This window comes from Juglans microcarpa x Juglans regia, chromosome 2D (assembly GCF_004785595.1).
Source record: "Juglans microcarpa x Juglans regia isolate MS1-56 chromosome 2D, Jm3101_v1.0, whole genome shotgun sequence".
NCBI lineage: Eukaryota > Viridiplantae > Streptophyta > Magnoliopsida > Fagales > Juglandaceae > Juglans > Juglans microcarpa x Juglans regia.
The window spans coordinates 41,577,269-41,817,213 of NC_054596.1; the positions used below are offsets into that span (position 1 = coordinate 41,577,269).

Below are 239,945 nucleotides of genomic sequence, written 5' to 3' on the forward strand. Positions count from 1 at the left end.
ATTAATAATATGGGATGAGGCTCCAATGACAAGAAAACAACACATAGAAGCATTAGATAAAATGCTACGAGACATCAATGATTCGGATGTAACATTCGGTGGAAAGGTTGTTGTTTTCGGCGGAGATTTTCGGTAGGTTTTACCGGCGGTTCATAAAGGAACGAGACATGAACAGGTTAATTCCAGTTTGGTTTATTCTTATTTGTGGCCTACATTGACCAAGTTCCGCTTAACTGAAAATATGCAAGCAAGATTGGATCCAGTTTTTTCAAATTATGTGTTAGAAGTAGGCAACGGAATGCCACCAAACACAATTGATGAAACCATAAAAATTTTGAATGGGATACTTGTTTCCTATGATGATGACAATACTTCTTTAGATCATTTAATAGAAGATATTTTTCACAATATTTAAGAATATTCAGCAAATATTTTAACTATGATGAATCGAGCTATATTAACACCAAATAATAGTTCTGTTGATGAAATAAATGCATTGTTAATTCATAGGTTCTCAAGTGAAGTTTAGCGATATTACAGTTTTGATAAGACAATAGATGCATCTGAACAATCAGTTATGGAAGATTTCTTGAATACTCTAACCCCAAATGGACTTCTGCCTTATGAATTATTACTCAAGAAAAATTGTCTCATTATGCTGCTTAGAAACATTAATCCTTCAGAATGGCTATGCAATGGAACCAGTTTAATTTGTAGGGCTTTTGATCGAAATATCATAAATGCAGAAATTGCAGTTGGACACCATATCGGAAAAGGGTGTTCATTCCAAAAATACCATTCTTATCAAATGTTGATGAAAATAGTAGTTTTCTATTTAAATGAACTCAATTCCCTATAAGATGAAGTTTCGCAATGACTATAAATAAGTCACAAAGGCAGACATTGGATTATGTTGGGATTTATTTACCTCAACCAGTTTTTTCACATGGTCAATTATATGTGGATTTATCAAGGGCGAAGACAACATCTACAGTGAGGATTCTAATACGACCAGTGTCCACTGAACAACATGAAAATAACTGCACAAAAAATATTGTGTTTACGGAATTATTAACATTATCATGTTCAAATTAATGTTATACAGGTAACTAGATTTAATTGTATAGTTTCGATTTACTGTCTATTATAATATTAATCTCTATATGACTAATATTCAATCATTTAATTAAATGTCTTCGTCAATTGTTTTGGTAGGTCATGAATTTAAATCAACACTTGTTATACTTATGCATCTGAAATTTTTGTATCTAAAAAAGGAAAAAAATGCTGACGGTGTATACATCAATAAAGAATATCACTCTAAATACAAAAAACTGAAAAATTAAAATGATCGTTGCGGAGAAGTCACCTAAGCGAATAAGCCAAGGCACAACTGTGAAGTATCAAAATTTGACATTATTTGATGAAGAGGTATAATATTTGTTAGCATATATTACGTTTCAAATTTTTAATATTCTTTGAAATTGGAGGTTCTTAAATTCTATCATATTATATAAAAATATTAATGATGTTGCATTTATTTATTTATCTTTTTACAACATATTTTGTTTAAAAGAAATAAAAAATACAAAAATTATTAAAAAAATATTTTAGTAAAATAATCCTCGTAATTTTATATAATATATAATACACTATTAATCACAATTATTTTTGTTGTTGTTCTAAGGAAATCGAGTGCAAGCAGTAATGTTTGGAATTGATACTGACCACAGGGACGAGACTTTAAATATTTTTCAGTCATACTATATCAGTAATGCACATATCAAACCAGTAGATCCAAAGTATAAAATTGGAGAATATCAATATCAATGGATACTGAACTCAAGAACAATAATAGAAGATGTTCCACAAAATGAAGAGCAAATAGAGACACCAAAATATGAGATCATCCCATTTAAAGACGTAGAGGCCTACAAAGAGTCGATTGGAAAAATAGGTAATTTAATTTTAATTTAATTATAAATTATTAATCAATAAATTAACATTTCTATCTGAATATTTAGATATTTTAGCTGTTGCAATCAAAATTAAGCCAACTAAAGAGGTAGCGACAACATTTGGACCAACAACAATCCAAGAGATATATGTTATTGATGAAAGGTAAAAAATTCTTATAACTTCTCATTTCTTTTAAAATTGAATTCCAATATTAATTTTGGAAAGTTCTATTAATTCTTTTAATTATTTCAATTTTGTAGCTTGAACCCCATATATTTGACTATGTGGAGTCGATTTGTCCAAGATGAATGTCAGAACTTATCAGAAATTATTGAAAATAAACCAATAATACTTGGAACAAAAATATCTGTTCGATCAAATAACGATATTTATAATAATTAAGCAGCTTAGTTATTTTTCCGTATTATATATGCTTGCATTAATATTGATCTCAATTTCAACAAAGGATTGTCTTTGTCATCACGTCCGTCAAGTACCTTTACAATCAATCATCTTCTTCCTGAGACAGCTACAATGAATAAATGGTAATTCTCAAAAATTAAAAATTACATATTAATGCATTTATATTAGAGTTAATTATGCGTTTTATGTAATTTATCTACATATTTCATTTTCTTATATTATTCTTCATTTCTAAATTTAAAGGGCGGATAATAATGATTTGATAATTAAAAGTATCATTGCAAGAAACGTGACATACCCATCTGCCCCTCTATCATCTGTTGGTATTCGAGAAATTGTGAAGAATTGCGATATTATAGAGTTGGTGAAGGGTTTGCAACCCATGGCAGTAAATATTATTTCATTAGTAATAAATTAAAATATTTACACAAACATTCATTCTAAAAAATGATTATGATTTAATGTAAAAAATAAAATTCTAGATAGAGGCGAAGATATATGTGATTGACTTGGATCAAGTATTTTATTATATATCATGTGTTGGATGTAATAAAGGAACTGGATATAAGTATAATAAAAGCTTCATTTGTATATATTGCAAAAGCCAAGGGGTCTGCAAACCACGGTATGTATCTTACAATTTTAATTTACAATCGATATCTAATTTAGTTTAGAATTTAACAATATTCAAATTTAAAATAATATATTCAATGCATTTAAAGTGCTAGGGCATATGTTGAACTGGAAGATAATACTGGAAAGATAGCTACTATTATGTTTGGTGAAGTAGCAGAAGAGGCATTTGGTTGTTCAGCAGTTGAGTTGATGGAACATTCTGGAGAGGTATCTTTTAAAATTTTTATTCAAAAATTGAGTTTGGTCATAATGAGTTAATTAAAAACGAAATTGGGTTTTAATTAATTATGTAAAGCTATTAATTTTTTTTTTTTGTAGGAACATCAACCATATATTAAAAGTGTTGTCGATAAATTATCAACAAAAATCTAGAAGATTCAAGTTTATGCAGATCCAGAGAAAGTGAAGGAGAAAAAACATAAGCATTATAATGTCTTCTCTATTGAGGCAATGCAAGATGAGAAAAATGCTGGATCCTCATCCTAGAATCAAAATTATCTCAAATAACTTTCATAAGACTATGGACGACGTTTATTTATAAAACCATGTTATAGTTTCTATTAATGCTCTTCTTTTACTTGTGATGTTAATTTATACGACATAAACATTACGTCGTTATTTAATTAAGTCAAAAAATTATGTCTTTATTAATAAAAAATTAATTCTTAAAAAAAATATATATATATATATATATATATTCTACAATGGAATAAACCAAAAATGGAAAAAATGAAATAGCAACGATGACTCTAATTAGTAATTACTATCTCGCACGTTTTCCAGTCCTTTCGTGTACTGATAAATTGTTTCGATAACGTCCATACATATAAACCAACCGACTCTGCCCCCATCGATGATCACTACAGCTTCACTTGGAAGCTGAAATCTTTTGGAAGTTAATTACATTACATGCATGCATGCTGCGCGCATGCATGCACGTGAAAGAAATTGCTTTATCAAATTATATATAAAGAATTAAGCACGTTATAAAGATGCATGTGAGCTAATTATTAGCTTAATATATAATATGGTAAAATACGTGAGAATTAATTTCCATTAAAAGCGAGCTGTGGAAAAAGATTGTAATTAAGAAATTATATTAATTACTAAAAATTAATCTTGAGTGCTTGTGATCTTTTCGTCAAAAGGGAATTTGCTTAATTACATATTGATCTATATATATATATATTAATATATATACGTGGCGGGTATAAACGAAAATAATCTACTTTTGGTAGTGAGGTTTGTAATTAATTAACTGAAAGTGGGCTTACTTTTGAATTGTTAAATATTGTTACGATACGATAGATATTGAATCAATGGCATGAGGGGACATCATGTCATGGGATACAAATGTTGACCAGGGAGCCTTAATTTATAACATGGCCAGCTATATAGCTAGATTTACGTGTGAAAATGAAACCGCGTCATGAGTATATGGTACCATTAATCTTAATTAGGATTGACAATTTTATCATGATCATGATCACTAGCAAAGAATCTTTACGATTGAGAATTTTATACATATCCCAATGTTGTATACAAAAAGAGAGAAGAAAATATAAACCTAACAGTACATCATCATCATGACTAAGCAACAAACCTTCTAAAACATATATATCTATTAATCCAGCTAGCTAGCTAGCATGCATGGATATTGCAAGTCCCTCAAAGCCAAACACCACGTATACATTAATGCAAACCAACAAATTAATTAATTATGTGTTTAATATCTAATATAATATATAAACACTATATATATATATATATATATATATATATATTTCATAGGAAAACCATGCTGTTGTGATCAATCTCAAATCTCATATCCTCCAAGTTTGAAGGTGCTGCCCCATTTGCCAAGCTATTTTCTTCCAAATTCATGTCCCATAGGAACCCATATTCATCATGATCACCTTTGGAGGTAGTTTCTTTGTTGATGTTATTTGTAGTTTCCTCAGAGAACTGAAGAAGATTGAGCAGGGAATTGCTTTGGCTTTGGTTTTGGTGAGAAGGGGTACTTGAGTCAAAGGAGGTCATGATTTGGTTATAATACCCACAAGGCATGGTTTGGTTAGAGGGAGGAGATGGAGCTAAAGATAACTGCCGAGGGGCACAAGCTGTAGTAGTACTACTGGTCTCAAACATATGTTGTGGGCTGAATTTGGTGCAATCCTCCGAGTCTGGCGTCAAACCCTTGCTTTTGTGAAATACTCTGCACAAAACCCAGTCCTCCTGTCATAAAGAAAATGTAGAATCTCATTAGCCATACATGTAAAACCAAAAAATAAAAAATAAAAGCATGCACCATGGACATGTGAGTGCGTAACAAAGTCAATGGACAACTTGCACATCTGCTTTCCTTTCAGTTTCCTTTGAGAGAAGCACGAAACTTTTCTATACATAAGGATTCTCTCTGATCTCTCTCTCTCTCTCTCTCTGTGAGTTGATTGTGTGTGTTGTTGTGCTTCATGCGTAACTGCGTACGTGTAATTTGATACAGTAAGTATATATCTTTTGGAAAAAGCAGCATGTATGAATCAGACCTTAGGAGGCATATGTGGGGTCTCCAAGCGAAATTCATGCATGATCCATCCGGTTTTGATCCCATTTGGAGCTCTGTTCCGATAGAACACCAAAGTCTTTCTCATCCCTACGATCTCGCGCGTCATTGGATCTTGGACCGTCCGATCCTTCCCCGTGGCTTTCCAGTATCCAGTTGTCGTTGCCCGATTGGTCCGGAAGCCAGTGGCATACTTGCGGTCCCGGAAGCTGAAGAAGTACCACTCGTTTGCATTGAGCTTAGCCATCTCTGAAACCCATATATAATTAAATAATATTATTATTACATGCTAGCTCATGTAAGAGCTTAGCATTTTAATGAACATATATAAACCTTCATCAAAGTATAAGCAGAATGGCCGGAAAAGTCATGTATATATATATAAGGCGGCGGCGGCGGCGGCCTGCATGGTACATAAATATTATACACACAATATCAGACAATATATATCACTGATTCATACATATCATGATCATGTGATATTAATATTATTCATCAGATAATAATTACTATATATATAAAAGCCTCTGAATGAGTTGTTTTGTCCATTAGACCGGACTTGAGCCCTCAATGCTTGTATCAGACTTCATTACATATGATCTATGTTTTTTAGATCGATATATATAAACTTACCTTATCCCAAAAAATAAAAAAAATAAAAAGGTAAAAGCTAGCCTAGTGAAAATTGAATGAAGTTGAAGCTTGCCATGTACTTTAATTTGCTGATATCACTCTTTTTTTGGCAGACCTAGAGATCATCTAGTAGCATAAATGGAAAAGATTCGATAGATGGCATGTCTATGTCACCTTATTATTAATGAGTTAGGTCTAAGGAAGATCAGCAAATTGTGGTGTCAAATTTAAGGAAGAATTAATGATTTTTTTTTATCGGGACTTGATCTAGCTAGCTAGGGTTTTATATATAATATAGTCAATTTCATGTGTGAACATGAGTACTGTATTTTTTCTTCATTTGCCTAAACTATTTATGGTGCTCAAATACTGATGCTTGATAAGTGTGGAAATTAAGCATCTCTTCTTAATAATTATTATTATAAGTAGCTATATATATATATATATATGTATATATTCTTAGTACGTAATAATTATATCAATGGTTGAAACAAATATATATATATATATATATGGTTGGCTGATGTTCGAAGATGTACTGCCACCTTAATTAGCTTATGAAAGAAGTCTTATTTAGGTAAATCAACTTACTTGAATCGTAAGGCAAGTAGGTTCAATTCATGTAAAAAAAGACCACTAACGTAGCTAAGGTACTTTTTTGCTTTAATATTTCACAAGTACTCATTTTTCCTATATATTGTATGATCTAGAGAGAGATCTTATCCTTTCAACCTACCATATATCTATCCCATCTAATTTAATTAGCATGTAATTAAATCAATTACAGATCATAAGGAAAAAAGCCGTAGGAAAAATAAAGATCGGCAAACAGTAGTACTGATGATCATGAGTTAAGTTTTCTACAGTAATCACCCAACATTAATTTTGTTAGAGAGATGTTTGGGTGTCTGGCATGCACTTAATTAGCAACGACAAGCTAGCTAAAAGATCATTTTCAGTGTACTTATACTGTGCTAGAAGTCTGGACCATCTTTGACGTTGGTCCCTACCGGTTGTGAACAGATTATAATAAGATGCAAGATGCAGGTGCATGCGCCGGAACTTCCAGTGTTCTAGATTACTGTACGTGTTTGCATGTATATCATGAATACAACTATATCTGAGAGAGAGAGAGAGAGAGAGAGATATGGCTTACATATAGCTACTAATTTTATAATGGATTCCAGTAATTCTTTGGATCTTTCTTTGAAATTAAGGAGATAACGTACGTATTCTATATATAAATTATGTCTGCGTGGCTTTCTAGTTATGAAGAAAATCTACCGCATCAATCAGTGGCTTAAAATTAATTTCTTGTCAGTTCTTTGTTGCAATGATAGCAAAAGTTAGCATTATCAAATAAATGATTGAGTATAGCTCTCTCTCTCTCTCTAGACTTAAAAAGGGTCATGTTTGTCCACTCTTTGCCGTAATTACTATGCCTCGTAAAAAGCTACTCATCAATAATTTGGTATTATTTGTATATGTCTTCCCTGATCATCATCATGCTCAGTACAGCAAGCCAGCCGGAAAAACTACAGACTAATACCCAGCAGCTTGTTCCTCATGATCAAACTCTTATGATCATCGAATAAAATCTTGTTTGATCATATGAGTTTATTTAAACAAAAATAAAACCAAACAAGAAGTATATATCTTAATTTTGGTGGAAAGACATAAACATGGAGATCAAATAAAAGACTTCAAAAAAGAAATGAAGGAAGATAAAAAAACAAAAAGTACTTGGCAACCATGGATGTAATTCAGAGAACCTACCAGGAAGCTGCCATGGCTCACAAGTATGCAAGTCAATTTCCATCAAAGAAGTACCCTTCAAAACCTCCTCATTTGTAATCTTTTTGTAAAGATAATGGCAGACCAACTCCTCATCACTAGGATAAAACCTAAACCCTGGAGGGAGTGCTGCCCCTATATCTCTCAGCCCCATGCTTACAATATCGTCGTAATTTCAAAAGGAAGAAAAGAATGATATTGATCAGTTTGGCAGCCAAGAAAATGGGATAAAATGGGATAATCTTTGTTTTACGGTTGGAATTTCGAAGCAAATTCTAGTCTCGATCGGGGTATATATGTATATATATGGTAGGAGATGGCCAGAGGGGGGGATCCGAATGTGGAAGTAGTACGATTCAAAAAGATCGAGCTAGCTTTTGGTGGTTTCTTTGTTTGGGAACTTGAAATATAGAATAGAAGAAGAAGAGAGAGGCTTGGTATTATTTATATACAGTTAAGGAGGATGACGATGACGATGAAGTATGCCTTCGCCAGTTAGAACTAATTAATTTCTTACAGTATTTTATAAATTCTGGCATGAGGCCATGCTAGCTAGCTAGCTTTTCATGTGTGCGTGTGTGTGAAACTAGCCAGTCGGTTATAAAATGGTAGGAAGTTTCAAGAAAAACCAAAGTTACAAGAAATGTTGGAGGATCAGTAGAAGCTATACGTACTGCAAGATATATACATACGTGATCAACGGATATGTATGGACAAAAGCCAAGCCATTTTATGATGATGATGATCAGAGAAACCCTCCAAAATACTCCTTTTTTTATATAATCTTGGTATAATATACTTTACGAACATTATTATTTTCTGATCATCATCATGTACATTAATAATTCAAAGACAATTAAGAATCTTTATGGATACAAAAACAAAAAAGCTAGCTTACGTACGTGGAGAATCACGTGCCATACACGTAGTAGGACGACTAACGTGTTGCCATATATCATGTACTCATGTAATATTCAGAAGAAATATTCATTGATCAATTAAACAGTAAGTATATCCATCTGATGATCAACCGTCGATATTGATCGATCAATATTGTTTAAATTTTACGATAATCATTGCCGTACGTACGTATATATATAATTCAATATATATATATATATATATATATATATATATATATATAAGTTTTTGAGATAATCAACAGCGCGCATATTAATTTACCATTATCAAATTATGTTTTGGATTAATATTGTCTCGTACTCATGATCATCATGACGTGATTCATATTAATATATATTGATCGACGTGGAAAATTTGTGAAAACTCCAATAATTATGAGATTTTTGGACGGTACGTATTATCACCAAATGGAACTTTAAATAGTACGTACCCAATAATTAAAAGTTCATGATGATCATATATAGACATACATTATACATATATATATATATACACGTAAATATATATATATATATATATATAATATAAAGAAGATCATCGAATCTCTGTATTGTATATATTTTGCTAAATTAATGATGCTAGCAGCTTGCTTATATATATATATATATATATATATACACACACACACACACACAAATTAATTGAGAATCATATTAATTGTAGATTAAATAATTAATTGGTTCAGCTATTCTATCAGCACGCCATGACCCTCTTCGAGAAAATAGACAAATCCACTTGTTGAAAGCACGTGAACCCTTTGATATTCGGCCTGGGCTACAACGTTGACAGCTCTAAATAATTAAGGAAAAGAACAAATTAATAGCTGGAAAAATTAAAGAGAAAAAGAAATTAAATCATTAATCAATGAACTGATCATCGATCATCACTTCAGAAGAGTCCCATCTGTTCCGTTTTCGATCACACAGCTAGCTAGAAGAGTTACTTTCGGATTGATGCAAATCGTGGGGCATATTAGAGATTGTCTTAATGCAGGTCCTTGCAGGGACCACTAATGATGAAGGACATCCAGGCCCCCGCCATCCTACACATATATTGTTCACTTATGATGATCTGTATATAATAATATGATTTCTTTATTCTTTCTTTTCTTTTTTGGGTGAGTAATGTTGGAAAGGCAATAATAAAGAAGATACGGACAAAGGGATGTTGGTCGCAGCATGTATATTCATATATATATATATATATATATATATAATATTTATAGTTTTAATATGTGTAAGTACTTTGTGTATTTTTTTTAACAAAATCAGTAAATCTGAGATCTATATAAAATTAATTAATTATTTTTTTTAAAATATTTAAAATTTATAATTATATCTAATATTATAATATATGTATTATAATATGTAAAATCTGGATTATGCACGGGATCAGTAGTACTACCTTGGCCAGCAGCTAGCACAGGGAGATTGAAATTATTAATGGAGCTAAAATCTCACTATTCATGAGTGTGACAGAAAAAGCTTTAATTAGGATCTAACATTTTATGTGACCTAAGGGACAATTCAATCGTAGTACCCTTTCTTCTCCAACTAGGGTTTCTTGTGCAACAGGTCATGAGGGCCCCCGGCCCCACCCTTTGGGATAACAGGTCATTTTCGCCCTAATACGATAAATATATACATATCCCTCCATCCCTATGTGGCATATGTAGCATATAGCGACGACTGTCGGTGACTCGGTTACTAATTAGTTTTAATGATCTTGTCGGGAAAAAACTAGTACTAGTAGTAGTACTAGTTCTTAAACAAGATCCTAGTCATTTAAATTAAATTAAATTAATGGTTTATACCTTAATTAATTTGCTGCAATTTATATATCATGGAATTAATGATTGAAAAATTAAGAGCATTTTAAAAAATAGTGATTAATTAAGAACCTAATTAATGTATATCTTAATTATTATATATTCTTCTTGATGATCATGATGATATAATTATATATTATATATAAAGAAAATAAAAGTTAAAAATGAAAGAAAGAAAATCAATATATAATATATGTGTGTTAATGGGTTTATTTATTTGTAATTAATTTCATGAAGAGTACCCAAAGTCAAGATTTGTCATTGAGTTTTCTTGAACAAATTGTAAACTATGAAACTTTCGTGTGGTGACAGCGCGCGAGTGGATGAGATCGATGATGAGTACTCAGGTGTGTTACCACAGCAAATTATGGCCGTTTATTTACTTTTTATTTTTATTGGAAATTAAATAATTATGAACCCTAAATTCACGGGACCCAAAAACACGCCGGAAGACATGTGATACATACCGCAGACTAAGCTACACGTCATAACTTTGTTGACGTGTGAGATTATACATTATGAACAACTAAATATATATATATATATATATAAAATACCGTGCTGGCCTAGCTCATGTGACCTGTCCCCACCAAACATATTTAGATTATACCACAATGATTGTGCATTCTAGGGTTAGGGTTCTTAATTTCCAAGTAGGGAATTTTTGTTAGGTGCAATACATGTACATATATATATATATATATATATATATTGTGTATATATAATATTTAATCTGTGCATGTATGTAGATGATGGTGATGTTAAAGAGAATGAGTGACGGTTTGATATTCCTCTATTTGGAACCAATAATTAGTTTCTTTCCTTCTTCTTCCAGAACTCTTCCTTTGGAAAATGTCCTTTCACTACTGCTGATCATGAAATTCATTTCCATAAGTTATGGGCTCCCTTTTGGGTATATTTGTTTGGGGATCTCAATTCATTAATTACATGAGCATCGATCGACCCACCTCATGCATACAATCACCACGGCCTTCTTTATTAACAACAAACAAAATAATTTAATTGAGAAATGATATTTATAGTTATAGAGTATGTAAATATTGTATATTTTTTTTAAAAAATAAATAAATATGAGATTCACATGAAAAAATTAATATTTTAATAATAAATTTTATTTTTTTTAAAATATACGATATTTATATAATAAATAATTGTATCTAATATTAGTGTAATTAATTTTCGTATATGTATGGTCTATGCAATTAATGCAAGTACGTGCATGCATGGGTCCATTTATTGGACTGTGTCCAATCAGAACCCATCAACCAATTAGCATGGGAATATATATACGTGGCATCCATCCCTTGTTGATTTTGTTGTACGTGGGGTATATACCATCAAAATCATCAATTGGAAGGCCTACATGAATATTGTCTAATTGTTATATAAATTAAATTGATTCTCAAACAAAAATCTTTATGTACGTCCTAAGATTTACACCCTGAGTTGACATGCAAGCCAGCAAATCTTTCTAGCTACTATTTTTATTTTTGTTATGATATTAATTATATATCATGACATGTGAATAATTAAGGGAATTAATTTTAAGGAGTTCATATATATATATATATATCATATATAAAAGATAAATAAACGAGGAAGAAAAATATTCCAATGTGAAGGGAATTGAAGAATTTGTGGGCAGAGAGACAGATCATCAGAGAGAGAGATTCCTCTGCCTTGGAAATCAATGTTTCTACAGTTGCAGCATGAAAAGCACCTGTACGTCTAGCTAGCACTGAGAAGATATTAACTTGTTTGTACTGGACGTTATCTATACGTTAATTAATGCCTGTAAAGTTGATATTCTTATACCTGGATGATAAATTTAAGCCAACTTTTGCCCGTATATTCAACATGATCGAGCAGCTAGCAGATTGCTTTTGGAAAGATAGGTACCCATTTGTGGCTTTTTAAAGATCACTTTTGAAATTGCAGGGATGGATGGATGGATGGATGACTGCTACTATTTACGAATCTTTATCACGAAAAGCAAGATAGCATTTGCTTTTGAAAGACATAACTTGTCATGATCTATATCCACTTGAAATATTTAATAATGGAAAATACACGTGTCATCTCCCAGCTCGCTCGCAAATAGTAATTTTGATCAATCAATGCAAAATTCGTTCTAATTGCAGGTTAAATTAGTTAGCGATGCATTAAATTAATATATAATTTGCATGTACTCATGAAATCTTCATTACTGAAAAGCCATGCATATTTTCCTCATGATGCATGCACGCACGCACGTACATCAATAATAATAATATTAAAGTAATTAATAAAGCTAAATTCAGCAGCGCAATATGTATATTAAACGATCGAATTAAACAAATCTCGGAGGTTTTACTATTGTTGCAAGAGTAATTACTAGCTAGGTAGCTAGAAACCTCTTAATTTGTCAACAAAGCTAGGCCTATATACATAAGTACTATGCCCATAGTTTAATGTTTTTGTAGGGTAATCCACCATCAAAAGGAATTTCTCACAGTATTAATGGAATAAAATGGCGCTCTCAATAGATATTCCATGCTTAGTCATGCACATTGCACATCCATAATTTAAGACTTTACGTCCTTTTCATATTCTACAAAATTACAAAATAAAAAACTTGAAAATAATGTAACCCACATCAAATCATTCGGTTGATAGCTTGAAAACGTGGGAAATTGATTTCTACAAGTATAAGCATCTTGGATCACGCATAGCCTTGATGTGATTGCATGGGAATCACAGATATATATGTATATATATATATATATATATATTTATATATGGACAATTAATTAATTAATCGATTTCAAATAATAAAACGTCAAGTATGGTTAAACTCACCCTCTATGATTGTTTTTTGTTTTGAAAAACAATACAGTACCAATGGAGCAAGCTGATCTTGATCATTATCAGGGCTTGCAACAGCGCGCTAGCTGCATGCCATGCAACTGCATGCGTATATATATCAATCTAACAAGTTAAAAACAAGGAGGACATACATGATATAAAAATGGTGCTCTTGTCAATTATTAGAGTTTTGGTAAATATATGCTAGCTATAGCTATATAAGGCATGCAACAATTTTTGTTTTAAAGTCACGGTAAGATTATGATCTATTGAAATCATTATAAAAGGCGCGCAAGCTGAACGTACTTGTCATTCTCAGACAATATAGAATTTCGTAATTCATCAATTAATATATCATTCTACGTACACTCAATTTGAAGATGTTACATGCACAATCGATGATATTGCAATCGTCACGGAGCGGGACAGGTACTGGCTGAATTATATTATATAATTATATGATCGACATGGGGTCGATCGATTTATATACGATCTGATTATAGAGAGAAAACGTGTGTGGGGAGGTTGAGCTAATAATGTAGTAGACTTCGGATTATTGATTTGCGCCGCAAACGTGAACGTACGATCTCACACGTACACAGACATGCACACAGGCAAATTAAGAGAAAGAGATCGATCGAGCAATAAAACACAGATAATCAGAGTTTAGGCAGACGAAATTATATTTGCATGCATGCATAACAATCATGCAAGCACATGATGATGATTTATGGATTTTGAACTAGCTAGGCAAAATTAATTATTTGAGACCCTGCATGTCGTGTCAACGTCATAAAAAATAAAACACATCCATACAGCTTGGCATTTTATATATGTGGATGCAGATTGCTCCATGCATGCATTATTTGCTCTCTAAACCCTAGCCTTCTGTCCTTGTAAATATAGCTGTAAACTTAGTACGTACTAGCTCAAGATAGGTATGTTTCAACATCCATATAATAATATATACATATATATATATATACATATTATATGTATGTATGTATGTATGTATATGTTCGTTCTGATCTCACTATCGCTCGAGCTGTTTTTTTCCCTTCGTGTTTTGAATCTTTGTCAACCTAGCTATCTAATTATGTGGGATCATTACCGTTCGATCGGGCAATATATTCTTTGAACTTGCTCATGATCATGATCTCTGACTCCTGTTGTGTTATTTTCTGATCTTTTTTCAAGTTTTCCCCCCATTTTTCCATGCACCTTCCCAATAATAGAGAGATGATCAAAACATGAGTTGCTGTCAGAGTACTGATGACTAGAATCCATGAACCATAAGCTAAAAGCAATTGGTAGATGTCCGAGACAGATGTCTCATATCAGTTTTTGTGTTTGAGAGTGCATAAATTAATAAATGATGAAATTGAAAGGAACAATTGAGACGCCGTACGTGATCATGGAGTAGTAGATCATGATCAATAAACTGAATCATGAACATATTATTATTTTCCTTTGGATCTTTTGTTTGGATGTCTAAGATAGAAAGAAAAAAAAAAAGGAATGGAAATGAAAGTATACTTTTATTTAATTAGTATATATTAATATGATTCTTTTACTTTATCTTTTGTACGTCTTGATTCGGTCCAATTAATTATGAGCGCTGTAACTCTGCCGTCTGGGTAGTACCGCTCGTTTATACTGCTTCTTATTTTTTAGTTTTTTTTTTCATATTTTTTAATATATTTAAATATTTTTTAAAAAATAATACATCAAAACATTTAAAATCATTTCGTTAATCACTAAATAAAAATATATATAAAAAATAATTCTTCAACGACACACTAGAGCGGTACATTTTAGACAGCATACAAGTTTTTCTTATTAATTATATATGTGGAACAAATGCGAAAGAAGGTAATTAATGCAACTTATAATATAATTCAATTCCAAGTAGTAGTACTTTTTCTTTCCTTTCCTATAAAAACACTCCGAAACAAGAAAATGGTGGTTTTCATCATTCCTTTTTTGGATAAGTAGGTAAGTAGTATTGGATCGAGAAAAATATAAAGTAAAGATAATAAGTAGTACTGTTGGATATTACTGGTAATTTTAATGCTGCTGCATGCTCAAAGCGGCCAACTTCTCTGATTGAGGAGACACGCAAACATGTTCCCGGCCCCTAAAAGTGGAGCATACTAGTTTTAAGAGATTTTGCTTTTAGAGGACATTATTTGTATGCTTTCTTATTTGAAAAGAAACTAGTATTAATCGTTCCAATACAAGGAACTTATAAGCACCTTTCCTTTGAATATATAAGGCAAAACGGCCGGCGCGTGAGCGAGGCTAGCTCATCATCATCATCATCATGTGCGTCGACCTAGTTTGCACATGAACTTTACATGCATGCCTCAGACGAGTCTCTAGTATATCTATATATACACACTGCAGTAATAATATATAGAATCGTTGCCTTAAAATTTGTCAGATCTAACCCACCCTGGCCTATCCCCACAGTTCTAGAGCATGGCCCCCGCGTGCCGACATAATTATCATACATCATGAGGAATTCTAGCCATTGTCGATCGACTCAGGTGGGATGATGCTTCCTATTCAACTACATTATTATTATTATTATTATTCTTGTTGTTGTTCTCGGCCGGCCCTAACCAAATATTTAACTGAATTAAAATAATTAAAAATTAAAAATTAAATAAATTATTATTAAAATATTATTTTTTAATATTATTATTATTTTAAAATTTAAAAAAAATAAATTATTTATTATATTTAATATTAAAATTTAAAATAATTCTAATAATTAAATAAAATAGATTTTGATGAACTTAGATCCAAACCGACGAGTTGGAAGACTAGAAAACAAGTCTCTACATCAAACAGTTCAGATCTAGTAATTAATGAATTGCAACGCAATACTGCAACCAATCAATCACCGCTGTTTCCAATAGAGGCACCATATATAGTCCACCTCACATGAGACAGACTGTAAAAAACGACAATGCCATGCACCTTTGAATCTTCTAAAACTCATATATAGGGATTGGATCGATCTTCTTTTAATTAATGAGTTGTTATCTAATTGCTTAAAAAATATATATATCTAATTGCTTAAAAAAAATGTCTCCTAATGAATTATGATGTATTAATCAAAGTCAAAGGAAAATTTTACTTGAACCACATGATGACCCCACAATTAGAAACTTGAATAACAACAGCTAGCTGCCTAGAGCTAGCTAGGATCTAAGATGCAATTCAAGTGATCTCTTGAGTACTCTATGAAAGATCCACGCTTAATTAGCGCATACTCGATCGATCACATAAATTCATGTCATGTGACATTTATATATGCATGAGTACTACTCCACCAACCACATGAAATTATGAATTGGGTCCGACCCAAGGGTACTTCAACATGTGCGTGCTACGTGCTACGTACACTATTTTGTCATGAAACCCTAGAACTTCAAACACCAACCAATCCACAGTGATCCAGTACGTGCTCCTACTCATGCAGATTTTATATATAGTGAAATTCCAATTTCCATGCATGCACAACAACAACACATGAGTTATACATGAATATTAATGGTTATTATTATAAACTCGAGCCACCTCAGTACTAGATCTAGCTAATACCTAAATTTGGCCAGCCCCACATACATGCATGATGCCCCAACATGGGCACCATTTAATTAATTAATTAATTAATTAATTACAAAATTAAATAAATAATAATACATGATGGCGGCCATGGCACATAATAATACATCATGTGTGACCAATCAATCACGAAGCTAGCTAGCTTATATATAGCTAGGGAAGCTGCCAACTACTCAAGGCAGGCAATCAAAGATGTGGCCAAAATATATGTACCAATTATTAATTGGATGCCCATTAATTCATGTTAACTCAAAATTCCACTACTACCAAAAAAGGCCTAGCTAGCTTTTGGTGCAACAACAAGACAAATACGGTTTAAGTTTTACGCGGTTGAAGAGACAATTGTGAGACATGAGAGACACGCGTTGGGTGATGTTTGGTCGTCAACAAACGTTGAGAGAACAAATTATTATTAATTGAATTGCCATGTTTGGCCGGGGGTGCAATCAATCATATATATATATATATATATATATATATATATATATATATGTATAGATTCTTTTTCGTGTTATCGATAAATGTTTGTAATCTTCTGTGGCCTATCCATCTCCATATATATATAATCCCCATCATCTTATACTAATTTCGAGGTAAATGATGATCTGAGATCATGATTTGGACAATGATCCATCATTATAATTTATATATGATAATAATTCAATTAAATTAAATTGAAAGTATTAATTAATTTAACTGCGTTGTTATTAATTAAAATCGCTCGATCGAGCTGCATGCATTAATTCATTGGCCGCCGCCGGCCCTACCGATGATCATATGTATTATATATACACTAAGCCAACCATAGCTAGCTAATGATATTTATAATTATTCGTTTTCTAACATCTTTCCAAAAACCTGTTTGTCATGTGGTGGGTAGCATCAGACATACCTGTGTACGTACAACTGACTTGAATTTGATGGTCCCCGACTCCCGATCGACCCATTTTTTGTCAGCAGCGCGAAAGCTTCACTTTATCTAAACTTTACATCGGATTCTAGTTATTATTAAACCATCTTATATTCGAAATGATCAGTATATTTCATCCAAAGTTTGGTGGGTCCAACGTACTGATCAACTCTTTATATTAAATAATCTAATTCTTTTCTTTAATATATATTATATAGGATGATTTGGTTATCATTTTGGTCCGACGAACATGTAGAAATAAATCATAAACAAGCTGTACGCGTGTGGGTGTTTTTGTTCTATTTTTGGATGTTTTTGTTCTATTTTTGGGTGTTTTTGTGTAGGCAGTATTTGATCAACGCTTCAAAGTCCAAAGGTACTTAATTGCAGTAACTGTGAGAATGGGCTAGGTGGGCTTAGTTTTTGGTACGTAGTGGTGGTACTAGGTTGGTAGCATGAGATCACGTTAATGTTAAGAACAACGAGGGCATGATATTAAACCTAAACCCCACGCCATAAACGAAATCGAACAGCTAAAGTCAAGAGTGAACACAACCATTGTCTAAATAAAGTTCATTTGGCAAATTTTTTTTTTTATTTCTTTTTTGTTCAGGCCTACGGTATTATGCTTAACGTTTACGGTAAGGTAATCTTTACCCCCCAACTTTACTTCAATTTGAAAAGGGCGTCTATCTTTATTTATTTTTTAACCCTCTTTTTGCGGTAAATTAATATATATATATATATATTTACATTGGAGGTGGGTTTTAACTCCTTCATTAAGTAAGAAAGTACCTATTATTTGGTATTTTACTTTTGGATTTCTGTTATTGTCAATTTTGAACATTAATTTAAAGCCGCTCATTAACAAAAACTCCAAATGATTCATAATTCACAACAAAAGAACCAAAGATTTGAACAATTTGAGATTTTACAACTTGTTTAATAGAATAGCATTTCGGTTTGAACTTTACACTACTACATAACATAAGAGTAATGTTAGATACAATCTTAGAGCGTGTAAGTCTTGCGTACTCCTTTTAAAAAAAAGTAAAGTTCACAATTAAAAAAATTACAAAAAAATATATAAGACTTGCATACCCAATAAATGCAAATATCATTTCTCATAACATAATAAACATGTCGGTAAGGGAAAATTTGCAAAACTTCAGTTATAAAGAAAATTGCCCAGAGTTGTGACTGATGCTGACAAGTTTGGAATCGGTTTTTAGCTTCATAGAGAAGTTCAATTTAGCATCAAGCATAGAAGATAAAGGAAGACAGCGATGATGCTAAGGCGTTTGCTTTGATTTATATAAATATATATAGCTTTATTTCAATTTTTTTTTTTTTTTCTTATCTAATATGAGGGTATCAAGTCTTGTCATCCCGATAGAGAGGCATATTCTTGTCTATGCTTTTATTAATATTCAACGCAAAGATTCCCCCTACCCATCTGGTTTAGCAATCTTCAGATTCACGTTTCCATTTGATGTAAATTGCCATCAATTTGCTTGCGGCGCAAACAAAAAAATAGGCTTGGAAAACAATTTTATATATATATATTTAACAGTGGCACATAATGCCGTCAGAAGCTTCCCTTTTTTAATAGGATCAAATAGGGTTTGGTCCCTTGAGTTTGGTCCCCACAACGCAGACCTTAAACGTAGGCCGACTCAAATGAACCCACAAGCCCATGGGCAAATGTTGTATTTCCATTTTTTTTTTTTTTGTTTTTACAAGTAAGGCCTTTCCTTCTATTTCAAATCTACAGTTGTTCAACTTTTGTCCCTAGATATATATGCCTCGGATTTTAATATGCACCGCATGTTCTTGAATATTATCAATTTATATTTTCTGAACAGTGGAAGAATCATTTCCGGCGGTAATGTCCTAACCTCTGATTCCATTTCAATTGCGGCATTTAATTTGGGATTGCTCCACCTCCTAGAACACTAGAAGAATATATATAGCACAACAATTTGTTTTTATATATTTATTTTCCTTCAACACAATAGTATATAAACTTGGGTTGACTTGTATTGACCTTTTACTTTCTAATAGCCACCGAACTTGTTAATGACAATACTTAGGGCAGCGCTTTTTTTTTCTTCTTAATAATAGAACAGGGATGAACTGATTAGGTTCACAAATAGATTTCACAAAAGTAATCTCATAAATCGATGTGGCTAGATGTGATTTATTAGATCTGCTTTATAATAAAAATAGCTTTACAATCTAATGCACCGCAACTAGCCATATCAGTTTGTAAGTTTATTTTGTGAGATCTCTTTGTGAACCAAACATTCCCCAATGGGTGTATCTTAGTCACTTTAATCATCACATGTAAATCTATGGATAGCATCAGTAGCTTATCATTCCAGAGCATAAGAAACTTTACCTCTTCTCTAGATTGAAAACCAAGAGAAGTTTTGTCATCATCAGATGGACCCAAGAGGAGAGATGGTGTCTTCCTGGGGTTTTAATCTTTAGACACTTGAACAACTAAGCCAGTTGATGTCTGGATTGTTTTGAGGTGACCCGAGCCAATCAGATCACGAAGATGAAATCTCATATCGAGTGGAGACAACCGGAGACGCTTCTTCTCCATAGAAGTTGACATCATCTCTTTGTATCTCCTGCGGTTTAGGAAAGAAAGCACTTCCTTTCTTCCCTGTAACGAAAAGAATTGATTAAACACATCTTATCCAGTTGTTGGGAAGATGATTCATTTGATATAATCTGGTTAAGAAACTCAAATCCACATTACAGTCGGAGATTATTTCCATTTCACAAAGGCTATGGACAACTATTATGTAATTTGCAGACATTGTTTCCTATTGCCCACCAGAACGGTATGCAAAAAAATAAACAAAGCATTTGCATACCTGAGAGAGACCCTTTAGCACTGAACCAATATTTGGAATTGCAAACCAGTACATGTTCGGATCAATAAGCTGACGAGTCTAAAAAGAAGACAGCAGTTGTTAGTAAGAAGACGGGGCTGAATACCATCAAACCTTTCTAGAAAGAACCAAAAAGAAAAATAATAAACAATAAACTAAAATCATCCACACAGATATTCCAGGAGGTCATGATCCTTGCCATGAATTAAAAAAGGAATTCACAAACTATCTTATAAGTAATACATAACTATTCAGATTGATTCGTGCAATTGTGACTCATTAAAGATGATGAAGTTTCCACGTTCACATCAATACCTTGCAATATCCTAAATACCTTTCTTTTTATGTGTTTGAGAGTAGAAACTTCAATACCTTACAATAATCTAAATACATTACTTTTATTTGTTGAGTATAAATCTCATTCAAACATTAAGAATATTCCTCTCCCATGAAAACAAGCACAAACCCAGTCTATGGCAAGAGAACATAACTTCTGTTTTTTTTTTTTTTTTTTTTTTTTTTTTTTTTTTTTTTTTTTTTTTTTTTGATCGGTAAGGGAACGCAACTTCTGTTAATATCACTATCGTATTATATGTTTTTAACTTGCCATGTTGAAACACCATGTACAACCTCTCCAAAGCTTAATCTTCCTAATCAGAATATCAGTTCAAGTTCCAATTCCAAATACACATGCACACAGCAAAATAAGTACAAAATACAACTATAACTAATCATAGAATTCAAAAAAGAACAACATTAAAAATATATCACTGAAGATTCCAGTTTACTTACAAAAAGGCCAGCATTGATTAAAAGGGAGATGTGTCCATCCTTAACCTTTCCCCCAAGTGATAAGAGTGTATGCTGCAGCAAAAGCATTGTTCTTTTGAGTTGTGTCGTATCTAATACAGCAAATAGTTCAAGCGGTTTTACCATTTATAGACAAACTCCCTTATACAGGAAAAAAAAAAAAATGCTTCACAAAAAAATCAAAATTAAGCAGCCTTCACATTCATTATATAGAAAAATAGTCAAAAATAGGTAACCAAAAGGACAATTTTTAGGTGAAAGTACCAAGCTTTTTCAATATAGATATGTCCATACATACCTCAGAAACAGTTTTTTTTTTGGTCCATTGTTATACAAATTCAAAAGCCCAACCAGTTAAAAAATAATTAAAATTATAAATATTTAATGTATGAAAAACCCAATATTCAGACCAAGAAGGTAAAGAAATTCATCAATTAATAACCATCGTCTCTACAAAAATGTCAGATGTTTTTTTCTCAATTAAAAAAAGACAAACATGAATAATCACAAAATTATTGAAAAACTGTTTCTTTCTAGCATTCAGAAATAAGTCTATCGGTCCCAATGATATTAAATATTTACCATACATCTCAATGTTCTTAATGTACCATTGTACCTACTAGAGAAATGCATAAAGGCTTGATCTATGGAACTTGGGATATATTTATTTATTTCAGAGTTGTTCTGGTAAACAACCAGTATACTCAAGCTTTTTCCTCTTATTAATAAATAGCTAAAAAATGCCTATCTTCGAAGTGCTTCACAAATTTCCAAGCGCAAAAATTACATGGTAGGTAGTAGAATTCTCAGGCAGATACCCAAAAATCTCACTTCTGTCCAAAACTTTTTTTGATAAGTAATTCTGTCCAAAAATAATTCACAACATATATACCTTTCTTGATGAAAAAACAGTACAAATCAAGATTTATCTAGAGCATCAATATAAGGCAAAATGTTCTGGCATATTTAAATTTTAAATATTGACATAGAGAGAGGTATTATTCTAAGAGATAATGCACCACACAAAATAATGCACATCTACTATTACAGTATTACTTTATTTTTCCTTGGAAAGAGATTCTAAGTAGAAGCTCAATACATGTGGAAAACTATTGCTTAGGATGCATCAATTTGGTTAAACATGCATGGATGAGAACATATGTACTCATGCACATAAGCACACACGTAGTAAATAAGACCATAACAGAAGTCACCAAAAGAACTAGGTAATAGCATAGAAGTTTATGTTTGACTAGTCATAGAAAAGTTTCTTATAGGAGGAGAATAAATAGTGTTTAAAAAAAGATAGAAAGTGGATTGATATTTGTAACACTCACAAGCTCTTGATGTTCTATACTAGATTCCAGCTTAGCATCCACAACATGTGTTCTAAACCATTTAAAAACTTCAAGATCACCCTGCTTCTTTTCTCCCAGTCTTTTCACAACACGTTCTATCTAGACACAAAAAATAGACGAGAAAATTATTAAGAGTGTTATAGCCACAAAGGAATTATACAAAAGTAATCCCAAAAACTTTGTAGAGTACTGATCAAAAAAATAAATAACTTTGTGGCTGGAGTATTTCTCAATTATTAATAGGCTCCCAATCCCTCAAAAGGGTTGCATTTTATATATGGCTGGTGCACAGAAAACCAAGCACACCCTAGTCACCAAAACCACTGTGTCCATTCACCACCAAGCACAAACCCAGATTATGCATGGGAGAACCTCTGTTTTAAGTTTTTCACATTAAACCCCACCCTTGTATGTGCTTCCATGAAAAATATGACCCTTTATCCTTCTAGACAACGTGAAATTACTCAAATGCAACCAACCTGGTTTAGATAGTCGTCTTGAAACATTACAGCATGATCATCCTGTCCAGTATTTAATTTGAATATGCGCACTACTTTCTCTCTTCTTAAACACTGCACAAAAAAAAAACATCACACCCTATATCAATCATAGACAACTTTGAAATAGAATTAAAACAACCAAAATTTCAGACACAAGAAACATAAAAAAATCAAAGAAACTACGTACTATTTAAAATTTCACATTGTTAAATTTATTTTGAGAAGTAATATTCAATGTTAAGTTAAACTTGAAAATTTATTTTTCTATCAGATAGGATATATAGCATGCGTTTATAAATTATCACTTTAGTATGCTTTTTTTTTTCTTTTCTTCCTTCATTTTTCTTCTTTGTTTTTTCTTTACTATTGCAAGACAAAAATTTAAGAATATGGCACAAAACAAATGAATTAAGAGTATGCATAGGAGTTGCTTCACATATAAACAGAAAAAATCACCTCCAATTGTACCTAATTTAAGGCCTGAATTAAGAAATTAATGTTTGTTTAGTACCGTGAAAAAAAAAATTAACAGATTAGAAACCCTTTCCCCTGTTTAAATTACCCACCTCTAGAAAGGGAAATGATAATAAATAACTGAAATAATCACCAGATGTATCCCATTCTGGACTCAACAAAATTCTTCAAAATTTTAAGGCCAAAAACCAGACCTCCAATTCTCTATCCACTTGCGTTCTGTCCTTTACGCTGCTGTATAATTGTGACCTTAAAACAAAGGGCTGAATTGCGACCTGAGAACATACATTAATTTAACAAAATTCAAGGACTATAATGGAATAAATAAATATTACCTTGTACAATATTAAATATTAAAAAATTCTACAATGTGTAGAGTGAAAACTTCATTCAGCGAATTAGAAACTTGCTCAGACTTGTTGACTAATTAATTAGGCCAAACTTAAACTTATGTCACAAATTCATTCCTTTAGGTTGATTTGAGTGGTATGACATGAGTAATTTTTACAAATGACAAGTATAACAGGCAAACAATCTCGTCGTGTCCAGATAAGTTGTTAAGAGTTTTATTGGCCAAACTTAACAAGTATAACAGGCATTAAACTTTTAGGACCTATAAGCCAAAAGCTAAACTGCAAGACAAACAAGAGTAATGAACAATTAGGTAGTAAATAGTAAAATCCTTAGCCTAATTTTCAAATTACGCGTAACTGAATTTTCATATTACCAATGAAGCACATTATGCAAGCGTGTTAAACATTATCCTGAATTTTCTGGAGAAAATGATGAACCCTAACCTTCTCAATGTGAGGGAACTGAGCTCGCATCATGCGAAGCGCCACCAGTGTATCGCTAAATGTAAGATTTTCCTCTGCATTAATGAAACAAAAATAATAGTAATCGCTTGAACAAAATGAAAATATTTCAAATTCAAGATTTAAAATATATATATATATATATTTATATAGCATTTACCTAGGGATAGAGTTTGATCAAGATCGCTGCATTGGGGCTCGGTATCTTCTTGGTCCCGGAGGCGTTTTCTGCCTCTGGATGAAGGTTCTGGAATCTCGTCCATGTTGCCTCCAAGACTGCAATTCGCCGCGAGATTCCGGAACCAATTGGAGTATATTCTTAGATCCTCGAGAGCACCGACTTTGCCCAGAATCGAAGGACGAGTGAAGACCGTTTACCTGCATTTGCATCCCTAATCCTATTAAGAGCAAGATCGTATTTTATCTTTTATGAGGAATAATTTTTAAGTTAAAAAATACGAGAAATGATAATTAGAGTCGTGATTCGCAAGCGTCGTGCAATCATTTTTAAAACGTAAATAAATATAGAATTTATATGAAAAATTAATTAATTTTTTAATAGTAGATTTCATTCTTTTTCAAAACGACTGCATAACATTTACATACTTCATGACTGTATGTAACATTACTCTTTTTTTTTTAAAGTATACCTCCATTCTCATTAAGGCTGCGTTTGATTGTAAGATTCAATTGAGCTCAGTTGAGCTCAATTTAATTTTAAACTGAATCTAACATCCAAATACTCAACTTTCAAATTATTAAACTCATCTCAACTCAAAACCTTTTTATACGTGGGATCCACAATCTTTTTCAACTTAACACATCTTTATACGTGAAAGTTACAACCTTTTTTAACTTCTCATAAAAAGTATTAAACTCATCTTAACATCTAAACACTTTAAACTCAGTTTAGATAAGCTCCATATAACTCATTACACTACTGAACTCACTATTATTCATAAAGAACTGAATTCAGCTCAGCTCAGCTCAGCTCAACATCCAAACGCAGTGTAAAACAACTCAAGTCATCCATTACAGTATAGTTCTCTTTGTATATCAGTAAGTATTTCTATAAGACTTTCCTCTATCCAAACCCTTTTCTCAGAGAAATTAAAAGCTAATCTAGAAAGTTTATGAGCTATATTATTTGCTTCCCTGTATACAAATCTAATCTCCCAGTCCTTTTTGTCCACAAGCAGCACTCGCACCTCATCAACAATATTCTCATAGTATGCCCATAATTCATCCAAGCTGTTAGTAGCTTTTGACAGTTCATTGTGAATCACCGTCCAGAATTACCTTTGAGAGTCCAAGTTCTACACACAAATGACCAGTTCTCTTAAGCGCCATAGTTTCGACAGCATTTGGTTTCTGCAGAGAGTCCACCACAGAACACATACAAGCCAATACTTCTCCATCAGCATCTCTTATAATCACACCAAGCCCCACTTTTTTGAGTTGAACATTCATAACTGTATCCCAATTAGCTTTAACCCATGACTCAGCTGGTTTTCTCCATTTATCAACCCTACTATTGTTGGCCACTGACCACTGAAGTTGTTGCTGATATGCTTGTGCATTCGCAAACTCATAGAGATCCTCTTTTGCAGATTTCATCAACCCCCCCCCCCCCCCCCTCTTTTGGATTTGTAAACTTCTCTTCTAAAAGCCATAAATTTCTTCTCAACCATATTTTCCTCAGTGTACAAGCTACCAGCCCCACCTCTTCCTTCTACAACTGCATAATACTTCTTCTACAGAGATCCATGAAGCACGGTTTACTGATGTTTCATTTCTGAACTGGACTATTGGGTTCAGCCCAAACATCTGAGGAAACATGACAACCCCATAGAGCATGCATGGTAGACTCATTTCTCAATTCATAAATTGGATACAAGCTAGATCTTACTACTTACTTCTTCAACAAGTTCTCCCTTGTAGGCAATAAATCTAGACATGCTTTCCATACAAAGTGCTTAACTATCTCTTGCACCTTTAGACCCCAAATACCCTTCCACACAACATCTTCACACTCCCCCTTTGAAGTTTCCTCATTTATTCTTCTTATTCTTTTATGCTCCAGATGGTATGCATTTTTCACAGAGAATTTACCATCACTAGAGTGACCCCACACCATTTTATCCTCATCTTCCATTCGATAGATTGGTATACTACTAATAAGCTCCATTTCCTCTTCTTAAAAAATCTCATTAAGCAAGCCCTTCTTCCACGTCCCTTCCTCACCATTGATCAATTGGCAAAACTTAAAGTCATTGGACAACTTGTTAACATGAGAGGTAATGCAAGGACAGACCTGACTTGGTAGCCATTTGTCTCTCCATATGTACACCTTTCTATCATTCTCCACCCTCCACACTGTGTCATCCCTTACTAGGTCTAAAGCAGACCATAGACTCCTCCATGCATATGATGGGCCTCTACCCAGTTTTGCTTCCAAAAACCCCACATTCTTAAAATACTTTTCTTTCATGATAGTAGCCACCAAGGAAATGGTTTATCCAAAAAATCCCAACACTGTTTTGCGAGTATGGAAGTGTTGAAGCACTCAAGATCTCGAAATCTCAATTCACTATTTCTTTTACTTTCACTGCTTCTATACCAGTTCCTCCATTGGATCCACCAGAAAAGAGCCATGAGGGATGTGATTTCAAAACATAGTCTTTTTGGAAGTCTAAGACACCCATTGCAAATGTGGGGATAGCTTGAATTATAGCCTTAAGGAGGACTTCTTTGCCAGCCTAAGAAATGAATATATTTTTCCAATTACTAATTTTGGACCACACCCTCTCTTTTAGGACTCTGAAGGTATTGTATCTTGACCTGTCCACAATGGCTGGCAAACCAAGATACTTCTCGTAGCTCCCACACACTGACATCCCAGCCACATTCTTTATCAATATTTTGGTCATCATGTTAATATTTGAGCTGAAAAACATGGTGGTCTTCTGGATATTCAAGCACTGACTCGAGGCCTCTTCATACATCTTCAACAGGCCTTGAATATGCTACCATTCAGACAATTTAGCTCTCTCAAAGATCAAACAGTCATCATCAAATAAAAGATGACTTATCCTCAAACCCCCTATAGCCACAACAACACCTTTAATTAACCCTCTTAAATCAGCAACATTAATCAACAAGGAAATCCCTTCTGCACAAAGGATAAAAAGGTAGGGAGAGATGGGATTCCCTTGCCTTAACCCCCTCTCAGGCCTAATCAACTTCTTAGCTTCACCATTAACAAAAGTTGAGTAGGTCATAGAAGATACACATTTCATAATCCAGGAAATCCATCTATGGCCAAACCTCATCCTTCTCATTACAGCCTCAAGATAAACCCACTATATCCTATCATAGGCCTTAGACATGTCCAGCTGAAGGGTCATCCTCCCCTTATGTCTTGTTTTCATGGTATGTAGTGTTTCATAGGCCACCACTACATTATGAGTAATGAGCCTACCCGAAATGAATGCACTCTGATTATAAGAGATTATATCAGGGAGCAATTTTTTGAGTCTATTGGCAAGGACTTTAGAAATCAGTTTATAAAGGACATTACAAAGACTGATGGGTTTGAATTCATTGGCTACTGAGGGGTTAGAAACTTTAGGGATGAGGGCTATAAAAGTTCTATTGACATTGCTATCCAAATCACCATTACATTTTAAGAACTTTAAGATGGCTTTAGAAACTTCCTGCCCCACAGTACCCCAATAAGCCTTGTAGAAACAGGCCCTATAACCATCAGGCCCAGGAGATTTCAATGGGGCCATCTGATTCAAGGCAACTTCCATCTCTTCCCTCGTGAATTCCTTCTCTAACTCCACATTCATCTCATTACTAACACACAGATTAAGGTCTTTAAGACATACCTCAATAGCCTCTCTCGAGGGGTGAGAAGAGCTAAAGATACTATTGAAGTACTCATTGAAAACAATTTCAATTCCTTCTTGATCTATCACTTTTCTGCCCAGGGAATCAGTAAGCTCCTCAATCTAGTTCTTCCTCCTCCTTTGACTGGCAGAAGAATGAAAGAACTTAGTATTTTTATCACTTGAATAATAACAATTTCTCTTAGCTCTTTGCCTCCACTTCAAGTTTTCTTGTTCTAGTAATAGCTCCACCTCACCCTGTAGCTGTTTAATCAATATTATGAAAACCTTCATTTTCTTGCTCCTGCTGAAGCAAATTAAGTTCCTGCCTCATGACTGCCTTAGACCCATTCCCTTTTAATTTACTCCATCTGACTAGGCCATCCTTACATTCCATCAATTTATCTTGGATACACTTCGAAGACTCTATATCCCTCCCCCTTCTTTCGCTTGCCTCTTCTATCACTGGTCTGCCTTCCTCATCCAAGATCCATTTTGCTTCAAATCTAAATATTCTCTTCTTTATTCTTCTGCTTGTGGACATCATAGCTAGGTCTAACAATAGAGCCTTGTGGTCAGATTGGTTAGCAGGCAAGACCTTCGCCACTCTATCTTGAAACAGATATGCCCACTTCATGTTAGCCACAACCCTGTCAAGTCTTTCTTTGGTGAAAGTGCTGTCAGAGTGCTTATTACTCCACGTGAACAAGTTTCCTTTCTAGCCTATATCATAAATTTTGTTACCTTCCAAAGCTTGTTTGAACTCCTCCATTTGAGCCTCAGCCCTTGGTTTCCCACCCACTTTTTCCTCTTGATAAGCAACCTCATTGAAGTCACCCATGATACACCATGAAATTTCTGTAGAAGCTTTTAGCACAGATAACAACCTCCATGAGTCTCTTCTTTTGCAAGCCTCTGGTTGGCTATAAAACCCAATGAACATCCAAGAGACCTTCCTCTTATTGCACTAACATGATAGTGAGAGAAAGTCACTATCTCCAAGTCAACCTCACTACTCCATCAGACAACCAACCCACCTTTTCTTCCTCTTGAATTGATAGAAAAACACCAATCCCAACCCAACTTTCTCTTGATCCCCTTGTATCTCCCAACAATCATCTTGGTCTCCATAAGAAAGATCACATTGGATTTCTTATCCTTCACCATTAGGTAAAGGCTCTGAATTGTCCATGGGTTCCTAAACCCCTGGCAGTTTCAACTCAATATTTTTATAATGACTAATTTATGATTTCCTACATTGCGAATGTACCATTTTAAGAGAGTAGCACCACTTTCCTTCTATGTTGTGTAGGATGAGGGAGGGTGTACTGTCTTCTCAATCCATGCATCATTATAACATAAAAGAGTTTTGTTACATATAAGTCGAAATGCTAACAAACTATTTATAGTGAGATCCATAATAATTTAAAAAAATTAAAATACTAATAGTTTTTAATATAATTGATGTAAAAAGCTTTTACATTAACAATATAGAAAACTTTCAGGTCAGCGATGTATTGAACATGTTAAAAATAAGATTTATAAATAGATTTTTTTTAAGATAAAGGCTCCGTTTGGATACAGAAATAGTCTTATCTCATCATTATTATTTTTTCAAATTTTTACAAAAAATATAATAAATAATTTAATTTTTTTAAATTTTTAAATAATAATAATATTAAAAAATAATATTCTAACGATATTTTATTTAACTTTTAATTATCTTATCTCATTTTACTGTACAACGGGACCAAAATCTAATTGCCCATCCGTGCCCTAAAAATGGGCTAAATCCAAAAGATCAGCCCATTTCGAAGTCTGAACAAGGATACTCGTAATTCAATTATGATCTAGAGAATTATGAAAAATAAAAATTAATCCAATAAATTAATAATCGTTAGTAAAAAAACTCAGCGCCACTGCTCGTCCTCTTCGTTCGCAGCTCTCTCAAGTCAATAGTCGTCGCGTGCGTAGACTCACTCGACCCTCTCACACGCACAGCACTCCCGGCCTCTCTAGTACGATCACGCTTCCTCGATCTAAAACCCTATGGTTTCGCTAATAAACCACACAGTTACACGCACATAAGTTTATATAACACGTATATATGCCTTTGTGCTTGTATTTTGCAAATGTGTATATGTATAGCTAAAGTGGTTGCTTGATTTGTTTGTTTGTTTGTTGTTGTTATTGCAGGAATGGCCAGAAACCTAGTCGGATCTCTGGTGCTGGTCTTGGCAATTTCGATTTGCGAGGCTGCATCGATCTTTCAGCCAATCTCAGAATCGCATCGATCTGCGGCCTTGGAGCTCTTCACGCCCGCCGATGGGTCTTTCGGAAGGTTAGCGGAACCCTAATTAGCGCCCTCATTATGATGTCTTATTAGTCTGTGTTATTCGTTTCGATCATTCTCTGTTTGAGTGACGAGGAAGCTGTAGAAATGTATCGAAAATGGAATTTGAATATTCTGTGAGGTGAACTGAATTAGTGCTGTTTTTGGATTTTAGTCCCGTAAATGTAAGATTTGGAGGTCAATAAAGCATAACTGAACCCTCACTGAATCTCTGTGTAAGTAATTTTCTGTTTAGTTCATGTGGAGCGAGCGAAGTAATGAGGAGGAATTTGGACTTGAATCTCCTGGGGAGGTCAAAGGGAGATAAAGGTGTCTGGGTAGTGTATTAGTAAGATTTAAAATTTGATTCTGGTGTCAACGCGAGAACGTGTCTTCTAGAAAATAGCCGTGTATTTGAATGCTTTCTCGTTTAGGATCATTTGGCCTTCTAGCAAGGCTTGTGCTTCAGTTAGAAGCTGGAGGATTTTCATCTAAGTTCCATAAAGCCCTAACAAATCCCTTAGTTTGGTAGCTTTGTCCCCTAAGTGAAAAAATGGGAATAACTGGATCTTGAATAATCGCCTTTGTTGTGCAATCTTTGGTATATTATGCATGTTAATGTTGCTAAATCTTTTGCATGGGCTTTGAGGTTTGGTCATTTGTGTTTGATGGAAATTAACTATTCAGCGTGATATTTTATGTTACCAGCTTAGAAGAGACATACGAGGCCTTGAGAACATTTGGGATACTTGGAATCCAAAAAAAGCCTGACATAGGCACTGGTTCTTGCCAATCTGTTTCTGAAACTCTTGGGTCATCATCTTCTACTACAAAAGATTTATTCTTCGCACTAAAAGTTAATAGCATATTGGAATGCAAGATTGATGAGGCAATCTTCCAGGTATCCTGTGGCCCTTGCATTGATGTGTTGTTCGCAACTTGCCTTGCAAGTCGTTGCTTTTGATAAATGTGGCAATAAGTCACACCTGATTCTTAATTATATTTTTCTTTTAAAGGACATCACTTCAAGGCTTAAAGCTGTTGTCAATGATGGAAATTCATTGCCCGACTTCTACTACTCAATAAGTAGTTTGGTACTTATTAAGGTAACAATCGCACAATTTGTCAGGATGTATTCTCTAATTTTGATATTTTTATTCCAACTTAAAAGTTTGGACCAAAATTTCAATTAGGTCATAAAAAATTTCTCTAATCCTTCTTTATAGTTCCTCATTTGTCTAGCTTTCATTAAATTTGGTGGTTGTAAAGTTGTTTTGCTTTATTGATTTTGAAAGGATTTGTTTCTCTTTTGAGGTTTTTAACTTGTATATACTTAGCATAGCAGTTCACACGTTATTGATTCTAAAACAATTTGTTTAATTAATTATTGGTGCAGGATCAAAATTCTAAAGTTGATGTACTTCTTGGTGATGCTGATGGAATTTTCCGTTCAATCAAGGTAGGTTTCTGTAGCACCTATTACCACCTTGCAGTGTTTCTAAGGTGGTACTAGCTACCATTGTGAACTTGCCATTCAGACAGCCGACAGGGCATCACATCTGCTTCCAATAGGATGTTAACACAGTTGGATTTGGCTGGGGATGGGAGGATCATACCAGAGCTGATCTTAGTCTCTTTTAAATTTTCATCTGTGAAGTCCCCTTTTTGTATCCCTTTTCTAATAAAAGGTTTATCTTTTGAATGTTTGACCATATGCCACTCATCATTGGCAGGCTTTGAGTCAGAGTGATGGAAGGTGGCGCTACAGTTCAAATAATCCTGAATCTAGTACCTATGCCGCTGGTAATGATTTATCAGGAGTCATTATACTGTATGATGTCATTGTGTATAGCATTTGTAACATTTGTTGTATCAGCTTTGGTTTTATTCCTGAAAAGTGGTTATATACTTAAGTCATAGGAATGAAAAGTTCCTACTCATGTTCATATTTGGTGTATTTTTTGATCATTTAGGATTCTCTGAGTTGGGTTATGATCATGACCTGGAATAATTGTGCTTCTTTCAGGATTAGCCCTTGAAGCACTTGCTGGAGTTATATCTTTAGCATCTTCTGAAATTGATCACTCCTTGGTAATTTACATTCTTTCAATTCTTTGTTTTGAGAGAAACTTTTGAATGTTTTATGAACCTAAAACATTGGTTTAGTATTGTTATATTAATGTTGATCAAGACATCTTTAGTTCACTTACCTTCTAGAGTTAGAGGGTTTGCATTTATTAAGTGTGAAGACCCCTATTCCTTGAGCAAGTTTACTTGCTAAAGCTTTTGTATCAAACATGATTGCGATCTATGGTATTTCACTAAATCACAAATACAGGCTTTGATGATTGCTGTCTAGGTCAGGTAGTTATATGGCCATTCTCCACATGCTCTTAGCAAAATTTTACTATGGTTAGAAGTCAAGCTTGATAAATTATTTATTTGGAGTGTTACTTTAGCGGGACTGTAATTGGTTAATGATCCTAATCCCAAATGACTCTGATGAGCTTCGACTAATTTGATACACATCCCATTTCTCATTTGTTGTTAGTTTCACCATCCTTTTAACTAATAATGTGCCTTTGATTTATTTTTTGGTGCTTGGGTCTTGAGTTATAAATTATTAAGTTTGATATATGTTTCTTTTTTTCATTTCTTAATTTTGTATAAAGGTGATGTTGAGGTCGATCTAATGGCCCCTTTTTGGATGAATTGTGTGAGAGGTGGTGTTACCAACACCGGTAGTGGCGAGTCTTTAACTTGTTTCCCATTACCTTCTAACCCATCCTGAGTTTGAATTACTGAATTACTTAGTCTAGTGACTAAGGCTGGAAGAATACTTGTAAAATAAACTCTACTTTTCCAATAATCTGCACCTATTTTTTTTTTCTTGCTATTGGTATCCTGGTGCACTTGCATGTAAATACATATGTATCAAATCATACTTTATCTAGTGTTGTCATTGCTAGTTTGTTGCATCTAATATGGGTTTGCCTTCTAGACATTGTTTATACTTGCATATTCCGTACCTTATATGTGGTTACAATTAGCAGATTGTTACATTAAAGAATGATATAGTGAAGCTCTTTGACAGCATTGAGAAATATGGTATGTGTAGCTCTGTCTTTCCCCTTAAAAAAGCTCCTTTGGATTTTGATAATTCTACCCTTCTACCTTCCAAGTATGTGATTTCTACTTCTTTTCTGTCATTGCTTGCTTTACTGCTAGAAATTACTCGTAATATTCTTGGCTACAAGTTCTCAAAAGAATGATGGAATAAAAGGTGGGTCTACAGATTTCTAGCTCTTTCTGCACATACAACATTAAACACCCACATGAACCTGCTCTTCTGTAGCCCAACCCAATTCATTTCCAACCTAGAAACTGCTTCAAAGCATAACAAAATAGTTTTGAAGCAGCACTATTGTTATTGCTAGTTACATGTGCATGCAGTGAGTTTTTGTGGGGGAAGAAGTGCATTAGTAGTTTTAGTAAGGTTCAGATGATATTGGACTTGGAACTCCCGTGGTTGGGTCCATCTGTATTTAGAAAGCAGTTGCATTGGGTGGTGATTGATGGTCATATTTTATTTGAATCTTCTTGTGGACTGAAAGTATTAATTCCTAAAGCTTTAATTAATGCTTTATTTTAGGCTGCAAATGTAAGACTAAAGGGACGCCTTGCCATTATGCAATTCAACTTATCTACTGAATAAGGTATCATAGGAAATACAGATAAAAAAAGGGTGACTGTAGGAAACAAATTTGGTTTGTTCATGTGGAGCATACAAGCGAATGAATGTACCAAAATGGGGCCTTATGGTTCAACAATGCTGAAAATAGCACTGGTTGAGGCAGTTAGAGAAGATAGGTCAATGACTATCGGGAGAGGTCCTCATCAAACTCCTACAAATGGGTGAAGGGTGGTAGCAGGACCTGGTCTTTAGCAGCACCATTTTGTTTAACTAATAATTAGGGTTATATTAAAGTTATGTTTGAACACGAATTCCTTTCTTGCTTAGTTTAAATTAGAATGTCTCAATTCAGTATTTTCTTGCTTGTATTCTTGATCTGTCCCTTTGATTTCTGTCTGTATATCTTCCACTTATTGTACATCATTACTCATATTAATAGAATTATGTTCTGTGTGTGCATTTACTATTTGTTCCAGTTTTTAAAACGACTTATAACCAAGCTGATAATCTATAAATTAGTAGGATCTTGATGTTTTATAAATTCATAAATTCATCTTCTGTCTTCAGTCTTATTGATACCTCATTTAATTGTTTACTTATATGACTATATCACCTGTCTGTAGATGATGGATCCTTTTACTTTGATGAGAAACTTGTTGATGCACGTGAGCATCATGGTCCTCTTTCGACTACATCCGCAGTTATTAGAGGGTTGACAGCATTTGCATCTGTGACTTCTGGAACTATCAATGTCAGTGATAATATACTTGTTTTTGCTGGCGTTATTGTTCTGAAGTTCTGTTGGACTATCTGGTGATGCTTCGCTTTTGTGTTTTGCAGCTTTCAGGCAACAAGATATTGGGTTTGGCAAAATTCTTCCTTGGAATTGGAATTCCTGGAAATTCCAAAGACTTCTTCAACCAAATAGACTCGTTGGCTTGCTTGGAAAGCAATAGGCAAGAGCTTGCTTGAAAAACACCGATGGTGTTTTATTCCTTGCACTTTTTACTAATCATATTCTATGAATTGGTTTTTACCTTAACTACTACTGATCTTAGATTTAATTTGTATGTCTAAACATGTATATGCGTATTGTATTTTATAATCTTTTAATGGTTCTTTTTTTTTTCAGTTCATATTTTTCCTTCATTACGTACTGTTTGGAAAATGAAAACATTTGGATATGGATGGCTTTTGATTGTTACTGGAGCTTCACAACATAGTTTGAATCTTTATTCTATTCCAATCTTTTAATCTTTCCTTTGGTGGTGCAGGGTTTCTGTCCCACTGATTTTGTCACTTCCAGCTACGGTGCTTTCATTAACCAAGAAAGACCAGTTAAAGGCGTGTCAACTTCTCTAAATCTCTTAAAAAATCTAGCCCTTGAAAAATTGGTTTTTCATTTTGTACGTATGATTTTCAAGTAGTTGGTGGATTTTTAGGTATCATGCTCTTAATTCTGTCTTATTTGAAAATTATAAGTATGGTGGTACCCTCTAAGCAAGATGGTAGCACACTGAACTGCATGAAAAGAGATCAATTATATATAAATTCAGTTCCAAACTTTGTTGGATTTTAAATGACAGATCTGCACATATGAATCAGTGTAAAATTTACATAGATTTTAATCATATTTTTCTCATGTCATACTTAGATGTAATTAGGCATGTTTGTTGTATACTACTGGTGTACTTCTGCGATGCCTTTTTATATCAATAAAATTTACTTTTACTTATAACAAAATTATTTTTCTCATGTCATATTTTATTCGACCTGCATCTATCAGCAATTGTAAAAATTGATGCAGTTGCATGCATCTCTCATCACCTCTGCATCCAACTTTTCAACCGTGGTCCTCTTTACCATTACAGCAATAAGTGGCTACTGTTTGTTCTTTTGGTTGATAGAGGTTTTATATTAAACTCAAAATTAAGCTGTTTTGTGATTTATAAAATTTGATCAGGTTAAAGTGGATACTGTGCTTGGATCTAGCGCGCCACCTTTAACAGTGAAGCTCATGCAAGCCTTCATTTCTGGTTCAAAGGATTCTTCCGTAATTGAGACCCAGGTACGAAAGGGCTTATTTATTTTGGGCTTTTTGTTGGGTGAGATTTGTTCATTTATGTTCATTTGAGTCATTAGATATCATCTGAGATGTTGACTGTGATTACCTAACTTGGTTTGATGCTTTGTTGTGTGTAATTATAACATAGGAACTCAGGTTTGACCCAGAAAATGCGGTACACATATTAGATGTTTTGCCCAAGAGTGTTGATGTTGGAAATTACATCTTTGTTTTTGAGGTAACCTTTTTGTTTTTGGGTTCCAAATAAATCAAGATTTAAACTACAACTGGTGCTGAGTTTACACACATTGAACTAAACAGATCGTGCTTCATGATTCTGTCGACAAAAAAGTTTATACAACTGGTGGACAAACTCAAGTTCCACTATTTGTTACCGGAGTTATCAAAACTGACAATGCAGAAATTGCAGTACTTGATAGTGATCTTGGCAGCATAGAAACCCAGAAGAAGTATGTTATGCCCTTTCTACTGTTTTTCGTTATATTATATGAAATAATAATGCTGATTAGTAACTCATTTGGTGGATTCATGCCATCATAATATCTATCTGGACTTTCTTTTCCATGTTACTTTATTATATCATGCTCTATCCCTCTACATTTATGAGTTTTGCTTCATGCATATAACTTTAACTCGGTGCATCTTCTACGCCATGGACCCATTCAGGCTTGATCTGGCTGGGGAAACTTCTGTATCATTATCTGCAAACCATCTCCAAAAACTGAGACTATCCTTTCAATTAACCACTCCTCGTGGGAAGTTTTTTAAGCCACATCAGGTTTGTCGTTTTTTTTGTCTGCCTTTCGAATGAATTAAATCCAAATTTAGTTGGTTGTGATGTTTGCTGCGTGCAGGTGTTCCTCAAGTTGAGGCATGAGACCGAGGTTGAACACATATTTGCGGTGGGGAACTCTGGCAAACAGTTTGAGATAATTCTAGTTAAGTTTCTTGGATTACTTGTTAATTATATTTTATTTATAGCTCATTTCATAAAACGTTCCACACCATTACATTTGAAAAAAAAAAAGTTAAAAACAAAGCCTTCTGTACCCTCGCCCCTCCCAAAGAATTATGGACCATGGCACAGGTGGTGCAATATGTGGTTGAGATAATTCTAGTTAAGTTTCGTGTATTACCTGTTAATTATTATTTCTTTATAGCTCATTTCAATGAAACTTTTACCTCTATTATATATTAAAAAATAAAACCTTCTACCCTCACCTCTCTCTCTCTCTCTCTCTCTCTCTCTCTCTCTCTCTCTCTCAAAGCATTATGCACTATGGCACAGATGGTGCAATGTGTGGTCTGACACATGATAAATGCAACAAATTTCATTTTCATATTATTTGCCTGCTCACTGAAATGGCTAGGCTTTGTATTCGATATAACTTCACTTTTGTACTGTTTCTAGCAAAATAAACCTTCAATGTCTAGGCAATGAGGACTCCTGTTGCAAACAAGGGATGCTCTGGCTACTTCTCGAAGATAATGTATTACAAAAACACACATACACAGCACACATATTCACCCGCACTACGCACATAATTCACATATTATGTTGATTAATAGGATACACCTAAAATTTAAATGTGGAGTACTTGATTGCTGCACAGCACCTCTGTACACTAGGAAAGGGAGCCTAAGAATGCGATAATCTTTAGTGTGATATAACTACTTAAGATTGGTTTGGAAATTGTTTATCTTGAAGGGTGCCTGTACTGGCTACTTTTTGGTTCTAGGAAACTGGAAAGCATGTGCCTAGACTATTGTCAAGTGCCTTTTTTTGGACTAAAACATATGTTAAGACTTAGAACTTTGTTTCAAGTTGCATGTAGATATCTCCAGCATCAGGTAGCATGGTTATCAATCAATGAACCAATTACCCATGATTTTTAAAAACTAGGATTCTTTATTTTGCTCATTGTTGGCAATTTATTTTGCAGGATTTTCTAGGACTGGTTGAGAAGTTTTTCTATCTCTCTGGCCGATATGATATTCAGTTAACTGTTGGTGATGCTGTCATGGTGAGCACTGCATTTCATCCCAAATTCTCTCTTAACATGTTTCTGATAGTCCAAGCAAATTTGTATATTCTTTTCCAGGAGAACTCCATTTTGCGGGCTGTTGGCCATGTCGAACTAGATCTACCTGAAGCACCTGAGAAGGCACCCCATCCTCCTGCACGACCTGTTGATCCTTACTCAAGATATGGGCCTAAAGCAGAGATAACCCACATCTTCAGGGCTCCGGAAAAGCGCCCACCTAAGGAACTCTCTCTAGCTTTTCTGGGTCTCACCCTTTTGCCATTTGTTGGATTTTTGATTGGGGTGAGTTTTGCATTAAGAATTCTTCTCATTAAATTGTTTTGTTTGAAATATTGTGTCCGCTAAGTTTTTTTTGGCAATTCGCTTCTTGAGCCGTGGATTAAACGAATGGTGTCCAGACACCATATATAGAAATTGGTCTAATACCGACTAGCCTAAGCTGGATGTCGAGTTTTTGTTGCTTAGACATCAAAATTTTTATACAAATAACAACTTGGTAATTCACGTTAAACTCCATGCCTTTGTAAATAATCTTCTTTTAACTGGTTTTGTGCTATTCTCTGGTTGATCTTTTGTTGCTAATGACCTAATGTTCTAATGGCATTTATGTTGTGCATATGATGTCAAGACATTCTCATGCATGATTGTCACTATTTTGAATGCAGTTCATCTATTTTTAAGTCCCTTAAGAGTATTCCAAGACATTGAGGGATGTATTAAGTTAACCTGCTTTGATGTCTTCAACAGCTATTACGCATCGGGGTGAATCTAAAAAACTTCCCTACTTCAGCTGTACCAGTGACATTTGCCATCCTTTTCCATCTTGGCATTGCAGCAGTTCTTTTGCTATATGCGCTGTTCTGGTTGCAGGTATGTCTTTTACTTTTGCGCTTTGATCTGCTCCTTTTGGGGTTTTGACCTCTGGTTAGCAAGCCTATTTTCAGAATCTTTGGGAAGAATAATCTTATTCTCAAATCGTGAAGTGTTTTAATGCATTTTGCAAAGGTTAATTAGGGTTTTTTTTTTTTTTTTTTTTTTTTATGTTCTTTCCAAAACTGGCACCACCTAAATATACAGTTTTCTCCTATTTTGAGTTCTTTTAATATGCTTGTGTATTTAATGGTGCCTATTTCGTGTACAGTGGGATCTATTTACAACATTGAAGACTCTTGGCTTCTTGGGAGCTTTTTTGATGTTTGTGGGGTATAGAACCCTTTCCCATCTAGCCTCAACATCTGCCAAATTGAAATCTGCCTGAAAGAAGAAAGAAATTTTTCCTTCTCTCGAGAGACAAATGAAGAATGTGGAATTTGACGATAAACAGTGGGTGGGACTTCAATCTCAATTTTGTAGGACCTTTATTTTTTTTGGGTAAATTATGTTGTGCCTGCCTGTTCCATAAATTTCAGTGAACAAGCTCATAACAATCTAACATATTTGAACCTTAATTACTGTGTTTCTGACTACACCCCACCCTTTTCTTGTGGCTGGAACGTTTCTCAACTTTTTCAGCAATACATGTGCCATACCGTGGCAAAGCCATTAACATTCTCACCTGATATTTACAGTTTACAGCATGCAGCTATGGCTGCTACTGTTTTTGGGACAGTTAGAGAGGCCTTACGTTTTCCATGACGGCTTAAATTTTGTGAAAAATACCAATAGGAGGGTATTTTCGACAGGAATCCCAGGTCCTAAAAGCTCCATCTTAGTGCATAGGTGAAAACCGAGGGGATCACGGTTTTGGTGTCAAACTGACATTGTTGGGTGATACTCAAAACCTGTCAATTGGGGGAGAGAAAGCTGATAGTCTTGGTCTTGACGTGCATTGGTGTGGTTTTTCAGTCTACCGTCGGTGTCTCTATGATAGAGGAGGGAAGTCGCGTCGCCCTGAGTCTGGGAAGAAGAGTTGCAAAGGAGAAAATATAAGAGTGAGGAAGAAGAAGACGAGGAAGAAGGAAAAAAATGGGGTTTTATTAATCCCATTTTGAAATGGCACCGCCGTTCTATTATTATTATTTTCCTGTTTCGAAGCCTTAAAACGATGTTGTTTCACTTATTCAAGGGAAATGATGTCGTTTTTGTATAGGTATAAAATAAAATAAAAATAGGAAAACCGTTGTCGGCCAGTTCAGCAGTTTATCCCTGATTCGAACCGGGGTCAAACCGGTCGACGCCGGTTTTGAAAAAATACTATTGCCCTCCAATTGGTTTCTTGTTGGTTTCGGCTGGTCTCTTGTTATGGTGGCCAGCCTAAATAGGTGCCAGCCGGTTTCGCCGGTTTTTGTACAGCTCTAGTGCATACCCTTTCTAGGAAACTGCCAAGGAATAAAAGCATACTAAAAAAAAAAAAAAGCGTTTCATGTTTTAGTCCGATGGAAAGATGACTAAGAAAATGGAGAGATGACTAACATACAAGCTCTTTCAGAATTTCTTCGTAAAGCCAATTTCATTATAATACCCTGGGGGCCCTCCTACTTTCCTAATGAAAAAGATTAAAAAAAAAAAAACTTCCAATGTCCATATACAGAAAGAATATAATTATGTGGGTGAGCACTGTTAGGGTCATCTCAGTAGCCATGCATGACTATGTTTCATGCTATTCCAACTCCCTGAGGCTCTCACTTGTAAGCCACATCTTCTTTTGGATCATCAAAACTGTATCATCCTCCCCATCATCTTGCAACACGTCTCGGCCTGCATCAGTTGTAGCCACTGCCTCCCAGTGTAACATTTGGAGATACTTCTTTATGAACTCCACCACTGATCGCTTATCACGGACAATAACGAAACCTTTCGGTCTAAGTATCCGATCCATCTCGATCAATAGGTCCTCGACACTGCAGCCTTTCCTTCCAATATCAGAGAAGACAGTCCAAGCATGAAGTAGATCATAAGTTCGTGGGTAGGTCGAGAAGGCTTCACACCTGTCATTTTCTCCCAAAGGAGTATCAGTATTTAAGTATAATATAGGAAGGCCCGAAGTTTGTGATCATGCTTGGGATGACTTTGTCCTAAGTAATGCCAAACGATTTTCTAATTGGAATACAATGATTTTTCCTACAGTAAGTTTTCGAAGTCTACATGCCCTCCTTTTTTTTACCGGCCTAAAGAGCACCACCAAGAGAAAAAAAATTATTCAAAATCTCACAAGGTTATAGTTAATTTTTCAACTACTTTGCAAATAGGCCATCGTTTTGCAAATTATCCTAGTGATCTTTTGTTTTGTTGGTTACATCAAATCACCATAATGAATTGTTTATTACTTCTCAAAAAGATCAAAGAAAATATTATTGAACATACCAGTCGTGAACTGTGCCTATCAAGCCTCTATCATACACTATCTTCAGAGTGTTAGGTCCATCTTTTGGCACCACATTCATGACCCATACATCTTTGTACTTCAGAGCAGCTGCAAATGAACCGATGTTTGCCTTCATGTCCATCAAGTTCCTCAGAGTGTCAGACTTGATCTTCGAGCTCAAAAGAGTCCAGTAATTCTCAACTCTTTGTTGCCAAACTTCCTGTACCACCTCAATTTAGTCATTCACCAAGTTCTTGTGTGTGTCTGTCGTTACATGAAACAGATGGAGATTGTGCAAAAACTTACTGTGTCCTTTTCAAACATTTCATTAGAATATCCGAAATCAGCTAGCCGTGGGGGTGGAGTTATTAATCGAGCTGGCCAAGGAGCCAAACTACTTCCTCTTCCTCTCTGGTTGTCTGATTAGATCAACAAACTATTTTGTTAGTAACTTTTCAATTTCCAATCATGATCTCATGAAGTTAGGGAAAATTGATAATGCAGTCCAACAAATTAAGACAAGTTTTTAATACAAGTAAATGTTGCTTAGGTATTAGAACAAAACCATAAAATATGATATAAACTCTAAAGTATAAACTGATCCAAGAGATTCCAGAGTAGTTTATAGATCAGTGTAGTGCAGCAAGCAGCTTCGGTCTGATGTTCATGCACTATGGTACCACAAACACAACATCGGCTTTTCCCTAAGCCTTCTCTCTCCAAAAGAAGTAAACAGCTTGTACCGCACAAACTAAACAAACTGACCACATGATAATCACTATTGCAATGTCCAAAACTGACTTAAGAGTATGTAACTAAATATTATTGGTTTTTAGGGGAAAGATACAGAAACCCCGCTCAAACTACCACTCAATTTGAAACCATCCCCCAAACTATCAATTTTTGCAATCATCCCCCAGACTATCAAAAAATTGTGCATGCATAGTTCTATTAGGTGATGTTTTAGATTAGTGCATGAAAATATGATCGAACTTTTCATAATAATAAATAGCGGTAGCAGTACTGACATTCGGCATAAGGTGTGATGCAAGCTTCCATATGCATATCCCACACAGCATCCGGGTCATTATCGGATCTGCAGAGGGGAGGTTGGGTCCCAGGCTCTCTTTCCATGTAACAATCATTAGTCAGGGGCTTGACCCAAATAACAGTTTGATTCCTTTTAGCAGCTATTTTCCAGCACATGCGTTCCACAAGGCCACTCATTTCTTTCCATATTCTCAGGTCCTCTTCATCCTGTGCATAAGCTTCCGGAGATGAGTAGACAAAATAACCTCCTGGTCTAAGTAACCTATCCAGCTCAAGAAGAAGGATGCCATCCCTTTGAATCCAGTCAATCCTACAGCGGGAACAATGTGCAAGTTCAAAAGATCTACTTGGCCAAGGGAGTCTCTTTGTGCCTAAAACACCAAGATATGCAGGAATTCCTCTCTCTAAGGCAAACTGGATCTGGTTTTGATGAACATCATTCGGTGCTAATGACATTGCAATAATCTCAGAGGAAAGCAGGTATCCTCCAAAACTGGCAACTCCACAGCCAACATCAAGGACTGTCCGGATGCTTCCCTTATTGTTTAAATTATTATTTGGAAAGTTGAGCATCTGCCAGTGCAAACCATGGATTAGTCATTGCTTTACTCGCAGGAAAGAATCCTTAACTTATATGATTGATATTCCCCCCTGCTGTGAAAGAGCATTTGACTTACATTAGCAATTGATGCAATGTACTTATCAGCTCCATAATGGAAGTGAGTTCCACCTCCAGGAAAGGAAATCTTTTCACCTTTGACAGTCATCCAGTTCTGGTCAGACTTCTCAGTTGCCAGGTGGGTATGAGGTATATTTGCCTTCCATACCTCATCTCTGCTTATTGGCCATTTGATTGGTATCTGTTTCCATAAAGATTAACAGAAAGCTAGCAATGCAATTCTACCTGTATCTAGAGGCCAAACAACATGCAGTTCCTCGATTTCCATTTAACAAAAAAAAAAAAAACACTCAAGCAGGACATCTCACCTTGTACCCTGGTGGAGGAGGAATCAAACAATTATAGCGTCTCTCGGGAAGTGGGCAATGTCTCTCGTAGTGCTCCATCAGGGACAGATCCAGCTTCAACCTTGTCTGGTATATGAGATTTCTGTCTAAGCAAGGAATCAACTCCGACAGTCGATCATCACAAACCTTCAATGTCATATTTAGGAGCAAACAAACTTACAATATTTCAATTTGACATCAGCGTACATGAATCTGCTATAATAAACTCGGGCATGAAAAACTCACTGGAATGCTCTTTAGCATGACAGCATCCTCTCCATCTTCACCAGGTTTGAAGGAAGATTCATCAGCATCATCATCCCCACTCCAATAAGAAGAACCAATTTTTTTTAAAGATTTACTGCCATATTCTAAAGCAGATGAACCGTCTTTGCGAGAATACACGTAAAGAAAACCGCAAAAGATCACTAAAGTTAATATCAAAGTAACCAACCGCTTCTTTTGGTTTTCATCAGCTCTTCCCCTCATCATTTTTCTGAACGAAAAACCACCACCCTTCTACCGTAACCGCAACATGCAGAAGCTCAACATCAAATCTATAAAATCGAATTGATTGATTGTCAACAACCCAATACAGCTATCTTTACACCAAAAGCACTCTTTATACGTGTCACTGCAGAATTGCCTCAGTTTTTTTCGTCACAAGTTTCTCAAAAATGGCACCAAGGTATCTAATCTAATTTAGGTACCCTGAAATCAACGCAAAGTAGGTGAGAACTGGAAATGCTCGACAAAACTGCAAATATCGAACCAAAACTGCAGCCAGATCAATTATATCCAAGAAACGCTTGTACAGTTGCATTAAAATCGAATGTCACGGAAATCAGGTAACCTCACTAGCAAGTTGTACGCTTCAATGGCCCCCGGTCCCCGGCCCCCACCCCATGTTCTGGGCGGGCCTTCCTACGAAAAATGCAAAGACCCATATAACCCGATCCCTGTATGATAATTTCAGACGAAACAAGTACATAAACAATGTTACAACTTACCAAATGAAACAGTAGCAGTACTTCGAAAGCAACTGAGTTATGCGAAACCTGAACCTCTGACTGACACATGTAGTGGCATAAATGAAGCAAGAATAGTGAGAGGGAGAGGAAGGGTAAGAAGGTAAGGTAATGCTAAAGGGTTGTATCAAGCGAAAGGATTGGCACCGACAGTTGCCACTTGCCAGCTTAAAAAGCGGTGTTGAAAGAGATTGATGAAAACCCAGCTCAAAAATCTTCAAAGTGATTGACGAGGACCCAGCTCGAAAGCTCAATCATCCTTCTTTTTCCCCACCAAAAAATGTCGGCAATGTTTACAGCTATAAACTTTCAGTTCGCAATTATTGGCTCAGAAATGTCAAAGGGAACACGCCAAAGAATCATGTTTACCACGTAAATAATTTTGGTCAAGCATGTTGATTATGGTATGCGCTGAGTTTGTGGGTTAATATGTGCTGAGTTTGTGAATTGTGAACGTAAATGCTAATTCAGAGTCACAGGAGGGACACTTACGCGGGAAAGATGGAAATGGCGACGCATGCATGAGAAAAGGAGAACTTATATGATCTCCATGACTCCATCCTTTTTTGGAACGAGTCTTCGAGTTCGATTGATACGTTAAAAAATTTATATATATATATATATATATATATATATATGTTAGTTTTAGGCATTGAAGTGTGAAGGACTATGTTGACCGGTGATAAAATTAATAGAATGTTTAGATTTAATTCAACTATTAGTTCCAGATGTCTGTTCTACCAGACATTGGTTACTCATGTTAATGAATATAATTCAAAAGAAAATCGTGATAAAGAGAAAAATTTATCATGCTACTTTTTTTGCTTCTAAAAAATTACGTGTTAAACGAAAATGGAAAGAAAAGATGAATGACCTATAAAGGCATATTTTTTTTTCGATTTTGTTGAAAACTATTATGTTCCGAAAAATAGTTTAAATGTTGTTAAAACTGATTTTGTCAAGAAAGAAAGTAAAATGGTGATTCAATCTAGTCACTCACATTTGGAAGCAATAATTATTTCTCATAAAGGATCTGAAGTAACTGTTTCCCCTTTCAAAGTTCCTGAGACTGTCCAAATATCCAAAAGAAGACAAGATTTTAAAAGAAACAAAAAAGATTATTCATTAGAATAATTTTGTAAATCTTGCTCTTCATACTATCGGACAACAGTTAGATAGAATTGAGTAGAAAGCAAAAAAACTTGTTTTTGCTTCAGTTCCTATTTCAAAAACAATTGAAAATCCTTTTGTTTTACCTAAAGATCAATCAAAGAATCTTGCAAAACCTATTAAAAACCTTTTATTATTTTACTACAGGATCGGCCTAAAATTGATTTCCATAATCCACAGGTTAAGACCCTGAATAAGATCAATCAAATGCTTGCTAATATTAAGAAAGAGCAGCTTTCTACTAGTACTTTGACCGGCAATGAAAAGGAAGTTGTTCTTATTGAAACTACAAATGAATCGTCTGACAGTGATTCTTCTACTATTCAAAACATTGATTTACTTGAAAAGAATTTTCAAGATTCTAATTTAAAACTTGAGATAGCCAGATTTTCTCCAAAAGGACACAAACCAATAAGTCTGATGAAGAACTGGTATTCCAAGCCTACTCCCCCTGATTTACAGTTTGAGGAAAAAGTTTTCCAAACCCAATCTTCTTACTCTGCTGATAAAATTTATGATGGAATATTGATGGATTGTCTGAACAAGAAATCCTCAATACCATGAGTAAAATATCTTTAATTGCCAATGCTTACATCAATAACAATATCAGATAACATGATATTGTCATGATTTTAACTAATGATTTTTCTGGTGTTCTTCGTAATTGGTGGGATAAACATCTCATTATTGAAATAGAGAAAACCATTCAAAATGCTGTAAAGCATAATGAAAAAGGGTTACCTATTTTTGATGAAACTGCAGGAATGAGATTTCCTGATGTGTTAATACTTTGATTTACACCATTATTAAACATTTTGTCAGAACTCCTTCCAATATTACTAATCGTATTAGTGATCAATTGAATAATTTACGATGCCGTCAAATATCTGATTATAGATGGTATCAAGATATTTTCATGTCCAGAGTAATGCTTAGAGACCATAGTCATAAGCCTTACTGGAAGGAAAAGTTTATTGATGGAGTACCTTGTCTATTTGCTCATAAAGTTAAACAAGAACTTATTGATATCTCGGGATTTTTTAATTATGAAAATTACACCTATAGTGATATTTGGAGTGTAATTAAAAAAACTTGGTATTAGTATGTGTAATGATCAAAGAACGCTTCGTGAATAGTTGAAGAATAGCAAGAAAGCAAAATATGAAATGGAACTTTTTGTGAACAATTTAACCTTTCTCCTATTGCTCCATCCAAGACGAAAGCAAAAATATTCTAAAAAATTTTCTAAACCTCACGGTGTGATAAGGAGAAAACTCCGTGATGATTTTTACAAAAAGTCTTTAAAAAAACTTTTCTCTAGATTTTTTCCTAAGAAAAAATTTTTTTCAAAAGTAAAATGTTATAATTGTGGCAAATCTGAACATTTTGGTAATAAGTGTCCCCAGAAGCTCAATAAACTCAAAAAGAAGCTCAATCAGTTGAATATTGATATCAATGATCAAGAAGAATTGTTTCGACTCCTGGAAACACAGTCTCCCTCATCATCTGACATTCATGAGTTTGGTTCTAGTGATTCAGAATATCACTCTGAAACTGAATCTCTTGATTCTCCTAGTGTTAAGCTTGGTTGTAATTGCAATAATTCTTGTTGCAAGTCTTTGAGTAAAACAATTAATGTTTTAACCAAAACTGAAGAACAAAAAAATCTTTTATTAACTTTGATTTTTCAAATTACAAATCCCGAGCTTAAAGAAGGGTATCATCACAAACTCAAGAAGACTATGGTTCATCGAGAACCAGAGACTTCTAAGCAAAGGATTAGTTTTCAAGACACTTTAGAAAGATTTCAAAAGAAAAAATCTAAAGTTGTCACTACCAATGATTTACAACATGAAATTAATTTTATCAAAAAAGAGATCATTGAACTCAAATCTGAGATCAATAATCTTAAATCTGAAAATGATGTTTTAAAACAAAAATTTTTATGTTGTAAAATTGACAAAGAACTTGATCAGAATGTTTCTGATAATGAGCAAATGAATAACTCTGATTCAAGCCAAAAAGAAAAGGCTGCTAAGAATCAGATATATTTGATTTGTCATACTATTCCTTCCAAATGGTTTTCAAGAGTTACTATTATTGTTTGTCATGAATTTCAATTTTTTGTTGTTGCTATGATTGACTCCGGATCGGATATGAATGGTATCCAGGAAAGATTAGTACCTAGTAAATATTTTGAAAAATCCACTGAACGACTATTCTCAGCAAATGGATCTCAGATGAAGATCAATTATAAGCTCAAAACTGCTCATATTTGCCAGGATAATGTTTGTTTTAAAATTCATTCTGTACTTGTTAGAAATATGTTTGACAAGGTGATTTTAGGGATACTATTTATTTCATCGTTATATCCATTTTCTGATAAGGATGATATTACTACTGATTCTTTCAGACAGAAAGTCAGGTTTAAATTTGCTTCAAGATTTGAAATTGATACTGATAAAAGTCGACAATCTTTGCTTTTTGCAAAAACTAAGCATTTGAATTTTCTCCAACAAGAGATCAAATACAAAAAGATTTCAGAACAATTATCTAGTACTTTACTTCAATCTAAAATTGATGATTTTAACAAACGTTTAATTTCTTATGTTTGTTCTGATTTACCCAATGCTTTTTGGTATAGGAAGAAACATGTTGTTACTCTTCCTTATATCAAAGATTTCAATGAAAAGAATATTACAACCAAGGCTCGACCTATTCAAATAAATAGTGAGACTTTGAAATTTTACAAAAAAGAAATCAGTGATTTGCTTAATAAAAAACTAATTAGGCATAGTAAGTCTCATTGGTCTTGTGCAACTTTTTATATCCAGAAAAATGCTAAGATTGAGAGAGGAACTCCCCACCTAGTCATTAATTACAAACTTTTGAACAAAATTTTAGAGTGAATTAGGTATCCTATCCAAAAAAAAAAAAAAAAATGACTTGATTCATAGGTTGAGTAACGCTGTTATTTTCTCCAAATTTGACCTAAAGTCAGGATTTTGACAAATCCAGATAGATGAGTCAGATATGTATAAGATTGCTTTTACTACTCCATTTGGTTACTACGAGTGGAATGTGATACATTTTTGTCTCAAAAATACCCCTAGTGAATTCCAAAACATCATGAATAATATTTTCAATTCATTCACCTATTTCACCATTCTTTACATTGATGATGTACTCATATTCTCTAAGTCTATTGATGAACACTGGAAACATTTGAATTCGTTTCTAGATATCATTAGACTAAATGGTCTGTTGTTTCAGCCAAAAAAATTAAATTATTTCAAACCAAGATTCGATTCCTTGGTTTTGACACCTCTAAAAGCAAAATTAGACCCATAAGCCGGCCTATTGAATTTACTGACAAATTTCCCGATGTCATCCTTGATAAAAAATAGTTACAGCGTTTTCTTGGTTCCCTCAATTATGTTGCTGATTTCTACCAAGACATGAGTAAACAATGTCGCCCACTCTTTAAAAGGCTACACACTAATCCTCCTCCTTGGACAAAATACCACACTAATTTGGTCAAATAAATCAAGACCTACTTTTGATTCTTTTAAAATTGTTGAAACAGATGCCTCAAACATCGGTTATGGTGGCATTCTAAAACAAGTTGTTTTCACCAAACTCATCTGGAAAGATTGTTCGCTTCCATTCTGGAGCTTGGAATTCTGCACAGGATAATTATAGTACTATTAAGAAAAAATTTTTATCTATAGTACTATGTATTTCAAAATTTCAAAGTGATTTACTTAATAAAAAAAATTTATTACTCATTGATTGCAGAAGTGCTAAAAATGTTTTAGAAAAAGATGTTGAAAACATTGCATCAAAACATATTTTTGCTCGATGGCAAGCTATTTTAAGTGTTTTTTATTTTGATATTGAATATATTAAAGGCACCCAAAATTCTATCCCTCATTTCTTTATCCATGAATTCTTGCAAAAACCCAACCATGAGTAAGAAAATGGCAAAGAAAAACAAACAGCTGCTCCACCTCCCCTTCCTGATAAGAAACTTATAAAAAATGAACCTGCTTCACCCATTGAAATTGCCAATAGGTTTACTACCCTTAGCAAAATAGTTCAACCTGCATTTGCTTCAACTGTTTCAACCCCATATGATCCATATGCTAAAGCCATTGCTTCAGCATTTACAAATACTCAGTATTTGCTTCCAAAATCAAAAACTGAGTATATCCGAAAACTCTATTCTTGGAATCTGTTTTACATAAAATCCAACCGTTCTACGTTTATAAATCCCTTCAAAATTGATTCCTCCTATTTTCCTTCTAGATTTCATTGGATCACGAAGAATTCCACAAAAACAATCCAATTTTATTCCAGTATTTTAGTCCAAACTGGTTCTATTGTCATAAAGCCTATTTATGACAAGACTGATAAATCAAAATTAATTTACCACAGTGCCTATATCCTTCAAGTCATTACAGAAGAAGAATGGGACACCAACCCATTTACTTCTAAAAGACTTGCTGATTCTGAAATTGCTTACAATTATTATGACTATATTGATACTTGGTATAGATTCATCTTGTTCCAGGTACCCGATATGAGTCATTCATGGTTTCTTAATTTTGATAAAAAATTCAAAAGAAAACTTCCTCTTTGGTTTCTCAAATAGTGGAATCAGTTTAGTCTTATTCCTGAAAATTTTCCTGACATGCTCCTAAGAGCATTCAAATGCTTCACTAATTCTGTTGTTTCCAAATTGGACAGACATATGGCTAAATTTCCCTACTCTCTCCATTTCTGCAAATGGTACAAGATCCCTTGCATCATCAAATGGAACTATGAAAGGAATGGCGACATACTAGTCCGATACCGCTTTACAAAATGATGGGATAGGTTCCCGCAGACTGCCCCAGATCTGTAAAATAAAGAAGAATTCCCTGCAATTACTTATGGTTCTCTTACTCCAACTGGATATCCTCAAATCCAGGTTCCTGCTTCACCACCTACCTCACAAAAAGGAAAGGCAACTGCTTCTTCTACCAAAACTAATAAATCCTTAAAGACCAAAAAGAAAAGTGATGTTCTTGATGGCCTTACTAAAAATGATTTAATTCACTTGCTCAAGAAGTCTTTAGAAAATGATAATTCTGAAAAAGAAAAATCAAAAGCATTATCTGAAGCTTCAATTGTTGACCCCTACAGCAATATTTTCGGACATGATTATGAAGGAACCCCTAAGTTATCTGATGATGAATGATTCACCGATACTACAAGACAAAAGGAAGACTACCGTCTCACAGACTAACTAGTCCCCTCTGTCAAGATTCTACCACTTTATGTCAACAACAAGCGCTCCCGCAAATTACACTAAAGATATAATGATGATCCTACTTTCGCGTGAATAAACAGTATTATTTAATGTTCACTCACGGCTTTTATGCTTTTACTGTTTCACTTTAATTATTGTAAACAGGAACTCCTTAATCTATAAAAAGAGAACCTTGCAAACGGAAGGAGCACGCTTTCTTACGGACCTCTCTTTCTTTCTCCCTAATTCACCTTCCTTCTCTTCTTCCCTATCATCTGTATCTCCTTCCACCTATTTCTCTTATAATCTGTAAGTAAATTATTTTAACTTGTAATTTTGTAATATTATATTACAAATTGTTATTTTTGCATCTATTTATTTTCTACATTTTGCATACATGCATATGATCAGTTTTACTGCCTGCTCTTAACTGTGCATACTCTTATTTACTCTGATTACTGTCTTTTGACTCGTTACCAAAGGAAGGATCCTTTACAGTTCATCATGCAACCCAGAGAGAAGGCCAAGGAGAAACGAATGAGAAACTGAAGAATGACTTTTTGCCGTTTTAACAGGTCATAAAAAGAGAGCCAAATCAGTATGTAGCTGCTTCAAGAAAGAAGAGAAGTAACAGAAACGAGGCAAATTGGACATCATTCTTAGTAAAATGACAGAGTGCTAATAGGTATGGGAGTTTTAGTAACATTAGGATCTAACATTAGTGAGGGAGGGAGGGATTTGCCCAGGAAGTCTTTTTTCAGGTTCCAGAGATGGCCAGTGTGAACACGACATTTTATTTTTTATAAAAAAAATAAAAATAAAAGATGATTCCCATTTTATTGCACACTTGAAAATATTGATTAATTGTTCTATTTGTTAGCAATATTTAAAATTGTCCAACTGATTGCAGATGGAAATTGTCATCCAGAGCCAGAGGTTCGTATCAAGAAGCAAAAGACGACGCCGCATTCCCTACTCGAATCCTGTTAGGTAAAGGCCTTGCAATAAGGCCATCCATGACCCAACCCACTGATTCCCCATCATTCTTGACATGGTTGAACTCCCTTTGAACATACTCTAGAGATATTTGCAGCCTCCCCCCAGTTCGACAGTCATAGGAAGCACTTCTTGCTTCAATTGCCATACTTTTCTCCAACCAGTACAAATAATTGACATGGAACAATGCCTTGAGCATGTCATGGGGTAAAGAACTTTCTTTAAGCACTACGCAGAATCTTCCCATTTGCTCAACCAAAATGTAGCCTTCATTTCTATACAGATTCAACAAAGCGAGTAAATCCTCTTTGTTGCTGACAAGATCACTGAGCTTAGATCCAAGCTGCAGCCGGCACTCAATTTCAGCAGCTGCATCCTTTGCCTCGGATGATAGGACAACTGGTTGCGCTTTGTACAAAGAATTGAAATTAAGAAATGGAAGAGCTGGGAAAAGGGGTTCCTCATCATTGACTTCTTTGGTTGGAGGTGCTTGGCCACTAAGGAGATATTCACTAAATATCAAACTTGCACGATAAGGATTTAAAGTCCTCAGTTGAATGGATTGATATGACTTCAGATTGCAAAACATGTGGATCCAAGTAACCACACTAAAAGAAGCAAGAGCAAGAGATGTAGAGGAACCAATGGAATTACCCAATGCTATACCAAGCATGATACCAATAGACTTGCTCACCATTCCTTGAGCTTCACCCTTGGCAATTACCTCAGCAAAGTTCCTTTGAGCGGCAAAACCAGCATAGAAACAGCTCCTGGTAGCAGCCTGGATGAGTGAAGCAGCTGAGCGTCCTGCTCCAGCAGCAGCACCAATGGGAACAAAAAGATGTGGAAAAGCAGGAGTCAGCATCTCCAGTCCGAAAGCAGCATTTTCCAAAAGATCAGCAAACAACCTCCATCCCTTGGGATTAACATCAAAATGCCTCCCGTACTTGGAGAGCATAATTTTGCTGAGATACCCAATTCCATCTTTGAGAACCCAGTTGATAGCAGCAGCAGTAGGGATGGCTCCTTTCCCCAATCCAATGGCATAGAGCAAGGACTGCGTGGCAAGCACGCCGCTGACTTGGCTAGCGATGCCCTGGACTCCTCTCCATAGCGAGTATTCCAAGTAATCATTGGTTACACTGTGTGGAAAACCTTCTGGGAGCATCAAACGCATAAAGAGATCTCTGCAGCACAACCATACCCTCTCTTGGATGAAGGATTGAGTGAGTCTAATACCAGCTCCAGTATCAAGTTGGGCAACAATGTATGCATCATAATAATTATCAGGGATGAGCTTGGTCCACTCACCTCCCTTTACTTCCCAGACAGACCGTGGCTCCAATGACTCAGACTCCTCCTGAGAGGTAAAAGCACCAGTAGCAGTAGTTCTTGCGAGAGCAGATTTGGCAAATTGCAAATGGCAGAAGCAGCATAACATGGACCAGCAGAGTATTAATACCACGAGAAAAGGGTAATGAGACTGTGAAGAATCGTCATGCCACCACCAAGATCCCTCAAAACCGTAAGGATTATTCCAACCACCATTATTGTTGTTGTTGTTGTTGCTGCTGCCGCTGCTGCTGCCGTCGTCACTGCAGCAGCAGCAACTAACATCACCCAGCAGCAGATGATGGAACAGAGAATGAAATTGAGAAGGGTTGCCCCTGTTTTTTTCCAAATTATCAATCTGTTGGCTAATATAAGGAAAACCATGACCACGAGCAATAGCACTAGCACTAGCCTTGGCAAGAAATGGGAATGGGGATGACTTCAAACTAAGTGACAATACACATGCAGAGAAAAATGGCCATCTTGGTGTCCGAGTTAGTAAGGTAGGAGACATCAAATTTCCTGCAAGGCATGTGGCCCTAAAAGCGTGGTCCATCTCTCACACTATACCGCCACCCTTTGCTGGGTCATTTATCCTCACTCTTTGCTTAAAAAAAAAACACTAGAAATCAAGCTCGTAATAAAAGCTCAGCCTTTGCAACTTGGGATTGCAATCTCTCCACTTGAGTTTCTTTGATGAAAATGGGGTTATTCTTGCACTCCCTTGCCTTGATTTTTCAAACTTGGCTCTAGAGAATGTAGAACAGTTTTCAGCCCATAGAACTTCTTAAAGCTTGATTACCTGCACAATGACTTTATAGAGCTTTCATCAATAAATTATTTATTTACATTTTTTACCTCTATACATGCATGTGCAGTATCCTATCATAATGTTTCCAGAAAACGGTAGCACCGGAGTTGGCATGTACTCTCAAATTAATAGAACTAAATTACCTGGACGAGCAGATTGTGTTGCCAGTTCAAGTGGTGATTCTTTCTGTATAAAGAAGAAAAAAAATGACAGTCAACAAGGGAGAGCAAAGAGTAGAAAAAAATGTAAAAAAATGTTTATGATTCTTAACTAATTTGTTTTCGTACCATATCATTTCACTACAGAACAATCCCTTTAGCCATTTAGAGGTACAAAGCCACAATTTCACATTTTTTTTTTCATACAAGTAAGATAAGCTTTGTTAATGATAAAAATGAGAGTTCAACATAAAACATACACCAAGTTGGAGTGGGAGAAGAGAGCAAGAAAGACATGTGAGCTTTCATCCATGGATAGAATACGCTGGAGAAGAAAGACTAGCCAAATCAATCATAAACTACATTCAGTAACAAATTTTTCATGCAGCATCCATCCACAAATACTCTCCAAAACCCACCCACTGGAAAACAAATCCCCAGATCATGTAGATTTCAATGATTATATATCAGGATTCAATGGGGTATAGGACGTGAAGTCTTTTGCATCAATATCAAGCAGATTTAAAAATAACATAAGCAATTCCCCAAGAAATCTTAATTACCCTTAGTTTTCAACTAAAACCTCAATTTAATGGGGTGAACGCAAGATGTGTTAATGAATTAAAATCAACTGGTTTTATTATGTCCTAGAGTTTAGCTCTCTGGTATCAAATTTGAGTACTAAATTTTATAACAAATTCAAACTCAAAAAATATCAATGTCAATATCCAAGCACCCTGACAGCAATATATTTAATAGCTTCATTAGTCCTCTCTTGAACCCGCATTATATAGAAAATATGGTTAAGCAACGACCCAAAAAAGGCTCAAGCCACATTTGGGCCATATTACAAAAATACTAGTCAAATGCTACAACCAGAGCCCATGAAATCATTATAAAGAACAAGAACTTCTCCCTCACAAACAACGTGAGATCTTATTCACCACCTATACTTGCTCAATATGGGGTATCAAATCTCCACCCTTTAAATTCCCAACATTTTGTCAAGTGGTGACAAGGTTGTATGTCTTGACAGGCTCTATGCTTAAACCTATATAAAAAAAAAAAAAATTCCCAACATTTTGTCAGGTCTTTCCATCATAGGTGGCACGATTCAAGTCCCACATTTCTCATTGGCATTGGCTCACATACCATTTGTAATGACTCAAGGAAGGCCCAAGACACATCTAGGCCATACTCCAAAAGGACTACTCAAATGGTACAATTGGAGCCCCTTAAAATCACGGAACAAGAACTTCTCTCTTCCAAGTAATATGAGATCCCATTTGCCATAAGCTCACTCAATATGGGGTATCATAGATTATGAACCTAAAATTGATAAGAAAAGTCAGAAGTTTTACTCATCCATCTTCATTCTTAAAAACTAATGAATTGACACCTTTTTTTTTTTTTTTGATAAGTAAGAAAATAATATTATTGATATGAATGAAACAGGCATAGGCCATGTACACAAGAAGTATACAAAAGAACACCTAAATACATTCTAAGTACGAGAAATTAAAGACACGAAATCATGGACATTGTCCCCGTTTAATACAATAACGGAAAACCAAAGCAGTAAGGTGTCGAGAAAGAACTTATTCAGCTCAATTAATGAGCGTTCCTTATCTTCAAAGCAGCGTGCATTCCTTTCCGACCAAATACACCACATGATGCACAACGGGATCATCTTACACACTGCTGCCACTTGCTGACAGCCTTGCATCTTCCTCCAACAACCTAACAAATCCACCACCCTCAAAGGCATAACCCAAGCAACATCAACCCTTTGAAAGATCTCATCCCACAACACCTTTGTCGCTTCACAATGTAGTAAGAGATGGTCCATAGATTCTCCATTCTTCTTACACATGCAACACCAATCCATCACTACACATCCTCTCCTCCGCAGATTGTCCGTAGTCAAGATCTTCCCAAGAGCGGCGTTCCATACAAAAAATGCTACTTTAGAAGGCACACGAGACCTCCAAATATTCTTCCAGGGAAATGGATTATGGTCCTGTGTAACCAAAATGTTATAATACGCCTTAACATTACATTTTTTGTGCTTACTAGACCTCCACTTCAAACTGTCACACTGTGCCAGAAGAGTCCCCATGGAATATAATAGACCGAAAAAAATCTGAGACAATAGATAATTCCCAATCATGAAAATCCCTATTAAAAAGAATATTCCACTGATGAGAACCAGGAACAAATGGCCGCATATCCGCCACTAAGGCCTCCCTATTACCTGCAATAACATAGAGAGCCGGAAAAGCCCTTTCCAATGCATGATCACCACACCACACGTCCCGCCAAAAACTTATACGACTACCCTCACCAGCTACAAAACGAATATGTTTTTCGAAACAAGGCCAGCCTTTCCTTATATAAACTTCCATAAACCCACTCCATATCCCCCTCTCATTTCATTGGAACACCAACCACCCCAAGTAACACCATATCTAGCATCTATAATCTCCTTCCACAATGATCCTCCCTCCGAGTGATATCTCCATAGCCATTTCTCCAATAGAGTTTTATTAAAAGTTTTCAAATTACACACTCCCAACCCCCATAAACAACTGGGGCACATACTATCTTCCAACTAACCAAATGAATCTTCTTCTCCTCCTCCAAACCCCCCCATAAGAATGTCCTAAAAAGTTTCTCGATCCTATTCACCACCCCTGCAGGCATCGGAAACAGAGATAAGAAATATGTGGGGAGGTTAGTAAGGGTGCTCTTGATAAGAGTGAGACGACCCCCTTTCGATAAATACACCCGTTTCCAACCAGCCAACCTTTTCTCTATCTTTTCCACCACCCCATCCCATATAGCTCTAGCCTTGAAAGTTACTCCCAGCGGAAGACCCAAATATTTCATTGGTAAAGAAGACACCTTACAATCCAAAAAACTTGCTAAACTAAGGAAATTTGAGACCTCACCCACCGGAACCATCTCGGACTTACCAAGATTCACTTTAAGCTCTGACACTGCTTCAAAGCAAAGTAGCAATGCTCGTAAGGTTTGGATCTGGCTATTATCCGCTTCACAAAAGATTAAGGTGTCATCTGCAAAAAGAAGATGTGAAATGATAATAGGGCCATCAGACCCACTGCCCACCTGAAAACCATATAAGAAACCTCCATCAACAGTAGCCTGCACCATCCGACTTAAAGCCTCCATAACTATAACAAACAAAAGAGGAGAAAGAGGATCTCCCTGCCGTAATCCCAGGAAACTATCAAAGAAACCAGCCGGTGTACCATTAACTAGAATTGAAAACCGGGCAGTTGAAATACAATGACGCATCCAGGAAATCCACCTATTCCCAAAACCACAACTCTCAAGCAGGTATAAGAGGAACTCCCAGTTGACATGATCATATGCCTTTTCCATGTCAAGCTTGCAAAGAATCCCTGAACCTCCCTCCCGCAGTCTATGATCCAAGCATTCATTTGCGATAAGCACCGAATCAAGGATTTGTCTCCCACGGATAAATGCGTTCTGAGGCTTGGAGATAATATGTTCCAGCACAGGGCTTAACCTGTTAGCTAGAACCTTTGAAATAATCTTATAAACACCACTAACCAAGCTTATAGGGCGGAAATCCTCAATATTCGAAGCCCCATGTTTCTTAGGAATGAGCACAATGAACGTTCCATAAAGGATTTTTCAAACTTTTGAAAAGAGTGAAATTCACTAAAGACCTGCAAAACATCAACTTTCACTATGTCCCAACAAGTTTGAAAGAAACCCATAGAAAACCCATCCGAGCCTAGTGCTTTATCCTTGGCCATCCCAGAGATAACCTTGTAGATCTCTTCTTCATCAAAAGGTCTCTCCAATACACTCACACTTTGAGAGTCAATTGCTTCAAAAGGCAAGGCATCAAGCTTCGGCCTCCAAGAAACCGTTTCTGAGAGAAGGGTCTCATAATAGTGCACAATGTGGTTTTCTAGCTCAGGGGGAGAGGATAGCACCTGAGAACTTGAATGTAGAGACTCAATAACGTTGTTGCGCTGATGTGAATTGGCCACTTTATGAAAGAACTTCATGCACTTATCACCTTCTTTCAACCAAAGGGCCCTAGATTTTTGGCGCCATGAAATCTCTTCCGACAACAGAACCCTTTCCAAATTTGTCATAACCGTACCCTTCCTCAATAACACCTCCTCCGAATTGTCTCCCAATATTTCTTTGCCCTCTAGCTCCTGCAATTCCTCCAACAGTGTTGACTTCTGATCATCGATATGGCCAAAAACTTCCAAGTTCCACTTCTTCAAATCTTGTTTCAATGCCTTCAGCTTGCCAGCAAGAATAAAACTTGGGAGTCCAATAAAATGATACGATGACCACCAAGTACGCACCATCTCTACGAATCCAACCGATGTTAGCCACATGTTTTCGAACTTGAAGTACCGGCGACCCCTGTGAATGCCCCCACAATCTAGTAATAAAGGAAAATGATCTGAGCTGATTTGGGCTAACCGTTTCTGACTGACTTCCGAATAGTGGGCTTCCCACGAATGAGAGACGAAGAATCTGTCCAATTTTGACCACACTCAACCATTTGACCAAGTGTACTCCCCCCTTCCAGGAGGAGATCCATGAGATCCAGATCAAAAATGAACTCAGAGAACTCCTCCATAGCCACAATGTTCCGATAATGCCCTAATCGCTCGCTTGGAAAGCAAGTAATGTTAAAATCACCCCCCATGCACCACGGCACATCCCATAGAGAGTATATGCCCGACAACTGCTCCCACAACCTTCTCCTCTCCCTATCCACATTAGGACCATAGGAGCCTACAAATGCCCATTCCCATCCGTCATCCACATTTTTAAATAAAGTCGCCGCCGAGAAATCTCCAATACACTCCTCAATCACCTCAACCACTCTTTTATCCCACATTAATAATACACCGCCTGAGGCTCCCCAAGAGGCTAAATAAGACTAACCCACATACGAGCACCCCCATAAACTCCGCACAATTCTTCTATCAATAAAACGCAGCTTTGTTTCTTGGAAACACACCACATCACCCTTCCACATTCACAATAAAGATTTGATACGAAGGCATTTATTGCGATCATTAAACCCCCGTACATTCCAAGATAAAATCTTAGGCTTCATTTGGACATAGATTGCCCCTCCCTTTCGATCTCTCCCTTCCGCCACTCCCTTCCTTTACATCGTAATTGATGGAACAAGTTAACCTTTTAAGTTCCCTATCCCGCTTTGTGGCTGATTTCGAATGGCTATCTTCAAGTGCCACAAGAAGGGCCTTGAATTGTTCTTCATAACCTCCAAAAGAGATCTCAATAACAGCTTGTAATTCCTCTACCTTCTTAAACACCCAGTTTGACGGACTACTCCCGTATTTAGAACTGGGAGGAAGAGTACACAAGGGGGTTAAAACAGCCCCCTCCCCACCAATACTATTATTGTCAAACAGAGCCAATTGCATGTTTGAGTCTGAACCTGAAGCACTAGTTACAACAGATTCACTAGGTACCACAAGAGTTTCAGAAGTCCCATCCCAACCTCAAAATCACCTCCCACATAATCCCCCAACTTTTTTCCATCACAAAAACCCATCTCCCGAGGAGCAATACTTCTTGGAGAGCCCAAATCCTTCACTGGAATCGAAAACCCATACTCTGGCGTGACAGACAGCACAAGAAAGTCAATGGGACCTCCGACCATCACACTCGACTGCTTCTGTGCTGATTCCGAGGACAACATGTCCTTCTCGACACTATACAAACTGACCTCAGAAAACTGTTGGCATGAAAATTGGTCTCTAACAAGTCAGTATCACTCAATGTGGATATATCAGACATATCCGTGATTTTAAACCTATCAAAACCAACCTGGCAACCCCCCAATCCAGAACTTTATTAATGAGAATGCACAAATTTATTCTTTAACAGGTTCTAACACACCTCGACTAGTTCTATTTATTATTAAGATGAGTTTTTGAAAAAAAAAATCACATTTTTCATTACCGAACAAAGATTTTCAACTGCATTAGTACTCCTTTACGCTGACACTTAGCACTGCATTGTAAATACACATGACCTACAGCACCATTTAAATATATAATTGTTAGCCTACTTGCGTTAAATTTAAACTAGCTCGTAAGAAAATAAAACAAGAAAAAGAAAGCACCATCCACTAATGCCAAACGGCACATTTATGACAGGAAATACATTGATTTCTTTCACTGCATTAAATAAATATTTTCTGAAGATGGAGGAGAGGAGGGAGGGTTCACATGTGTGCTTGTACACTCGACAACCACAAACACCTACAAGCTTAAACGGACACAACGCCGTTCAAAACTGGATACAAAGCCGTACCTTAGTAGTGTAGACTTTGTCGCCATTCTCGTTTATGTAAAACTGGAGATACATTTTCACCAGTCGTTCTATCCACTGAAATCCCACATAAAATGCCAAAATCAAACACCTAAAAGCGGATATAAAACCAACAGAATCGTAGCAAGAAGAATCAAGTACCTTGCCCAACAGAGTCTTCGTGCTAGGGTTTAACAGAGGGAGTTCGTGAAGAAGATAAACAATGGCCAGGGCTTTAACGGTCCTCCCAATTTGTTCCTGTTCCAAAGAAACCATTGGTTTCTTTTATTTACTGCTCTCGAGGCCCAAACCATTATTCCCCACCCAAGCCCATCCCGGCTCAGGGAACTTCGCTGGATCGATGGAAAATGATACCTAACACTACCGCCTAGTTTGATTATACAAATCATCGTTATTTTATATTATTTTATTTAATTATTATAACCTTTTAAATTTTTATATAAATCTTAAAATAAAAATTATATAAAAAAATTATATTTTGATAATATTTTATTTAACTTTCATTTTATCTGCGTAACTAAACGAGACCTAAAATTATATCTTTCATAACTAAAATTTATAGGTTTTAATAGAGAAATCTTGTATTTTCCTTGACAAAAACTAATTTCCAAATAAGTTCTCTTTTAAGGAAATTCTAAATTATGAAAAGATGACAAAATTATTATTTTTTTAATTTGATCAAATATAATTGTCAAATAATATGCTCCTTCTTTTTTATTAAGGATCCCATTATTTCATAGTATATTATTGTGTTGTTAAAAACAGTGTGTACACGACTAATTGAAAGTATTATATCATTTATATTTAAAAAATGACTAATAATTATTAATTTTCAATTAATAATATTTCTCTTAATGAAAAATTCTACATAAAGTTTACACTACACACTTCACGTAAGTAGCATGTAATTTTTCATTTTTACCTTTTTATTTTAATGCTTAAATATATGTGTATTTAAATAGATGATAAAAATGACAAATCACATATTAATTAAGTGGAAGTATGTGGGGGTAAGGCTTCCTTATAATATTTCCCTTTACTTGATGTATTTAACCTAAAATCTTAAATCTCTAAATCATGTATCCGATTTTTTTTCTTGTTCAATAAGGTCTTATTTGGTTTCACAAATGGTTTCAATTCATCTTATCTCAACATTCAAATATCATTTAAATACAAACACTTTTCAATTTTAAATTTTTAACTTTTTCATCTAATCATTATAATTTTTCTAAACTTTTAAGCAAAGCACAAAAATTAATTCAACTTTTTAAAATCTCAAAACAAAATCAATGTTATAAAATGATATTTTAATAATATTTTAATTTTAAAGATTATAATATTTTGAGAAATGATATTTACAGTCATGGAGCCGCTCAATCCATATGAAAAAAGTAAGTAAATATGAAATCTACATAAAAAATAATTAATTTTTTAATAGTGAGCCTCACTTTTTTTAAAAAGATTGTGCGGTGTTTGCACACTCCACGACTGTATTTTGCTACTCTAATATTTTTATTTAACTTTTTCTTTCTTATTTTTCAAAATCTAATAAAATATTTTAATTCAAATTATTTCTTTACTATTTACGTATTTCTCGTCCCAATTCATCTGTATAATAGAGGCCTAAGTCATTAAATTAAGTAGGAATTTTGTAGATAATTAAGTAGGAATTTTGTAGATAATTACGCAGTTCATATGAAATGAGATAAGTTATTTTGTTGAAAGTTGAATAAAATATTGTTATAATATAATTTTTGTATTAGAATTTAAAAAAAATTGAATTGTTTATTATATTTTATATGAGAGTTTAGAAAAATTATAACAATTATATAAGATGAGATAAGATAAGATAGTTTGATTTTGTGCAAAAACCAATCCTTGTTTAGTAGGTGGTGGTTCTTTCTCCTTCTTATGCAAATATTCATTTTCAAAATAGGCCTGTTTAGATTTAGAGATGATTTCATATCATTTTATTATTATAATTTTTCTAAATTTTTATACAAAATATAATAAACAATTCAATTTTTTTAAATTTTAAAACAATAATAATATTAAAAATATATTTTAATAATATTTTATTCAACTTATTTAAAATACCATATCTCACTATCCAAAAACATAAAAAAAAAAAAAATAAAAAAAAAAAAAAATGCTTTGCCTTTTTTCTCCTAACGACAGTTCACCTTTCAAACACTCTCTTCAAACCCACGTCTCTCTCTCTCTCTCTCTCTCATTTGATTTTAATATACCTTCTTCCTCCTCACCATCTCCCCCCCCCCCCCCCAAAAAAAAAATTCCTTCGCTTTCTCATCCTTCATTCTTCCCCCAAAAGTGAAAATTACCTACATTCTCAATTCCCAGAAGAAACTCGAAAGAACTATGTCGTTTAACCAGCTGGAGGAGGAGGACGATGAGGCCGCCTTGGAGCAGACCCTTTTGGTGGTCCGGGAGGTGGCCGTCTACAAAATTCCGCCCCTGACCACCTCCGGCGGTTATAAGTGCGGCGATTGGCTCCAGTCCGACAAGATCTGGTCGGGTCGCCTTCGGGTCGTTTCCTGCAAGGCCCGCTGCGAGATCCGGCTCGAGGACCCGGCATCGGGGGACCTCTTCGCCGCCTGCTTCGTCTTACCCGACCAGCCCCGCGAGAGCTCCGTCGAGACCGTCCTTGACTCGTCACGCTACTTCGTCCTCAAGATCGAGGACGGCCAGGGCAAGCACGCCTTCGTGGGGCTCGGCTTCGCGGAGCGCAACGAGGCTTTCGATTTCAACGTGGCGCTCTCCGACCACGACAAGTACGTCCGGAGAGAGCACGAGAAGAACGAGAGTGGGGAGGCCACTGACGATACCCACATCGATATCCATCCCGCTGTTAATCATAGATTGAAGGTATGATTTCTGTTGAATAGAAACTGAGAAATTGTTGTTAAAAAAATTCTATTTTTTTTTTATTTTGTTTTTTTGCTTAGTTTGATGCAAAATTGAATGCGGTATTTGGTATGTGTTGTTAATTTGTGAGAAAATTTTCATTTTGGGTGTAGATGAATGTGCTGTTAGTGCAATCGGTGTCTGTAAGTTTCTAAGAGTAGTGGTGTTGTTTATCTCTGTACAGTTGAATGTGTTGGACTGGAATCATGTTTGATTTTGTAAAATGAGTGTAGTGCATTTGTGTGAATTTTATGTTTTGAATAGAAGAGTGCTTATTAATTATTACCTATAAAAAAAAAGGAGTGATTATTAGTTATTATTGGCATAGACTTTGATACACTGAGGGCGGCGATCTTTCTTCAACCTGCCTTTGTGCAACCTTATGACGGCTTAAATTTTTTCTCCGGTTCTATTTCTGGATGGAATTGACTTAAACATGCTTTTATTATAGGAAGGAGAAACAATCCGGATAAATGTGAAGCCCAAACAAACTAGTGGAACTGGTATGCTTTCAGCGGCTGGTCTGACAGTGGGGGTTTCTGGAACTGGAAAGCCTAAAGCTTTGGGCCTTGCCCCACCACCCACTGGGGTGGGAAAAATTAGGTCTCCACTCCCTCCTCCTCCCAATGATCCTGCTGCTGCTCGGATGACCTCTGCCAGTCACCACAGGGTCGATCTCAAGGAATCTAAGGAAAATGTGAGGCATTCTAATGATCCTTTGTCAGACCTTTCTCCACTTGAGGTTTGCCCTCGACCCTTCACCCTCATTATCTCCCTCGTGATTCACATTTTATGAGAACTCGAAACTCAATATGTTGTAACTGCCCTGAAATGCAAAATCTGGCATTTCCATTTTATGCTGATCTCTTTTATCAAAAAGAATGACATGCTTTCTCTTCCCTAATGCGGAGGTAGGAAATCTTTAGTTTAGTTTGCAGAAAGAGGCACGGTGGTCTTCTTACTTATCAAAAAAAGAGGCACGGTGGTCTTCTTACTGCCTATTTCTGTTCTCTGCTATTGACTGCATGTATCATTTTTGCCTAATTAAAGCTAAAAACATGAGATGGCCTGCATTAAGTGCCAAATTTGTAGAAGATTTTACTTATCAAAAAAAAAATTTGTAGAAGATTTTAGCAAATGTCACTCTGTAATAAGAAAGACTGATATAGATTCCATTTACAAAATGTTAGCCGGATTGACATAGCAAATGAATTGATCATGTAAGGATCCCTGAAAAAATGATTTGCTAACTGCTCAGGCTCCTGTTTAGTCTTGTTACATGATGTGCCCAAGTAGTTTATGTTGGATATTACAATTCTTTGAGGGATCCTTGATGTGTGCTTATTATATGGTCACCAGTTTTCTATGTTTATCCAAAGACATTGTTATAAACTTCGTTGCTGGTCCAAAACTTGAGGTGCTGATCTCATCTGGTAGGAATCACATGGAGTATAAATTTCGATATGCTATTTTCTACTACAATAAACTTATCTTCATGCCTGCTTGTGTTCACTTGGTTGATAGACTTCCCAGACAGAAAGCGTACCGAATAATCTCTTGCTCTACTAAACCTCACATTTTTTTACTAATATATGTAGTAAATTTGTATACCAAGTGATTGATTTCAATCTGTGTTTAAATGTGAACGTTATGTTCATAGCACATTGCTTGTTGGGATTTGCAGAGAAATCTTCCCTCAGCAACTGGATCAGGGTCGACGAAGACGGCGGCATCGGGATGGGCAGCTTTTTGATTGTGTGAGCATTTATTAATTGTGATTGAGATCCTTGTTTGATGTCTTTTGAAAAAAAAAAGTAACAAAAGAAAATGAGAATGAAATTAGAAAGTAAATATCTTTGGAAAATAATGTCCCCTGGAATATACCTATGTATGCTTCTTCTGTCCCACTTGAACGTATAAGATCATAGTTATATAACAAAGGCTTATTTTTCTTTTCTATGCCTGGTTTGCCGATACAATGTTTTTGTCAACTAGAATGTGGCATGGCTGGCTATCTATCTAAATTGGGTGAGTTTAGCCCTGTAACTGAAACAAAAAGGCATGCTGTTTTTTAACAGTAAATCTAGGACTAGAAAGGCACAACTAATGTAGTAGTGTCATAGCTGGACGTTGAAACGAGCAATGAAATGGCCATTGGCCAATGATAGTGGCTAATTCCTTCCCTTTACAAACTTCACAGTTTCCGAATTGTAGCGATGCTAACAGTGGATGCTAAGAGGATCCACCTTGTCCTACTTTCTCGTGCAGAGCTGGTTTTGGATTGAGCAAACAGTGGTACCTGTTTCTGTGCGCATAAATGGGTTTTTTTTTTTTAATCAGAAATTAAAATATATGATAATGATAATGGGATTCCTTAACATAAAAATAAATAAATTACATGGAAACTGGTCGACGAATCAATGCATATACAAAACTGTCTGATTCGCAAAGAAGAAAAAAAGAAGGCAATGTTGCCTGTATCTGATACATCCCAGCAATAGGCTCTCGTATTGCTCCTAATCCTTTTTTAAGAGAATTTCTGATCTAATTCTGCTCATTGTCTTCCAAAAAAAAAACCTTTAACCTTTGGAATTTAATACTGTACAGTAAAAGGGTGTGTTCGTTGTGGTCTGAATCGGAAAGGCCCAAAAAAAAAAAAAAAGTACCTAGAAACTATAAAGGGAGCTTAGCTTCTTCTCTGTCACCTTTGCGACTAAGCGGTTGAATATGGGCTCCAGATCCTTGATGATGAATATTTGATGAAGTCAAAACAAGGCATGCACAGGGATTACCAGTGGTTGACGATATTATTGTTCTCGATACTCTGGCTTTAAAACCCAACATGATTCATTCAGGTCTTTCACCAGTGTTGCTATTTCCTTCAAAAGATTCTTGAACAGAGGCAGATCCTCCGTAGGTATCCTGTCTTTAAAGTGCTGCACTATGCTGGCTGAAGTGGTACTTCCGCCTCTTTGCTGTATAAATGTACAGATCTTACGTATCAATACTTCAGGTTGTACTCCAGCTATGTTCTTCGATGATCTAGAAGGCCCAACATCGATAGATCTTGCCTGGTTACGAGAACTTGAAGCCAACCCTGGCTGATTTTCAAGTCCAGCACCAACAGCTCTTTCTTGGTTATTTCGGATTCTAGCCAAGAGTTCAGCTGAAGATAGTGCCTTCCCAGCAGATGCCCCAGCGGCAATGCCATTTACATTACTAATTCCATTACTGGAGAATTCATTTGACTGCTGACTACTATTTGCCAACTTAGAGTTCACAGTTGAACCGAACTTCTGGCGCACAGATGATGGTGCACCAGCAGTCCCAGATTTCCCAGTCCATGTTGGGACAGATATACTGTCCCGACTTCGGAGCATTCGTGACTGGCGTAATGCTTCTGCAGCTCTCTGTGCAACTTGGGAAGCTTGCTCCTCAAGCCTCATCTTCTCCTCATCGTGGGCATTCATGATCACATCATGGTTCATAGCACTCTGTAAAATTAAAACAAGTGGGAGGCACAAAAGAGAAATGACTCTGTTCAGAAAAATTAACAGTCTAATGGAGCAACGCGGTATCCTAATATAAACAGTTAATTAATGCCTTCTCATGAAAAAGTGGCTTGCACCAAAATCAGCTTTGAGTATAGGTAACCCCATTAAAATCCAAGTTCTTTTGTGACACTCGGAGAATTGTGACAAGGCTTCCCTTATCACTACATATTAGCTTGCCTGCTTTCCCCTATGCAACCAGACGAACATTCAGGAAGAAAAAGAACTTTAATTTACAACTAATGTTAAATGTTAATGACATCAAATAAAGGTAAGAGAACACAAGATAACAATACTGGCAGTGGGTAAAGGGATTGTAGGCAAGAATATTGAGTAAACTTACATGTATCCCATGGGCATCAAAAAGATTCCTTAAAATGTTTGCTTCTTCATCTACATCACCATCGCTGTTATCAGCTTTTTCTTCTCCTTTACTACCGGAAGTTGCAATGTCTGATTTGTCACCATTTTCAGGTGCAACAACATCAGCATGTCGTGCAGAAACTTTAAGAGGTTTATGCTCATCCTGCTTATCTTTCTGAGACCCAACAACATTTACATCTTCAGAAAGCTGACTGAAAATATTAGATGTTTCAGTTGACCCACCCTCTCCGCCATCATTCAATATGAAGAGATCCTTCATATCTCGAGATTTAAAGAACCTTCTCTGTTGTGGGTTCTTCAAAATCTTATTGGTTAGAAAATGTTTATAAATCTGTCGGTGGTACACCTTCTCCTCTATAGTCCCACGTGTGATCAATCTATATACTGTTACATCCCGTTTCTGACCAATACGCCATGCACGCTCCCTAGCCTGTTAAAACAAAACCGAACTTGCTGTCAGCTGTATTATGTATTCCATTATCTTAAATATTCTTGAAGTGGAATGAATTTTATGAAAACAGAGGAGAACAAAAACAAGGGAAAAGGGAAGGGGGGGAGGGAAAGAATCAAACAGAGAAGATACCTGCATGTCAGTTGAAGGGTTCCAGTCAGGGTCATAGATAATCACCCGGTCTGCACCAGTTAAATTTGTGCCCAAACCACCAACCTTGGTTGTCAAAATAAAGATAAAGACATCATTTGAATTATTAAATTCATCTATTAAGGCCATTCTCTGTCTTATGGGAGTAAGACCATCCATTCTCCTGTAGCTATAGCCAGCAGCAACCAAGAAATTCTCAAGAATATCAAGCATTTGTTGAGTTTGTGTAAAAAGAAGAACCCGATGGTCTTGTTCCTTCCAAACCTTCAGCACTTGTTCAACAACTTTCATTTTTCCACTGCGTTCAGGATTCCCATAGTCTGGATTATGGGACGAGTGCTCCCTCTCAAGAAGATCAGGGTGGTTGCAAATCTTACGCATGACATCAATTCCATAAAGCGAATTTCTATTCCCATCTAAAATCTGTTCCACCTCAGTGCTAGCCAGGAAAGCTCGATACACAGACCGTTGCTCTGCAGTGAGGCTGCAAAAGAGGACATGTTCGGTCTTCTTTGGAAGGTGGGCATTCACATCGGCCTTCATACGTCGAAGGAGATAAGGCATGATCAAGTCCCGCAGGACCACAGCACACCTGCATGGTGATAAAATACAACACAGAAACTGATGTAGGGAAAAAATTGAAATTCATAAATTCAAGAAATCCCACTTGACAAAGTGAATATTGAATTCATTCTCTTCCTGCTCACACCTCCCTCTCTCTGCAAGGGCATCTTTCAACATTCAAGACTTACTTGAAATAACTCAAGATGAAAGAAGTCAGGTTTCAATGAGGATGTACATGGTAAAAAAATTTTAAAAATCCAGACCCTTATAAAAATGATCAGAAGTATCACAAAGGCTACCTGTAAGCTGTGGATACTTGTAATGGTGAAGCATTAGCATAACCACCAACAGATATGGGAACTGCAAACTCTGCCTCAAATACAGGTAAGACACCAAGCTTCCCAGGGAAAACAAAATCAAATAGAGACCAGAGTTCAGTCAGCTTGTTCTGAATTGGTGCACCAGTCATTATAATGCGATGAACAGTCTGTAGCTGCTTGCAAACTAGCGTAATTTCAGCATTAGGATTCCGAATACGGTGTCCTTCATCCAGAACTGCATAACCCCATTCAATATCAAGCAATTTTTCCCCTAATATGCGCAGTTGCTCATAAGTGGTGATAAGCAACCCAGATTCTGATTGTAAAACACGGTTTATCAAGGAATCCCATTTTCCACTGCTCCTAGATGAGATGTGCCCCTCGTGTTCACTTTCAAATGAACCTTCACTTTCATAATCACCATCATAAGACTTGGCTTGCTTCTTCCTATTAACAGGATCCTGCGCAGAATCATGTAGCATCTCCACATGAAAGTTTGGGTACCATTTTTGTGCTTCCCTTTTCCACTGTCGCAATAGTGTAACAGGGCAGACAATAATCGTCGGTTTGTACATATTACTGAAATGCAGTGCACCGAGAAAAGCTAAGACTTGGATGGTCTTACCAAGACCCATCTCATCTCCGATAATCCCACCTGCTCTTTGGCAATGCAATTCCCACAACCACTGCACTCCCACTTTTTGATAGTCAAAAAGTGCAGAAAAGATGTTTTCTGGTATTTTTAGCCCGCCTTCTAGTGTTACATAAGGAGGTTCATGATCATCCACATTTATAACATCCTCTGGCTTTTCATCTTCACAACTGGAGGTCACCACATCTCTTGCATCTTCTGCAAGAAAAATAACAAGGTTGGTATGAAGATTTCAAAGAATGATTTAGGGCATGTTTGGATAATGAAATGAGATGAGAATTCTGTTAATAGTAGTGAACTTGTTTGAGTTAAGATGTTTTATTGGGTTTGGGAAATGAGAGAAAAAGTTGAATAAAAATATTATAAAGTTAAAATATTGTTTGAATATAAATTTTAATATTATTTTTGTTTTGAAATTTGCAAAAGTTGTATTGTTTTTTGTGTTTTGTTTGGAAATTTGGGAAAGTTGAAATGATTAGATAATGATTAGATGAAAAACTTGAAGATTTGAAATTGAAATGTTTTGTGTTCGAGTGATGTTTGAGAAGGAAATTATGAAAAGTTTTGAGATGAACTTGGGAATGTGGGATATTTGGGAACGTTCATGTGGGAACGTGGCCTAGGATATATGGGAACGTGGAAAATGACATATTATTACAAGATCCCAGTTCTGATAAACTTGTCGGTTAAAAAAAGGTTGTTTCCACATGGCCATATTCATGTGCTGGTAACTAAAATATGAGGGCAAGGATTCCATGCAGGTATGATTGTGTGCATGTTTCCTGCATACAATTTATACGAGGGAAGGCAGTTAAAGGTTTTAAAAAAAGGTTCGGTATGTTGATCACAGTCATTCCATAAAAAAAATTGGGAAGAAACAGTAATACTTGGACTCATCGCGAGACAAAAGAATCATTGAATGTATGATAAACAAAATACAGACTGACATAAAATGGACTAATCTAAAGGCAGGTCACTGGAGTATACATGTTGACAAGCCACATGATGTAATTCTAATGACCAGACAAGGTGCAACACCAACACAATGCACGTCATCAACAAGTTCCTACCATGACATTACACCCTATTCAGAAAAAGCTACACTGAAATAGGCCTAGGTAAAAATATCAACTAAAGGAAAACCCAAGCACCTATGTGTTAGTTCGCAAACAATAACCTGAGATGCTCATTCTCAGCTACAACTAAGCCCAGAGAACCAACTTATATCGAAAGCAAAGAGATGTGAAACATACCAGATTCTTCCAAATGTTTTTCTTCCTGAGAAACGAGCTTTGTCCACTTCCTGTCCGGCAGAGGCCGTTTCTTTTTCCTTTTTCTTTGTGATTCTCTATTCTTTTCTACCTCTCGTTCGGCAGATTCAGGAAGTTTCAAAGGTGTTTTGAGCCTTTGAAAAGGGTGAGTGGGTGCATCAAGCCTTGGCAAAGCTTCTGGATCGAGGAGCTTGGTTGCTGAACGAGCTTGAGCAGCCACTGACATTGCCTGTACAGCTCTGGCAACACTGGAAGCAACAAGATCATCACTCTCATCTTCTTTGCTAGGTACATGGTGACTATTAGATGACCCCGGTTGTTGAAGGCGACGCTCAAAGCCCTTCAACTTATGAAACGGAGTTAAAATTCCTTTCCGAATGAATTCATCCCTTTCCTAAAATGTAAACAAGGTAAAATCAGTTCTTACCATTCCTCAATCTTCCATTGAAAAAGAAAAATAATAATAATAATAATCCTGCAATCCTATCCTTTCAATTCTGCTACAAATCTCATCAAGTACAGTGCTGAGTAGACTTCAAGACCATGTTTAAACTTACCGTTTCCACAAACCCAGCAGATGCTGCATCCAGAATTGCATCAAAACCAGAATCCTCTTCAAATTTGACTATCTTCGGTCTCTTTTCTACCTTTTTTCCTGACTTCTTAACATCTTTTAGCTTCCTCTTATGCCTTGGCTCCTCCTTGACCAGATCTCGCAAGGCTTTGTCTTGTTCAACACCTTTGGAAGAGTTGTCCTTCGGCAAATTGGAAAGTTTTTTCTCAAGCTGTGCCTTGGTTTTCTTGAGGCTTCTTAGCCGATCAGATGCCAAGGCATGCTGGAGGTCTAAGTCGTTAGGATAAACTTGACCACCATCCTCTTGATTTCCTAGCTCCCTACCGTCATTACCATCATAAGCATTGTCATCGTTACTTGAAACATTCTTGGATTGTTCGACAGTGGATGCAACAGCATCTATTTCATACTCTACTGCCCTCAATTTATGGTACAGTTTCGCTTGGCTAGTGGATGACGGGTCAATACTCCCTGACTTCTCAGGAAGTTCCTCCTCCGTGCTCCCTCCACCTTCACCACTGTTCTCATCATTCCTTGCAGCCTGCTATTTAAGAATAGCTATTGTCAGATTCCCCCATTTCAATTGACTAATTCATAATTTGTTGCCTCTAAGACCCATAATCATCCTAAAAAATATCTTCAACTCCTATCAATGGAGATATTAATAACAAAAACGGTTCTCATGGAGTTCAATCTCTCAGCGACCCATAAATTAGAGAAGTAACCCTGACAATGATTGAAATTTTCTACGCAATCCTCATGTTCCCTAAAGTGCTCATCAATGTTTTTCAAAACTAACACAACGAACAAAATTTACACATTCCACTAATTTTAGTTTAAGAGTCTAGGCTGATACCCCAGCTAATATGTCACGCTCGATATCTTCAGGATTCGCGGATGTTATTCCCAAACTACTGAGCAGAATTCTATCCTCGTCTTCCTCCATATAAATGGCACCAGTCGCTCATCCACTCAAATCTCATGAGCAGACAACAAAACGCCCACCTACCAAAAAAGAAAAAACAGACGTTATTTTCGTTGTACATCAGCACTTCAATCAGGTATTGATATTTGTTAACACGTTCTCTCGCCAGTAAATTGTGCATGTTCTTTACTTCTCGAACCAACACATTGAAACCATATGTGCATTCACTCCGTCCTCAAATATACAATTACATATCGTGCATTTCGCATAACAAGTTGGGGAAACGAATTGGACAGAGAAAACAGAACTGGCTCATATGAAATTGAAGCAATTTTGAAAGGCAATATTCAGAAAGTACAAGGAGCATGGCCCAAAACCTCAAACCCCCCCCCCACAGAAGATGGAAAATTCAATCTGTAGAAACCCTAAATTCAAGGGGCCGATGAAAAAATTCACCGCCTCCTCCCAGTCCCGCGACGCCTTCAACGTCGCGCCGATTCTCCTATCTGAAAACAGTAAATTCAATAGCAAAGTACGTATATATAAACATTGTGTGGCTTCTTCCGCAAGATTTAAGAGGCGTCTGCGAGGGTAACTAACTCCAGTCTCCATACAATCTTTTCTTCTTCTTTTTTAATCACTTTTTTTTTTTTTTGGTACAAATTTCACGACTCATAGTTTAAAAATGACAATATTAAATTCTCTCACAAAATTCATTATTGAAAAATGAGTTAAGATAATATTATATAAATTGAATAAAATATTATTTTTAATATTGGTATTATTATTATTTTAATATTTAAAAAAATTAAATTATTTATTATATTTTGTATAAAAATTTGATAAATTTGTAATAATGAAATAAAATAAATTAATGTGAGTTTTGAATCTAAATAATGGCTTTTTATTATTTGTGGCTCAAAAATATTATTCAAAAATATTAGGAACTTAAAGTGATGTTTAGATAATAAGTTGAGATGAAAGTTGAAATTTGAATAAAATATTATTAAATTATTATTTTTTAATATTATTATTATTTAAAAATTTAAAAAATTAAATTATTTACTATATTTTATATAAAAATTTAAAAAAATTATAATAATTAGATAAAATAAAATAAGATAAAATATTTCTTATAGCTAAGCGGACCTAAATATTTTCAATCTTGTCAAGATTCATTTGTTAGTTATTCAATTTTAGTTAAAAAAATATTTTTTTATTTTTTATTTTTTTAATCAAAATAATTATAATTATAACTCTAATAGAAAAAAATCTTAAAAAAACTTGCATGAGTAGGAAATTATTGATATACGAAATATTTAGTATTAAAACTTTATTTTTTATTTTATCACGTTGGATGTTTGCAACCACAAACAGAAAATGAGAACATAGTTGACGTGGCTTTCTGTTTCTTCGCCGCGTGTAGGCCATTGGTGTGGCCGAGTCCCAACTACTATTTTTAGTACAACAACACACCAAACGATCATACGCGTTCACGCCTCATTGGCCATTTGGCTAGAACTGGTTTGCATCGAGTTACTATAAAACGACCGGAAACCACACCATCAGCGCCGTACTACTTTTCTGCAGAGCCAAAAATGGCGGATAAAGAAACTTCGAAGCCGATAGTAGAAGAAGTGGAAAATGAGGATTTGAACAGTATCAGAGTCTGCGGCATGCAGTTCGCGTATGAAGGGGAACCACCGCTTTTCGCCGACTTCAACCTTAAGATCCCCCCCGGATCTCGATGTCTTCTCGTTGGCGCTAACGGATCTGGTTAAACAAAATCCACACTCTCTTAACCCCTCTGATCTCTAGTTTTCGCCTTTATTACCGCTCTTTTTTTGTCTAATTCATTTCCTTGGTTAAATTTTTTCCTAGATAGAAGTAAATCTAAAATATCCATGGAGTTTAGTGTGAAATTTTCACAAATTGGTTTATTATTTCTGAAAGACCAAAAAAAATTATTTCTGAACGAATTTGTAGCTCTTTGAATCCATTTCCTGAAAGAATCTGTTGTTCTTTGAATCCAATTTGTGTCGAATTATTTGCCACATGACCTTTTAATATTCTGGCAGATAACAAAATTAAAATACGCGGACATAATGGTTTTGGGTGACATAGCCTGAAACAAAAATTGTGCTTTCTATTATATCTCTTCGATAAAACGTGAGATTTTATACGTATGAATGCGCTAATTACGAGTGGTTGGTCATGTTGTAAGGAAGAGTTGTGTGAATAAAGAAAATTGTGAGACTAATGCATTGCTCATTTTGTGCAGGGAAGACCACTTTGCTGAAGATTCTTGCTGGTAAGCACATGGTTGGAGGAAGAGATGTGGTGCGTGTGCTGAACAATTCGGCTTTTCATGACACTAAGTTGGTGTGTAGTGGTGACTTGGCATATTTGGGAGGATCTTGGAGTAAAACCGTTGGCTCCGCTGTGAGTTCTTAAATTCTACGTCAATAGAACTTGTTTTTTAAGACTATGAGCGTGGTATACAATTGCATTGATAAAGATAAAGAGCTAATGGTGAAGTGCCCCTCGATTGAATTAAAGCATGTCGAAATTCACAACTATGTGAATCTTATATATATTTGATAAACATTGCATACATTCAGGGTGAGATTCCACTTCAGGGTGATTTTTCTGCAGAACATATGATATTTGGAGGTGCGTAAAAGCTGCACACTACCGTTTTTCATATATTGCTGATTTCTTTTTAGCTGAGTTTTCATATATTGCTGATAATCAAATGACATACCCACCCCTTATGGGATGAATAAATAAATACAGGAACACCTCTGCTGCTGGCCTTAAGATCCTTTATTTATTATAAGCACGCATGTGTTTGTGTATTTAAAGATGATGGACACTCCTTCGCATTATCTCTTCAATAATTTTTCTTTCTTGTTGGTATTAAGAAAAACTGAGATATTATACAGAAATTCTCTTTTGGCAGTTGAAGGGGTTGACCCGGATAGGAGGCTCAATTTAATTGAGCTACTTGATATTGATCTGCAATGGCGAATGCATAAGGTATCTGATGGGCAGAGGCGTCGAGTCCAAATATGCATGGGTCTTCTTCACCCTTTCAAGGTATCATGGAATGATGAAAATATGAGACTGAGGTCTCGTTTGTTTTTACAACACATATCATCTCATCTAATCATTACAACTTTTCTAAATTTTCATGCAAAATAAAATAAACAATTAAACATTTTCAAATCTCAAAACAATAATAATATTAAAAAAAATATTCTAACAATATTTTATTCAATTTTTAACTTTTATCTTAATTTATCTTATCTCATTTGTGAAAACAAACGAGGCGTGAATGTTACTTACAGGGTTCTACCATCATTGTTACAATTTTTCTTTTTCTATCAATGTTGGAACTCAGATAATTGATGTTTACTTGCTTTTTTTCCTGAAGTTAAGCATGATAGTTTCTTTCGTAATATCTCGTTGAATTGCATTGTCTTCGGCCTACATGATGGCTGTATCATATTGCATTTGGTTCTATCTCTGATGAACATTCAGTACAGAAATCTCGGGAAAAATCTCGCTCATACCTATGTAAACACTATTCATTGTACATTCACAGGTCCTTTTGCTAGATGAGGTTACAGTGGATCTGGATGTTGTTGCTAGACTGGACTTACTCGACTTCTTCAAAGAAGAATGTGATCAGGTTTCAGTTGCTTTTATCTTATTATATTCAGATGCATTTACTGTACACCAGATTTGAAATATGGAAACACTTGAAAAGGGGAAGACACTAGACATGAAAAACGGTTTGGAGGCGTACACTGGTAAATCATGTGGTGGTGAATCATCTCATCAATTTGCAAGCTTCATGTAGAAAATATGGCATGCTTTAGACGAACACATATTAATGACATCCTTTTTATGCATTCACAGTATCAATAATAATGTTTATCATATTTTCTATAGAGAGGAGCCACAATAGTATATGCAACCCATATTTTTGACGGTCTGGAGACATGGGCAACGCATTTAGCATACATTCAAGATGGCGAGTTGAGGAGGGTACAGAAGTTATCGGAGGTGAATGAGTTGAAGAATTCAGCCAATCTACTCTCTGTTGTAGAGTCTTGGCTCCGTGCTGAAACTAAGCGTGAGAAGAAGAAACCCACTAACCCTCCTGCCCAAATCCAGAAGACCTCACCTTTTGGTAGTTCTCCCTTTATGTCATCCAGGCATATGGCATACTACCGTTAATTTTTCTGAAGTTAATTCTTGTTTGTACGATTCAAATAAAGCTTTAAAGATAATTGATAGGAACTCAAATTCAAGGCAAAAGTAGAAAAATTATGAGGAAAAAAAAGAGAAGATTTTAAATGATATGCCAAAGTTACATACGTCCATTTTGCTCAACACTGTTCCATACTTAATTGTATAAGTCTTGTTTGGTAGGGTAGTGAAAGTAGTACTCTTCACCAGCACTCATGAATAGTACGAATTGATGATAGCTGCTAATACCAGCCATCGATCAGGTTTGTTGGCCACATGGTGAGTCATAATGTTCTGCACGTGCTATAAGAAAAATGAACATTTGTGACGGATTATTTATGATGAAAATAACTATTTTCGACGAAAACAGACTCATTTTAGTATGAAATAGATATTTTCGCAGGAAATAGCTGGTCACAAATAAGCAATTTTCTTGTAATGTACATTGGTAGATAATGATGTAAGAACTAATTCCCGTTATATTCATATTCAGCGACATTAATTCAATATTATTGGAATATCGAGATCAGTTTCTTGTATGTAACATGATGAGAACATTAACCCATAAATTTATAATATGCAATATTTCCTGTTTCATTTTGTGGTGGCATGGTGAAAGAAATTAGGGTGTTTTGTTTAAAGGGAATTAGGATCTTGATCATCACCATGCACGTACGATGAAGATCGATCATGTCTCAAAATTTAAAAAAATTCGTTTTGAAAGCCCCAATCTCATGATGCAGTGGTACGTAGCTAGCTCTAACTGATCATCTCCTACACAACCACCCCAGTAGTAGGATAAACGCTTTCCAAATTTCTGATTGAGCTAATCTTTAAAAAGGTGTCCATTACATACTGTCGGCCATAGGTCTCCATTAATCATGGGACCCTTCTGATACATAAAAGCGAAGCAAATTACAGTGCCCCCAAAACCAATATCACCAAAATAATTAGCCTAACTGACAAATTTACATTCTCATTTTCTGCTCTCTCTTTTTTTCTTCTTTTTTGGGTAAACCCCTGTCTCCTGCTGCAAACATAATATATATATATATATATATATATATATAGAATATTCTGGGGATACTAGTTCTGATCAGTGTTCATGAGCTCGTTTTACATGGAATAATGATCAGTACCTGTTTATAATCAAAAGGAGGCTATTTCTAGTCTTTATTTTTAGAATAAGTAGTACTTGTAAATAGTCGGAAGTTTTTAATTTGCAGTAGCAGTACTTGCATGTGTGATCAGCATGGGATCGATCCTTAGAATTAATCGATTATAGGACTAAATTTGCAGCTGTTCATATATATGCCTCTCTCCAAAATCCACTGAATTATAGCCTTAAAAGATATCCCAATCCATAAGCCGACCATGAGAGAATATTATTATCGACAGATCGAGTAGGACGTACGTACTGTGGTAATGAAGATGAAATGAGATCATACCATGATATATAAATGACAATAAGAGGCGACATGCAATTATAGATGCTAATTATTGAAAAAGTAGCTTAGCTAGATCTAAGTACTGCATCATCATCTTGGAAAAAAAGGTACAAATATAGTGGGAATTAATTAGATTCTTGATCATGATCATCATCAGTAGTAACGGGAAAAGGGTGGTCTCCAGGCGGAGGCAGTGAGCAAGCAAAGGTCTTTCCAACCAAGCTTGAGGGTGCCATTGTCCTCCACCAAAGTGTAACCATCAGAAGGGAACATCCCCAGGAGCAAAGTGGCCTGAGTGGCTGCGTTCCCACCCAAAGATATCCCCTTGAATCCACACTGCTGCAGCTTCTCCCTCCAGTTGTGGAACTTCACCTCCCCACTCCTCGACGGCCCCCCAACAGCCAAAACGTTTCGGATCTCCCTCGATAGCAGCTGCTGCTCTACCACATGCCTCTCCTCGCTCTCCTCCCCATAGCTGCTTGCCCCTAGCGAGTCGAACAGCGCTGAGTAGTAATGTATTGCCTCCACAAACCTTCCCAAGAACGAGCCTGCGTGGCTCAGGTCTTGCTCTACCACCGTCACCACTTTTGGTGCCAACCTGATCCACCAAGATCGTCAATTATCATTTTACTCTCGACTATATATATCCAATAAAAAAAAAACGATAAACGTCAAAATGATAGTAATCTAGCTAGCGTGAATGATCTTCCAAAACGAAAAGAATTGGAGATATGAAAAATTAGAAACTATTCCAGGGATCATGGGTTGGTTAAAAAGTGTCTATTACCTCTGCAAAAGCCACAGCGTATTGCTGTCGGAACCAGTGACATCATAAAGGGAATGTTGCAACCAGTGGACGGCAAGAGCCTCTCTCTTGCTGCCGTTGAGCCTCTCCGGGTCCAAGTTCCCGACCTTTTCCGCCACCGGAATGAACTCAAAAGGAATCCCCAGTTTCTCGGCGAAGTCAGACAAGCGCTTGCCGGTAGCCTCGAGAGCATCCATGGAGGTCCCTAGGCCTGTGAGGCGCACATAAGGAGGTCCCCCAGGTCTACAAGCCAGGATGTGAAAGAGACCAGGCCATTGGAGACCTTGCATGATGTCTAAATCTATGATGTGAACCCTCTCCTCTCCCTCGAATGCTTCTTGTATGGCCTGATTTGCCGTGAAATGCGAGAACTTCACGAGGGGGCTGATGCCGTTGAACACTTGGAAGGCCGAAGCCAACTTTTGGCTATAGCTATGGCTATGGGGCAGCGCTGCATATATTCCTAGGCACGAGCTCACTAGTCTTGCGGACATAGCCTCCGAGAAGTATGCCGCCACACGCTGTGCGGCCGTACCAAAGGGTGTCGACAGTTCGGAAATCTCTAGTAGGGTCTTGTTCGCTTCCTCAAAATTATCAACGGAAACAGCTTCGGCGCATTGCAGGAGTAAGGTCAGGAGGTGTAAGCCTTCCTCGTCCCTTTTCTGCTGTCGCATCTCTTCTAATTTCTTCTCCCTCGAAAGGATTGCTGCGCTAGTAGTAATACAAGCAGTTGAAGTCGCTGGCGCTGCTGCAATCTCTCCAGGGGAAGAGTTTTCCTGCTCTTCTTGCCGTCGTTTCTCTTGTACTTGATGCACTTGATTCAATGAAAGAATTGAAGAACCGCATGCCTGCTGCTGCTGGTGGTGGTTATGATCGTCGACGGCAGGATCAGGGGAATCACTCGGCAGTGGTGCAACTCCCCAGTGCAAGTATAATTGATTCATGGACTCAGGAGAGGAGAAATTACCAGAATCTAAAAGATTCAACTTAATCCGCTCTGAAGATCCTTGCACCAACCCTTGCTGTTGCTGCTGAACCACCGCCTTTCTCCTCTCCTGGCAGTTTGGGATGGGTCGGTTGATGTCAGGAAGCGGAGCCTATACTCAAGGAGGGCGGCAAGGTTGGGATTACAAGGGTAGATAATCTCTCTCACGTTCTGGATGAGCTGTGGAATGGATACGTTGTTGGAACTATGGATTAGATCCTTTATGACACCGTCGATCCACGCTGTGGCTGAGCTATCTTCCATGGAAGCTGAACCGGCAGTAAAAGCAGTACCACTCGGATTAGGAACACTTCTGCTTTCGGGAGAAAACAAGGGCAGGCCCGAAAACCCACAAACAGCAGGGGTCTGGTTCAGGTGATGAGCAGATGTTTGATGATCATGACCATAATCATGACGCTGATGCTGATGATGAAGTGACAGGGTCTCTTCGTTATAATCGTGATCATGACTTAAGGTCACAGGTGTAACACAAGATAGAAACCCACAAGATAAGCCCTCGCCTGATGACGTCATGGTGGTCAAATTCATGGACGAAGGTAGCGAAGTGGAGTAGTTGTTGGTCTGTTTTGGATTTGGTTTGGAAAAGTTTTCTCCGGGAGAAATATAATTATCACTAGCTGTCACGGGTGGAAAAGAGCTGCCACCACCACTCATCGACGATGCAGTACTGTTGCTAATTGTGGCAACACTTGATCTGCTAGACAACCTCGTATAATCATTTTTGCCGGCGGTACTTGCAGTGATCAGGGTCGACTGAATCTCCATGTCAATCTCAGAGGCCATCCTCTTTCTCATCATCTTTCCGTTGGACTGGCAATGTTGAAGGCCGCGATTCTGAGGCTGTTCCTCGCAGATGCCTGTGAACATGATATTATTAATGCTTTTATTGGAGGCAGTACTCGTCAAGGGACTTCTACCATTGAAAATGATATTACTACGATCTGTAGTGTCGTCGCTGTTATTGCCATTGATACCAGCATCAAGCAAAGTACAAGCAGCCATGGAGAGTACTGATCACGGAAGCAAGGCTAGTGGATGAGGAAATAATATTGGAGGAGAATCTGCAGGTGTTGTTTGCCCGGAGAAACGCAGAGGCATTGCGAATGAAAAGGGAGCCATTTGTGCTGCATGAAATGAGAAGGAAGATCATCAGATCATCCAAGCAGATAACTGTGTGAAGATTGGGACAGCCGCCTTGGGATTCTTCTCTCTTTCACTCTCAAATTCTCAACCCATGAACACGAGCAGCTAGCACCTATGTCCTTTCAATCTTTTTTTTTTTTTTTTTTATATATATTTTTTCCTTCTTTTTTTGCAGGGCCTTTCCATCTTTTCGATTAAAAATAATACTAAGTACGCCGAAGCCTATGCTTTTGGATGCTTCTGTTTTTTCACAACCGAGAAGAAACAGGTGGGGTGGGTGGGGGAGCTAGGCTGGTGTCCCTGAAACCTTGCTTTTGGATGCTTTTGTTGTTTTTTCATAACCGAGAAGAAAAAAAGTAGGGTTGGGTGGGGAAGCGCGCCTGGTGCATGCATGTGTTTGTACTTGGTTTCCCAGCTTCGGTAAAGATTATATATACTGCGCGCATTATTCTATTTTCCAAACCAAAACAAAGTTGATCAATGCATGCATGGATATATAATTCTATATATATCTATGGAGCTAGCTAGGAGGACTGATCAAACTGGTTAATGCATGAGCAAACTGGAAGAGGAAATACGAGATGGAAGATTGAAACTAAAGCAAGCTAGTTTTGTTAAAAGGATCGAAGATAGAGTACTAGAAATTAAAAATGCAGTCCAAACTTAGAAAGCTGCAAGTCTTTTCGTCCTTTCTCCTTGCTTTTTGACGTACGTGAAAGATGGGGAATGTTCAATTGGAATTGTGATATTGGGATTTTTATTTTATATATTTTTTAATTCATTCTTAAATTTCTATGAACTTATAATATATTAATATGATTGTGTAATAACCTCATATATATATATATATATATATATAACAAAAAAATGTAAAAAATACAAGCATTCTCAACAAATCCATAAGAAGTGGTTCCATTTTTTTCATGGGATCCAGGTAGAGACCAAAGGTCTTAAGCAACCGATCAGACAGAACAACTTAAAAGATAAAAATGTATCGTTAATTTTTTCATCCTCGGTAAAACTAAAATATTTATAAAAAAAAACAGAGGATAGGAAAAAAAATAGAGCTTTTGAATGTTTTTAACGATACCATGCTTGAATATTCTATTGATCAGAATCAAAGATCTATTTATTTGTTTGCTTTTCGAGTGCTTGAATTTAATTGGTTTGACTAGGGGCTTTTCCCTTTGGGATTTGGTAAAAGATATATTGCTTGTTTAGAGGACTCAAACTGGCAGCGAACTGGAAAAGAACCGAATAAAGAAAGAAAACAAGATCAGGAAGCATGCAGAGTTTACGAGGAAAAGTTGAGTTAAAGTGGAAAAGAAACAATAGAAAAAAAGGAGCACCATTTACCAGGAAAAGTTGAGTTGAAATTTTTGTAGTTTTTTAATTAAAATTTAAAGTCTTCCTCGACTAAATAAATACATTTGTCCAATTTTGGATGGGTAAAAAGCTGGAGATCTTTTTGGGTTTGGATCAGTAGGTAGCATTAGCAATGCATCTTAAATATAAATAATAGTATATGGAAATTTCTTATCAATTCCTATTTATTATCAACATTTTATATCTTATAAAAAAATATTCTCATATTTTATAAAAAATATTTTTACACTTTATAAAAAAATTATAAATATGAGTTGTGAAAGTGAATAGTACTGCCAACACGTAGAATTCCTCATAGTAGATATAGGGTTTGTTTGGATAAAAAAAAATCAAATTATCTCGTCCTATCTCATTATTATAATTTTTCTACTTCACATAAAAGTAAATAATTTAATTTTTCAAATTTTAAAATAATAATAATATTAAAAAAAATATTTTAACAATATTTTATTCAACTAATTTAAAACTATTTTATCTCATCTCACTATCTAAATGAAATAAAAGTGTTAAAATATTTAAAGATAGTGCAAGTTATCTCACATACTATAGTCTATATTTAAAAAAAAAGTATATATGCTCATTGTAAAAAAATATTAATTTTTTATGTTTATCTAATTTTTTTTTTTATTTTTAATAGAGACACCCAAAACTTGTATATGTATATATTATTTCATCTTAAATATATTTATATTTTGAAAAATATTACTAAAAAAATTTCATAAAAATAAATTCACAAATTAATATGACTTAATTATTATGATGTATTATATTTATTTTACAATAAAAATAATTTTATAATATAATATATCTCATTATATGTCATATTTTTTTATGAATTTCCACGTGGCTAGCATTTCTCTTCTATTTTTTTTTTTTTTTTGTTTTTTCCATATGTCCGTCACACATACATGACACTCTGAGTGAATAGTAGTAAGTAACTGTGAAGAGGCCCGGGTTACGATAAAAAGAATTCATGCAGAAACGATCATATGTAATTGATAGGAAAAGGACAGGAGAGATGGTACCAAACATTCGAGCTTCGTTTACATCCCAACAAAGGGCGTCCATATAAATCAACAGAAAAAAGTGGATGCTGCTCGTTGCAAAGGCCAAATTCTTAATGCTAAACCTCTTTAGCATGCGCTTCAAAAGATAAAACAGATCAATGACAATCATGCATGTATCTATCTTGCATCTCATCCATCTTCATTATCATCATCGACATCCTTAAACATTATGTTCAGGCAGATTATATTTATAACTTAGTGTGGAAATTAATACGCTTTCTACATAATTAATTTATGTATATAATTCAACTTATAATTTAGATTTACTATTTAAATTAAAAGCAATGTAAATGCTATATTTTTCATGCTAGCTTATGAGTATAAAAACTCTTATACCAACTTATTTTTTACACTGGAAGAGATATTTAGGTCTCTTGGTTATAAGTCTACGACTAGTAGACGGATTCGGTCCATGGGCCCGAGATTGGGGGACACATTGTCCAATAGCCCATGTGACCCATGAGCTTAACCATGTGATATGATAATGCCGATAGATCATGATTGGTTATCTCATTTGCTTATTATAGGATAACTAGTCCTTATATATGTCTTTAACACTTCTATAAATAACACTTAAAAGTAATACTAAATTTCAACTTTTGCTTATATATGTATATTGAAATCACGTTTCTCTAATTTAGACATCAGAACTTTCTTGGATGACTAGTACCACCCTCTGATCATCTATTACAAGTCATCCGAATAGTTAGTGTTGTAAAATATGTTATTTACATATACGTATTTTTATCACTTCATTAAAAAAAATTCTTAAGGAATTTCAATGTAAACATTAAATGTTTATTTCATACATAAAATCATCGGACCTCTCCAAACTTATAAGTTGGTTTCGTCCATTTATTAGTCATATTCAATTAACGTGTTACATTTTAGATTATTTATAAATTAATAAATTAAATAAAAAATTATTTTAAAAAATGAAGCATTCAAAGAACATGAAAACACGATAGCAAAATAGTAGCGTATCTCTTTCCCGCCCACTTCTTGCATGCAATTGCTAAAAACACGTTTTGATTGATTGACTGATGTGAGTCACAGACAGCAAAATCCCATTTTCTATCTTATTTTTTGGATTTTGTGTTTATATTTGTATGCTTCCTCCAATCATTTATGCAATTATTCACCCATTGATTTTTGCTAAGATTTCAAATAAATTTGATTTGTTTACTTCTTGTTTCAAATGGCCTACTAGCAGTAACAGAGATAAGTTTTATTACGTACAAACAAATTTATAAATTAATTTATATATTAATATTATTATTTTTATATTTAAAATTTAAATTATTATTATTTTCAATAAAATTTATTTTTTGATAAATTATATTAAATAAGTACACGTATTAATATACAAAATCATTTACAATTAAATTTTTTCAATAGAGATAGACAGACATGTTCTTGGCAACCTTCACATGGATATTTAGTACTAACTCTATTTTCTTTGAATTCCACCTTTCAATTTGAATAAAGAATTAAAAAAAGCCTCAATTTTAATTAAAATATGAAATTAAGTAAAGGTTATAAACATGTTTTGTAGGCGATAAAAAGAACACAAGGTGACTAAAGGTTATGATCATGTGAGAGAAGGCGATTAAAGAATTAAGCTATATCAAACGTATCGTATGGTTTTAAAAATAAAGTCAATTACTCCTATTCTTCTAATATTAGGATCAGTACATAAAAATAAATCTGACAAAAACGATGCCAATATGAATACCTTTCTAACCATATTCTAACAAGATACGAATCTATAAAGATAAATTTAAGCAACATATTTAAGCCGGAGAGGTATTATTAACGGCTGATCATACTCTAAAATGTAACATGTCAAATTAGGCAATAAGAATCATGCTTTTGGATAGATTCATCATAGCAAGACACATCAACCCTTATAATATATCATGTTGTATTATTGATTCATAGATTCATTAGTCATTAAAAGAGCATAACTCCTTCCCGATTTAAGTATCGGAGGCATTCCCACTGGATTTCTCAAGTTTGTCTTTCTAATTACAAGTTATTAGGGTACACCGCTGGCATATATACTTACAGATTGTAGGATCAACATTAAGTATAAATTTATTTATTTATTTATTTTGAAAAGAAAATATATGAAAAATTAAATACATTAATGGCCAGGCCACTTGTGAAGGAGATCATATTTTTCTCCAATCTTGATGTATGCAAGACAAAATGTCAATGATCTATGTTACCATGAAATGACACATCCCCCTTTCCACTTATTGACCAAAATAAATGCTAGCACCACCAATATTTCTGTTCAGATAAAGACTTTTCATCACGTAAACATGAGGAGTGCCTCCAAGGAACTGTCTCTTGTCAGGGTCGAACAAAGGTTGTTCCAATATATATGATATGTCCCTCTCCCAATTTGATAATTACGACCTTTGTTCTCAGCTTGTCTTTGATATCTATATCTCTCTCCCTCCATTTCCCTCTCCAGCCCTGTAATTGTTGGTTCTTTATTTTCTGGTTTTTTTTTCTTTTTTAGTTCCTTGTGTTATTTGATGAAGAAGAATAGCGGAATTGTTGTTATATGTAGTCTTCTCCTTAACCTGTGTGGGATCAAGCACTATAGTGGTAGCTGTGATTGGTATTATTAGGTTTTAAGTTTCGAATTCAAATATAGATTAATCTTAGATTACTGGTATCAACTGCCTAAAGATTTATTGAATTTCTTAATTAGACTGAGATCTAGACAATTTTTAAAACATGATTTGAGGTAGGGGTGCTACCCGCACCATACATATTGCGGGGTACCCCCCTCCTTGCCCCCCGCTCCCGCATTCTAAGGGCGGGGCGGACTCTCAATCCTCTCCATCCCCGCCCATTTTAGTAATGGACTACAATCCACTATATTCAAAAATTATTTTTAGGTTAAAAAGTGATCAAAAACACATTTTTGGACTCAAATTGTAAATTTAAATTTGTAAATATGACTAATTTAAAAATTATGTAGTTTTTAAATTTGTTAGTGCATATTTTGTGTAAGTTGTAGTGTAGTAGGATGGCCCTTTTATAGATTGCATTCACAATACAAGTCTCACACTTAAGCAATGTGAGACTCTTGTATTGCCTTGATAATCTATAAAAGGATCACCCTATTACACTATAACTTATACAAAAATAAACTCACAAACTGATTTAACTTGATATGATACATAAAATTCTAACATTATTTTTATTATAAATTAGATCTAACGGATTTTATGAAATCATATCAGTTTGTGAGTTTACTTTGTGTAATCTCTTTGTGGTGTCTATAGCAGTTCTCTTTATATATAGTACAAATAATAAATATTTATAAATATGTATAGTATAAATATATATTTATATAATAAAATATAAATGCGGAGCAGGGGAAATGAGAGGCGGGGTTGGGCACTCCTAGGCCCCTACCCCCACTAAGGGGGCCAAATGCGGGGCGGGGCGAGTGGGGAGGGGCAGCGAGGTGTGGGGCCCCGCTGCCCACCCCTAATTTGAGGGAGCATCTACAACTTTCTACCTTCTAGGCTCTTTTGTTTGATTCTCAGCGAATAGATACTACGAGTACATCATATATTCTTAATTGTGTGAAAAATTTGATTATGGAGCTGTTTCGAATTCAAATATGGATTAATACTAGTACATCGTAGATTATTGGTATCAACTGCCTAAGGATTTATTAAATTTTCTAATTAGATTGAGATTAGACAATTATTAAAATATGATTTGAGGGAGCATCTTCAACTTCCCGACTTCTACGCCCTCTTGTTTGATTCTCAGTTAATAGATACTGCTATGAGTACATCATATATTCTTAATTGTGTATAAAACTTGATTATGGAGCTGTTTGAACTAATTGGTCTTCTCCACTTCATAACTATATGAAATTAGACAGAATATAAAGTATTATAGAGAAAATAAACCTTTAAAATGTCAAATTATGACTATTTTTTAAAGAATAATCTAGGTGCAATCCTGAAATGAAATAAGGCCTCCCCATGCACGACTTAATGAAATGGGAAATTTTAATAAATTAAAATAATTCCATTTCAACATTGAGCACCAAAGACTCGTCTCTCCCCCCCCCCCCCCCAAATTTCCCTTGCTTAGGCACTGCTTGAAGGTAGGAGTATCAAATTGTATTAACGAGTCGTGTTCGTATCGTATGAGGACATGTATATTACACTATATGGGTCAACCTTAACCTGTGTCAAAATCCCAAATTCCAACACGACCCATTAAGATAACAGGTCGTGTCGTGTCAACCCGTTTTGATCCATTTATATAAATAGGTTGAACAAACTCGAAATTAACTCATTTGACCTAGTTAAATTTAGTATAATTTTATATAAATGTTAAAATAACAATATCTATAAAAAAAATATAAACTAACTACAATTCCAAAATTATAATCTAAACGATAAAAATATCAAAATTAAAATCTCAATAATTTTATTTTTAAGTATAAGGATATAATTATAATTTTAAATTTCTTAATAGATTATAACAGATTAAAATGAATTGACCTATTATCAATTCGTTAAACAATCGTATCTTATCGAATCAATCCGTTTTGATCCGAAGCTTTTAATACTAAAGGGAATTTGAAAGTTATATTTTAGCCTGAAAGGCGATTGCTTTCTAGGATTTGTTTTCTGGGTTTTGTTTGGGTAAATTCCTTTCCCTCTATCCATTTTACAAGGCTCCGCCCTCCACTAAATGCGAGATCCAGCACTCCAATAACTTGTAAAAATATAACTTCAAAAATATAACCAATTTGCTAAGCTACTGAATGCGAGATCCGTAATTTGTATACAGGACAATCAAAGAGCATAGAAAATCAAAGAGCTCCAGAATCTGCCAAATTCCCTCAAATCTAAAATAAAGTTGATTTCAAAAACTTGGTTTATTCAGATGGTTTACGTTGTGGCGGCCGAAGATGGTGGAGGAGAAGCTGACGTCGACTGTGGCGGACGGAGCTCGAACGTGGCCGACGGCGTTGAAGTTAGCTCTGTGACTGGAGGGATCTGAGATGTCTATCGGGAGGGATAATTGCTTGAGCCTGGAGGGAATTTACTGAAAATGGCAGTTTTGACATTTGGCCAAAATTTGAGAAGAATTTACTGCTCAGCCGTCCGCACGTAGTCTCCCCAACGGGGACTGTACCTAGCAGTGTTCTTTTTTATTTTAATCTATGAGTATGAAAATAAAATTCTTCTCAAAGGTGAAACCAATTTTTAACAAATATATGTAAATTTCCGGTTTGGAAATGGGAAAAAATAATCGGTTGAAAATCGTGTAATCCTCGTACAAACTCTATCAAAACAAATAAATCCACCTTAAAAAGCAAGTTTTTTAAACTTCCACGAGAAACGTGAACCCACGAAATTTTAGAGAAAGGAAAATTGACAGTCACTCCGGCGTTTTCGGATGGACTCAGCTCCGAACTCTCAGCCCTTCGGTTCGTTATTTTCTTGATATTGCTTTCGAATATTTTGGTTTTATAGCTTTTGAATTTTAGGAAATGTAAGAAATTAATCAAGGTGTTCCAAGGAATTATTATGTGCATTGTTGTTGGGCTAAAATTAATATATACCGAGGAAATCCAGGCTTAGTAAATTTCCTAGTTAATAGCAATTGAAGAATTAGCAGGAAAATTTACATTGAATTTAGTTTTCTTTGAGGTGAATTTGGGCGATTCTTTTTCTATGTTTTTCTTTTTTGGGTAAAATTTTGCTTCTTCTTTAATTCGAGTCCTGTATGTTTTTATACGGTGTTATTAGTAATTTTATTTTACATTAAATGTTTGTATCTCATTCTCTGTTAATTGTGTTTTTGAATAATGCAGCTTGCCTGCTTTTGAATTCTTTAGCATTTTCCAACCAATCTTTTGGTGGGAGGTTCGGTTTGTGTATGGGTATACTTTTATGTAGAGGAATGGAATTTAGTAGTTTGACATAGCCAGACCTGCAACCAATTAAGGAAATGGATTCAGCAAGGAGTTGGTTTCAGAAGTTTCAAACCCGGGACAGGTCAAGGGTATGACAAAGGAGCCTAATGGTGAAGGGAAGGAGGATTTGGATGCACAAGGTGATGAACAAGCACTTTCCAATGTCACAAAGCAGAAGGTTTCAGTGGCAAAGCAGTATATAGAAAACTACTACAAGGAGCAAATGAAGAACCTGCAGGAGAGGAAGGAGCGGTATGGTTCATTGCCCCTACAAATAAATACACAGTACTCAAATTTTTGCTTTTGGATATTGGAATGCTTTGATGCCGATTTAGCTTTAAGATGGTAGAATTACAACAAATTGCACGTTTTGATGCCTTTTTTGTTTTGTTTTTTAATTAGCCATTTTATGTTTCGATCATCAAGGGGGAAAAGAGTAAATAAGTTACGATCCACTCAACTACATGTTTTACTTCATAGAAAATACTTTTGCATGAGGATTAGGGCTAGTTTGGTTACTCAAAACCAAACTATCTCATCTCATCTCATATAATTATTACAACTTCTCCAAACTCCCACATAAAATATAATAAATAATTCAACTTTTTTAAATCAAAAAATAAAAATAATATTAAAAAATTATATTATAACAATATTTTATTCAACTTTCAACATCTCATCTCATCTGAACTGCGTAACTAAACGAGGCCTTAGTCTCAATTATAAAATGGTACTTCTATTGAAGCCATAGCCGATTGTGGTTGCATACAGTATCTCTTTAAGCATAGTGATGCTACAGGAAACTATATCATTTCCTTCCCAGAAGTCATTTCCTTCCTAGAAGCCCCTCTCCCACTTCCCAAAAGGAAGGCGGGCCCGTATTGTTTGTTGTGGTGTATTTAGAGAGAGAAGTTACTAGAGTTTGAGAATAGTGAGAAGATGGAGAACTCATAGGTTTCTTTTTAAAATCGTATATCATTGAATGATTGCTCATTTTGGTTTTTAAATTTCTAGGAGTTTTTTGCACTTTTTGTTTAGGGGATACACCTGTGTACTAGGGTAAAACCTCTTCTGATGTTAACTTATAAAGGGAAAAAGTAAGAATTTTACTGGTAAAAGGCTGTAAATGCTCAGAAGTTGAAAGAAACTGTTAAGAGGTAGGTCGACTATTACTAGTTCTTATTATCCTCTGTAGCAACAATGTTTTTCTTTCCTCCTTATGTCTAGTAGGTGCAAATGTGAAGAGACAATAGAGTTGGATGCAGTTTAGTCCAAGTATTTTGAGTAACAAGTCCTTGTGTTAAAAAATAAGTACTTGGAGTAACAAGTGGTTTTGTTATCTGTCCTTCGATTGGCTGGATTATTTCATTTGTACAAAGTGTTACTTTTTTAATACAGTATAACGGTGTGGAATTTACACTTTTCTCTGGTTAATATATTTAGTAAGGGATTTATCATACTTATCCTGAATAGGACTGAGAATTGAAACTTTGGTGCTGGGGAGCAACAAGATTTCTAATTGTACTTTCATTGAACAGAAGAAATATTCTGGAAAAGAAGTTGGTTGATGCTGATGTCTCTGAGGAAGATCAAAACAACCTTCTCAAATTTTTGGAGAAGAAGGAAACTGAGTACATTCGTCTTCAGAGGCATAAAATGGGTGCTGACAATTTTGAGCTACTGACAATGATTGGAAAGGGTGCATTTGGAGAGGTATTTAGTTTCGTAATGTAATTTACTATGATATTACCTATAAAAAAAAAAAAAAAATACTATGATATGGTTTTCCAGCTTTTCATTGTCAATAAATAGTTTTTTTTAACTAATTCTTATATTATGTTTCACATTGTGGCTGCTTACACAATCGTGTTTAATCCAATTCTAAACACAAAGCATTTGTAGTCTAGTAGACATGATTTGTTATGAATCAAGGAGGACTTTTTTACTAACTTGAGCGTTATGACCTGGCTGTCTCCCTAGGTTGACATGCTGAGTTTCTTGAAGTTGGGAAAATATACCTCACTCTTGAATTAACGATTTACAATTTATACTAATGCGCACAGACACGTTCATTGGTCCTTTTGTTTGTTCTAATCAGTAGCACACAAGTAAAACCCAATTAAACTGACTTACAACTTACAAGGCCAACTGGTGAAAGCTCAGTTTTTTTTTTTTTTTTATCCATTTTCAGAATAAACAGGATTGTGGCTAGTATAAGAAAGTAATATATAAAATACATAAAATAAATAGTAGGTGTGCTTCACCTATTCCCTGTTAGTATTATTAAAACTTCTTTTGTACTTGCTAAAAAATAACTAATATATAAAATGAAGCACATCAACTTGAGATGATTACGGGGATGCAATTTCTTACCCTCGGAATCTTTTGGGGAGGGTGATGGCAACACTTTATGGGAGTTTGGAGGACTTGGTCCCGCTTAGATGTAGCATGTGTGTTTGAGGTTGGGACTACTTGTACACATGGGCATTAGTTTTTGACCTGGTATACATGACAGTTGATAGGTTCTACGGTAGAGCTGTGCCATTATTGGCATGAGAGTTTTTGTGGCAATAGGAAAGTGGGAAAAGTAATTGGCATAAGGTTGTGTCCCCTTCTTTTCAAGAAAGGCATGGTGCTCCTTGTGGGTTTGTTGCCACTAGGCAGTTATTGGCATGGGTCATCTTGTGGTAACTTTCATTAATCAAGTTGTCCTAATTCTTCTAACAAGGCTCACTTAATAGAAACATAATCCTAGCACAATAAGGACCGCCTCCTATTAGGAAAGGACAAAGATTTCTAATTACTAAACAGGACTCATTTCCAATTGGATACCTAACAGGAATCAAAACAAACTAGACTCATTACCAGGCCCCTAATGATCTTGACTCGAAAACAAACCAGGTCTGAAATGTGTCTTGTGAGTTGCGGACCTTAGGTTTTGTTGTCTGGGACTGAAAGGGATATAGATGAGATTGACAATGTCCTTTTTCTTTCACTCTCTTATTGTCCCATATTAAGCTGTACATTTGTAGATCAAGCAAAGTAAACTTTGCTTTTGTGCCACAGGTAAGAGTTTGTCGGGAAAAGGAAACAGGTCATGTTTATGCTATGAAAAAACTCAAGAAATCAGAGATGCTTCGCAGAGGCCAGGTATATGTTTATCTGACCTGCCAGATGGTACCACTGAGGCATAAGTATGCTAAATTTATTGCCAATTGGCTCTTCTCCCTTTTAGGTCGAGCATGTGAAGGCAGAAAGGAATCTGCTTGCAGAGGTTGATAGCAATTGCATCGTCAAACTCTACTGTTCTTTTCAAGATGACGAGTTTCTTTATCTGATTATGGAATATTTACCTGGGGGAGATATGATGACTTTACTTATGAGAAAGGATACCTTCACTGAAGACAAAGCCAGATTTTATGTTGCAGAAACAGTTCTGGCTATTGAATCTATTCATAAACACAATTACATTCATAGGTTTGTGCACTTAATGCCAATGTGCATGCTTGCATTTTGAATTGGTTCAGAAATGTTGTTTTGTGGGAGTGCAACAATAGACAGCATTTGATTAAGCTCATTAGTGTCACATAGATTCAGCACGTAAGTGTAATACCTTTACAGGGATATCAAGCCCGACAACTTGCTTCTTGATAGATATGGGCACTTGAGACTGTCAGATTTTGGACTGTGTAAACCATTAGACTGCAATACACTCCAAGAACAGGATTTTTCAGTGGGGAACAGCCAAAATGGGGCTGCACAGAATGAAGAGCGCCCTCTGGCTCCAAAACGCACACAGCAAGAACAACTACTGCATTGGCAAAAGAACAGAAGAACGCTTGTAAGATTTGTGATTATTTGTTTTTCCTTTCTCCCTTCCCCTTAATCTAACCCCAAACTCTTATTTTCTTTTTTCTGTTTTTCATAGTTTGCAATAATGTCGTGTTAATATAATTGAAAATTATGCCACCATTTGCTACATTGGTGCTAATGAACTCTAGCTCAAATGGTACTTCCTTCCCCTATAAAGATTGGGATAGGCAGTGAGGTTGTGGGTTCAAAACCCTCCTTGTGCATTTTTTAACTTAAAAAAATTCCTTTTGTTTGGTGATTTGAAGGATCCATCTTCGTGACTTTCTTCATGCATTGGGAGAGGATCCATCTTTTTTCGCAAGTTTTTTGCACAGACTGCTCAAGGTTTCTTATTTCTTAATAACCGTCAGTGTTTGGCATTGCAGGCTTATTCTACTGTCGGTACACCTGACTATATTGCGCCAGAAGTTTTGTTGAAGAAAGGATATGGATTGGAATGTGACTGGCAAGTATTGTGCATTTTCTGTAATGGGCATTTGGATGCCTCATGAAGATTAATCAATTCAATTTTACTGGCCAAAGTGATTCCTGATAACCCTTTTAATCTTAAAGTCATGTGTATCCTAAAATCTCAGTTTTGTTTATTTGCATGTTGCTGATAAGTTTTCTTGATTTGGCTGGCATTCACAATTGTTTATATCTTTTGTGCTATGGTCACAAAATTGAAGGGGTTTTTTCATCTATTCTCAATGTTATGGGCAACAGATAATTCCACTTCTAAAGTGTTTCTCAGTGATGCCTTAAATCTTGTAGCAAGTAACCTTTGATGAAATCGTTGTTATTATTAATATGTAGGTGGTCACTTGGGGCTATTATGTACGAAATGCTCGTGGGGTACCCGCCATTTTATTCTGATGATCCCATGTCAACATGCAGAATGGTACTTATTTTTCTTAGAATTTTGATAGAAACTTTATGTGGCATTTGCTCCTTTTTTTTTCTTCTTCAGCACGAGTCTGAGCTACTCATCCTCTATTTCTTCTAAAGTCTGTTTGTACTTTTGGCAACAGACTTACTGATGCTGAGATATTAGTTTGATTGTTTCTCCATGAGTACTTCTCATACTGGATCTTTTCTTTTCTTTTCTTTTCAGTTGTTCTTAGTTCCCCATGGAATTAGTGATGTTTTATCTCATATAAGCTACACATTCAGAGAAGTTATGACATTTTATAAAAACTTTGGTTAATTTCATGTGGAAACAACCACTCCCCCCACCCCCTAAAAGAATCAGAAGAAATTTTATTGCCTTCAGGTTACCATTCTTCCCTGTTTTATCCAGATAGTGAACTGGAGAACTCATTTGAAGTTTCCTGAGGAAGCAGAGCTATCTCCAGAGGCAAAAGGTCTTATTAGTAAACTTCTGTGTAATGTAAACCAGAGGTTAGGATCAAAAGGTTCTGACGAAATAAAGGTGTTGTATGGTGTGTCCTTTTCTGAAGTCTTAGATTTTTTCCATAAGCTATTAGCAAATAAGAGGAGTTATCTCCCTTCTGTTTCCTTTCCTCAGGCTGATCCGTGGTTTGAAGGTATTGATTGGGACAAGATATATCATATGGAAGCTGCATTTATTCCCGAGGTCAATGATGATTTGGATACTCAAAATTTTGAAAAGTTTGAGGAGGTATCAGTTTGTTTTGAACTATTCCTAATTTCATGGAGCTAGCTTTGAATGGGCTTCTTGTTGCTAATATTTTCTTGTACTTATTCTTTTACAGTCTGATAACCAGAGTCAGACTTCATCCAAAAATGGTCCATGGAGAAAGGTAATTTTTCGAGTATTTCATTCTGCTTCTGTCATTCGTCATTCTTTGATCCATAGCTTGGTGCAACTGTCTATGCCTTGTTGTCAGGGCGATTTGGAAAAAAATGTACTTTAATCATGATGCAGGATCAATCAAGTAAAAGTCCTGTTGTAGTTTTGTGTTCTTGCTACTAGTACGTGCTGTCTACTAGGACCTTACTAGTTGATTTATAAACGAATGGTAGCAGTTCCTTTCATGCTATTCTGGCTAGGTTTACTGAGAATGTTTTTCCGGTCTTTCTATAAATGTTATGTGCGTGAACTTAATTTAAGGGAGGCAAAAATAGGGAAATTATTTTTTACATCTGAAATTCCTAATAAAATTTAGGTAATGCTAAGGGCATGTATTTAAGAAATCATTTGTTTGCTGTGATGCATACATTGAGGGTCATAATATGATGCTTTTTGGTAGGCTTGATGTTATTTGACTCGGGGGTCAAATTTGTTATGATTTGTTTTAATAGGGGAATAAAAATTCTCTGTTTGAATTAAAGAGCCTGTATTTCTTTTGGGAAATTGTATCATAGGCTGGTGCAAATGTGTCTTCTTGATTATTTTTATATTGGTTATGCGATGTATTGAGATTTTATTTTCAAAGTTTGCATGATTTTTTTTCTTGTTCTCCTTTTGTTTTCTCACTATTACCTTTCTTTGCAGAAGCTCTCAGCCGAGGACCTTAATTTTATGGGTTACACGTATAAGAACTTTGAAATTGTCAATGATTATCAAGTGCCTGGGATGGGTACGTTTCTTTCTCCATATTATCTATGTTAAATAGGCTTGGCAGAGGTGTCAGTTCTAAGTATATGAGCAAAGTTGTGCTTGTCTGTGCAATGACATAGGTTGGGGGTTGTCAATGTGAAGTTGTAAACGGGCTGGGCAGTAAATGTTATCCTGGGATCGGTATTGTTAGCTTGTTGTTGGGATCACGCTATGCTGTTTTATTGTGTAAATAGACTGGGTTATCTTCAAAGTGAACACACCAGAAATGATAACGATGTAGTTATTTGCTAATGTTACTTCTCTTCCGTGAGTATTCCGTTAGGCTACCTTTTCTGTAGCTGATTTTTACTTTTTCTTGTAGCTGAGTTGAAGAAGAAAACCGGCAAAGCAAGGAGGCCATCTGTCAAATCACTTTTTGGTAGGCTTATGCCCGATTATACTCTTTGAATACTTGAGCAGTCTTTGTAATCATCTTTAGATGTGTCCATTTTGCATGAGTACCTGACTGGCATTTATTTTTCAGAAAGGTTATAATTTTTTTATCTCACCTCTTTGGTTTCACTTACAACAGAGGGCGAGTCTGAAACATCAGAAACATCTGAGACGTCTGATATATCTGCAAGTAGTCAACCTGTATAAGGGAGCTTTTTAAACCTCTTGCCTCCCCAACTAGTAGCATCTCAAAACCACAAAGAATCCCCCTTAACCCAGCTTTTTCTCTGCATGGTGAGATGGACAAGATGCTCAAGTTGATACGTCAACGCATTGACTTCCAAGTAACTGGGTGTAAATTTTGGGTGAAGTCAAGGGTGGATACATCCGCATGAAATTGAGGCTTGTTTGAAAACTCGAACTTTGAAGTGTGAAGAAAGGGTTCTGGTTTTGAAGCAACAAATTAGCTCAGAACCTTTCTTGGAAAGGATTCCAGTAAGTTTTTCTGTTTACAAAGATCCTAAACCGACAAGATTAACAATTCATGCTCTACAGAAATGCATTTTGCATTTTGCATTTTTTTGTCAATCTACTAGATATTGTATAGAGAAACTATAACGTGTTCAAATTCCTTTTGATGTATATTGTGCTTTTCATTGGTTAGTCCCTTTTTTGGAATGAGCATTATGCTACCAAATTCAATCTATATACTTCTGTTGGCTGCAGCCAGTCCCTTTCTTGCAAACACTAGTACTGTACTTGACTCAATCGGAGGAGGATGAAAGAAAACCAAAGAGAGACATTGTTAACTTGCTTTGACTTCTCTTATCATGAAGTTTCTTCATCTTCAAAAATTTCCTGCAGTTTCATATATACTTTTGTTCACTAATTATATCGAAAATTGGAGAATAGGGGATAGTCATTCTCCCATTTGTATTATTTGTTCTTTGAGTAATGCTAGATACAAACTCCAAATGCGCCTTTGGAGATTGGCTCGAAATTCCTAGATCGATTGGCTAGAATAGCAAGAACTTTGGTCTTGGGGATATACTCTTCTCAGGTCCAAGGTTTGAACTTTTGGATGTAAATTTTTAGGGTTCACATCCTACCAAAGAAACGTGGATGCTTTACCTAATTATCATTCCTGATTCAACTATGAATTGAACATTGGTAGACAGATGCTACATCAGCAAAAGGTATGGATTGAGACAGTACTTTGGAATCTTATTAACAGCAAAGTTAAAACACTACATGATTCTAAAGATATTCTCCTAGCTAGGCCAAGGCTTGACTGAGTCATCATGGTGGGGATGTAAAACATGTACAGGTGCCATTTGTCAATATATCACGCCCCTTGAGCGTCACCATCAATTTCAAAATGATTATTATTTTAGAAGTTAATTACTCTTTCTTTTAAAGAATTTCTTAATTGATTATTTAGTTAATTAGATTTTATTTTAATTTCTCAGGAAAAAAAAATGTCTGCAATTTATACAGTACTATCTATAACGATTGAATAGAATGTCTTTGAATAAACAAACCTCCTGGTGTGAGCTGAGCTATGATGACCAGGGTGCCAACTTTCATGGAATTTGTCTTTTTGAGTGTACTATATATTATATATATATATATATATATATATATATATTAATTTTTTTATATAAATATATATCCTAGTGTACGTACATTAGGGCATTGTTTGAATTGAGAAGTGATTTAAATTCATCTCATCTCATCATTATAATTTTATTAAATTTTCACACAAAATATAATAAATAATTTAATTTTTTTAAATATCAAAATAATAGTAATATTATAATAATATTTTATTTACCTCATCTCATCTTGACTATCAATCCAAACGGGGTTTATATATTCGGGAAGCCCATATTGTTAAGAAATTAATTATAAATTAATTGAACAATCTTAGCAAAGCATGGCGTTGTTAAGCTGTAATCAGAGTAATTAATTAAGTTATCACTAAGTTAATATTAAATTTCGCAAAAAAAATATTTATTTTTTAAAAGCAGGGAAAATTGATCGATCGCAGTACTACCTGAGCACCACCAGATAATTAACTCCGGCAACAAACCTGAAGGTAGCGTACGCACATATATATATATATATATATAGTCTTAATTGATTTATAATTAATCAATAATAATTTATTTTAGTGGTCGGCGAAAATGCATACAACGACTTTGGAAAACTAAGTCGGGAAAGAGATGATCATCGAGTACCCAATTTAATTAATAATATTTTGAATAAAAAACCTGTCATTAATTTGGCTTAATTCGTAAATTAATTAATTAATTAAGGGGGTTTTCCATCGTAATCAATCATAGCTAACATAATACGTCAATCTTGTAAGAAAAGTTGGTCCATATATATATATATATTAATTAAATAAAATCAAAGACTTATCAACTAATTAATTGCATGCAAGTTGATATGATCATATTATATATTCATATGGATAAAAAATAATATCGATTTTTTTTTGCATATTTTTCATATAACACTCGTAATTTGAATTAAAGTTAAGGATACATGAGATGAAAAATGTGCATAAAAAAATATATAAATATACGTAACATGCGCAAATAAAAATATTATCAGCACTATAATATTAATTCAAGATGGTGGATTAGTTGCATTTTATACCACATTTTATATGCATCATCATGCCCAAGCCTTTCTATATAATATATATATCCTTCGATCCCTTCTTCTAGATGGTCTAGCTATATATATATAACTAGACCTATATATATATATATATATATATATAGCTAGACCTTGCTTTAAAATTAACTTCAAGTACTAGCTCCTTCATGACTCATTTAATACTAATTCTTAAAATACATAAATAAAAAATCGAAGTTAATAAATTAGAAAATCACTACAAAATTAGTGACGTGTGGGGGGTTTTTGGGTCTTAGCAGTTTGTCGTTTTGTACATGCCTTGGTTATGCCGGCCATCGGCCTCTGGCATCGAACCAGCACCATTATCCTGTTGTGTCATGGAGACCTTTTCTTCTATTTCAAATCTCTTTGTTCACATTCCAAAGTTTTCCCTTTAAAATTGGCCCTCACCCTCTCATTAACACCCCTCTCACGACCATATACCTCATCATCGTTGCCCTAAATATTTCTTATTATCTCCTGATCTCTAGCTAGCTTGCTTGCTTGCTGTTAATTTCTTTCTCTAATCATATATATATAGTTCAATTCCTTCCATCTGTTCTTGAATTTCCCTCATGAAAGCAGGATTTGAAGTGGTTCAGGGGGCTTTGGACATGATACAACCCCATGAGCCATGGGATATTTACCACCCTACAGCTGTTGGGTTTCCAACTCCAACCAGCTTCAACCCTTTCCTCGTGAAGCCAATAATCGAAAACCGTTGCTTAAACATGGAGCGCAACGAGCTCTCTGAGTGGGTGGAGCAAATCACTAGACAACTCATCGAAGATTTACCAGAAGCAACTGGCTCAGATCATCATCATCATCATGTCTTGCACTCTGAGACAAAGTCCCAGGACAACAACACCGTGGCATCATTTTCAGGCGAGTTCAGGCCAAGAAAAGCTCCCAAAAGAGGCCAATTCGACACCATTGGCAACGAGCTTCAATGGAGCAACGTCGAGCCTCATCATGTTTATGATCATGGAATGAACAAAGGGTTGAGTAGGGTTGATGAACATGGCCTAACCCTGATAACCCTACTTCTGGAGTGTGCAGTTGCTATCTCTGTCGACAACCTAGGCGAGGCTCATAGAATGTTGCTCGAGCTGACGCAAACGGGCTCTCCTTATGGGATTTCCTGCGCTGAGCGTGTCGTGGCTTATTTCGCCAAGGCCATGAGCAGTAGGGTGATCAACTCCTGGCTAGGTACTTGCTCCCCTTTGGTTAACTACAAAAGCATTCATGGCGCTTTCCAAGTGTTCAACAACATATCCCCTTTCATCAAGTTTGCACATTTCACTTCCAACCAAGCCATCCTCGAGGCTTTCCATCGCCGTGATAGAGTTCACATTCTTGACCTTGACATCATGCAAGGCCTGCAATGGCCGGCCTTGTTTCACATCCTCGCCACGCGCATGGAGGGTCCGCCCCACGTTAGGATGACCGGTATGGGCAAGTCAATGGAGATGTTACTCGAGACAGGAAAGCAACTAGCGAATTTCGCCAAGCGGCTTGGAATGTCATTTGAATTCCACCCAATTGCAAGAAAGTTCGGAGAAATTGATGCATCAATGGTCCAAGTCAGGCGTGGAGAAACTCTAGCTGTGCATTGGCTACAACATTCCTTGTACGATGCAACCGGACCCGATTGGAAAACAATGAGATTACTAAAAGAATTGTCACCTCCAATCATCACATTGGTAGAGCAAGATATTTCCCATGGAGGGTCTTTTCTAGATCGTTTTGTTGGGTCCTTACACTACTACTCGACGCTTTTCGATTCCCTGGGAGCAAATCTGCCCATTGACGATCCTAACAGGCACCGGGTTGAGCACTGCCTCCTACACAGGGAAATCAACAACATAATGGCGATCGGAGGGCCCGCGAGAAGTGGAGAGGACAAGTTCAGGCATTGGAAGATGGAGCTAGCAAGGAATTGTTTTGTGCAGATGCCGATGAGTGGGAATTCAATGGCGCAAGCACAGTTGATATTGAACATGTTCCCTCCAGCTCATGGATACAGCCTTGTGGAAGGAGACGGGACACTTAGGCTCGGATGGAAAGACACAAGTTTGTATACTGCTTCTGCATGGACATTCAATGCTTCTTCTAGCTAGGTAGCTGCAGCAAGCTAGCTCTCGATCATCTGATCTGCTATTGAAATTCATGTTTTTTTGTTTTTGGGTTTGTGTTTGTGTTTTGTGTCGTGTAGATCATCAGCTCAAATTCTCATGTACTACATGAATCCTACCGCATTAAGCAGGAGTTTTGAATTGTAAATTTTATTGGCATGCATGGATAAATATAATATTAGATCGTATATAGCTTTAATTAATTTATGGCCGGGGAGGAGGGAATGATACCTTGTTACTATAACCATTAATTGTCCATTCTGCATGTTTTCATAGCAATTTCTCTTTAATTTATTTCAATTCCTTGGATTTTTACGTTCACCATCGTGTGAAGGTTTCTGCTTATATATGTACAATTTAGCGACTTAGTGCACGCTTTATATATCAATTTCATCGAATTTTGAATGGAATTAATATATATTTGAAGTACTACACACACAAATATATATATATATATATGTACTTGAGCAGTAAGTGCAACATTAATATGATTATGCTAGCTAGCTAGCTATAGTATTGTATATATATTCGTACATACGTATTAGAATTACTAGAAGAAAAATGAGTATTTGTGACATTTTTTTCAACGAAAACATACTCATTTTAGATGAAAATAGTCATTTCGTTAAAAATAACTGGTCACAAATAAATAATTTTTTTATAGTGAATTAATTAGTACAAGATTTGTATCCCACTTCCAAAATTTGAACTACGTACGTACCCCAAGAATTAATATATATATATATAGATATACATATGCCAATTAACGTACGAGCCAAAATTATATATTATATAGTATGTAAAGAATTTAAGGGAGAAATGCATGCATGCACATGATCTTGAGATCATATTTTTGCCTCTGATCTGCATGCAGGCCGCAGGCTTGAGTATGTCGTATGTTTCCTTCTACATATGTGACGCCGGATCGGTAGTACTTTTCCTGAATCTGAATGCATGCATGGAACTGATCTATAATTGATCAGCATGCAGCTTAGCAGATAAAGTACTAGTCCTACGTACGTACGTACCGATCATGATGAATTAAATGAAATATCCAAGGCTAGCTGTTAGCTAGGAGCCCATATATATCGATTTATATATAGATACACATGAGAATTAAGAAGAAAACTAGCTACGTACGAGTGATCTACGACAATGAAAGCACAATATTATTCAAAGTAGTTTTGAACAAATTAACAGTAGAAAATTCAAATGATCATCAAAGCAAAAATCGAAAGGGATCGATGAAAATTATATATATATATATATATATATATATATATATATATATATATATATATATACACACGCACGCACGATCACATATATATAATAATATTAATATTAATGTGTGTGTGTGTGTATAGGTTGTGTTAGCTGCTAGCTGAAGATCATGATAATTGACGAGGTAGGTATATTATTTAAGAAAAGAAACAGATAGAGATTGGATATTTCAGTTTTGCTTCCTAAAGTTAAGAAGGTCTCTGTGGTGAAGTGGACCCCGCCCCAACGGGACAGGATCAAGCTTAATACTGATGGGAGTAGTATAGGTATTCCTGGTCTAGCTAGGGTTGAGGGTGTCATTCGTGATGTCGGTGGTAAGATGTGTGCAGGTTTTTCTGTTTCCTTAGGTTAGGGTTCTAATAATTTTGCTAAACTGAGAAGTTTGCTGGAAGGTGTCAGGAAGTGTTGCCAACTTGGTTTCTTTCGGGTGGATATAGAGATAGACTCTCAAATTTTGGTTAATTGGATTAAAAAGGGAAATTGTCACTTTTGATATCTTGAGGATTATTAGGACGAGATTCAAGTTTGTCTTGACTATCTGGATTATAGAGTGAGTCACATATTTCGTGAAGGTAATGTTGTTACTGATTTCATTGCTAAACTTGGAGCTGAAGGTTTGAATATGGATTGGTTTAAGGATCGAGGTACTTTGCCTGGAAAGTTAAGAGGTCTTATGTGCATGGATAAAATTGGCCTTCCCTATTTGCGTATATCGTAGTGAGGTACTTTCTTATTACAATTGTCCTTTTTTTACTACTCTATTTTCCGTTTGAGCTGACTTTTTCTTGCAGGTGGTCTTTTAGGTTGATTGTCTTGAGTTTTATGTATTTTCTTTTCAACTGAAATTTAGTTTGATGTCTAGGGTTTTTTTTATGCCTGGGTTTTGGTCTTTTTTTTAATATTTCCCAGGTTTATGGTTTGTAGTCACGGTTTTTTTCTGCCACAAGTAAGAATTTTTTAATAAAATTGAGATATCGTCCTCTTTTTTAAAAATGAAGAAGAAGAAGAAGATGGTTGCCAAACCAAGTTGATAAGAAGGAACAAGCTTGATAGCAATAATAGAATTAATTTAGATCTGGTCAATATACATGCTGGTTGCAGCACATCTGCAGAATATTCCAGCGTAAAGATTGACTTGGTGTGTGTCTATATATGTAATAAATAGATGGATAAATATGGTAATTAATTACGTACTGCCCTTGAAATTCCATTAAATTAACGTGAAGTACTACAGCATTAGTCTTTTCCCTTTTTTTTTTTTTGCCTACTTTTTTTTTCCTAATCAAGATTCATATAATATATATATATATATATATATATATATATATATATATATATTAAAAGATATAAGAGTTTAAAGGGTGCACGTGAAGACCTTAACAATCATCTCGAATCGACTAATACAACAAGAAAAAAGAAAAGAAAAGAAAAGAAATTTGAAGCCAATGACTCTACCCATTTTCTATAAGGGGAAGCTGCTTAAAGCGATATTTTTTCAATCCAAAAAATGGACAGCAATACCATGACAAAGTCGTGCGCAATAGGTGTTGTGCTGCACTTTGTTGGTCCAGTTTTGTTGAAAGAAACACCCACTTCTTTTTTCAAATAATCTTTTAGGGCTGTACAAGAAACTAAAAAATTGACCTAGACCGACTCAGACCGGCTGCCGGAGCTCAGAATCGATCGGCCAGTGATAGAAATTTGATAAAATCGGCATTGACCGGTTCGATCTCGGTTCAAACTAGAGAAAAACCAATGAACCGACCGTCCGGTCAGCAACCTTTTTTTTATTTTATATATTACATTCCAGCAGCAGCATCGGTAGCGGTAGCGACCCAGCCTCCACTCCAGTCTCCACTCTCCAGAGGCAGAGGTAGCGGCATCGACAACTGCAACGACATTGGTAGCGGTAGCGGCCCAGCCTCCACGACGTCCATATCCCTCTGGCAAGCGGCGCGTCCTACGCCCACGGAGTCATAGACCCACTAGCCTTTTCAATCCAAAATTTCTTTTGTCTATTTTATTGATTATGTCGTTTACATGGATGTTGTTGTATGTTGCTGGATTCTTAGATGATTATGCTTTTGTAATTTCGGAATTGCTGTATATTTTGAATTTAGTGGTGGAATTGAATGGCTACTTTGGGCAATTGAATTATTAAATTGCAAGACACCCAAACAAGGACTGATTTCTAACAAACTGATAAACCGACCGTGAACTAGTCGGCAACTGATAAGGCCAGTTTTACCCCTTACATGGTCAATTTTTGACCAATTTTCTTCCCAAAATAGCAATGTTCGGTGGGTTTCGATTTTTGCACAAAACCGAACCGAGTTGTCAGTTTTTCACCCCTATAATCTTTAGTTAGGAGAAGCGGTAACATAAGAAAATAGCATCTCGTAGATGGTTTGATACGTCAGCGTACAACCATCAATGGTATGAAGGCGCACGCCACTACTAGTGAGAAAATGTTTGATGGATATGTAGGATCCAAGGCCGTTAATCCCATTTTTGCTGTACGTGGTGCCAGAGTGCGCATCGTGACGCATCAGCATGTAGATCTCACGTGATAGGCCGTGTGTGAGAGTCATGCTCTACTCGTATGGACGCAGTCTTTTAAGAAGCCAACAGATCAATAGCTGGGGAGTCTTGTGGAGCGGCACGTGAGGTCGAATGTGGCTAGAAAGTAGTAGATTGACCAATTTTCGTATTATTTCTAAAAAGCAAAAGAAAAGATCGGGCAAAAGCCGGTGGATAGCATCGAAGGATACTGGAGGGAAGGAGGGGAAGAGTCGAAACTCCAACCCCCTTTGGATGGCGGAGGGAAGATCTTAATAAGTGGATTTTGGGAGAGCTTTTCGAAAGGAGAGAGAAAATGAAAAAAACTAGTTTGTAGTTGATTTTTTGCCTACTTTTTTATTTTTGCTCATGATTTTTTGCCTACTTAAAGTAAGGTATGCGCGCGCGGGAACGATCATATAATAATGAGCAATGATATTTGTATTCATAGAGTGTGCAAGTATCGCACACTCCTTTTAAAAAAAATTGAATGAATATGAGATTCACATGAAAAAATTAATTTGTAAATGATGGACCTCACTATTTTTTAAAAGAGTGTGCGTCTCTTATACAATCCATGACTGTATCTAATATTACTCTATAATAAAATATAAGTATTTATATATAAAGGACTTTCCACCTACCAAATATTATAATTAATTTTTCTATTGCCTCCAAGATATATAGATATATTGCAGATTTTGTATTTTAAAAATTTTATTTCAGGACTAATTTTATCCTAGTTCATATGTCACCTAAAACTAAAAAAAAAAAAAATCCAATGTTGTAAAACTAAAAAAAAATAACAAGAGAATTGAATGATCAAAATATATGAAATTAGTTTTTCAAAAACTCAGTACTATTTCTTTAACTTTCTTGTTGTATGTCTACTACAAATGCTCATCAAAATTTCATTTTATAGGCATGAGAGGATACATGATATTAAATAGTACATGAATTTAGGGAATGACAATACATGATGAATCAAAATGATACATGAACATGAGAAATATGAATATATGAATGGGTAAAAATTCTAATGGTCATCCATCAAATACATGGAATGTATTTTACTACATTCATGTATTTACAACACTCCCTATTGGATGACCATACATAAAGAACATGTCTCGTTAAAATCTTGTCAAGGAAAAATCCGATAGAAAAAAATAAAGGCAAAGAAAAAAGAGTACAATATTCTTGTGTACATTTGAATTCTTTAGGATTGTCTCGTTAAAATCTTGTAAAGAAAAATCCTGTGAGAAGAAATCTTAAAGGAAAAAGAGTACAATCCGTATGATCATTTTCTCTCCCTCAAAATTATGCAAAGCTTCAATAGTTTACAATGAAAAACTTTTGAGTTGACGAATTCCAATGTCGTGTACTAATTTTTTAAATGTTGTAGTTGGTAATGCTTTAGTGAATAGCTTCGTTGAATTGTCACATGATTATATTTGCTTGTCATCAATATCACCACGCTTCTGGAGTTCATATGTATAAAAGAACTTTGGTGAAATATGTTTTGTTCTATCACATTTCATATAGCTTCATTTGATTTGTGTGATACAAGCAACATTATCTTCATATATTGTTGTTGAGATATATTTAATTGTAGATAATCCACATTTATTTTGAATGTGTTGAATTACTGATCGTAACCAAATACATTCCCGACTTGCAATGATCTCTAAGTGGTTGGAAGAAATAGCAATTAATGTTTGGTTGACAGATCTCCATGAAATAGTTGTATCTCCACAAGTGAACAAATATCATGTTTGTGATCTTCCTTTATGCGGATCGGAAATGTAACCCAAGTTTGCATAATCAATTAATTGAAGATTTGATCCTTTTGGATAAAACAATCTCATGTCAACGGTTCCACGAAGATAGTATAGAATATGTTTGACCCCATTCTAGTACCTTCGAGTTGGTGCAGAATTATATCTTACTAGTCAGTCAACTAAAATTAATGCAATATCTGATCGTGTACAATTTGCAGGATACATCAAAGCATTAATTGCAATTAGATATGGAATTTCAGGATCACGAATTTCTTCATCATCTTCTCGATGACGAAATGAATCTTTTTTCACATCAAGTAATCGAACAACCCTTAGAATACTCAAATGATGAGCTTTGTCCATGCAATAGTGTTATGATAGGTGTCAATCATTTTAAAAGGAAAGCACATGTGCACATGACTGCACATGAGGGAAGACTTGAGTACTGGCCTGTTTATAGGAAGTAGAAACTTATTTCTTTGTTACTACTTTATGCTATAAATAGAGGCTTCAGTTTGTACTTGAGTTTTAGTTTTTTTGTGCTGAGAAATACAAGAGAGAAATAGAGAGAACAATCTGTGAAAAAGGCTCCAAGAACTTGTGAGGTGTAAATGAGAGAGTGTTCTTGTAATCTCAAGATTGTATTTTGATCATCAATAAAGATCTTGACTGTTGCTGTCGTGGATGTAGATCACTAGGATCGAACCACGTAATTCTTGTGTTACTTGTTTACTGCATTCTGTTTACAAACATTAATCAAATCTGTGTGACAAATCTTGGCATCTAAGATTCTGATCTTGGATCTACAAGCAAATCAGAATTACAACAAGTGGTATCAAGAGCCCAGGTTCCAATGGGGACTGCCAAGTTCGATGTAGAAAAGTTTAATGGAAAGAATGATTTTGGTCTGTGGAGAATAAAGATGAAAGCACTGCTGGTTCAACAGGGCCTCCAAGATGCACTTCTTGGTGAAAAGAACTTAAGTTCTTTATCTGAAAAAGAGAAACTGCAACTCTTGCAGAATGCTCACAGTACCATCATCTTGTCCCTTGGTGACAAAGTCTTGAGGGAAGTTGCCAAAAAAGACACAGCAGCAGGTGTTTGGCTAAAATTAGAAAGCTTATACATGACTAAATCTTTAGCAAATCGACTCCACAAGAAGACCAAGCTCTATACTTTCAAAATGACTCCATGTAAGTCTATGGAAGAACATCTTGATGAGTTTAACAAGATCATATTGGATCTTGCAAACATAGACATAAAAATTGAGGATGAGGATCAAGCTATTCTACTTTTAAGTTCTTTAGATTCTTCTTATGCAAACCTTAAAGAAACCATGATGTATGGTAGAGAGAGTTTGTCTTTAGAAGAGGTTCAATCTGTATTGCACTCGAGGGAACTACACAAAGAGGCAGAGATCAAAACTGAAACTGGAGAAAGTTTGATAGTTAGGGGCAGACCAGAAAAGCAAAACCATAAATGGAATAATAAAAAGAAAAGATCACAATCAAAAGGGAAGAAATTAAAATGCTTCACATGCCATAAAGAAGGACACTTGAAGAGGGATTGCCCTAAAAGACAACAAAATGTGGGAAATAAGTCTAAGGAAGATGGAAATGCAGCAGTGGTATTGGATGGGTATGATAGTGCAGAGGTCTTGAATGTTTCAGAAGTTGACTCAGGAAAGGAATGGATCCTAGACTCAGGATGTTCATTCCACATGTGCCCCTTTAGATCATGGTTTGAAACATTCACAGAATTGAATAAAGGACATGTAATTCTTGGTAACAATAAAACATGTAAGATTCTGAGAATTGCGACTGTTAGGCTAAAAATGTTTGATGGTATGGAAAGATTACTACAAGAAGTAAGATACATACCTGAACTGAAGAGAAATATGATTTCTCTGGGAATGCTTGACAAATATGGCTATATTTTCAAGTCAGAATCTGGAACACTGAGAGTTTCCAAGGGTGCTTTGATTGTAATGAAGGGAATTATAAGAAATGAGTTGTACATGCTGATAGGCAAGACTGTCATTGGTGAGGCCTCACCTGTGCAAAACAGAAAAGAAGACAAGGTTAGACTATGGCACTTGAGACTGGGACACATTAGTCAAGGGGGTCTTCAAGAACTACAAAAACAAGGCCTACCCAAGGAAGAAAGGTTGGGAGAACTACCTTTCTGTGAGGATTGTATTTTTGGAAAGGCAACAAGAGTTAGTTTCAAACCAGCAGTACACCAAACCAAGCAAACTTTGGATTACATTCACTCAGATCTCTGGGAGCCAGCAAGGGTCAACTCACATGGTGGGGCAAGGTATTTATTATCCATTATTGATGATTACTCAAGGAAGGTATGGTTATATGTTCTGAAAAATAAAGGTGATACTTTTGCCAAGTTCGAAGAATGGAAAACTCTAGTTGAAAATCAGGTTGGCAGGAAAATTAAAAAGTTAAGGACAGATAATGGCCTAGAATATCTATCCAATGATTTTAATAATTTCTGTAAAAGGGAGGGCATAGCTAGGCATAAAACTGTGAGGGAAACACCTCAACAAAATGGTTTGGCTGAAAGAATGAACCGAACCATTTTGGAGAAAGTGAGGTGTATGTTGTCAACCTCAAGATTACCAAAATCATTTTGGGCTGAGGCTGCCACCACAGCAGTTCACTTGATAAATAGATGTCCCTCCTCAGCTTTAAACTTTAAAACTCCACAAGAGATGTGGTCTGGAAAACCATCTAGGTATGACCATCTAAGAGTTTTTGGATGTGTAGCCTATGCACATACTAAAACTGACAAGTTAGAACCTAGAGCACTTAAGTGCATTTTTGTGGGATACCCAGATGGTATTAAAGGCTATAAGCTATGGATAGATGAACCTGGGATACAGAAATGTATCATTAGTAGAGATGCGACCTTCAACAAGGGACAAATGGCTAGACATAAAACTGAACCAGAAAATTTAAGACAGCAACCTACCAATACTCATATACAACTTGAGGTGGAGAACTCAATAGAATCTCCATGTCATCAAGATAATAAAATAAAAGCTGAGAGTATAAGCACAGAGCATAAAACTCAAGGTGAGGAGAACTCTTACAATTTGGCAAGAGACAGAGAAAGAAGAGTTATAAGACCACCTCAAAGGTATGGGCAAGCTGAACTTACAGCTTTTGCATTAACTGTTGCTGATGATATAATTGAGTTAGAACCAAGGTCTTTTAAAGAGGCCATGGCTAGTAAAGAGGCTGAAAAATGGAAGCTTGCAATGCAAGAAGAAATGGATTCTTTAAACAAAAATCAAACATGGGAAATGGTTCCAAAACCAGAAAAACAAAAATTTATTGGATCCAAATGGATCTTTAAAAGGAAAGAAGGCATACCAGGGGTTGAGCTACCTAAATACAAGGCTAGGTTGGTAGCAAATGGGTTTACACAGAGAGAGGGTGTGGATTATAATGAGATTTTTTCTCCTGTGGTTAAACACAGTTCAATAAGACTGTTACTTTCTTTTGTTGCTCATCAAGACATGCATTTAGAACAACTAGATGTGAAGACAGCTTTCTTGCATGGAGAACTTGAAGAAGTCATATACATGCAACCACCCGAAGGCTTCACAACTGAAATCACTAAGAGTCAAGTGTGTTTACTAAAAAAATCATTGTATGGACTTAAACAGTCTCCTAGACAATGGTATAAAAGGTTTGACTCCCATATGATTAATATTGGTTTCAATAGAAGCAATTATGATAGTTGTGTATATTACAAGCAAATTGAAGAAACTCCAATTTATCTACTGCTTTATGTAGATGATATGTTAATTGCTTGTAAAGATAAAATTCAGATAGATTTAGTAAAATGCATACCAAAAATCAGAATTTGAAATGAAAGAACTTGGCCCTGCTAAAATAATTTTGGGAATGGAGATAGTAAGGGAAAGAAAAAAAAGGCTTCTCTACCTATCTCAAAAGGCATATATTTCCAAAATTTTAACTAGATTTGGTATGGATCAGCTGAAAATAGTTAGTACCCCAATAGGGCAGCACTCAAAACTTTCAGTCACTCAAGCTCCAGAAACTGAAGAAGATAAGGAATTTATGCAGAAAATATCATATGCTAGCATGGTAGGAAGCATCATGTATGCCATGATTTGCTCTAGACCAGATCTGACCTATGCTGTCAGCTTAGTCAATAGGTTTATGAGCAATCCAGGAAAACCACACTGGCATGCTATCAAATGGGTATTTCAATACCTTTCTGGTTCAAGGAGTCTGAGACTGAAATTTGGTGAAAATGTGAAAAGAGGAAGTGAGCTAGAAGGTTTTGTTGATTCAGATTACGTAGGTAATATTGACACAAGAAAGTCCTTGACTGGTTTTGTGTTCACTGCCTTTGGAGGTGCCATCAGCTGGAAGGCAAATCTTCAGCCAGTAGTTGCCTTGTCAACAACTGAGGCAGAGTGTATTGCAATGACTGAAGCAATAAAGGAAGCTATATGGTTGAAGGGTATATCTCACGAATTAGGCATGTATGAGGGGAATATCACAGTTCATTGTGATAACCAGAGCACAATTCACCTTGCCAAAAATCAAGTATACCATGAAAGATCAAAACATATAGACATCAGGCTACACTTTGTGAGGGACATCATTTCAGCTGGAGAGATTGAGGTAGAAAAGATCCCAACAGAAGAAAATCCATCTGACATGATGACTAAGTCTCTGCCAACAGTCAAGTTCAAACATTGTCTGAACTTGATCAATATGGAAAATTGTCAAGCCACTTAGAGGGGACCTGCAGCAATAGTCAAAGAGGGAAAAGGCAGCTTGGAAGTTCTAAATGATTTCCAAGGTGGAGAATTGTTATGATAGGTGTCAATCATTTTAAAAGGAAAGCACATGTGCACATGACTGCACATGAGGGAAGACTTGAGTACTGGCCTGTTTATAGGAAGCAGAAACTTATTTCTTTGTTACTACTTTATGCTATAAATAGAGGCTTCAGTTTGTACTTGAGTTTTAGTTTTTTTGTGCTGAGAAATACAAGAGAGAAATAGAGAGAACAATCTGTGAAAAAGGCTCCAAGAACTTGTGAGGTGTAAATGAGAGAGTGTTCTTGTAATCTCAAGATTGTATTTTGATCATCAATAAAAATCTTGATTGTTGCTGCCGTGGATGTAGATCACTAGGATCGAACCATGTAATTCTTGTGTTACTTGTTTACTGCATTCTGTTTACAAACATTAATCAAATCTGTGTGACAAATCTTGGCATCTAAGATTCTGATCTTGGATCTACAAGCAAATCAGAATTACAACAAATAGTGTTTCATAACTTTTTTTTGTATATGTTAATTGATGGACAAAAATTTCATTTGAAAAGTGCTTAATTTGCAAACGAAGACAATATTTTATTTTTCCAAAATCTTTCATTTTAAACTCATTTTTTAAATCTTTTGCGGTATTTATAAGCTCTTTTGGAGTTCTAACAAGATTTAAATCATCTACATATACCGTAATAATAGCAAATCCAAAATTTGAATTTTTTATAAAAGCACGTGGGCAAATTGGATTTTTTTTAAATCATTATTTTATTAAACATTCACTTAGACGATTGTCGTACATGCATCTAGATTGGTTTAATTTATAAAAGGATTTTTGTAGCTTAATATAATAAATACTTCGAAATTTTAAATTATATGTTTTAGACATTTTATATCCTTAAGGAATTTTCATAAAAATATTATTACTTAGTGATCCATATAAATATATTGTAACAACATCCATTAAACGCATATCCAAACTTTCTGTGACTACCAAACTAATTAAAAATCCTAATTTAATTGTGTCCATTACAAGTGAATACGTTTCTTCATAATCAATACCAAGTTTATGCGAGAAACTTTATGCAATAAGTCGTGATTTGTATCTCACAATTCATTTTTCTCATTATATTTATGTACATATATCGACTTATATCCAACAGACATAACTCCTTTAGGTATTTGGACTACAGGTCCAAATACTTAACACTTTGCTAGCAACATAAATTCTGCATGAACTACTTCTTTCCATCTTGGGCAATCATTTCTATGTCGACATTCTTCTACAGTTTTTGGTTCATTTTCATCATTGTTCTGGTGATATCAAGAGCAACTTTAAATGAAAATATGTTGTCGACAACAATTTTATTTCTATCAAATAATTCTCCCGTACTTACATAATGTATCGATATCTCGTTATTTTCAGATACATTCTTCTCTTCAAGGGATTCTATTTTGAGATAATTTTGTACAAAAAGCTTAGATGAATCTATAGCTCTTATTGTCTGTTTTGTGGGTATTGCCTTTTCAAGAGTACCGATTTCTTTTATTTGTATTTTTTTCTTCCGGTGAGTCTTATCATTTGCACCAATAGGTCTTCCACACTTCAGGCGTGTTTTAGACTTATTAACTGTTGCATTATTTTATTGTCCTACTGGGATATCGATATTTTCTAAAGTATTAGCAACTAGAATGTGAGATTTCACTATTTTCTTATTGTCAGTAAAGGAATCCAGTAATTGATTTACAATAGTTTGCAAATAAATGATTTTTTAGACTTCTAGTTCACATTGATTTGTATGAGGATCAATATACGATAGCGTCAAAGTATTTCATGTTATTTGCTTTTGTGCTTCTGGCAAATTTTCTTACTCTAATGATGGGAAGACTATTTCATCAAAATGCCAATATTTAAAACATGCATTAAAAATATCTTCAATCAAAGGCTCAAGATTTCTAGTGATGGATGGAGAATTAAAATCAACATAAATTCAAAGGCTACGTTGAGGACCCATCTTAGTGCGTTGGGGAGGTGCAATTGGAATATACACAGCACAACCAGAAGTACGAAAAAAAAAATTTGGTGGTTGGTCAAATGCAAGTTGCAATAGAGAATATTTATTATAGATAGTTAGTCTTATTCGAGCCAATGCTACAATATGCAAAATTGCGTGTCCCTAAGTAGACATAGGTATTTTTGTTTTCAAAAGTAACGGTTGAGCAATTAATTGCAAATGTTTAATAAATGATTCATCTAAACCATTTTGAGTATATGTATGGACAATATGATGTTTAACATTAATCCAAACTGACATGCAATAATCATCAAGAGTTTTAGATGTAAATTCTTATGTATTATCCAATCGAATAGAATGAATTAAATAATCAGGAAACTGAGCCCGTAATCTAATAATTTGTGCATGAAGTTTAGGAAATACTACATTTCGAGTAGAAAGTAGATAAACATGTGATAATCTAGTTGATGCATCTATTAAAACCATAAAATATCTAAATGACCTATATGGTGGATGTATTGGTTCACATATATCTCTATAAATTCTTTGTATAAATGATGAGGATTCAATAATTATCTTAGAATTAGAGTCTAAAAATTAGCTTTCTTTTGAAACATGCTACCAAGTTTTGAATACCGTACTGGTTAAGGCACTGGAATGAAATATTTCGGTACTGGTACCGTTTCGTGTATCGTTTCAGGATAGTTGATATATGAATAAATTATATATAAATATATATATATATATATATAAATTATAAATAGGCTAGTCTGAATTAGGAGTAAAAAAATAAGTTTGTAGTTTGAAAAAATGAAAAAAAAAAAATTAAAGGCCGAAATATCGGCCGGTACAAAATATATATAATACCTGTACCGGACCAGTGGCCGGTATGGCATATACCAGCCAACCCGACCGGTCGGTACGGTATTTAAAACAATGCATTCTACACATGGATAATTAATCACTTGGTAAAAGAATTTCTGATTCTTTAAGGGATGTTCATATGAGTTATCAATTATTTGAAACATCATGATTGATCTCGGATGACCAAGACGATTATGTTAAAGCATAAAGATCTTTGGATCATAACACTTCTGGTGCATTACAACATGTAATTCAATTATATTCAATATTGTATAATATAACCCAAAAGAGAAAGTTGACAGTTTTTATAATATGAGCTTTTGGCCCAAATTTATTGTTGTAATGTAAAGATATTCATAATTACCTTCATTAGTGATTTCAACATAATAACCATTACGACGAATATTTTTAAAACTCAGTAAATTTCTTCTAGATTTCAAAGAATACAAATTATCATCAATACAAAATTTTATTCCTTTTGGCAACATGATGTCGACTCTTCCGAAGCTTTTAATTAGGTTCGATGACCCAAATATTGTATTGATATTGGCTCTATATAATGTCAAATATTAAAAATATTTCTTATCCTTAATAATTGTGTGTTCTGCAACTATTTGCTAGACACATATCTTCATCAATTATTTTAAAATTGGTCAATGCATCAATAAAATTCATGTTTCTTTATAAATAAAAATATGTATAAAATTTTATTAATGCAAATGAAAGTTAACAGGATATATTAAAATATAACACTCAAACATAATGTAAATATAATAAAGAAATAAAATTAATTGCTATAGTCATATGCATCACTAATTAAAATATTATCATCTTTGTTTGGGTTTATAAAGAAATCAGAAATATCGAGATGAGTTAGGACCATCATATTTGGATTATCAAAATAAGTTAGACGATCTTTAGGATCCTTGTGGTCGACAAAATTTATTTCGACCCATTTTTCTTTTTCCTTCGTAGATGTTTGATATAGGTCTACCAAATGTTTGGACGTACGATAGGTATGTGACCAATGCCCTTTCATACTGCACCTATGATATTTACCTTCATATTTCTTTACAGATTTATTCTGCAAGTCTTTATTTTCATCTTAGTTTGTCATGGTGTGGTTCCACTTTTAGTGGTATGAAGCATTTTTATTTGAGAAACTTTGAGTATGCTCCCCTTGATTCCGATAGTTTTTTTCAACCACGTCTGCAAGTATGGTTTTCTTTATTATGATGAAATGAGATTCCACTTACTTCAGGGAATGAAGTAGAACCTGTTGGATGAGATTTGTATTTTTTATTAACAACTCGTTTTGTTTAACCACTAGTAAATAAGATATTAGTTCAAAATACTTAGTAAATATTCGCACTCAATATTGCCACTGCAGGAGCACATTTGAGGCGTGAATGCATTATATGTTTAATTTCAAACATATCATCATTAATTGTTTTTTTTTCCTCCACAATTTCAATTATGCAACTTCAGGTGTATTTAATTATAACAAGCTTTTGAGTGGATCACAGTCTTCTAGTATACGTATTACTCTCTTAAACTATCTCATAGAATCAATAGATCTTTTATTATGAGGTACTCAATCTTCAATCAAATTATTGCTTTAGAGCGATCCTTCAAGGATACTTCATGTCTTTCTTTAATAGTATTGAATGATAAATAAATATTTAAAATCCAACTAACATATAGAATACAAGAATACTCATTGTATTGATATGGTAATATTATACTCTAATAATATCATATAGATTATATCAAAATTTTATGAAATGATTTATATTGCAATAAGCAGATATCAATATTTATGAAAGAGAAACTTACAGTAGTTATGGAAATGTTACGCAAATATCTTGTCAAAGATCAAAAGACCACAACGGTTGGCCAAAGTCTTGTATTGATAATGTGTTGTAAAACTAAAGAAAAATATCAAAATAATCGAAAGATCACAATATATGAAACTAGTTCTTTAGGAACTCAATATTATTTCTCACAACTTTCTTGTTGTGTGTTTACCACAAATGCTCTTCAAAACTTCATTTTATAAGTATGAAGGATACATGATATTAAATAGACACATGAACTTAGAAAATGACAATACATGAATCAAGAGGATACATGAATATGAAAAATAAGAATACATAAATGAATAAGAATTCAATAGTCATCCATCAAATATATAGAATATATTTTATTATATTCATGTATTTACAACACCCAACATTAATTCACATGATCAGTAGTACTACATATAATACATGACCAGGCCCTAAATATATAGCTAATTAATAGGCCGTCGATGAAAGGCAAAGAATAATTATGATGATCATGTAGTCCGATTTCGAGCTTGGGATTCTCTTAATCCATCATGATCATCAATATATATTGTAGGTACGACAGGGGGCAAATGAAATTCTTTGAATCTTATTAGGATCGGAGGTGGCCCAATTGTAGTAATAAGTGCTAAGCTAGGGATCATATAAATATATATATATATATATATATATATGTGTATGTATGTATATACATGATGCATGCAGGATGGATGATCATCAACTCCAAAGGCGTCAAATATGAGCATGCATATATGCACTGCCGAATTAATTAGATACATGATGTTTCCCATATTAATCATGAATATTATATATATATATATATATATATATATATATATATATAATGCATTGCATCTTCAACATTAATGGAGTATTTAGGTGCCGCTTGAATAGTGAGTTAAGATGAGATGAAAGTTGAATAAAATATTATTAATTGAATTGTTGAAAGTTGAAATTTAAAAAAGTTAAATTATTTATTATATTTTGTGTGAAATTTAATTGTAATAATAAGATGAAATAAAATATTTTTTATATCCAAACGTATTAAAACTCATCAAATTCATATATAATAATTGAAGCAAAGATAAAGGCAATACAATAATATATGTTTGATGTAAGTACTACTGATGAACCTTCCTTTTGAAATAAAACACCATCACCTCCCTCCCCCTCTTATCCCCATTGTTACCATAAAAAACCACTAATTTTTCCATTCTTTCTATTATTTTTATTAGGACAAATGAAAAATGTTGTTATTTATTTTAAATTTTATAGATCCAATCCAATTTGTTAATACGACATATTTTAAATGAATTCGCATTTTAAATGATCATTTCAAACCACTTAAAATAAATCGTAAAATTTAAAATAAAAATATTACTCTTTTTACTGTTATTAAATATATATAAATTATGAGAAATATTATAGTGTGAGAAAAATATATACAAAATGAATTTTATTATATTGATTGACTAAATAATTTTACTCAACTAACTCTAATTTAAAATATTCTTATCTTATCTCATATCATCTAATTTTGACTAATAATCTCATTATTATTTACAAATTATTTTAATTTATCTCATCTCATTTTACTAACCCAAATGAATAGCTTTTATCTATCTAATTTCTCGTATTTTAGGTGTTGCAATTGAGATCTCGTTTGTTTTCAAAAAACATTTAATCTCATCTCATCTAATCATTATAATTTTTTTAATTTTTAATATAAAAAAAAATAATATTAAAAAATATATTCTAATAATATTTTATTAAATTTTTTAATTTTAATTTTAACTTTATCGTATTTGTAAAAATAAATTTATCCTGAATTGATACATGTAAAACACGTGACCATAATCCTGTAGCCCGCTTTCAATTATAATCAGAAAGAAGCCTTTTCCGGAGACAGTCTGAAAACGCGGTTTTTTTTTTTTTTTTGTGTAATAAAAATCAAAACTTTTTCTGGCGCACACAGAGAGAGAGAAGAGGAGGAAGGCACGTTGGAAAAGAAGACCACCTGGCTATTGAGGGTGACAGCCCGAACGTGTTAACTCCTCCTCTCATTTCTTAATTTACAGAACCGTGTTTACAACTTCTATTACATCTAACAGAAAACAATAACCAAAACAAAACAGAACTGTGTTTCGTTAATAAACTCGAACGCCCACATTTATTAAAAGAAACAAAAAAAGAAAAGCAAAATAATACAACAAAACAATTACTTTATAAAAATCTTCACTTGCTTTTTTATTTTTTCCCTTCATATCTCTTTCTTTCTTTCTTTCTTTACCAAAATCACTTTCCTCGAATCTCCAACAAATATAATAATATATATATTGAGCCGAACGTTGAACCTTTTGTCTTTCCTCTCTGATCCCAACAATCTTCGCCGGTTTCATCATTATTTCCCTATTTTTATTTCAAGAATTCAATTCCATTTCCTCATCGGTTTCTGGTCAATGTAGTTGGATCTTTTCTTCATACTAGCTTTTCTGATTGGGATTACGGGGTTTTGGTTTCAAAATATGTAGTTGGAGAGCGTGGACTTTGTTTTAGAAATCAAAATCCTTTCCTCATTGTTTGTGGATATATATCTTCCATTTTTTTTGGTCTTCGAGGCCTTTTTTTTTTTTTTTTTTCCAGTTTGGTGCTGATTTAATGCTTATTTTGTGATTTTTTTGCGTTTTCTTCCTCTCCGGATTACTGAAGAAAGCAAGAAATTTATTTATTTTCTTTGAAATCTGGAGGCGCGTGAACTTGGAGGTTAATGTTTGGTGGGTATTGGGTCAATTGCACAATTAAATGCTGGGCTGGTCACAAATCTGAGTGGAATTAGCACTTTTGAGCTTCTGGGTGGACTTGTGTCGAAGGGAATTTGATAATGGAGCATGTGATTGCTGGGAAGTTTAAGCTGGGGAGAAAGATTGGGAGTGGGTCCTTTGGGGAGCTCTATTTAGGTATTTCCATTCAATGCTTTTCCATCATAATTGTTTTTATTTTATTTTATTTTTTCATTGTTATTTGATGAGTATTTTATTTTGCCGTTCTGTTTCAAAATTCTGACTTTCTTTTTCTCGTGGTGGTAGCCATTAATGTACAAACTGGAGAGGAGGTGGCTGTTAAGCTGGTATGTGATATATGTTCTTGGATAGGAGTATTGGATCATGATGCTTGGTTGGGATTATTTGCTTGTTTAGTTTTAGCAATGACATTTAAGGTGACAGTGATTTTCAATAATTGATCATGTTCAACAATTTACTTTTTTGTATGTTAAATTTTTCTTTTTGATTATGTGTATCAGCGGGTTATGATTTTGTTTTCCTGCCTGGATTCCTTATATTGCTTCTTTTTTTATAGGTAGTAGACAATTAGAACATGTGTGACTTGCATTATATCTTGATTATTGTGTTTAATTTTCTTTATGACTACAGAATTAGGAAATGTGGCCTGGTTTGTTTTCACAACCATTCTCATCTCATCTAAATATTAACTTTCCCAAATTCCTACACAAAATAAAATAAACAATTCAACCTTTTCAAATCCCAAAACAAAAATAATATTTAAAAAATATATTCTAACTATATTTCATTCAACTTTCAACTTTTATCTCAACTCATCTCATCTCATCTAATATGTAGTGGTCGATAGAGAGGTGGTTCTTTCTTGGGTACGGCAAATAAATAACAGAGCAAAAGAAAAACCGAATCACTTCTAAAGTCATGGTGAATTAAAGTGGGTTGGTACTATAGATCATGGACTCCTGAATAAGCTTGTCTGAGTTAGCATTCAGAAAACCATGTGGATTGCCATGTCCTTTGCCCCAGTGATATCATAAACAGAAAAATGCTGGCATTAAAACCGTGAGACCCCCCCCCCCCCCCCCCCCCCCCCCTTTTGCGGTTAAAAAGGACTTTTTACCTCCCACCCCCAACCCCCAGCTTAAGGATGCACTTTATTTTGGTTTGTTTCACTTAATTTTCAGGATATCCTTGTCCTTAGTTTTTTTATTTTTTATTTTGTAAAACTTTTGTTGAGAGAGCTTACATGTTATCCTTTTTGTCATCCTTGTGCTGATTGACTATCCCAAAATTTTAGGAACCTGTGAAGACCAAGCATCCCCAACTTCACTATGAATCAAAATTGTACATGCTTCTTCAAGGAGGAAGTAAATCTCTCTCTCTCTCTCTCTCTCTGGGCGTGCCCCCACCTAGAATAATTTGCAATTATAACTTTTTTCATGTTATCAATTTGAAAAACAGATTTTGTTGTTGTTGTTATTGAAAACACCTTACCTTTATACCTATTCATATAGTTTCTCAAACTTACAACTATGGCCACTCCTATTTGTTGTTGTTGTTATTGAAAACTCCTTACCTTTATACCTATTCATATAGTTTCTCAAACTTACAACTATGGCCACTCCTATTTAATGGCTGATATGCCATAGCTATGTAGTTTGTAACCCCAATTTAAAAGGCGATTTTCAAAACCGTGATCCCCTCAGAAATTATTTGCGGGACAATTTTGAAAACACACGATGCTTATTGAAAATTCATGCCTTTCTATTGTGATGAAGCTGGAATCCCCCACCTCAAGTGGTTTGGAGTCGAGGGTGACTATAATATCATGGCTATCGACCTTCTTGGACCAAGTTTGGAAGATTTGTTTAACTATTGCAATAGGAAGTTCACACTGAAAACAGTTTTGATGGTTGCAGATCAATTAGTAAGTGCATTTGACTATTCTTTATTAAAGAATGTGTCTTGAATGGTGAAAATAATGTCTTCCCCTCACTGTTTATCATTATCCTTTTCAGATTAACAGAGTTGAATACATGCATTCAAGGGGTTTTCTTCACCGTGATATAAAACCAGACAACTTCTTGATGGGTCTAGGGCGTAAAGCAAATCAGGTTAGTCCTAAATTATGATGAAGACATTTAAAATTTAGCCCCTAAGATTAACCACTTTTTAAAAGATTCCTTCCATTGGAGTTCTATTAAAAAACCCTGACGGAAATGTAGACATGACATGTCATGCGTTGAAAGAAAAATAAAAAGAAATCTCTTAAGTAAAAATTTTGAAAAGAAAAAACTGGCCAGTTGGGGGATGGGATAGCTCCCTTCCAGTGCCACGGTGGGTGGGAGAAATCCCTCCTTTGGTACCAATATCTTTCGTCCACCACGTCTAATAACACATACTCGAAATCATATAATCGTAGGGAGAATATTACCAATGATCCAGTTCAAAGCATGAACAAGGGGAAAACATAAGTTGGTCTTTAAAGCAAGTATAGCAATGACTACTGTAGCATAAAACTAAAAAAGAAACAAACGTTCCTACACCTTGCAAACACAAGAAGATGGCGTCTAAGCAAAATTGACATTGCATCTATACCTAGATTGTTTCTCATTTCAAAAATTATAATCACATTACTTGTAATCACACCCAGTCATAGCTCAAGATTAATAAAGGGGGAATTGCAGTTGTTTTTTTTTTGGGGGGGGGGGGGGGGGGGGGGGGGGGGGGGGGGGGTTCCATTGTCCTTTAGGGCAATGCTCAGAGTTTTCTTCCATTTGATACCGTTTCATTTCAAAAGTTATTATCGCACCTTATAAAAATTGGCATGAAAAGGGAGAGTGGGAGAGGAAATTGTTGCATCTCTAATCCTATTACAAAACTTGTTCCACAAACTGAAAATCAGAAGCCATGGAGAGAGAGAGAGAGAGGCCAAAGAAGAAGAAGATTAGCGCAAACTGATTTTTAGTAAACAGGGCTGATTTGATATTCCAGCCCTAAATTTTTTGTTTTACTAATCTTTTATTTATAAATATAAATGTAATATAATTTACAAGTGGGTGGATTTTTATGAATCCACGCCCCCCCCCCCCCCCCCCCCCCAACTCTCTTGAGCTTAAGGAGTTCGCTTGCCCACCTGGTACTTACAGGTAGGCAGATTTGAGCAGGCAGGCCAGATTTCGGGCCCCTGCTGCCCAACCTAAATATGAGTATGACATTCAGAAACACCCTGGTTTCTTATAAATATTCAGAAACGCCCTGTTCTACTTTCTAATTGTTATTGTCTCGTGCTGGATTTTTTTTTATCACAGGTTTACGTTATTGATTATGGCCTAGCAAAGAAGTATAGAGATCTTCAAACACATAAGCACATACCATACAGGTAAATATTGTCACCCTTACATCAAATGCGTGATTAATTATATGTAATTGCTTATATGTGGTTCTACGGATAAAAAAATTGCTTAAATGTGGTTCCTCTAAATGCACATATGTCATCAAACTAGATAAGGAAATTACACTTCTAGCATCAACAAGGGAGGCCAGACCTAATGGTTTGTCTTCTTCGAGCAAAAAAGTAGTGGAAATTTTAATTACGTGTGATAAGGACTCATATACTCTTCTGAATAAGGAGTGATTTCTTTTACAATTGATAATCATAAATTAGTATCGGGAGAAAAGGACATAAACACATGGCACATTACATGGGATGTATGCTAGAGATATGCAAGACCAAGCTTTAAACTTACAAAGGTCTTAAAAGTCCAAGGAAGATAGAGAATGGATTTCTCCATGTGTCTTTATCCTATCAAAATGGTGGATGAATTTGGAATATTATAGCTTTATTCTCAGCATTAGAATTGAGCTTGATTTATGTTTGCACAAAGTTGAGGTTCTGTGAATGGTTTTAATTTTGTTAGAGGGTGTAGCTAGTACAACAATTTATAAGTTGTTATTTACTATATATGCCAAAATGGTCTAACTTTCACGTTCTGAAGACAAGTCCGTGTTGGTGGGAATTACATGTATGCTGGATGGTCTACTTCCCATTCTCAATTATACTTCTTTATTTCTTTCTTCTTTTTATCTGATTCTTTTTTAAGTTTTTTTTACCAAAAACAGAAATTTGACATTCATGGCACTATGTCAACCATTATTATTCTTTTTTTTTTATTATTATCTGTTTTACAGTTAAATCTTTGTTGGCCACCCTATTTGTTACCTCTTTGTTGACCAACACCCTTTCTAAGTTTCTTAGCACCTTCCTTTCCGTTCTTTATTTGTTTTAGGGAAAACAAGAACCTCACAGGCACAGCTCGGTATGCAAGTGTCAATACTCACCTTGGAATTGGTTAGTGATGTTATATGCCATTTTCATGTTGCCAACTAATAACAGGATAATTGTTATAATACATTTGTATTAGTCACCATTATTTTCATTCTAATCATGCTCTGTATTACTGACAGAACAAAGCAGAAGGGATGATCTGGAGTCTCTTGGTTATGTGCTTATGTATTTTCTAAGAGGAAGGTTGATTATATACTAGCTTCATTTCATTAGAAGTTTTTGCTTTTCTACCTCTCATGAAATGTTTGGTGCTGCAGTTTGCCTTATTCTTGCTATATTAACTCAATAATACCACTTTTTTGCATCAGCCTTCCCTGGCAGGGATTAAAAGCTGGCACAAAAAAGCAAAAATATGATAAAATCAGTGAAAAGAAGATGTCAACTCCCATAGAGGTATTAGAACTTGCCATCTGCAGCCTATTGCCATGCTGAGTGATAATGATCCTATTGCTATACTGATAGCTTGGCTGCACATTATTTCACAGGTGCTTTGCAAATCATATGCATCTGAGTTTGTATCCTATTTTCACTACTGCCGATCTTTGCGGTTTGAGGACAAACCAGATTATTCATATTTGAAGAGGCTTTTCCGAGACTTGTTTATTCGAGAAGGTACATGCTTATGATTGGAGTTCACAAGTATATGTTCATATATATTGTGATCAAGTTTCAGACTTATTTTTCACTTTGTTTTGTCTGTGGTCTAGTTAAATGTTTCTTAATCATTGTTAATTGAGGTTTTATTTTAGATGTTGAAATGGTTTGTGGGTCTTGACATTGTTGCCGGTGCAGGTTATCAATTTGACTATATATTTGACTGGACTATATTAAAATACCCTCAGATTGGTGCCAGCTATAAAGGACGGGTCAGTAGTTGTAAATTCTAGATTTGGATTTCTCCCCTCCATCGAATTACTTACTTTCTGTGTTTGTCTCTGTTTGTAGCAACTCAGTGGGAAAGCAGGTTTGTTTGCAGGAACATCTGCAGAAAGACCAGAGAGGATCTCAGGTATGCTCTCTTAAATAGATCTAGATTTGAAAATTTGTCGTCCAGTCTGAATTATGGACGATCTAACTACTGCTTTTCTACATACAAGTCTTTAAGCTTTATATTTGCTTTGGATATATTGCTCTTCGATTTAGTTCTCTACATGGATTTGATATCATGAGTGCCGACCTGAAATTATTGCTCTTAGGGGTTACTTTTAATTGATTAATCTTCATTTAGTCCTTTTTTTATGCGAGTTTATTATTCTAAATATCTACTCTCTCTCTCCCTCTTTGCCAACATCTTAACTTAAATTATGGTTATAATAGAGAACTTTTTTTCTCCATTTCTCTCATGAATATATGCTTTTTTCCAGTTGGGAAAGAGATCCGAGATAGATTCTCTGGTGCAGTTGAAGCATTTTCGAGAAGAAATACCTCGGGCACTAGTCCTCGTGATCCTTCCAAACATAGGCTATATGAGGATTTTACTTCAAGCAAGGATGTGGTAAATTCCTTTTTTCAACCTTAATTATTTAGATGTGTTTTCTTTTTTCTGTTCTTTTTCCAATTTTGTCTGCTTTTTGGGTTTTTTTTTTTTTTTTTGTCTGGAAAATTCTAGTCTCAAGGTGATCTCAATGCTCGTACCTTTGTCACATAAAATTGTACCTTTCATTAGAAAACTAATTATTGATCCTTTCACTCAGTTGTTCTCCAAATGGAGTTTATCGGTGGATATTTTGTTCTTTGGAATACATCATTTAACTTGATCAAGCAGATTTCAAGTTTTTATGCTTTTTTATGTTGCATTTTTTCGTTTTATAAAATCTGATAAATTCATGTTTTCTTCAATACATTTCGTCAAAAGCTGTGACCGTTTGGATGGTTAAAGTGTTTCATCTTATCTTATCTCATCATTACAACTTTCTCAAATTTCCTCACAAAATATAATAAACAATTCAAAATTTTCAATTCTCAAAACAATAATAATATTAAAAAATAATATTCTAGTAATATTTTATTCAACTTTCAATTTTCATCTCAACTTATCTTATTTCAACTCACTATCCAAACGGCACCTAAAATTTGTATCCTAAATTAAAGAAACTTGAGGTTCTCCTTTGTTTTGCTTAGAAAGAAGTTCTCGGATCGTTTTTAGAATGTATTTAGGAGTACTTATGTATACTTCCTGTGTATAAGGGCTATGCCTATTTTATTCAGAGATGAGTTGAGATGGTTTGTGTTGCATTTTTTCGTTTTATAAAATCTGATAAATTCATGTTTCCTTCAATACATTTCGTCAAAAGCTGTGATCGTTTGGATAGTTAAAGTGTTTCATCTTATCTCATCTCATCATTACAACTTTCTCAAATTTCTTCACAAAATATAATAAACAATTCAAAATTTTCAATTCTCAAAACAATAATAATATTAAAAAATAATATTCTAATAATATTTTATTCAACTTTCAATTTTTATCTCAACTTATCTTATTTCAACTCACTATCTAAACGGCACCTAAAATTTGTATCCTAAATTAAAGAAACTTGAGGTTCTCCTTTGTTTTGCTCAGAAAGAAGTTCTCGGATCGTTTTTAGAATGTATTTAGGAATATTTATGTATATTTCCTGTGTACAAGGGTTATGCCTATTTCATTCAGAGATGGGTTGAGATGGTTTGTGAATAGTAGAATAAAAGTTGAATTATTTATTATATTTTGTGTGGAAATTTAGAAAAGTTATTTTGAGATTTGAAAAAGTTGAATTGTTTATTATATTTTGTGTGGGAATTTGAAAAAGTTGTAATGATGATATGAGATGAGTTGAGGTTAATTTTGAATGCAAACAAAGCTATTTTTTACTGATAAAAAAAAAGAAAGAAGTTGTCCGCATTCTCAATTGTGATAAGCTAAATACGATTTCTTCTTTCTATTTTAAATCTTCATTCCACACTATTAGTATTCAAGTCATAGCACTAATGATTCATCAAAGGTTCATTGTCTATTCCAAATACTCATGCGGGGTTTGATTTGTGTTACATTTTCAGCATTTTGATTCAGACAAGGGGCGCAGTTCTCGATATGGCAGCTCTTCAAGAAAAGCTGTCATCTCAAGTGGCATGCCAGGTTCTTCTGGTGAATACAGTGAAGGTCGCGCAGGCCGTCTAGTTGCAGGCGGTGGTCGCTCATCTACCACGCACAGAATTCAACCTGGTTATGAGTCAAAAACATCTCATACTCGCACTGCAGCTACTAGAGGCACCCGTGATGATCCTCTTCGGAGATTTGAACTCCTCTCAATCAGGAAATAACCGACTATTTTATCCGTAAAAACTAGAAGATACTTGTTACGCTTCTAATGAATACATGCATGTCGAATTTGGATAAAAAAAGTTTTAATAGTTATTTTCACCCCTTGTACATGGGAGATCGGAGAATCACCACTGTTACACGTTCATGTAAGTTCACGTGCTTGGAAAACATCTTTTTAATTAGGCGTGAGTACTAGCCGTAATAATCTCTGTTTGTTTGTTTAAACATGCACTTCCCTTTGAGATCAACACTATCTGTTGATATGGGCAGTGAGTAGAACTAGAAGCATTGACAATAGAAGCTAGAGATTGGTTGGACTAATAAATAGAACATTAGAAATGGTGCTTTCGTTTCGTTAGGACTACTACCCGTTTGGATTCGAAACTTACCTTAACTCATCTCATTTTATCATTATAATTTTTTTAAATTTTTATACAAAATATAATAAACAATTCAATTTTTTCAAATTTCAAAACAATAATAATATTAAAAATAATATTTTATTCAATTAATTTAAAATCATCTCAACTTATCTCTGAATCCAAACATGACAGTTTGATCAAACAATTGAAAAGTATTGTGAATCTTTTGGCCTAACCATGAGTATAAAAGCTAGTTTGACAAGCATTAGCCTTTCTAGATAGCATTGAGGTTTCTGTTTTAAGAATCCATATTGGTGCATTAATGTACCTAAGATCAAACACGTATTACCAATTTGGAAAGGTGCTCTCTTTTTGGATGAATAACACACTGAAGATCACTTCACTTGGTTCATTTGTAGCCCTGTCTGCGAGGTCTTTCATGAGACTTTAATTGCATCTCAGGAACTAATGATGATCGAAATCTCTCACGGCACTTTGGCCATCAAACGTAAAGATTACATACGGAGAGATACTTCTCAAGTGTTCTGAGTTGGTGTCCTTTTCTTTTTCTCCTATTCTTTTCAAATTCTGGGGTTTGAATGGATGGTATAGCTCCAGAGTGGTTTTGCTTGATCATTTAGCCGAGATATCTATGCTTTCTTGGTGGGGATTGAAAGCCAAAACAACCCACGATAAGCTTATTTCAAATGATGGTAGAACCAAAAAAAACTTTTGTTCACCTACAAAAACAAAAAGAAACAAAATGGTGCCCCGGGGGTTCCTAGCCCCTCTAACCCAATGTTTTTGTTTTCCCCAAGGCATCCATCTAATCCAAGCTCCAACATTAAAAAAAAGTTAAAAAAAAAATGAGGTTGGGTGATGGTGATGGTTGATGACTGGAGAAAATATTAAATGCCACAATACACAGATCAAACCAATGAAAGTATTATCTCATAAATGAATAAGAATACATGCGGAAATGAGTAGCATCTTAGGTGAAAAATATCTACAACATGCGGATATCATTATCAGCTCGAAGAGATAACTTCGGCTTCTCATCAGCTCATGGATTTCTGAGAGCTTCCAACCGCTTCTCAAGCTCATCTATGCCCGAACTGCAATGAGACAAATTCCATGGTTAGGGAAGAGTTTGGTTTTATAAATGTACTTCACTTCACAGGGGAAAAGTTCAAAAAGAATATATGCAGTAAGCAGGACATGAACTAACAAGAAATTAATTATGTGGCAGAAATCAAATCCATGCTCAATGAATGACATCAATATCATGTTTACATTTGATTATATATAAATACATTCTAGGAACTTCTACTAAATATAAGCAAGCAACATTGAACTCGTCAGTCTCAATATATTAAGCAAACTCAAGAAATCCCAATTTTCTTTTCATCCATGAAATGAACAAAAGCAATCTCCAAGTACTTGAGATAATGAGCTTTACCCGGTTAACCATTGACAGCAGAATCAGACATCTAGAGACGCTATTCCAGTGTTTCTTATCTCTTTCAAAGCAAAACAGAAGCTCAAAGAAAAAATTTGTTTAGAAATCTTTACCATGTCTTCCTTTATTTTAGCCATTAACTTGTCTTATAGCGGTATTTAACATCTTACAGTGTTAACTTGATACACAATCATCAACTCAAATATCATTTCCTAGCACACAGAATTGCAAAGGAAATAAAAATGTCCCTTTTTTTTCAATTTTCCCCCTTTCCTTCTTTATTTCCTGTAGGGGGGAGTATGGGGAAAGGTACAAGCCAAGCATTGTTTTATACCTGCCAACACCCTCAGTATTTTTCCGGGCAATTCTTCCTTTTGGAGCTGCTGACATCTGGCAAGAGTTAAAAGTATAACTCAAATCAGCTTAAGTATTAAAAAATTAATGCCAAACGACAGAACAGTCCAGAAAAGCATAACTACTGACACTAACCTGTGAGGCAACATCAACACCAATTTCATCTAGCACCTGCAAGAAAAAAATATTAAGAAAATTTTACCATCAGTTTCTCATTCTGAAATCTGATCTATAGAGAAATAAACCTAATACTTTGTCCATGTATCCAATGTCAGCCCAAAGATTAGAAGTTGATAATTAAGAGCTCCAATGTCATCACTTAAGAAAAAAGCTGGCAAACGAATGCAATTTTTTTAATCAACTATAATAAATAAAAGCAACTAAAAAAGCCTACCTGGTCCGTCAACTCTTCAGTCTCCTCTTCAGCCTCATCATTATCCAAGGCATCATCTATTGCATCTGATATCATTTCAGTCTGCAAGCATCAAAATAGACCATTAAGTTCAATGATATGCAACCATGAACCAAAAATGAAATTTCTTCCACATTAGTATAATCTATAAGAAAAGTGGAGGGACAATCTTACAGTCATATCCATCTGGGCAGACTGTTTCTGAAATTCCAGCATCACCTGTGCTTGCTTTGCAGGGGCCATTTGCTTCAAAATAAATATAGCAGTTATAAAAACCTCTACGATCTAAAAGGTGAATTGTACAAATTCAGGTTTCATTTACAAGGCAATCAAGCAAATATCAAGGGGAAAAAGAACTTAAACATTAAGTAGTTACAGGTCATGAAGAACCCTCTTCGAAATCAAATTAAGTAACTGCAGTCCAATCTTCAATCTTAACAGATCAGGCTATACATGCATATATATATATATATAAAATATTTTAGCATCTAACCTTATTCATGGCTGCCATTGCCTTACTGGCACCTTTCATGCCAACAGCAACTGAAGTCTGGGCATGCATTGCCTGCAGACAGGGAAAATGCTGATTCCACAATCGATATATACAGAAGAGAATGTCGACTAAAACAATCACGCACACACACGCACTGAGGTGGGGAGGGGGGTTGGGGGAGGGAAGTCTTTGATGGTCCACCTGTGTATGAGTTGCTATGCCTCTCATTTGAGCTCGGCTTCCTTGTAAATTGGCAATTTGTTGCCTAAGCCTGACTAGCTGGCGAGCTAGGATTTTAGTTGCTGCCTGCACAGCATGGTTGACAAAAAAAGGACAAACAAACGATAAACTGAAAGGTTTAAAGGACATAAGAACTGTATATAAAATTTGATAGCACAATATCCTAGGAATCAATAACCTAGCCGGTAACAAAAAAAAAAAAAACAGAGCACACCTCATTTCCAGTTTTAGCCGTCCTCTTTATCTCAGCAACAAGCTTCTTTTCCTGGCATGATTGCAAATTACATCAGAGATAACAACACCAAAATCTTAGAAAGAGGGGATGTGGATAAATTGGAAGCTTTCACATACTTCTAATTGCAACGCTCCAATTTCCTTCTCTATACCTGAATCAAAGCTAAATATTTAACAACAGACTGGAAAAATAATGATATTTAAAGAGGAAAAGGAGAGGTGGTTTTGATGTATGGAACTTTAAGAAATAGTCGGCAGCAAAGTGAAAAAAATGCCACTGCCTAAACGAGAGCTGCATCACCTTCTCCTAACATGTTTGATGACTAATCAGATATATAATGCTTTGCGATAAGGTTATATTTTTTTCCACCTACAATATCTAACGCATTCCAACTCAACAGAAAATGATATAACGACCGAGGAAAAGCTTAAGCCACATCCCAGGATTCATTGTGACCTTGTGAGTATAAAAATCACCTTTTTTTTGCATTACCGTTTGGAAAAATTGCATCTTCAAATGAATAGTGTTCGGCAATCAACATCTACCAATCATAATATGCATAATCTCAATCCACGTGAATTCATATATTTATGGAAACAAGCTTGCACAAATGATCAATAATTTTTTTTTATAAGTAAATGATCAATAATTGAAGTAGATTACTAGTTTCCATGGCTACATTGCACCCCCAATCCAATAACTCAAACTTGTTATTAACTCAAAGCACCCGACAATATTCTAAAGCTACAAAACAGCAATTCCAGCTACCCATCAAAAATAAAAAATAAAAACAGCAATTAAAGTCAAGAAAAACCCAAAGCCAAATCTATAACCCAAGGCCTCTCTCCATCAGCAAACAGTCAAACTTTAGTTTTTATAACAGTATACAAATACATAAAACACATGAACTACCATGATGATGACACTTTGTCACAGTGAGGATGATGATGATTCTTTTTTTTTTTTTTTTTTTTTTTTTTTTTATGTCGAGAACCTCTCCAAGGTAGGGCCCTTCGGACCCACCCCTGCAGAGTAAACCCCGGTCCTATGCACCGCACCCTCTGAAGTTTTCCTATATGAAACTGAATCGCTGGCTTTTCACCGGGAGGTGGTCCCAAAGGATTGTTTGCACCCATAAAGTGTTGAACCTTGGACCTTGAAGGGAGTGATACCCCAAGACCAAGGCCTTCACTACTTGGACCAACCCCTTGGGGTTATGATGATGATTCATTATGGCAATGCCTTTCTTTCTGTCATTTGTTCTTTATTACGGTTGATCGATCGATTTATTTATTTTGTAATTCAATGCTCTTAAGTGAAAAAAGATCGAAATAAATACCTCTGGTAGCATTTCCCATTTCCCTCTTACTCTCCCTAAGAGCCTCTGCGATTAGCACAACAAAAGCTCAAAAATCAGAACCAGATAAATAAACCCAGAACTCAATTAATTTGATTTAAAAGACAGAACCAACCAAAATCCAGTCTTTTTAATCAAAATTCAAGGCCTATCTGATTGCTTAAACAATAAGTAAAGCCATGACTTAAAGCTGAGAACAATTTCTCTTCGATCAGAAGAAGAAGACGAGGCAGTGCTAGTAGAGACGAACCTTTGGGGTTGGGTTTCTTGGAGAAGATGTTCATGGTGTCTGTCTGATCAAACGGTCCTAATCACAGTGGACGGAGACGTCTTTGAAGTTCTTGCGTGAAGAGAGTTGCCTGGGCCGGAAGGTGGGGAGAAATTGCCAGGTGATTCAAAGGTTTTGCCTTTTGGCTTCTCAATGCCAAGGGCACGGTACTTGGGACTTTGGGCAAGAGCGTATATATTGATCTATCTCAATTCAGATCCTAATTATTGCCTAATTTCTAAATATCCCACGGAGTTTTGTTATCCATCATTTCTATAAATTACATATTATATTTTTTTATTTTTTATTTTTTTTTTAATTTTATTTTTTAAAATTTATTAAATTCATTTATTCATCATCTATATATTATATATTTAGTAAGAGAAATAAATTAGAAAAATAAAAAAAATTAATATATATTTTAAACCACAATTCATAGCTTCTTCCATCGACTATTAATAATTGTTAGATTTTGTCTTTAAAGAAAGTTTTTTACTTGGTACTCTTATACCATGCATCTCTTGATATATATTTTTATTTTTTTCCTTCAACATGTATGTGGTAATGAGTAAAATTTTTCTAAATAAAATTAAAAAAAAAAATAATAGATCTATAATACAATAGAAATGCATATTTTGCTCATTTTTACTAAGCATCTCAAAACTATTAAAATTGGAAAGTCCCATACTCAAATCATCAAAACCAACCTTATTAAAAGCAAGCTTTTAGAAACTTAATATAAATCACTTCTAAAAAATGTATATTAAAATAAAGTATTATATTTATTATATGCTTTAAATATTTTGTAATTTTTATAATTATTAAAAAAAAGTAATAGTACAAATTATATTCATGTCCTACTTCATCTTGTGATATTTTTATCATTTTTTGAGTTTTAAAATAAAAATTTAAAGATGGAGATAAAAGTTGGAAGATTGTATTGTAATTTAAATCTTTTTTCTATAAAAATATATTAAAATGTTGATTTACAAAACACGTTTCGGCCAATATTTCAGTCAAAATGACAAAAGAGAGGGTCCCTCCGCTCTTTTCCTACATCTCCACTCCTTTTCCAGTTCGTTATAATTCCTGCAATTCTTACGTTTCCATGCGGAAAACATCTACTGTACTCGACGGCTCACAAACCCCAATTATCACCAATACCTTCACTTGCGAAGCTTTGTAATTTTACTTTCCAAATTTCGGTTTCTTCTCTTTCTCTCTGTTTTCTGGAAGCGTTTTTGTAAAGTATTCTTTCTAGATTCACTATCAGGGAGGGCTAGGGTTTTTGAAGGCGGGTTTTTGGCTTCAAATCGAGCTTGAGTGCTGGTGGCACAACTTCCAAAAGTGTTTTCGAAAGGAAGAAGCACCGAAGGTACTGGTCTCGGACTCGAGGCTTGGGCGGTGGCTTTTTTGCTCTGATTTTAAGAGAGAATTCCATGTGTTTTCACGGGTTTCATTGTGTTTACTTGAAGTATTGAAAGCTAAATCCCTCGTATCATACAACATCATATCTGGTTTTCTTTTTTTTATGCGCTGTTTTCATCCATTTCGGTTTGAAATTAAGATATGAATTGCTGAGCGGGACATAACAGTGCGGGATCCTATTTCGTTTATCTTTCTGTGGTGATTAATCGTTCGAGGAATATACCGCTGCAATTGTAGATATTAGGGTTTTTGAGGTGGTTCTTGATAGTTAGATGGATATTGATGTGGTAGTAGAGGATGTTGCTTCGTTGGACCCTGAACTGCTGCAGCTTCCTGAGCTGTCTCCTTTGGCGGTCAAAGAGAACCCGCATGCTGCTGAGGACTTGTTCTCCCAGTGGCTTTCGCTTCCACAAACTGGCAGACTGGTATCCCCTGATTTGCATACCTCTTTTAATTATTAACTTCTTTCTTGTATGGCTTTATTTGAGCCTAAATTGGTTTTTGATTCACCTTATGATTTGGAATGTCTGTGTTTGGGCATGGTCTTTAGAGTTGCAAATTGTTTTTGATTCAATTTTGGTATTATATTGGGAGGGTTAAGCCATCATGTCATTTTGGATAGACTGGTCGTTTTAGCATTTGTTATTAGGTAAATCATTAATGTGAATATGTGGCTACCTATAAGTGAAAGGAATAAGCACCAAAAGAATTGGTAAATATTGTTGGTTTAGAATTTGAGAGTAAAGAGAGAATATTACATAAGGGATTTGATTGACATAATAGAAAGCCATGGTTATCAATGGGGGATTTCAAGTTTTTGTGAGTAATATACTATGATTATAGTTCATATAGAAAAGTTATGAACTGTTGTATTCATTATGTCACGGTGGTAAATTGGTATAAATATCCACCGTATTAATGTCATCAAAGCTTCCAGTTTCATATATCAGGTGCACAGGTTTTGAAGTTTTTGACCCATCATACATTATATACATAAATGTTACTTTCCATGCCCTTTCTGTTTTGTAATATCTTGCATCCATTTCAAAAATAGTATTCACAGTACGAAACATCCTACTTTCAATTTTAATGTCTATATTATATAATTATTGCAAGTCAGGCATACAAGTAGATGGGAATGCACAAAGTTTTGTGAGGTAATATTGAATTCAAGTAATTTTCTTGGTATCTTAGAGCAGTTAATTAGGCTATTTTAGAGTTTTTCATCCTGGAATTTACATAAAAAGAAACACATAGTAAGGCATAATGTAGGTAATGACCTCACGGACTCACCGTCCACCTCATTCTTGTTGGGGTAGGAAGTGTCATTTGAGTTTAGACCTTTTTGGCCCAAGGTGGGTCCTAAGGGCCCTACCTTCGTGAGGTTCCGCATCACCAAGAATCTAAAAAGTTATAAATTTAAAGTTGTTCTGTAGTCATTAATTTATAGATAAATTTGAGCTTATCTAGTGAATGTTACTCTTGATCAGTTTCGTTGTTTTCTTTCTTTATTTATTTTTTTGATAAATAGTCTGTTATTTTCTACCTTATTCTATTTCATTTTTCAACAGTATGTAAAAGGTATCTTATCTAATTGCATTTCTTGCTGTGGTTATGTGAGTGCAGGTGAGATCTCTAATTGACGATGCAAAGGCAGGTGCTTCTATTAATGCCCTTGGGAACTCTTGTAATGTGAATGCTGCTGGAAGTGCCTCATTGCCTTCCATGTTTCCTGCTGGCAGTGCACCTCCACTTTCTCCTAGAAGTTCGTCTGGCTCTCCACGCATATCAAAACAGAGGACCAATCCTTCTCTAGGCTCTCCTCTTAAATTGATTGGTGAACCAGTACGAGAAATCATACCTCAGGTTCTACTTGCTTCTGACTGTTAAGATGTTTTCATGGAGGAGATTTGCTTGTATAGATGATGTCTGTATTGCTGTGCTTGCAGTTCTACTTCCAAAATGGTTGTCCACCCCCAAAGGAACTAAAAGAACGATGTCTTTCTAGAATTGATGACCTGTTTAGCAAATATGTGGATGGATTGCAAGAACATGGTGAGATGTGTATTTGATTGGTTTTCTTTCATTTACTAAGATACTTTTCATCACATTTTCTCCTACCATGTGGTGAATGTAAGATTTTTTTAACGACAATCTATGCTTCTCTTTGGTTATTCAGAGTTTAAGTTGGTTACAAAGGAAATATGCAAGCTACCGTCATTTTTCTCCTCTTCACTTTTCAGAAAGATTGACACAGACTGCACTGGGATAGTGACCAGGTTTGCATTTCTGTGTTTCAAGAAACTTTTAGATCTAAACGCATGAGATATTGACTTGTTGATCAAGTACGTCCCTCCTGAATAAGTTCTCAGCTTTAGTTGTTTGTCAATTGTGTCCATTATTCCCTCTCCATCTCTTGATGCCTTACAATTTAGTTTGTCTTTATTATTTCCAATGATATACTGGCGAAAGGAATGATAGCAACTAATGTACTCTTAAGATGTGACTTACAAGTGACAGCCAACTTCCATTTTATGGATGATAGCAGCTAATGAGTGCATCTTTGGTTACGAACTAGTGTAAACCACCCATCTTAGGTGTGGCCGACCACCCCCAACCACCTCAGAGGTTGTTTTTGCCACCCCGTGGGTGGCTTTTCACCACCTTGGAAGTGGCTGGGTTGGTTGGTCCACCCCAGCCACTCTTGGAGTTGCTAGACCATCCGAAGGGGTGGTTAGCCGCCTCTTCTTCTTTTTATTCTATTTTTTCAATTAATTTTTATTTTTAATAAGATTTGATTGTGCAGTTATGTTTTTTGTGGTGTTTTTTTTTATCAACACTAAAAAGCTGATCTGTCAACTTTTTAATAGATGGTGTAGAGGACCTAGTTCACACCAGGTCCTAGTTGAAGTTATTTTTTACGTTAATACATTGTTTGACTTTTATTACATACACTGAAGCTATCTAGCTATTTTATCTTTTGACTCTCTTTTCGGGATTAAAGTTGTGATGGTAGTAATAATCTTCAAACTAGCCTCCAAAAATGGAAGTATGGACAAAAAGTATTAACTTTTTGCATATTGGACCAATCTGGAATTTTATCACGGCAGGTTCTCAAAATCCTGCGCCACCAAATATTTTATTATATGAAGCTTTTATTTTCGATGGAATGTGAAGCTTTTCTAATATGTCCTATTTTAGTTACGATAACAATACTCTAGGGTTGATTTGCAAAATGTGTATCGAGTTATACACTAATGGCCTTGTATCCTAGTGGCATTTTAGTAGTCTTTTTCCTTCTTGTAATGGTCTGGGTTTCACCCATTGTGCATGTGGGACTTCTAAGTAAAGGATTCTTCTATCATTTTTTTTTTTTTGGGGGGGGGGGGGGGGGGGGGGGGGGGGGTTGGGGCAAAGTACTACACCGCCTATCCTGCTGACTTATGTTTCAAAAGAAATGGAAAAACCATAATTTCCTGTTATGCTATTTATTTTTCATTCTTAATTCTGCTTCAATTTTCCTTGCCCAGAAAGGAAAGTAATTACTGCTTGTGTGAAGCACCCGTGGTCAACTTTGCTGAGTGCATCTGCATCTTTGAATAATTGTTTGCATCATGTGTGGTTAATGAGAGATTTCTTGTTTTTAGGGATGGATTTATTAAATATTGGGTTGATGGCAATATGCTGACAATGGATACAGCGACTAAAATATTCAAAATTCTAAGGCAGCCAGAATGTAAATACCTTACTCAGGTTTGTTTTTCCAACTATTCTTTTGTGTGAATGACCGAGACCAAATTGCATTCTGACTGAATTTTAATGGCCACTCTTTTCTTCTAATAATGTTCTTATATGTGTGACTTGGGCACAGGTAGACTTCAAACCTGTCCTTCAAGAGCTTTTGGCAACCCATCCTGGGTTGGAATTCTTACAGAGCACGCCTGAATTCCAAGAAAGATATGGTATGCTTGAAAATTGTTTTGTTTACTCCTAAGTTGGTGTAATGTTGATGCTCTGAATGTTCCCTTTTCCCATGTAATTGAGTTTGTTTTGTATGGTTCATTTAGCAAGGTCCAACTTCTTTCACTCTGTTATTAACTTAAGACTGTACTAGTGGTTCAGATTGGTCAAAATTGGTTCACATTGGGTTGTATGTTAGCTCTCAATAGCCATCTGGACAAAGGGGCTTGATCTTCTGTATTTGTCCAAGCCCCCCTAATCAACTCTCTGAAAAATCTTGTGACTTGGGTGGATTCCAATGTTATCGCAATTTTTTGAAATTGTTTCATAAGTTTTGGAAAGAATAGAGGAGTGGAAGTACATCTTTCACCTTTCTATGGTTCTTTAAACTGATGCTTTATACATTCTGTGTAACTCTCCGATGGAAGGCCCAAACCACATGGCCTATACTCCAAAAGGACTAGTCAATGATATAATTTTTTTTTTTATAAGTAAGAGTAATTTATTAATACGAATGAAATAGGCATAGCTCGTGTACACATGAAGTATACAAAAAAACACCTAAATACATTCTAAGATCAAGAGATTAAAGACAAGAAGTCATGCACATTGTTTCCATTAAGTACAATGGCTGAAAACCAAAGCATTAAAGTGTGTATGAAAAAATTCTGCAACTCCGCCATTGTCTCTCCCTATCTTCAAAACACCACTCATTTCTTTCTGACCAAATACACCACATAATGCATAACGGAATCATCTTTCACACTGCTACCACTTGAGGACAGCCTTGAATATCCTTCCAACAGGCCAATACCACCCTCAAAGGCATGACCCAGGCGACATCGACTCTTTTAAAGATCTCATCCCACAGCACCCTTGTCACCTCACAATGCAATAATAAGTGGTCCACTGATTCTCCATTCTTTTTACACAAATAGCACCAATCCATCACAACGCAACCCCTCTTTCTCAAGTTGACCGTGGTCAATATCTTCTCAAGAGCAGCTGTCCATACAAAGAAAGCCACTTTAAAATGCACACGAGACCTCCAGATAGTCTTCCATGGGAAATGTGCATCAGCTTGTGATATCAATATTTTGAAATACGCTCTAACTATACATTTATTGCTTCCATTAACCCTCCACTGCATCTTATCCCCCTATGCTGTGGTGTTTCCCGTGGCATATATCAAGCTGAAAAAATCTGAAACAATGGGTAATTCCCAATCATGAAACTAGTAGAATATGTTTATAAGTGATGAACTCTTATTTTTGCACATTTTTTTCTCCTTGTTGCTTTCTGTAACGCTTTTCTTCATTGCCAATGTTATGTTAATATTTTCTGAATTATAGATGATTATGATGGGTCATTCTATAGAAGTGGTGATTGAATCCAAATGCTTTATTTTGTAAAAATTTGGTGCTGATGGTTTGCGAGTTACTGAGAAAAGCTGGAAAACAGAGCAAATGGTGACGCTGGGTCACTCTTCAATCCAGTGGCTTGGGAAGGTATTAGAGGAGAGTCTAAGCAGGGGAAGAAGGAGGTGTATTCGGCAATGCGAGACGGTTTATGTAGTATGATTGCTCAACGATGTGCAAATAGGAGAGGGAGGTATCTCGAAATTTCAGAGTACAACCAGGGGGGAAGGAGGAATGTTTTATGTATTCCTGAAGGAGAAAATGGATTGGGATGGAGGAAGATGAGGGAGGTGTTGTTGGAGCAAGGGAAGGAGGTCACTAAAGTGGGTGGTTTGTCTGGTGGAGGTTATCGGAATCATGGTCAAGGGGCACTGAGACACCATGCTCGGTCGTATAAGGAGGCCCTGTCTGTGTCGATGCCGAAAGCACACATGCGTGATGGTGACGCGAGTCTCTGACAGAAGGCAAGGGCAGCGGCGTTGGGAAGGCAAGACGAATGGAGTGTTGAACCATTTCCATTGCAGGGGCACTGTGGCGTGTCAGGAGACGTGGGATGTCCGGAAGAGGTTGTTGGAAATGCAGGGGCAGCTGTGTCCACTGCAGAGAGACATGGCTGCATTTGTTGGTTCATTTAAGGCAAAGGAAGACAAGGGGGATTTAAAAGGGAAGACACAAGTTATGGGCCATGGGCCTACCAATGCCCAGAATGAGGCCCATCAGAAATTAAAGAAGGGAAAAGGATGGGCTGTGTGGCGAAAGAGGGGTGGGCCGTCTCGGCCCAATAATCATAACGTAACCCTGGCTGGTGGGGGTGGATCGTCTAGGCCCAACACGCAGAACTTGAATGGGGCTGGGCCATCTTAGCCCAAGGCCCATAGTGGTAGCAAGTCGAATGGGGAAGCCCAACCCGCATCGTCTGTCGAGAGCCCTAGCCTGTGCCTTCCACCCGAGTTGCACAGTCTCGGGTTTGTACCGGACAGTCAGCCGATGGCGAATGGTCAGCCGACGGTAGCACAGACGACGCCGACGATAGCACAGACGATGCCGACGGTGATAGAGGAGGCCGCCGATGAGGTGTTGCCGGCGTTCTTTGTGAATTAGGCTTTGGTGGGGTTCGATACGCATTTTTCTCAGCCTAAGGAGGTGCAGAACTTGCCGACGAGGGGTGGGGGATGTTCCTGGCTCCGACGAACTTGGCTGTGAAACATTTTGAGAATTTTGTGGTGGTTGAGGAAGAGGAGGACTCGGATGATCTGATGCACTCTGTGGAGGATGAACTGTTCATCCCTGAGGCTTGCGGGTTGGAGGAGATTTCGGTGGGGAGAGGTTTTCAGAACTTGAATAACAAGATGGGGAATCCTATCCCATTGAATTACTATTTCCCTGATCAAGCCTCAGATTGGGTAATACATAAAGCAAAAGAAATTCAACATTTGGTGGGGATTGAATGTGATGGGTTTGAGGAGCAGTTCATAGCTTTGTTAACTGCTATGGAAGCTGGACATCGCCAAAAAAAGAAAGGGGACTCGAAGAAAAGTCGGGAACTAAAAAGATTGATGTGGTCGATAAACTCGGAGGGTAGCTCTAGTAGGAATAGGGCAAAAGGGAAGGGGCTGACTTTTTCCCAATGAAACCCAAGATTGTATCTTGGAATGTCCGGGGTCTAAATGAAGTAAAAAAGCGCCTTCGGATTCGGCATTTAATTTGTGAGTGGAAAGCGGACATTTTTTGCTTACAAGAGACGAAGCTGAAGATGATCAGTAGGAAGACTGTGTAGAGTTTATGGAGCAGTATTTATGTAGACTGGGTTTACTTGGCCTCTTCAGGGCATCAGGAGGAATTGTGGTGATGTGGGATAGTCGAGTAGTGGAGAAAGTAAAGTAATACATAGGGAGATATATGATAGCATGTTCTTTTAAATGTGTGTCAGATGGTTTTTTGTGGGCATTTGCAGGTGTGTATGAACCGAATCAAGATGTAGATAGAAGATTGCTGTGGGATGAGCTTGTAGGGGTACATAGATGGTGGGAGCTTCTTTGGTGTATTGGGTGGGGGGGGGGGGGGGGGGGATTTCAATGTGGTTTGTTTCCAAAGTGAATGTTTTGGAAGCAGAAGATTGACGCCAACAAGTTTGGAGTTCTCAGAATATATTTTTGACTTGAATTTGATTGACCTTCCACTTGTAGGGGGTTTAGCCACATGGTCAAATAATTAGACGTGGTCCTGCTTGGATTGTTTCTTAATTTCACCTGAATTGGAAAGTCATTTCCTGGATGTCTGGCAAACGCGTTTTGTACGCCTAGCCTTGGATTATTGGCCTATTATGCTTGATTGTGGAGGTATTCGTAGCAGTAGAAAGTATTTCAAGTTTGAGAATATGTGGTTGAAGTCTAAAGGCTTTGTGGAAAGGGTCAAACAATGGTGGATTTCGTATCATTTTGAGGGTACCCCCAGTTCATTTTTGCAAATAAACTGAAAGCATTAAAAAGAGACTTAAAGGAATGGAATCAACAGTCTTTCGGCAATGTAGAGGAAAACAAAATTACGAAGTGGAGGGAAATAGATGATTTAGAAAGAATACAAGGAGGGAGACCACTTACTGAGGAGGAGCAAGCACAGAAAACTTTGTTGGTTGCAGATCTTGAGAGGATAATCCTACAAGAAAAAATGTCATGGCGCCAGAAATCAAGAACTCTTTAGTTAAAAGAAGGGGACCGAAGTATGAAATTTTTCCATAAAATTGCAAACTCTCATAGAAGAAATAATATCGTTGAGATGCTGAAAATTGAAGGGGTTGAGTGCAGAGAAGAAGAGGTAATACAAAATCACGCGGTCGATTTCTTTGGAAAGCTCCTCACTGAGCAGGTGGGGTGGAGGCCTACTCTGAATGGATTTGTTTTTGACACTATTGAGCCGGGGGATGCTGCTAGCATGGAGAGGGCTTTCGAAGAGGAAGAGGTTTATGATGTAGTAAGGAAAGTGGCAAAAGATAAGGCCCCCGGCCCTGATGGTTTCTCTATGGGTTTTTTCCAAGAATGTTGGGAGGTAATTAAAGAAGATCTTCTAAAGGTGTTTCAGAAGCTTTTCTCGTTTGGAAAATTTGAGAAAAGCGTCAACACCACTTTTCTTGCTTTAATTCCAAAAAAGGTAGGGGCCATTGAGATTACAGATTTTCTGCCTATTAGCCGAGTGAATGGTACATACAAGATTATTGCAAAAGTGCTTGCTAATCGTTTAAGCGGGGTCTTGGGGAAGATTGTTACTAAGCCTCAAAATGCCTTTGTGAAGGGTAGACAGATTCTTGATGCGGCTCTAATTGCTAATGAATGTTTGGACAGTAGATTAAAGGCTGGCAGCTCAGGGCTTATGTGTAAGTTAGATATGGAAAAGGCGTATGATCATGTTAACTGAGATTTTCTTCTATATCTACTGAGTAGGTGCGGTTTTGGAGAAAGGTGGAGGTCTTGGATCAGCTGGTGTATATCCACAGTAAGATTCTCTGTGTCAATCAATGGCAGCCCAAAGGGTTTCTTTCCGAGTTCTCGTGGCTTGAGACAAGGGGATCTTTTATCTCCTTTACTTTTTGTTATTGTTATGGAGGCACTAAGCAGGATGATCTCGGCTTTAGTGACTGATGGTTTTATTAGTGGTTTCCAGATTGGATCGCCCAGTAGGTGTATCACTACTATTTCGCACTTACTGTTTGCAGATGATACGCTTATTATGTGCGAAGCCGATCAAGATTAGTTGAAGGTTGTGAAGGTGCTGCTTTGTTTTGAAGCAGTGTCTGGTTTAAAAGTGAATTATGATAAATCCGAGTTGGTGCCTATTGGAGAAGTTCAGAATATAAGGGAGTTGGCTGGCACACTGGGTTGTAAGATATCGTCGCTCTCTATGAGTTATTTGGGATTACCATTGGGTATAGCCTCGAGGGCACGCTCTATCTGGGATACAGTGATTGAAAAAGTAGAGAGGAGACTGGCAGGTTGGAAGAGGATGTATTTGTCAAAAGGGGGTTGGATTACGCTAATTAAAAGTACACTTTCTAATCTACCCACGTACTTCTTATCCTTATTCCCTATACCGGCAAGTGTGGCAGGTCGACTTGAGAAGTTACAAGGAGATTTTCTGTGGGGGGGGCTTAGGAGAAGAGTTTAAATTCCATTTAGTCAAGTGGGAGATGGTGTGCCGTCCTATCTCTAATGGCGGTTTGGGTATCAGAAATTTGAGGTTGTTCAATCGTGCATTACTTGGCAAATGGTTGTGGCGATATATCAAGGAACCAGAAGCCTTATGGAAGACTGTGATCGAGAACAAATATGGTGATGTAAGGGAGGGATGGTGTACGAGAGAAGTTAGAGGGGCCTCTGGAATGGGGCTATGGAAACACGTTAGAAGTGGTGGGAGGTATTCCATCAACACACTAGACTGCAATTGGGTATAGGTTCTAAGATCAGATTTTGGAAAGATGTATGGTGTACTGATAGTGCTCTACAAGATTTGTTTCCTACACTATTCTTGATTGCAAATGCTCAAGATGCCATGGTGGCGGAGGTTATGAAAGTCGCAGGAAGGAACATTCACTGGAATATCAACTTCAACCGAGTGGCACAGGATTGGGAGATGGAGAGTTTTGTAGATTTTTATAGTCGTGTATTCTTGTCGTCCAAATTTCCAGCATGATGATGATCTGTGGTGGAGTCCAGCAAGGAAGGGAGTGTTCAATGTTCGTTCCTTTTACAAGGTACTTACACAAGTTCTTGAGATATAGTATCCGTGGAGAAAGCTTTGGCGCAATAAGACTCCTCCCAAAGCTTCTTTCTTTGTGTGGACAACGTCGTTAGGTAAGATTCTCACTACGGATAATCTGAAAAAGAGAAAGATAATTATTGCAAACTGGTGTTGCATGTGTAAAAAAGGGGGGCGAGTCGGTGAATCATTTACTCTTACATTGCTAGGTAGCCAGGACTATATGGGATGAGGTGTTTAACAGATTGGACATAGCGTGGGTTATGCCGAAAACCGTGTTAGATGTTTTGGCTTGCTGGACCTCAATTCAAGGTATGCGACAAATCAAAGCGGTTTGGAAGATGATTCCTATCTGTATTATGTGGTGCTTGTGGCAGGAGCGCAATGAGAGGATTTTTGAAGCCAAAGAGAGATCTAGGGCGGAGCTGAAAATGTTATTTTTTAGGACTTTTTGTACTTGGGCCATTGCTGTGGACTTTAATGGCATGGATTTTCATGACTTCTTAGTTTCTAATGCTCCTACATAAATAGGGCATATTCTGACTTTGTAATTGACAGTTGAATGGATGAATAATACTTATTTTACTTATAAAAAAAAAAAAAATTCCCAATCATGAAGACCCCGGTTGAAGAGGACATTCCACTGAGGAGAGCCATGAGAAGATACCAGCAAATCTGTCACAGAAGCATCCATGTTTGCTGCAATACTATAGAGAGCTGGAAAAGCTGTGTTAAGAGCACGATCTCCACACCTAACATCTTGCCAGAACCTAATTCTGGTACCCTCTCCAGCCATGAACCGGGTATGGCTTACAAAATTCAACCACCCTTTCCTAATAAATTTCCATAAGCCCACACCATAACACACCCCCCCCCCCTTCCTCCCGGTGCACTTCCTTAGAGCACCAACCCCCCCAACCGCTTTCGTGTCAATGATATAGTTAGAGCCCCATTGGAACCTTATAAAGAGTAATAAGGTCTCATTCTCAAGCAATGTGGGATATCATACACCACCTACCCTTATCCGTATCAGAGGTATCACATTCTGTCCATGATTGATTTAATAAGGAAAGGCCTCAAGCCCTCATGGCTTGGCCCGTGGCTTAAAGCTGCAATTTTGCCTCAAGAGCAGGTTTTTTTCTCATATCCATTTGAAATTTACAAAAGTTGGTTATACCTGGTAATTTGTTCACTTTTATTTTTTATTTTTTGGATGAGTTATGCCCGGTAATGTATTGAGAGTTCGGAATCCATAAAGGTAGAAGCAGTTTTGGGGCAATAGAATATGGTTAAACTTCTTGTACTATGTAATCCTTTATATTTAAGTCTAAGATTTGTGATGATTTCTTCTACATCATACTATTATGGCATTAAGTAACATCTAGCTATATTTAATAAGAGAAATACTTTAGTCACAAAGGGATTACATAAAAATAAATCTACAAACTGATGTGACTTAATACGGCATGTTAGATTGTAAAGTAGATCTAACGGATCACATGAAGCCATGTTAGTTTACGGTTTACTTTTGTGTAGTCCCTTTGTGTCTGTAGTACTTCTCCTTTGATGCACTTCTATTTCTTTTAGACCAAAATACATATGCAAGTTTAAACACCCCCCCCCCCCTTCTCTCTCACAAAGAATGTATGAGTATTTCTACGAAAGTTGACTGATGCGTGGATGTTCATTCCTTCTTTCTTTTTTTTTTCATTATGTTTTACTTTATCATTACTTGAATAAATTTCAATTAAGCTATTAACTGCACAGACCTTTTCTAGGGTATTGTGGAACATGTTTGGTTATATTGTTTTCATTTCTTATAGGTAACTTAATATATGTTCATTCTGTTCGCAAAGAAATTAAGAATGCAATAGTCCACTGATATTGTCCGATCAAAAATTCTGTCTTAATGTCCCAGCTGAAACTGTCATATACAGAATTTTCTACTACATCAACAGATCAGGAAATGGCCATCTTACTCTTAGAGAGCTGAAGCGAGGAAATCTAATTGCTGCCATGCAACACGCAGATGAGGAAGAGGACATTAATAAAGTCATGAGGTTTGTGTTGGCGATTTCTTTGAATTAGTTATTATTAACAGAAATGGAGACAAACAATTTTTACCTTGAGTATAGACCGAGCATAATCTAAGATAGTTGCTTCATTATGTCTTCTTTCTCATTGCAGAGCCTAAATCTTTATTTCACATAATAAAATCTGTCTTCACGTAATCTAATTTGGTGTTTCTCTTGTATACGTCTTATGTACTGGGCTACTCCCTTTGCATTTTCTAATAAAATATTTGATTATTTATGCAAAAGAAATTCTATTAGATTGACCTATTTGAAAGTGACTCTAGAAGTGTGTAAAGTGTCTGTCTGGCTACTTGATTGTTGATAAGGAACCTCAGTTCACTTATCCAGAAAAAAATATGAAACCACAATTCAGAATAGAATATTTAATAACACTAATGCGGCAAAAAATATTTCTGAGGAATTTAGGAGTTCCACATTTGGCTTTATTCTTAGATGGCACAATCAAATGCTTGACTCTCTATTTCTTTTAAAAACCATAATAGATGCACCTAATGTTGTCTGTGTTTTCAAACTTGATTTCAGGTTCTTCTGTTATGAACACTTCTACGTTATATACTGCAAGTTTTGGGAGCTTGATACCGACCATGACTTTTTGATAGGCAGAGAGAACCTCATCAAATATGGTAACCATGCTCTTACCTACAGGATCGTTGAGATAATTTTTTCACAGGTATTGTATTATGATGCTTTCCTTGCAGAGTTTTGAGTCAAATTTAAGTTAGTCTGTAGTATGACAGACATTTTCTTAGAAGAGTTGTCCACGCGGTTGTGATATACTTCAAATCCATCTTAGGTTCCAAGGAAGTTTACCAGTAATGTTGAAGGGAAGATGGGTTATGAAGATTTTGTTTACTTCATGCTGTCAGAGGAAGACAAGTCATCTGAGCCTAGTCTAGAGTATTGGTATGTTTTGTTTTTTCTACTCGATTTTCTTCTTTTTCTGCTATGGTATTCCATACTAGTATAGAACACAAAGACTGAGTTAGTTGAGTTCTCAGTCTTTGTGTTGGTGTATTTGGAGGGAGAGAAATGCTAGAAGTTTGATCGTGGGAGAACAACAGATGAGCTAAAAATTTTCTTCTTTAAGTCATTGTTCTTATGGGCGGGGGCCATAGTTTGTAACAGACTAAGTGTCCATGACCACCTACTTTCGATTGTAACCTCTAGCTCAGTGCTTCTCATGTATACTACCTATGTACATGGGCTTTGCCTATTTCTATGAATAAAATTTCTTGATTACCTATCAAAAACAAAAAAGTTAGTTGAGTTCTCTCCTTGATTTGACAGAAACGTGAAAAGGAGGGTAAAATAGTCATAGTAAAATATCTCTGTTAAGATTTAAGTTGCGGCTTAGTACATGCAAGATCCCACTAACATGTGAGAGAGATGAAAAGGAGAAAATGATGGAGATGTGGGAACATAGCTAGGAGAAATAAGTAAAGAGGTAGAAGGAATTAAAAAAGTAAAGTGGTAGCCTGATTTCTCATCATGAGTATGCTGTTGCAATTTTACTATTACTGAACTTTCCCGGGAAATAATTTATCCAGAAGTAATAGAATCAATACTGAGCTTGCCTAAAGGATATTGGACCCTTGACAGATTGATTAATAATGTGTATAGTAGCCCTGTTTCGACGGAAGTGTCCAAATGAGTATTTTTCATTATCATTTGTTTATAAATAAAATCAGAAAATTTTCTAAAATCTGTCAATGCTGCATTACATATTCAGCACGATCATTAATAATTTATTATGTTGTGTTATTTGATGGCATAAATGATGTAGAGTGGTTTGCAACTTGCCTATATCATTTCTGCAATATACGTCTTCAGCTTTGCATTTCGCCTTGGAACAAGCTTGATGCATGTTTCATGCTTTCTGAGGCACCACTAGACATAAAATAGAAACACTTTATTTTTCCGTTTCACATTTTTTCTTATTTACTTATATTTCACAGGTTCAAATGCATAGATTTGGATAGTAATGGAGTTATTACCCCCACTGAAATGCAATTCTTCTACGAGGAGCAGCTTCATCGTATGGAATGTATGGCCCTAGAACCTGTGCTATTTGAGGATATTTTGTGTCAAATTGTTGACATGATTGCACCGGAGGTCAAATTTTGCTTTTAACCAAATCTAGGATTTCTCTTTTTGCCATTCAGAGATGATTTCACTTTTACTGACACATTTTGCTTGCAGAGGGAAGATTATATTACACTACGTGACATGAAAGGATGCAAACTTTCAGGAAATGTTTTCAATATACTTTTCAATCTTAACAAGTTCATGGCTTTTGAAAGTCGTGATCCATTTCTCATCCGTCAGGTAAATTTTACCAGTTTTCTTAGCCATTGCCTGGCTACTTGTTGGGAACTGATGGTGCTGGTTTCTCTCTCTGGGATGACAATAGCCTCACTAGTATTTATTCTGTGAACAGGAACGTGAAGATCCAACTTTGACCGAGTGGGATCGCTTTGCACATAGAGAGTATATTAGGCTTTCGATGGAAGAAGATGGTGAAGATGTTTCTAATGGTAGTGCAGAAGTTTGGGACGAGACACTTGAAGCTCCTTTTTGAGTTCAATGTGGTTAGTTACAGCTACTTTTCTCTACATAAATTGTGTAGTGCTATGGTTCCATTGACTTTATGTTTTAATTTTAATTTGGATTCATTTCTTTAAATTGCCAATAAATCTTGAAATTGACACAACCTTCTGAGGATCCTTCTTTGTGTGACAATATAACTGGAAAAGTTTTACATCTGAGCTTTACACCTAACTAAAGGTTCCAAACCCGTGGCACTGTTTGACTAGTGGAGGTTTTTGTACTGCATTGATGCCATTGAAAATGCATTGAAAATCAATATTGGATGGTATAGGACAAAATATTTTGATGATTTTTTTAGCAATATCTTTACCCCCCCCCCCCCCCCCTCTCTCTCCCCCCTTAAAAAAAGAGAGAACAGCCACAATCAGAAAATAGAGAAGAAAGAGAGAAAATGTACCTTCAGCTATGCATGTTTTGTCATAGGTTTAATCATTAACTACCTGTTTGAAGCCTAGAGAGGATGATAGAGCATGAGGAGATCATAAAAGAACTTAAGCATGGAGCTTGATTTCCTAAGCTGTGTGATTTCCCCATTATTCTCGAGATACAGATAGAACCAAAATGTTTGTAGCTTATACAGGATTAGAGGTTTCTTATCTTGTTTCGGTTGACAAAGTGAATGTGCTGATCGTAATTACCAGTACTTGGATACAAGTTGTTCCAAAAACAAAATTATGCTTTGCGGTCATATACTCCATCTCATATACTTGAATAAGCTCTTTGTGTTTCTACAGCTGCCTATATAAATGCTGTTGATGCTTCCTTGAGTCTGGCTATGGGATGAAACATTGGCAACTTGAAGATACCCCTTGAGTGAAACTTACAAGGGATTGCAAACCTCATCAGCGATTAACTTGAAGTGCATTCTGGTAATAATTTTGATATGCACCTCACCAAGTTGGTAAATATTGCAGCCTTGGTGAAATTAAAATGAGCTGCACTGCCACTGAGGAGTCCTAAATCGATTTGCTTCTTCTATATGTGGGAGGTTTGGTTGCTGCCCACTAGTTAGTCATCCCAGGTAACAAATAGTTTATGCTATTGTTATTGAAGAACTTACTTGTTTCCAAGGAATTAGCTCCAATATTGCTGGGTGCTTTTTATGGGTAAAGCTGGCTGCTTGAAGCTTCTAGTAGTTCTTCATATTGCTTGGGTGCTAAAAAATGGTCCCTTTTCCTCTACACCTCCGATTCCTATATTCTGTACCATTGTCAATATGTTATTTATTGGATTTATGTTGAAAAAAGAGAATTTCTTGTGAAAGAAACTGTAGAGATGCAACATCATACAATGGTTTCCAGTTGGAATTGTTGAAAGATTTATGATGTTCTTTTGTTAATTGTTCCCATATTCCGAGTAACCAGACAGCCTCAGGGTATATCTAGCCATGTCCATTAATGATGTCTACCAATATTTAAAAGTTGTCTGTGGTCGGAGTTACAGTCCCCCATTCATTTATGCTCGTTTAGGGGACTATTTACTATAATTGAAGTGTAGCCTTTACTGATTTTAAATGCATGACAGCATGAGCATATATTGGAATCATTTGCTGGGAAGGTTATTTTGAACAAAAAGCATTCTATGATGATGCTTATGGATTCCGACACTCGGAATTATTTCAACAAAAAATCATATTGGCAATAACTTCGGAATGTGCATCAGATCTGTGAGGAAGTATCATTGACTGATAGTAGGGAGGGGTAAAATATAAATAAGATGTTTTTTTTTATTATTATTATTGAACAATAAAATAAAATGTTGAGAATTTGCATTACCTTCTGAAGTTTACTCCACTGTTACACTTGAAGAGAAATGATTTGTACAAGTCCCGCATAGGCTCTTTGTAAAAAAGTGAATCCCACCATGAAAGTGTAATTTTTTTTTTTTTTTTTTTTTTTTAGTGAGATCCACATTTTTACAAAATGCCTATGCAAGAGTTGTCTATTTGAGACTTATACCTGACATAAATTAATGATTGGGAGTTGTGAAGAAGTCATAGTAATCCTCCTGCGAATTAAGGAAACCAACCAACAAATTCTTTCACACGTCAAGCAAGATCGGGGCTGTATAATTGAACCATCTTCAAAATTCTACAAATTGTGCCACTGTCTTAGGCTGTGCATTCTCCTTACTGAGTTTTGATAATTCCACCCCCTCTGCGTAGAAACAATAACAGGACAAATTAAAATCATGTCCAATAAGATGAAAGACCATTTAAGTTTATAATCTTTATAAAATCAATCCTGGAAATTCCTTAATTCAATAAGTAAAAGTAATCTTACAATTTACAAACTTTTCAGTCTTGTAAGATAATCAAGTTACATCTCAATTATCACCTACCAGCAGTCTACATGGCCTCAATTAAAGCCCTCTTCTTTGGAACCCTCTTGATGTCAATCTTAATATCAGTCAGAGAAAGCCTTTTTAAGTTCATTTGGCTCCTCACCATATCAGGGGCATCAACAAGAGCCTGTAGCATAAAAAGATACTAGGAATGCTAACCTGTACAACTTTGAATTTTGGAGGTAGTGAAAATCTCAAAAGATCAATGTTTTTCAATTACATTATACCTCTAGGGTGAGTGATTGAATGCTAAAGGTTCATGAGAAAAAACAGTTGACTGACAGAGCCAAAACTTTAACAAGTATCATATAATGTGATAAAAAAAACCAGACCAAAAATGAGTTAAATCTACTACATATCAAATTTCACTTCAAGAGGAAAGATGCCCATCAATTCCAGCAATGCCTCGTCCACAATGATGAATTTCAAGTAAAATCCATTGAACATCAAGCATGCTTCTAAAGTCTTGCATTTCAAATAATATTCCAAATTTATGTTCTTATTCCCCCACTTTCCCTGAAAAAAAAAAAAGAAAAAAAAAAAAGAAAGAATATAATCCACATACACTCGAGACCCCCGGACTACCCAACTACCCAAAAAAAGCATCTCTTTTTCAATTTTCTCCTTTTCATCTTTCTCCATAAACAAAATTACCGTATTTTCATTGGCAACAGAGTTTGAACCAAAATATAGAACTAATGATCAGTAAAAGTAAGGGAAATCATTTATCTGCAACAATATATACCCTATTGTGGTGGATAACATCCACAATCTCAACAAGTCTTCCATACTCCTTCCCGTAGTTCACAAGCGCCAGCCTTCAAATCTCCACGTACCTCTTAAACGGCTACAAATTCATAACCACAAAGGAAAAAACAAACAAATATTTACTCTAAGAAAACATCAGAAACCACAATAAACTGTACAATGCATACTCACACACTCAAAGACGCATACCCAGCAACTTAAGCTGAAGCAAAGCAGAAGGTTAGAAGGGACATACCATTTTGTTCCGGGGATACGAACGACTCGGTTGGAGGAGTGGGGAAGAATGTAACACTAAGATTTTTACTGTAATTTCTGTAAGGACTTATGGATGAGATGGAAATTGCTCACTTAGAGGGTGAGTGCCTCCATTAATAGAGAGAAAAGAGGAAGAAAGAAGAAAGTATAACAACTTGCATAAAGATTCAGCATAACCAACCTCTACATGACGCTGTCCTCAAATAGGGTCTGACACTAGTGCATAGCAAACTTGATTTCCCTTCTAGAAAATAGAATTAAAACATAACACTGACTTGAATTACAAAGTAACATAAAGGGCCTTTACTAGACCGAACAACTTAGATGGACCTAAGGCATTGGCCCAACCCATGGCCCACATCTTGAACCCTAAGACCACGACTTCCCTCAGTTCTCCTTATTTCTCTTCTTCTGCCTCGGCACCGTCGGACGAATGATAGAGCTCCTCCTATCAAAGCACATTGCCCACAAGGTGTGGGTAGGATACTTTCTACTAATACAGCTCCCATGTGGTGTCATCGGCATGTTGTCCTTGCCATTGGACTGGCAATTCTGCAAGAGGCTAATTTTTGAACCGTCGAACAGGACGGTCTAAAATCTTCTCTGGTTCTAGCTTAAGGACCCTGGCGGCGTCTATGGGTGGCAGTGTGGGCAAGAACGTGTGTTGTTGGCCCAGTTTCCTCTTCAGTTGAGACGTGGAATTTGGGCTGAATGGCCGCCGTGGGTGGAAGCTGCAATTTGTAGGCTACAGGTCCAACTTTCTGGATGATTGGGAACGGGCCATAGAACCTAGGTGCAAGTATCTCTAGACTGTAATGCTTCCTTTACGGCTTCCACTTTGGATAGTCTTGATATATAACTGGTCAGCTTGGGAGGGGGATGGGCCCGAGTGTCCCCCCATTGGACTAATGTATAATAAATGCAATAAATTCTGTTTAAAATTACTATTATTTGCCACCATCAACTTCTATTTGAAAAAAAGCAGACCATCTCTCACTGTGTAATTAGAGGGTAGATCCCCCTTTTTAAACTTCTCAAATAGTTCGTAAGTCTTGGGGTCTTTACTATACCCTCCATTTTATCTTCTCCAACCAATCAAGAGTGGGTAGGGAAATAATTGCAATCGTGGCCTCTACTTTCTGATCTTCCCTTCAACCCTCCTGGACAAGTCATCTGCCACTTTATTTTCCAGTCTTCTCTCATACTCAATTAACATATGATACCCAACAATTTGGAAGTCCATTTCTGTTGCATGGTGTCTCCATTTTTTATTCTAATAAGTATTTCAAACTCTGGTAGTCAGTTTTCACCACAAAAGGATGGCCCAATAAGTAAGGCCTCCATTTCTGCACTGTCATTACCAGAGCATACAAGTCCTTCTCGTAGGTTGAGAGGTTTAGGATCCTACCCTTCAAAGCCTGGCTATAGAATACAATAGGCTTACTTTTTTTCTACATTAAAATAGCTTCAAAGTCTCCTCGAAAACATCACATTCTATCACAAATGAAAGAAAAATCAGGCAAAGTCAATACTGGGGTCTGGCTCACTGCCTTTTTCAAAACTTGGAAAGCCTATTCGGCTACCTCATTCCACACAAACTGGTTTTTTTTAGTAGTTGTTTGAGGAGGGTTGCAATGCTCCCATACCTTTTGATAAATTTTCTATAATACCTTGTCAAGCCCAAGAATCTCTTCAAGGACTTAAATAAAGTAGGAAAAGACCATTATGTCATTGTTGCCAAATTATCGGGTCAGCTTTCACCCATTCATTTGATATCACATGCCCCGAATAAGTTACTTCATAAACAACAAAATTACACTTGGACAACTTAGTTAACAAACTATGTTGTTCAAGTGTTTCTAACGTTAGCTGTAGGTACTTCAAATGTTCCTTCATGTTGGCACTATATATCAAAATATCGTAAAAAATACCAATATAAATTTCCTCAAATACTGTCTAAATATGTCGTTCATCAAACTTTGAAATGTTGATGGGGCATTAGTTAATCCAAAGAGCATTACAAGAAACTCGTAGTGCCCTTCATGTGTCCTAAATGTTGTTTTATTCACATCCTCATGTTTGAACATGATTTGGTGATAACCAAAACACAGATCCAGCTTAGAAAATGCCTTGGACCCACTCAATTCATCTAGCAATTATTCAACAACTGGGATGTGAGATTTATCTTTTACTATAACTTTATTCAAGGCCCTATAATCCACGCACATCCTCCATGAACTATTAGCTTTTCTTACAAGTAGGATTGGGGAAGAATATGGGCTTTGACTAAGTCTTATTACCCCTTCTCTCTACAATTCCCTGACAATTTTTTCAATTTCATCTTTTTGAAAATACTAGTACCTGTAAGGCCTCACTGAAACTGGCCGGGTATTAGGCTGTAAAATAATAGCATGGTCTTGGGATCTCTTAGGGGGTAGTCCCCTCAAGTCACAAAAAACAATTCCATACTGATCAAGTAATTTCTGGATAGGTGGGGTTATTTCAGGGTTTGGGGTTTTTTCTTTTAGTTATACAATTTGCAACAATTTCTCATTCTTTTCAAATTTATTATTCTGGTTAATGTTTCCTTCCTAAGTGGTTGGATAGAGACCATGTAATTCTACTGCCTCGTTGTTGTATTGGAATTTCATGGTCAACTCCTTAAAATTCCAAAGAATAAACCCTAACTCACGCAGCCATTGTACTCCCAACACTATATCATACCCTGTTAATACCAATACAAAAGCATTTATATTGAAACTAACCCCTGCAACTTCACACTAAGGGCTATACATCTTCCTTCATTTAACAATTGCTCCTCATTGGCTACCCTTACCTTAATTTTCTTGTCATGTTGTACTAGAATCTCCCCTTCTCACCACTAAGGGATCCGAAAAATTATGTGTACTCCAAAGTCTATTAAGACAACAACATCCTGATTACCCATTCTACCCTTTACTCTCATAATTTTAGGATTTATTGACCCAATAAGTAAGTGCATGGAGGGATATTTCTAGTTGGTTTGGAGTAGTGACAAAATCCAAGACCTCCCCATAGTCATTTACTTCTTTTATTTTCACTCTTTCTATTGGTTCATCCTCTATCTCTTCAATAAAAAATAATTTAAGGTGTTGACACTTAGTGTCCCGGATTCCACTTTGACTCACAATAATAGCAAAGCTCATTGTGCCTCCTCTCCTTCATCTGTTGGGGTTTAGTTTTTTGGACAGGGTGATGGCTTTTGGATGGTTACTAGAGCTATTTGTATGGTTAACAGTGGGAAGTTTAAGGGAATGTTTGGAAAAACAATTTCATCTCATCTCATTTCATCCCATCCCATCTCATTTCATTATCAAATATCATTCAAACACAAACATTTTCAAACTAATCATTACAACTTTTTCAAATTAATCATTACAACTTTTCCAAACTTTCAAATTAAAAATAAAAAACAATTCAACTTTTTCTCTCTCATTTTTCAAAACCCAATAAATATTTAACTCAAATTATCTTACTACTATTCATAAATCATCTTACTACTATTCACAAAATTCTTATTTTGTTTCCCAAGCATCCCCTAAAAATTCCTAGGTCGTGGTTGTGACTTAGGCCCCTCACATTTCTTCTTCCCACCTCCACATTTTCTTCTTGGATTTTAGCCAAACTATAAATTGATAGTGAATTTCTGGGAATAAACATATGAATTAGTAACCTTATTTCATATTTTAGCCCACTCAAGAAACAACTTAGCTTATACCCGTCAGACAACCCCCTCAACCTGTTAGACAGTTGTTCAAAATTGGACTTATTCTCCTCCATAGATCCCGCTTGCTTTAATTTGGTTAAAGCCACCATAGGATCATCATAATAAGATGGTCCAAATCAGATCAATAAGGCCTTGGTAAACTCCTCACAGTTCTGAAGGGCCCCTGATTCCTCCAAATCCTAGAACCAAATGAAGGCTTGTCCCTCCATATGAAATGAAGCTAGTCTAAGCTTGTGTTGGGGTAGTGTGTTGTGATATGCAAAGAAGTTGTTGGTTTTATACAACTAGCCACTTGGATCTTCTCCATGAAAAGTAGGAAAATCTATCCTTATCAGCTGCGAGTGAGGCTCCATTCCATGCTTTAGGTGTTCATTCTAAACCCTTTTATTTTTTTGAGGAAGACTCTCCTCACGAGGTGTTAACATTCCTCTTCTGCAATTTTAAGGTTATGGTGGCTAGTTGTTGCATGACTGAATCTAACTGTCTCTTTAGTGCTAGCATCTTTGTTTCCAAGTTCTTGAGCTGTGAGTGTGTGGACTTCTTCAAGGAAGTGATTCCATCCTGAAGCTGATTTAGGCGTGTACCCTCTACCATGGCTTGAAGCTAAGGTTAAGGTTGAAGGTCGCTTGAGAGTTGGTCTCTTAGGATCACTCTCTGATACCAATTGTAACAATCTAGGATATTTACTATAATTTCTGTAAGGACTTATGGATTGTGATGAGATCAAAATTGCTCACTTAGAGGGTGAGTGCCTCCATTAATAGAGAGAAAAGAGGAAAGAAGAAGAAAGTATAACAACTTGCATAAGGATTCAACATAACCTGCCTCTACAGGACGTTGCCCTCAAATAGGGTCTGACACTACAGGACTCAACAAACAAGTAATAATAATAAAAAAGGCTTCTCGGCCCATAACACTGACTTGAATTAAAAAGTAACATAAATGGCCTTTACCAAACCGAACTACTTAGATGGACCTTAAGGCTTTGGCCCAACCCATGGCCCACATCTCGAACCCTAAGACCATGATTTCCCTCAGTTCTCCTGATTTCTCTTCTTTTGCCTTGGCGCCGTCGAACGTGTGACAAAGAATTAGGAGGCAGGAGGATAAATTAGTGTTTCTGAGGACAAAGAAATAAGGGGTTTCATGGTGGGTGCGATGGAATGTGATCATAGCTACGTATATTTGACAACATATTCAAGTTGGGTTGGCCAAAGCCCAAACTGCTAGGATTGCCTTTCTTTTTAGGAGGCCTTTGCATTCGTGCCCCTGTATTTATGTGTTTCTACTCATTATGGGTGTGAAATCTTTTTCATATTTCACTTTCTTTTTTCTGGAAGAATTATTTATAATTTTATTATAAAGTCTCTATATCATTTACTATCCGCATTATATAATTTAGTTTGTAAGATAATTAAATTTTAAATATTATAAATTAAATTATATCACAAACTACTTCAATTTTTTTTTTTCGTCCTAAATTATCTATAAATTCTAACTTATAGACCAAGTTAAGATTTTGCTGTTGAAATGATGAAGAAAAAGAAAACAATAATTTGCGAATGAAAAAATAATTATACCAAAAATAAAATTATATACAATGGGACTATCAACAGATTTACCGTTAAAATGGCCGTTTCAAACTTTATTCTCAGCGTGTTTTTCGGTCCCATCTCTCTCTCTCTCTCTCTCTCTCAGATCTTCTTGTCGAAGAAACTTCATTGGAACAACGTTTGTAACATCGGCAGTTCCTATTTGAATCTTTGAGATTGTCGGCAAAGGTACAGAGACCCCCCGCCCAAAAAAAAACATATTTCAATCTTGATTTCTTTGTTTTTGGTCTTTTCGTAGGATTCTTGTTTCAAAATGCGGATATATGATGATTTCGATAGAAGTTTGATATTTGATCAAGATATCTTGCCATAATTAACTATCAATCTAATATATAGGTTTTAAGTTGTCAAAGACATTTGCTTTCAAGATTTCAAGATATGAGTATTTGGTAATACATTCTGGGAGTTATATATTTTTTTCTTAACAGAGATGCCATTAACTGTATGTTTGATCTTTTTGGTGGTGTCTTCAGTTTGGTTTTGTTTAATTGGGCATCGAGAATTAGACTGGGGATCCGGAAATTACCATAACAAGTCAAAATATCTGTTGATTTAGATGCTTGGTTGCGAGGGATTGGCAGGGGTTCTTATGAAGAGAGCTGGGACTAGTGAGCTGGATGTGTTCTATCCGGTTAGATCAGAATGTCAAGCCGACGTCCCGAAGACCCGTTTTAAGCTCAGGGTATCTTCTCTTTTGCTCCCGTTTGGTCACTTACTAATTTCATTTTGATTTACATTGTGTGGACTCATTGCTTAACGTATACAAAAAGTTATGTATCACCTTTATGGTTTCTTACCTACATTTCGTTTTACATTGTGTGAATTCATTGCTCCATCTATACAAAAAATTTACCTATAACGTTTATAAGTTTCTTACTTGGGTCTATTAGTATTATGCTTTTTAAACGTTTGACAAGTATCATGATATAATGATTTTTAGTTGAAAATTAGGGTCTTTTAATTTTTGAAAGTATGACAATCTTTTGCAGTTTCATTGTGATATATGCTTATTACTTACAAAATATATATATATATATATATATATATATGTGCTTATATGAGTGTTATGTCTTTATCCAAGTAGAATCTGTTTTACGTTTACTACTATTTATTTGACAGGCTGGAAAAACCCTTAGTGCAAGAAGATGGAACTCTGCATTCTCTCAAGATGGGCATTTGGACATTGCAAAAGTGCTTAGAAGGATCCAACGAGGGGTACACTTTCTAGATTGATGACAATTTAGTTTTACCATATGTATTCAATCTAGCCATGTCTTTTTTCTTTTTTGCATTGAGTTCTACCACTTTAGCACCTTTCAGTATTTTCCGTATTCTGGCTGTTATATAAATTATGAGTTTTTGAGTAGATGAGAAAAATGAATAAATGAGTCATCTGACTGCAAATATCACTGTGATTTGCAATGTATTCATTTACTGCATATTTGGTACTCCTTTCATTTTCAGAAGTTTAAACCCTTTTTTGTAGAATACCGACTCTTTCTACAACTTTTTTGTGTGTGGTAGGGTGTTCATCCTTCAATCAAGGGGGTAGTCTGGGAGTTCTTGTTAGGCTGCTTTGATCCGAACAGCACATTTGAAGAACGGAGTCAGCTCAGGGAACGGCGCAGGTAAAATTTTCCTCTAAAATGTGAAGAATAGTGAATTGGGTTAAGAATTGGAGTAAACAATGGATTATTTATTATCCTCTTTTATTTAGAGTAAGAAAAATCATAGTCGAGTTCTTGGCCTGTCATGGTACTGGAGACATTCTCCTGGTTCCAGGTTTTGGATAATTAGTGGAAGAATGTGTTCTGGGATAAACCATAGACATGAAGATCTGTCACAAAGATCGTAAAATGTAATTCATGCATCAGTACATGGATCTTATCTTTCCCCTTCCCCCGTCATAGGCCAGCCTGCTGAACCATTGAACACGTGATGCAGTTGCATTTTGGTCCAGCCATAGGTCTCAAGTTTGAAATGTTGTCTTCAATACAATGTTGTTTTTGGGATAACTATTTCAAAGTGTTAATTGCTTGCTGGTGCTTTTTTTTTTAGTTGTCGTTCTGTCAATCTTGTGAACATCATTGTTGCTTTTTTCTTCCCCTCTTTTCTTTATAGAACATTTCATTTTTACAAGTTCATTTCTTTATAGAACACAGCGACTTCATACAGAACATTTATCATTTTAGGGAGCAGTATTGGACGTGGAAATCCGAATGTCAAAAGATGGTTCCAGTTATTGGAAGTGGAAAGTTAATTACAGCACCTATCATTGCTGATAGTGGCCAAACAATCAAAAAAAATTCTTCAACACAAAGTGATTTACAAGAACAGAATGGTGGGCAGGTCAATAACGCTGTATCAGACAAGAAAGTGACTCACTGGAAGCAAGCTTTGCATCAAATTGGTATATCCATCACGTGGATTCATTTGCTACTGAATTGACTATCTTTATGCTGCTCAAACTCCATTGAAGTGGCTAGTAAATCAAGCAGTCTAGTTGTATGAAATAGTTCTGCCCTAGCTTATATTCACAGAATTTTTGTAACAAATTATTATAATAGTGGCCCTTCCTGTGCAAAGAGGACTTGATTCCTGGAATAGTGTCGAATACGGAATCTTAATGACAAACTGAGTTACATCAGGGTTCTCATAGTAATTTTGCCTGTTGATTGTGTATACAGCTAAAATCCTAACCCAGAAGTATAACAGTTGCATATGGTTGCCCTATTTTTTTTGTTTTTCTTCTCAATTCAATTCTATTTGGTTATCTTATGGTTGCTAGTAGATGATTTACTACCTGTCAACGATGTCTAATGCCACTTATGCAATTGGGGTTGTAGGTCTTGATGTTGTTCGCACAGACCAAACACTTGTCTTTTATGAGAGTCAAACTAATCAGGCAAAACTTTGGGATGTTCTTGCCATTTATGCTTGGATGGACAATGATATAGGTTATATTCAAGGTGGATTACTGTCGACTTCATTATTTTTCTGTCATTATTTTAGTTTTGAGATAAAATCATTACAGTTGGATCCTTTCTTGAGCAGGAATGAGTGATATTTGCTCACCAATGATAATTCTTTTGGAAAAAGAAGAAGAGGCTTTCTGGTGTTTTGAGCATGCAATGCGAAGGCTGGTACACAGCGATTTTCCTTTCAAACTTGTTATTCAATGACTTTTAATTTTCTCTTATAATTTATGGTTGGTACTTATTGTTTTCTACAAATATATCTTTCCTCCCCAAAAGGTAAAGCTCTTGGAGTAGATTTTAATATCAGTTACATCAAAGAGTTCGATCATACCCGAGCTTTAATTCAATGTCTACATTCACCCTTCTTTGTTTGTCAGTGCCATGTTATCAACTCTCTTTCTAGAATTACATGTTTCAGAAGTATATGTGCACCTGGATATCTAGGGGATGATCCAACAAATTGGAGGTTCTGGTAACATATCCCAGATTTGAAAAGCTGCCTAAGGAGGCTTCTTTGGTGAGATAAGGTGAGGGGAATTTGTTGTAGTTTAAAAAGTTGAAAGTTTGCAGACTGAAAAGTTACAGGACCTCAGGAACATAGACACTTGTTCGGGATACTTGCGAAGCAGATATATTATGGATTTGGGCTGCTTCAGTATGAGTTTGGACATCGGGTTATGAAATTAGGTTTTTGTGATGGAGAGCTAAAGATGACGGGCAGATACTTGTAGAGCCATAGATAACAGTGCCTAGTACTGGTTTGATTAAGAAGACTACAATAGTGCAGAGTCAAGGTCAAAGAACAGTCTGCTGAGAATGGAAGGAAAGGGAAGAATACAGATACATGAAAAAGAATAGGAGAACTTTTTATTTACCTTCATCTGGTTCCTGACAAGTGAAGAATTCTTCTGCATCATATGGGTCTACTGATGTAGGATATATTTGGAGAACTGCATATGTAAGCTTATTCAGTGCACCACGATAATGAAAACTGCGAGTACTAGGTGTAATAGTAATAAAGGAAACGGTTCACACTTCACAGATCTTTTAACCTTCCCCTCTTCCAATAAAACTACGATCCCAGTTTAGCACTCTTTTTCTTTTATGCTGCTGCACTCATTAAGACTCATCAAATGTCTTGTTTTACGTGAAAAGAGTTACTTGTTTGCTTTTAACAGCATTAGAGAAGTGATTTAAGAAGTGTATATACTTGTTTTACCCAGTTTCTCCTCATCATGATTTTACACGATGATATTGGATATATATCCCTTGAGAGGGTTTCACCATCAGCCAAGACAGTAGTTAGAATCCATTTAGTGATGCTGTTGATTTTCTTTTGAGGATTAACTTAAATTTTTGGCCCTAAACGCTTGTGATATATATTGTTTATTGTGTAACCTATGACTCCTGATTTTTTTTTTTTTTTTTAAAAAATTTAAACAGAGAGAAAACTTTAGATGCAGCACAAGTTCAATTGGGGTACAAGCTCAGCTGAGCACACTCTCGCAGATAATCAAAGTCATTGATCCAAAGCTTCATCAACACCTTGGTAAACTATTCCCATTATTTTTGCCTTATTTTTCATATCTAAATCAGTTTTTAAGGTTTGTAAGCTCTCTATTTAGTGTTTATTCCTTCACACCTGCGATCTGGTTGCTTGTCACTCAACTCCATGAAAATTTACACCATTTAAGAATACTGGTGAGAAGAAATAGCAAAATCTGGGTTAAAAATTTGAAATTGTGATTGTGTCCTTGTCTGGTTCCCTCTAATGGGAATTTTGTGAATGCTAGAATGAATAAAACTCAACTAATTTCATTCTATATTGTTTGGAAGTAGCCTGACATGCAGTTTTTAAACATATAATTGTTTTTTTTTATTTGTAAAGTTTTAATAGTTATTTGACTGCTTTGACTATTTCAACAACTTTTCATTTCAAACTAAAGTTTTAGTAAAGTGTTAGTAATTATGTTGTCATGAAAAACTTTTATTTAGCCCCAAGCTACCATCTTACAATGTGGGGAGTCTTTCCTCTTAACTTGCTCCTAATCAACTTGCATGTTTCATATGTTCAACGCATTTTGCAGTGATTTCAAGAATAGTTATGGATCGTATATATTAATAAATCAATTTAAATTTCATTGTGTGCACTGTAATTACAGATCAATCGAGTTTGTGTTAGATGCAGTATCAGACAAACAATGGTAAAGACCATTTTCTAAATTAGTGCTAAAACTATTTTATGCTGTTTTCACTGGCCCCCGCAGCCCCAAAAGAAACAAACACACCAAAAAGAAGCAGCAATAGAGAGGTATCCATTGCTGAGAGAAGGTACCAATAAAAGTAGAAAAATATGCATATCAGAAGCAAATATTATAGATATGCAAGTCGAACAGAAATAAATAAATGATGCCGTGATAGTCCCCCCACCCCCCCCCTCTGACATAGACTGTCACAGACGTGATTTTTAGATGCCTTGGTAGCTGACGAGGCCATCGTTCATCAGCTAAACCCCATTTCTTCTTCCTTACCTTTTTTTTTATTATTTCTTGTGATAAAAATATCATTTCTTCTATTTGGCAGAGGATCTAGATGGTGGCGAATATTTGTTTGCATTCCGCATGCTGATGGTACTTTTCCGGAGAGAGTTTTCCTTTGTGGATGCGTTGTATCTTTGGGAAGTAAGTTGACGCTTGAATCTTTCAAGAAATGGACTGTTTTTCTGTTAAAGATCACTTTTTCATGGAGCATTGAAAGAACTTGAGGTTATTGAATTCAATGTAATAGTATATTGGAGCCTCTATTTTGGCGTTTTTATTGATATACATATTTTGAAGACAAAAATATAATTTGGTTTCAGCTGATGTGGGCCATGGAATACAATCCAAACATCTTCTCATCATATGAGGCGCAAACAAATGCTGGAGATAACAGTGTTGCATCCGAAATAAATGAAAAACTGCTGCAGCAATTTGGAAAATTTGAGAGGAGGAATGTAAAGACTGGAAATATTGAGAGACATAGGGCACTTGCTGTTTTTCTTGTTGCAAGTATTCTTGAGACAAAGAATAAGCGACTTCTAAAGGAAGCTAAGGGTTTGGATGATGTTGTCAGGGTCTCTCTCTCTCTCTCTCCCCCCCCCTCTCTCTCTCTCTCTCCAATGCATGTGCTCACCAATATAATTGTGTGCGCGTACTGCACTTATCTTACAGTGGAACTTTCTCTCTAGATCGTGGGTGACGTAACTGGAAATCTGGATGCTAAAAAGGCATGTAAGGAAGCGTTAAAGATTCACAAAAAGTATCTGAGGAAGGTAGTCTTCTGCCTCTCCTATTTTTAACTTGCATGTGTGAGTCAGTCAGATCTTTCTCTGTCTCTGCTTGTGTCTATAGAAACGCAATTAAAATAAGTTTTTCGCAAAATGTCTCTTCGAACTAAATGTGACAAACATACTTTCTGATATTGATGGGCAATGCTATTCATTTTGCTTCAAAATGAGTGGCAACCATGCCCGATGAGTTTATGTAGTTTGTTCTTGTTAAATTTCTTGCTTGTATAGAATTTATGTTTCATAAAAATCAAATAGCTTAGCAGAGCTGTATGTTGATGCAGGCCAGCAAGTCATAGGTAATGCTTAGGATCATCAATCACCCCAATCTTTACATGCTCCAAGGAGGCTGCATTGGGGCTCACTTTGCTCAGGTGTTGACTTATTTTTTATAGAGCTCACTTCGGTTATAGTAACTCTCTTCCTCTCTACCTTCCCCTATCGTTAAAAGCAGATGCCATTTTTGAAAAGTCAGAGTTGCAGGCTTAGTACCCCAAGATTTGTTGTGATATGCTTCTGCAGCATCATGGTGCTTTTGAGTTTTATTTGAAAAAGGGTTTCAGCCGAAGATGGTCCATGTATTTTCACTTCTTTACTTTCCACACTTCCTTCTCTGGCTTAGACTACTGTCTTTTTATTACTTTCATTTTCACTATCTAAGACAGTTCATATTATTTATTTCTTTCATAAAGTTAATTGCCAAAGAAAGAATATCAAACAAGATATGGTTAGAGTATTATATTGATTGTCAGAGATATCCTTTCATTCAAAGCATTAAGGATGCAAGGAGGTGATGATGGTGCATGCATGTTAGCTTTTAGTCTCTTAGCAGCAGCATATATGCACAGGCAACATTTTTTGCAGTGGTCAGGACAGCCTGCCCAAAAATGAAAACAAAAAAAAAAAAAAAAAACAGGGAAAAAAAAAAATCTAGTTAGCGGAGCAGATATTTCATTTCCAAAAAAAAAAAAAAAAAACAAAAACAAATACCTGTTCCAGAGGTCAAATAATGATGAAAATGGAAAATACATTTTTAAAGAGTACATATTAGGAAGCTTTTTGGGATTTGGATAATGAGATGAGATGAGTTGAGATAATTTTAGATGAGTTGAATAAAATATTGTTAGAATATTATTTTTTAATATTATTATTGTTTTGGGATTTGAAAAAAATAAATTATTTACTATATTTTATATGAAAAATTGAGAAAGTTGTAATGATGAGATGAGATGAGTTAAAGTGATTATTGAATCCAAATCGGGCGCATTAATCTAGCTCAATTGTTCAGGATAAGGATCATTTTGATTTTAAGTAAAATAAATAGTATTAACTTAATATAAAAGCATCCAAATATATTTATCACTCAAATTGTCAATATATATAACATTAAATGATTTAAATATTTAATTTTTTTATGCTAAATTTATAGTATTTAGAGAATCATGTTCTGTCTACACGAGGGATTCCAGGAAATAAAGAGGATTGATTTCCTTTGGTTGTACCGTTGTGTACTTCGAAGAAAAAAAAATAATGCCTATGTAATAAATAACAATCAATTTGTTCAACTCTTCCCAAAACATAATCTTCATCAATAAATAATTTAAAGGCTTAAAAAAAAGTTTTCACAAAATATATGAACAATATCTTTCTCCACAAAATGTCAAGTGATTGGATCTGTTATCTTCTATCAGTTTAAATTTGTGGGATACATAGTAATTTATTAAAAAAAAAAAAACTTTTATAATAGTGAAAAATACTTGATCATCAGCAATATTATTTGACCCTCATTCAACAATATGCATGCAAGATTCCCTAATATCATTTCTTACAAGATAGGACCAGACCATTCTTCTGAGTATTTTCCCTTAATTTCATGCATAGTTTCTATGTATCTGAGAAACCAGCAACCATCAACAACCAATTAGCAAATGAAAAGTGGCTTGTCATCATTTCATTTATCATCATCCTTTCATTATCCTTCAATGTGATAATAAATGATTGAGAGAGTCTATTTATCATCTAATAATTTGATAGCACACAAGGAATGATCGATGATTAAGTCTCATTTGTTTTCGCAGATAAGATGAGTTGAGATAAAAATTAAAAGTTGAATAAAATATTGTTAGAATATATTTTTTTAATATTATTTTTATTTTGAAATTTGAAAAAGTTGAATTGTTTATTTTATTTTGTATGAAAATTTGATAAAGTTGTAATGATGAGATAATAATAGTTGTGAAAACAAACGAGACTGAAAGAATAGTGAATAGAATTATTCTTAACAAACGGTATATATATCTATATATATATATATATATATATATATATATATGTGAATATCTGAAAGAAGACCCATTAAAACCACCTAAATTTAGGATTTATCATCGGTTCTTTTCCACATCATTCACACCTAAATTTTCGACCAGCTTATGGTTTTGATTCATGGGTAAAAGCAACTAACAGCTGCATAGCCATCAAAGTCACGAAATGAGCGATACATTGCCTAGCTAGCTAAGAACAATATGGCTCAATTTGTATTTTATAGATCAGTCGTCAAACTATAATTTCTGGCAAGAATGTCCAACAACAAGGTGAAAGGCCTCCTGAAAGGCCTACGATACATTTCTCAAATTTTTGCAGATAATGAAAAAGAACCTGAAATTCAGATTGGCTTACCCACAGATGTGAAGCATGTCGCCCATATAGGATGGGATGGTCCTTCTGTAAATTCTCCCACCCGGGTACGTAAAGTTTCTTCCTGATCTGTTTCTCCTTCCCTTTTGCTTTCCTGTAAGAATCTTTGATCACGATTCTCATGATCATGTCGGCCATGTTCTCATAATGAATTAATGCAGATGAATGAATTTAAATCGCCTTCTGGATTTTCTTCAGAATCGTTAATTCTCCCCGAAGATCACACGAGAGACAATAATGGTATCAAATCGATTCCCCAATTTATATATATATATACGCGCACACACACATACTTCATCTATGAAGATTGCTAGAAATGATTCATATTTTCTACCATTTTCGCTTTGTTTTCAAAGGTTATTTTGATTACTAGATAGGATCAAAATACACCATAATTAACATTAATGTCAACTGTTAATTCCACCTCCCATGCTTGTTAGTTTCATAAGCAAATTGCACCTACGTAGATTCATGCATGCAAGGTGATATTTGACGTTAGACCTTCTTCTTTTTTTAATATATATATATATATATATATATATGATGATATTAGACGTTATATCTATCTACATGATTATTGTGTTGATCCAAACTAACCAAGATTCAGGTAGGAGAAGTGCAGGGGCTCCAAATTCTCCTGCCAAAGAGTCGTCGGAACCGCCGAGGTCATCGCGACGTCAATCATCGTCATCATCAACAATCGAAAGTGTCACCGACTCTCCTAATAGGGGGAAATTAGAAAAGCCAAAACAATCGAGAAAGTCATCTAAAAGTTCTATCAAGGACTCACCTGATGGCACCAAAGTTACCCGAGTCACCTGCAGGTTACCCTCAGATTCCAACCAAGCTGGGAGCGTGTCACCAGCACATGATCACGGCCACCTTCCAGTTCCAGATATCCCTAAAAAGGCTGGACGAAAGAAATCAAAGGAGCATTCTCTTAGTAATGGGTCAAAAAAATCATCAAGATCATTAAAATCTCAAGATTCTCCTGAAATATATCATGAATCTTCATTTTCTCATGCTGAGACATATCAATCTCCATTCTCAGATCCAGGTCCTGGATCTGAATCTATATCCACATAAAAAAAAAATGAACTTTATCCACAAACCTTCAATCTATATTGTTGCACTTTACACATTAATTGGTAGCTAGAATAGACTCTTAGTTGAGATCATTTCTCTATTTTTCCACTCTTTTTCTTCTTCATGGAGCCATGATACACAAAAATTATTGGAGCTAATTTTTTTTCTTTTAATTCATCCTTTGTTGAATGTGTTATTTCTTGGTTTTTGCATTTTTTTTTCTTGCTTGATGAGATCTGAATCGAAACAATTTCGTTTGGATCTCACACGAAATGTATCAACCTTGCAATTGTCATCAAATCTAGAGTTCCCCATTTGAGTTGCTTCCCAAGTTCCAACCAAAAAAGGAAAGGGAATTGAGTAGCAAGAATTGCATACCAATTTGAGTGCATCTTTTGTCCACATTTGGTGTAGAAACAAAGATGAAAAAAGTTGTCTCACCAAAGAATGTTCACCAAAAGTAAAAAAACACCCTAGACCCTATGAAAAAGTTTTAGGTGTAAGATGTAAAAGTGAATAATGACTGATGCATAATAAATTACCACCAAAGAATGTTTACTAAAGTTGTGAAAGATTCAATAAAAATATCAAAGATGTATAAATGGACTGAGTGACAAAGAACTATAATAATAACTATTAACTCCACTTTATGTTAGAGGTGCTACCCACCCCTTACGGGCAGGGTAGCCCCCACCCCGCCCCCGCATGGGCAGGGTTTTACTTTTTCGCCCCGCCCCCGGAATGCGGGGGCGGGGTACCCTATCCCGGATAACGAGGTGGGGGGGTCAAGCCGTCTTTCCCCTCCCCCCCCCCCAGCCCATTTTTGGCCCAGAAACTGTTGAATAAAAAAAATAAAAATAAAAATAAAAGAAGATAAAAAAAATTTGATTAAAAGAAAGTTACATGAATAAAAATAATATATGTAATACAAATTTACTAATTTAGACTCTAATGAAGTACTACTACAAACTACAAGTCTACTACCTAATAAACTAATAAATAATAATAATAACTAAATTATTACAAAAATAAAATGGAAAGTCTAAACAATTACAAAATTACAAACAAAAAAGTGTCAAAAGGACATTGTATCAACATTACAAAATTACAAATCAAATATTGCAATCTTTTGGCTGTGACATTTGGGGCAACCTGGATGGGTAGTTTTTTCAGGCTTGAGCACATATTCATATTGCAGTGGAGGTAGACATCGTCTGAGTTGTCTCATATGTTGCTGCAATAATGAATATTAAAATTAATACTGATGAAATCGAAATGAAAATAAATAAATCAAAATAATAAAATAAAAAGTAAAAACAACAATTACTAGATGGTTCAGATCCAGACTAATCACCACCCTCTTCGTCGGTCTCTTTAAAATCTAAAACATCCGAAACATAAGTATCATTTCTCATCATCTAACTCTATGTGCATATCAATGCCTCCACAATTGTAGGAAACAATGAACTACGGAAAGAATTCAATATATGCCCTCTGGTACTAAAGGCTGACTTCGAGACAACGGTGCTAATAGGGATGGCCAACATGCAACGGGCAATCTAAAAAAGGATGGGATTTTCTTTGATGTTGCATTCCACCATCCTAATATGTCGAAACCATCATCATCTTGAATAAGATCCCCTGACAAATAGTTGTCTAACTCAAACCACCTCCGTAAATTGACGGACTAGTGTGGGATTATGTGTGAGGGTCTTAGTCCACGCCAATCTACCCTTCTTTGTTACCTCGGTGTCTAGAGGAAGTGTTGGGATAGGTGTAGGTGTAGTAAATACAGTACCACCCTTAATTGCATTAAGCTCATCATATAATTTAGCCAAGGTATCTCGGTCCATCTCACCAATAAGATCAGTTTATACCTGATCGTGCGCAAGTCTCAAACTATATAACACGCCTGAAATTTTCAGATGGGGATTAAGAATAATAGCCACATATAACAAAATATTTAGTCTAGTCAAATCTCTCTAATACTTGTCATATTTGACCCTCACGGTCAATGTCATCCCCCACATCGTTAGATTGGAACCCCTACACATGTCGTCTAATTCTTCTTTCACTTTACATATTTGTTGACAAAATTCATGAGATGTAGGGTACAAAAAATCAGATAACCTCAATGTGACATCGTAAAAAAGTCTGAGAAAATCAACAAAAGTAGAAATTGCCTCTCAATCATCATCATTAGGCTTTCCTAATCCCCCGTGCTCATCAAAGTATTTGACATATTGAATGTCTTCATCACCTAATAATTGAAAGACTACTTTATATTCTTGAACCGCCTCCAATATCAAAAAGGTTGAGTTCCATCTGGTAGGAACATCAGTATAAAGACTCTTCTTTGATATTATGCCCACAGTCTTCGCAACAATCTTGAATTTCTCCAATCTAGAAGGAGAAGACCTCACAAACTTCATAGCCAGTCTAACTCGTGCAACCGAGTCATCAACATCTTTCAACCCCTCAGTCACAATTAGATTCAAGATATGTGCAGAACATCTAACATGCAAATATTCACCACCCAAGAATGTCTTATTTGTCTCTCTAATATAAGTCTTCAGATATCCCAAGGCGACATTATTAGACGAGACATTATCAATCGAAACTGTCAAAACCTGTGCTAACCTCCACTCCTTTGTTGAGGTCTCCAAGGCCTTCCCAATCGTCTCACCCTTGTGATCAGTTATTTGACAAAACTTAATAATCTTTTTATGAAGAATCCAATCAGAATCAATAAAATGAACAGTCAAAGACATATAATTGAAATTTTGGACAGAAGTTCAAGTATCGGTAGTGAGGCAAACTACCAAACCAGTCAATTGGCCCCTCAAAACATCTTTATCTTTCAAGTACATCTTTTTAATATCCTTTGCCACGGTGTGGCGAGAAGGAAACATAAATCTAGGTTCCAATTCTTGGACAAATTCTTGAAACATTCTCTCATTCACAAACTAAAAATATAGCTCGTCTATGATAATCATACGAGTTAACTTCCTTCTACACTCATCAGCATTATACTTCATATGCTCCTTCAACGTTGGACCCCCACTACTCTCATCCACCATTTTTTTTAGTCCAATATCTAGTCTAGATTGACTCTTCTCAAATAAGGATATTGGACTCTTTTTGCATTGCTCCTCTAAATGAACCTTTAACTGAGATGTATCATGTTTCCTATAGTGACATCCATATATTTTTCCACAATAATTACATTTAGTTTGGAGGTTATTGGGGTCACCACCCTCTAGTTTGGTAAAATTAAACCAAACTACGGAAACAAGTCCTTGCTTTATGTGGGCTTGGGGGCTGGGCAAGGTGTACTCCCACTCCCAGGAGTTGGAGTAGGGTTAGGTTCTAGGGCAAGAGTACTGGTAGGGGTAGGAGAGCTATCAGTGAAATATAATTGAGAAGACATTCCTGATTCCACAACACAATAAAAAATTATAAAATCAATCGACACACGACATAAAAAAATCATAATAATACACCACACATGAAAAAACAAAAGAGCAAAGCCAACACAATTTAGGAGTTTCGATTTAGGGGTTTCAATCCAAAACCCCTAAATAAATTGATTTAAGGCTCGTTTGTTTTCACAGATAAGATGAGTTGAAATTAAAGTTATAAAGTTGAATAAAGTATTGTTAGAATATATTTTTTAATATTATTTTTATTTTAGGATTTGAAAAAGTTGAATTATTTATTTTATTTTGTATTGGAAATTAAAAAAGTTGTAATGATTAGATGAAATGAGATGAGATGTTTTCTGAAAACAAACGAAGCCTTAGGGGTTTCAATCCCTAAATTGAAATTTCATGGATTTCAATCGAAACCTCTAAATCAATTTAGGTTTTTGGATTGAACCCTAAAGGATTAAACCCCTAAATAAATTGATTTAGGGGTTTCAATCGAAACCCATAAATTGAAATTTCATGGATTTCAATTGATTTAAGGTTTCGGATTGAACCTCTAAATTGATTTAGGGGTTCAATCTGAAACTCCTAAATAAATTGATTTAAGGGTTTCAATCGAAACCCCTAAATTGAAATTTCAGAGGTTTCAATTGAAACCTCTAACTCAATTTAGGGTTTCGGATTGGAACCCTAAATTGATTTAAGGTTCCTAATCCGAACACCCAAAAACTACCCGCTAAAAAAAAAAAAAAAAAAAGGAACAAATAGAGGCGACATCAATTTCAAACACATGAACTAATCAGAATCCACAGCACACAAATTCACAATCATTGTCATCCTCTATCTCCGATTCAACTCATCATTTCCCCAATCTTCAATCCAAAATTCAAAAAATAAAATCTAGATCCAGGACTGGGAGTCTTACCTTTGGAGTTTGGCGCAACGAATGTAAAGTTGCAAAACTCAAACGATGGTGGACTTGTGGTGCTCGTGCAGTCGACGATCGTGCGAGAGAGAGAAGAGATCAAGAGAGAGAGACCGAAAGATTGAGAAAGCATGAGAGAGTGAGTCTGAGAGTGAGAGAAAGAGAGAGTGAGTATGTGAGAGAGGAGAGTTGAAGAAGACACGATGCGAGGGATAGAGAAAACTTAACTAAAGTTGAAACAGTACCGTTTCAATTACTCATGAGTTTTTTTTATATATAAGCACACACCTACTCTATGTACAAATATATCATATGGTTTCGTTTGATAAGTAAATTCATCTTAATTTATTATTATAATTTTTTTAAATCTCAACATAAAATATAATAAATAATTTAATTTTTTTAATTTTAAAATAATAATAATATTAAAAAATAATATTTAAATAATATTGTATCATCTCAATTTAATTCAGTTTTACGTTTAAACACAATCATAATATTTTTCTCGAGAAGACTATGAGAGTGGCATGCTAGCTAGCTAGCTCAAGCTAGCTTCCAATCCACTGACCTCGTCATTACAGAAGTTGTCCAATCAAGTCAATAGATGCCCATAGGAATCGATTGCAGGCCCAAACAATATTGTAAGTTCCAATGCACTTTAATGAGTTTAACTGCACTACTGTATATATGGCCAGCCGGTAAAAGAGAGATTTGCATTTGTCTCCATCCACCGATCTTTTTATTTATTCATTTATTTTTGTGCTCGATGTTGCCTAAAATCACATATCGGACAAAAGCATGTTTGAGGTTGATACAGCCAAACACTATCCTTTCCTAGCTCCGACCTAAAAGTAAAAGAAGCAAAAATTTCTCTCTACAAACAACAAAGGATAAAGATAGGATTTATATCTTTCTACTGTTTATTTATTATTTTTTTATATTTTATTTTTTTTAATTTTTAATTTTATTTAATGGTTAAATAATAATTATTAATAAAATTATATATTTTTTAAATTTTTTTTAATAATTAAAAATGTTAAAAAAATACTTAAAATAAAACTCAAATACATTGGATAGTAAGAAGATATTAACTCAATCACTACCCAACAACAAATACACAAAGAAAAATGATAAAATAACTACTCCTTTACAATTTGTCTACAAACTTCTAATAAAATAATATATTTTTTAAAATATTTATTTTAATTTTAATTTTAATTTTAATTTGATGTGTTTGAAATTTAAAAAATATTATTTTATAATAAGTTGTAAATAAATTGTAGTTGGATATTGTAAGGCTATCATCTCTCATGTGCAAATAGAAGAACACAATTGGGTCCCAAAAATTTTAAAAAAAAAAAAAAAAAAAAAAAAAAACAACATATTAATGCACTAAATTTGCAAATTCATGAGATAAAACCATACTATATGCAATTATCTCTTCACAAAATACCATAATTACATAATTTATCATTCTCCCCCCCACAAACACACCCAAATATTCTTTTTCCCAAATCAGTGTTAACCTGTTCATTTTGTTAAGCCCCTAATCTCTGTCTTTAAAACTCTATCCTAAGTATTAATCAAGCAAAAGATAAACAAACAAAAATCCAAGAAACAATTGCAGCATATCATGAGGAACAAGAAGCTGTGAATTAGAACCCCCAGTGAAAAGGACGGCATTGGGAATGACTGGTTTGCTGCTGCAGACCTTCAATTGCCCCCAAGTGGCCCTACCATTAGAGCCCAATCCCTCGTCCACACAGAGTTCTGGGTTCCCTGCCAGCTTTAGTTTCAGCTTCCCACCAAATTTGGCTGGGAACTTGGCAGAGAATGGGACTCTTCCACTCAAATTGTTGTTCTCCAGATTGATTTCACTCACAGACTCCAAAAGGCCAAACTCCACAGGCACAGTCCCTTCAAGATTGTTGTTATCAAGACCCAAGTAACATAAGTTTCTCAAATGCACACCCATGGAAGCCGGGATGTTCCCAACCAGGCCAGCGTTTGAGAGCCCGACCCCCAAAACACCCCCGAGCTCTTCCCAAATTTCCGGAATCTGTCCTCCCAATAAATTCCCACTCAAGTACACTTCCTTCAATCTGGGCATTTCCCCTAAGATTAATGGAACCCCAAAATTGCCAAAATGGTTGTAGCTCAGGTCCAAGAACTCCAGGCTCTGTAGTCTCCTTAAATCCTCTGGGATTTTGCCAAAGAGTCGATTGTAGCTCAAATCCAGCTTCAAGAGCTCCGTTAGATTACCCAGAGTGTCAGGGACGTCTCCATCAAAATGATTATGACTCAGGTCAAGAACCTTCAGATTCTTCAGCTTGGCCAGATTTGAAGGGACCCCACCGCTGAGTTGATTTCTCGAGAGCGTAATCTCTTCGAGTTTAACCAAATCACCAACCACGTTTGGGATATCCCCGTAGACTCCGTTTCCTGTCATAACGACCCTTCTTAAGCTTGTATAGTTCCGGATTATGCCACTGAGTGGCCCGACTAAAGATGGGTTATCGACGAACACGAGCTCTTCGAGAGTGGACAAGAAACTCGGCGAAGCGACATGAGGGAACGAAACACTCTGCGTTGCATTGTTGAAGCATTTGTAGAAGAAGAGCTTGCGGAGAAACTTGAAGGAGGTGAAGAGTAGTGGGTCGAGGGCGGAGAACTCTGGGGAGCAAGGGGGTTGGGAGCGTAGTCCGAGACGTACCCGAAGCTGAGCTCGGTGACATGGAACGTTTCGTTGGCCGCATCTTCATCGTCAGAGAAGTAGTCGCAGACGACGCCGTGCGGGCGGAGGAGCACAAGTCGTCGGAGAAGAGGGAGCGCCAGGCGATGGTGGGGTTAATGGAGTGGAGGACCCGATAGACAGCGTCTTGCTCGGCCGGGTTCAGCAGAGGTTGCTGCTGATGCGAAACAATGACAAGGGATAATAGTGTCGAAAGGAAGACGAGGGAAAAACCAGAAACCGGATGGAACAGAGCCATTGTTGTGGAGAAGGGTAAAAGCTTGTGAGAAGCTTTGAAGGTTTTGTTGGAGTATAAATATAATAAGATCTAGTGAGAGAGGAAGAGATCAGAGTTAATGGAGAGGTGGAGAAAGGACATGTTGGGCTACAATGGAGGGAGGAGGGTGGGGTTTCTCAGGCACCGAGCATGAGAGGAAATGGTTGGATCATTGAGATTTTGAGGACACTTAAAAGTTTGGTTTTGGTTTCGGTTTGCTCTTGTCGGTGCCTGAAGCCTCAGCCTGTCTCTGCTTTCTGTTTCTGCAGCAGATTTGTGTCCTACTTTTACCGATCTGGTCTTGTTTGGACTGCGTTGCTGTACTTCTAGTAAAACCATATGAGCATTCACCTCTCTATTAGTAGGAGTGTTAATTTCTCTCTATTAATAGGAGTGTTAATTTTCTTCTTTTCATCACTTTTACATTGTGATTATTATATTGGGATGTTCGTTTATTTTGTTATAAAATCCCGTCACCTCATCTTTTCTTTTTCTAATAAAATTTACTTGATTAAAAAAAAAAATAGAATTGTTAATTTTTCTTTTTTTATTATAATTTTATAAGTTTACTACTCCCTATCATCTATTTAATACTCTACAATATATTTAAATTTTTTTATTATTTTTTTAACATTCTTAATCATTAAGAAAAAATTAAAAAATATACAATTTTACTAATAGTGACTTTCTTAATTATTCGGGTTCCATTTAGATAATGAGTTAAGATGAAAGTTGTATGTTAAATAAAATATTATTAAAATATAATTTTTTAATATTATTATTGTTTTGAGATTTAAAAATTTTGGATAGTTTATTATATTTGTATGAAAATTAGAGAAAGTAGTAATAATGATATGAGATGAAACATTTCTTATATCCAAATGAAGCCTAAGTATCAAAAATTAAAAAAAAAATAAAGGGAGTAATAAATGGGTGATAGAAAATAGTAAACCTATCATTATTCATTTTTTTAGATGGAAAAAATTAAGAAAATAATATCATATAATTATATCTATGATTTTTTAAACAAATTTATTTTAAATAATATATTTATTTATAAAATAATTAAAAGGTAATGTTAAGGAAAATTTCTAAATATATAATTCCCGCACATGTATTTTATAAAAAAGTGAATTATATCATGAAAAAATTAATTTTTCACGATATAGTGTACTTTTTATAAAGAAAAACGTTTGTTGCAAGTGCCCAATATAAACGACGTGCAAGCGGGATTGATATGGAAACCACTCATCGCAAACCCTTCTAATTCAAAATACTACTAGACTGTGAGAGAGAGCCAATGAAAGAGATCGAGCTGATGAGACAGAGAAAAAGCTTATGAGAGAGAACATGTGCTATTAAAGAAAAAAATAAAATAATAATATGCGTTTAACATGATATGGATGACTGCACGTCAATTGTATCTAACGACTGTATATAGAAGAACTATTTTATAAATGAGTGTACCATGTTTATACTTTAAAACTTGTATATATCATTGTTCATAACTAAAATAATAATCGATTTAAAATATATGTTCGACTTAAAATATAATTATATAAAAAAATTACTCGTTTAAAAGTAAATTAATTATTTTTTTGATAAATACATTACAATATAACGATTATATGGTTTTTTTTTTCCCTTAAAACGGACTATTTAAATAGTTATGATATATCATAATTTTAATTTAATATTTATATTATAAGAACATAATTATTAGCCGTATTTACGACATGACTTATTTTCCACGCAATTACAAGACGATCGCTAACCGATAAGACTGATACAGTTCCTGGAAAGCAACGGAAGAATAATTTGGGAAAGCAATAAGGGCATAATAGACTTTCCGCAGAAGACCGTACATCTTCACATTTTCGCTTTTTAATAAATTTGAAAGACTTGTGTCTGGATAACCCATTGGCAATTTTAAAGCCAGAAATACTAATCTCACCGAAACTGTGTCCGAATCATCTTTTTTTTTTTTTTAATGATTAATAAAATATTTTTTTTAATAATATTATAAATTTTTTATTTTTTTAAAATATTTATGATGATTAAAAAAATACATAAAAAATAAAGAAAAATAAAAAAATAAAATATGCTTTTCGAGACACACATTCTAGACAAATTTTCGGTAGGTATAGACTTATAGTGTTACTCTTTTAAAACATCTCATTCTGCCGATGTTAGCATTGGTTTTTCTACATATATATTTTTAAAATTACATTTTTTAAAAATTGATTTTGAATATAAAAAAAACTTTCACATTAAATTATACATTTTTTAATCAAATAATAATATTTTTTTTATTTTTTATTTTTTCCTTAAAATCATTATTTTTTATATATTTTATAATTAGAATCATGTATTTAAAAATATAAATTTCATATATCAAAATTATCAAATTTATAAATAAATATTAATATGTATTAAAAACACTTTGTATCAACAACTTAATACAAATTTCATATATTAAAATTATCTTAATACAAATTTTACAAAGTTAATTTTAATGGATAGAAGAGAGAAAAAAATATTAAAAATAATATTTAGAGAGTTTATAATTATGTAAAAATTTAGAGATGCATAAGTTAATGTAGATAAATTTAAAAATATATTATGTAAATATAAAGATAAAGAAGCTATTGTTAGTGCTCGATATGGTATAATTATTATTATTAGATAATTTTTTATTATTTAATAGTGATAAATAAGATATATCTTATTTAATAAGATAAAAATAAGATTGCACGGTGTATAATTTTATTAAAAAAAAAATGTAAATGGCCAAAACTCCGGCATGTTCCTCAGAAACCGCTCGAACTTTAACTCAATCCCAAGACGCTGGGACCGGCTTCCTATACAGACGAAAAAGTTGGCAGCCGACAATTACCTGCGGACAAAGGCAGCCGTGAGCCGACAACGACGCGCCGCAGCCGCCGGGTAGCTGTCCTATGAAAAAGACGTCTACCTGACCCAGACGAGACTGTCAAGTGTCATGGACGACGTGTCTTAACTTTGCTGGACTGGTAGTGACACGTGGTGATCTACCGAATATTGTTTCCTGAAATGACAGTGCATGCCAATTCTGTTTACAGGCGGGTCATTTGTGGGCCAATCGGATGGCCCGAATCCTTGCTGTGTCATTGGCAGTGCCGGGACCACGACCTCACTTTTTAACCGTCGCTTAGGTTTTTTTAAGGGATCATTGTTGAAGAATAATGATATATATAAATTAAAATAAATTATATTTGTAATGTGTAAGTAAAATTTAATTCTTTATTAATAAATTTAAATTTTTTTTAAAATTTAATTCTTTATTAATAAATTTAAATTTTTTTTTAAATTTAATTCTTTATTAATAAATTTAAATTTTTTTAAAAATAATTACACAATATTTACTCATTCTACGACTATCGATATCATCACTCAAGTTGAAATATGGGTCAAAATTTTTTTTTAAAAGGTGTGTTTATGTATTTTGAGTTTGTCCTTAAATTATTCTTGTTAAAATCTTATATTCTCCAATTGTATTCTCTATTTTAGTAGTTTTTTTTTTTTCTCTCTTGAAGCAATTGATGATGATGTGTTAATTATATCAAGAATTGCAAATAAGGAGAGACGACTATCTCGATTCAATAATGATAGGTAAGAAATTAAAAAAACAAACAATTATAGAAATAGTTCAAATGGGTAGAGTTGGTGTCATATTCTTGTTTCCATATTTAGAGAAGATCATTTTGAGATCCATTACTAAGACAATTAATTGTTGTGAGCAGTCTTATGTCGAATATAATTTTTTGTATTAATTACATTTTACCCCCCTCAAACTTTCACTCAATTCATAATTTGCATCTGAAACTAATAATTGCATCAAAGTGGACTCTTGAACTTTCAAAATTTTTCAATCCCCCCTTCTGTTTACTAGCAACGTCAAATCTAACGAAAATTCATTGTAAAGATGTAATTTTCATATAATTTATTATCATTGATTATATAAAATATAAAATAATATATGATATCAATTAATAATAAATTATTAATCATTAACTATACATAAAATTATTTTATACCTAAGTTGCAAGAAAATATAAATAAGCTATATACACAATGAAATTATTTGATATTCATTAATAAAAAAAATTATTTAATGATTTACGATTTCTTATTAATTGATAGAATATATTATTTTATATTTTATATGATTAATGATAATAAATTAGATGAAAATTACATCTTTACAGTGAATGTTATGCATATGAGCAGTATGTGCAGTGAATTTTCATTAGACTTAACGCTAACGGTAGACGGAATAGGGGGATTGAAAAGTTTTGAAAGTTCGAGAGCCCATTTTGATGCAATTATTAGTTTCAGAAGCACATTGTGAATTGAGTGAAAGTTTGAGGGGGCAAAGTGTAATTAATCCTAATTTTTTTTAATTTGTTTCCAAATGTTGATCATAGGAGTGTAAGTCTCCTAACAAAAAGGATTTATATAAGATAGTTCTAGTAGATATGGAGCCGAGACCATGAGCAGTGTACTAATTGTTAAAAACTTAATCGTTGATCCAAATACACTAGAACGGTTGAATACTAATTTAGTTAAATTTGTAGCCCTCATATCATAACAAGCACACGACAAAGAAAAAATGGATGATGGACAACCAAAGCAATGGAACGTGACTTCATGATCTCCCAAATATGACACTTGCATGATGGAAGTGGATGATTTTGCACAAGAGTAATGCTACTCATCATCTCAAGTATTATCATCATTTATCTTTCATATTTGTTAAGCAAATAGTGTTTCAACAAGATAATTAAATAAGTTTAAAATTAGGAGAATTCCATGCATGGTAATCTTATAACAATAATAATGAACATACAAATATTATATGCAATCATGTGTACGTTTTAATGTTATTATTTGAAATCTAGTGTGTGTATAAATATAATAAGATCTAGTGAGAGAGGAAGAGATCAGAGTTAATGGAGAAGCGGAGAAAGGACATGTTGGGCTACAGTGGTGAGAAAAAGGGAGGGAGGGAGGGGTTTCTCAGGCACTGAGCATGAGAGGAAATGGTTGGATCATTGAGATTTTGAGGACACTTGAGTTTGGTTTTGGTTTCGGTTTGCCCTTGTTGGTGCCTTAGGCCTCAGCCTGTCTCTGCCTTCTGTTTCTGCAGCAGATTTTGTGTCCTACTTTTACCGATCGGGTCTTGTTAGGAATGCGTTGCTGTACTTCTAGTAAAACCATATGAGCATTCACCTCTCTATTAAAAGGAGTGTTAATTTTCTTTTTTTTTCATCACTTTTACATTGTGATTATTATATTGGGATGTTTGTTTATTTTGTTATAAAATACCGTCACCTCCTCCTCCTGTATCATCTTTTCATTTTCTAAAGAAATTTACTTGTTTAGAAAAAAAATAGAATTGTTTTTTTTTTATAATTATATAAGCTTACTACTCCCTACCATCCATTTAATACTCTATAGTGTATTTGATTTTTTTTATTCTTTTAAGTATTTTTTTAACATTCTTAATCATTAAGAAAAAATTAAAAAATATACAAATTTATTAATAGTAACTTCCGAAATCATTCGAGTATCGTTTGGATAATGAATTGAGATTATATGAGTTAATATGAAAGTTGAATGTTAAATAAAATATTGTTAGAATATAATTTTTTAATCTTATTATTGTTTTGAGATTTGAAATTTTTGAATTGTTTATTATATTTTGTGTGAAAATTTGAGAAAGTAATAATAATGATATGAGATGAAACACTTCTTGTATCCAAATGGAGCCTAAGTATAAAAAAATTAAAAAAAAATAAAGGGAGTAATAAATGGGTGGTAAAAAATAGTAAGCCTATCATTATTCATTTTTTTAGATGGAAAAAATTAGGAAAATAATATCATATAATTATATCTATAATTTTTTACACAATTTTATTTTAAATAATACATTTATTTATAAAATAATTAAAAAGTAATGTTAATGACAAATTCTAAGTATATAAGTCTCGCACACGTATTTTATAAAAAAGTGAATTATATCATGAAATTTTTTTTTTTACATTTTTTTACAATGCAGTCCACTTTTTATAAAGAAAAACACTTGTTGCAAGCACCTAATATAAACGACATGCAAACGGGGCTGATGTGAAAACTACTCATCTCAAATCTCCCGAATTCGAAATACTACCAGACTGTGAGAGAGAGCTTATGAGAGAGAGACCGAGTTGATAAGAGAGAGAGACAGCTGGTGAGAGGGAAAAATCGAGTTAATGAGAGAGAGCTGATGAGAGAGACGACCCAAGAAGTGAGAGATAGAGAGTGTTGATGAGAGAGAGCTGATGAGAGAACATGTGCGTTTAGAAAAAAGAAAAAAATAATAATATGCGTCTAACATGACATAGATAACTGCATGTCGATTGTATTTAACAACTGTATATAGAAGAACTATTTTATAAATAGGTGTACTATGTTTATACTTTAAAACTTGTATATATTATTGTTCATAGCTAAAATAATAATCGATTTAAAATATATATTCGACTTAAAATATAATTATATAAAAAGAATTACTCGTTTAAAAGTAAATTAATTATTTTTTTGATAAATACATTATAATATAACGATTATATGGTTTTTTCCCTTAAAACGGACTATTTAAATAGTTATGATATCTCATAATTTTAATTTAATATTTATATTATAAGAACATAATTATTAGCCGTATTTACGACATGACTTCTTTTCCACGTAATTAGAGCATTCTCATTAAATTGGTTAAATGTATATTCGAATTTTAACTAATATCATATGAATTTACATTTGCCTATTCCATTTAAATTCAATCCCCACATTGGATTATTCATTTACTTTTTATATAATAATAAAATATTATTATTTAATAATTAATTAATTAAATTTATTTTTATCACATTTTGTAGTTCTACCAATTAAATGTTAATGATAATTATATTCTAATTAAATTAATATTAAAAAAGTATTATTAAATGTTAATAATAATTATATTTTAATTAATTTAATTTGTTTGCTTGAAGTGATAAATTAATATTTTAATATTTGATGAAGCAATTATAGTTAGTTATAGTTGGTGAAGCATTATAGTTGAAATCCAAATTGTTTTAGAGATGTCCAATCCAATGTAAGGTTTTTTTGATACAGATTATTTAAATTTTAATTATCTTTTAATTTTGACCAAGTCAATGAAGATGCTTTACAAGACAATCGCTAACCGATGAGACTGATACAGTTCCTAAAAAGCAAGAGAAATAATTTGGGAAAGCAACAAGGGCATAATAGACTTTCCGCAGAAGACCGAACATCTTCACATCTTTGCTTTTTAATAAATTTGAAAGACTTGTGTCGGGATAGCCCATCGGCAATTTTAAAACCAGAAATACTAAACTCGCTAAAACTATGTCCCGAATCTCGCTTTTTTTTTTTTTTTTAAACTTACTTTTATGATTAAAGAAGTGTTTTTTAATGATATTGTTAATTTTTTTTAAAAAAATATATTTATGATGATTAAAAAAATACATTAAAAAAAGAAAATAAAAATAAAAAAGTGAAATATGCTTTTCGGGACACACATTCGGAACAAATTTTCGGTAGGTGTAGTGTTACTCTTTTAAAACATCTCATTCCCCCAGCATTAGCATTGGTTTTTCTATATACATTTTCAAAATTATATTTTTTAAAAATTTATTTTGAATATAAAAAAAAAAAAAACCTCTCACATTGAATTATACATTTTTAATCAAATAAAAAAAATTTATTTTTTAATTTTTTCTTAAAATCATTATTTTTTATATATTTTATAATTAGAACTATGTACTCAAAAATATAAATTTTATATATCTAAATATTACCAATTTCATATATCAAAATTATCAATTTTATAAATAAATATTAATATGTACTAAAAACACTTTTTATCTCAACTTAATACAAATTTTATATATCAAAATCATCTCAATACAAATTTTAAAAAGTTGATTTTAATGGATAGGAGAGAGACAAAACATTAAAAATAATGCTTGGAGAGTTCATAACTATGTAGAAATTTATGTACACAATGAAATTATTGATATTCATTAATTATATATAAATTAATAAACAAAATTATTTATGATTTATGATTTATTATTAATTGATAGCATATATTATTTTATATTTTATATAGTCAATGATAATAAATTAGATAACAATTACATCTTTGTAATGAATGTTATTTACATGAGCAACACGTGCAGTGAATTTTCATTAGATTTAACGCTGATGGTAGACAGAAGAGGAGGATTGAGAAGTTTTGAAAGTTTGAGGGTCCATTTTGATATAATTATTAGTTTTAGAAGTACATTGTAAATTGAGTGAAAGTTCGAAGGGGTAAAGTGTAATTAATTCTAATATATTTTTTAATTTGTTTCCAAATGTTGATCATAGGAGTGTAAGTCTCCTAACAAAAAGGGTTTATATAAGATAGTTCTAGTAGTAAAATATGGAGCCGAGATCACGAGCAGCGTACCAATTGTTAAATACTTAACCGTTGATCCAAACACGTTAGAACTGTTGAATACTAATTTAGCTAAACTTGTAGCCCTGAGACCATAACAAGCACATGACAAAGCAAAAATGGATGATGGACAACCAAAGCAATGGAACATAACTTCATGATCTTCCAACCATGACACTTGCATGATGGAAGTGGATATTTTGCACAAGAATAATGTTATTTATCATCTTATTTATCATCATCATCTATCTTTTATATTTTTTAAGAAAACAGTGTTTCAACAAGATAATTAAATAAGTTTAAAATTAGGAGAATTGCATGCATGGTAATCTTGTAACAATAATTATGAACTTATAAATATTATATGCAATCATGTGTACGTTTTAATGTTATTATTTGAAATCTAGTGTGTGTATATATACTAGGAAAGGACAACGTGCCCTACACGTGTGTCCAATTTAATTTTATATAATTTTTTGTTTTCTAAACAAAGAAATTACTTTAAAAAGTAGAAATAATGAATTATAGAAAAAATCATCATCTCCTGTACTATATAGTAACCTGTGATTTCTCATTTTTACCATTCAATTTAAACATATATATATTGATGTTTAAATATGTGTATTTAAATATCAAGAAAAAAAAAAGAAATCACATATTAGTGTGTGGTGTGGAGATGATGAATAACATTCCTTTAAAAAAATTCATTTTAAATCTAATATCTTTATTTTAAATCTAGCCGATAACAATCCTAGTTTTATGTGTTTTTGTTTATTACTACTATTAATGGTTGTGGAATTATTTTTTATCATTATTATGGTCGATGTAGATTCTATTCTATTTTATTTTACCTTATATTTTATTTTTGGTCGGGTCTTTGTTCTGTAGTGGTCTGTGTCTAATGTTTTGAGTGAGATTTATTTGTTTGGGTTAGTATGTGTGTAAATTAGGACCAGCCCGTTTACCCTCTGAAGCCTGGCCCCTCTAGACCCACCCTAAAACTAAGTCGTTTTGGGGGGTAAATCCTAGGAATCCATTTTATTCTTCTCCTCTCCTTCATTGCACCGTCGACCTCACTTCTTATTTTTTCAAAAAATTATTTACATCAGCCGTTGTAGGCGTAGCACACCGTTTTGAGGAAAAAAAAAACATGTAAGGTGTGCGGAGAGTGCGGCTGATATATAGCCGTGCTCTATTTTTTTTTCTTCCGTTTTTTTTTTCTTGCTTTGTGCCTAAGGCTTCACCTACTCCACCGTCGCTCTCTACCAACGGCTCACCACCACGCGTGCATTGAGCAAAGCCCTTCCACCTTCGACGCCATTTTAGCAGAAAACGTTCTCTCTCCCACACTTCATATTCGACATTTCTGTCAGTTTTTCTCCATTTTGGTTTATTCTCTAATGGCTCCTCTATGTTATTATTGTTCCTCACTGGCTTTTCTCTCAACAGACAAACAAAAATCAACACCTTTGTCTTTATTTGTATTTTTTGACATTTAACAAGTTTTTTTCCTGAAATCTTACAAATCTGAAGCTTTATCTTCCAATTTATCAAAAAAAAAAAAAAAAACAAATAGTAGATAACGGAAATGAAGGACAGAAAGAGAAAATAAATATAAAAATAGGGATAAAATTAAAAAAGAAAATGTTAGATGAAAATATTGTTCATCTAACATTGGCTATATATAGTAGATAATACTAGCTTTTGGGATTGCTTATATATTTACTTGGAAAAAAAATAAAAGTCTTTGGGTGGCCGACCGGGAGGCTAATTGCCTAATCGATGATGATCATGTATGAAAGATCCGGTTTTTTGTGGATATTCTTTGATTGATCTCCTACAATTTTCTCGTCAACAAGCCTAGTACGTTTTGTCTTTTAGGTAGATAAGATATGATTGTTTTGAGAGAGAGCTTTTGAAAGTTCTTGTAATTCATTCATCATCAACAACTTCTTATAATTTGCAGACAATGATAAAAAGGATGAACCAAGGAAAATGTCATTAGTCTAGTCTGTTTTATCTTTTAAGTAGAGAAGACGTATTTTGATTGTTTTGAAAGAGAGCTTTTGAAAGTTCTTCTAATTCCTTCATCGTCACAACTTCTTATAATTTACAGACAATGATGGAAAATGATGTACCATGGAAAATGTCATTAGTCTGATCTGTTTTGTCTTTTAAGTAGAGAATACATACTTTGATTGTTTTGAGAGAGAGCTTTTGAAAGTTCTTCTAATTCCTTCATCGTCAACAACTTCTTCTAATTTACAGACAATGATGGAAAAGGATGGACCGAGGAAAATGTCACTAGTCTAGTTTGTTTTGTCTTTTATGTAGAAAAGACGTACTTTGATTGTTTTGAGAGAGAGCTTTTGAAAGTTCTTCTAATTCCTTCATCGTCTTCTAAGTAAAGAAGACGTACGTATTTTTATTGTTTTGAGAGATAGCTTTTGAAAGTTCTACTTCCTTCATCGTCAACAACTTACATATATAATTTGCACACAATGGTGGAAAATGATGAACCAAGTAAAAGGTCGATGGAAAATGGGTTTTACAAACGTGGTCTTCCTTCGCCTCCTGCCATTGATTTTCTTTCTTCTCAAGGCAAGGTCAGTTACATTCATTGCTTGCTTCCATGCACTCTTCATATATATTCCTTAGTTTTAAAAAAATAAAAAACAAAATCTCGAAAGAGTTTGAAGATTTTTTTTTTTTTTAATTTTTATTTATAACTCTTACGTATATGCGAGATTTATGTGTTCAACTTTTGTATGTTGGTTCGTATTTAGTCGATGAGAAATTTTACATCTTGTAACACTTGCACTATACACTTTCACAAGATCAATATGCAATTTTATAAACATCAATCGATCTCGGCTGCCGCAAATCATGAACACTTTCACAAGATCAATATGCAATTTTATAACCACATCAATCGATCTCGGCTGCCGCAAATCATGAACTATATATAGACCTTGTGTATGGCTTAAAATGCATGATATACACACATGCATGCATGCCTATATATATATATATATATTTATCAATTAAAGTTTTAAGGTGGATAAGTTGTCCGTTTGAAAAAAGAAATTTGAAACTCCTCATGAAAAATTATTATTATTATTTTTTTAATGTAGGTATCAAATATACTTAACTTTCTTTAAAAGAATTATCGCATATTTTAAGACTACATATACACATGTGTGCACGCAAGTGCAAATCCATAGTAATTAGAATTTATTATATATTTAGGTTGCATTTTGGTAGTGAAGTATTTTCAGGTATTCTGTAAATAGTAATAAAAAAATAATGATAGAATATTGAATAATAAGAAATAACAGTAAAATATATGTGAAAAATAATAAATAGTAGTGAGATATTAAGAGAATACATGTATTCTTTGTATCCAAACTAGGCCTATTCTTGCACGTGGTAGTTCAAAGTGATTGCAACTACTATGGTATAAAGCCGCCCATGGAGGAAAGATTAACCCTTGTTTAAAAAAAGAAATCAAATAAAGAAACGCCTCCACGAAACAAAGGGGGCTTAGAAAGTCTCCTACAAAAATAAAAATAAAACTATAAAATTCTTATTTGTAAATAAGATTAAATCAAATTTAAAAATAAAAAATTATACTCGAAGTGTTACCTTTGTCCACAAACATTTTGAGCCACGTGGACCAAATTAATAAAATACTAAAATGTGAAGTTGAATCGTTTTATTTTATGCACTTTAAAATTAAAACCATCAAGATCAAAGATCATGAGTATGTACAAAAAATAATGAAAGATACAGTTATAAAGTGTATAAATATTGTGTAATTATTTAAAAAAATTTGAAGAATTGCGCGACATTTGTGACGGTTACAAATATAATTTCTCATGTGAAAATTATATTATCAAGTTGTAGGTAAAACACACGCACAAAAAAAAAAAAACCTTTCTGACCTTATTTTTCGTAATTACTTTTTGCTAATATGGCAAGCTAAATTCTATTATTTAATTTTTTTTTTTTTTTTTTGCCTTGCGACACTTCTTATTGGCTTCATCAAAGTTATCTCTAAAATTTAGATAAAATTACATATTTTTTATAAATCCAAAATCATTCAAGTCATAACCTTACATTAGATTAGTCAAAATAATAATATACTATTATTTTTTTAATAATAATATTTTTATACTTTTTATATTTTACAACTACACTAACTATATGTTAATTAATAATTTAATTATTACTTTAATTATTATTTTCCAACTAATTTCTTTCTTCAACCTATTTTGCAACTACAATAACCATGAGTTTGATATTTTAGAATAAAATATTACTTTTGAAAATGAACAGTATATCTTTAAATATGAATAAACATTTAAAAATAGTGTAACTCATATTTGAAGCTACTTGTAGTTGACTACTTCAATGCAAATTATTCTATTTCTATTTTTTTTAAATTTAAAAAATGAATTAACATTTGATTAAATCAATACCAGCTAGGGGTGTTACCCGCCCCTTACGGGTCGGGGGCACCCCTTCCCCGCACCCCGCCCCGCATGGGGCAGGGGATGGGGTTTTCACCCCCGTCCCTCGCCCCCGGGATGCGGGGGCGGGGTGTGGGGCGGATTTCCAATCTGCCCTGCCTTATTCTACTTAAAAAAAATACTACATTTTATTCAATTTAAAAATTATTTTTAAGTACAAAAGTAATTACAAATACATTTTTAGATCCAAATTATAAATTTAAATTTTGTAAATATGACTATAATTTAAAATTATGTAATTTTTAAATTTGCTAGTGTATATTTTGTATAAATTATAGTGTATTAGTTTTTAAACTATATAGATTTTAAATTTATCAATACATATTTTGTGAACAAATCTAACAAATTGTAATATATTTATATATATACAATTTGTAAAATATAAATATAAGTGAGGGCGGGACGGGGGAAATACGGTGGGCGGAGCAAAGTTGCTCACCCCGCCATGCGGGGGCGGAGCGGAAGTGGGACGACCCCGTTGCCCCCACCCGCCCCCGTTGCCCACCCCTACCAGCTCGAAGACCACAAAGATCCAGAGCTTTCCCGCTTTTTTTTTTTTTGTTTAATCTGTTTTTTTCCCCACCTGAATTAATTAAAAAAAATAAATCTTCATAGTAACGATTCGGACTTGTCTTTACAGTAAAAAACTCGAATTTCCAAAACCCTAAACAGAGAGAGAGGGAGAGAGGGTCTTTAAAGTTTCGTTTTTGGAGAAAAGTATTGTAAATCGAAGAGGGTTGGAATAATAAAATGGCTATGGCCGGGCTGTACCGGCGAGTACTCCCGTCTCCTCCCGCAATCGATTTCGCTTCCCATGAAGGCAAGGTCAGTTACAGTTCGTTCCCCTGCCGTTCCTGAAATTCAATTACCGAATTTTTTATAGTCCTCAGACTAAACTAACGGGACATTTTTCTTTTAAACTTGTTCGTTGAATTTAATGTTTGTGGTGGTTTGGGAATTGTATGATTAATGGCTGAGAATTGATACATACATACATACATATATATATATATATATACACACATATTTGATTTTTTATAACATAACTAGCAATGTGGAAGTGTGGCCCTCTCTCTCTCTCTCTGGATTTTGTTATTCACATGAATAATATAAATGGAGTTTTATGCGAGTACATATAATAATCATATACTTCTGCTTTTATTGTATTCTGTATTATAATAACTTCTATGGGTAAGATTTCAGAATTACAGCTCGGGTTATTTTGAGTGACTGGATGGTGCCAAATCCTCAAGGATCAACGTCACGTTGATAACCAAGAGGGAAAAAAAAAAAATACAGAATCACTCTGTAAATTGGAGTCTCTCCAAAACAAAAGTTCAAACTCGATAAAAATGGCAACTGCCTTTTCCATTCCATTTTGACTTTGTTTATAGGATTACAATGATTGCGATAAACTAGGAAATAAATTAGGAAAGAATTAATCAAAATAGCAAGAATTCAAAACGAATCAGATTAAACAAGAATTCAAAAATAAATTGGATAAAATCTTCCTTGAAGAAGTAATCTCCATCCACCTTGGATCACGGAACTGATCTCCATTTATCTTGGATCATAGAACACTATTTATGGAACAACCTCCGTATTTGCATCAACTGCCGCCCCTGAAGAACTTGACTTCGGCAAGTGTTGTTGAACATAATCAGTAAATAATTCTGAGTGTAACCTCTTGAGCTCGGCTGCTTGCAGCCAGACTGAATCGGACTTGGGACGATTTTTCCACTGGACTAAAAATTTATAGTAACCTCCACGTCGTGTACTAACGAATTGGTGATCCAAACTTCATCTTTAGGCCTTGTATTCTTAGGGACCCAAATAACTGTCTCTTGCACAGCTGGTGTAGTTGGAGTTTCTGGTAATTGATCTTCGGGACCATGGAACTCACTCAGTAAGATCTTCAATGTTAAAGACAGAACTGATGCCAAAATCATGGGGTAGCTCTACTACATAGGCATTTGAACCCAACTTCTTAACAACTTTGAAAGGGCCCGCCCGTCGTGCATGTAGCTTGGTAAAGCTACCTAGAGGGAAACGTTCTGATCTTAGGCGGATAAGGACCCTATCGCCGACGTCAAATTGCCTATCCTTGCATTTGACATTGGTAGAGGCTGCAATGCTTTAGTGTTGAGAGAAAGTCGTCGCTTCACCTCTTCATGGATGTCCCTCATATAACCAGAGAAGTCCAGTGCCACTTCACTTGGTCTAGAAGTTAAAGGTAAAGATTGGAGGTCCAAAGGAGTTTGGGGCTGAAAGCCATAGACTACTTCAAATGGTGTGCACCCTGTGGAATGATTCACGGAATTGTTGAAAGCAAATTCTGCTTGAGGTAATATCAGGTCCCAACTTGTTTCATGATTTGCGATGAGACAATGCAATAAATTTCCCAAACTTTGGTTGGTCACTTCAGTTTGGCTAATCCGTTTGGGGATGGAAAGCACTGTAAAATAGCAATTTTGTCCCCATTTTTGCCCACAGTCTTACCTCCTGCAAAAATAGAGCTGCAGTTTTGGAAGCATCGAAAGTCCTATGGCAAGGAATGAAATGGGACATTTTTGAGAAACAATCCACCACTACCATAATGGAATCATGTTGTCGTAGAGTCTTGGGTAATCCAAGAACAAAATCCATGCTAAGATGTTGCCAAGGCTTATCCAGAATTGGAAGTGGAGGGTAGAGTCCTGCCCTCTGCTTAGTACCCTTGTTAATCTGACATACTCGGTAGCGAGCCACCACCATGTGCATGTCTTGACGTAATTGTGGCCAAAAAAATCGATCGGCGACAATAGCAAAGGTCTTATCATAACCAAAATGCCCCGCTAATCTTCCTCCATGAAGTTCCAAAACAATAAATTCTTGAAAGGATCCTCGAGGAATACACAAGCAGGTTCCAAAAAATAAATAACCATCCCTTAATGAATAATTGCCGAGAGGTGCGCCCCCTCCTTCATTTAAATTGTTCCAAGTAATACCGAAGTCTTCATCGTTGGCATATTGGAGTTTAAGATTATCAAATTCCATGGAGTTGACTGAAGATACAAACAACAAGTGTGGTCGCCTGCTTAAAGCGTTGGCCACTTTATTTTCAGCCCCTGATTTATGCTTGATAACAAACTCGAACTGCTGCAAATAATCCATCCACCGAGCATGCCTGGCATTTAATTTGTTTTGAGAATTTAGGTGCTTCAAAGAATCATGATCAATATAAAGTACAAACTCTCTGTGAATTAAATAAGGACGCCAATGTTTGAGAGTTTGAATCAAAGCATAAAATTCCATGTCGTATGTCGAATATCTCTGTCGGGCCTCATTGAGTTTCTCGCTAAAAAAAGCGACAGGATGACCCTCCTGACTTAATACACCTCAAATAATTTTGAAAACTTTGGCAACTTCAAAACTGGTGCCTCTTCCATCTTAGTCTTGACTTCATCGAATGCTTTACCAGCAGCTGCAGTCCAACTAAAGTTTTTGGACTTTAGGTACTTGGTAATAGGTGCCATTATGGTGCTGAAATTCTGGATAAAACACCGATAAAATGTGGCGAGGCCATGGAAACTTCGTACTTTCAAAAAGCTATGTGGTACCGGCCAATTTTGAATTGCTTGTACTTTGGTAGGATTGGTGCCTACACCTTGGTCCGAAATTATGAACCCCAAAAAACTCACATGTTGCTTCATAAAAGAGCACTTGTTCCAATTGATAAATAACCATTCACTCTTCAAAGTTTCTAGAACTTGTTGCACATGGTCTAAGTGGTCCTATACATAGGCTAAAAATTAAGATATCGTCAAAGTTAACAACTACAAATTTACCCAAGAATGGTTTGAGTGCTTGGTCCATGACTTGCATAAAAGTGCTCGGCACGTTGGTTAATCCGAAGGGCATGGCACAACCACTCATACAAGCCATCTTTTGTTTTGAATGCAGTCTTCCACTCATCCCCGGGACAGATTCGAATTTGGTGATATCCGCTTTGAAGATTGATCTTTGTAAAAATAGATGCACCATTTCATAAATCCAACATATCATAGAGTCGCGGAATGGGAAATCTATACTTCACCGTTATTTTGTTAATGGCTTGACTGTCTACGCACATCTTCCAACTACCATCTTTCTTGGGTGTAAGTAAAACTAGAACGGCACGATGACTTAGGCTTTCTCGGATAAATCCACTGTCTAACAATTGTTGGATTTGTCGCTTAAGTTCTTCATTTTCCGTTGGGCTCATACGGTAGTGTGGCAAATTGGGCAAAGATGAGCCAAGGATTAAATCAATGGCGTGCTGCATGTCCCTCATTGGTGGTAGCTGCTTTGGGATTTCGTTGGGCATAATATCTTGGAATTTTCCCAACAAGTCGGCAATCTCCATAGGGATAAAGCCATCTTCTTTTTTTGCATCCTGATTTACCACTAGTAGTACCATTTGCTCCTCCTTTAGAACTTATGTAAACTACCGAATAGTTAATACTGGGGCTACTTCTTTCTTTGGTTGAGCTTCAAACTCTGAAATCTGCAAAGGGTTTAAAACAAATTTCTTACCTTTAAATTCAAAGGAATAAGAATTAGCGTACCCATCATAAAACACCCTCCTATCGTAAAGCCAAGGTCGCCCTAACAACATGTGACAAATGGTCATGGGAATCACATCACACCAGGCTTCATCTTCATAATTTTTTCCCAATGAAAATTTCACTAGGCACCGTTGCTTCACTAAAATCGGATTGTCTTCATTGACCCAACTGATCTGATAAGGAGTGGGATGCTTCTCAACTTTCAACTTTAAGCGCTCTACTGCGTCTTTGGAAATTACATTCATACCACTTCCGTTGTCGATAATGACGTTTAGAGCACGACTACCATGCTCCATACGTGTATGAAATATATTCGTGCGTCGTCAACCAACAATAGCTTGAACCTCCTTTTTGGTGCCAATTAGCACTCGATGGATTACACAACTGGGTAAATCAGTGGCACCGCTCTTCCTCGATCTCAACTTCTGCATCACCCTCCTCTTCTTCACTCTCTTCAGCCTCGTCGATCACCCTTAGTTCTTTTTCACAGACCAAAGCCAATTTTTTTTCTCTTGTGGGACAAACAACAGCGAAGTGCCCAAACCCCTTGCACTTATAACATTGGGGCCCTTCACCGGTAACCTTGGCCTTGCCTTTTTGGTCGCCTACCACAAAGTTCCTAGATTGGCTACTCGGTAATGGGGGCTTCTGAAATGAAGATATTGGCAAACGTTCTTGCCTGAAATCTGTTGAAGCCACTTGCCTCCCACTTGAGGATCCCAACTGTTTTTCAACAGACAGTGTTAGTTGGTATGCTTTGTCGACATTAATCAGTCGCACGGTCAACATTTCTTTGCGCACTTCACTACGTAACCCAGTGCGATACCTGGCTAAAGTTTGCTGATCATTTTCCACAATCTTACTACGAACAGTAAGCTCATGAAAACGGTCTGTATATTGATCGATAGTTAACGGTCCTTGTCTCAATTGCAACATCTCTTCAAACATCATTTGCTCGTAATCAATAGTCAAGTATTTTTCCTTCAGTCGTTCCTTCATCTCTTCCCAATTAGAGATTGGTGCACGATGAGTACGACGCAATTGCTCCTCTACACTTCTCCACCGAGCTCACGCATGCCCCTTTAATATCATTCGAATATAGCGAACTTTTCGATCTTTCGACTCAGCAAACCAATCAAAATAATCTTCAATGGCCGTTAACTAATCTTCGAATGCATTGGGTTCTAACTTCCCAAAAAAATCTAGGACATCCACCTTCATTCTCTTAGTAAGTTCATCAAGAGGTTGATGGTTAGCATCACGCCGTCCGCGACCCTTGGGAAAATCTCATCCATTATGTCCAAAACGAGCTCCACGATGACCAACTCCCCTATCCCTTTCTCTATATTGTTCATCCTTTTCTTCCCCTTCACTGTCTTCTAGCGCGTCTTCCTGAAATTGTCTATGCCCTCTTCTATGGTGAGGACCCAATTCGTCTCGATCTCGACGTTCCTCCATCTAGTCCAATCGCTGGGTAATTTGCTCCGGAACATTTGTGAGCTGGTCTTGCATTTGAGGTAGGTTGGTGTTTGGGTCTTGGTTGTTCGACATGTTGTAAGAATTCCCGCTGCGGGTTACCGGCATGAAGCACTCAAAATTCCTTGAGGAAGGAACCTTGCTCTGATGCCAAAATTGGTGCCAAATCCTCAAGGATCAACGTCACGTTGATAACCAAGAGGGAAAAAAAAAATACAGAATCACTCTGTAAATTGGAGTCTCTCCCAAACAAAAGTTCAAACTCGATAAAAATGGCAACTGCCTTTTCCATTCCATTTCGACTTTGTTTATAGGATTACAATTAACGAATCAGATTAAACAAGAATTCAAAAATAAATTGGATAAAATCTTCCTTGAAGAAGTAATCTCCATTCCCACATGATCTCCAACCACCTTGGATCACGGAACTGATCTCCATTTATCTTGGATCACGGAACACTTTTTACGGAACAACCTCTGTATTTGCATCATTGGATGTCTAGCGAGTGACAGTAGTAGCACCGTGAGTTTATGCTATTTAAGACTATCTGTGCTTTTTTTTTTTTTTTTTTTTAAACAGTTCAGGATTTTATTTTATTTTTAATTTCCTCGAAATAAAAATAAGAAATTGTATGGATAGTGGTGGTAGCTGGTTACAACAACTATATTGATAAATGTAATCTGAGATATTTTCCAGGATAGTTATTTGCGATTAGAATCTTCATTTATGGTTCCTATTCAGACATTAACCCATAAATGTTTTTGTGATTGCAGAAGCTTTTCATTGAGGCCATTCAAAGTGGGACAATGGAAGGCTTTTATAGGTTGATTTCTTTTTTTCAGACACAATCAGAGCCCGCATATTGTGGATTGGCCAGCCTGTCCATGGTCTTGAACGCACTTGCTATAGATCCTGGAAGAAAATGGAAGGGTCTGATACAATTTATTTTAATCGAAATTTAGTATTTTGGTCCTATTTTTCCAATTAGTAAGATGGAGCTTTTATTTCTTTAGGAAAAAAAAATGGAGCTTTTATTTTGGACCTGGGGTCTGTTGTCACACAAAGTTCGGTTCTAGGGACTGGCATGCTTAGTATTTAGTTGATATGATGCTACTCATCACTGTTTATTTAGGTTTTTTCACTATATGGATTAACTTAACTCAAGTGTTTTCAATCCCTAGGGGCTGGCTTAGGACCCCTCTATTAGGGCTTGTTTGGAAAAAGTTTCAATTCTCATCTCATCTCATCCCATCCTATTTCCTTCCCAAACATCACTCAAATACAAATACTTTCAAACTAATCATTACAACTTTCCTAAACTTTCAAACAAAAAATAAAAGACAATTCAACTTTTTCAAATCTCCAAACAAAAATAATATTAAAAAACTATATTCTAACAATATTTTAACTTTATAATATTTTTTATTCAATTTTTTCTCTCTCCTTTTCCAAAACCCCATAAAATATTAAAAGACACGTTGAGATGGTTTAGATGAGTTGAAATAGTTTTAAATGAGTTGAATAAAATACTGTTAGAATATTAATTTTTAATATTATTATTGTTTTGGGATTTGAAAAAGTTGAACTGTTTATTATATTTTATGTGGGAATTTGGGAAAATTATAATGATGAGTTGAGATGAGCTTCCAATCCAAACCGGGGCTAATTCAAACTATCTCACTACTATTCACAAACTATTTTACTACTATTCACAAAATTCTCATCTCATCTCACTCCCCAAGCTTGTCCGATTTAACCCTTGGGTGCAAAAATTTTCAAGTGGCCATGCTATCGGTGGAAAGCGGATGATGTACCTGATCTGCATAAAGTGGGGCATTACATGGGTCCAGAGTTTAACCAGATAAAAGACACGTTTGATTGCAGTCTCTGGAGTTCGTCATCATCAATAAAACCTGTCTCGAGTGTTTTCATCTGCATACGCATATGAATCATAAAAAATTATAGAGGTGCTTTTCAACCAAGTATAAACGATTTCTTTCTCTATTTTAGACCAGTGTATATTCAAATTATATTGGGATACCTTTATTCCATTAGCTGAAGATACCTTCAGTCTATTAGCTGATGCCTTTTCCACATTAATGATTGCCATCTGTATTCTAGATTGAGTATAAATGGCTGGTTCAGATCATATTGGGATGTTTCTCCTATTTTCGACATTGCAAAACAACAGGAATTATTCATATTTCGAGATATATGAGTTTATATATCTTTTCAGGTTCTATCATGCATGTGTTACATTGTTCTCCATTTTTCTGACAGGACCTTGGAGATGGTTTGATGAATCCATGCTAGACTGTTGTGAACCTTTAGAAAAGGTCAAAGCTACAGGCATCTCATTTGGGAAGCTCGTATGTTTAGCTCATTGTGCTGGAGCAAAAGTTGAAGCCTTTCGCACAAACCAAAGCACCCTTGAAGACTTCCGTAAACATGTAATGAGATGTTCCGTTTCTGATAATTGTCATGTGATCTCATCATATGATAGATTAGCTCTGAAGCAAGTAAGTACTGGAAGATTTATTTACTTATCTATTATTTCCATACATAATTTTCTTCTTTCTCTATTTGACTGCCTGTGTATTTATATATTATTTCCATACATAATCTTCTCCTTTCTCTATCTGACTGCCTGTGTATTTATTGGTGTGCATTGAATAGTGAAAATTTTATGTTGTGAATTTGATCATGCATTACCTCCCGCTACCACATATGTACAAAAACAGGGAGCAGGGAATTGATCTGTGTTTTTGCATAAATATTTTTGAAAGGGCATTGCAATGATATTATTATTTAACATTTGAAGTTCTTGATATGCAATACAAAAGAGTTATGAAGTTTTGATGGGAACCAAGGTGGGCCTAGTTGCAAAGGATCTTTAAGACTAGGCCCACCTTGGTTCCCATCATGTTTTTTCTTTTACTTATAACAAAAATGAGTTATGAAAATTTTCATCGATTATTTGGGGTCTCAAGTAACTCATAAAGATCCAAGTTTGTTTGGTGCGCTGTTTTCCATGTGATAGAATTGATGAAAATATCTATCAAAATTTTTGGCAGACAGGAAGTGGTCATTTTTCGCCTATTGGTGGTTACCATGTTGGAAGGGACATGGCACTAGTATTGGATGTTGCACGCTTCAAATATCCTCCTCATTGGGTTCCTCTCTCACTTCTTTGGGAAGCGATGGGTTATGTTGACAAATCAACAGGACAACAGAGAGGGTAGGCAATTGCTTAAATTTTCTTCAGTTAACTTTATTACATCAATTAACCATAAGTATATTTATGTATTATGTTGGAAGCAGTTTTTCTGGAGAAACTGCATTGATGGGATCCTTCTACCTCTGTTCAATTCAGAGGAAAAGCTGACTTCTTAATAGATGTTTTGCAAAACCATTTTCAATAGATATATGCCACCGACTGGGGAACTTCTGATTCTTGACAACCAGTGAACCCATTTTCAGGAGCACTGAAATCCTGAATTATCTTTGATTAACAAAGGAATGTATCAGGGTTTTCTTTGTATAGTTGGTAATGTTCATTAGGAGTTTAAAACTGGCTTCAACATATTAAGTTCCCAGGCAAGGCTGGAATGAGCTACCACGAACAATGAGAGGTGCTTTGGCAATGGACAGATTCCTTATCTAGGTTGTAAATGAGTTTCTTTTCATTTGTACAATAAGGTGGTTATTGATAATGTCCAGAAGGTGATGATTGTAGCCATGGTTTTCCTTTGCCTCAAGTGAGGTTTTTTTTAATAAAAAGGTTATTTTCCTTAAAAAAAAAAAAAATTCCCAGGCAAGGCTAGAAAATTAGCTGTGTTAGTCTTATCTAACACCCCATCATTTCCTTAGTCATTTGAAATTGTTTGAGACTACTTCATTACTTTTGTGTTTTATTATTCTATTTTGGATAACAAATGAATGAAAGAAGTAATCATGGGAGAAAGATGATTCATCTTTTAAGGCAAGTGGCTAAGAACATACAGGCATAGTTAATTGAAAACCCGGCTCAAGAGCATGAGTGTTGCATTCAGGCAACTCTGTCATGTGGCATAAACAAAGATGAGTGTTGCCAGATTTGCTTTTGAGTTCAATGACCTAGGAATCTGATCAAAGTCTGGAAGAAGATCAAATTCATTGTTTTTTTGTATGCTTTGATTTGCCTTGGGTGTTCCATTTACATTGGCTTTGTTACGTCTTAAGATGCATTTCATGTCAATCATGTGTTTTTAACTGACTTATAATGTTTTTTATCAGGTTCATGCTTATATCAAGGCCTCACAGGGAGCCGGGATTACTTTATACCCTGGTATGTGACAAACCTCGGTATATAGGTTTAATTATTTATGGTTTTAAATTTTTTGTTTTTCACTTTTTTTTCTCTCTCTATCTTAGCGGTCAATCCCTAATGGCGATGCTTCCTCCCTTCATCCCCATAAGGATGGAGGAAAAAAATTCACCTACGTTATTAAACAAGTCTCTTCCCAACTTTAGTAGATTGTTTAGGATAGTCTTATAAGCTAGTTGAATGATTTTACCTTGCTTTATCTCCTCTTCTTGAGTCAATTTTATTTCTCTCTATTGATTGTGATTGTGCTTTTATGAAACCTTGGATTGCTTTTGCTGATGTTTATCCATTTGGGAACTTCTTGCAGAGCTGTAAAAATGAGAGCTGGGTCGGTATTGCAAAATACCTCATGGATGATGTTCCTCTTCTCATTAAGTCGGCAGATGTGAAAGATATTGAAAAAGTTCTTTCTCTTATTGTCACATCACTTCCATCAAATTTTGGAGAGTTCATCAAGTGGATTGCAGAGGTTCGAAGGCGAGAGGATGGTGATCAAAGCTTAAGCCCAGAGGAGAAAGCAAGGGCTACTGTCAAGGTGTTGGAGAAGCTTCGTGTCCTTTAGCATTTCTCTTTTTCTTTTGATGACCAGATATTAATTCAGCAGTTTATTTAGTTTCCTCCAAAATTTTGAACCTAAGATTTGTTATTACAGGAAGAGGTATTGAAACAGGTGCAGGAGACTGGCCTCTTTAAACACGTGTCAGCATTTTTATCCTCGGCAAATTCATGCTGCAGGACTTTACCGCTTTTGAGTCATCAAGACAATTTTCCTGACATAGCTGCAAGTGTTTGTTGCCAAGGGGCAGAAATTTTGGCTGGGATATCCGGTGCCTCAGGTGAGTATTGCTGTCGAGAAACATGCATAAATTGCCTGAAGGCTAATGGTGACAACCTTGTTACACTAGTTTCTGGGACAGTAGTTAATGGAAAGAGTGAGCATGGGGTTGATGTGCTGTTTCCTTCATCCCAAATGAAACCCAGTTGCTCTTGCTCTGCCTCAAGCAATTACATTGGAATCCACCCAGCTAGCAATGATGTTCTAACGGCACTTTTACTGGCCTTGCCTCCAGAAACATGGTCTGGTATAAAAAATGAGAACATTTTATTGGAAATATCCAGCCTCGTCTTGACTGAAAATCTTCCCACCTTGCTTCAAGAAGAGGTAACTAATTCATACCAGTTTGTTCTTGCAAGATCTTGCTTCTTTTGTCACAGCTTAGCATTTCTATAATGTGGTGGCTGTTGCTCCACAAGTTTGTTTTCGAGATTGATACGACTATTTTAACCTGAATGTAAAAGCATGTCTTTCACATTTACAAATTGGTCAACAGCTTACAAAACCAAGACGTTTGTTGAGTTGAAGGAAAAAATGCATTTGAATTCTGTCAGATGTTTTGAACAAAATTTATTACGTGAATATGAGTTTGATAATCATTGGTATATAGAATTATTTGATATGGAAGTTTCCATTGATGCAGAAGATTCCAAGACTATGCATGTTTAAAAGTGTTATCATGCTTGTTACCTGATCTTGCCATGTGCAATTCCAAGTAATTATGTCTGAGATCAACCCCTAAATATACTGCAAACTTGTTACAACATCTGATTAAACTTTTTACTGCTCATTTTACTCTGCATCGTGCATCAAATTGACAGATTTCTCTGCTTTGGTATGGCAGGTTTTGCATTTAAGACGCCAGCTCTACCTTCTCAAGAGATGCCAAGAGAACAAGGTGGATGTGGATCTCGGTGCACCTTTGTCATAGTGTCGTGTCGTGTTTTCCTCATTTTCTCTCTACTTCCGAGACTAGAGAAAGATGACGATCGTATGAACTATCAGAATGTCTTGAGTGTTAGAAATGCAGAACGGCAAGGCTGTCTACTGCCCATTTGTAGGTTATTTGTTGAGAAGCTACAGTTGTCTGCCGGAGATGGAAACCTCATGTGTGGAGGCAGGAGCTGTCCTTCAGAGCCTGAATAAAAGGGTCATGATGAAGGGGCAAGAGTTCTCCTTTTTTATACAACTGCCGGGAGTTTTAAAACATTTAATACACACACATATATGTAATTGTTTAAAATGATTCCACATGAGAATTTAGGCAAAATCTATTATTTTATGCTTTTTTTTTTTTTGAAACAAAAGCAAATAATCTAGCTATTACATTTCTTTGGCTATAAAAGAAATCCCACTTAGTTTGACATCCAAAATGTTTATTGAAAATCTGTATGCAAATTACTATAATTAAGTGATTTAGCAGCATCCACTCCTGAAATCCTACAATATCCAGGCAATCCACTTCACCAAAATATATTATTTCGACAAGACAATACTTCAAACCCTAGAAGATCAAATACATTATGAGAAATTTTATTTGCAGTTTTCAAATGAGGACTGTATGTGTAAACCCTTCATTAAATGGAAAAAAGTACTATTTTGATAAGGATATTATTGTAATTTAAAAAAATTAAAGATAAAATTGACTAAGTTGGAGACTGTATATAACATTGCTCATACATTATATATTGGTGTTAATGTAACAAAGTATTTATTTAATAAAATCCCAAAAATAAAGGTAGTATTCTCCCAATAATATAATTTCAACATAATTAAGTACTATGACTCTCTTTGCTTTGTGTCTCTTCTTTCATTTTATTAGAATTGTTGATTTCGCTGTTTTCTTCAATGTATAATTTCTACAAGTTATTGGACTAGAAAACTTCCCATTGAATTATTCAATGTGCATTTACGAAATTTCTTGTCGAAGTTTGTGTACTTTTAGATTAGTCGAAACTTTGTTCTTGGACACTTAGTACCAATAAAAATAATTATTAAAAAAGAAAAATGACCTATTAGGTTAAGGACCATAGCTTCCTTTGATTTAGATTCTTTGTGCAAGTTGAGTTTTCAATTTTGTAAAAGTTAAAAAAGACTAAAATCTCATATTCGAAATCTATACTGATTTTACAAAGAAAAGTTCGATGCTCTCAATGAGCCCACGCAAGTTGGTAAAGTATGATAAATAATATGTGCAAGTTTTAAATAGACAAATTTTATATAGAATAATGCTACTATGTCTCAATTTGTCCTCTCATTTTGATCGTCTATGTATTTAATTTTTTTAATTTTTATTTTTTTAATGGTTATAGACGTGGCTATTAGTGTATTTGTATTTATTAATTTTTTAAAAATATTTAAATATGTTCAAAAAATGTTTGAAATAAAAAGTAAAAAAAAAAATACAATTTACACTAAGCGGCACACAGAATGGGCACCTACAGGCGACAAAGTAGCCCCACTCTTTCATATAAGTCATTGCAAAAAATTGAACACCATTTTAAAAAAAAATATTATTTATTGATAAAATCCACTTTTTTACAAAAAAAAAAAAAAAAAATTATATGCTTAATTTATCTATTTACTTGTAAATATGAGAGTGTCTCTAGGCCGAACTGGTGTTCAAGTGGAATTTATACCCTTCAATGAGACACAACCGTGTTGCTTCTTTAATTTTATTACCATAGACACAACTGCAGCAGATAAAACGAAATGCGGAGCAACCTAGTCACACAGCTGAAGCCCATCTCCATCTTGGAGCTTTCTCTCAAGCTCTCTCGCTCTATTCAAGCCTGTCGACAGGCCTTTCAATGGAACTGCAAATTTATTAAGAAAAATCCAAATCACCTGAACAGTTGAATAAACCAAATGACCAAGAGAAGAAGGGATGGCATTTCTCCCATTCTACACATATAATACCACTCGTTCACTCTCTTCACAAACCAAAACAATAATACCCACTCAACTGCTAGTTCCTTTTGTAATTTTTTTTATTTTTTTATTCACATTTTTTTAATATATTTAATAATAAAAAAATATATCAATATATTTAAAATTATTTTTTTAATCATTAAGTAAAAAAAAAAAGGACAAATAGAGATACAAAAATTGGTGGTCAAAGTAAGATTTAGAGCATTGACATTAGATTGGCCAAATGCTTTTTCATTTTTATATTTGACTAATTTTAACAATAACTAGCCCACAATGAATTAGCCAAAGACTTTTCATCTTAAATATGAGCTACAGTAATTTCATTTTTTTTTTAAAGATGAAAAATCCTGTAGCAAGTCTAAATCTATTGTTTATTATATTTCTGCTCCTTCTCTCTCATGTGACTCTTTTCCTTGATATCGTGTGAGGAAATTTTGTTTATTGAATTATGAAAATGAAAATGATTATTGGAAATTATAGAAGGTTATGAAAATAGAATTAATTAATTATAAAAATATAAAAATAATAAATAAAAATATTTTATTATTATAGAGAGTGTGATGATTAATCTAATATAGATTTTAAATTTTAAATGATTAATTAAAAATAAAAAAATTATATATTAATTAAAATTTGAAGAATAAAATAATCCATCCAATGCTAACGCTGTTACCACCCGCTAACGGTCAAGCTTTTTAAAAAATGTAATTATAAAAATACTCAATATATTCCATGGAAATAAATAAAGTCGCATTCCACTTTTTTCCCTCTTCTTCTTCTTTCTCTGTATGTCAGTGAGTGGACTGGAAGAGAGGAATCTCGGATTCCCTGACTCTGTTGCTCGGGAAGCAAGATTCCATTGAGAGAAGAGAGGAGAGAAGCCCAATCAATCAAACAATTACCCACCTCCGAGGAGCCGAACCCTGCCAAAAATGGCCACGACGCCCTTGCCTGGTATTTACCGCAGATCCCTCCCTTCTCCACCCGCTATCGAATTCGCTTCACCCGATGGCAAGGTACGTATCATTCTCTCCCAACTCAAAGCTCTCTCTCTCTCTCTCTCTCTCTCTGAAGCTGCAGCTGACCGAATTTTGTTTGCAGAAGCTTTTTACTGAGGCTCTTGGAGGTGCAACAATGGAGGGGTTTTTCAAACTCATTTCCTACTACCAAACCCAGTCCGAGCCTGCCTTTTGCGGGCTGGCCACTCTTGCTATGGTTCTCAATGCGCTTGCTATTGACCCCGGAAGAAAGTGGAAAGGTTTATTTATATCCATATCCTTAATTCTTATTACAAAAGCGAATGGTGATTTTACATTCTTCCTTCGTAACATCGTATGTACTGCTGGGCCAGATCCATGAATTTCCTTTTAAGTGTTGTTGTAACATATTACATTAATCTTAAGCCCTCACAGCCACAGGCTTTAAAACGATTATTGGCGAATACATTTTGTGAGGAATTTGCACAATGCGTCGGGACTTAAACCATGTTTTGTAGTTTGTTTAATAATTACTGCCTGAAAGTTGGTTTCTTTTTTATGGGGTCTTTGCAATTGAGGGAACCCATTGCAGAGCTTAAAAACTTGCAATTGAAGTGGAGACTTGTGTGTGTTTTGACGCCGCTTGAATTACCACCACCTGGATCGATACCTTTTTAAGTCGGTTAATTTTTTAACTTGCTTTGTGGCTTGAGTGCGTCCCACCATCATTATACTCTTTTTTTCTTTTGTCAGCAGAATTTCTTCTACGCTTCTGCGGTCAAGGGTTCCTCATGTTTTGAACTTGTGATTTCATTTGTAGGCCCTTGGAGATGGTTTGATGACTCTATGCTTGACTGCTGCCAGCCTTTGGAAAAGATCAAAGCTGAAGGCATCACGTTTGGGAAAGTCGCATGTCTGGCACATTGCAACGGGGCTAAAGTGAAAGCTTTTCGGACTAGTGAAAGCACCATTGATGACTTCCGCAAGTGTGTAATATCATGCACTTCTTCAGAGGATTGTCATGTGATCACATCGTACAACAGAGCAGTTTTTAAGCAGGTCTTGTGAGCTTATCCATTTTGCAATCTTATCATTAGCTATTCTTCTTTTATTTATGTTCCTTATTCTTGGTGTAGTTTTACAAAAATTCTTGCATCCATGAATTTGATATATGCCACTGGAATCATTGTTATGTCAGCTCAAAGAGCCTTATACCTGAACTAGTAGGTTTGATGCAATGGGGTAAACCATGTCCTGATCTATATTTTGTATGTTTTTTTTATTGCTATATGCTGTCCCCTTTTAGCTAATTGGCAAGACTGATAATTTGCTTGCGAGAAGCGAGTTAGTAAAAACTAGACAAACAATGGTAATTTTTAGCTTTGTTGCCTGTACCCTTTTTACCTGTTGAAGTCTTGTCAGTTCGTGGGATCAAATAATTTTTAAAAAGAAAAGGATGAAAGTGTTAAAATGCACCGAATGGGGCTACTCTGAATGGTTAGGGCCGCCTACTTAGTATCAAGTTTTTCTGTACGCCATTTGGTGATAATATTCTGGTTCAAGAAAGGAGTGTTTATAATTTTTTTTTGTTTTGAAATAAAACATTTCTTATCCTTGTTCTACACTTGCTTATTAGAAACTGAGAGAGGATCGAAATTCATTTCACTGTCTGGGTACAGACTGGAACTGGTCACTTTTCACCTATTGGGGGATATCATGCTGGAAGAGATATGGTTCTCATTTTGGATGTTGCTCGATTTAAATATCCTCCTCATTGGGTCCCTCTCACGCTTCTTTGGGAGGCAATGGATACTATTGACAAGGCAACAGGACATCGAAGGGGGTAAGCTCTCCTATTTTGAACCTCCTTATCAAATTGTAAGATTGCAAGAGTTAGTAATCAATATAAGCTGTTTATAGTTTGTGTTTCTTCAAACAAAATGGTAGTAGTATTTCTTCTCAGTTTCTTTAACATTCAGTATGTTTCTTTCTTTGTATCTCAACAACTTATAACTTTCATATACTTATAAAAAAAAAAAAAAAAACTTGTATCTTTCATATATGAAGCTTATATATAATTTTTTTTTCTTTTTTTTGCTGAATATTATAAACTTCGGTGCGAATGCGTGCATTTTTTTATTTAAAAGAGAGTTATTGGTGAAATTCACTTTCTATACTTACATTCAATGGCTTTTAATGCGATTTTTGCTCGGCAATTTCTAGTAATTAGCTAATTTAGCTTTCATGCAGGAGGAAAGAATGTACATAGCAAACAAAGTTCTATATCTTCTTTTGGCCTGTGCATATGGATAAGTAGCCACATATTTGCGTGTTAGACATAAATTCTTTTAATTTGATCTCAACCTTTTCAAGAATTATAGTCTTCTTTACCAAGTATTTGCAAGTGCAAGGTCAAGTAGAATATTACATCTTCCAAATTTGTTGTACTTAAATTCTGCCTTGGTACCATCTTGATTCTATGATGTTGGGTATTGTCTGTTTTATTTGCATTCTATTTACATTCCGAAATATGATTTTTCAGGTACATGATTATTTCAAGGCATCACAGAGATCCGTCAATCCTCTACACAGTGGTACTGTTCTTGTTGGCTGGTTTATATTTTATATAACCTTATTGTCGTGTTAGATTTAATGAAATTTTAGTACTAGATTTCCCCCCTTATGGGTCACAATAGAGTACCAATAATTGAATATATTTTATAACATTGGCAATGTGCCTTCTAAACTATAAATTTAAGCAATCAATCCTCAGAATTGAGGCCCCATGATGAATAGTCCCTACCACCGACACTTGGTATCAAAACTATCTTTTTCTTTTTCCTTTATTCTTTTAAACACACGTGTCACATGATTATGGCATCTATGTTTGAACCCAGTCTTTTTAGGTGGGGAGAGTTGTTGTAGTCAATTATCTGTCTTTCAGGTATCTATTAGTTTTAGGAGTTTATTAGAAGTCTAAATGTCTTATTTATAATTTTATTCATTAGGTATTTATTTGGATAAGAGTCATACTTGTATATGAACATCTATAGCCTCGGTTATTAGAAAATGAGTAATTATTAGGTATCCTGGCAAACTCATGGTACTCCCAACCTATCATAGGATGCCATGTCATTAAAAATGAATGCTTGCGTAAGCAATTTTAATGTCTTGACATGTTGTGGAAGGTTGGGAGTCACATCATTCATACTCCAGGACTACCTAATAACTTACCTAAGAAAATAATTGCCTTGTGCACTTTAACTGAGATATTTGATACTGGAATCTTGAGATCAAACTCTTGGAGAGAGGAGTTATCCATTTCTTGGAGAGATGCCAAGTTCTTTATCGAGGTGTGACTCTTTTACCCAAAACCAATTACATTGAGATTCTGCAGTTGTCTTATTAAAATGGTTGCGAGACTCAATCTTCTCATTGAGTACCATTTTCTACTTTATTTGTTAAATTCCTTTTTTTATTCATCCTACACTATACCATGCACTTATTTGGTGATTTGGAAAGGTTCATGGTTGTTCATTGTGGTTCAAATTGTATTGGATCTGGTTGGTGACGTGATATAATCCGAGTTAATTAAAAGCTATGATACGAGGATATTTGTGCTGGATAACAAAAGAGTGTATGACAGAAAAAAGTTGGTCTTAAGGACTGCGATGAAGAGGAACATCAGGTAGCTATGAAATGCAGCTCACATTGAAGAGTTTCGAACTAATCGTTAGGGAATATGTAATAATGGTTGGGTTTGATCAATGATTATGATCATTGATCAAAACCAAGAGTCAGAATGATCATTTGAACATTCCGACTCTTGGTTCCTAACAAATGCATTTGGAAATCTAATTTTTCTTATTTTATAATTTCATTCCATTTTCTATTTATCGATTTGAGATTGGGCCAAAAGTTGATCTGGGATAGAATGTGATATTTTGAATTAGACATGGGAAAAATTATGTAGATGGGTGATCACTTTGCTTGTATGAAGAAAGAAGGGTACTCTGTGCTTCTTAAATATAGGCATTCTGTCTTTCATGTTCCACTTGTATTCCTTTTTCTCTTGGGATCTGATTCCATTTTATTGATTTCTTCTTGTTTTGCTCTGCTGTTTTTATGTTTGCTACCAACGTCTTGAACTAGCATTGCATGACTCTCAATTCTGTGCAGAGTTGTAGACATGATGGTTGGAAAAGTATTACAAAGTACCTAATAGAAAATGTTCCCTCCCTCCTGAAGTTAGAAGATCTCAAAGATGTTCAAAAAGCACTCTCCATAATATTCAACTCACCCCCTTCTGATTTGAGAGAATTTGTTAAGTGGATTGCAGAAGTTCGGAGACAAGAGGATGGGAGTGTAGCCTTAAGTGAAGAGGAAAAGGGAAGGGTTGCAATCAAGGTCTTCTCCAGCTTCTTTGTCTTCCTTTCTTGTTTTTATTTTTCATTTCATTATTTCCCATTCTTCTGTCATTTCTTTGAGCTTTCAGAGCGTGAACTATACCTTTTCAGTTTTTTAGACTTTTCTACCCAAAATATGAACAGAAAATCTTTAAGATTTTGAGTTTATAAGCTTTGGTATTCAGGAAGAGATATTGAAACAAGTACAAGACACTGAACTATTCAGACACGTGACAAGATGCTTGGCTTCGGAAAGCTCATTTTGTAAAGGGATCGCTTCTTTGGGTGATAAAGATGGGTTACCAGAAATTGCTGCAAGCGTCTGTTGCCAAGGAGCACAACTTTTTACTGGGAAAAACAGTAAGATATGCTGTAAGGAGACAAATGTGAAGTTTTTAAAGGTTAATGGGGAAAGGCCTGCAGCAGTGGTATCTGGGACTCTAATTGCTGATGGCACTGAACAAGGAGTTGATGTGCTGGTCCCTTTATGTCAAACCAATCCCAGTAATTTGTGTGTGTTTGATCAAGGTTGTTGCAGTGGAATGCATCCATCTACAGCTGATGTTCTAACAGTCCTATTATTTGCCCTCCCCGAAGATACATGGGCTGGCATCAAAGAAGAGAGACTGAAGGCAGAAATGAACAGTCTCATGTCGATTGAAAGCCTTCCCCCTTTGCTTAAAGATGAGGTACTTGCCTATATGGTTGATTCTTTTCTGTTTTCATTTACATTTCATTTATGACCTTTTTTGTTAGTTTTTGTGGTTATGTTACGGCTTTAAGGCACATTGCGAAATAAATTCCGGAAAACTCTTAGTTGTTGTAAATGTTCATATTGTTTTCATCCTTACCATGATTTATGGTGCCTGAATCAAATTGTAGCATCCATAACCATGTAGAAATTGATTTCTATCTCTAACTTAATTCCCATTACAGGTTCAATATTTGAGATGCCAGCTCCATTTCCTCATGACAGATCTTGGCGCTCATACCCCATCATGATATCCTTGTTTTCTTTCTACTTGACTAATTCTAAACAGGTATACAATATCATTCACTCATTTCATGACATTTTCCAACTTGTAGTGATAAAAGGGTCAATGACTCAATATGAATGAAATGGGACAAGTCATACACCGGACTCTATTAGGATTATGGACTACAAAGCTCGCAGCTGTTTTGCATGTTTTCAAGTACTTCGGTGTTATAAATAGAATATCTACAGGACATATTGTTCTTTGCTGGTGTTTCTATATCCAATACAATTTTCCCTTTTCCTTTTTCCCCTTAACCAGTAAACCATTCGAGCTCAACGAAATGGACATGGAAACCGAGCTCCATCCACAGTAACTACTAACAAGAGCAGAATCAAGGCCTCGTTTGGATTGAAAATTCACCTCAACTCATCTTAACTCATCCTATCTCATTATTACAATTTTTTTAAATTTTTATACAAAATATAATAAACAATTCAATTTTTTCAAATCTTAAAACAATAATAATATTAAAAAAATAATATTTTAACGTTCTTTTATTTTACTATTCACAAACTATCTTAACTCATATTTGAATTCAAATTTTGAAGGGACAGTTTTGCATATTTGAAACTCTAGGGCTTTGAGTAGAAAATAGATATACACATAAAATGAGTCGTAAGATATTTATTAAGCATTTAATATTGTCAAAGAAATTCACTTAGATAATTATAAATATTGTGTAATTTATTTTATGTGTCTATCTATCTTCTCCTCTAGACCTTAGAACTTAGACGCTAACACGAGCATTTAAATCCCGTTCTGCAACCGTTTTTGTTTTTTGTTTTTTTGTTCATGGCATTTGCATGTGGTCTACATGTAATGACGTGCTGACACATGATTTGGTTCAATTCAACGCACCCATGGAGGAGCCCCGAAGACCTAAGATTTGCAAAGTACAAAATGATGGAAGACGAAAAGGGAACAGCCAACTTTGACAATCATGAAAGACTTGACCATCTAGAATTTGGTGTGCATTGATTATAGACTGACTGTGGAAGGGGGTAGGTTAGGCATACTCCTGCAAAACAAAGAAAAGCTAGAATTTCAATGGTTTGTGAAAATAAAAAATATGTTCATCATTTATTTTTTTATTATTCTCTTATCATTTTATAATATGTCATTAGATGATAAATTTATAAGTAAAATATAATAAATAATTTTTAATAATCTAATATCATATCATAGAATGATTAAATGATGATAAGAATTGAGATAATGGATAGTATTACTCGTAAAAATAATGATAAAAATGCACATTTTTTCGTGTTATTATTTTGGTTACATAATCATTACTTGAATGAAGCATTAGATACTCCTCATTGTCCTCGAGACTTTGCTAAATTGTTGACCCAAATGGTGAATGGAATTTCTCAATCTTATGTTTCATGGAAAGTTCCACTCAAACTTCACTCACCAAGGAGATCCTAGACCTAAGACTTGCCAAACTACCCAATAGGAATACACAAAATGATCAAGAGAAAGAAAAAACACCACGGGGAAATTACCATCCTAGAATATGGAATCCGTTGATGATTGACTGAAAGAGGAAGGTGGAAGACTTTGCAATAGGAAGATATAAACTAGAATTTGAAGGTTTGTGATTTTGAATTTGCACCATTGATAATATAAGATATTTAATCCGAATTAATGGTTTGTTGAAACTAATATTTGTACATTTAAAACTTGTTTTGAAATTTTCTGAACGCTCATTTATCAATATAGTAGCGGGCGGAGCACTCTATATGGCCCGCGGCGGGTTATTAGAGAAGAGGAGACAAGTTCTTTCTCTTTTGCCATGCTCGATTTTCCTTTTTTGAAAATAGCAAGCCACACTCTAGTAAGAGGCAGAAAGAAGGTTGTTTCCTCTATGTTCAGGCAAAGAACAAGTAGAAGCTAGCTTTTGTCTTGTAAGCAGCCCTGTCTCTATCATGGAATTGTGCTTGAGTTAGTCCAAGTTGCAGTCGTCCACCTTGGCAAAGACTGACTAACTTTTCTTTTTCTTTTTTATTTCTTCATTCAATTTGTTTACATATTCAGCAGTGTAATCTAGTTCTGTACATATATATGACTGCTTTATTAACTTTATTTGTTTCACTTCAACCTTCAATTTTCTCATTCAAACTTGGGAAGGAAAAAAATCATTACAATAAGTTTAATATTTTGATAAATAGTAGTGCTGCCATAAATTGTAAGTTGATGTGGAAATCCATCACTTATTGTGAGCCATAAAAACAATTAAAAATTAGAATTTTATTTTTATTTTTTATTTTTATATATATTATCTGAGGTAGAAGGCTTCCAAGTCATTAGTTTGTTTGCTGTGTCAACAAGCGGATTTGCAAATATATTTTTTCTTTGATAAATTCGAGTATAGTCTTTCACTTAGGCATCAGTTGAGTTATAAGTTAGTAACTATTAGGTAGATAATAAGGAAACTTATTAATAATAAAAAAACCAAACTAGGATATTCCACTAAAAAATAATCACTTTTTTGTGGGTGAAAGAGACTCAAATAATGTCCAACTTGCATCTGAGTTTATATTCTGAAAAAACTAGTCAATGTTATAATATAAGCCTATTAAAATTAGAATAATTCTTTTCATCAGTCACTATTCACTACCCCACACTCCACACCCTATAAAAAACAAAAAAACAAAAAAAAATGTCAGGTGCGGGATGTGAAGGTGAATGGTGGCTGATGTATAGCAAAATTCTTAAAATTACTATAAAGAGTAATGTAAATATCATTCGCCATTTTCATGTATTCAAATCCAAGAAATACATTGACTTTGCTATAGCGAGAGGAAGGAAGTAAAAGAATATACCATCAAATGCTACATAATCAGTCACTGTAAAGGAAATCCACAAATCCCATTACTTGTTATTTTGTATATAAAATATCATTACTTTTGCCACCAAAAATGCTTGACAACTCCATTGTCTACAACATTTATAAAGTTCAAAAATAAAATAGTGCACAAAAAAGAGTCAAGCCTGGATGGCGGACTGGACCATCCCAAAATCAATTAAGTATCCACCAAGTTTTGGGATTAGAGGGTAATACTAATTGACCGGACGAAAAGTCGAAGAATTTTATATATCAGTCACTATTTATTTTTATATCTTATATTTATAATTTTTTTATAGGGTATAGGGATGTTTTTCATAGAATGTAGAGATGTGAGGTGTGAGATAGTAAATACTAATTGTGGAGAAAAATTTTCCTAATATATTGATGAAGGTTTTACTACTTTTTTTTTAATTATTATTATTAGAAAATAACAAAATTCCACAAAAATGGGACAATGTTTGAAGTCTTAACTTATATTAATTAAGCAATGTTGTACAAAGAAATCTAAGAAAATAACCACACACCATATGCATGAACAGAAAATTAGGAAAAAGTTTGTATTTGCTACGTTTCATAGATTTAATTGGAATTTAAATCATGTTTAATATATTTGGAAAAAAATGAAAAATGAAAAATTTTATTTAAGAAAATTACATATGATTTGTAATAAAATGTTTTGATATTATAGAATACAATGAGTTGGCCTTTCTTTGTCTAAAAGTTTCTGTGAAATGAATAGTGATAAATCAAATTGAATATATGAATGGAGTTGATGATATATAAATATATAAATGCTATCAATGGTTTATATTTGAATGACAAGCTGATTTAATATCATCTATATGAATATTAATTTGTGATAACAACGATTAATTAATACTTATTGTCCATTTAAAATCATGACATGAATCCACATAAATAAATTAGATTGAGAAAAATAATAAACATGAAAACAAAAATACGAGAAAGAGAAATGTTTTGTCAATAAATAGATTGTACAAAAGTAAACTTATATCTTAGCATGATTTAAGAACTTTAGTAGTAGAATCATACAAAGTTTAGGCAAAATTTGATTAGAAAAGTCACTTTTATAAATTTAGTTAGTCATTTTTTAATGCCAAATAACAGATTAAACAAATCTATTACTATTCTATTAAAATATTAATTTTGATATTTTTATTTATTTTAATTTTAATTATAATTTAAATATTTATTTATTATTAAAAGAATATATATTAATTTTTAAACGTTTAAATTATTTCTAACGGATATAATTTTTTAATAATCTTTTCTTTTACAACAATCATATCCTTTCAAAATTCCTGTCACACATTTATCATCTAACGAACTGAGGATGTGACTCAGTTCAATCAAACATGCCCACAACGAATATTTCGTAACCAGGGATGCTTTTCGAAATAACCATACAGTACATACAATTCAAGAAACCACGCAACAGATATTTCTTTGGTATACAAATCAAATTTCAATATTACGTATAATCGAATACCACGTAGAAAAGATAAAATTTTTTATGATAAAATAATATTTGGCCAGTTAGAGGGACTGACCAGATTTGGCCAGTGAAAATAATAAAAATTAAAATTATTATTTATTTATTGAATCTATTATAATAGATTATTGTGCAACCTAGTTAAATCTTAGTCAAAATTTGATTAAATTGAATCCATTACTAGTACTCTAAGATTGTATATTAAATTATAAAGTTATATTTAATGTAAAATAAACTTAACGTATTGCATTAAATTTAAAAATTTATTTTTATAAAATCACTTTATAATTGGACCAGTTTACCTTTGAGCACTTTGTGGAAAATCTAAATTTTACAACATTTATTATGGGTTTGGTACTCTTGGAATGTATTTCTAACACTTTCATACAAGAAACACATAGGTTTTCACCGAATTCGGCCTCCATCGGAGTGGAGTGTAGCTCGCACGTGCGGGAGGAAGTTCCAGATCTCGTCTACGAATGGCCATCACGTGCCACCGAGGAGCCTTCTGTCGACGCCATGCTTAGCTTCTCTGGAATCCCTAATTCCGAGACTTCCAAGATTGACTGTCAACTTTTCTTCTAGAGTGACCAGTGTATTGCACGCGCCACTGCCGACGCTATGTGCACTATTCATTCGTTTCATTTTTAGTATTTTTGTTTTCCTTTTTGTTGTTGTTCCATTTCTTCATTTTGACCCAAGTGAGGTGTTGAGTCTTTGGATCGAACGCAATCTGGAGCAAGAGTTGTTCGAGAGAGGCGGGCAATACTACGGCTGGTGGTCGTACGATCAGTGCTCATGCGTAGGTGTCGCCTGTTCAGTGGAGGTTGTTTGTCCGTGCATGAGCTAGATGCTCGTGCTGTCAAGGCTCGAGTTGCCAATGCTTGCGATAGGCGTGATGTTTGGGTTCAGGCTGGTGCTTGTGACTCTGTAGTTGGTTATGTGTTTTATTTGTAATTTATTTGTTATTTAAGTTAGTAATAAATTAGAAATAGGCTATTAAATTTGATGTCTATAGTAGTATCTCGTACTCTTCCTCCCTAGGAGAACAAAGGGAGTCGTAAAATTTTGTTTTACAGAACGCTTTCTCTGTTAGGAGAAAGGTTTTTAAAAGTTAAAACAATATCCGTCACAAAAAAATTTATGTGTGAAGATACCCCAGAACTAATGTATAATTTGGCTTATAATTTAAATTTTTCATGTATTGAGGTATAACTTCGATTCATTAATAAAATAAGTTTGTTTTAGTAAAAAAAATAAAAGAAAAAAAAAAACGTAGATTTTAATGTGGTACAACTCCTTGTGGGACAAAACCAATCCGATTTCGCGTCGGACTCTGTGTTAGTTAGAGTATTGAATAGCCATTGCCCTTAGCATTGACTGTGGGCTGTGGCATTCTTTTTATTTACCAGAAATCTCCCATTACTCTACTCTCTCTCTCTCTCTCTCGCTGCCAGTCTCCTCCCCAGAGTGGCAACAACTCTATAAATATCAAGTTATCTCCGAATTCCATAAAAACATAACAAAGTAAGAAAATACAGAGATATTTCCAGAAATAGAGAGAGAAGGAGACTGAGAAAGATGAAGGGAAGGAAGAGCAGTCACCCATTGTTGAGAGGGGGGAGGAGAGAGCGCAGTTACAGCCATGGTTTCTCTTCTGCTCAGATCCAATCACTGGCCTCCATCTGTGAGGCTCTCATCCCTCCCCTGCCATGGGAGAGCATCAGCAAGGATAACCCAGTTGACCAGGCCCTTCGTTCCTTCTACAAAGCTTCTGGGTCTCATCCTCCTCTCCCCGATGAGGTGGATTGTCTATATCCTATCTTTGTTTTTATTCAAAATTTAATTCTATAGTACAGAAAAAAAAGAGCTCTTGGAGTTGTCATCAAGCAATCAATACGTATAATATCTTCTATCTTTGAATGGAAAACACTGAACAGGTAGCGGAGCTCATGGCGAAGAGGTGTATACCACAGGCTGTATTCCTAGTGAGCTTAGTTCTGAAGATGCTCTCATTCAGACTAGGGACTCTTTTGCTTTGTGGGTATCTGTGCTTTGATTCGAAATGGCCATTTATTCTTAGGTTCTCCGAGATTTCTGTGGAGAAGAGAGAAGAAATTCTCAAGAAATGGTCGAAGGAAAGGCGTCTGGTACCCTTAAGACAAGTGTTTCTAGTTGTTAAAGTCTTCTGCTTCTTCAACTTCTTCTCAAGGGTAATGCTTTTGAGCCGCATCTCTTCCTTCTTCTATTTGTAAATTATGGCCCTTTTGTGTTTTTTCTTTCTTTCTTTTTTTTTTTTTTTTTTGGGGAGGGGGTGGTGTGGGGGAGGTTTGTCTTTTTCTTTCCTTTTTTTTTTTTTTCTCCTCAAACCATATAGAGAACATCTTCTGAAAACTTACTTCACATATCTTATGGATATATGGTATTTGGAGACTTATTTACGAAGCCCGTTCGTGGAAACGCTTTGGCAAGTGTTTTGACGTTGTTTTTATTTGTATCTTTTAAGCAGAAGCACTTTTTTCTGTTGACTGAATTACCTTTCTGGATATGGGCTTCTTTACTGATGCATGCTTTTGGTGGTGGCTATATGTGCAACTTCCGTTTTTCTTCTGCTGTTAGGCTTCAAAACTAGAGTCTGACAAAGAAAAACTTTCACACATATGATATGATTGATTGGTCTCATTATCATCATTACTGTTTTAACATGAGAAGACTTCAGCGTCATCTGTTTCTGTTTTTCTTTCTGAATTTTCTCTTTTTCTGTTCCCTTCTTAATATCAAATGTTCAGGTTCGGGAGTCCTACGAGATACCTCATTCTGAACTTTATAGGAAATGCTACATTTGTTTCCTAATCAGATTATAAGATACCTATCTTACAGAACGATGATGTCTTGACTCTTGACTCTCAAAAGAAAATATCTTGGATGATGCAGAAAATATCTATTTCACTTGAATATGAAAAATTATCGTGTTCGTTTTTCGTATTAAGAGTAGTAAGTTACTTTTTTCATTTTTCTACGTGTGTGTGTGTGTTACAGACCGATGAAAACTCAGAAAACGCATCATGGGAAGCAATTGGATACCGAGTTGACACGAGAGAAAGGTTGACAGAATCCCAAAAGGAGAGGCCTCTCCAGAAGGGAGTCATTGAAACCATGTATGAAAATGACTCTACACTTGTCCAATCTCTCGCCCAGAAAGGCCTTGAAGTCATTGATGATCCAGAGCACAACATGTACAAGATCAAATGTGATGTTGTGGTTGTTGGTTCTGGTTGTGGTGGAGGGGTTGCAGCTGCTGTTCTTGCGAGCGCTGGCCAGAAAGTAATCGTCCTTGAGAAAGGCAACTATTTTGTGCCTGAAGATTATTCTTCTGCGGAGGGCCCCTCCATGAATGAGCTATATGAGTCAGGCGGAATATTGTCAACTCTTGATGGGAAAACAATGGTCTTTGCTGGCTCAACTGTCGGTGGAGGCTCTGCTGTAAACTGGTCTGCATCTATCAAAACACCAGACTCAGTTCTTCAAGAGTGGTCTGCTGATCATAAGATCCCACTTTACGCAAGCTCAAGCTATCAGTTCGCCATGGATGCCGTTTGCAAGAGGATTGGTGTCACAGATAAGTGCAAGGAAGAAAGCTTTCAGAATCAAGTACTTCGAAAAGGGTGTGAGAATCTTGGCTGGGAAGTTGAGAGAGTCTCAACAAATGCCTCAGAAAATCATTACTGTGGCTCTTGCTTATATGGTTGTAGAACAGGGGACAAGAAAGGCACTGATTCAACTTGGCTGGTCGATGCTGTGAACTGTGGTGCAGTGATCCTAACAGGAAGCAAAGCTGAGAAACTTATATTGGAGAATGGAAAGAATGCAAGGATGAGAAAGCAATGCCTGGGAGTGATTGCAACAACTATGAGTGAGACTATCACGAAGAAGTTGCAAATTGAGGCTAGAGTAACAGTATGTGCATGCGGGTCTCTCTTGACTCCGCCTCTAATGATCTCTAGTGGGTTGGAGAATCCTAACATTGGCAAAAACCTTCACCTCCACCCTGTTCAACTCGTCTGGGGACACTTTCCAGAACACACATCAAAATTTAGGGGCAAAATGTATGAGGGAGGGATTATTACTTCACTCCATAAGGTGGTTTCAGAGGATTCCACCGTCCGAGCCATTATAGAAACTCCAGCATTTGGACCTGCAGCATATAGTGCTCTATTTCCTTGGATTTCGGGGCTCGACATGAAGGACAGGATGGTGAAGTTTGCTAGAACTGCTCAGCTTTTTGCTTTGGTAAGAGATCAGGGTTCAGGAGAGGTGAAGGCAGAGGGTAAGATTACGTATCGATTAAGTCAAATCGATAAAGAAAATCTCCGGGCTGGGATGAGGCAGGCTATAAGAGTTTTGGTTGCCGCAGGAGCTGTTGAAGTGGGCACCTATAGGAGTGATGGCCAGAGAATTCAATGTAAAGGAATTAAAGAGGAGGAGTTGGAGGCGTTTTTGGACACGGTGACAACAGTTGGAGGGGCAGGGTCAAGGGGAGAACACTGGACTCTATATGGTTCTGCACATCAGATGGGAAGTTGTAGAATGGGTTCTACAAAAGAAGTAGGTGCAGTTGATGAGAATGGTGAAAGCTGGGAAGCAAAAGGCTTGTTTGTATGTGATGGAAGTGTTCTACCTACTGCAGTTGGGGTCAATCCCATGATTACCATCCAGTCCACTGCTTACTGCATTTCCAAGAGGATTGCAGAGTCCTTGAAGAAATAAACATTCCAATTTTCCCCTTTTTAAATTAATTAGACTCTGCAAAAACGATTGTGTAATCAGAAGAAAAATAAATAAATAATTGTTTGGGTGATTAGAGACCCATAATAAAGTAATGTTCTTCCTTCCCACCTCTCTCTCTATTCGGCAAAACCGACCAAAATGTCCATTTTGCATTACTTCAAACAGGACGAGTGTTAAGAAGATATTTACACCCTCTGATAAATAAGTATACTTTTTTTTATAAAAGACAAATAGAACTAATTGCAGGCAAGTTCTCTCGGATATACCTTCCCCTTCGCTTTCTCCCTCTCTCTCTCCTCAGGGCGTATTTTGGTCCCCCTCTATTTCTACCATACAGAAATTCTTCATTTAATCTTCTGAAAGTTTCATTTTTATTTATAATTTTTTTTTATAAATAAGAAAAAAAATATATAGTCAGTACAAATCAATTCACAACAAAAATTACAAAAAAAATAAAATAAAATAATTTCAAAATGAAAACTTTTTGTGTAAATAATCAAGGATGGAAAAGACATACACCATACCATTAGGGACAAACCCAGATCTGAATTTTTTTCGCACATCTAGAAAATTTCAATCCCTCTTGCCGGAATTCTACTAGAGAAAGCCATTAAAGCTCACATCTACTTTCTATTCATTCTTTAGTTTATTCAATGTTATTTTCTCGAATCTCTTGCAAGGATGTTGCATTGTATGGACATGAGAGAGAGAGATAAGTATGAAAATAGCAGTTGATTTGAGGAGAGAGAGTGACGAAAATTATTGAGGAGAGAGAGAGAGACGAAGGGAGAGAGAAAAACAAAGGATGTGAATGGGAGAGATAAGCTGGAATCGGTTTTATTTTTTCATTGTGAGAATCCATACGTAGCATAATATTATTGGACGGCGTAAATTTATTCTTATCACCCATCGGGCCCCAAGTGTCTCTCAATCCCTTCTCTATAATCGTCTCCTACCAGGCAAACAGAACGCAACTATGGAAGTCTATTTTGCATCAAAGATTATACAAGTTTTGTCCTGTTTGAATATAGAAACACTCTCAATCCTATCTCATCATTACAATTTTATTAAATTTTCACATAAAATATAATAAACAATTCAATAATAATATTAATAAAATAATATTCTAACAACATATCTCACTATCCAAACGAGTCTTTTAAGTGAGCAATCACCTAATTAAAGGGATTTGAATCACCTCGATAACAAACATTTTCTTCATAAAAATGCACACGCAGAAGGCGAAACACCAGTGTTGTATATGAATAAAAATAAAGTAGAAGAGCATCGACCCCAGAAATCCTCTTAAAATTCGAGGGAGCTCAACTTTATTGGGAAAACTTTAACAATTCTATATTTAATCAAAATCTTACATCAATTCCCATTTTACTGGGACTGTCTACACGTATTTCCGCCAAAAATACACTAGCCAGAGTAAATCATATTTACTCACCCCCCCAAAAAAAAACAAATCATGCTGAAGAGGATAAAATTATATATAGGTTACCAAGGGATTCCCTCATTTGTAAGCTGCTTTAACTGCTTTCTCAGCAGCATCATCAAGGTCATCTGCCGTTATCAATGCCATACCACTTTCCTGCACACCATCAGTAATCAGCATAAATAAATAAAAATTCTTCAAAAAATTATCAAGAGGCGATTCACATGACATTACAGATTTTTCCTCCAGCATTTTGATAGCAGATCAAGTTTTACCTTTAGGATTCTCTTTCCTTGGTCAACATTGGTGCCTTCAAGACGAACAACCACTGGTACTTTCAGTGAAACCTTCATCACAATGCCCAGAAAAAGTTGAAAGCTTCAGCAAATGGCTCAGCACCGATTCATTCAAATTCAGGCAATGCAAAATAAAGCAACAACTAATATATGACAGCGCAGTCTAAATCAATAACATTCTACCTCCTTTCCCCTTTTACTTCTCCTTTAAAAGTGTCAAAGACTTCTTAATTCCCACCAAACTTAAAATTCACTTCACCAGATGTTTTTTTTTTATTATTATTTTGTAATGCAATAGGAGGGTGATGTGTTAAAAGCACAGAAATACAAAGATTTTTATGGATTAAAGGACAATAAGTGGATGATGAGAAGAATAAGAAACCAGTTACAAAACTTAATGAAAAAAAATAGTTCCAAAAAGAAGCAACTGTTACAAATGAACATGAGGTAATTAATGGACAGAGATCTAACCTCTTTGGCAGCATTGACAATTCCACGCGCTATTATATCACATTTCATTATTCCCCCGAATATGTTCACTAAGATTGCTTTCACCTTCTCATCCGAAGTCAATATCTTGAATGCCTCAATCACCTGCTTCATACAACTTAATGATTAAAGCACTCATAATTAAGAGTTTATTTCTCAAGGCTAGTAACAAGTCAAACTTGTAAAGATTAAGACATGCATGGGTAATGAGATGAGATGAGAAATTGCGAGAATTCTGTAAATAGTAGTGAGAAATGATTTGAGTTAAGATATTTTATTGGGTTTGGAAAAATGAGAGAGAGAGTTGAATAATTTTTTTTTTTATAGGTAATAAGAAATTTTATTCCAAGTAAATAGGCATAGTCAAGTACACGAAGTATAAAAGTGATTATACCTAAATAAAAGCTAAAGTAAAACAAAACTAAAACAAAACATTACAAGCATTCCCATCCCTTGGAAGGTTCTTCACCCAAAAACTTAAAAGAGCTAAAGAAAAAATCCCTAAATTCCCCCATAGTATGTTCGCGATCATCGAAACACCTCCCGTTTCTCTCTAACCATAAACACCAAAACAAACACAAGGGGATCATCCTCCAAAATTCTGCACTGCCTCTACAACCAGCTGAACCATGCCAACTAGCCAAAATATCCACCACTCGCAATGGCATAACCCAAACAATGCCAACCCTTGCAAGTATCTCATTCCACATAGCTGTCACAAACTCATAATGGAGAAAAAGATGATTAACAGATTCACCATCTTTTTTACACATAAAACACCAATCAATTACAAATAATCCTCTTTTCCTCAAATTATCTACGGTTAAAATTTTCTCAAGTGACACCAACCAACAGAAGAATGCAACTTTACTAGAGACCTTTGTTTTCCAGATACATTTCCAGGGGTATGTTGAGTCACCATGACTATTTAACACCTTATAGTAAGATCGCAATGAAAATCAGGAATTATAGTCATGTATCCACAGCAGCCTATCCTCCCTATCTGATCGATCTTCATATCATATAACTTTGCAAAGAAATCAGCAGTTTCACCCACTTCACAATCCTGTAATTCTCTATTAAAATCCACATTCCAGTGCAGAAGATTATTAGAGATCTGATACCATTCAGCCACTGCAGCCCCTTTGTTTCTAGCTATCCTAAAGAGATTAGGATAAATGGATTTGAGAGCTGAATCCCCACACCAAACATCATGCCAGAAAAAAATATTAGACCCTTTCCCCACTTTGAAATTAATATTATTGACAAAATCCCCCCATCCCAACCGAATGGACTTCCATAAACTCACCCCAAACACCCCTTTAACCGAATATAATTTTTGTTTTGAAATTTGAAAAAAGTTGTTTGCTTTTTGAGTTTTGTTTGGAAGTTTGAGAAAATTGTATAGGGTTTTGTATTTGGATAATGATTAGATGAAAAAGTTGAAGATTTGAAATTGAGAAGTGTTTCGTGTTTGAGTGTGTTTGGGAAGGAACTTGTGAGAAGTTTTGAGATGTCTCATCTCATCTCTGTTACCAAACAAGGCCTAAGATTGTCCAAGAACAGACTCAAAAAATGGCAAAAAAAAGAAATATATCAAAGCATCATCAATTCGACACGCGCACACAAATAGCATATTCAGACTTCTAATTACCTATAATGTTAATGAAAAACCAATGTATATAATTGACAGAAAAAGCACGACGACGGTCACAAAAGGCGATAACAACATACAAGAAGCAATAAAAGACAATTCATGAAAATGAAAATTTTAAAAGCTAAGTCATTACCTGGCCTTCAGAAGCATTCCCACCTACGTCTAGAAAATTGGCCGGAGTTCCCCCATGCAGTTTAATTATATCCATTGTGGCCATTGCTAATCCTGCGCCATTCACCATGCAACCAATCTCTCCATCTAAGCCAATATAATTTAAATCTGCTTTAGCAGCAGCCACCTGTAAGAAGTAAAAGCACAATGAAAGATCCATGGTAAACAGCTATATCGTTCCTGCTTAGTCTAACTTAATGTACATGGCATTTGTGTCTGTGTTTTGAATGGGGTGTTTACCAATAAAATACAACATTCAGTCTTCTCTGCTCAAAATTTCACCAATAAAGTGATAATTATATTCTCAAAACCATTGCAAATGATCAGTTCTTATACCACCAAAAAAGTAAAATAAAAAAAAAAAAAAAAAAAAACAAATATACATAATAAGAAAATGAAAAAAATACCTCTCGAGGATCCTCCTGTGATGGATCACGGAGAGTGAATATCTCTTTCTGACGAAAGGCTGCATTGTCATCAAAGTTTAACTTAGCATCAGCAGCTACTAACTGCTTATCAGAAGTCTCCGCAATGGGATTGATCTGTCCAGAAGAACCAAAGTTCAAGGTTCCGACAAATATATCCCTAACAAAACTCTCTAAATATGCCACCAAAACCAAAAAAACATCAATAGCACTTCTGCAATGTAAAAGCTTAAGCTCACTTCTAATAGTGTGCAGTCACACTTGCAAAAAAGTTCATATAATTTCTTCACTTGCTCAATTGAATCTTTCCTATCAGCCACCGTGAGAGCCAAACCATCAACAACCTTTGCAGCATCTTCATCAGTAATTCCTTGGAAAACATCAATAGGAACCTATAAAAAAAACAATGCAACTATTACATGCCAATATAACAAACAAAGAAGAGATTGTCAAAATAATTAGGATAAACTATTCAGAATAAAACAAGAGAAAGATAACCTTTATAATCATATCTGGGAATTTCTCTGCAAGGTCCTCAATGCTGGTTCCTCCCTTTCTACAGGCAATTATAAGCTGGAAAAAGAAAATAAATTTGCAAAAGCATATCGGATATTTAATTATTATGCATAATGATAACATTGATAAGGAAAAAAAAAACACCATGTACTGATTAAGAAAATAAAACAACTCAATCACATCAAATGAAAAGGTTGTATACTAAGTTTCAGAACATACTGGACCAGCAGTTTTACGATCCAGAGTGATAGCAAAGTACATCTCATTAACCAGTGACAATTTTTCACATAAGTACACCTGTATAAGGAAAAAGAAAAAGAAGTCTGTGAGATAGGCACTAGATAGTCAAATATTGAGATTTGCTACATTGAGAACCGAGGGAAAATAAGTATATGAATACACACGCACACACAATGAATTATTAATTACAGACACACTCCATGTATCTTGAATCCTTCCACCCTCCACTGTCTTCTTAAGTGTGGAAGGTGCCATTTTAACTCGAACTTATCAGCATAAGAATCATTTGATATATTGGTACCAAAGTACAATAATACAACTGTTGATCATACTAAACACGCATAGGCAACAAAAGAACAGACCACAAATAGACATAAAATGAAGTGGCAATAATACAATTGTTGACCCATACCAAATAGACTGAATAAAAATGCATTACCTTACTCACAACTTTGCCTTGGGGACCAGTTTGTTTGGTGACAAGTATCTGCCCAAGCATCTTCCCTGAATGCAACATAATTACAATATTAAAATTAGGGAACATGTTGTAGAAAACTCCTAAGTTTTACATAATTAAAATTTCTAAACCCTTGGGGGTTGGCTCCAGTGGTAAAGGCCTTAAGCTTGGGGGTATGCTCCTCCTCAGATCTAAGGTTCAAATCCCCTTGGGTGCAAACAATCTCTAGAGGCCATCGGATTGGGGATTTTCCCCTTGAATTACCCCAGGTGCACTTGCAGAAAACTCCTTGCCGAGGGCCTGTGTACCCTCAGGATTAGTCGGGACGTTTTTCCCGGACACCCGGTGCCAATCAAAAAAATTAAAATTTCTAAATCATACAGTTTTTCTCCATTTATAGGTAAATACAACCTGCACAACAGTACAACATTGATGGCTGAATTGTGACCTTATCCTCTACCATTCCTTTTCAGGAAGGGAAGAGTTTCCATTGGTCAGGGAATGTTCAAAATCATATAGAACAACATGATATGCATTGAAGTTCCCCGGCACATTTTTTAAGATGTGGAACCTCACCAATGCAAGGCCCTTCGAACCCACCCCTGAACAGTAAATCCCAGATACACAACCCCACCCGTCAGAACTATGTATCAGGTAATCAAGGGGAACTCATAATGCGGAATTGAACCCACAATGTCTGAGTTTATAGCTTATCCCAAGCCTACCGTTTGACCCTTAGGCTGAACCCTGGCTGATAGTCCCTAGCAATTTTGAAAATAAGATAGCTATATATTGAAAGAAACTTTACCCACAAACAAGCAGAAACAGGTTACCCCAACATAGGTTGTGATGGGTCAACCCAATGTAGGAAAAGCATAGGTTGATAATGACGAATTGTGTCATTATTTGAAACATTACCAAACCAAAACAATCAAAATAAACTCAGTTTTGATTTTTCGATAATATGATTTCCTCTGGTCCCTGGTTTGGTATCTGTGGGGACTATAGAAACAAACCCCATGTGATTATAGATTGAGCCTAAGAATAGATATGCACGAGCTACAAGAACTAATAGTGTGCATGCTTAACCATGGGACATATTGCCAATAAATGAGGTTACAACAAATCAACAAAGAATAACAATAAATTAAACCAAAATCTTCTCGAGGAAAAGTTAGAAATAATCTTCGGTACCAGCTATCTCTTCAACCTGATCAGCCTTAACAATATGAACTCCGCCCTTAAGACCACTTTTAAATGTTCCCAAGCCTCTTCCACCAGCCAAAATTTGGCTTTTGACCACCAACTGTACAATAAAATCAAAATTAGCATTCCTCTTTTTCCATCCATAACTGTAGTGACTGAGAAGATGTATCATAAGAGGAAACAATTTTACTTATAAAAAAAATTAAAAATTAAAAATAAAAAAAAATAAATAAATAAATAAAAGAAGAGGAAACAATAGTATAAGCTTCCCATCTGCTTATCGTTCAGGATCCAATTAGAAAGAAAAAAGGACCTTTCTGGCCCTAATATGCATGCATCTCAGAACTTCCTTTATTTCGCAAAACAGAAAAATAAATAGAGGCAAAGTTATGATTTGCATTAATTTCCGCAGTTTCTAAGCAGCCAAATACAGGTCACTTTCCACTGGAATGAAAGATAAAACACACCAATGCCTTGAATTACTTACCTCGCTTTGATTGGGAAATACATCCTGCATTGCCTTCTTGATTTCATCAACAGAAGAAACGGCAACACCTTTCGGAACATTGACCCCGTATTTGCCCATCAAATCAGCCCCCTGTTTTCAACAAATGCCAAAAAAAAGTTAGTAGCCACATCCAATAAACATTTTTAAACCAAATCAGGACTCGATAAATTTTAAATGACTGAACCATCACAAAGATTCACATATTTCTCACCAAAATCACATATAATTCAAGAAAATGTATAGAAACCCAAAACTTTTTCATCCATGCACCGGGATTATGCTCTGTTTAGTTGCCGAGAAAATGAACGAAAGCAAAAATAATTCATGAGAAATTCTGAGTATTGCTATTCTAAGGTATTTAGAGCGCACACTATTTACATTGCATATTTTATTTAGAAAATAAATTTTAAAATTTGAATCTTACAAATCTAAATATTACCATTTAAGTAATATTTAATTTATGGGATGGTGACTTCTGCACAAATAGAATAATTCATTTCAATAAGTTAAACAATGTATCAGTTTTTTCCTCGGCTAAATGAAGTGTCTTTCGTTTTTTGTTCATGAAATTAAGAGCAAACATGAGCGGTAGGACTCAATGTTGCCATTCAGTTTCCCGAGTTTACTTCAGAACCAAACAGAAAAAGAAAAAAATCAATCTTGTTCCATGCGCACATATGTATACACGTGTGTATGTGTCTGCTCGTGTTATAGAATGAACGAGAGAGAGAGAGAGAGAGAGAATAAGACATGCGGAGGGAAGAGAGGGGACCTGAAACTCATGAATGTTGAGGCGGCGGAGCTGTTGTTGCTGCCATTTTCCAGCTACGGAGAGAGAGCGCGAGACGAGCTTGTTGAGCAAACCTCTCACCATTCTTCCAATATTTTATTGAAGATCGACCAGAGAGAATCAGAGATTCAGAGTGTTGGGCGCGAAACCCTAAAGAGCAAGCACTCAAACCCTAGGGCGCGCACAGACAAAGGGAAAGAGAGAGAGTGCCGGATTCGGAGGTTGATCGGGTCAAAGTAGTTGAGAGAAACGGACCCTGGCCAAGGTAACGCGTGGCGCGTAAAGAAATAAAGTTATTTTTTCAAGAAATGATATTTGTGATTGTTAAGTTTCGAGCAAAAAAAATTGATATGAAAAGAAAAATATTATAAGAAAACCTTTTACCACGCACTTCCATCTGATCAATATATAATTTATTATTTTTATTATTTTATTTAAATATATATATTTAAACATAAAAATAAAATAACAAATCACATATTAATTAGATAAATATGTGTAGTATAAAGTTTTCATTTAGAATTTCTTATTGAAAAAATTATTTTTATCTTATTTTTTAGGCTTGCACATCTTAAGACTTTATCTATATTACTTATACATATTTATGAACAATATTATACAAACTGAATGAAGTCTCATTTTACCAATATTTTTTTAATTAGAATTTCAGATTTCAATATTTGAAATTTTTCTCATTTTGTAATAACTTGCACATCAAGTTAGGCAAGCGTCACATATTTTTTTTGAAAAAGAGTGACCTATACCATTAAAAGATTAATTTTTTCATGTAATTCTTATATTTACTCACTTTAAAAAAATACATGGCGTTTGTACACTCTATTATTGTAAATATAATTTCTCAAATTATATGTATAGATAATATTTTTTGTATATCCTTTTTCTATTTTCATTTTTATTCTTTTTTCAATCTTTTTATGGCATAACTCATTTTATAAAATAGATATGAGTTATTATGTTAAACCATGTGAATTTATGAATATTTTTTTTATAGAAAAATGATATTTACAATCGTTGAGTATGCATCCACCACACAATCTCTTTGAAAAAAAAATGAGTAAATACAGCACCCACATGAAAAATAAATAATTTTTGTAATAATAGACTTCACTTTTTTTCAAAACGATTGTGCGGTGCTTACGCACTCTATGATTATATATAGCATTCATCTTTTTTATAACTTAGTTTGTAATCCTATAGGTGATGATATTAAAAGATATAAATAATTAGTCTACACATAAATATTAGAGAAAAAAATTTATCAACTGACGTATTTCAATGTGATTCGTAAAATTATAAAAATATTTGTAAAATAAACTTGACGTATTACATTAAATCACATCAATTTATTAAAAAAAACAGAAATCATGTGTCTTGTAATATTTATCCAAAAAAACTGATGAAGAATCTCAATTAACCAGTCACATTTTATTATTAAGCATAACAGTTCTTCTATAAGCAGGTGAGTTCACACACGAATTTGACGTGTCAGAACTCCATGTCATCACTTATTAAAAGAAGAAGAAGGAGAAGAAAACATAAAAACATGAAGAAGAGAACCCAGCTCCTGTGAGACCGAATTGTTTTTCCGTTTCTTCCCTCTTCAATGTGCAAAACGAGATCCAAACATAGTTTCTGAGGTTCCTTTTTCCAATCAAACTAGTATCGTCACTTTTATTTTATAGGAGCATCAAGTAGACGACGTTCATCTTCAATATGCAGTCTTGTTTGTTTTCAGAAAATATCTCAACTCATCTCATCTCATATTACCTCATTATTACAATTTTCTCAAATCTCCATACAAAATAAAATAAACAATTCAATTTTTTCAAATCTCAAAACAAAAATAATATTAAAAAATATATTCTAACAATATTTTATTCAACTTTTTAATTTTAATCTCATCTCTGAAAACAAACTAACCCTTAATTGTCAAATCTAAAGGTCTGCTGCATTCCTAGGAAGAAGACGAGGCAGGCAATGTAGCTATCTACTCTCACTCTTATTTTGTTCCTAAAGAACTAGTAGCTCTGTGTTCTTGGTATTCTACAAAAACATTAGGTTTTCATGGTGTCTTTTTCTTATTTTTTATAAAAATTGAGATACCCAATGATATGTAAGATATATAACATGTATTGAAATCTTTTGTTATGCACTTGCAGTTTGATATTTTGGACAAATTTGTAATTTTTTGTTAAGCACTTGCATTATTTTCTTCTACGTTTATAATCTCATTTCCTGTTAATTCCTTATGGCTCCCAAAGCCAAGCAGAAACCCACCGAGAAGAAGCCCATTGAGGAGAAGAAATCGACGGTTGCGGAGAAGGCTCCAGCCTAGAAGAAGCCCAAGGAGAAAAAGAAGCTCCCAAAGGAAGGTGGAGCTGGCACCTCAGACAAGAAGAAGAAATGGACCAAGAAGAGTGTCGAGACCTACAAGATCTATATCTTCAAGATGCTTAAACAAGTCCACCCCGATATCGGGATCTCCAACAAGGCCATGGGGATCATGAACAGCTTCATTAATGACATATTCGAAAAGCTCGCTCAGGAGGCTTCCCGGCTCGCGAGGTACAATAAGAAGCCCACCATCACCTCTTGGGAGATCTAGACCGCAGTGCACCTTGTGCTGCCCGATGAACTCGCCAAGCAAGCCGTTTTTTAGGGAACCAAGGCGGTCACCAAGTTTACTAGATCTTAGACATAGGTGGTGTCATAGGGATGAATACGAACCAGCGGGACCAACCTACACCAACAGCTGTTGGAGTCAAGAATCGGCCAAAATAATTGGAGAACCGGTCGGTTGGTGACATAAAATAGATAAAATCGACTTTGGCCGATTCAATTCCAGTTTGAACCTAGTTCAAACTACCAAACTGACCGATTAAATAAAAATATATATTTTTATATATATATTGTAGTTAAAACAACGTCGTTCCATTTAAGTTTAAGTGAAACAAAGTCGTTTTATACCTACAATATACTAAAAAAAAAAAAAAACAAGTGCAACAATGCCTTTTACTCTTAAACCAAACGGCGTTGTTTTATACATAACATATTAAAAAAAAAAATTAAGTGAAATGACACCGTTTGATTTTAAACCAAATGACGTCGTTTCGATTTGAGATAGTCTTCTTCCGCTTCCCTTTTCTTCTCTGATTCTCAATTTATCTCATTCTCTCTCTCCCTCCTCTGCAACACACTTTCTCTCTACTCTCTCATACGAACTTCGCCGCTAGGGGGATCGAGAACTGATAGAGAACCATTAGAGTTGATACAACCGGTATTTCTCTTCCCTATCGACCGGTACTGTCGGTTGTTCCATACAAATTCCCTCCATCAGTCAGCGTTAGTTTTGGTCAAAAACCATGCAAATAGTCTCAGTCTTCACCCCTATGGTGCCAATTGATGGACTTGTTGGCTTTTTTGTGCATAAGTTGGATCATATTGGAGAATGAGATCAAAATGCACTACATCACTCAGGCGTCTTCTGCACACCATTTCATTTGGCACTCTTTTCTCTCCCGCCCATATTAGAACACACCGTTTCATTTTTTTAGCTGGCATGTCAACGGGATTTGTCTGCGAGTTCATCCACCAAAATGACTGCATATAGAGTTTTTGTAAGCCTAATAGCATTATGATGAATAACAACAAATTTGTGATACTATATAAATAAAGGAGAGAGATTGAGAAAGAGACATAGAATGTGATAACTTTGTAAATAAAAAGAATGAAATTTTTTTAATGATCAAATATATTTTTTCTAATGATAAATATAGCCTTAGGGTGTGCAAGTCTCGTGCACTTTCTTTGAAAAAGAGTACGATCAATTATTAAAAAATTAGTTTCTTCATGTGGGTCTCATATTTATCTATTTTTTTTAAATATGGTGTACGGAGCTTGCATGCCCTAGTATTGTAAATATCATTTTTCTTTTTCTTTTTCTTTGAATGTTTTGAAGATTAATATTTTTAGATCTTTACCGCGTAATTGGCCAAATTTTAAAGAGAAAAGCTTGGGCAAGATGGGTGCCAAAATAATTTTCACACAGACCAATAAGAAACAGCCATGTAGGCACTCCAAAAAAATCAGAGATGAGCCCACATGCACAGAACAAACACTCTCCCTCTCCTTCTAGGCCCTGAAAGCCATAGAGTCTGGCTATCTTTATGGAAGAGTCAGTAAAAGAGCTTCTGCACACAAAGCTAGAGGCCATCAATGAAAAAGTTGAAACCTTTATGATTCCACCTCCGATGGAAAGAAAGGTAGTGATTGTTGGGTTCTTTTGTTTGACAGTGTCCTTGAAGGTGGAAAAGTTCCGCTCATCAGTAGACAAGATGAATAATCCATTGGTTGAAGAGTTAATACTGGTGAAGCCCCAAATAAGGTGAGTAAATAGCACTGAATTTATGTCAGAAATGGGTAAATTCTTCCTGGAAGGCCAATAGCCAACTTTCATCCAAATTTTTGTTCTGTTTTGTTCTTCTGAAGGAGAAGTGTTTCTCTAGTGGGCAACGGGGTTCAAGAAAAAGGCCATGGGTCAGCAACGGACATGGTGAGACGAGAGAGAGTGAGGCAGATTTCAAAGAGTGACATTGATATATTTGACATCCTGGTTAACTCTACTCCGGCCAGATTCTTTCATCCGAAAATAAAAACCTCCCTATGGTGGAAAATATAGTATTAGTATTCTTCGACGATGGGTGATAAGTGGAAAATCTTGAAGACTCGGCCAAAAAAGAAAAAAAAAAAAAGGAATGAAAGAAAGAAGCCATAAAGGTAGGAAGGAATAGGAGGATGAGAAACCAGTCCGACTGTGAGGTGTTTGCCGCATCAGTTTTGGAAAGAAAGAAGGAAAGGGAGAGCGTTTGTTCTGTAATGTGGGCTCATCTTTGATTTTTCTGGAATGCCTACGTGGCTGTATCTTATTGGCCTGTGTAAAAATTATTTTGGCACCCATCCGACCCCAAGCTTTTCTCCATTTTAAATTATATGAATAATAAACCAACGTGGTAAAATGTTAATATGTGAAAAAATGTATAATATATGGGTTATGGTTTAGGAAAATGATACATGAAACGATACTTCTACCAATAGTTTTGATCGGCATTTTTTAAATTTTTGTACTTAATTGTTAAGGAAATGGTTATTAATGAATTTGAGTATTTTTAAAAAAATGTTTAAAAATATTAAAAAAATGTTTGAAAAAAAAAAACATTTTTGAACTGATCAGTACGCGCTGCCGCGGGGGGGGGGGGGGGGAGGGGGTGTTAAAGTATCGGTTCCCTAGCATTATCCTATGGCTCATATCATCCAAACAAAAGTAAAAGAATATAGGTTGTATCATCCAAAAATAGAGTAGAAAACATGGGATGTATCATGTGGGTGCACATCGGGGGGCCACCTTGCAGTGGCCAGAGTATGGTCTCTAAGAGCTTGTTTAGATTAAGAAAGTATTTCAATTCATCTCATATCATCTTATCTATTTATTACAAATTTTTTATTTTTTATTTTTATTTTTTTCTCTTACAAAATGTGTGGTCTATAGATATGAGTAGACTAATTTAATAACTTTAATAAGAATAAAATAAATAAATAAAATTGCTAAAGGTCTGTGGCCTAATTGGTATAACCTCAGTCTCCAAAATGAAGGTCTGAAGTTTGAAACCCTTTTCTCCCAAGTGTATCAAAAACAAAATTAAAAATTAAAAAATTAAAAAAAAGTTTACAAAAAATAAAAAATAAAATGTGTTGTATGATGTGTGGAGATGATAAGTAGCAAAATTCATTTGGCTACTAAGACCATCTCACGCAACTTCACTACTATTCACAAATAGTAAATTATTATTCATAAATAATAGACTATTATTCACAAACTATTCACTATTATTTCACAACTATTCATTCAGAGCAATGCTACATACAGTCCTAAAATGGGGATTGTATTGCAAGCCTAGTTAATTTTATCTTTAATTTTTTTACAAATTACAATAATATCCTCATCAAAATTGTATTTTTTTTCTATTTAATGAAGGACTTGTACATAGGGGACTGCAAATTGAATTTCTTATTCATAAATTATTTCACTACTATTCATAAATGATCTAAATAGTCTTAACATGCAAACATAAAACAAATGTCTTCGGACAAAACTACTCCCATTTCAATTAATCATAGCTAATGAAAAATTATACAAATTTTATAAATGAAATATTTGGTCTAAAAAAATTTAAAAGAAAAATTTTACAAACCGATATGATTGAATTAGCTACGGATATCATTCTCTCGTGATTCTAAAAGCTAGGCATTTATGCTGATATCTGTAAAAAAAATAAAAAAATAAAATATGAAATATGAATAAAAAAAAAAGGACTAAATCTTTGAAATAATCTTGTTTACGCCCAACTTTTTAATTCCATTAAGTTACAAACCATTTATGGGCAAATAGATAGAGCCCACGTGATTGTTCTAATAATTCATATGTAAAAAAATTAGTACAAGACCTCTTGTAATTGAAGGTTACAAAGTATATTTCTTTTTTATTAATAACTAAAAATCTTTTAAACTTGAAGACCAGTAAGATTGAAGATCAGAACAGTCACAAAAAGAAATAATATACTATGAATTTTTAATTATTTTGATTTATAATGTCATGTTTGATATGAAGACATCTCATAATATATCTGATCATGGATGTAAATTTTACTGATAAATAAATGAAAATAAGCCTTTGAACTTGAAAAGGATATTGATTTTACCAGGTTTATACAAATTATTTAAAACCATATTGTAAAGCCATAAAATATAAACTAGGCTTTGCCAACAATCAACAGTGGTGCCGTAGCTGTTGAGAAAATAAGCATACCCCCTCCAAAAAAAATCGTACTACTAGAAATATTATATCTAAAATTTCTCAAACATAGAAATATTATATTGCAGAAGTTTATTAGATATTCTCAAAATACAAATGATCTAATACTCTCATCCTATCATAACATACCATACAATCAAAATTACTTTAATAAATATTGATTTTAACTGACGTGGCATCCTATAATAGGATATGAGTATCACATCGGCTATATTATAAAACTACCTAATAATTATTCTTACGTTGGACACACTTTCTGATTGACAATGAGGTTAGATTTGGATCGTAAGTTGAGATGAAAGTTGAATAAAATATTATTATAATATTATTTATTAATATTATTATTGTTTTAAAATTTAAAAATATTGAATTGTTTATTATATTTTATATGAAATTTTGTGAAAGTTATAATGATGAGATGAGATGAGATGGATTGAAAGTATTTCTCAATCCAAACTGAACCTAAATTGAGTCAAGGTAGATCGTTTGAGATGAGGAGAGGTTTGTATTCGCAACCCATCTCAACTCATTTCATTACTATTCATTATTATTCATCAATTTTAACTTACAAATCTCACTACTATTTATAACTCATCTCAACTCGTCTTCGAATCCAAACGACATTCAAAAACTCTCGGTTAAAAAGGCAAATATCATTAGACATAAAAGATTAACCATATTGACAATTACTTATTCGAAACATCAAATTACGTAATGAATAATTATATATATAAATCTCAAATGCACAAACATTAGGGAGGTCTTCAGTGAAAAAAAGTGAATCTCATTAAAAAAAATGTGAAAATCGGACTTTTTTATGGTGAGATTCACTATTTTTACAAAAAATTTGTGTAAAATTTATGTATTTGAGGTTTGTACCTAGATTATGTAATACACTACTATATATTTAACACGTATTTGCTAACTATAGAGAAGTGTAAACAAAGAACACTACAATCACAAGCAAGGGGCAATTGTCTATGTTGTTAGATGCTAAAAACAGGAGTAAAATCTATTACTAATGGAATCATGAGTGAGAGACTCTGGTCCAAAACCAAATAGAGAGTGATGTGTAACGGTAAGATAGACCTCGTTAATGTTAATGGTCTTGCGTACGTAGGACGAAAAGGATGTGATGACAAAAATAATTGAAATCATAATAATGAGGTTCTCAAGTTCTTTTCTTATGAGATGGAAGCTTAAGCTCTTTTCTCTCTTTTTATCTATACTCCACGACTTTCTTACCGTTTGTAGTGTCTCCTTTTTGTAAAGTTGAATAATATTATATATAGTCATAAAATGTATAAGCGTCGTATAATTATTTTAAAAGTATGAAATTTACTATTAAAAAAATAATTTCTTTCTTATAAATTTCATATTTATGAATTTTCTTAAAAGAATTATACAATATTTACTTATTTTACGATTATAAATATCATTTTTACGTAAAAATATGGTTTAATTGATTCGATTTTCTTTCTTATTCTATTGTCCAAATGTAAAAGAAATTCCAAAGAGTGCGAGAGAGCTTTGGGACCCACATTGTCCACTTAAAACTTCGAGAAGAAGCGTGCCACTACGAGCTATCGATGATACGTGTAGATAGTGTATTGAATCGATTCCATTAAAGCTCTAATTAATTTTATTATTGGAAGTTTTTTGAAGTATAGTTTATATGTGTCATGGACATTCTCTTGAGAGGTTACAAACGGCATTGGAGTCTTGACATTACAATTCTCGGCAGTTGATCTACCATGTTAAGGTTTCGTTTATTTTTATAAATCACCTCATTTCATCTTATTTTATTATTATAAATTTTTTAAATTTCTACACGAGATATAATAAATAATTTAATTTTTTTAAATTTTAAAATAATATTAAAAAATTATATTTTAATAATATTTTATTTAACTTTTAACTTTTAACTTTCATTTCATTTCATTTGTGTAAACAAACGAAACTAGCCGATATCATCCATTTTTCACGGACTTCAACATGTCTAATCCACCACGGTAGTTTTAAGTTTGGGCTCTCCTCACCACCTATGGTAGCTACTATCTCGTATTGAGAGTTTACATGCTCTCATTTTTAAAAAGAAAAATACTATAATCACAAATAGATTTTCAACAACTTTTTATAGCAAAATGCAATAATTGCCCTTTTTTATTATGGTTTCTTACTGTAACTAATAAATAAAAACAAGCCATAACATTCTGGACTATTTCAATAACTGCTTTCATGACAATTCATATATCGAGAAATCAACTAAAAAGTAACGTATATTAATGTAATATATCATTATTTTTATCGTAAAATATATCTAACAGATCACATGAAATTACATTAATTTATGAGTTTATTTTTATGTATATAATAATTCTCTTATTATAATCCATCTGTGCCTATATTTGAAAAGACAATTTGTTTCTTTATTTTATGATTTTTTTTACCCCATATCATGAAATTAAACTAATTTTTTCAAACAAAATCTACAATATGAGAACATGAACGGAATAATGCTCGTAAAAGATCAAAAGCAAAGATTCAACACTACTTCCTAAAACTAGATGAACCTTTTTTTTTTTTTTTTTTTATTGATACCAAGCATGAGAATAAAGTCCCCACTAATCTCAGAGTACATAGATTCGTGATAAGAAATTTTTTACCAGTGCATCCATCAAGTAATTTAAGAGAAAATTTTACAGTTTGATGACTCATAAAAAGTTTTTAATTGCCACTTGAACTAACTCCTAGGGTCTAAAACTAAATGAAAAATTAACATTGCGCATGACTTAAAAGCCGTGGTTTTGGCTTAAATGAAAGTTATACATTAGTTACTATTCACCTCCTCACTCCAAGTCCACACTTGAAAACATTTTTTTTTTTTTTTTTTTGGTTTTCATATGGTGTTAGGTGTTTTATATAGAATATGAAATGTAGAGTAATAAATAGTGATTGACGAGAAGATTTTTTTTTTAGTTTAAATCAACACGTTTGCATGATATAAATACTGGATTTGACTTTAGACTGTTTTAGGGCAATGGAGATGACTTTAGACTGCATATATATAAATATATATATATTATATGTATGTATGTATATATATTTTATTTTATTTTTCATAAACATCTAAGATTAAATGGATTTAATCTGACCATTATTAATAGACTTAGTAGAGATTTAGATAGTGAGTTGAGTTGAGTTGAGTTGAGATGAAATGAGAGGAGGAAAGAGTTGAAAGTGAAAAAAAATATTGTTAGAATATAATTTTTATTTTAAAATTTTAAAAAATTGAGTTTTTTATTATATTTTATTTGAAATTTTGAAAAAATTTTCATAATTAGATATGATAAATTAAAATAATTTCTGAATCAAACGAGATCTTTCAATTTGGTAGATTTAGAGATAAATTGAAATGATTTTTAAATAAGTTAAATAAAATATTTTTAAAATATTATTTTTATTTTAAAATATAAAAAAATTAAATTATTTATTATATTTTATATAAAAATTTAAAAAAATTATAATATTTAAAGTGAGTTTTAAATCTAAAAAGTTTTCCCCTCTCTCTTTCTCACAGAGAATGCATCGAAATTGTGATCCCTATTTCCGTCCTACTACTGTAATAAGGAGACTAGTTATAGAAGTAGTCGGAGGACGAAAATAATAATAATAATAATAATACAAGAATTCTATGTTGTACCCAAAGTCAAAACAATAACAGGAAAGAACTTGAAGAACATAGGCATATTATTTTTTTTTAAAACTGTTAGTTTGTGTATAGTCTATCTCATTTTATTTTATTATTATAATTTTTTTAATTTTTATATAAAATATAATAAATAATTCAAAATTTTCAAATTGTTTAATAATATTAAAAAATAATATTCTAATAATATTTTATTCAACTCATCTAAAAATATTTCATCTCATCTCCCTATCTAAACGAATCATAAATCAATGGATTAGAGAATAATCGTCTTACCAGATTATATGATTCTGTCTATAAAATCATTATCATTAATTTAGTATTATGTCCATGAAAACACGATCCACTATATTTATTTAGCAATAAAAAGGGAATACAACATTGAAGAGTTGCTTGTTGAAAAATGGAAATAAGGTGGTAAAAGAAACTTTGCTTAAAAAATGATCTAACTAACAATTGGGTAAACATAAGGGATGCGATGTTGTGGTCCAAATCTCTTAACTCTCAATGACAAGGAAATTTTTTAAAAAAAAAAATGATATTTACAGTAATAAAGTACGTAAGAGTCGTATACCATTTTTAAAAAAAATAAGTAAATGTGAAATCTATATACAAAACTAATTTTTAATCATGAGCCCCACTATTTTTCAAAAATAATAGACTACGCTTGCACAACTCACAACTCAATGACAATAAAGTTTAAAAAAGAAAAAAGATATTTACAATAATAGAGTGTATACGTGTCGTGCACTATTTTTAAAAAAATAAGTAAACATACAACATATATAAAAAAATTAATTTTTTAATAATAAATTTTACCTTCTAAAATAAAATACATAATAATTATCTAACCCATAAATATATCTAACATTACGCTTAAAAAATACCCACATTCACATCCATATCTATGGTGGCTGAACATGAATAGGAATCTAATTAACCTTTTTGGAGAACCAATAACTTGCTTGTTTCGCATGCCAATCTCTTTCCTTTTTTTTTTTTTTTTAAGGAAAAATACAAAAATGAGAGGAATTCCAAGTCAACAAAAAAACAAAAAGCAGGGATATTTTCGTCAATTGAATCCCTCCGTGGTTTTATCTGTAAATATTTAAACAATATAAGGGTGATCAATTAGCACTCCTCTATATATACAGACTCCCCCAACAAACCTCGCGGCTCTTGCCATTACTACACTTCTCCGTCTGTCTCTCTCTCTCTCTCGGTCCCTCTGTCTCTGTCTCCGTAATCTCTCTCGACTCTTCTCTCCGTGATTTACCTCTTTTATCCTTGATTCCCAATACCTTTTTTTTTTTTTTTTTTAAGAGGGGAGGTTTTTTTTTTTTTTTTTGCCGTTTTGTGGGGGTGCTGACGTGGCATGTACCCGAAACGGCAGCATGAATACCAAAACGATGCGCCTCCCGCCCCGTCGCGTTCTGACGCCCAATGCCTTAGATAGAAAGCGCAAAGAGAGAGACGGATTCGACGAATTCAAGCCTTCGACAACGACGACGAATAAATTGTTCAAGCCGGACGCGCCTGAGGAAGAGCCGATCTCGTTTAATCGAAATCGATTACTGGCCGGGTACCTGGCCCACGAATACCTCACGCGAGGTACGCTGTTGGGTCGGCCGTGGGATCCGGTTCAAGACGAGGCCGTTCCGGTGTCGAACGGAGGGACTTCGAACGAGAACGGCGAAGACGAGGAGCGGCCACGACGAGGACGACGACAGGTGGAAGATTACGAGAGATACGTGGAAGTAGTGAATTTGCTCAAGACGGATGGCGCCCACGTGCCGGGCATTGTGAACCCCACCCAACTCGCTTCCTTCTTACAGCTGTGATCACGTGGAAGGATTCCATTGGTAAAAATCTGATCCAATTTTTGTTTAATTCACTTCTCTTTTTTTCATTTCTTTCGGCAAAATGTAAAGAATGAATGAATTAGTTGGTTACCTTGCTTAAAATTTATATAGATTTTGTTCATGTGTTCAATAATATGCACGAGGCATGCACGCATCCATGCGAATATGACCCTACTATATGAATTTGAATTTGAATTTGAATTTCAAGAATCATGATCGATTCTACCAAACAGATGTTTGTGATTCTGCATGTTAACAACTTGTTTTGTATCAATTAATGCATCATATAATTGTTATGTGTAGAAGACAGTCAGCAGCTATAAACTCAGAAATCTCGATTTTGTATTACGAATTTGAAAAAAGGATATCGGTTCATAATTTGGACATGAGACTTGCATGTGACATATGCCAATTCTGACGTAGAAAAACAGAGCCATTTATAAAGGACCAGACCCATTGAATTGTGTGTACGAAGTTGTTGGCTGATGTTGAAGACCACATTGTCACCCACCAACATGTGTATGTATTTCTTCTTCTTCTTCTTTTTCTTCTTCTTCTTCTTCTTTTTTTTTTTTTTTTCTGAAATATGTGTATGTATTTACTCCCTCTTTCGATTAATTTTGCACTATTTGTGGGTTGTTGGAGATATGAGAAGGTGCAATTGATGGGTGGCTTTTCGTAAGATAAGTAAAAAGCCAGGAAAGTAATTTATCTTCAAGATCAATGTTTGACTTTTAGATTTTTGTGTAATGGAAAATACTAACTATAAAGTGATTACAATCATAAAGTGATTACATAAAAGTAATCTCATAAACTGATGGGATTGATATGATTTGTCAAATTACTTTTATTATAAAACAGATCTGACGGATCACACGGAATAACGTCCATTTATGAGATTACTTTTATGTAAACTTTTTTTTTTGTAGCGGTGGCACTCCAACACTATAATTAATGCTTTTGGTATTTTTTCACAGCCACGTCTAAATTATCTAAGTAGATCTTGCAGGACTGTGAGAGATTAGGTCACCGCACAAGTAGTTGTAGTTGTTTGTAGAAAGGACTTCC

At 34.9% G+C, this 239,945-nt stretch overlaps 21 protein-coding genes, 3 long non-coding RNA genes and 3 pseudogenes across 51 annotated transcripts; 14 read left to right on the forward strand and 13 right to left on the reverse strand.

Moving 5' to 3' along the window:
- Positions 1–4,515: 4,515 nt before the first annotated feature.
- Positions 4,516–8,575, reverse strand: LOC121250963 (NAC domain-containing protein 21/22-like). Its single transcript, XM_041150232.1, has 3 exons — positions 7,991–8,575; positions 5,565–5,830; positions 4,516–5,253 (listed from the first exon to the last, which is right to left on the reverse strand). Exons 1-3 carry the CDS (start codon positions 8,160–8,162, stop codon positions 4,804–4,806), a joined length of 888 nt encoding a protein of 295 aa, XP_041006166.1. The 5' UTR covers positions 8,163–8,575; the 3' UTR covers positions 4,516–4,803.
- Positions 8,576–20,032: 11,457 nt separating this feature from the next.
- Positions 20,033–25,481, reverse strand: LOC121250928 (serine/threonine-protein kinase 19 homolog). Of its 2 annotated transcripts, XR_005937875.1 has the most exons (9): positions 25,192–25,481; positions 25,014–25,087; positions 24,411–24,491; positions 23,722–23,814; positions 23,222–23,341; positions 21,867–21,938; positions 21,057–21,134; positions 20,570–20,842; positions 20,033–20,123 (listed from the first exon to the last, which is right to left on the reverse strand). XR_005937875.1 is itself a non-coding variant. In XM_041150187.1 (8 exons), the coding sequence occupies exons 1-8, from the start codon at positions 25,292–25,294 to the stop codon at positions 20,651–20,653; spliced, it is 813 nt and encodes a 270-aa protein (XP_041006121.1). In that variant the 5' UTR covers positions 25,295–25,480; the 3' UTR covers positions 20,282–20,650. The 2 variants fall into 2 exon arrangements, 1 of the variants encoding a protein (XP_041006121.1); XM_041150187.1 differs by lacking the exon at positions 20,033–20,123 and having other exon boundaries at positions 20,282–20,842; positions 25,192–25,480.
- Positions 25,482–26,303: 822 nt separating this feature from the next.
- LOC121249523 lies at positions 26,304–26,648 on the reverse strand. The gene has a single exon (XM_041148225.1). The coding sequence runs from the start codon at positions 26,646–26,648 to the stop codon at positions 26,304–26,306; it is 345 nt and encodes a 114-aa protein (XP_041004159.1).
- Positions 26,649–30,802: 4,154 nt separating this feature from the next.
- LOC121250145 (dolichyl-diphosphooligosaccharide--protein glycosyltransferase subunit 2-like) lies at positions 30,803–40,547 on the forward strand. 2 transcript variants are annotated; one of them, XM_041149092.1, is made up of 20 exons: positions 30,803–30,942; positions 31,121–31,265; positions 31,965–32,157; positions 32,273–32,362; positions 32,653–32,715; positions 32,990–33,059; positions 33,283–33,347; positions 34,310–34,364; positions 35,574–35,701; positions 35,791–35,906; positions 36,225–36,294; positions 36,914–37,018; positions 37,164–37,253; positions 37,337–37,485; positions 37,703–37,814; positions 37,891–37,974; positions 38,980–39,060; positions 39,139–39,363; positions 39,829–39,951; positions 40,223–40,547. In XM_041149092.1, the coding sequence occupies exons 2-20, from the start codon at positions 31,123–31,125 to the stop codon at positions 40,337–40,339; spliced, it is 2,079 nt and encodes a 692-aa protein (XP_041005026.1). In that variant the 5' UTR covers positions 30,803–30,942; positions 31,121–31,122; the 3' UTR covers positions 40,340–40,547. The 2 variants fall into 2 exon arrangements, with proteins under 2 accessions (XP_041005026.1, XP_041005027.1); XM_041149093.1 differs by lacking the exon at positions 30,803–30,942 and adding an exon at positions 31,008–31,025.
- Positions 40,548–41,418: 871 nt separating this feature from the next.
- Positions 41,419–46,047, reverse strand: LOC121248549 (probable methyltransferase PMT8). Of its 3 annotated transcripts, none has more exons than XM_041147043.1 (8): positions 45,451–46,047; positions 44,687–45,151; positions 44,423–44,587; positions 44,113–44,295; positions 43,414–44,008; positions 42,692–42,804; positions 42,385–42,605; positions 41,419–42,008 (listed from the first exon to the last, which is right to left on the reverse strand). In XM_041147043.1, the coding sequence occupies exons 2-8, from the start codon at positions 44,930–44,932 to the stop codon at positions 41,681–41,683; spliced, it is 1,851 nt and encodes a 616-aa protein (XP_041002977.1). In that variant the 5' UTR covers positions 44,933–45,151; positions 45,451–46,047; the 3' UTR covers positions 41,419–41,680. The 3 variants fall into 3 exon arrangements, with proteins under 3 accessions (XP_041002977.1, XP_041002978.1, XP_041002976.1); XM_041147044.1 differs by lacking the exon at positions 45,451–46,047 and adding an exon at positions 45,152–45,403 and having other exon boundaries at positions 44,687–44,997; XM_041147042.1 differs by lacking the exon at positions 45,451–46,047 and having other exon boundaries at positions 44,687–45,402.
- A 6,702-nt stretch (positions 46,048–52,749) lies between these two features.
- Positions 52,750–61,917, reverse strand: LOC121248548 (protein root UVB sensitive 1, chloroplastic). 13 transcript variants are annotated; one of them, XM_041147031.1, is made up of 5 exons: positions 61,760–61,917; positions 61,601–61,668; positions 61,247–61,319; positions 55,214–55,256; positions 52,750–55,061 (listed from the first exon to the last, which is right to left on the reverse strand). In XM_041147031.1, exon 5 carries the CDS (start codon positions 54,813–54,815, stop codon positions 52,875–52,877), a length of 1,941 nt encoding a protein of 646 aa, XP_041002965.1. In that variant the 5' UTR covers positions 54,816–55,061; positions 55,214–55,256; positions 61,247–61,319; positions 61,601–61,668; positions 61,760–61,917; the 3' UTR covers positions 52,750–52,874. The 13 variants fall into 13 exon arrangements, with proteins under 13 accessions (XP_041002965.1, XP_041002971.1, XP_041002966.1 ...); XM_041147037.1 differs by having other exon boundaries at positions 52,750–55,072; XM_041147032.1 differs by having other exon boundaries at positions 61,601–61,675; positions 61,760–61,913.
- A 1,939-nt stretch (positions 61,918–63,856) lies between these two features.
- On the forward strand, positions 63,857–66,499 carry LOC121249055 (uncharacterized protein At1g03900-like). 2 transcript variants are annotated; one of them, XM_041147709.1, is made up of 4 exons: positions 63,867–64,504; positions 64,995–65,285; positions 65,921–65,976; positions 66,228–66,499. In XM_041147709.1, exons 1-3 carry the CDS (start codon positions 63,998–64,000, stop codon positions 65,957–65,959), a joined length of 837 nt encoding a protein of 278 aa, XP_041003643.1. In that variant the 5' UTR covers positions 63,867–63,997; the 3' UTR covers positions 65,960–65,976; positions 66,228–66,499. The 2 variants fall into 2 exon arrangements, with proteins under 2 accessions (XP_041003642.1, XP_041003643.1); XM_041147708.1 differs by lacking the exon at positions 65,921–65,976 and having other exon boundaries at positions 63,857–64,504.
- Positions 66,500–66,917: 418 nt separating this feature from the next.
- LOC121249054 (protein CHROMATIN REMODELING 8) lies at positions 66,918–74,014 on the reverse strand. Of its 2 annotated transcripts, none has more exons than XM_041147706.1 (8): positions 73,842–74,014; positions 73,317–73,465; positions 72,444–73,001; positions 71,869–72,280; positions 69,943–70,813; positions 69,062–69,671; positions 68,438–68,908; positions 66,918–68,037 (listed from the first exon to the last, which is right to left on the reverse strand). In XM_041147706.1, exons 2-8 carry the CDS (start codon positions 73,404–73,406, stop codon positions 67,351–67,353), a joined length of 3,699 nt encoding a protein of 1,232 aa, XP_041003640.1. In that variant the 5' UTR covers positions 73,407–73,465; positions 73,842–74,014; the 3' UTR covers positions 66,918–67,350. The 2 variants fall into 2 exon arrangements, with proteins under 2 accessions (XP_041003640.1, XP_041003641.1); XM_041147707.1 differs by having other exon boundaries at positions 73,763–74,014.
- An 874-nt stretch (positions 74,015–74,888) lies between these two features.
- On the forward strand, positions 74,889–77,786 carry LOC121249150 (ABC transporter I family member 19-like). The gene is made up of 6 exons (XM_041147850.1): positions 74,889–75,161; positions 75,667–75,827; positions 76,007–76,058; positions 76,348–76,484; positions 76,993–77,079; positions 77,343–77,786. Exons 1-6 carry the CDS (start codon positions 74,984–74,986, stop codon positions 77,628–77,630), a joined length of 903 nt encoding a protein of 300 aa, XP_041003784.1. The 5' UTR covers positions 74,889–74,983; the 3' UTR covers positions 77,631–77,786.
- A 1,313-nt stretch (positions 77,787–79,099) lies between these two features.
- Positions 79,100–82,227, reverse strand: LOC121249151 (protein SCARECROW-like). The gene is given in 3 exon segments (XM_041147851.1): positions 79,100–79,688; positions 79,878–80,952; positions 80,955–82,227. Coding segments are annotated over 3 exon segments (2,469 nt in total). The 5' UTR covers positions 81,904–82,227; the 3' UTR covers positions 79,100–79,243.
- Positions 82,228–89,172: 6,945 nt separating this feature from the next.
- LOC121249152 lies at positions 89,173–97,942 on the forward strand (annotated as a pseudogene).
- Positions 97,943–100,494: 2,552 nt separating this feature from the next.
- On the forward strand, positions 100,495–102,105 carry LOC121249524 (protein SCARECROW-like). Its single transcript, XM_041148226.1, has one exon. The coding sequence runs from the start codon at positions 100,561–100,563 to the stop codon at positions 102,103–102,105; it is 1,545 nt and encodes a 514-aa protein (XP_041004160.1). The 5' UTR covers positions 100,495–100,560.
- A 17,412-nt stretch (positions 102,106–119,517) lies between these two features.
- LOC121250750 (casein kinase 1-like protein 6) lies at positions 119,518–127,889 on the forward strand. The gene is made up of 14 exons (XM_041149955.1): positions 119,518–120,254; positions 120,384–120,424; positions 121,393–121,462; positions 121,874–122,022; positions 122,114–122,209; positions 123,407–123,477; positions 124,385–124,446; positions 124,563–124,626; positions 124,752–124,836; positions 124,929–125,055; positions 125,236–125,309; positions 125,389–125,452; positions 125,808–125,938; positions 127,477–127,889. The coding sequence occupies exons 1-14, from the start codon at positions 120,179–120,181 to the stop codon at positions 127,738–127,740; spliced, it is 1,374 nt and encodes a 457-aa protein (XP_041005889.1). The 5' UTR covers positions 119,518–120,178; the 3' UTR covers positions 127,741–127,889.
- Positions 121,535–121,784, reverse strand: LOC121250758. The gene is made up of 2 exons (XR_005937853.1): positions 121,680–121,784; positions 121,535–121,597 (listed from the first exon to the last, which is right to left on the reverse strand). It is a non-coding gene; the product is annotated as an uncharacterized LOC121250758 (long non-coding RNA).
- On the reverse strand, positions 127,766–153,695 carry LOC121250755. The gene is made up of 3 exons (XR_005937851.1): positions 153,682–153,695; positions 143,770–143,777; positions 127,766–127,900 (listed from the first exon to the last, which is right to left on the reverse strand). It is a non-coding gene; the product is annotated as an uncharacterized LOC121250755 (long non-coding RNA).
- LOC121250754 (vacuolar protein sorting-associated protein 2 homolog 3) lies at positions 129,036–133,165 on the reverse strand. The gene is made up of 11 exons (XM_041149960.1): positions 132,904–133,165; positions 132,636–132,680; positions 131,413–131,447; positions 131,276–131,326; positions 131,023–131,127; positions 130,822–130,893; positions 130,503–130,574; positions 130,311–130,391; positions 130,052–130,087; positions 129,897–129,952; positions 129,036–129,218 (listed from the first exon to the last, which is right to left on the reverse strand). Exons 1-11 carry the CDS (start codon positions 132,935–132,937, stop codon positions 129,167–129,169), a joined length of 639 nt encoding a protein of 212 aa, XP_041005894.1. The 5' UTR covers positions 132,938–133,165; the 3' UTR covers positions 129,036–129,166.
- LOC121250749 (serine/threonine protein phosphatase 2A regulatory subunit B''alpha-like) lies at positions 133,950–150,518 on the forward strand. Its single transcript, XM_041149954.1, has 13 exons — positions 133,950–134,774; positions 135,976–136,215; positions 136,299–136,404; positions 136,529–136,628; positions 137,997–138,102; positions 138,221–138,311; positions 146,395–146,536; positions 147,095–147,242; positions 147,366–147,475; positions 148,528–148,684; positions 148,772–148,897; positions 149,010–149,160; positions 149,914–150,518. Exons 1-12 carry the CDS (start codon positions 134,622–134,624, stop codon positions 149,148–149,150), a joined length of 1,620 nt encoding a protein of 539 aa, XP_041005888.1. The 5' UTR covers positions 133,950–134,621; the 3' UTR covers positions 149,151–149,160; positions 149,914–150,518.
- On the reverse strand, positions 151,222–153,345 carry LOC121250757. Its single transcript, XR_005937852.1, has 3 exons — positions 152,268–153,345; positions 151,462–151,649; positions 151,222–151,335 (listed from the first exon to the last, which is right to left on the reverse strand). It is a non-coding gene; the product is annotated as an uncharacterized LOC121250757 (long non-coding RNA).
- Positions 153,696–157,924: 4,229 nt separating the features above from the next.
- On the forward strand, positions 157,925–164,911 carry LOC121250751 (rab GTPase-activating protein 22-like). 6 transcript variants are annotated; one of them, XR_005937848.1, is made up of 13 exons: positions 157,925–158,092; positions 158,481–158,606; positions 159,044–159,139; positions 159,449–159,552; positions 160,117–160,334; positions 160,771–160,893; positions 160,979–161,067; positions 162,346–162,451; positions 163,486–163,583; positions 163,763–164,017; positions 164,132–164,215; positions 164,515–164,604; positions 164,706–164,911. XR_005937848.1 is itself a non-coding variant. In XM_041149956.1 (12 exons), the coding sequence occupies exons 2-12, from the start codon at positions 158,481–158,483 to the stop codon at positions 164,527–164,529; spliced, it is 1,314 nt and encodes a 437-aa protein (XP_041005890.1). In that variant the 5' UTR covers positions 157,925–158,092; the 3' UTR covers positions 164,530–164,911. The 6 variants fall into 6 exon arrangements, 3 of the variants coding, with proteins under 3 accessions (XP_041005890.1, XP_041005892.1, XP_041005891.1); XR_005937850.1 differs by having other exon boundaries at positions 157,930–158,092; positions 158,506–158,606; XR_005937849.1 differs by having other exon boundaries at positions 157,931–158,092; positions 158,398–158,606; positions 164,753–164,911.
- Positions 164,912–166,692: 1,781 nt separating this feature from the next.
- On the forward strand, positions 166,693–168,321 carry LOC121250753 (CRIB domain-containing protein RIC6-like). The gene is made up of 3 exons (XM_041149959.1): positions 166,693–166,971; positions 167,086–167,164; positions 167,532–168,321. Exons 1-3 carry the CDS (start codon positions 166,807–166,809, stop codon positions 168,008–168,010), a joined length of 723 nt encoding a protein of 240 aa, XP_041005893.1. The 5' UTR covers positions 166,693–166,806; the 3' UTR covers positions 168,011–168,321.
- A 5,453-nt stretch (positions 168,322–173,774) lies between these two features.
- LOC121248090 lies at positions 173,775–175,487 on the reverse strand (annotated as a pseudogene).
- Positions 175,488–186,414: 10,927 nt separating this feature from the next.
- On the forward strand, positions 186,415–200,969 carry LOC121250649 (glutathione gamma-glutamylcysteinyltransferase 1-like). 3 transcript variants are annotated; one of them, XM_041149827.1, is made up of 8 exons: positions 186,415–186,528; positions 195,291–195,447; positions 196,798–197,036; positions 197,592–197,755; positions 198,793–198,844; positions 199,191–199,418; positions 199,536–200,045; positions 200,563–200,969. In XM_041149827.1, exons 1-8 carry the CDS (start codon positions 186,424–186,426, stop codon positions 200,647–200,649), a joined length of 1,542 nt encoding a protein of 513 aa, XP_041005761.1. In that variant the 5' UTR covers positions 186,415–186,423; the 3' UTR covers positions 200,650–200,969. The 3 variants fall into 3 exon arrangements, with proteins under 3 accessions (XP_041005761.1, XP_041005762.1, XP_041005763.1); XM_041149828.1 differs by having other exon boundaries at positions 186,447–186,523; XM_041149829.1 differs by lacking the exon at positions 186,415–186,528 and adding an exon at positions 189,085–189,279.
- A 2,422-nt stretch (positions 200,970–203,391) lies between these two features.
- On the forward strand, positions 203,392–209,312 carry LOC121250882 (glutathione gamma-glutamylcysteinyltransferase 3-like). 3 transcript variants are annotated; one of them, XR_005937867.1, is made up of 9 exons: positions 203,392–203,665; positions 203,751–203,907; positions 204,447–204,685; positions 205,306–205,469; positions 206,169–206,220; positions 207,806–208,033; positions 208,218–208,721; positions 208,969–209,114; positions 209,200–209,312. XR_005937867.1 is itself a non-coding variant. In XM_041150117.1 (8 exons), the coding sequence occupies exons 1-8, from the start codon at positions 203,582–203,584 to the stop codon at positions 209,032–209,034; spliced, it is 1,494 nt and encodes a 497-aa protein (XP_041006051.1). In that variant the 5' UTR covers positions 203,392–203,581; the 3' UTR covers positions 209,035–209,312. The 3 variants fall into 3 exon arrangements, 2 of the variants coding, with proteins under 2 accessions (XP_041006051.1, XP_041006052.1); XM_041150117.1 differs by having other exon boundaries at positions 208,969–209,312; XM_041150118.1 differs by having other exon boundaries at positions 203,392–203,660; positions 208,969–209,312.
- Positions 209,313–214,822: 5,510 nt separating this feature from the next.
- Positions 214,823–218,328, forward strand: LOC121250881 (long-chain-alcohol oxidase FAO2). Its single transcript, XM_041150116.1, has 3 exons — positions 214,823–215,236; positions 215,374–215,646; positions 216,473–218,328. Exons 1-3 carry the CDS (start codon positions 215,015–215,017, stop codon positions 218,198–218,200), a joined length of 2,223 nt encoding a protein of 740 aa, XP_041006050.1. The 5' UTR covers positions 214,823–215,014; the 3' UTR covers positions 218,201–218,328.
- A 1,220-nt stretch (positions 218,329–219,548) lies between these two features.
- On the reverse strand, positions 219,549–226,707 carry LOC121250884 (succinate--CoA ligase [ADP-forming] subunit beta, mitochondrial). The gene is made up of 12 exons (XM_041150119.1): positions 226,400–226,707; positions 225,607–225,717; positions 225,108–225,219; positions 223,896–223,960; positions 223,436–223,513; positions 223,199–223,273; positions 222,940–223,092; positions 222,683–222,817; positions 222,238–222,402; positions 220,430–220,552; positions 219,938–220,009; positions 219,549–219,818 (listed from the first exon to the last, which is right to left on the reverse strand). The coding sequence occupies exons 1-12, from the start codon at positions 226,499–226,501 to the stop codon at positions 219,741–219,743; spliced, it is 1,269 nt and encodes a 422-aa protein (XP_041006053.1). The 5' UTR covers positions 226,502–226,707; the 3' UTR covers positions 219,549–219,740.
- Positions 226,708–228,640: 1,933 nt separating this feature from the next.
- On the forward strand, positions 228,641–229,133 carry LOC121250530 (annotated as a pseudogene).
- A 9,043-nt stretch (positions 229,134–238,176) lies between these two features.
- On the forward strand, positions 238,177–239,051 carry LOC121251193. Its single transcript, XM_041150556.1, has one exon. The coding sequence runs from the start codon at positions 238,410–238,412 to the stop codon at positions 238,854–238,856; it is 447 nt and encodes a 148-aa protein (XP_041006490.1). The 5' UTR covers positions 238,177–238,409; the 3' UTR covers positions 238,857–239,051.
- Positions 239,052–239,945: the final 894 nt, after the last annotated feature.

What these genes read in the sequence shown, in the direction of transcription:
- LOC121250963 (XM_041150232.1), bottom strand. Translation starts at nt 8,162, where the DNA reads ATGGGGCTGAGAGATATAGGGGCAGCACTCCCTCCAGGGTTTAGGTTT. An exon ending in TGAGCCATGGCAGCTTCCTG is followed by an intron (nt 5,831 to 7,990) that starts GTAGGTTCTCTG and finishes TATGGGTTTCAG; the next exon opens with AGATGGCTAAGCTCAATGCA. An exon ending in CCCCACATATGCCTCCTAAG is followed by an intron (nt 5,254 to 5,564) that starts GTCTGATTCATA and finishes TCTTTATGACAG; the next exon opens with GAGGACTGGGTTTTGTGCAG.
- LOC121250928 (XM_041150187.1), bottom strand. Translation starts at nt 25,294, where the DNA reads ATGGACGAGATTCCAGAACCTTCATCCAGAGGCAGAAAACGCCTCCGG. An exon ending in AAGTGGATAGAGAATTGGAG is followed by an intron (nt 23,815 to 24,410) that starts GTCTGGTTTTTG and finishes TTTTTTGTGCAG; the next exon opens with TGTTTAAGAAGAGAGAAAGT. An exon ending in TGCTAAAGGGTCTCTCTCAG is followed by an intron (nt 20,843 to 21,056) that starts GTATGCAAATGC and finishes TTTTCGTTACAG; the next exon opens with GGAAGAAAGGAAGTGCTTTC.
- LOC121249523 (XM_041148225.1), bottom strand. Translation starts at nt 26,648, where the DNA reads ATGAAATCTGCAAAAGAGGATCTCTATGAGTTTGCGAATGCACAAGCA.
- LOC121250145 (XM_041149092.1), top strand. Translation starts at nt 31,123, where the DNA reads ATGGCCAGAAACCTAGTCGGATCTCTGGTGCTGGTCTTGGCAATTTCG. An exon ending in GTAGTTTGGTACTTATTAAG is followed by an intron (nt 32,363 to 32,652) that starts GTAACAATCGCA and finishes TTATTGGTGCAG; the next exon opens with GATCAAAATTCTAAAGTTGA. An exon ending in AACAGTTTGAGATAATTCTA is followed by an intron (nt 37,975 to 38,979) that starts GTTAAGTTTCTT and finishes TTTATTTTGCAG; the next exon opens with GATTTTCTAGGACTGGTTGA.
- LOC121248549 (XM_041147043.1), bottom strand. Translation starts at nt 44,932, where the DNA reads ATGATGAGGGGAAGAGCTGATGAAAACCAAAAGAAGCGGTTGGTTACT. An exon ending in CTCCTCCACCAGGGTACAAG is followed by an intron (nt 44,296 to 44,422) that starts GTGAGATGTCCT and finishes TTATGGAAACAG; the next exon opens with ATACCAATCAAATGGCCAAT. An exon ending in CATCACACCTTATGCCGAAT is followed by an intron (nt 42,805 to 43,413) that starts GTCAGTACTGCT and finishes TGATCTAATCAG; the next exon opens with ACAACCAGAGAGGAAGAGGA.
- LOC121248548 (XM_041147038.1), bottom strand. Translation starts at nt 54,815, where the DNA reads ATGGACCACGCTTTTAGGGCCACATGCCTTGCAGGAAATTTGATGTCT.
- LOC121249055 (XM_041147708.1), top strand. Translation starts at nt 63,998, where the DNA reads ATGTCGTTTAACCAGCTGGAGGAGGAGGACGATGAGGCCGCCTTGGAG. An exon ending in CTGTTAATCATAGATTGAAG is followed by an intron (nt 64,505 to 64,994) that starts GTATGATTTCTG and finishes CTTTTATTATAG; the next exon opens with GAAGGAGAAACAATCCGGAT. An exon ending in CAGACCTTTCTCCACTTGAG is followed by an intron (nt 65,286 to 66,227) that starts GTTTGCCCTCGA and finishes TGGGATTTGCAG; the next exon opens with AGAAATCTTCCCTCAGCAAC.
- LOC121249054 (XM_041147706.1), bottom strand. Translation starts at nt 73,406, where the DNA reads ATGGAGGAAGACGAGGATAGAATTCTGCTCAGTAGTTTGGGAATAACA. An exon ending in ACCCTTCAACTGACATGCAG is followed by an intron (nt 68,909 to 69,061) that starts GTATCTTCTCTG and finishes TTGTTTTAACAG; the next exon opens with GCTAGGGAGCGTGCATGGCG. An exon ending in TTGATGCCCATGGGATACAT is followed by an intron (nt 68,038 to 68,437) that starts GTAAGTTTACTC and finishes TTAATTTTACAG; the next exon opens with AGTGCTATGAACCATGATGT.
- LOC121249150 (XM_041147850.1), top strand. Translation starts at nt 74,984, where the DNA reads ATGGCGGATAAAGAAACTTCGAAGCCGATAGTAGAAGAAGTGGAAAAT. An exon ending in GTAAAACCGTTGGCTCCGCT is followed by an intron (nt 75,828 to 76,006) that starts GTGAGTTCTTAA and finishes GCATACATTCAG; the next exon opens with GGTGAGATTCCACTTCAGGG. An exon ending in GTCTTCTTCACCCTTTCAAG is followed by an intron (nt 76,485 to 76,992) that starts GTATCATGGAAT and finishes GTACATTCACAG; the next exon opens with GTCCTTTTGCTAGATGAGGT.
- LOC121249524 (XM_041148226.1), top strand. Translation starts at nt 100,561, where the DNA reads ATGAAAGCAGGATTTGAAGTGGTTCAGGGGGCTTTGGACATGATACAA.
- LOC121250750 (XM_041149955.1), top strand. Translation starts at nt 120,179, where the DNA reads ATGGAGCATGTGATTGCTGGGAAGTTTAAGCTGGGGAGAAAGATTGGG. An exon ending in TAGGGCGTAAAGCAAATCAG is followed by an intron (nt 122,210 to 123,406) that starts GTTAGTCCTAAA and finishes TTTTTATCACAG; the next exon opens with GTTTACGTTATTGATTATGG. An exon ending in GTGCCAGCTATAAAGGACGG is followed by an intron (nt 125,310 to 125,388) that starts GTCAGTAGTTGT and finishes CTCTGTTTGTAG; the next exon opens with CAACTCAGTGGGAAAGCAGG.
- LOC121250754 (XM_041149960.1), bottom strand. Translation starts at nt 132,937, where the DNA reads ATGAACATCTTCTCCAAGAAACCCAACCCCAAAG. An exon ending in GCATAGCAACTCATACACAG is followed by an intron (nt 130,894 to 131,022) that starts GTGGACCATCAA and finishes CCCTGTCTGCAG; the next exon opens with GCAATGCATGCCCAGACTTC. An exon ending in CTGAAGAGTTGACGGACCAG is followed by an intron (nt 130,088 to 130,310) that starts GTAGGCTTTTTT and finishes TTTTTCTTGCAG; the next exon opens with GTGCTAGATGAAATTGGTGT.
- LOC121250749 (XM_041149954.1), top strand. Translation starts at nt 134,622, where the DNA reads ATGGATATTGATGTGGTAGTAGAGGATGTTGCTTCGTTGGACCCTGAA. An exon ending in GGATGGATTGCAAGAACATG is followed by an intron (nt 136,405 to 136,528) that starts GTGAGATGTGTA and finishes TTGGTTATTCAG; the next exon opens with AGTTTAAGTTGGTTACAAAG. An exon ending in TTGAGATAATTTTTTCACAG is followed by an intron (nt 147,243 to 147,365) that starts GTATTGTATTAT and finishes AATCCATCTTAG; the next exon opens with GTTCCAAGGAAGTTTACCAG.
- LOC121250751 (XM_041149956.1), top strand. Translation starts at nt 158,481, where the DNA reads ATGCTTGGTTGCGAGGGATTGGCAGGGGTTCTTATGAAGAGAGCTGGG. An exon ending in TGATATAGGTTATATTCAAG is followed by an intron (nt 160,894 to 160,978) that starts GTGGATTACTGT and finishes TTTCTTGAGCAG; the next exon opens with GAATGAGTGATATTTGCTCA. An exon ending in AGCATGCAATGCGAAGGCTG is followed by an intron (nt 161,068 to 162,345) that starts GTACACAGCGAT and finishes AAATTTAAACAG; the next exon opens with AGAGAAAACTTTAGATGCAG.
- LOC121250753 (XM_041149959.1), top strand. Translation starts at nt 166,807, where the DNA reads ATGTCCAACAACAAGGTGAAAGGCCTCCTGAAAGGCCTACGATACATT. An exon ending in CTGTAAATTCTCCCACCCGG is followed by an intron (nt 166,972 to 167,085) that starts GTACGTAAAGTT and finishes GAATTAATGCAG; the next exon opens with ATGAATGAATTTAAATCGCC. An exon ending in TCACACGAGAGACAATAATG is followed by an intron (nt 167,165 to 167,531) that starts GTATCAAATCGA and finishes ACCAAGATTCAG; the next exon opens with GTAGGAGAAGTGCAGGGGCT.
- LOC121250649 (XM_041149827.1), top strand. Translation starts at nt 186,424, where the DNA reads ATGGTGGAAAATGATGAACCAAGTAAAAGGTCGATGGAAAATGGGTTT. An exon ending in TCAACAGGACAACAGAGAGG is followed by an intron (nt 197,756 to 198,792) that starts GTAGGCAATTGC and finishes GTTTTTTATCAG; the next exon opens with GTTCATGCTTATATCAAGGC. An exon ending in CGGGATTACTTTATACCCTG is followed by an intron (nt 198,845 to 199,190) that starts GTATGTGACAAA and finishes AACTTCTTGCAG; the next exon opens with AGCTGTAAAAATGAGAGCTG.
- LOC121250882 (XM_041150117.1), top strand. Translation starts at nt 203,582, where the DNA reads ATGGCCACGACGCCCTTGCCTGGTATTTACCGCAGATCCCTCCCTTCT. An exon ending in TCGCTTCACCCGATGGCAAG is followed by an intron (nt 203,666 to 203,750) that starts GTACGTATCATT and finishes TTTTGTTTGCAG; the next exon opens with AAGCTTTTTACTGAGGCTCT. An exon ending in CCCCGGAAGAAAGTGGAAAG is followed by an intron (nt 203,908 to 204,446) that starts GTTTATTTATAT and finishes TTTCATTTGTAG; the next exon opens with GCCCTTGGAGATGGTTTGAT.
- LOC121250881 (XM_041150116.1), top strand. Translation starts at nt 215,015, where the DNA reads ATGAAGGGAAGGAAGAGCAGTCACCCATTGTTGAGAGGGGGGAGGAGA. An exon ending in ATCCTCCTCTCCCCGATGAG is followed by an intron (nt 215,237 to 215,373) that starts GTGGATTGTCTA and finishes AACACTGAACAG; the next exon opens with GTAGCGGAGCTCATGGCGAA. An exon ending in TCTTCAACTTCTTCTCAAGG is followed by an intron (nt 215,647 to 216,472) that starts GTAATGCTTTTG and finishes TGTGTGTTACAG; the next exon opens with ACCGATGAAAACTCAGAAAA.
- LOC121250884 (XM_041150119.1), bottom strand. Translation starts at nt 226,501, where the DNA reads ATGGTGAGAGGTTTGCTCAACAAGCTCGTCTCGCGCTCTCTCTCCGTA. An exon ending in TATTTCCCAATCAAAGCGAG is followed by an intron (nt 225,220 to 225,606) that starts GTAAGTAATTCA and finishes TTTATTGTACAG; the next exon opens with TTGGTGGTCAAAAGCCAAAT. An exon ending in GGAATGCTTCTGAAGGCCAG is followed by an intron (nt 220,553 to 222,237) that starts GTAATGACTTAG and finishes TGTATGAAGCAG; the next exon opens with GTGATTGAGGCATTCAAGAT.
- LOC121251193 (XM_041150556.1), top strand. Translation starts at nt 238,410, where the DNA reads ATGAATACCAAAACGATGCGCCTCCCGCCCCGTCGCGTTCTGACGCCC.